At 47.2% G+C, this 287,281-nt stretch overlaps 2 protein-coding genes and 1 pseudogene across 5 annotated transcripts; 2 read left to right on the forward strand and 1 right to left on the reverse strand.

The window, feature by feature from the left end:
• Positions 1 to 8,865: 8,865 nt before the first annotated feature.
• On the forward strand, positions 8,866 to 173,447 carry ARHGAP44 (Rho GTPase activating protein 44). 4 transcript variants are annotated; one of them, XM_087867629.1, is made up of 21 exons: positions 8,866 to 9,263; positions 98,252 to 98,291; positions 98,666 to 98,770; positions 110,235 to 110,311; positions 118,072 to 118,183; positions 120,155 to 120,231; positions 127,700 to 127,817; positions 135,026 to 135,094; positions 137,194 to 137,275; positions 137,716 to 137,843; positions 140,735 to 140,846; positions 141,256 to 141,337; positions 144,158 to 144,238; positions 146,722 to 146,835; positions 147,483 to 147,574; positions 149,168 to 149,348; positions 160,669 to 160,890; positions 164,564 to 164,721; positions 167,442 to 167,822; positions 169,974 to 170,024; positions 171,978 to 172,116. In XM_087867629.1, exons 1-20 carry the CDS (start codon positions 9,211 to 9,213, stop codon positions 169,979 to 169,981), a joined length of 2,292 nt encoding a protein of 763 aa, XP_087723755.1. In that variant the 5' UTR covers positions 8,866 to 9,210; the 3' UTR covers positions 169,982 to 170,024; positions 171,978 to 172,116. The 4 variants fall into 4 exon arrangements, with proteins under 4 accessions (XP_087723755.1, XP_045653165.2, XP_087723756.1 ...); XM_045797209.2 differs by lacking the exon at positions 169,974 to 170,024 and having other exon boundaries at positions 171,978 to 173,447; XM_087867630.1 differs by lacking the exons at positions 160,669 to 160,890; positions 169,974 to 170,024 and having other exon boundaries at positions 171,978 to 173,447.
• On the forward strand, positions 30,220 to 30,642 carry LOC148109021 (small ribosomal subunit protein eS27-like pseudogene; annotated as a pseudogene).
• Positions 173,416 to 194,577, reverse strand: ELAC2 (elaC ribonuclease Z 2). Its single transcript, XM_045797207.2, has 24 exons — positions 194,281 to 194,577; positions 193,672 to 193,722; positions 193,464 to 193,534; positions 192,631 to 192,695; positions 190,363 to 190,420; positions 189,592 to 189,660; positions 188,886 to 188,993; positions 187,875 to 187,933; positions 185,566 to 185,624; positions 185,390 to 185,462; positions 184,739 to 184,851; positions 183,213 to 183,308; positions 182,190 to 182,328; positions 182,027 to 182,112; positions 180,264 to 180,382; positions 179,114 to 179,210; positions 177,506 to 177,644; positions 177,116 to 177,154; positions 176,890 to 176,999; positions 176,322 to 176,421; positions 176,130 to 176,250; positions 175,912 to 175,990; positions 175,228 to 175,372; positions 173,416 to 174,629 (listed from the first exon to the last, which is right to left on the reverse strand). The coding sequence occupies exons 1-24, from the start codon at positions 194,511 to 194,513 to the stop codon at positions 174,393 to 174,395; spliced, it is 2,466 nt and encodes an 821-aa protein (XP_045653163.1). The 5' UTR covers positions 194,514 to 194,577; the 3' UTR covers positions 173,416 to 174,392.
• Between the last annotated feature and the right edge of the window lie 92,704 nt (positions 194,578 to 287,281).

The following is a 287,281-nucleotide window of genomic DNA, read 5'->3' on the forward strand; positions in this document are numbered from 1 at the left end:
CTATCATTAGTTTTGCTGTTACAGACATCCTAGCACGTGCCTTTTGTTGCAAATACGTACACGTTTCTGTAGAACATGTGAATTCGTTGGGTTATGGGTTATGTGTACTGCTAAGCCTTAGCGGATAATGCAAAACCAGTTTCTGAAGTGCTTGTACCGAGTTCCTTCTGCCCGAAATACAGGAGTTCCCGTTGCTCTGCACCCTCAACCACACTCGGTTCTAACAGACTTTTTCCATTTTAGCTATTTTGTCTACACATTGTGGTGTTTCACTGTAACATCAAGATTGGCATATCCTGGATGACTAATGATGCCGAGCAACTTTTCATATATTCTTCAACCATTTGGGATTTGTCTTTGCAGTAAAGTGGCTGTTGAAGTCTCATCCATTTTTTTCATTTAGGTTTTCTGCCTTTTTCCTACTGGATTGTTGGATTCTTTATATATTCTGGAGTTGAGTCCTTTGCCTGTTTTGTACATTGCAAACAACTTCTCGCACTCTGAGCATCGATGGCTTTTTTTTTTTTAAGATTTCATTTATTTATTTGACAGAGAGAGAGAGAGGGAACACAAGCAAGGGGAGTGGGAGAGGGAGAAGCAGGCTTCCTGCTGAGCAGGGAGCCCAATGCGGGGCTCGATCCCAGGACCCCGGGATCATGACCTGAGCCGAAGGCAGACGCTTAACCGACTCAGCCACCCAGGCGCCCCTGATGGCTTTTTTTCATTCTCCTAATGGTGTCCTCTGATAAACCAAAGTCCTTCATTGGGAAGTAGTCCCATTTACCAACATTTCCTTTAAGGGGAGAGTTTTTAGTGTCACGTTCAAGAAATCATTGTCTCCCCCAAGGTCATGTAGAGGTTGCTCTGTCTTGCTCTTTATTTCAATATTTTACTTCTTTTGGAAGGAATGATTTTTTTTTTTTTTTTTTTAGTATTGCAGTTTAGAGAATGGGTGGGCAATAAACCTTTCCAGTCATTACATGTTTAAAAATAACTTTCTTTTGCCCTTGTTTGTGAATTTTGGAGCAGATGTACTTTGGAGTTGTACTTGAGCCAAATTTTACTGGCATTGAGGGTTGCAGGTACGGAGAGAATCAGCTTCTTTTTTCTTCAGAGACAGACTTCTCTCTGAATAGTACCTACATATGTTTGTATCTTTCTTTCTTTTTAGTTGCTGATTTTGGTTTTAAAAATTGACATGTAATTGACCTATGACATTATATTAGTTTCAGGTGTCCAACATAATGAGTTGCTCTATGTATATATATTGCAAAATCATCACCACAATGAGTCTAATTACACTCCATACATAGTTATAATTTTTATTCTTGTGATGGGAACTTTTTAAGATTTACCCTTAGCAACTTTTAAATACACAACACAGCATGTATCCTTGCAATTCAGGGGTTTTACCAAGATATGTGTAGGGTTCCCCCTCCCTTCCCTTCCCCTCAGTAATATTCTCTGGCACTTGGTGAATTATTTTAATTTTGACTCGAGCCTTTCTTCAGCTCTGCAAAATGTTTTTGTTTTTAACATTTTTATGCTTATTTCTTCATCATCTGCTCTGGAAATTCTATTACCTATTTTTTGAATGTTGTGAAAAAGATCCCATGTCTCTTTTCCTTTCTCCCTTCATTTCATTGAATTACCTACTTTTTCCTCTGAATTTTGAGAGCATTCTTCCGGGCCATCTTCTAATGCACCCCTCCCATTTTGGGCAGTACCAAGTCTGCCATTTCCTGCCTCTACTTCGTTTCATTAATTTGGGAGCCATGTGTTTCTTTTTTTCTTTTCTTTTTTTTTTTTTTTTTTAAGATTTTATTTATTTATTCGACAGAGACAGAGACAGCCAGTGAGAGAGGGAACACAGCAGGGGGAGTGGGAGAGGAAGAAGCAGGCTCCTAGTGGAGGAGCCTGATGTGGGGCTTGATCCCATAACGCCGGGATCACACCCTAAGCCGAAAGCTTAACCGCTGTGCCACCCAGGAGCCCCTGGGAGCCATGTGTCTCTTGATCCAAGAACTCCTTCTTATTTAATATGAGCAGCAGCCAGCTCATGCCATATCAAAGCAATGTTCTCTCAGTTCTCACCAAGCATGTAAATTAGACTTCAAAACTATATTTCCCTTACTTCCCGCTTAACTTTTTCACTGGGGGACATTTCTCTGAATTCTCAGATTAGCGTCCCTGTTTCACAGATAAAATAAAAGCACGGGCATGTGAACAAGACAAACCTGCCTTTGGATCCCAGTGGCGACACTTGAGTGGTTAATCACCTAAACCCTCTGAGTTGTGACTTATTTGGTGGGTGTCCTAAAACCCTCATCCCAGAGTTCTTCTACGGATTAAACGAGATCATGGATGTTGAATAACATGGGTTTGAACTGCGCAGGTCCACTTATACGTGCCTATTTTTCAGTAAATATGTTGAAAAAGTTTTCGGAGACTTAGGACAATTTGAAACAACTCACAGTGTAGCCTAGAAATACCGAAAAGAAGAGAAGAAGTTAGGTTATTGTGAGAATATGGTGTGTAATACATATAACATGCAAAGTACGTGCTAATTGACTATGTTATCGGTAAAGCTTTTGGTCAACAGTAGGCTGTTAGAAGTTCAGTTTTGGGAGAGTCAAATGTTACACCTGCGTCTTTGACAGTGTGGGTGGTCGGTGCCCTAAACCTTAAGCTGTTCAAGGGTTGTGTTCTTAGAGTAGCACTTAGAGGTGTGGTTTATTACCATCCTCATCATCATCTTTACTATTATATTCAACTACTGAGTCTTTTTTTCTCCTCATTCATTCTCACATACAGAGGTCTGGTTAGTCCAGATTTTGGTGGCTGAGATGGGGAGGCGGGGGAAGGTAGTCTATCAGAGACTGCGTAGATCTTCATTTAATTTCCCCCCAAAGAATAATAAATTCTGCCTGGCCACTGCCCCCCAAGTCAAAATTCACCCATGCCATTCTCCGCCAAGATTGCCAGTGGAATCTTTCTCTAATTTCTATGAGTGACAGAGAATTTCTCTATTATCTTTGATGCGTTATTTCAAAATGACATTGGAGGAAGAAATGAATCAAAAACTATTGGCTTTAGTTAACATTTCGGTCCCGAATGTTGAATTTAAAATTTAGTATAAATAAAGAGAATTAACACATAAAAGGTTTTGATGAAAATAGAGTTGAATATTTCTATCATTTGGGGATAGGGCAGGCTTTCTAAGCTTCAAACCACTGGCATAATACATAAAGGGAGGGATTGATGGATTTGACTGCATTAAAGATACAAAAGTCCTGCAAGACAGAAATCAACATTAGAGATCTTAAAAGGGAGAGGCCAAACTAGAGAAAGCCATTGCCATCAGATACAACAGTATGAATAAAATTCATATAACTAATGAGCTTTTAAAAATCAATAAGAAAATATGGCACCCCATCACCAAAAAATGGGCTGAGGACATGAAGAAATCAGCAATTAATTGAAGAAAAAAAAAAACAACAACAACGAATAGCCATGAAACATGTGGGCAAAATGTTTTAATGTGATTTTTTAAAATGCAAATTTAAATAGCGCTATAATGCTATTTCTCATCTACTCATCTGGCAAGGATATTAAAAGTATAATAGTGTAGGTCAGGGTGTGGGGAAAATAGAAAATTTATGCACAAGAAGTGGGCCTGCAAAATGTTTTCATTTTTTATCTAGAGGCATCATGTGGCAATACAAAAGAAGCTTAAAAAACATAGTGCAGAAAGTCTAATTCTTCAATTTTGATTGAAGGAAATAAGTATGTGTGTGGTTTTAGCCACCAATGTGTTGTTCATCACAGAGATATTTAGAATCACAGAAGACAGGAAAGAACATATTGACCTAACAAGTGCGATTCCATTTTTGAAATGTATTTATAAATTCATAATGTTATCTTGGTTAGCGAGAATATGCATGATTTTCATTTTTTTAATTTATCTGAATTATTTATTCTTCAATAAATACCATTAAAATGTATATGCATTTATTACATAAGCACATATGCTGTTAGAATTTATTCATTAACATGTTATTCATGAATTCGTTTTCACAATTTTTATTTTGTGAGTGATATTGGTAGGTTGTTTTTGTGTATGTGCTGTCTTCATTAGGTTTGGTAACAGGGTTAAGCCAATTTCATAAAATGAATTGGGTTGCTTTCATTCTATTTCTGTGTTCTGGAACACTTTAAATAGCAGAGGAATTAATCTGTTCCTTGAATCTTCTAAACAGCTCTCCATAAAACTCTCTGGGCCTGATTACTTTGGGGAGTGTTATCCTGTGACAATGTTTCCAATTTCTTTAGTCTTCTTGGTCTATCCATTCTTGCCGCCCACTTTTGAAACATCTGTAGCAATTTATACTTCCCCGAGTGAAAACAGAGCTTATTTTAAATAAGTAAACATAAAATTGCACATTCTCTCATAATTTTTTTTTTGCACCTGTGATTAAATCCCTTTTCTCGTTCCTAAGATTGTGTGTCTCTGTTTTGCTTCTTTTTCCCTTTCTTTAGATCTATTCGCTTTACCTTTTAAAATAACCTGTTCTAAAGTCGATTCATCAATTACTTCTTTAATTTCGGCGGTGGTCTGCTCCACAGGGTTTTGGTAAGGAGCCCACGGTGAGAGACGATAGGCGCCGGGTGAAGTGCTTTTAGGTGGATGGAAAAGGTGAAGAGGACAAAGGGAAAATGTACAAAGCTTCTTAATGCATGGACTGGAGTTGGCACATGTCACTTCCGCCCATGTGCCATTGGCCAAATCAGTCACACAGTCAAGTCCAAAGCTACTAGGTAGGGAAATACACTCTGCCCACGATAAGCTCTGGCAAAAGTCCAGATCCAAGAAGAGGTGAAACATGAAAGCATCTCTGACCTTGTTTAAAGGAATCTTTAGACTTCCCAGATACGGCTCAGTGGTATAGATTTGATACGTGTAAGCATAAAGGTGATTGGAATCGGAAAAGGATAAGTCATACCCTTTATTTATAGTGTAGCACTGAACGTTAATTGAGATGAATGAAAGGCTGGAAGGCTTACGCATACCCAGGTCAAAAGCAGTTTATTGAGCAAATAGTTTGGTCAATTCATTGATTGCCCAAAATTATGGCTTAGAGATTCTGGGCTGTAACCTGCCATGTAGGTGAAGAGAGCAGCCTGGAGAGATCAAGTTAAATAACGAGCCATAATTACACGGAGCTTGTCACCTGCTGCTCAGCTTTCTCTGTTCTGCCAGATCCTGTATTTTGAATTCTGTTCTATAGACCAGTGCTACCTGAAAGAATGTACTGTGACGATGGCGAATGTTCTTTGTTACACTATCTGGTATGGTAGCCACTGGCTCCATGGGGTCTTTGGTATTTGAAGTGTGGCTAGTGTAGTTGAGGAACTGAGTTTCTAATTTAATTTAACTTTATTTAAAATTATGTTTAAATAGGGGCGCCTGGGTGGCACAGCGGTTAAGCGTCTGCCTTCGGCTCAGGGCGTGATCCCGGTGTTATGGGATCGAGCCCCACATCGGGCTCTTCCGCTATGAGCCTGCTTCTTCCTCTCCCACTCCCCCTGCTTGTGTTCCCTCTCTCGCTGGCTGTCTCTATCTCTGTCAAATAAATAAATAAAATCTTTTTAAAAAAATTATGTTTAAATAACCACGTCTCTGCTGTTGCCCACGTTGGACGAAACGGCTCCAATGAATGTCTGGACTCAGAATGAAGATGCTAAAACCACTCTAATTCAGAGCCTCCTTGTTGGCCTATCGGATTTCAAAGGGAATATAGCTCGGACAAACAGTGCTACAACATGAGGCAAGTAAGCAGCCCATTTTGGGTTGGGCAAAGCAAGCCATGTGGCCGAACTTAGGGGCAACAGGGAGCCGGAATCCTTCCATAGATAAAGGTTGAGTATATAAGAGTTAGCATCTTCTTCCTTCTTTCTCCTCCTCCTCCTCTTCTTTTCTTCTCGCCTCCCTCCCCAAAGGTATTCTTTTCCACCCCAGCTGGATGGCTACGACTCTGATCCATGGCAGTCCTTAACGTGGTCGTTGCTGGTTTTAAGGCAGACGGAGAAAAGGATGGGGGAGGCTTATAAAATGACTCCTACCAATAGTCTATGTCCAAAAAGAATCGCATGATTGAACTTGACCTCGTCGGGAAGGTGAAGTATAATCCCTCTTCACAGGTATAGGCAGTGAGTTTTGAACCATAATCAAATCTGAACAGGCATATGCTCTCCTTTTCCTCTCGCTCTCTCCCCTTCCACTCCCCTATCGTCTTCCACACCTCACAGCCTGGGAGTTCTTTATCTAGAAAAGGCAGAATGGTGTGTTCTTCAAACTCAGCCATTTTGGGTATCGACTCTCAAAGTTCCAAAGCCTGTATTCCTGAAACTCAAAAACGCTTTTCTTCAAAAAGTCTATTCTCACACGTGTTTCTGAAGCCTGCTTTGAAAGATCAGATGAGTAGAGCTGACACCCCTTTCTCTTTTTTTCTACACTGTCTTCCTGTCCCTGGGTAGGAAGGAGAAAAACACGAGCTGCTTCCCGAGTGGAGGAAAAGCTCGTAGGAGAACAGGAAATATGGAAGGAAGCCATCTGCTAATAAAATACACTGTAGCAGGGTAGGCTGTGTTTGCGGGTAAGTAGAAAGTTCCTTTTTAGAACTGAAATGTCCCCGGATTGGAGACAGAGACTGGCATGCTTCTGGAATTGTCTTACAGGGTTCCCTATACTAGCATTGTCCAATAGAACTTTCTTTTCTTCTTCTTCTTCTTTTTTTAAGATTTCATTTATTTATTTGAGAGAGAGAAAGAGATAGAGAATACGAGCCGGGAGGAGGAGGAGAAGCAGGCTCCCCTCTGAGCAGGGAGCCCCATACGGGACTCGATCTCAGGACCCTGGGATCATGACCTGAGCCGAAGGCAGATGCCTCACCGACTGAGCCACCCAGGCGCCCCCACCCCTCCCATAGAACTTTCTGAGAGGAGAGGAATGTTCTGTATTGGACTGTCCAATACAACCCGTGTGGCTATTAGACACTTGTGACGTGGCTAGGATGACTGAGGAACTGCATTTTAAATTTCATTTCTTTTTTTTTTTTTTTAAGATTTTATTTATTTATTTGACAGAGATAGAGACAGCCAGAGAGAGAGGGAACACAAGCAGGGGGAGTGGGAGAGGAAGAAGCAGGCTCCCAGCAGAGGAGCCTGACGTGGGGCTCGATCCCACAACGCTGGGATCACGCCCTGAGCCGAAGGCAGACGCCCAACCGCTGTACCACCCAGGCGCCCCTTAAATTTCATTTCATTTTAATTAATTTAAATTTCAATAACTGCATGCGATTGGCAGCTACTGTATTGGTCAGTGCAGTTCTAGACGTCAGCAGAGATAATGTTGCTAAAAGTCATACAGTGGCTTTTAATATCTCTTTTATTTATACATTTAAAAACCATGCTGTGCCTTGGTTGTTAAAAAAATATCTCGAAGTAGAATTAATTTCAGTTTGCATAAAATGATATTGACATAAGCATAGCGCAATTGTTTAAGAGCAAATCATGCCTTCACTTATTAATTGGCTGGAGCTGCCTGACCTAATAAGCAGAGGCTAAATTCACAATTAATTAAAGATCTCATGTTCATTCAGCCAAGACTCGCCTCAAACCATCTTTTGTTCATCTGGCCAGCAAGATACTTCGAACCATATTTAGGACATCTTGCAACTATAATGAACATATGCAAAATATACCATTTCCAAAAAGGTCGTTCGTGTATCAGATTAGCAATTCTGCTGTAGGAATGGCATTCTGCTCTATTCGGCTAACTATAAACATATTTGTAGTGAACAAGTATGACATAACGTACTTCATAGAAATGTATGTTATTTAATTAGTGGTAATTTAGCAAATAGTTCTCTATCTTTGCTATCTACCGGGCAATATTATTTCTCTATTCGAGATGGGAAAACTGAGGTTTAGAGAGATTATGTAATTTTTTCCAAAGGTTATATAATTGGTATTTGGAATTTTAATATAGGAACTCATATCTGATCCAAAGCCCCTACCACCCGACCCTGCTGTTCTTACTTGACAGCTGATGATAAAACCTAATTGTACTCACCTATCTTTTCCTAAGGGTGAAGCCAGCACAAAGAAAGTCAGGACCCCTTTTCAAGGAGCCAACCCATGCCAATGGGAAACTGCTGTGTAGACCTTTCCAGGCCTGCCACAGCTGATGCCCCTTGGTCCCCTGGAGGTGGGAGGGAAATGGGAACAGCTATGAGACTGGAATCTAAGTCATGCAAGAAAGTTGTCCCAGTCAAGCTGATTCCATAGGCACGGTAACACTATTATTATACCCCTCCTCTATTTTGGCTTCTGGCTACCTCTTGCGTTTGGTAAAAATTAAGAATGAAACTTCTAGGATACATGCTATGCTCGGTCAGGCCCCGGGCCCGAAGCTTAACTGGGCTCCTCAACAATTATCAGGTGGCCTTATGCAATTTTATGAGCCACGTACCCGCCTGCATAGATCTTCCTGTGAATTCAAAACAGCAATGCCTCACATTGACTTAAAATACAATGAAAGACAGATGCTCACTTTCCTTCTTTGCTGTTGTAGTCTTGGTTCCACTTTGCTATTTTTAAAGCAGTGAAACCTTTCCCTTCCTGGAGTGCTAGAGTGCAAAGCACCCCCCGCCCCCGCGGCCGCCAACGACGCCGCCGGCCCCCACCTCCGCGCGCCTCCGTCCCTGCAAACTTTGCACGCGGAAAGGTGGGCAGCGGGGCGCGGGACTACAAATCCCAGAATGCACGGCGCCCGCCGCACAGGCGCAGCGGGGACCACCCGGCCAGCCGGCCAGGAGCCTGCGGAGACTCCCGGGTCCCCGCGCCGGAGAGGGGCTGGGGGCAGGCGGCCGGGCGGACCTGGCCCGCGCCGAGGGCGGCCGCGGGCGTCACCATGCAGGCGCGGCGGCGCGCGTGAGGAGGATGCGGCAGCGGGCGCCGCGGCGGGCGGAGGAGTAGGCGGCGGTGCCCTGGGGAGGGAGCCGCGCGCGGGCCAGACGGCTCCCGGAGGCTCCGCAGTGCCGCCGCCGTCGCCCGGGAGGCTCCGCGCGGGAGCCATGTAACCTGCGGCGGGCTCCGGGCTGCTCCGTCCTCGCCCAGCTCCCGGGCCAGCGCGGCAGCGGGGCCACGATGAAGAAGCAGTTCAATCGCATGCGCCAGCTGGCCAACCAGACGGTGGGCAGGTAGGTCCCCCGGTGCGCGCCCGCGAGGCTGCAGCCGCCGGGCGCGCAGGTGATGGAGCCCGCCCGGCCTCCCGCCCTCCCCTCCCTCCTCCTTCCCTCCCTTCCCTCCGTGCTTTCCCCTGCGCCGGCCCCTCGGGGACTGCTCGCGGGCGCGACCCCTCCTCTCGGAACTTCCCAGCCCCGAGAGCCCTTCTCCGGCTCTGCCCGCTGCTCCCGGGCTCCGGTTGCCAAGCGCAAAGTGTGACGCATCCTTTACCTGCGTCCCCAGCTGCCCCTTCACCCCGTCCTCCCTGCCTTTCCCCGGGACTCCCCTCTTCCCCCTGGCCGCCTGGCGGCCTGGAAACAGGTGTTTGCTCGGATTGTGCGGGAGGCAGCCGACCCGCAGTGGCTCTCCGAAGATTCCTTCCCCTGCGCCGAGTTCAGGCTTCTCGGGGGGTCCGGGGGAAGTGTTGGGCCTGGTCGGCTTGGCAGAGCTGAGCCTGCCCCTCCTGCAGTGTTTGTTTTCTGGGACTGTGACTGTACGAGATTCTGGATCTCTTTATTGGCCGCGTTTCTTAAGGCGATAGGTGTTGGAGAGGGGATCTGGAGGGGTGAGGGGGAGAGGGGGCAGGGAAGGTGCCGGTGGAATGGCGCTGCTGTTGGCTTGGTCCTGAGACTGATTTCAGTAGAGGGAGGGAGGCTGCAGAAAGGCAGGTCCAACTCCTCTGGAAGATGAGATAAGCAGAGAATCACGGCCAGGTAGGGAAGGGGAACGGAGAGGCCCTACAGTCAGGAAGAGCCGGGCCCTAGGCAACTGCAGGACCCAGCCTGCTGTCACTGCTGCGAAAATGGGCTACATCTGGGCTAGTGTCTCCAGGAGCTGCTCTGCAGGGTGCCAACATCTATTAACGTTACATAAGGATTCTGGTGGGTCTCTTCCAAAGCTAGGCATGCTGTGAACACAGGGCTGTTAGGTAGAGGGGATTTTTCACCGAACTTCTGCTCCTGGGGAGGGATTTCCTTGGCTGCGGTGTGGCCAAGGAATTCAGGTGTGCCGCTCTAAAGCAAAGTGGAAAGCCCAGAACCCAGCCTTGGGTGCAGTTCAAGTGCAGGCTCCACACATGGAGGGCTCTCCACTAGGTTTACGCGGAAACCAAATACCTTTCTTGGGTGGGAAGTGGAGGCATCTGGTAGGGTGGGGGTGGGGACATGCCTGGGGAGCAGGGCCCGAGTGAAACTCCCAGGTAAGCATACTGCCCTAATTACGGTGGGCATCCGAGGGCAGGGGATGCGGTGGTTTCTTCTGCTTCCAGGGACTCCAGATGGTTTCCAAGTAACAATGTCTAAAATTGACTTGGATTCATTTCCCTTTCCCAAACACATGGGCTTTCACATGAGGGAGAATTTATGAATAGCAGAGTCATATTAGCCCAGATTTCTGGCATGGTATCGCCACAGATAGGGCCTCACGTGGGCTGCTTCTGGAGATGTTGGGTACTGAAATAGTGTTTTCCTGTCTTGGTCGTTCAGCAGAGACCGTCAAGCTCACCTGTCTTGAATATTTTGATTCCTGCAGCACTTGTGGGCTGGCAGCGGGCCTCGCAGCAGGTCAACTAAGCAATCAGGAGGCCCCCTGACCATAAACTGGGGTTGCTGGTCCCGCTTGGTCTTACTTGGGGTTTCAGTTCAGTGCTCGAATGGAAATTTGAGCAAGGTGTTCACGCTTCCTCTCTGGCCTGCCGGAAACCCACCAACTCTTCTTTCTCTTTCCAGGATGTGTTTCAAAGCTGTGAGATTTATGAGCGTGAGGCATAAAACCTTTTTTTTTTTTTTTTAAACCCTCACCCACAGAGGGAATGACACAGGAAGAGGGGAGGCTGGGTTTCAGAATAAGTCAGCTTATTTGAAAAGCATGTTCTTGGAAGTCCAAGCGGCTGGTCACCAAGAGGTACTTTCCGCTCGTTGGTCGGGGCTCCGGGGGATGCTGGCGCGTGGAGGAACGCCGTCTTCATCAGATGGCATTTGTTGTGTTACGCGCCAGGGAAAGTGAGGGCCAGTCCACCACCGTGTGTCACTAATATGTATCCATTTGGATGACCTTTCGAGTGAGGTTTTTAAAGCAAAAATCAGTTCATTTACTTTGCTGCTTAAGAGTTTCCAATGGCGGGGCGCCTGGGTGGCACAGCGGTTAGGCGTCTGCCTTCGGCTCAGGGCGTGATCCCGGTGATCTGGGATCGAGCCCCACATCAGGCTCTTCTGCTGTGGGCCTGCTTCTTCCTCTCCCACTCCCCCTGCTTGTGTTCCCTCTCTCGCTGGCTGTCTCTATCTCTGTCGAATAAATAAAATCTTTAAAAAAAAAAAAAAGTTTCCAATGGCATCTCCTTGCCCTCGGCGACCCGGATCTTGCCGGGGGCCCATCAGATCTTACGGACTTGACGACTCCTTGTGTTTCCATATGCCTTCTGTCCCACCTGCTTGTCCATCACTGTGCTCCAGCCGCAGGGGCCTGCCTTGCCGCAAACACCCCAAGCTCGTTTCCATCTGGGGGCTCTGTTCTCGCTGTTTTCCCCCTTGCACTGCCCCGTGTGCCTCTTCCTCATCACTCAGGTCTTAGCTCAGAGGCTTCGAGAGGCTGCCCTCCCTCATTCGCTCTCCAGCCCCTCATCCTGTTCAAGTTTGTACTTGAACCGCGCCCCTCGCTCTGAAATGCTCGTAGCTTTCACCGTTTTCTTGCCTGCCGCCAATAGAATGTATTGATTGCCATTGTACCCCATCTATAGTCCAATGCCTTGTAGACCGTTGATGCTCAATTCATGCTTATTCACTGTAGGGTCCTCACCGGTAAATGAGAGGCGCAGCATTTATTTGACTTCCTGAGACTGTGGTGAGGCAGGCGCTCAGCGTTGTTTTTTAATTTCTTGAGTCCGTAGAAGCCGTCGGATTGAATGTTTGGAATTGGTAGATCCAATTGGAGTTGCTTTGGTAAGCCACTGGATTCTTGTCCTTGGGTGTCTGGGAAACGATGACTTCCCTGTCTCTTTACGCACTCGCCTTCCAAAAGGTGTAGGTTCTGGAGTCCTTCTGAATATAGAACTGCTCGGGACTGGCTCCCGTCGCTTTAACAGTGAAGGTGTATCCGTGCTTCAGTGTCCTCTATGGAGTTAGTAGTATTCCTCCCCCCCCCCCCCCCCCCCCCGCCCCGAAGTGCTCGCATCTGCGTAGAGAGGGCACCAGCGGCTGTGGAGAGAGGTTAGAAAACCCGTTGCCTTTAACCAGGAAGAGCTTCATCTCCTCCTGGGTGTGCTTCTGCTTTGACTTTTCCACTTCCAATGTCTTCATTTCACTCCATCCTTCGGGAAGCATTCCCTGGCCCTGCAAGCCTGGGCCCCCATGGGCCTGGTACCCCGCTCCGCACTAGGAAATGCTGAATCAAGAGCAGCTGTAGGCCTCTTTGGACAAACGCTGTCATTGCTACTGGGTTACATGCACTATGGCGTGCACGCACTCCTCCGTTCATCCATTTCTTCATTCGGTAAATACTTATTGAATGTCTGCTCTGTGCCAGGCACTGCTGGGGTTCAGGACACATTACAATGTAAACAAAATCCCCATTCTCTTGGAATCTGTTTGCTAAAGGCATGCTGTGGTGACATTGTATCACAATTTTTATCTTGTTTCTTTTTCCCTCTAGGCTTCAAGTTCCTTGTGGGCAGGGACAGCTAACTGCCCTAACACTTGGCGTATAGTAGGTTCTCTGACATTCTTTGGCAACCTGATGAATAAGGGAGCCAAAGGTCCAGGTGTTGTGGATCAAGAAATTGTACAAAGTGGTTCAGAGGCGGGACCCACTCACTGCAAGAGACAAGAGAAGTAAAACTGGCACCTTGATCTGGGGAGGGGGCTCTTTCTCCCATCTTCCCCCCCCAAGTCTGCACAGTGGGGGTCCCAGTAGCCCCCAGTTTAGGGGACCGTTATGAGGTTGAAGGGAGGCTGGCTTCCATCAAATGCCGAGCAGAAGGTTGGTGAAGTTCACTGTCATTTTTCTCTTCTTGCCCACTCAGTCCTCCTGGCCTCTTAAGCGTAAAGGACTTCTTAGGTTGTGACGGCCGTTGTCCATTGGTGGTTCTGAATGGACGCTGTGCCCCTGTGTGACATCGTGCGACATTTTCGGTGTCTGAGTGTAGGCAAGGAGCTTTGCAGAAGGGGGGTCATGGCCATTCAAGAGCAGGGTGGTCGGGTTGGATTCTTTCTTTAGTTTCGGAGGCTCTGAGCTGGGAGCGGAAGACAGAGTTCTGTCTGGAGCCCCACTTGCCATTCCTAGACTGCTCAGCGTGCAGCCCCGAGTGGGCTTGGTGTCGGGTGCACAGCTTGGCTGCCCGTCTTTGCTGCCGTGCAGCTCTGGGGAGGCAGCCTCAGCAGCCAGGCGTAGCGAGCTGGACGCCGAGGGTGCAGAGTGTCTAGGACACAACAGCCAAGCCAGGGAGCATCTGTTCCTTGAAGGTTTCTCCGAGACACGGCCTTGCCCATCAGCACGCTTCCTAAGAGCCATGACCCAATCAATAGGACATTGGGTTGCTGGGGGGACATCAGAACCAATTCTAAATTAGTCCTCGGACTGCTTCATTCTCCACCGATGATGTGTGTCCCGTGAGTCGGACTTGTCAGACCAATGCAGGCTCTGTCACGTCTGCCTGTTAGCCCCGCAGGGCTGGGCAGACCCACCCTGGTCCCCCGAGGAGCTCGGTGCACGATAATGAGGTCTCCATGCGACGCGTTTCATTCGAGTTTTGTGGAAGCTCGTGTCTTGCCACCTGCTCTGGTATATATCTGTGAGATAACAGAATGTTCTCCCCAATTGATGAGCAGGCTAGCGGATCTGGAAGGAATATTCTTTGCCTGCGTCTTCTGAGCTCCTTACTGTGCAGATCTGTCTGCCGGCTCGCAGCCTTCTGCTGGGCGGCCCTCAGCAATCCGTGTCAGGCTGCCTGGACTTCCTGCGGAATGCTGTGGACCTGCAAGTCATTGCCAGAGACCCGTTCTCTTCTCCAGCAATTAATGACGTCCTCTCCTGCTTCACTCCCACCAAGGAAATGCATCCGTATCCATTAGTATTTTTCATCTTGGGTGATAAGGACCACTTTTTTTTTTTTTTTTTTGGTCTCTCAAGAAAGTGAATCAGCAGCTGTGTGAGTAAAACAGGAATTTAGGGTTGTCCCTTTTCGAGGGGAGTAGTAGGCATCCCTCTTATTACTAATGAACAGTTGGCTTCAAATGCTATATTTGATAACGACAGCAAATAATAAAAGTGTGCTAGAGCTCTGCATCGAGTCAGGTATAGGTCAGAGAGAAGGGTGTGGGGGGAGGGAGGAGAGCGAGGGGCTCTCCCCCGGGCATCTCAGGATGCTGGCACCTGGGGCCCCACCGCCCCTGGGAAGCGTGTGGCCATCTAGCGATTTAAGACTGTCCTTTCTGTCCGGGAAGCAGATGTTTTTGCTTTCATTTTCCAACTCTAGAGTTTATTTTTAGAGTAAATGTTTATTTTCCCACAGAATTCAATTTACTTTTTTTTAACTTTCTTTTTGGTTACATAAATGATCTTTGTTTATGGTAGGAAAGTTATAAACGTATAGGTGGGCGAGAAGGAAAAACATGCCAGCGATCTCCCTACCTGGGGTCCACATTAAATATTTTGGATATCATTTTCTAAATATTCAATAGGTGCGTGTTCTTAAAAAAGAGAGAGAGACCATACCCGGTATGTTGTTTTGCAGTCTGCTCTGTCCCCCTGTGTGTTACATTTTGAATACCACCGCATTTCAACAACTATATAGCAACAACTATGTATAGTATAATTTTTCAAGGGTATGCAGTATTCCATTATCAACCAGTTTCCTTTTGCTCATCGCATAGCAAATACTTTTCATCGGTTTGCTTTCCTAGTATGAAGTCTTAGAAAGTGGAATTTCTGGGTCAAAGAGCCTGTGAGTTTTTGAGACCGTTTGAGTGTCTAACACAAACATACACACGTATTATATTTACGTTCTCAGTGGAATCGTCAGTTTCTTCCCCTTAACCCTCTAATGAAGTAATATTGCAACTTTGTCACTGCACGGATGAAAATTTCTTTGCATCTCTTTCAATGTCCAGTGACGTAGAGCGTTTTTTAAGTTGACTGGACATTCCTTCCCTTTTTCTGCCTGCATATGTCTTGCCCATTTTTTTCTAAAGTCATGTCATAACTGTTTCCCTATTGATTTTTAGGTAATTTTTAATATATTAAGCATCTATGTGCTTTGTCATATGCCCACCCACCTCCCTGTAGTTTTTTTCGACTTTTATATTTTATGTCCTTATAATATTTTGTGATCTGAAGTCTATCAATTTATGGTTTGCGCTTAAATATTATGCTTAGGAATGTTTTCCCCAGCCTGAGATCACGTAAATATTCATACGTTTTCATTACCATTTATATAATTTAATTTTACCATCAGACTTTAAATTCATTAGTCATTAATTTTGGTGTATGACATGACTAGGGTGTCATATCTAGCTTTTCTTTAAAAAAAAAAAAAAAGTAGAGGCACCTGGGTGGCTCAGTCGATTGAGCGTGCAACTCTTGATATGCGCTCAGGTCAGGATCTCAGGGTCGTGGGATCGAGCCCCATGTAGGACTCCGTGCTCAGCGGGAAGTCTGCTTGGAATTCTCTCTCCCTCTGCCCCTCCCTCCTGGTTGTGCACAGTCTCTCAAATGAATAAATAAAATCTTAAAAAAACAAACAAACCCGGTAGTTACCCTACTATCAAATTGAATGATGTCATTCAATCCCACTGTATTGAAACGTCATCATGTACTAAAAGATTTCGCCTACTTGGATCCGTTTCTGGGATTTCTAGTTTGTTCTCTTGACCTGTCAGTTGGCGGGAATGTGAAATAGGGCCACCTGGCCAGGTGAGCGGCGGTGGGTTGGTGTCCCATGCTTTGGGTGGGTGGAGCAGTGGAGTTGGTCTGGTTCCCCAATCTCATCTCTTCATCCAGGGCAACTCCTTGGCTTGGCAATTAGAACATAACAGCGTTGCCTAGGGATCTTGCTATGCCTTTACCACTGCTAATCTACGCGGTATTCCCTTATAAATTAGAATTGCTTCTATTTCCTTGGCTTTGCTTATCTGTTTTTTTTTTTTTCCCCTCAGCATTTTTATAAGTGAATGTACTAAGATGGAGGAGATGGACAATCTTATGCTAGTGACTATGCTGAGAATTTTTCCCATGTGGGAATAGGGTATGCTTATTCAAGTCTGTTTATGACCCTGTAAAATAGTGTTTGTCCGTTTAAGTCCTGCACAATTTTCCTTTTGTTTTTAGGTAGTTTGCCATTGTCACTACTCTTGCCTTAATGATTGGAAACTTTTGTTATTTGTTTTTACTCTTTATTGGTGGATTGTAGGAAAGTTACTGATTTCTGTGTAATTGTCTTAACAACTATTGTCATAAGCAATGTCATTACTTGTTAAATACTTCTTACAAAAATTGAGGCTATTGACCTCCAGGTAGACATTCATATTTTCTGCAAATAATCATTTGCTTCTTCCTTGCCAGTATTTATACTTATTTTATTTTCTTGTCTAATTGCGTTGTCTAGGACTTACAGAAGAGTGTTAAGATATTGGGACGATAAGTAGACTTCCACGTCTTTTTACACTCCTTCATAGAAATGCATGATAATTGGCTTGAGAGATTTTGTTTTTTAACCACGTTTGTTTTTTAATCACCTATTACATAATTTTATTATTTTACTTTGGGTTTTTCTTTGGCACCAAAGTTAAATTTGATTAAATGTATCCTCATGGTCTTTAAAGATCATCATATCTTTTCCCTTCACTCAGTAATTTATGCTATAAATATTTATCGAGCACTTATTATGTTCCAGACGCTTTCATTGTTTTCACTGGGGGTACACCAGCAATAGAGTTCCTACCCATGAGGAACTTGTGTTTTATGAGTTTGACCCCCTACAGATTTTCCAATATTGAGCTCTCCTTGTCTTCCTACAATCAGTCTTATGTGACTATGATTTGTTATTTTTTTTAGAATGCTGATAGATTGAATTTGTTGTTGTTTTAGTTAGGATTTTGGCATTCAGTATTCATAAATGAGAGCATCTGAATTTTTACTTTTGCTAAACCTGCCAGATTTTGATAACCTTGTGAAATGAATTGCCCAGTTCCCTCTGTTCCTGTGCAGTGAGTTAAGGAATTCACGTGTTCGTTGAAGGTTGCAAACAACTTTTCCAGGACATTTTTTTGGAGATAGTTCTTTGACAGTTTTCCCAATGTCTTCATTGGACTATTTACATTTTCTGTCTTTTCCTGAGTCATTTTTAGTCACATAGTTCATAGGAAGGCATTCATTTCATTATGATTTTTAAAATTTAATAGAATCTTCTCTGAGTATAGAGCTGTAGCTCCTGATTTTCATTTCTTTCTCTTTCTTCGCACTAACCAGCTTTGCCAAGGGCTTACTTTCCTCCACATCCCACAGAACCAGCTTTTAGGTTTAAACTTTTCTTTTTTTAAAAAAAATTCTAGGGGCGCCTGGGTGGCTCAGCCATTAAGCGTCTGCCTTCGGCTCAGATCATGATCCCAGGGTCCTAGGATCGAGCCCTGCATTAGGCTCCCTGCTCAGTGGGGAGCCTGCTTCTCCCTCTCCCACTCCCTCTGCTGTGTTCCCTCTCTCGCTGTCTCTCTCTGTTAAATAAATAAATAAAATCTTTACAAAAAATTTATTTCTCCTTAGCTCTTGATCAATGTTTTCTTCTTCTATTTGTCATCAATTCTGCTTTTTAGAACATTTTTTTCCTCTTGATTTCCTTGGGCTGATTTTGTTCTTTGGTCTATAGTCTTCTGTGTTGCATTCACAGGTAGGTTAGGCTCTGTGATGGTTACATGTGAGCTCTGGAACCTCAGTGGCTGAAGACTGCAGGAGTTTACTTTAAGCTCACCTGAAATGTGATGTAAGTGTGGGGACTTCCAAGGACTGCTTTCCTCCATGTGTGATTTAGGGATCCAGTCTGCATCTATCCTCCCTCCCCCATGCCCACACCTCCCTCATCTCAATATGTGGCTTTCAGTCACTGCTAAAGATGCAGAGAATGTAGAGATGCCATCCTGGCTCTTAAATGCCTGGGGCTGGAATTTACAAATGTCACCTATGCACATGTCTCATTGGCTAGAACAAGTCGCAGAGCCCCCTTGGGTATGACAGGAGTCGAGGGCCTCTAGCCCTGCTGTATGACCAGGAGTATAATCTCTCTCATCTCCCACTGTCCATCTTTGAAATCCTTCTTGTTCCCCTTCCCCTTACTATTTCTCATGTCAAGATTAATTTTGATTTTTATTTATTTTTTTATTTTTATTATTTATTTATTTTTAAAAGATTTTATTTATTTATTCGACAGAGATAGAGACAGCCAGCGAGAGAGGGAACACAAGCAGGGGGAGTGGGAGAGGAAGAAGCAGGCTCATAGCGGAGGAGCCTGATGTGGGGCTCGATCCCTTAATGCCGGGATCACGCCCTGAGCCGAAGGCAGACGCTTAACCGCTGTGCCACCCAGGCGCCCCTGATTATTTTTTTTTTTAAAGCCCTTCTTACAGTGGAGAGAAGAATAATGAGAACAGAAATTCTCTCTCATCTTGCCGCACTGGAATGTCACCTACTTGATGGGATTATTGCCGGGGTTAAATAAGATAATACATATAATATCCTTAGCATAACCCCTGAGAAATAATAAGCCCTCAAAAAATCGTCAGTATTCCCACTATCCCTTGTTGTGCTGCAAGTCTCTTTGACATGAGGCATTCGTTTTGACTTTATTTATAGGCCTGAGTACCTGGGAATTACAGCTTGAAATTCATACCCGTTTGTCTTATTTTTCCCGAACCAAACCCAGTTTTTCTGTGTTTAGTCACAAACTTGAAATAATCTGGAGGTATCAATAATGCTCATGGCCTCATTCTTTTAATACCCACGAATAGTTATCATATGACTTGGGGTGGTCTAGGTTATGCCGCCATGACAAAGCCTCCACGTCCCTGCTCCTTACAGCCCTGGCTGGTGGGGACTGGGAGTAGTCCCTCAAGCACCCAGGCTGCCACAGCGCTGTCCACTCCTGCCTGTCTGATGGCAGAGGCAGTAAATGAGGATGTGGTCAGTCATGCGCTGGCTCCCGGAAGGGCCATGTCACTTCTACTCACATTTCATTGGCCCAAGTAAATCACCTGGACACACGTCATTGGAGCAGGCAAAGTCCATCCTTTATGGAACCAGAACGAATAGAACCACAGAAGCCACAGCGATGTCACCTGTAGCCAAGAACTGGGCTGCGTGCTTCATGGGCATTATTTTTATGGACTCATTACAACATCTGAATGCATTGGGTGCTATTTATAGCCTGATTTTACAGGTGGGAAATGGCGGCCAGAAGTGGCGGACCAAGAACGGGGCAGAGCCAGATTCGGGCTGGGTCCTAAGTAGGTCAGGCACAAGCAAATGCTTGCTCTGGTCTGCGCTCCCTGACAGTGGATCTCTGTAGCCTCGGGGTCCCTCCAGTTCCTTCAGTTTAGGTGGTTTTGCAAATGCTAATTAACTGCTGTTGACTTGAATAAAAATAAAAATGTCACATCCGTTTAAGGTAATGGCTATCTTGTACATTGCCTTAACCACAAAGAGCGCAGGATGAAATTTCTGCCCATAGAACATTCTTCACTTTGTTTCCTCACTGCAGTTTCAAAGAAAGGGTAAGAGAAATGCCCTTTGAAAGTAATTTTTTTTTTTTAATCTCTGTGCTCTCGGTGGAAAGAAAGCATTGTGGGTATTTGCTGAAGCCTTTACAGACCCCCGCGTAATGTAGTAAGCAAAGAGACCTTAAAAAATAAGGAATATGCGAAGCAGACCGAACTTTTAGCTGTCTCCTGGTGCGTGTCGCTGTGATTGCAGACATATGTGTATACCCACTCGTTGTCTTAAGTGCTCTTTACTGAGCGTGCCCTGTGACAGAGACTCGTGGGATGCTTTCCCAGACAGTCCTGCTTAATCCTCGCGCGCTCCCCACGTAGGTTGTGAAGTTTCCCTTTTTTCTCCTGGAACCTCAGAGCAAGTGTATTGTTGCTGCTGGCTGCTCTGTTGCGAGTTGAGATTTGCTCCCAGACCCCCTGGCTCGGAGCTGGGTGTTACGTATCATGGTACTTTCCTGACTGCGGTGGAGGGAAAAGTAGAAAATTAAAAATGTCAAGTATTAGTGGAGTGATTAATTATGGCACACCTGTACAGTCGTAACAATCTCAGTGTTTTCGTAACACTACAAAAATATAAGGGCTGGAGAGAAATGTTTGAGATAAGAAAACAGGATACAGAAGTGCATACAGAGTTGAGATTGCACAGTGTTAAAAAAAAATTGCATAGAAAAGAGTGGAAGGAAATCAGGAAGGACTGGAAGGCTTAGCATGCGGTATTTGTCTCTGGGCAGGCTTATGAGTGGTCTGATTTCTTGCTGCTTGTACTTTAAAAAAAAAAAAATCCGAGTTCTTTAAACATGTATTTTATATGTTTATTAAAAAAATCCTCCCAGGACTCAAAAGGGGGCAAAGGTAAAATGTAGCTGGAATTTCTCATAATGATGTTTTAAGTTTGGGGCCCTGAAAGGTCTCAATAAATATGCTGGAAGTTCTCTTGAGCCTTGGTTTCAAACATGGGAAACTTCTTATCTTTATGCTCTGGAAAGGACATGATGTCAGATCTCATTTTATAGAATAAAACAGTCTGTCATTAGGAGGGATATGCTAATAGACTTTTGGGGTTGCTAATTTTAAAGACACAGAGCATTTTGAAACTTTGTCTGCAAGACTCAAGGCTGAGGACAAGTGGTTCTCCATGACAGGTTAGGGTTCTCCAGTTGTAGCCCCGGAAATGGACTCAGGATCATCTCAGCAGAAGAGGAGATTGGGAAGGAGGGGGGGTGGGTCACAGAATCAGAATGACCAGGTGGTGTTCCTGGAGTAGAGGCCACCTTCACAAAGGTTGCTTCCCAGTTGTTCCTTGTCATTGGATCAGTCGGGGGATTCTGTCATGGAAGAGAGCGCTTTTGGTTTAATTTGGAGCATGTGACCTGACCTTTCGTTCCGGGCAATGGGAGGGTAGAGAGCTCTCTGAATTGCATGTCCCCAAAGACAGCAGCGGGGGCAGAGGCTGTTCCCAAAAGGAAAATCAAAGGCTTTTTCTCAAAGGACCAGGGAGAGGTGATGGCTGTCTAGTACGCTGAGACGTCGGCCATCTGCTCTAGTCAATGACCCAAAGACCCTCTATTCGATCAGTTTGCCAGAGATCTCCAAACTTAGCCGTGATCTAGAGAACCTGACTTCTGGTATTCAGAGACGTCGTTTCCCACCCCTATGTGTCCAGTCAGTTACTGTGACTCTGTCTCTGGATTAAATTTATCCATGTCTTCTTTTCCATTTGAGTCTTAATTATAGTCCGTGTCTCCACCCTTCACTATGGCAGTGCCCTTCTTGCCTTGAATCTCTCTCTGACTTCCTGCAAAACTGGCCAGACTATATTTTTGAATCCATGGACAGAAGAATGTCCTTTCCTTTTTTATCAGGTTTTGTGCTGTGGGGGTGGGGTGCGACTGCTAGGACTGTGGGAAATGTGACACACTGTCAGTTCATCTTAGAAATGTACACTCTGCATTTGTATTTAAGGCTCTGAGAAGTTCTGCAGTAGGGAAAACTGTTGATCGTTCGTATCACTTAGAATGCCTTGAATTATAGTAGCAGGTGTCAGTTCAGAGCAGCTTAAGCGATAAGGGAACTTTATTTCGGATGACAGGGCATCCAAAGGTACCAAGAGTCCAGATGCCTTGTGTTTAGGACATCTGTCTTCTGTTCCTTTTGCCTTTGCTTTGCCTTCATTTTTGCATCTTTCTCCGATTGGCTTTTTTTTCCCTACTCAGAATACAGCTGATAGCAGCAGCTGAAGTGATTTGCTTCCATGCTCATAAACCAAACGGGGGGTGAGAGAGGTGCCATGTTCTGAACCTTTGTGGCGGGTGAGGGATGGAGCCTGGTGAATGGGAGTCACGCCCTGATAAGTGGCTCTGGAAGGCTCCTTTGTCCCTTCCACCATGAGAACACAAAGACACCGTGATGATCCAGAAAACAGCCCCCACCGGGTCAGCTGGCATCGGGATCTCAGACTTCCAGCCTCCAGAACTGTGAGAAACCCGCTCCTTTTGTTTCTAAGCCACCCCGGGCCTGTGGGATTCTGCTGGAGCAGCTCAAACGGACTAAGGCAAGAGGAGCAACCGACAGGCTTCCAGTCGTGGGAGAAGATAAGGGTCCTTTCCTCTGGTCTAAGCCAGTTCATTCGCATGTGTGCCACTGACCATTAACCCACGTTGGAGGGAAGGGACACTGATGGGCCTCCAGCCTGCGTCTCTGAATTAGTCACTGGCCGGGGAGGTAGGATTACGAAGACTGGCTTAGAGCCATTTATGAACCTTTCTGGAGTTGGGGTGGGGGGAAGCATCTTCTAAGTCTGGAGAGCGTCACAGGGGAGGGACTGATACCTGGACAAAAATCAGACCTCTGTTCGGAAGGGAGAAGGAGCGAAGCATTCTGGGTAGATGGCGGCATCCACCGTAGCTTGTTCAACCCAGCATTTTGAGTAGGAAAGCCATTTTCCGTGGAACATCCATTCCTTCAACTGGAGTTTGGAGAACGTTATCCCGGGGAATGTTAGTCAATAAAGTTTGAGTCTCACTTCGGCAGCGTCTTCCTTCACCGTTGATCAAGCCTTGCCTCTCCTTTCTGTTTCTCAGAACTGTTTTCTTATATTCCGGAGCACTGGTTCGTAGGGATGTGTAAAACTTGGTGTCCCGTCGTATAGTTACAGTGTTGCGTACGTCGCTGTGTTGTAATCTTGTAGTTAGGTAGCCCGCAGATGCCCAGCACAGTGTCTGAAATATGGAAGGGACTCAAGCACCGTTTGTCAAATGCATGCTCATAGCTCAGTGTAGATGTCAGCCCGTCCCGCCTCTTCCCACCGTTGTTCCTGCCTTTCTTTGTCCACGGCACTGTGCTTGCCCTCTTTTATCCCTTTTTTCACCCTGCTTTGATACCTAGTCGCTGTTGGTTCGTTTTCCTCCCTGGACAGGGAGCTGTATTTACAGGGGCTGGGGTTTACCCCTCTGTGTCTGTGTGTTGTCCAAGGTGCTTTGCAAACAGCAGGAGCTGGTCCTTATCAAGGTGCTGGAAATGAGGCTGCTCAAACAGGTGTCGGAATAGATTTTTTTTTTTTAAGATTTTATTTGAGAGACAGACCAGGACAAGAGAGGATGAGCGAGAAAGAGGGAGGAAGGGAGGGAGAGAGAGAGAGAGCAAGCACGAGCAGGTGGAAGGGCAAAGGGAGGAGAAGCAAGCTCCCTGCCAACCAGAGAGCTCGACGTGGGGCTTGATCCCAGGACTCTGGAATCATGACCTGAGCTGAAGGCAGATGCTTAACCAACTGAGCCACCGAGGTGTCCCAGAATGGAATCGACGTTTCCCATGCTTAATGTTTAGCTGTGGGTTTGTAATCGTGCCTTGATGATCTCCAAAGATGGTATTCTATTAGCAAAAGTAGGACATGGCTTCAGGATTAGTCCTTAATGTGTTGCCTTCAATTCAAAAGTACGATTCTCTAATCATATGTATGAGTAGTGAAGACTAATGGAGTTATACCTGTGACCCATAGTTACCTGTGTCCCATACCTGTGCCACTGCATGGACACGTGTGCCGGGAGGGATGTGTAGGGCTTGACAACCTAGTGAGTAAAGATCCATTCATCGGGGTGCCCGGGTGGCTCAGTTGGTTAAGCGTCTGCCTTCAGCTCAGGTCACGATCCCCGAGTCCTGGGATCGACCCCCACGTTGGGCTCCCCGCTCAGCAGGGAGTCTGCTTCTTCCTTTCCGTCTGCCCCTGCTCCTTCTCTCTCTTGCTTATAAATAAGTAAGTAAGTAAATAAATAAAGAAAATCTTTTTTTTAAAAAGCATTCAAACAGATATCTGTTGACCACCTACTGTCACCGGTTGGGTCCTGGGGAAGCAGATACTGAAAATAACATGCACAATGTTTGTTAGGAAGTGCTGTTAGCATCAGCACCTGTGGAACAGACGAAAGGAAGTGGGACTAGGGAGAAGGAGAGGTTAGGCTGTGACATGGACCCAACAAAGGCCTCTGCTGGTTCCACGTGGGGTGCCGGAGCACTGGTGTCTCTTCAACGTTGTCCTGAGTTGGGGAGAAGGGACTGAGCTCTACATCTCCACATCGATCGGTCATTGGAGTTGGGCTTTTCCCCGAAAAGCAATGTCAAGCGGTAGACAGCAGAGGCTGCTCATCTGGCCGCATTCCTAGCAGCTGGGGAGTAAGGTCTTCATTCCTGAAGGGGAGTCTGGTGTCCGCTATACCTACCATGTGCCATATCTGGTGCTGGAAGCATGAGAGTGGGAGAACAAGTACACAGGCCATTACCAGAAGGAGTGGTGGCTTGGACGACAGGGGAGTTGTTCGTGGTACCAGGAGAGCATCGCTGGGGTTGGCTGGAGTGGGGTTTGGGAGAAAGTCCTGCAAGCTGACAGCTGAAGGAAGAGGCACTGTTAGGAAAGGCAAGTGGAAATGATGTGTATGAATGCCAAGGGATGCAGGGGTGGCTCCTTCAAGGGAGTAAGGTAAGCTCTCTGTGATTGGAATGTCACTGGCAGTAGGAATGGGGCTTTTAAGTCAGGTGATTGTCTTGCCCAGACAAGGACACCTCTGAGAGTAACCACAGGGCTAGGGCAGCAGGTAAACACCTGAGCAAACTTTATAGTTTCTCTACTTCTAAGACATGATTCGGTAGATTGGGATTTTACCCAAGGACCAGGGGCAAATTACTGAGTGATCGTTTGACCTTTCGCGCTAGTCTTTGGGGTTCTGAGCCTGGGTCCTGAGGTTTATATCATGCCTCCATCACGTATGAGTTGCAAAACTATAGGCCGGCCTCGATTGTGTTATTTGCAAAGTGGGATATTAATAATTCCTGGCTTATGATACTGTTTGAAATGAATTAATACAGTAAAGTACTTAAAGTAGTTTCTGGGATGGAGCTGACCCTCAGTGAGCGTAAGGTGCTGAGACAGGCGTGGCGAGGTCAGATTCGGGTTTTGGAATGACGGGTCTGGATGCAGAGTGGAGAACCAAATGGAGGGGAGCAGACCTGGTGCCGAGACACTAGTTAGGAGACGATGCTGTTGATGAGGAGACGCGCTGGTCATCCCAGTGAGATGATGGGATTGGAGCAGATCTGTGGCCGCGAGGAGGCGGGATCTGCAGAGGTTCCAGAAATATAGAAGACGCTGAGTCTGGGGACCCCGGTAGGACTTGGGGGCGTGGCAGGAGATAAGCGCTGCTGAGGTGTGGGCTTGGACCAGGTGGGTGGGGATGCCAGTCACCGAGAAGGAGCCCGGGAGAAGGGCATGGGGGAGTCACTGGTAGCTGGGATGAGGGGCTGGAGCTTGGGAAAGAGGTCTGGGCGGTGATGGAGCTGGGAATGGTCGGGGGGGGGGGGTAGAAATGAAGCTTGGGAATGGGGGGAGTGCCGAGAGGAGCCCAGGACTGAAGAATGGCCTGGGGGGGAGGGGGTGGGGGGCAGGAAATAGTAGATGGGCCATAAGCAAGGGGAATACATTAGTAGCTCCCATTTTAAGGTAGAGTGTTACCCAGAAGGAAGAGCCTTGCTTTACCCCCCTGTGTCAGTTTCCTACAGCTTCTGTAACAGACTAGCACAAACCGAGTGCCTTAAAACAACCCAAAACAGTTTTCTCCTTGTTCTAGAGACCAGAAAGCCAAAGTCAAGGTGTGGGCAGGGCCAGGCTCTCTCTGAAGGCTCTCCAGGAGAATCTGTTCCTTGCTGTGGTATAATAGGGGGTATCTCCTCTTTGTCCTTAGTTCGTGGCACAAAGATTAAAAAAAAAAATCCTTGGAATTTCTGGAGTGATAGTTGTGCTTTCTTATGCTAATGAGGTGACTCCGTGGCAGGGCCCCTACATAGCTTTGGGACGGAGCTAGTCACCAGGAAGACCAACCACATGATTAAAGGGTTGGAACTTTGGGTGAGCCCAGCCTCCAGGAGACGACGAGGGGAGCCAGAGTTCAGCGCTGTGGCCTGTGACTTCCTCCATCATGCCCACATAATGAAACCCTACAGAGAAGCTCTGGGCATTGAAGCTCAGTAGAGCTGCTTAGTTGGGGAGCACACCGATGTGCTGGAAAGGCACCTGGATTCCATGAGGAGAGGTCATGGAAGCTTGACCTAGCTCCGCACCCCAGCCCAGACCTTGCCCTGTGCACGTCTTTCGTTGGGTTGTTCCTGAGCCGTAACCTTTATCCACGCATGTAAAATTATACTCCTCAATATAGTGCTTCCGGTGAGTTCTGTGAGGCGTCCTAGTGGGTTATGGGACCTGACTGGGTTGTGGGAAGCCCTGAATTTGTAGCCAGATGGGCAGGACTATGGATGGTTTGGGGACACGCAAATCTTGTGGCTGGCCTCTGAGGTAGGGGCAGTCTTGGGAAGTACTTTGTCCTTAAGTCGTGGGGACTGTGCTAAGCATGGGTAGTTAGTGTCAGAATGGAATCAAATTGTGGGACATCTGGTTGGTATTAGGGAATCATGTCAGGACTTTCTCTTAGTTTCTGGTGTTGCCAACAGTCCTTGGTGTTCCTGGGCTTATAGGCACATCTCTCCAGTCTCGGCCTCTGTCACCATGTCTTTCTTTCTGGACGTCTCGTCTCTACTTATAAGGACACGAGTCGTATTGGATTAAGGTCCACCTACTGTAACACAGCCTCATCATAACTCTATCCGTAAGACCCCTGTTTGCAGCGAAGGTTGCGTTCTGAGGCTCCTGGGGTTAAGACTTCATCCCATCTTCTGGGAGGACTAAAGCCTAATATTCGTATGGTGCACAACCTCACTGGGCTCTTTCAGATTCTGGTACACGCACTCTTGAGCAGGAGGGGGTCATACCAAGTCACACAACCAGTCCTTCCATTGTGCATAAAGCTACCAAGATTGTTTTATAACTTTTCTTTATTTTTTTTCTTTTTAAATTTATTTTCTATTTATTTGACAGAGAGAAACAGCGAGGGAGGGAACACAAGCAGGGGGGAGTGGGAGAGGAAGAAGCAGGCTCCCAGCAGAGGAGCCTGATGTGGGGCTCGATCCCATAACGCCGGGATCACGCCCTGAGCCAAAGGCAGACGCTTAACGACTGAGCCACCCAGGCGCCCCTGTTTAATAACTTTTCTGTACCTTGAGCAGCCAGAGAAGCTGGAGTGAAAGACAAGGAAGCTCATATATAAACATGAATATGTACGCATACACATGCATATTAATTCTTCATTTCCATCTGGTACACCCCTCCAGCTAGGTACCCTTCCTGTTTTCCTTTATTATGTCCCACTCTTTCCTAATTTTTACATTTGATTTCTTCTTTCTCTTTACCTTTTTTTTTTTTTTTTTTTGAGACCTCCTTTACTTTCCACAAATCTTAAAGTGGTAGATATTCTGAATCTTGGTTAACCATTAGGGTCACATTGTTGTCAGAAAGCCATTCAACTTCCTTTCCCACCCCCTCCCACTGCGGCATTGGAAACCCTGATTGGGTTTCCAGTAAAACCCCTCCTGCCTGCCCTTCCTCTGCATCTCCTGGTTTTACAGAAAAGTGAGGATAAAGGACTCTACTGCGGGTTGTTCTTTGATTTTTAGGAAGATTGCTGTCCTGCCTGTCTTGATTGTCCCCAATCTCCTTGGATTCTGTGGAATATAATAGAGGAGGGAGGAGAAGCCATGCTCCCTTAGTGGATATCCTCCAGGCATTTAGAATGTGCCTGTTGTATTTCCTTGCAAACATACCCCCCTTATACCTATTCTGTGAGAGAAATAAGCAGTTTCCCCTCCTATTCAATAAATGTTCATTGTGTTCAATATTGAGAAAAATACAGAAGTAGTCCTGGTAGGGTAGATTCAGCTAGAAAGGTGAGCAAGAGAACGTAGCATGCAACCAAGAGGTGCTGAGTCAAAGGTCAGAAAGACTTTGGGTGGGAGAGTGGAATGATCACAAGGACAAGGATAAATGCATAAACTCAGTGCAGGGGGAGCCCCCTCGACTCCATTTTATAGGAGTGTGAACTGGTCAAGAGAAGGTAAGAGATTTACCCAAGTTTGGCACTGTAAAACCCAGCTGAACCCAGGCACTGCTCAGTCCCGAACTGGCCATGGGCCAGATACAAAGAACACCACAAACGCTCTGAAATTCTCCTTCCTTTCCTTTTGTTGCTTGAGAAGGATCGTGGAGGAGGTGGAACCTGAAAAGGAGCCTTTGAGAGTAGTTCAGAGTTAAATAGGGAGAAGAGCAGACAGTCCGTAGGAAGGGGACTAAGCACGCACAGGTGGGAGTAGATGTTGTTTGCACAGTGAGTGGGAATGGGGGCGCTTTGTAGAGGGGGTGTGTGTTGTGGAGCTTGGTGGAAAGTCAGGTGCTGGGGGAGACTGGCGTTAGGGAGCCACGGAAGCGAATCCCAGGGGTTGAGAATGTGGTCTGTTAGGCAATGAGGAGTTACTGCAGGCCCTGGAAAAGGAGGAGTGGGGTTCAGGGTTGTTTTGGAATAGCACATCAGCTGCTGCGTATGGGTAGACTGAAAAGGGGCAGCCTAGAACGAAGGAGGCCAACGAAGAGAATAGAACACAAATCCGGTTAAGCCTCTGGATTTTTAGGCATATGTGGGCAGCTAGGTAATGGTAGATGGTTTTTTTTGTCGCCATACCTCTTTGATTCATCCTAAAGCTGTGCGTTTGAGCAAGGAACACAACCTTCTCCAGTTGAAAAGGTATAAAAGTAACCATACAGCCCTTTGCTAAAACTGCTGCATAAGCATTTAGACTAAAAGAGGAGGATGTTGTCACTTGAGTAGAATGTGATGAGGGATTATGTTAGAGTAGCCATGGTACATATCTATCCTTGCCATTCTAAGAATAGATAAGTCCTAAAAAGTTCCTAGGTATGATAAAAAGCTGGGAAAATTGGAAAGAAGCTCTAAAGTATAATTATTTTCAGGTATGACTATCTATGTGGAAAACCCAAAACCCTGAAAATAAATACTAATGAGTATATCACAGCTGCCCCAGTCAAAAGAGAGGAGTGATTATATTAACCTTAGATGCAGTAGACTTCACATCAAGGAAAATTTCGGGGATACAAAAAGACAGTACCTATTGATTTTAAAAAAAGTTCCATTCATCGAAGAAAACCTAATAAACCTGAATGTGTATGCACCCTGAGACCAGAGATTCAAAATACATGCCAAAAGAAGTGATAGAGCTGAAAGGAAAAGTAGACAAATCCACAGTTCTACGTGGGGACTTCAATACTCCACTCTCAGTGGTTGATAGAATTAGTAGCAAATTAACAAGACTATAGAAGAACCAAATAACACTATAAAGGAACTGGATCTGATTGATATTTGTAGAACACTCATCGTAACTCTATCCCTAACACAATAACAAGAGAATGCATATTCTTTCTTTGTTTTCAGTACGCTCCGTGCCCAGCATGGAGCCCAGTGTGGGGCTTCAAGTCACTACCCTGAGATCAAGACCCGAGCTGAGATCAAGAGTCGGACGCTTAACCGACTGAGCCACCCAGGTGCCCCAGGAATGCATATCCTTTTCAAGTGCCCCTGAGACACTCACCAAGGTTGACCATACCAGGGTCATAAAATAAATCTTAAAAAACTGGAAATCAAACAAAGTATGTTCTCTCATCATAATCGAATTCAACTAGAAACCAGTAACAGAAAGATAACTAAAAAAATCCCGATGGCAAACGATACGTTTCTAAACAACCTATAAGCCAAAGAAGAGATTTCGTGGGAAATTTAAAAATATTTTGAATGAATATGAAAACACAACACATCAAAATTTGTGGGATGCCCCTCAACTTAGAGGGACATTCATAGCCTTAAATGCTTACGTTAGAAAAGAAGAACAGTCACTTTCCAGTGGTGACGACCTCCCCCACGAGAACACGCCCCTCACAAAGGACCTCCTGCACCCATCCCTGGAAGAGAAGAGGAAGCACAAGAAGTGCCTGGTGCAGAGCCCCAACTCCTGCTTCATGGATGTGAAGTGCCCGGGGTGCTACAGAGTCAACACTGTCTTTGGCCACACACAAATGGTAGTTTTGTGTTGGCTGTTCCACTGTCCTTTGCCAGCAGGAGAAAAAGCAAGGCTTAGAGAAGGATGCTTCTTCAGATGAAAGCAGCACTAAAAGCACCACGAATCAACAAGAGTGGGAAACTATCCCAATAAACAGATTTTGAATTAAAAAAAAAAAGGGGGGCGCCTGGGTGGCACAGTGGTTAAGCATCTGCCTTCGGCTCAGGGCGTGATCCCGGCGTTATGGGATCGAGCCCCACATCAGGCTCCTCCGCTATGAGCCTGCTTCTTCCTCTCCCACCCCCCCCTGCTTGTGTTCCCTCTCTCACTGGCTGTTTCTATCTCTGTCGAATAAATAAATAAAATTTAAAAAAAAAAAGAAAAACGAAAAGAACAGTCTCTAATCAATAATCTAAGCTTTTACCATAAGAAAATAGAAAAAGAAGTACAAAATAAAACCAAATTAAACAAAGAAGTAATAAAGAATAAAGAGATGATTGGTAATCAATGCATAGCAAAGCAGTAGAGAGGATAAATGAAACTAAAAGATGATGTTCTGAAAAGGTCAATGCAGTCGATCTAACAAAACCGACTAGGGAAAAAACATAAGACATGGATGACCACTATCAGGAATAAAAGAGAGGATATCACTACAGAATTGACAAGCCATTTAAAGGATTAGAAAATACTACAGACAACTGTGCATGTAACTTGGACAACTTAAACTGTACTTATTCTTTGAAAGCCACAGATCACCAAAATCCACCAAAGAGACAGATGACTGGAATAGTCTTACATCTATAAAGAAATTGAATTCTTTCCAAAAACAAAACTGCAGGTCCAGATGGTTTCACTGGTGAGTTCTACAAAACATTTGAAGAAATAACATTAGTTCTCCATAATTTTGTTCAGAAAATAGAACACTTCCTACCTGGTTTGTGAAGGATTCAGCATTGCCCTGATAACAAAACCAGTTAGACATTATGTAGACATAACAAGAAAACCACAGACCAAAGCCCTCATGAATGTACATGCAAAAATCCTCCAAATATCAACAAATCAAATGCAGCAATATATAAAAAGAATAATACACTATGACCAAGTGGGTTTCTCTCAGGAATATATGGTTGGTCCAACATTCACAAATCAATGTAACCTCCCACATTAAATGACAGAAGAAGGAAAAACAAATACTCATATCAACTGGTACAGCAAAAGCATATGACCAAAAAAAGCATATGACAAAATTAAAATTTATTCATGATTAAATATCTTCTCCAACTAGAAATATTAGGAACTTGAATTTTATATAAAATACTGAGGAATTTATGAAAAAGCTCCTAGAACTCACAAGTGAACTTCTCAAAGTCTCAAGTTGCAAAATGAACATATAAAAGTCAGTTGTATTTTTATATACTTGGAGTGTACAATTGGAAATGAAATAGAAAACAAACGTTAGATAAATCTAGTGAAACATGCAGGATTCGTATCCTGAAAACTACAAAGCAGTGATAAAAGAAATTAAAGATCTAAATAAATGGGGAGCCAGATTGTATTCAAGATTGCAAGACTCAATTTAGTTTTGATGTCAGTTCTCCCTTGCATTGATCTATAGGTTTAATGCAATTTCAATAAAAATTTCAGCGAGATATTCTTGTAGATAAATCTAACTGTAAAATTTTCATGGAAAGGCAAAGGAAGTAGAGTATTGAAAACAATTTTGAAAAAGAAGACTATCATTGGAGGGATCACACTACCCAGTTTTAATCATTACTGTAAAAAAAAAAAAGCTACTATAATCAAAGCTACTATAATCATCATCTGAGGTATTGGTGAAGACATATACACTTAGACCATTTGAACAGAAGAGAGAATCCAGATAGACTCACACAGATTTGGTCAGTTGATTTTTTGGGCAAAGACGCAGAAGTAGTTTGATGGAGAAATAATCATCTTTTCAACAAACGGTGTTGGAACAGTGGGACCTCACATGAATCATGTAGCACGTCCTGTTTTGTGTCTGGCTTCTCTCGATGTATCATTTTTGAGATTCCTGCACGTTGCTGTAGGTATCTTCCTCTTCAGTATTCCCGTTGCTCAACTGTAGCCATAATTGGCTTATTATTCACCTACTGGTGGACCTTTGGATTATTTCCAGTTTTGGGCTTTTCTGAAAAAAATATGCTCTGAACATTCTTATATGTTTTTGTAAACATATGCTTTTGTTTCTTTGGATACATACCCACGAGTGTAAATGTTGGTCAATTTTATAAGAAACTGTCAAACATTTTTCTGAAGTGTTTGTATCACTTCACACCCACCAGTTACGTAGGAGTCCAGTTACTCTGTTACCTCTATCAATCGTTGGTATTGCCAGTCCTTTGGATTTTTATCACTTACTGGGTGTGTAGTGGTATCTCATTTGGGTTGAATTTGCATTTCACTAACAAGAAAGGATGTCAAAACCTTTTCATGAGCTTATTGGGCGTTCAGATAACCTTCTTTTGTGAAATGCCTCCATAATCTTTTGCCCATACTTAAATTGAATTCTGTGTCTCTTCATTATTGATTTGTAGGTGCTCTTTATATATTTTGGCTAGAAATCTTTTGTATTAGTAACATTCTGCCAGCTATTGGTTTTTTGTTTTGTTTTTTGTTTTGTTTAACTACTTTCTTAATGTCTTTTGATGAATGGAAGTTTTAAATTTTGACAAAATGCACATTATCATTTTTTCTTGTAGGGTTAGTAGTTTTTGTATCCTGTTGAAGAAATCATTGCCTATCCCATAGAAGAAAATATTCTTCTTTATTTTCTTGTAGAGGCTAATTATTGTACCTTTCATTGGTCTAGAACCCACCTTAAATAAGTATCTGAGTGTGTTTTAACGTAGGGGTCAACTTTATCTTTTTTTCTAGATGAGTACCCAATTTCTCTAGCCCCATGTATTGACAAGCCCATCCTTTCCCCATTGTATTACACTAATCTGTCACAAGTCAATGGACAGTATATGCAGGTCTGTTTCTGGACTGTGTTCCTGTTGCAGTTTACCCATCTTTTACATCTTTTCAATCTTCTGTAACCACTCAATATTTTAAAACACTTTTTAAAAACTTCCACTAAAAAAAATGAAAAAGAAAGTTACTAGTTATGGAAGGTGGAGACTGTTTCATTAAGACTTATCTTCACATTATGACCTGGGAAATGGATGATTAAACTATTGTTGACCCTAGACTGCGTGCCTGGCACTATCATGAGAACACAAACATGAGTAAGATGGCAAAACTGTAAAACTACTAGAAGATAACAAGAAAAAACCTGGATGGCCTTAGGTGTGGCATGATATATATATATTTTTTTAAGATTTAATTTATTTGAGAGAGAGCACATGTGCAAGTGTGAGGGGAGGGGCAGAGGGAGAGGGAGAATCTCAAGCAGACTCTGTCCTGAGCACAGAGCCCGATGCTGGGCTCGGTCTCATGACCCTGAGATCATGACCTGAGCTGAAATGAAGAGTCAGACGCTTCACCAGCTGAGCCACCCAGGCGCCCCCCTACTATTTAGATAGAAAACTAAAGACATGATCCATGAAAGAAATAATTGATAAGTTGGACTTTATGAAAATTAAAATTTTCTGCTCTGCAGAAGTTCTCTTGACAGTGTGAAATGTCTGCGTAATCTTTTGTGCGTACGTACATTAGATTCTGTGACTTCATTATTGATTCGTGGGCGTTCTTTATATATTTTGGCTCGAAGTCCTTTGTTTACATTAGTAAGAATACATTCTGCCAGTTGTTTGCTTTTTTTACCTTCTTAATGTCTTTTGATGGACAGAAGCTCTTAATTTTGACAAAACACAAGTTACCAGTTTTATTATCTTGACAATATCAAGAGAGCAAGAAGATGAACCAGCCTGGGAGAAAATATTTGCAAAAGACACATTTGATAAAGGACTGTTATCTCCAAAATATATAAAGGACCCTTAAACTTCAACAATAAAGAAAACAACCCAGCTAAATAATGGGACCAGCAATCTTAACAGACACCTCACGGAAGTAGAAATATAGATGGCAAATGAGTATGAAAAGATTCTTCACGTCATAGGTTACCAGGGAAATGTGAATTCAACAACAGTGAGATACCACTACACACCTGTTAAAATAGTAAAAAAGTGAAAGAAGCCAATCTGGAAAGGCTACATATTATGATTCTAGCTATAAGATGTTCTGGAAAAGGCGAAACTATGGAGGCAGTAACAAGATCAGTGGTTGCTAGGTATCTGGAGGAGGAGGAGGGATGAATAGGCAGAGCACAGAAGATTTTTAAGGCAGTGAAAGAACACATTGTTACTATAATGATGGATACGTGTCATCATTGAGTTGGGCCTTTGTCCAAACTTGGAATATACAGTACCAAGGATGAAGCTTAATGTAAACTATGGACTTTGGGTGCTAATGATGCATCCATGTGGGTTCATCAACTGCAACAAATGTACCACTCTTTATTCATAACAACATCTGCTGCACGACACGGATAGATTTTGCTTTCTGTCTTCTTTCATGCACACCATCTCTTAACTCAGAAATCTGCCTTGGTAAAATCTACAACTTAGCGTGATTCTCTACCATAGAGTACTGCTCTGTCTGGCAATCGCTTTTGACAATGGATAATCACCAGCAGGTTGTTTCTTGGGAGGGCATGATTGTCTTTGTGATAAAATGAATCTTCAGAATCCCAGGTTCCCTTAATACTTCTAATCGACTTGACCATCAAACGCTCTTGAAGTACTTCCTGTGATCTTTGTGCCTGCACCTGAGGAAGTAAGCCCCGCTGGAGGAAGTGGCTCAACGAGTCAGGTTGGTACCACTGTGAGCTCCTTACCACCCAACTCAAATGGGCCCCCATTGGTGCCTCTGAATCCTACCACTTGCCAGATCCATTGGCTCATTCATTCTCCAAAATAATGGTATTTCTTTCTTTTGCTACTTCCCGCAAACTTCTGCCTTCCAGAACTTTCTCTCATGGCCACCGTCATCTACTTTCTAGCAGAAATTGAAGCTCCATTAGATGGATAGGATAGCCTCATTTTCTGCTACAAAGTCAAAGACCACCTAGATATCTAATGATTTCTCTCTTCCTAATGGAGGAGTTGTCCTATTTTCTGTCTTCTTCCTATCCTTCCATCTCTGCTCTGGGTCATATCTCCTCCTTTCCATGCTAGCAGGTATCCCTTTTCTCTCCTGTATATTCAACTCTTCTTTCAAGTAGTTGGCTCCACCAACATTTGAATGTGTTTGGTCCCTTCAATCTCAGCAACAAGACTTCTGGTGACCCTCACCAACCCCCACTTACCTCCCCTCTCCAGACTTTTTGGAAAGAATTGTTTGTATTCAGGGTCTCCCTTACTTTGCCTCACATTCACTCTGTATCGCACCTTATCTGGCTTCTGGCCTTATTCCTTACCCATACCATTCTTTCTGAACTCAGTAAGGTACCAAAAAGGCACAGCCTCTGTATTGCTAAATTTCACGGGCATCTTTGAGTCTTTATTATTTTTTTCAGCAGCATTTGGTATTGTTGATTGCTTTTTCTCGAAAGGCTTTTTTATCCTTCTTGGCTTCAGTGATACCATATTCTACTGGGGCTCTTCCTGTTTTTCTGGCTGTTCCTTATCTGTCTCCATTGCAGGAAATAATGGATTTCCTCGCGGATCGTTCTAAAATCTCTCCCTATGCAATTTCCTTCATGCACTTGGCTTCGGTGATCGTTGTGTGCAGATGACTCACACCTCTCATAGTCCTCTTAGAGCTGCAAATTGTAGATCCCCGGGACTTTCTGTGCCATGGAAAATAATTTGAATTTTGAGCAAAGGAGTAGTAGGATTTTACTGTCTTTTTAAAAAGATCAGTCTTCTTGCTGTGTGCAGAATAAACAATAGAGGCAAGAGTGGAAGCAGGGAAACTTCTTACAAGGTTAAGACCCAGAAAAGAAGTGATGGGGACATCTCCAGTGGAACATTCAAAGGTGTACTTCATGCTCAACGTTTCCAAGGCTTATTTCACGATCTTCTACCTGGGCTTCCCTATTGTGGTCATCTGTCCGGTTGGACTGGTCAGATACCTTGACCCGACCTGTCTTAATAGTTGGGGCTAGGGTAATAAAATACCATCGACTGGGTGGCTTATAAACAACGGGAATTTATTTCTGACAGTTCTGGAGGCTGCAAGTCTGAGGTCAAGGTCCCAGCATGGTCAGGTCCTGGTGAGAACCCTCTTCCTGGTTCACAGGCGGCACCATCTTGCTATGTCCGCACATGGCGGAAGGGGCGAAGGATCTCTTTGGAGCCTCTTTTTGTAAGAACGTCAGTCTCCTTGCTGAAGACTCCACCCTCATGACCAACGCACCTCCCAGAGGCTCCACCTCCTAATACTATCATCTTCGAGACTTAGGATTTCGACCTAAGAACTTTGCAGGGACACAGACATTCAGACCATCGTACCACCTCTTCCTTCTGGTTCACCATCATGCGCTCTGGTCTCCTTCCACTGTTTCTTATACAGTAGCTTCAATAGTCTTCAGAATGCAGATCTGATGTCATCCCTAGGCTAATTTTTTTTTTTTTTTAGTGCTGTTTGCATCACTCTGAAGGTGGTGACTAAAAGCTTTACTATGTCCATATAAGGTTCTTCACAGTCTGGCCTCGATGCACCTCTGAAACCTCCTTTCTTCCCTCCCTCCTTTTGCTTCAGCGCTGCTCTGCCTGCTGCTTGCACTGCTGTCTCCCACCCCCAATCACTGTTGACTACGCGTCTGCTGTCGTTCTAGAATCTTGGCTAAAGGATCGTTTTTGGTGAAGGTTTCCCTTAGTGTTTGATCCCAGTTTAGGTCAGATTCTCTTATATGTTCTCTTGGAACCAGATACCTTTCTTTTTGTAGGCTTATCTTAGTTCCCAAATATACTCATGTACAGAGTAGTCTGATTACTATCTTTTTATGACATGAAGGATTGTTTTCATCAGAGTTCTCCAGAGAAACAGAACCAATAGGGTGTGTGCATGTAGACAAGAGAGAGATTGATTTTAAGGAATTGGCACATATGGTGGTAGGATCTGGCAAGTCTGAAATCTGGGGCAGGCCGACAGGCTGGAGACCCGGGGGATAGTTAATGTTGCAGTCTTGTGTCTGAAGGCAGTCTGGAGGCAGAACTCATTCTTTCTCAAGGGACCTCAGTCTTTTCTCTAAAGACCTTCAACTGATTGGAGGAGGCCCACCCACATTATGGAGGGTGCTGTAGGCTGAATGTTGTGTTCTCCCCAAATTCATGCATTGAGACCCATTCCCCAGTGTGATGGTATTTGGAGGTGGAACCACTGGGATAGGATTGGAGATTTGGGTGGAGCCATTGTGAATGGGATTTTGCTCTTATAAAAGAGACCCCAGAGAGATCTCTGTCCTCCTCAAACATGAGGACACAGTGAAGGGACATCATCTGTGACCCAGGAAGTGGGTCCACACCAGACATGGACTCTGCCGACATCTTGATCGTGGACTTCTAGCCTCCAGAATGCAGAGAAATAAATTTCTCTTGTTTATAGGGCCACCTAGTCTATGGCATTCTCTGATAGCAGTCCATGTGGACCAAGACGGAGGGTAATCTGCTTTACTTAAAGTCTACTGATTTAAACATTATTCACATCTAAAAAATACCTTCACAGCAACATCTCGACTGATGTTTGACCCAAAACTGGATACCATAGCCTAGCCAAGTTGACACATAAAAATAACCATCCCAGGGACTATGTCTGTCTCAGCCCAACATTGTATGATCAATAGAAGGTTCTCAGTAGATATTGATTGTATGGATTTGGGAGTGTTGGGTTTCTAGATTTTCTGCCTGCAGCCAACAGCAGTGGGGGTAATGTATTTCATAGCTGCATGCACTGTTCTTCAAAGTCATTCTTTGTGTTCATTCTAAAATATTTTTCTGCTAAACACTTTTTTTGACACAGGAAATATTTCTAATTTTTGACAAATATGCTCCTTTGTAATTCATTTAGTCCCTCTTAGCTTGTTTTTTTAAAAGATTTATTTGCGAGAGAGAGAGCGCACGTGTGTGTGAGCCCATGAAGGGGGAGAGGAAGAGGGAGAGAATCCTCAAGCAGATTCCCTGCTGCACGCAGAGCCTGACGTGGGGCTCAATCCCATGACCCTGAGATCATGACCTGAGCTGAAATTAAGAGCCAGATGCTTAACGGGCTGAGTCACCCAGGCGTCCCTTTTAGCTTGTTTCTTTACAAACTCTCTTAAAGAATTTCATAAGGAAGCTTTAGCAGCCATTTGACTTAATCATTTGATTTGCTCTTCTCTGGTCTTCCTCTTGGTGTTTTTCCTGTTTTCTTGGGTATAGTAACCAGAGCCAATTTTGTGCCCATGTAACTGGACCATGACTTTATTTGAGGAGATAATTGCATTTTTATTTCCCAATGCTCTTCAATTTTATTGGCCATTTTGGCTACAGAAACACATTGTGCTGGATTTTGTTTCTAAAACCAAACTCATTCTGGTCCCATCTCCAGAGTTTTCTATTTCTGTCATTGGTGCCAGACACTGAGACAGGAATGTTTGGAGTCACTCTTGACTTTTCCACCCCCACCGTTCCCATTCAATTACAAGATTCTTTTGGTTCTTTCTTGAAAATATGGTCCCTCAAAATTGATCCTTTTATTTTTCCAATTCTTCCAACAAGCCCTCCTGGGCTCGTGCACAATAATAGATTTATTATTGGTTGTTTCTAACACTATATTCTCCCAACTTCAACCTTCTGTAGCCAGCCAGCAATGCCAGGTGACTCTTCCTAAGTATTAGCTTGAGTGTACTTTCTTCTCCCCAACTCCTGACACTGCTTCACATCCTTTATTTCCTTGTTTTATTAGACCTTCAGAGGGTTATGTTCATTTAACTTTTCAGATCGTGGCATATATCATTATTTAATCCCCTTCTGTTCTTTCTCTATAGAGTTTGACTATATTGTCTTTAGTCTCTGTATATTCTTATAAGCTGTGTCTTGTCATTTTGGGTATTTACATGAACTGTAGTCTAGGTCTCATTTCGTTTTATATATATCACCACTTTCCAGATCTGTCCATGATGCAGTGTGAATGTGCTCTCCAGTGCTTCTAATTGCTGTTTTTCTTTTATTCGTATCGCTCTCTGTATTTGTTAGAGTTTAGTACTTTTCTCTGTAGAGGTCTAATATATTGGTTAATTTCTATAGATCTCATGGTTTGTATCATTCTTGTGATTGATGCGTTAGTAGGGTATATTTTCTAGTTGGGTTTTGGTGCTGTAGAGTCATGAGATTGCTGTTTTATAGGTTACCCTATGTCAGCAACCTTGATGGAGTCTCTTATTCATTCTCATAGTTGGCTGTGTACGAATTTTACTTAATATTACATCGAACTGTATGGTATTACTGATACTGAACCACTTTTGCCTACGGCGTTACAAAAAAAACTAATTTCAAATGCTTTAACCTAAAAATGATTATATTTTTTTTATTTTTAAATTAAAAAATTTTTAAAAATGATATTATTTGCAAATAATGATAGTTTTTTCCTCTTGTTTTATACTTTGTAATTCTTTTCTTTTTCTAGCTGCTGTAGAAGTTTTAGACCATGTTAATTAGCACTGCTAAGGAGTACCAAGGAGCTTTCCTGTTAACTCTATTTGCCCTATTTGTTTTTGGTTCATGTATAGATACTCTATCAAGTTCCAGAGGTTCCTTCTTACCCTAGTTTGCAATGAAGTATTTTCATTTTTTAAACAAATCTCAAACAGGTACTGAATTACATGGTCTATCCGTATCCATTGAGATAGTCATAGAATTTTTCTCCTTTATTATACATACATGTAGTCCATGAAATTAATGATGATCTTTTTGTTGAATCATCCTGGCATTACTGGGATAAAGACTATTTAATTATGATATATTTTCAATATATGCAGTTGGATTTGTTTAGTTGATATTTTATTTTGGGTTCTTCTATCACATTCTTAAGGAAACTGGTCTATAACTATTTTCTTATAATCCTTTTGTGGCTTAGAAATCAAGTTTGCAAAGTGTAGTCTCATTAAGTAAGTTTGGCAACTTTCATATCTATTTTCTGGAACGGTATGTATACAGTAGGTATTAACTGTTTCATCAAGGGGCGAGCTCACCTAAAAACTATTGGGTCTTGGAGTCTGTCAGCCTTAAAAATAAATAGCCAGTTAGTTTATTTGGGGATAGCAGAGGAATTACAACTGGGGACATGCAGAGACTATGGAGATTCATCCTGGAATGTAGACAACAAAGGAGAGGAGCCTTCTTTTACAGAGGAAAGAAGGTTAGGAGAGACTGTTAGAATAAAAGATCATTGGGGGAGAGGGACAGCTGGGGACTCTGGCAACTTCTCATTGGCTGGGTCGCGGTGGTTCTCATTGGCTGGGTCGTTGCTGGGCAAGGAGGAACTCTTCCTTCCCTCTCCAGGGTTGTGAGGTGAGCTGCTTCCCCTGTGGGAAAGGATTCCTCTTTTTGGGGTCTGCGAACAGTAGCAGGTGTTAGTGGCGAGAGCTTTGCCTTCAGGGCTTTCTGACTCCACTTTAAATGAGGTCTCCTTTTTTCATTTCCACAGATCCAAACTACCTGTCTAACCCAACCTTGACTGTATTCTAATAATGGTGGCACATTGCTCCTGTTTCTGTCTCAGCACATTTCCTCTGCTCTCCTTGATCCAGTGACTCCGTTTTCCTCTTTCTATCCCACCCTCATCCTCCGAGGACCAGAGTACTTCCCAGATCATTCTTGAGTATCACCCTTCCAGCCGTCCTCCTATTTTTGGCTTCCTATAGCATTTATTGTCTGTTTAACTCTTCGATCCTTAGCATTAGCTCCTTGCGTAATTATTTATCCCCGTGTATTTAAGTGTCTAGGAGCCCTCCATGGGGCTCTCCTACAAACCTGGATTATAAGCCTCAAACATAGTGCCTGGAGTTTATTATAAGCTCTCATTGGCTATGGTGATCATTTGATTACATCACACTCACCTTTGGTCACGCTGGCCTTTTCATTGTTGTAATCACGCCAAACATATTCTCACCTTAAGGCTTTTGCACTGTATTTTTTTTTCTCTCCTTGGAATATTCTTCTGCATTCTACCTGAAAGCATTTTTGTTACCTTTAGTAAATCTTTGTTCAAATGTTACTTTCATGGTATAGCCTATCTTGACCACACTGTTTAAAACTGCAGTCTCTCTGTCTCAGCATTCACAATCCTCCCTACATATCCTACTTTATTTCCCCCCCCCCCCCCATGGCACTTACCACCTACTCACTGTACATATAAACTTCTTTTTTTTCTGCCCCCTACTATAATGTAAGGTCCTCAGAGACAGAAATTTTGGTATTTTGTTCAGTGATCTATTTTGTATCTAAAAGAATGACATAAGGGCTCCTGGGTGGCTCGGTCAGTTAAGCGTCTGCCTTCAGCTCAGGTCATGAACCTGGGGTCCTGGGATCGAGTCCAGCGTTGCTTGGGCTCCCCACTCAGGGGGGAGTCTGCTTCTCCCTCTCCCCCTTCCCCCGCTCATGCTTGCTCTCTCTCTTTCTCATACACATCATAAAAAAATTTTATTTGACACTCAGTAAATATTAGAATACATGAATAAAATCAAATACACCAGCTTTCAATAAAGAACTTGCCCTGCAATTTAGGTTTCCTACCACTGTGTGGCAGCAAAGAGGTACTGCCTATTGAAGCCCTGGGGGCTGGGGATCGCAAGGAGAGTGAAGTCTTTTCTTCTTAAATATTTAATCCAGTGCTTTCCTTCTTTGCCTAAAAGAGCTATGAGTCTTTTTGCTCTGATTGCTTAAAGTCTCTTAGGCCAAGGAACTGATTTCTTGTCTTTGGATGTTTTGCTGAGAAGATCATCCTGTATGCTCTCTGGTGCTGGTGACAAGAGGGGCGCTTCCGTGTTCATCCCTGGCTCTCTGACATTCTGGGCTCAGCCTCTCAGCTGTGTCCCTTTTAGATTCATTGGGGGATGGGGGGAGGGCTGGGACCGATTTCTCAGACTGTCAAATCTTCACTTTTCAGATTGCTTGAAATCTAATGCCTCATGCTTCTTGTCACCCCCGGTCTGTGTTGTCTTCCTTTATGCTGTTACCAGGAGGCATTAGGAAGATGCGATCAGATTGGCTCGTAGGTCCAGTCTCACCACTCCTTGCCTTGGCACACCTTGGGCAAGTCATTGTACCTCCGGAGGTTTAAGACTTCCCTTCTGTAAAATGTGGGAGTCGGATTAGATGCCCTGTAAATTCTTTCCCTTCAGCTTAAACAAACACAAATCTAGGAGATAGGTTATTTTTTTTTTTGTTTTGTTGTGTTTTGAGAGGGAGCTATTCCAGACAGCTCTCATCTGGTGTTTTTGCTTAATTTACACACAGTGATTAGCCTGGATCCCTCAGCATCACTTAGCAACTGCCCGCTTTAAGAACGTGGTTTGGTGAGGTTGTTTAAAGGGATATTTTCCCATATATCTGAGCAGAGAGGTGAGGATAAAGCTGATTTTATTTAGATTAGATGTTTCTTTAAATGTGTTAAATTCCCCTGTCTTTGGTTTCTTGTTCACCTGCACCATTTCAATGAACCCTCCTGGAGCTTTATTCCTGTTAGTTTTCTTAGGAACTATTTATTGAGTGCTGACTGTACTCCCGACGTGACCCTGAATTCATGCCATCTCCTAGTTCCTTTCATTGGTCAGCACCTCTTGTGAGGGAGGGGGTGGCGGCTCCTTTTTCAGATTCTGGATGACTTCTCAAAGTGGCATGGCTCCCGTGACCTAGCCCAGCAGCCAGAGCCTGGCACCCTGCTTGCCTCCTGCTTTTCTTCCTTCATTTCCAAGTTATTTTAGTTCCAAATTATTTACTTTTACCAAAGTGAAGTTGTATGGACAGATTGTAATCAGTGATCTGAAGCACTAAATGTATTTCTCCTCCTCCAGATCATCTTGCATAAGACGGAGATTCAGTGTGACCCTAAGGAAAGAGAACATTCCAAAGAAACCCTTGTGGCTTCAGGGTCTAGTCTTTTGACAAATCTAATTTGGAAAGGACCTATCAAGCCCCGGGAAAACATATTCAACTAGTATGTAAATGACCAAATGGTGTTAATCAGTATGAGTTTTAGTTGAAAACCCAAAGCCCAGTTGAGTATAGATTTACTCAAGCCCTTAAAATCAAGAAAGGTGTGTGTGTGTGATCTTTTTGGCTGTGTTCAAACAAGATGAAGAATAAGAAATATCAGTTTCTGAGCTTCATGAGGAAGAGTAGAAAAGATAAGCCAGCTCCTTGGGATTGATGATATATTGGTGAATAAAAAAGGAAAAAACTAGACTTCTCTATTACTCTTTGCTACTATCTCCTGGAAAGAATGATCTTCTGATTTAAAGGGGTAAAATGAGCTTCAGTGATTTGGAGTGAAAGCCTCAGATTTTCTAAGATAAGCTTACCTCATTTTTGTCATTGTCCCGTGGCCTCATCCAGTAGCCAAACTATGGCTTATAAATTTTTGTTTAATTAAAAAAAATTTTAAATTGTAAAACCCATAATTCACCATCCTAACAACAACAACAACAACAACAACAACAACAACAACAACAACTTCTTCTTTTTCTTCTCTTTTTTTTTTTTTAGTAGGCTCCACACCCAATGTGGGGCTTGAACTCATGACCCTGAGATCAAGAGTTGTGTGCTCTACTGACTGGGTCAGCCAGGGGCCCCCATCTTAACCATTTTTAAGTCTGCAGTTCAGGAGTAATAAGTATACTGACATGATTCTGCAAGAGATCTGCAGAGTATTTTCATCCTGCAGACTGGAACTCTTCCCATGAAACAGCTTTTCATTTCCCTCTCCCGCCCACCCTTGGTAACCGCCATTTACTTTCTGTCTGCATGGATCTGATGCACAGCATTTGTCTTACTGTGTTGGGCCTAGCGTTTTGCTTAGCATAATGCCCTCAAAGTGCATCCATGTTGGAGCATGTGACAGAATTTCCTTTTTTTTCCCTAAGGCTAAATAATTGTCCATTTTCTGTATATTCCACATTTTGTTTATCTGTTTATCCATTGATGGACATTTGGGTCATTCCCACCTTTCAGCTGCCATGCATGACGCTGCTGTGAACACGAGTGAGCAAAAGTCTCTTTGAGATCCTGGTTTCAAATTCTATTGGATAGATACCCAGAAATGGGAACGACTGGTGACTTTTAAGAACTTGTAGCTAAGGACAGGAATGCTGGAAGAAGCAGATTTGAACAGTCGTGCTAGTCGTCTTCTCCTCCTCCTCCTCCCCCTCCCCCTCCCCCTCCCCCTCCCCCTCCTCCGAACTTGTAGCTAAGGACAGGAATGCTGGAAGAAGCAGATTTGAACAGTCGTGCTAGTCTTCTTCTTCTCCTCCTCCCCCTCCTCCCTCCTCCCCCTCCTCCTCTTCCTCCTCCTCCTCCTCCTCCTCTCCTAAGAACTTGTAGCTAAGGACAGGAATGCTGGAAGAAGCAGATTTGAACAGTCGTGCTAGTCTTCTTCTCCCCCTCCCCCCTCCCCTCCCCCTCCCCTCCCCCTCCCCCTCCCCCTCCCCCTCCCCCTCCCCCCTCCCCCTCCTCCTTCTCCTCCTGAAAAGAGGGTAGATTTTTTTTAATGTTTAGTTGATTGGCATGCCTGACTCAAATCCCAAGCAATACACTCAAACAAATGAATGAGTGGACTTGTAGAAACTTAGAAAAGGAAGCAGTGGTCGTTAGGAGCTAGGCTGAGAAGAGTAAGCATACATTAGCGGAGGCCGATCTCATTTTTAAAAACATCCGGCCACTAGGCCTATGGCTGGTGCATGTTCTGGCAAGAGCGGACAGTGACTCTGTTGATGATCCAAGGAGATGCATGGGATGATGGTCTCATCAGAATGGGTGGTAACTGGAAAAATACCTTATTTTATATAGAAAGTTGTGGGGGGCGTCCCTGTTGATGGATGGTTTGAGTAAATAATCAGGTTTGTAATCTCATATCTGAAGATGATTAATGTGCTCTATTCAGAAGTCATCCTTTGACTCTTCCAGAGTGGTCCTCCTACTCACAGACTTTCCCTTTTCTGTCAACTCACGGCCACCTGCTTTTGGCACTTTTTCGTCGTTGTTCCTCCCCTTCCATCTCTCTCTGTTCATTTCCTCCTTATAATAAACATTTGAATAACATTTTGTTAAATTAGTAACGCTTTATTAGAAGAATGAGAAAACCATCCTTTTGCACGTCGTATTGAAGAATAATGCCTAGAGTTCTCTCAGGACGTGGTGAGATGTGTTTCCCTGGACAATATTAAGTCAGAGAAAAAGTAAGAAACACATTTATATTTGTGTGGGTACGTTCATAGTCGTCTTAAAAATCACTGTGTGTTACGTTATCAAAAGGCTGAAAGAAAATACCTCCAAAAGTTAAGAAAAGGTGTGACTCTTTCAGATGCTGGTTTTTTCCTTTGGCTGTTTCCTTTGTTTTCCAAGTGGTAGACTTTCTTTTGCATTGATTTGTCTTTGACTATCATGTGGTTCCTGCATCAGAAATCCGTTATCTCCAACTTTAGAAAGTACCCTAGCCCTCCCTATTTTAAAGTGAATTAGCCAGGTGGAAACGACAGATGTTGGTGAGAATGTAGAGAAGGGGAAACGCTCTTACACTGCTGGTGGGAATGCAAGCTGGTGCAGGCACTCTGGAAAGCAGTATGGAGGGTCTTCAGAAAGTTGAAAATAGAGCTGCCCTACAACCCAGCAATCGCATGACTAGGGATTTACCCCAAACATACAAATGTAGTGATCCAGAGGGGCGCCTGCAACCCAGTGTTTATAGCAGCAAAGTCCACAATAACCGAACTATGGAAAGAACCCAGATGTCCGTCAGCAGATGAATGGATAGCGTGTGTGTGTGTGTGTGTGTAAAATGGAATATTAGCCATCAAAAAGAATGAAATCTTGCTATTTGCAATGATGCAGATGGAATGAGAGGGTATTCTAAGAGAAATAAGTCAATCAGAGAAAGACAGTTATATGATCTCACTCATGTGGAATTTAAGAAGCAGAACAGAGGATTAGAGGGGAAGGGAGAGAAAAATAAAGATGAAATCAGAAAAAAAAAAGTGAGTGAGTCCTCTATATGGGGGTGGGAGTGTAGGATTTGGAAGTGAGGTGGCCTCATGAGAAAAATTCCTTGTGAATTGAAGGTTTGGGTGCAGGAAGACTTGGGAAACTTAGCCTCCCAGCCCTTCCCTTCCTGTTCCAGCTCCAGCATTTAAAACTAGTTTCACATGTACCTGTCTCCTTACCTTATGTTATCTCCACCAAGCCCTCTTTGACTGTATTCTAGAAAATTCTACAAGTGGAGTGACAGCAACAAAAAGATCCACTGCTTGGCTATCTATGCAGCGGTTGACAAGCTGGCCTGTTAAAGATTGGCCATTTGTCAGAGTCTGGCCCAGGGCATCTTATTTCTGACCAGGGACTTACCTTTATGAAGGTGGTGATCTTCTTATCTCAGAATTGAGGACTGCTGGCACGCGTCTGTGCGGCATGTGCTCCTTGAGTGGCTTCTGGCCCTCGCAAGTGGTGCTTCTTTGAGCCAGCCCGGTTTTCTCCTTAGTCACCTTCTTCTGGGTCCTTCTGTACCATGTCCTGTGAGCTTTTTTAGTAGCAGTGAAATCCAGTTTGCTTAACAAAATGAAGTGTGATGGTATAGTCTGTTCTTTGACTTTAAATGATGAGACTTGACCCCACACGCCTTTCATTGCCATGCCTGACCTTGCTGGGAATTATTTATAGATTCTTGGCTGGATTATAGTCTGCTTCTGAGTCCTTCAAAGCAGGTGAGCAGAAACCTGCAAAGATCTAGTAGAGGTATTTCACCAATGACCCTCGGCTTAAAATAGTTTTTGGTGGTGGTTGTTAAAGAATGAAGAATTCAGTACTTTACATGAAAAGGATATTATTTTTTGCTTTCTTCCTGGCTCCTCTTGGGTTTCCAGATTAGACCTCATCTTCACACAGCTCGTTGTGTATTTCCAAATACAGTTAAGATATTAACCCAGAAATAAAGCAGGTCAAGCCCTCACACATATAGGTAAATAATACGCTCGTTTTATTTATCCTGTGACCCAGATCAAAACTCACCTAAAAAGGGCAAGACATAACCACCATTTACTCAAACATTTCTTTTCTTGCAAAAACTTTATTTTATTTATTTGTCCCAAATAATTGCAAAAATTTGAGATCTGCCCAACTGCAGCTCTTCGTTGTGCTTTAGCAAAACCCGTTCATTGTGTTTTACTGAAAGGCCAGCGTCAATTTTTGCCTTCTTGTCATTTGCTGTGGGTGTAGTCGTTAAAATATGGTCTCTTAATCACTCTTTGGTGATTTAGATTTTAGTGTCCAGATTGTGTGTGTGTCATCAGAAAGTTTAATAAACATATTTTATTCTATACCCCAGTTTTATCTGATCTGTTTTAATGACCTCTTTGTGCAACCCTGTGCCAGTGCCCCTCACTGTTTGAGTCTAGAAGTGTGCCTGAGGGGAGGCTGTGTAAACAGTTTATTGTGGCCCAAAGGCCCCAGGATGTGTTCTTGGCTTTGTCATATGGGCCCTGCCATGTCCTGGTTTCTACCCGCATCTTCAATGTAAAAGGACTGGTGAATTCGTCACACAACCAATGACCCACAGGCCTTTTGGAGGGCCTGTTGATGCTGCCCTAGGGAGCCAAGGTCAGAGAAGGCACTTCTATTCATCACTAGTTGGTCACTCACCTCAACAATCCTTTAGTTCCTTTCTTTGATTCCCAGTTTCTTGGGTTATCCACTTGTGTCCCAGACCACCTCTCCCTCTTCTGTGAGATAGGAACAAGCTGTGGGTGGCCTGGGAGAGCCAAGTAGGGTGAGCGAGAAGTGGTTCTGCGCGTTGGCTCATGTGGGTTGTGGGTGGGGAGCAGGGGTGTAGATTAGGGATTCCATTCAGGGCCCCCATGAAGGGGACTGCAGGATTCAGGTGCCCCAGGTGCTACCCTTCAGGGAATATGGTTCACATGAGAGACAACAATTAACCCCAGAGGGCACAGGTACTAAATCCTGGGTTTCTTAGCAGAGTGGTGGAGCTGCAGGAGAAGTCCCATCCTCATAAACCCACTGTTGCCCACAGTATTACCTGACATTTATGGGGAAGGGGGTACCCTGACTTGACTGGACCCCTAATCACTTATTTTCATGGACTCTGACCCTGGCATTGTCCCCTCAATGTGGTGGGTGTCCTGTGCTCTCCCTAGCAGCTGAGGTCCCTGTGAGCAGGCTGAGAGGCATGGTCACATCTGTGTGTTCATCCAGGGCTGCTGCCCACCAGAGTTCTGGAAGCCCCCTCCAGGCAGAATTCTTCACACTGTGTAATACAGAGTAACCTTAAAATAGCTTACTTGAGGAAGGGGTGTCGTTTCCACTTTGCACAGAGACAGATCCTGAGCCACTGCTATCTTGCTTGTGTATAGGAAAGTGTGGCTTGGTGTAAGCACATTACAGAGGAAATTGACCTTAACCTTCAGAGTGAGGGCCCAGAACTAGGCAGTGGGGTTGCTGGTGACTTTCAGATTCTTGTTCAAAATGTGGTCTTTGCAAGGACACACATGGGCTCTTTTCATGTCTACTTCCTAGCTCAAGTGATCCTGGGCATACTGCTTAGCCTCTCTGGGCTACAGCTTTTCATTTTTAAAATGGAGACCAATTGAGGCAGACTCACTTTTTTGAAAGGCATGAAGCTTATGTGATTTAGGGCGGGGTGAGCTTCCTAAAAAATGTAAGGTTTAAAAATTTGTTTTTTCACCAAATTTCCAAACACAACTACGTGAACATGTTGGAGAAAGAAGGTAAAGGGAATAGTGCGGACAAAGCAAAGAAGTTGGAAACCATGTAATCACTTCAGGGGAGTAGAAGTGATTTTGCATGGTCTCTGGGGTGAGAATACAGAGGGTGGAGTGGTGCAGCTGTGGCACTCAGCTTTGGTGGAATGTGAGAAGCGTATGGGGGAGCTGCCGGTACCAATGCCCAGATCCCACCCTATAAAAACACTTTGTTTTTTTAAGAAGCTCCCCCACCAATCCTACCCAAACCACACAAGCTTCATGCCTTTATAAAAAGTGAATCTGCCTCAGTGGTCTCCATTTTAAAAATGAAAAGCTGTAGCTCAGAGAGGTTAAGCAGTATGCCCAGGATCATATGAGCTTGAAGATGCAGCCTGGATCCTGGAGTTCTTAAAATTTCCCCAGGTGATTTGAATATGCTGCCAAGGTTGAGAACACGGACTGGTCCTGTGTTCATTGGTTCTCCAACCTGTGTCAGGGTTTCTGATCAGTAGGTCTGGGGTGGGGGGACCCAAAAAATTGCCTTCCTAACAAGTGCCCAGGTGCTGTTGATGCAGCACAGCTGGCACCACACCTGGAGAACCACTGGCCTAGCTGATGTGGGTCACATGTGATGCCTGCCAAACCCTGAATGTCCATCCCTGAGAAAAGAAACACAGCAAGACCATAGAACAAGTTTAGAAAAACAGGTGTCCCAAATGTAACAGCAGGTGGGAATGAATGTATACCAAACCCTTAGTGTGTGACAGTGCAGGGTGATGTGGTATGTGGATTTAGCACCCCGAGGAGCATACACCATCCCACAGGCCACCCGTGTGTCTGATCGCTGTGCCTCCCCTAGATGCAGAAGGGCAGAATATTGTCCCAACTCCTAGACTTTGCCAAAGCAGCGGTTCTATGCAGAGTTTGGGAGGGGGGAATTTTCTGTGTATCCCATTCAGACAGCTCTCCTCTCTGACCTCAGCCCCGAGTTTTCAGCAACTACCCCTCATGGGAGCCTTGTTTGAAGAAATGCTGTGTGCGTGGCAGAGAACATCTGAATGTCTCTTCTGCTCAGTCATGGCTGCTGGGTATAGGACAGTATGTTGGGACTTGGCTGGCCTTGAAGTTTCGTGACCTTTTCCTAGCTCTGCCCCTTCTTTCTGTCTTTCTGTGCCTTGCCTTCTGTTCGCTCCTGCCTTTGTTGAGCCCCCCGGCTTCTCCAGTGTGTTTCTCCTTTACTCTCATGCTACCGTCACACTCACAACTTGTGTGACACCAGCTGGGTGTCCTACAACTCAACTCCATTCTGACACGATTACCCGGAGAGAGCATCAGATCCCACAGGTGGAGGGTTCAGTCCTACAAGACTGCCTCCTGTCCCCCTACCCTCACTTGTACTTCAGATGCCACTTAGGAGTCCAGGTTGTCCCCTGTGCTTCTGACCAGCTGTAGATGGGGAATTCCCATGACCCCCCTCTATAGGCTCCATTAATTTGCTACAGTGACCCACAGAACTCAGAGAAACATTTTACTCACTAGATTATCTGTTTATTATAAAAGGAAATAACTCAGGAACAGCCAGGTGGGAGAGATGCAGAGTCTCCATGCTCTGAGTATGCCACTTTCCCAAATTTCTTTGTGTTCACCAACCAGGAAGGTCTTCAAATCCCATCCTTTTAGTTTTTATGGAGGCTTTATTACATAGGCACGGCTGATGAAATCACTGGCCATTGGCCTTCCCCGGAGGTCAGGGCAGGGGACTGAAAGTTCCAGACCTCAAATCACCTGCTTGGTTCCCCCTGGCAGCCATCCTCCTTTTTAGATGTGATCCTAAAGTCACCTGATTAACATACGAAAAGACACCTTCATTGCTCTCATTGCTTAGATTAGGAAGGGTTTTAGGAGAAAGACTATATATTTCTTATATAAATCACAGTATCACAGCTCCCATCACTTTTCTCTTCAGATGTAGGGCATCTGCCATCACTCTTGTTTTCTGTTGAGATCTGCTATCTGTTCATTCATTTAAAACATTTTTTTCTTTTATATCTTTGAGCATGGCTATAATGGCTCCTTAAAATTCTTATCTGTTTATTCCGGCACTGAGTTAATCTCTCGGTCAGCCTCAGTTATTTAACTTTTCTTTGGAATTATGTCCCATTTTCCTGTTTCTTCTCTTCAGTAATTTTGGTTATTATCCTGAATGTCGTGAATGGCGTAGTATGGGAACCTTAGATGCTGTTCTGTTGTTCCATGGAGTGTCGGTTACTTTTTGTTGACATTCTTGACTGCATTCAAACTCAACACTCTGTCTTCCCACAGTGGGTAGCAGTTGAAATTTCTACTGAGTGTGTTTAGTCTTAGCAGGGCTCTTTGGAGTCTGCTGTATGTGTGGCATAGTTCAGGAGTCAGCCAGAAATGTGGACAGTTTATATACAGGTTTGGGGATACCCTACTGTGATTCGATCACCCCCCACCTTTCAGCTACTGGGTGCCTTGAACTCTGTTCTGTGGTTCTTCAGGACGATAACACTGACAGTTTCTATCAAGTTTTAAATGTCTCCTCATGGTGTGGATTTTAGTCTGTCTTTAGGTGAAAAGCTATGAAATGAGAAACTCACCTGGTTCCATTTCCTTCTTTCAAGTGCTGAACTTTCCAGTTTCTGCTTGCTTTTACTCCTTCCCCAGTGTCTGCAGGTCATCTTTTGATTGGTAGTTTTGTCAAGAGCTTATAGTTATCTGTGGGATGGTGGGTCTGGTAGAAGATACTATACCATTACCGGAAGCAGAATTGACATATACTTTTATAAGATTTGCCAAGAATCAAAAAAACTATAGTTGATGGCCACCTTTTCACAGAGCTGGGCTCAGATTCGGTTCTTCATTCTGAGTTCTCTCTGTCCTCAGAATTGAGAGCTTCTGTTCAATTCTGAGTCTTGGAGGGCGTTACAGAAGATTGCCACCGAACAAAAAAAAGTCCTCCCTGACATCCCCTTTTCCTGAGGTTTATCCTATTAAATGATGTTCTTTTCTTTACAGCGTTTACCACTTTATGACATTCTTGCGTATTTGTTTGCATTTTTATCGTCTGTCTTTCCTTGCTAGAACATAAACCCATGAGGCCAAGGACATTGTTGGTCTTTTTCTTCATTTTATGCGCTGTAACTCTAAACCTCTGCGCTAAGTAAGCTCTCACTAAGTATTTTTTCCAGTTTATTGAGATATAATTGACTCAGAAAGTGTTTACTAACTTGGTTAATGCTTCATGGAACTGTCCTGCTGAGCCACAGGATATTTCTCCATCCCTGGAAAAGGCTAGAATTGGTTAAGTATCCCTCCATTTGTGACATTTTAATTCCTAATGTAACTGTATTAACAGCTGCCATTACAGAGACTTAGGCTCCCTGCTTCCAGCAGCACACATACAACTCAACTCAGAAGTTCACGGAAGCTCTCCTTTCAATGCAGCAAATGTCAGCGGAGTACGTATTCCATGTAAAGTATTGAGCTAGTCCTTCTATATCCCAGTATGTTGAGGGAAAATATCTAAGGTTCAGAGCATCATAAGAAACAAATCAAAGGTTTCCTGTATTAAAAAATACCTATTTACAAAAATATTTTTTAAAAAAGATTAGTGAAAACTTTTTGACCTTTGTAAACTTTTTTTTTTTTTTTATCACATTTTTAGGGATATGATCTAGGAAGAAGACTGTTTTCTAGGGAAGATGTTTAGCTGATAAATAGATCAATTTAAGGACACTGGAGAATGCAGGCTTACATCCACTTAGCTCGAAATTAAAATCTTTGCTTTTTATTACGTATTTTTAAATTGGGAAACAGATACATAAACATGGTGACTTTTCTGTAATAGTGCATATTAAAATTGTAGCATTTCTCCAACTGTGTAACTCCCAGGTCCCCCTTCCCAGAGGCAACTACCCTTAACAGTACTTAGGATACTCATTTGCTATGCTTGCATCTGTGTCAGTGTGTGTGTGCGTGTGTGTGTGTGTGTGTGTGTGTGTGCGGTGTTATCATCCTGAAGAACCACAGAACAGAGTTCAAGGCACCCCAGTAGCTGAAAGGTGGGGGGGGGGTGATCGAATCACAGTAGGGTATCCCCAAATCTGTATTTAAACTGTCCACATTTCTGGCTGACTCCTGAACTATGCCACACATACAGCAGACTCCAAAGAGCCCTGCTAAGACTAAACACACTCAGTAGAAATTTCAACTGCTACCCACTGGATGTGTATGTTTATCCATTGATAAACATATGGATACATGCTGTACACACTGTGCTTTAAACACACTTACATATATTAACCCACAGAGATGTGTTGCGCTTCTTCATGGTTGTGTAGTAGGTCATTATGCCGATATGTAACAATACATTTATCCAGTCCCCTACGGAAGGAACACTTTTGAAACAAAATGATCTGAGACTGGAAGAACATCTGTCAAAGAAGTAGTAATGAAAATTATTTTTGCAGGGTTTCTGGTTACCTTGACAACCTGAGACATCTTCAAATGCCATGGCATCTCTCATAATGCCACTTTTGGAGCTGAATATATGAGTAAAAGACACAGGATTGGAATTAATGAAAAGACTAGATCATAGAGTACTTGAAGTGATTTTAGCTGGGGAACACTTTTATTACTTGTTTCCTTAGTTCCTTTAACACGGCAATTGAAATTCATTTTGACTGCATGTCAATCATAGTGTTGACTCGTGCTACAAAGTAGTTTTAAGTGATCATTCATTCAGGGGAAAACCGTTATGGTGCTGGAGTGGAGCTGAGTTTCTCATAGCATTTTTAGGTTGTTTCAGGTTAACCCACCAGTCAACACAGTGCTGACAAAGTCATTGAAGTGTTACATGGATAACTGTGCCTCAGCCCTTTCTGAATTATGTCTTTTAAAATCTGTCTTTAGCTTGGCATAATGCAGCACAGTTCGATTGACCTAATTTGATACCTAAAGTTCTTGGTGTATATATCTCTGTATCTTTAATGTAAAATAATAATTAAGGATAACAGTACAAACTGATTTGCTACCAAGTCTGTTTGGACACGCTAAAAAAATGCTTGTAGATCACAAGTGATTGGTAAATGGAGGAATGATGTCTCTCCAAAGTGAGAGTGGCATTGTTTCAAAGATAGTTTCCCCAGTATGTTAATGTTTTCTTATATCAAGTAACAGGAGCTGAACACAAAAGAAACTAACACAGCTGAACATGCCTAGGTGGAGAGGAATAAGCTACCAGTCATGACGCCCATTCATTTCCTGTGGCTGGGCTGGGCCAAGTGATTTGTCTTGGTGGAAGGGCTTGGGTGGGAGTATTGTAGGGGAGAGGATGTCCTCCTTGATCTTTGTGCATTTCGCTCTTTTGTCCATAACTTAGTGAGTTAAATCCTCCTTTAACCCCTTCTTCCAAGCTACCTCACCTTGTTTTTTGTTTTTTGTTTTTTTTTTTAAGATTTTATTTTAGAGAGAGAGCGTGCAGAGGCTGGGTGGGTGGGGCGGAGCAGAGGGAGAGGAAGAGACAACCTCAAGCAGACTCCTCGATGAGCACAGAGCCCAACTCAGGGTTTGAACTCATGACCAGAGCCAAAATCAAGAGTTGGATACTTAACTGACTGAGCTACCCAGGTGCCCCTCACCTTGTTTTTTTTTGTTTGTTTGTTTTGTTTGTTTGTTTTGTTTTTGTTTTTTAAGGTAAAGACCTAATTGAGCTGAATTTTTCAAAAAGAATAATTTGGGGTTTAGTAATGCTTTGCAACCCAGCTAGTGTCTTTTTTAGGGTTGCTGTTGCTTATGTTAGTGCTCTGGTTGCAACACAGTATAGGCTCACTCCGACCCCGTTTTTCCTAGAACCATATTTTTCCTTTCAGTGTTCCGTGTTGCCTACTGACTAGTTTGCAGGAGAACACATATCACACTGTAGTGGGACTATCTGTATCCTATAGCTACGAATAACATTGAGGTGATCAAACAACCACACACAGGTATCACTTAGAATGTGATCTCGAATAAAGACAATTATCAGTCTGTTTCTTGTTATCTGCTCCTTACAAGCACAGGATGAAATGGGATATGTGGAACATAAGAATAGAATGGAGAATGTGAAAACTCATTTCATGTTCTTAGGCTAGCCTTGATATCTTTCTGTTGAATATGATATTATTAATAACTGTGAATCAAAGGATAGAAGTACCACTCTTCAAATCGCCATCTCTCCTGGACTTCCTTTCCTGCCATATTTGGTGTAGATTTCCAGCCTTTGAGATGATTTGTTATTTCTGCATGGAAACGCTGTGTGCTGTCTCGATCACGTTGTCAGCATCAACCCACTCATTTCTCACTTTTTATTAAATTTGTTGATTGGGTATGAAACATGAGTATCCTTCAAGTATTCCAGCTAATACATTTTTCCTGTAATTGATGCCAAAGCCAGCGTTTTTTTCCTTCCCCCGTCCGAAGATAGTTCTGGAAATTGGTTACTAAGTTCTCTGTAAATGTTCATTAAACCTATGCCAGGGCACTCCTCTGTCTCTGAAACCCCTGATTTGCTTCACCATCTCTAGCAGATTCTAAGGTCCTTGAGGGCAGAGACCATTTCTTTTGGGCAGTATCATGTGTTCTTAGAAGGAACAGAAAACATGTTTGTTTATCACATTAAATGTCGACTAGATTTTAGCATACAGATTCTACCCCATAAAGGAGTCTTCGGAATCTAGGTGTGGAGATCATTAAAAATGCATCTTTTATGTAAGACTGAGAATGAATCCTTTCAGGGGTCCACATGTCAGATGTCAGAGATCTTTTCCTGAGGGGTGCATGTGTACGTGTGCGTGTGCGTGTGTGTGTGTGTGTGTGTGTGTGTGGACTCATTCTGTATAATGTACTTTTTTAGAGCTTTTTTTAAAGATTTTATTTCTTTGGGAGAGAGAGCAGAGCGAATGCATGCACACGCGTGCACACACACGCGCGAGTGTGAGGGGGAGGGGGAGAGGGAGAAGCAGACTCCCTGCTGAGCAGGGAGTACAAAGCGGGGCTCGAACCCAGGACCCTGAGATCATGACCTGAGCCGAAGGCAGATGCTTCACCAACTGAGCCCCCCAGGCACCCCTCAGAGTCTGTTTGAAAGCATTTGGGTGAACAGGGCTGTATCACCCAGCATCGAATCTGCCCCTGTGCCCTTTTTTCTCTCCACTCTGTTCATCACCTGCCTTTCTAGCCTGACCCCATACCAATCTGTGGGTCTCTGCATGGTGCTTACAGTGCTTGAGGTGTTTGCGACCTTGGCTTGGCTTGATAGCCTGAATCCCATGTTCTGTTTCTGGTTCACATCTGGAACCCAATCTCTTCTGACGTTAGTCAAATAACGTAGTCTTTCCTTCTGACTTTTGTTCTTTTGTTATTGTTGTTAGGCTCTCGTGGTTGTGTCTGACCCCAATTAATCCTGCTTTTGCTAATCAGTAAGGATTGCCCAAATCTAGACTCTAAAATGTTCTGACAATAGAGTTAAACAGTACTGGCTAGTTAGTGGCTTTCTCAAATATTAATCCCTGCCAGGTCCCAAAATATAATGGTGTTCATTATAAAAGAGATGCAGCGTTTTTTTCACTTAGAACTTTGCGTTCCAGGGGCGCCTGGGTGGCACAGCGGTTAAGCGTCTGCCTTCGGCTCAGGGCGTGATCCTGGCGTTATGGGATCGAGCCCCACATCAGGCTCTTCCACTAGGAGCCTGCTTCTTCCTCTCCCACTCCCCCTGCTTGTGTTCCCTCTCTCACTGGCTGTCTCTATCTCTGTCGAATAAATAAATAAAATCTTTAAAGAAAAAAAAAAGAACTTTGCGTCCCTTCTCTCAGGCAGTATTTGATGGCACATGACCGTACATGACACGGCTATCCAGGAAGTGTTGGTTTGAGTGGTTGTTTCTGTAATGATTCAGTTTGTCTGTCGTTGAAATGTTCATTTTATCCAAGACCGGAAAAAAGAAAATTGCCCATAAAAGAGCATTCAGAGTTTCCTTCTGCTTCAGTTCAAGGCACCAGATTTACTTTTGCGGGCTAGGATAGAAGTCGGTAAGCATTGCCAAAGATGAATGTCACTGACATATGAAGACTCATCAAGGGATAAATCAAATATAAATCTAAAAGGATCAAATTTGAGAGTCCAGAAAACTCAGAAGAGCCTATTCCAGCGAGCTCCATTTTACAGATGAGGACATGAAGTCCAAGGGGGATGAAGTAAATTGCCCAAGACCCAACCCAGAGCTGGTTGATAAGGAGCCTGGACTGAGTCAGGCTGTCATAGTAACAAAACTGCGTGTTGCCAATTGCTTTTCACTGCGTGTATTACATATCAATGGGATCTAATTTTAAGGCACATGGAGCAGAGCAAAATTTTTTTAGAAATTACAATTGCGTTACTCTGTTTCATTGACCCATAAGGGATTCTTTGCCTTCTTGTATGTAGGAGGTTAAGACCGCTTTTCTCCGATTCCACGTATCTATGGACAGGGGTCAGGAGAATATGAGGGGCTTCCTCTTGCTCTGAAGATCACCCCTCTGCTGGCTTCCATGTCACCATGGGAAGATAGAGAGCCCAAGGGCTCCATACTGTCTCACTCTCCTTCAACCTGCCCCCCTCCCCCCACCCAGTCTCACCAGCATACCCAGCCTTACCTCCACCTGAGGGGTGCATGTGTACGTGTGCGTGTGCGTGTCCGCACTAATGCTCATCTAACTGGGTCACCACAAAGTGCCAGGACTCCAAAGAGCTGGCTCTACTGCGCCCCTGGGGCCTCTGTCAGTTTCTGGTACATAGCAGGTGCTCAGTAAGTATTTGGTAAATGAATGAATATTTGGCTAAAGATAGGAGCGTCTTGTAACCCCTGAGAATCATGCATATAACTGACAGTCTGGAACGTAGGTGAAAATTAGAAGCACTGAATTTTGTTCCCTACCTTGTCCTTGAACAATTGTAATATTGTGATTTGTAGTAAGAAATCTATGTTTGGTTTTTGTGCCCATTTTTGGCACAGAGGTCCTAAAACTCTTGGACTTTGCCAAGTGACAAGAGCAATAAGGGTGTCTTGATATTCATAACAAATGCCTTTCAGCCACACCTGACTTTATGTTAATGAGGTGACTTTCAGAAAGCCCCAAAAGATGGGGGGCTGGTTGCCAGGGGGAACCAATCATGGGATGGGAGCGTTGGAACTTTCAGTCTCACCCCCTTGACCTCTGGGAAGAGGAAGGGCTGGAGGTTGAATCCGTCACCAATGGCCGGTGATTTAATTTTATGTATTGAAGCCTCCATAAAACCCCCAAAGGATTGGGTTCACATTGCTGCTGGGGGTACCGAGGTGGTACACTCAGACTGAGGAAACGCTGAGTTTTTTCCCCACACCTTGCCCTATGCATCTCTTCGGTGGGGCTGTTCCTGAGTTCTAGCCCTTAAACCAGCATTCTAGTAAGTAAAACGTTCCTGAGTTCTGTGAGCCCCTCTGCAAATTCATGGAACCCGGGGAGGGGGTCATGGGGACCTGAGGTCTACAGCAAGTCGATCAAAAGCACGAGTGACAGTCTGGACTTGAAGTTGGCCTCCTAGAAGACTGCACCCTTAATCTGTGGGAGCTGATGCTCTCTCCAGGGAGTGTCAGAAGCGAGTTGAATTGTGAGACCCCCAGCTGATGCAGGGAGAATTGGTCCTGATATGGGAAAACCCACACACACATACACGTTGGAATGGGAATCAGAATTCTATTGATGTGTCAGCCTGGGGAGTCCTTTCCGCTCTGCTCATCACTCAAATGAGAGGGTTGGATCAGTTGACCTGCAGGGTCCCTCTCCGCTGTCTTGCTTCTGGGCTCAGGCACCTGTGTAATGTGACTCTGAGCAGCTTTGTCGGCACCGAGAGTAACCAAGCCCGATTACTCTTCTTTGCACACAGGCGAGGCTGGTAGCGTCGCTCTTGCCTCTCTCTGGGTCTCTCTGGCTCAGCTGGCCCAAGCTCCAGCCCGTGGAATTAGCTTGGGTTGCTTATAATGGAAAAATCCTAGATGGTAGAGCTTGAAACAAAATGATGGCCTTGACAAAGGCAGAAGCTTCTTGCTCGTGTTTGGAGAAGTCCGGCTGATGGGAAGGCTGCACCTGCTACTGGGGACCTAAAATTTCATCACCGACCTCTCCTCCTCCCCGTTCCCCCACCCACGCTGTGACCCTTACATTCTAACTGGAAGAAGGGAATGACTTTCTAAATAGATGACATCTATTGGAGAAAACTTTCCAGAAATCAAGGTGTCCATACATTTGTGTGCCTCTCCTCGTCCCAAGGTAGGGACCATGGCCACATCGAAGTCGGAGGGAGGTTGGGGACTATAATCTTTTAGTGCAGTGGCAGTGGTTCTAGAAATGACCATGTCCTCTCCATTTCCTGTGCTGTCCTTTATGAGATTCTGGTTTCAAGGGCGTAGAAGTGAGTTGGGCCCCCCCCTTCCCCTCTTCTTTGGAGTAGTTTGAATAGGTAGGATAGAAATTACCTGTTCCTTGGCCGGGTGTCCAGCTTGCCTTTGAGACCCTCTGAAGCTCATGCGTTGTTTTGCTTTGCGTTATGGAGCCGTGATAATGTCAGGGATGGATTTTAAATTCTTTTTTTTTTTTTTAAGATTTTATTTATTTATTTGACAGAGACAGCCAGCGAGAGAGGGAACACAAGCAGGGGGAGTGGGAGAGGAAGAAGCAGGCTCCTAGTAGAGGAGCCTGATGTGGGGCTTGATCCCAGAACGCTGGGATCACGCCCTGAGCCGAAGGCAGATGCTTAACGACTGCGCCACCCAGGCGCCCCGGATTTTAAATTCTGGTTGATTTCACTTCACTGTTAGGTCTCCACTTTTTAAGCTTTTCTTTTGTCACTCTGAGTCATTTATATGGTTCTAGAAATTTTTTTAAAAAACTCCTTTTTTCACTCCTAATATTTGTCATTTGTGCCTGTGCTCCATTTTTCATAGTTTTTCCAGCGACTTGTTGGTTTTATGTTTTTTTCCAAGAACCTATATTAGCTTTGGTGAAATCCCTTTTTTGCTTATAGTCTCTCTTTGGCTTTTATGTTTATATAAATATTTGTAAATAATACATTTACGTGTGTGTATATATATATATTTATAAGTAATATATTTCTGTTTATTTTCTCTTCTGTTTGATTTCATCCTGCTGTTTTTGTTTTGGTTTTAAGAGAGAATTGCGTACGGGATTGCCTGGGTAGGTAGGGTTTTTTTTGTTTTGTTCTCTTTTTCTTCTTTTTAAAGGAGAAAGAGCACTTGTGGCCACGGATTAAGCACCAAAGGGTCAAACTAAAATGAACAATGGATTGCCCAGATCTGCGAGGAGGCGGGAGGGGAGAAAACGGAGGCTGGAGTTGAAGAAGCAGGATGGGTGTTGAGCGGTAGAGGCGAGCCATCCGTGAGCACAGCTTGGCGGAAACAGGACAGAAGTCCAAACGTGAGAAGAAGGGCTGGGGGGCCCCGGGAGCTGGAGGCAGCAGAGCAAGAGAAGGATGTTACATCGGGAATAGTTTTATGTTTGACCTTCAATCCCTTGCGTCCGTCAGGTGTTAACTACCCGAATCCCGTGTACGTAGACTCCGTGGTGAGCAAGCGAAGCGTTTCCTCCGCGTCCTGTGTGAGCAAGGCAGCTTTGTTGCAGGGCCGCAGACCTGTGTCCTGTGTTCGGCACCTTTGCTCGCTACAGCTTTCCTGGCTCCTGAAATCAACATTCTGCCACCTGCCTTCCTCCCTCGTCTCCTGGGAGGCTTTGTCCTCTGTCTCTGCCTGGCTTCTCATGCACCTGTGATCGCGCTTCCCTGTGCGTGCTGGCCCCGCTCATGCCATCCCCCAGCCCTGACTTCTCCTTGTAGCGCCGATGCCCTCTGGTCTCTACTAACCGTGCCTCAGTCTCCCCAGGCCACGCTGCTCTTTGCCGCTCCTCGGGCTGCCCGTGGCCTGGCGCATTAAGGCGCGGGGTGGGGAGGAGGCAGGGCACCGTTTCCTCGGCGCGGCAAGGGCGAGAGGCTAGATTTAGAAGCACATGAGCTGTGCCACGGTGCTGGTGGGCAGGCAGGCAGGAGCCTTTCCCAGATGGCCGTAGTCCAGACGGAGGGCAGCAGGGGAGGAAGGAGGCCGTGGTTTTCAGCAGTTTCTGCAGTGTCAGCAAGCGAGGAGACTGAGCACCGCGAGCTACTCGTGGGCAGGGATCGGGGGTCAAGTCAGAGGTCTGACATGCAGCGTTCTCTTTCCCCGATGCGTGTGGCATCCCTGGATGGGCATTTAGGGCGCTAAGGGCTGGTGGTCTGGCAGGGAGCTAACGACCTGGAAGCTGGGGAGGCAGGCTTCGGCGGAGGGATTTGAAGGTAATGGAACCCACCCCAGGATGGTGCACGGGGGGATGTCCAGTAAGCCTCGCATCTCAGGACTCCCGGGGCCTCTCTACCTCGTCCAGGGGTAAGCCCTGTCTGCTTGCAGAAGCCCCAAATGGGGCTTCCCAGCCTTTCATTCTCTGGCTACATGACCCTCTAGCAAAATGACCTTTGCAAAAACCTGAATCTGTCATTCAGATGGGAGGCACAGTGTTTTACCGTGCCATGACCGCCATCTTGCTTCACTGACCACGGGAGAAATGATGAGTGGGCATCCTCGCACGTTGTCATTGCCCCTGTCCCAGGCTGAGAGCATGCTCAGTCATCTGCAAAGCCTGGGAGGGACCAAGGAGCCTAGACATTTCTAGAGGAGCTGGAGTGAGGGTGGGGAAGTTAGGCATTTGGAGGTGGAGAAGTATTGGAAGGCAGCTCTGTTTAAACAATAAAGCAACCCCAGATGTGAACAGTCAGTTGTCCATTTAATTATGTTCACATGATTAATATAGTACCTTTAAGGCTTCCACAGTCTTACCCAATAGGGCTACTTCCTGGTAATCTCACTGTCCTTTGGGGTGAGGGACAGTGGTTCCTAGGGGACCAGTTTCAAGGTGGGGGTGCCTGGGTGGCCCAGTCAGTTAAGCAACTGCCTTCAGCTCAGGTCATGATCCTGGAGTCTCAGGATCAGGTCCCGCCTCAGGCTCCCTGTTTAGTGGGGAGTCTGCTTCTCCCTCTGACCTTCCCCCCTCTCGTGCTTTCTCTCTCTGTCAAATAAATAAAATCTTGGAAGGAAGGAAGGAAGGAAGGAAGGAAGGGAGGGAGGGAGGGAAGGAAGGAAGGAAGGAAGGAAGGAAGGAAGGAAGGAAGGAAGGAAGGAAGAAGGGAAAGGAAGAAGGGAAAGAAGGAAAGAAAAGAATGCTTATGGTGCCTTCCTCAGGTATTGCAAGCTAACTCTTGGACCTCCCTTCTGGTCCTTCGGGGACCCTCAGCTTTGACCATTGACTTTGCCTGAAGACCACAGCCTCGTCATCCCCTCGAGAAAGCAGCCATGCCTCCTACGTTTGACTTCCTTTGGTAACAGGTGTGCTAAATACTGGACGATCTGTCATAGCTCTTCGGTTCTCAACTCTTACGTGCACAAGGATCTGTTCTTCCCCAGAGGCTGTTCTTTCGGTAACGTCCACTCTCTAGAACAGAGCTGAGAACCCACAAGTTAAGTAGGAAAGGCATCCCCATGTTCCAAATCATTGTTTTTTTTTTTTTTTTTTAAGATTTTATTTATTTATTTAACAGAGAGAGAGACAGCCAGCGAGAGAGGGAACACAAGCAGGGGGAGTGGGAGAGGAAGAAGCAGGCTCCCAGTGGAGGAGCCCGATGTGGGGCTTGATCCCATAACGCCGGGATCACGCCCTGAGCTGAAGGCAGATGCTTAACAACTGTGCCACCCAGGCGCCCCCCAAATCATTGTTATAAACCAAGAGTGAGGCCTTTATGCCGCCATTCAGAATTCATTAACTCCTACCGAAACCGTAGCGTTCATTTTACAAAAATCATAAAGCCCAGGAGTCTAAAGGAAACACACCACTCAGTCCAGTTACCAAGTTGTATCCCCTTGTGATAATTTTGGTGTGTTTGTTCTAATCGATTTTCTCTGTACCTGTGTGTGTAGTTGTCTTTAAAACCAAGTTGCGGGGGTGCCTGGGTGGCTCAGTCGGTTAAGTGTCTGACTTCGGCTCAGGTTATGCATGATCTTGGGGTCCTGGGATCAAGCCCTGCCTCAGGGCTCTACGCTCAGCATGGAGTCTGCTTGTCCCTCTCCCTTTGCCCCTCATCCCATGCATGCACTGTCTCTGTCTCAAATAAATAAATAAAATCTTCAAAAAACAAAGGCAATATCACCTATAGATAGTTTTGTGACCTTTTCTCCATTTAACAATACTATGACATATATGCCCAGAGGTGAAGGGACAAACTGTTGATGGGCACGTCATTTCTAATATGAAACACTGGAAGCAACTTATATAATAATACACAGGAAAAGGACAGGAAGGGCAGATTTCATGGGTTCCTTCGGGGCAAAGATCCAGGCCACAGGTAGATGGGGAGAAAGGTCTTTCACATTTCACCCCGTGCTTTATAAATGCTGTGGCAACCTTTGCAAAGCGGAATCAGTCCTTTACTACATATATGGCGAATATTTTCTTCAAGTCTGTCATTTGTCATTTATTGTCATGTGTTTTCTCCTCTAACAGCTTAAGAAATTTGTGTCATGGGGCGCCTGGGTGGCACAGCGGTTAAGCGTCTGCCTTCGGCTCAGGGCGTGATCCTGGCGTTCTGGGATCGAGTCCCACATCAGGCTCCTCCGCTATGAGCCTGCTTCTTCCTCTCCCACTCCCCCTGCTTGTGTTCCCTCTCTCGCTGGCTGTCTCTATCTCTGTCAAATAAATAAATAAAATCTTTAAAAAAAAAAAAAAAAGAAAAGAAATTTGTGTCATGAAACCTTCCTACAGTATGATTTCTAAATTTGGAATCGTGCCGGGGAAGGCCTTTCTCACTTTGATTATACATGGTCTTCATTTTTCACCCTTGATTCCGTCATTTTATTTTTTTTACAGCTAAAAGTATCCAGTGGATATCCAATGGATACTTATTTTTGGATAAGTATCCAACGGATACTTATTTTTCTGTGTGATCTAAGTAATGGAATGCTTCCAAATGGATAGCAGTGTTCCAACACCCTTTATGAAACAATTGACCAATCCGATTTTGTATATTCTAAACTCCCATTCATACTTGGGCTACTTACTACTTAAATTTGTCTACAGTTGGAGGTCATTGTGTCTACAGAAGCCCAATTAAGGGGCCCATTGATGCTGAAGGCTGGAGAGATAGTTGTGGGAGAAATTATCCAGTGTAGCCTGGGCATTAAATGAAAGGGGCAGCAATAACACAGAACCATAAATAAAAATAACAAAGTGTGAGGGTGCCTGGGTGGCACAGCGGTTAAGTGTCTGCCTTCGGCTCAGGGCGTGATCCCGGCGTTCTGGGATCGAGCCCCACATCAGGCTCTTCCGCTATGAGCCTGCTTCTTCCTCTCCCACTCCCCCTGCTTGTGTTCCCTCTCTCGCTGGCTGTCTCTATCTCTGTTGAATAAATAAATAAAATCTTTAAAAAAAAAATAACAAAGTGTGGCTATAAGACTTTGAAATGTGTGGGGTAGGGTGTGTGGGTAAGAAAGCCCTACTGGTGTGAGCTCTGTAGGCAAAGGTCTGGATTGCAAAATGCAAAACAAAACAAGACCCAAAGTCCCCCAGGCTACCTTCAGGAAGGGGGAGTTCTTTGTAAGTTCCCAGCATTGGGCACACTCAGTGATGCTGACCCCTAGGGATTAGCTAGGTGTCATGGCAGCAAGAGGTGGGCTGCCATTGGGAGCCAAGAGGCCATATCTGCCATGTTATCCCGTCTTTCTCTTCCCTTCCCACTTCTGTTCCTGCAAGTATCTCTACAGATGGGCCATCGAAGCCATTGGCCCTGATGGGTCCAGCCCCAGCTAACTGTCCTCTCCAGTTTAAAATCCCAAGAGAATCTACTTAGTCCTAATATCTTCATCCCCACCCCCACCCCTCATCAATTCTGGTTGCAGGGATGCGAGTCATCACATTGTCTGTGGGGTGGCTCCTTCCAGAGATTTTAGGGCAGATGAGACCAGAAGACTATTGAGCATGGCAGATCAAGGTCCTTCCTTTCTGTTTCCCTATACATAGTCCCCTGAGAGCTATGATTTTCTGCTGTTTTTTAAAAGCAGTCAGACTATATATAGAAACATACCAAGAGCTAGCCCTAAGCAACTGTGAAGTAGGTGAGGTTTTTTTCCTCCTCCGCATTTCCACCCTCACCATCTTCCACAGTAGTTTCTTTGGAAGGCGCTTTGGGGATTGCCAGCATTTCTGAACTTCTTAAAAACCTGTGATAGTATGGGGGTTCTGCCCAAGAGCTTTGTGCTCAGAGTAGGGCCATCATCTGCTTCTCTAAGCTTTACGAGTGTGGACGGGTTATGTAAATTCGCTAAACCTCAATTTTCGCATCAATAAAGTGATGTTATTAATAGTCCCAACCTCAGGGGGTTTGTGAAAGTGAAACGAAGGTCAAGTTTTAAACACACCACAGGGCATTTGCGAGGGCTTAATAAATGTTTCTTTTAGTGGTTTTTAATGAGTAAGGACGCTGTCCATGATTATCCATTCTCTGTGCATTTTCTGTGTATCCCGGTGCTTTCCCCCAGATTTTGACATTTGCTTTCAGTAGTTGTGTTCTGAATATAACATATCATTAGAAGTAGAATAATGAATATACCTTTTTCAAGAAAAATCTCCTTTCCCCACCTCTTGCCAGATTTTCTATAAAAGTTGCCTAGCTTTTCTGAACCTCGACGCCATGCTGCTAATTAGCAGCAAAGCCCTTTCTGAATCCAAGAGCGGGCCTCTTTTTCCCAAGCCCCTAATAATCCACTTCCTGCCCCTTCCTGTGGAAGCTTGTTCTTACAAGGACCTGGTTAAATCCTTCCTGCCAAGCCCTGAGTGGCTGATGACGTCTAAGAGGATAACATCTTAAGCCACTGAAGGATTGACCATTTCATTGTGGTATTTTAGGCATTGCTTCCCAGCATTTTGCGGGGACCAGGAATGAACTACCTTGAAATACCAAAAGTCACTTCGTGTGGGGCTCAGGAGCTTAGTGAAATGGGAGTCCAACCTCTCTCCGAAAAGGCAAGTTTATCCTTTTTCTGGTTCCTGCTTTGGCCAGACCCTAAATGGTCCACTTGGGTTCATGAACTGCTGACTGGGAGAAAGATTTGGAGAATCTGCAATTCAGGACAGATTAAATATTTATTATTAATGTTCAGCTTAGAGAGTTAGAAAGTAATATTTTGTCAGAAAGCCAGATACATGCCATGGCATGAATGCCCCAGCACACGGTGTTCCTTCTAGCCGCTGTTCCTGGCCGACTGTGATTCAGCTTAAGTGTGGCCAGTGCCCGAGCCACAGTTCCGTGTGGACACCGGGGACCAGGAAATATGGGAACATTGGCCAAAGGCCAATAAGATACAGTATGTTGCCTTCTCTCCCCTTACACAGATGGAACCATGCTGTGCATTGAATGTTTATGTCCCATCCCAAATTCATGTGTTCAATCCTAACTCCCAATGTGATGGTATTTGGAGGTGGAGCCTTTGGGAGGTGATTAGGGCATAAGGGCAAAGCCCTCATGAATGAGATTAGTGCCCTTATGAAAGATCCCACAGAGCTCCCACGCCCTCCCTACCATGTGGGGACCCAGCCCAAGATGGCGGTCTGTGAATCAGGAAGCAGGTCCTCACCAAACACCAGACCCACTGGCAGCTTGATCTTGGACTGGACAGCCTCCAGAACTGTGAGAAATGAATTTCTGTTGTTTATAAACCACCCCGCCTCTGGTATTCTGTTATGGCGGCCCACATGGACTAAGATGGGGGACAGATACCTGCCATTGAGTGTCTACTCTCTGAGTGGTTTTTCTACTAGTGGTTTCAATTCCTGTGGAGGAAAAATAAGACTTTCTAATGCAGCTGTCCATAATGGTGGAAGAGCTTGAAGCTAGCCAACTTTTCTAGGAAATGACTCGTGCCCCTTTTCTTCTATAACAGGAAGCCCTATCTGCCAACCTTTACCTGCATTGGTTGTTCGTTGGTTATTTGTTTATGTCCCGCCCCATGTCAAAAGGGACTTGTAAATCAAGGCAGCAAATATCATCCGATGTTGCTAAAGGCTGTGTCCGATTTTGGACAGATCCGCTTTGGGGGCTGGGGTTGCTGGTAAGCACGGTGCGCTCAGCCACTCTTGGTGGGTTGGGCTTTGCTGCCACTCACCCTGTCTGTCCTGGTAGCACTGTTACTACGTGTGTTTGGGACCCCGCAGGTTATCCCTTCTCTGTATTCTCTGTATTTGAGATGACAGCACTTACTCCAGCTTGGAAGGAGGAACGGGAGTAAAGCTTATGCCAAGTCTGTAGTAAGCCTTTGGCTCTGTATTAGCCCACAGTGTGTGGGCACAGGAGTCTTCTAAATGGAAACTTCCAACCAAGTGTGCTATTCTAAAATCACCCGTGTCAACCGAATAGAGGAAATGTGTGTACGGCTGCTGTGTCGCATTCCCTTCCTTTACCTGCCCTGCCCTCCTCTGTTAGTTGTGATGGAACTCTGAAATCCCCCAAGCCCAAGCAGAGCCTTCCACTCACCAACGCTTCAGGTGCCCAGGAGAGAAGACTCAGAGAGCCAGTGGGGTTCCTGGCAGGTGTGTGATGACATCAGCTGGGACCCTGCAGGTGTACAAGGGCTCTAGCATCAGATCAGACTAGAACAGTCCTCTCAGGGGCCTGATCCTGGCTGGCCTTTTGGGTTTTACTTTGGAAGAATCAAGGGAGGGGGGACGCTGGAGGTAACTAAAAACAAAAACAAAAACCACCAAGGACAGGGAGCTCCTAGGGGTTGAGTTGTGTCCCTGCCCAGAAAGTGTCCAAGTTCTAACCCCCCGTACCCGGGAATGGGAACCTTACTTAGAAATAGTCTTTGCACGTGATCAAGCTGAAATGAGGCCATTCAGGGGGGCCCTAATCCAGTGTGCCTTGTGTATCTGTCCTTGTAAAAGGGGGGCATTTGGACACAGGCGGACATGCATGCATAGAGGGAAAACAGTGTGCAGACCCAGGGAGAATGCCATCTACCAGCCATGGAACAGCCTAGGTGACCAGAAGCTAGGAGGGAGTCTCCCTCACAGCCCTCAGAAGGAGCCAACCCTGCCAACACCTCGATTTCAGATTTCTGGCCTCCAGACCTGGGAGGCCATACCTAGCTGTCTTTGAGGCACCCCCGTTTGTGATACCTTGTTGGGAAAGTCCCAGGTCAGTGATGCAGGAACTTGTTCTAAGTCCCAGTGAGAGGGCCCCCCTTCCCTCCTGGCGTGAACCTGTTGCCTCATCAGGTCGGGTCAGATCCAGAAGACTGTCTTCCTGTCATCACTTACAATTTCCAGATTGCTCTCCTGCCCACGTTTTGGGTCAGCACCCAGGACCCAGACACTGTCTCTCGACTCCTGTTGTTCTCTCTTCATGCTTCCCGAGGGTCCCATTTGTTCTTTTGAGTTCTGTCTGCCACTGCCATCACTTGTTTGGGGCAGGTAGAGTAAGCGACGCAGACATGAAAATGATTGTCAGGCAGGAAGATGTTTTTCTGTTATACTCGGAGCTCCCTAGAGACAGGACTCCATGCAGGACCATATGGGGCAGGACCAAAGCAAAGTGAGCAGGCAGAGAGATAGAGGGGAGCTGTGGGCAGGGGAGCCTTTATTTCAGTTTAAGTGGGGAAAAAATGGGCAAAGCAAGTAGCAATAGTTTGGATAAGGTTGGTGGGCTCTGGGTTATGGGGGCGGTCCTGTCCCTGTGGTGATTAGGGCTGAGGAATAGTGCCCCTGACTTGCAGAAGTCTCATAAAAAGAGGAGGTGGGTAGTATGGGCTCAGAATTCGTTGGGTTGCCTGTCAAAGGTATGCTGGTAGGTGACTCATTTGTTATCTCTAGGAATCAGCCAGCCCTGGGAATGGTGGTTCTGGTCCACAAAACCCCAAATGTCAGAGCATCAAGAATACGGAAGAGAAGAAAACGTAGTTAGTATATTGTGTTATCCAGTTATACAGTTTTTTTTTTTTAATGGCTATTTCTACCCTCTCCAATTTACACTTTAAAGAATGCCTGATAAGTTAACAAGCCTCCTGACAAATGTATTCTCTCTAGCATTTGCAAGATATACTCTTGCAAATGACTGTCCAAAAACTCCAGCCTTGTTACTTAATACCACACATCCATGGACCTTGTTGTTTAATTTATATTTCTTCTTTCTTTGAAAGCTATGACCTTCAGAGGAAAGCAAAGTTGAAATGCCACCAGGAGCTTCAGTTTTCTTTCCAGAACTTACAGCATTCAGAGGGAGATTCAGGGTTCCTTCTGGCTGTCCCATTTGTCTTCTTGTAGACTGATACCCCCCCTTCCCCCCCCCCCCTTCCTGGTTATTTTTCATCTCTGTCCTTCTGGTGCTGAGCTGTGATTTTCTTCAGGAAACCACTCTCCTCCCCTGTTCTTGGTCCACGTGTTATCAGTGGGGTTGGTCTCACCCTCAGATTTAAGGGTGGGATGTGAATCGGGTCCAGCTGAAATCATTGGTTTAGGCAGAGCAGGGGAACCAGATTGGACCAGTCCGTTGGCATTTTAGTTTCTTGTTGCTTTAACAAATGACCACAAACATGGTCACAAAGTTATCATGTTATCATTCTGGAAGTCAGAGGTCTGACACAGGTTTGTTTGTTTGTTTGTTTTAGATTTATTTTGTTTTTGTGCAGAGAGAGCATGTGCAAGTGAGTAGGGGGGAGGGGCTGAGAGAATCTCAAGCAGACTCCATGCTGAGCACAGAGCCCAGTGCGGGTCTTGATCTCACCATCCTGAGATCATGACCTGAGTTGAAACCAAGAGTCGGATGCTCAACCCGCTGCACCACCCAGGCGTCCCTGACGCAGGTCTTCCTGGACTAAAATTGAGATGTCGCCGGGGCAGTCAGTGTTCCTTTCTGGAGGCTCTGGGGTTGGGGAGGAGTTAGTTTTCTCGACTGTTCAGACTTCTAGAGTGCACCCGTGTTCCTTGGTGGGTGGCTCCTTCCTCCACCTTCAAAGCCAACAGCCATGGGTCTCATGCTTCTCACATTGCATCTCTGACCCTCCTATAGTCCCATCTCTCTCTGAACCTCTCTTCTGCCTCCTCTACCACTTTTAGGGACCTTTGGATTACACTGGAGCCTCCTGGATAGTCTGGGGTAATCTCCCCATTGCCAGGTCCTTCATACGTCTGTGAAGTTCCGTTTCCCATGTAAGGGAATATGTTAGCAGGTTCTGGGGATTAGGGTGTTGACATCCTCGGGGGGTTAGGCATCCACCTACCACAGTGGGTGAGATGCAGTTCTGCAACATTTGCTGGGTCTGTTGGGAAGAGAATCTTGTTCTGTTGGCTTTCTGGAGAAGATAGGCTTTAAACCTGGAACTGCTGTCAGGTCTCTTGGAACTGTGAGAGGAGGGTCTGCTAAAGAATGGAGCATGTGCTGAGCAGAGCAGACCTGAATGGTAAGAGGAGCCAGGCCATGTCCTGATGGTGACCTTAGGGCCACTGAAGCCCACTTAGAATTATTAGTCATTGATTCGGTCTATCATTTCGTGTCTCCTCCTTGCGAGATGAGGAGCAAAGATCACACAAATGGGCCATGAGCGATTCGCTCTTTTATTGCTCTTTTGGACATAGGGTGCAGCTATATATTGGGAACACCTGGATTGATACCCCACAAGCAGAGTTTCATGGTAGCATGTTGTTCCAGGCATCAGAATTCTGTTTCTTTCTCTCCCCTGGATCCTAATCTCTTGCTTGACTGCTAACATCTCAGGTTCTCCTTAGTTCTTGCATCTGTGAAATGATGAGGTCGAGTGGACAGTATGTTCTTGGTATCTACATTATGGATGCTCATTAAATTTCTGCAGAATGGCCGAGTTGGCAGGATCCTTGAGCCCAATTTCCTCACTTTTAACTGACGAGGGAACTGAGACCAGGAGAAGCTAAGAAGCTTCACTGGGGAATGAACTGCTTTGAAACAACCCCGAGAGAACAAGGACTTCTGATCGCTAATCCCATTATACCACATTTCTATAATTCCTTGACCTAGTTACGTGAATTCCCCTAATTTGTAAAATCTAATGTCATTCACTGGGATAATTCCAGATATTTGAGTCTCAGCCTGAAAACTGACATAACGTTTAGCTTGTCTTCTTTTGCTAAGTGTATTTTTATAAAATAAAATTATTGTATTATGCTAGTTTCCTCCCATTTTATCTCTCACTGACAGTCATTGTAGTGCCAAAGGAGTGGAGGTTCTAGAATCTTCTTAAAGCCATCCCTGAGACCAAGCAGTGATCTGGAGATAATACTAAATCCTCAAGAACTATGAAAATTCTGCACCAAAGTATAAATTCTGGAGGATCCTAGGGAGGAGTCGGTCCGAGTACATGTCCGTGATGTCTTGCGTGGAATAGCTTGGTTAACAACAACAAAAATGATGGCTCTTCTGGTTATCTAATGTGGTGTAACAAATCACCCCGAAACTCATTGCTTAAAGTAATGATGACGGATTAGGGTACTGGTATTGAGTTAGGACAATGTCTATAGACTTTTGGGACAAAAAGGTTGTGATGAGAAATCCTGTATCAAACCCAGTTACCACTCATTTGCAAGGTTAGCACATTAAAGTCCTGGCGTTTATACTCATGTAACTTAAGTGTTTATTACTCATGTAACTTACTACTTATTAAGGGCATGACAGTCTCAGAATTTACTATCCATTTCATTTAGCTGGGGGAAAACAGTTGGCAGAACAGCCCATCTGATAGAGATCTCCAGAAACTAGAGGGTAAGAGGGCAGAGAAGAGTGCTGAGCAGTGTATAGTTGAGCCTTAAACACATGAGATCATTTTGCCCAGGGATCTATAGTGTATGTCAAGTCATGATTCTTGCAACAAAACAGACAAACTGTAAGGGAAAAATGTAACAATATCCTGAAGTCAAATCTCAACCAAACTCAAGAACGAGGGGGTGGGATTTGGGGGTAGGAGAGAGCGATTGGAAAAATAGTATGTTCTAAATGGTTCCTTTCATGGATCACGGGAGGAGTGAGGAAAGAAAACAGCTTGGTGGAGGGGACATAATTATCTTCTGACATGTTAGTAGAGGCACATGGGTTCAATTAGGATTTGGGGGGTAGGAAGTTCCTGTATGAATTGAACTGGGGCTCTCCTCTCCTCCCTTAGGTAGTTGCCTTGCATCAGGGAGAAAGCTTGCAGATCTCCGTCTCATTGTCTATCGTGATGCAGCTGATACCAGACAAACTTAGGTTTGGATTCCTCTGCCTGGAAGTTTTCTCCATGAACTCTAACCTGAGAGCATCCTCTGTACCCTTGCCCTGCACCCCACAGCATCCACCTAGACCCCGGTCTCCCTAATTTCACGTATGACTGCACATCTACCTAGGAGCCTTCCCAGCGTGGCTTGGAGATTGAGTCCTATTTGAGAAAGAGTGTGGGATTAAGGGATGTGGGAGAAATGATTCAGAATGTGCACCTCCCATCCCCTAGGCAACGGGACAGGTAACAGTTACCAGAAGTAACAAAGCAGTTGCTGGAAAGGGTACTATGGGATGGGGAGGGAAGTCACCATAATCAGGGACACCGACATTTTGCCTGCACAGGGGTTCTTCTCCCTTCTCATGGAGGTAGTCAGGGAATAGCACCCTTTTTAGCAAAATAGTATTTCATTGCCCTCTCATAGCCCTGCCTGCCAGAAATGCCAAGGGCAGGAGGCCACTGAAGAGTACGTCCACGTTTGTGGCTGTCGTGAATTGTCCCCAAGCCTGGGTAAACCTGCATGTCACGCAGGAACCGTGCACAGAATATTTGGCCATTTTCAGTGTCACAGACTTGGACGCTGGAGTCCTAGACTTTGCAAGCCACTTTCCACTGGACTGGATCATGGGTTTATTTTTAAAACTGCCCAGACCCATAGACCAGAAAAAGACATTGGCAAGACACTGAGTCTGTCCTTAACTTCAGGGAGAATTACACTTCAACTCCACCCCAGAGGACCTTTCTGCAATGACAGGTATCCAGAAAAGTGCTCTAAAGGAATCCATTTGTCCTCAGGAAGCCCTTCTATTTACACATCAGGCCCTGCTCTGTCCGTCACCAGACCAGAATAGCACTGTGGTCTCTGATAAACAGAGGAGTAAAGTGATTAGAGTACGCCATGTTCTTCATGCTATTCTGTGGCTCCAAGATCATGTTAGAATCTACCCTTAAGACCACAAAGGTCCCCAAACCCTTGGAATTCACAATGACAGAGGGTTCAGGTGGAAGATGTGTTGTCTGCTGGGGCTGCCAGAACAAACCACCACAGACTGGGAGCTTAAACGGTAGACGTTCCTTTCCTCATGACTCTGGAGACCGGAAGTCTAAGATCCAGGTATGGGCGGGGCTGATTTCCGCTGAGGCCTCACTTCTTGGCCTCCCTGTGTCTTCACAGGGTCTTTCCTCTGTGTGAGCCTGTGTCCTACACTCTTCTTATGAGGACCCCAGTCATGTTGGATAAGGGCCACTAATGACCTTGAGTAATGACCTTTGTAAAGACCCTATCCCCAAATCCTGCCATGTTCTGAGGTACTGGGGTTTAGGACTTCAATATACGAATTTGGGGGGGGGAGGCATGTTTTAGCCCATAACAGATTCAGACGTCGGATAGTACCAAGACCACATCCCAAAACCACTTTTGGAATCACGAGGGAACCATTCTGCACCACACGGGTCCACGTACAATGAATTGTAAGAAATTGGAAAATCAAAAAAGACATTTAAAATAAGGCATTTAGGGGTGCCTGGGGGATGCAGTCAGTTGAGTGTCTGACTCTTGGTTTCGGCTCAGGTCATGCTCTCAGGGTCGTAAGGTGGAGCCCTGCGTCGGGCTCCGCACTCAGTGTGGAGTCTGCTTGGGTTTCTCTCTCTCCCTCTCCTTCTGTCTCCTCCGCTCTTGCTCTCTCTGTCTTGCAAATCTTTAAAAAACTCCACATTTATGTGCATAAAAATGTAAGTATTTGTAAAGATTACATATTGTTAAAATTAATATTAATTATTAAATAATATTATAACATAAATACTATATATTGTGTACATATTCTTACCCTAATGGAGCATGATATTATTGGTGGGACATAAGAAATTCATATTTAAGGACTTACTATAATGAATATTAAGACATTCAAGGTTTAAATGTCTTGTTTTTCTAGAAGAAAGTAGTAATTTTGGGGCTCAGAAATGCCCTTGGGAAGGACTGATATTCTTGGAAGGACTGAAAGGAAGTAATGAAGAATTGGTAGGGCTTGGATTAAAGATGAAAAACTAATGCCTGGATATTTTGGGAGCAGCAGGAAAATTCCCTTTTTGGGACTAGGGAAAAAGTATCATTTGGAGAAAATGTAAAATATACGCAATACTTCTAAAACTCCTCTTACAAATGTATTCATTTGGTTAGCAATATTAAGACATGTTTTTTATAACATGATTTGTTCATAAATTTAGCATATGTGGCATATACTCCAGGTTATGTTATTTTGTAGTTCGTTTATGTTAATTTTTAAAGGGCAGTTTTAGGGTTACAACAAAGTTAAAGGCACAGAATTTCCCCTATACCCCCTACCCCCACACATACACAGCCTAACCCATTCTCAACATCACTCACCAGAATGGCACATTTTTGCCGGGGATGAATCTACATTGTAATCAGCCAATGTCCACAGTTTAACTTAGACCCCACTCTTTTTTTTTTTTTTAAGATTTTATTTATTTATTAGAGCGAGCGCATGGACAGAGGGGAGAGGGAGAAGCAGGCTCCCTGCTGAGCAGGGAACCCCACATGGGGCTCAGTCCCAGGACCCCGGGATCATGACCTCAGCCGAAAGCAGATGCTTAACCGACTGAGCCACCCAGGTGCCCCAGTTAGAGCCCACTCTTGGTGTTGTGGATTCCACGGGTTTGGACAAATGTGTAATGATACATATCCACCAATATAATATCATGCAACATGGTACTATCCTGTCTTTTCGTGGCCTTAAAATATTTTTTTAAATTGTTGTATATTACACACTTGAAATTTACCATCTCAACCATGTTTAAATATGTAACTCAGCAGCATTAAGTCCATTCACATTGGTAGGATACCCTCACCACCCTCCATCCACCCTTCATCTTGCAAACACTGAAACTATCCCCATGAAACAGTAACTTACCCGCCCTCCCTGCCCCTGGCAACTACCTTCGCGATACATTTTATAACAGTGACTCTGTGCATTGTAGAGGAATTAGAAAATTTAAAACAGTAAGGGCAAAACAGAGGACTGGCTAGTAACATTCTGAAATACCCCTTAACATGTGTTTTTCCCCTTTGTGTATCTATACATGTAACTTTTTACTGTGCCTACTGGCTTGTAGCCTGCTGTCTCTCTTAGTATGTCTTCAGTCACTTGACATGACAATGTGTGTCCTCATTTTTAATAGTCACATGGAAGTCCTCTTATTTTTTTTATTTTTTTTTAAAGATTTTATTTATTATTTATTCGACAGAGATAGAAACAGCCAGCGAGAGAGGGAACACAAGCAGGGGGAGTGGGAGAGGAAGAAGCAGGCTCATAGTGGAAGAGCCTGATGTGGGGCTCGATCCCAGAATGCCGGGATCACGCCCTGAGCCGAAGGCAGACGCTTAACCGCTGTGCCACCCAGGTGCCCCTGAAAGTCCTTTTATTTAAACAATCCCCTTTGGATCTGGGGGGAGATCTTTGGATTTTTTCCCCCCAATATGTCCATATGGCAAAGAGCTGGGGACAGAAGATTAAGTAGAAATCTACGAACAATGTTCTGATGATCTTTCTTACCATTAACCCTCTGTCTCCACTTTCAGTTGCTTCTCTAGGATGAGTTCCTCCATTTCGGTTACTTCGAGGAAGGGTTTCTACATTTTTAGGCTTTTAATACATATTGCCCAATTGCCCATTTAATGATTCCAGCAGCTGTGGGTGAGCGTGCCTATTTTCCATTTCCAGTAATCCTGGGTATTGTTCCTTAAAAAAACAAATCATAATGGATGTGGTTCTAAACACTCAAGTTGTAGAGAAGGACTTGGAATGAAAAGGTATCAGTCCTCCCACCCTGATGCCATTCCCAGCCCCGCTCTCTGGAGGCAATTGTGCTTAATGGTTTCTGTTTTTAGTTCTCTGGTGGTTTGCCTCCCACACCCCTAAACAAAGGCTTATATTGCTAGTTCTCGCTCATACCCCCACGTACACACGTTACACACCGTTGACTTCCTGTTGGGGAGAGGAGGCTTCGGTTCCAGCACCCACATTCCCCTCCATACCCACTTTTTAAGTCAATGTAACACCATTTTTCTTGTTACGTTCAAGTCTCTCTGCTGTGGATGGTCCAATTTCTCTTGACTGGCTTTAGGGAGAGTTAATTCACCTCCCCCTCTCCAGTCCTGGCTTCTCGCAGCTGTGTTCTTTTCCTCTTCCTCTTTCTTTTCTTTCCTTTTCTTTTAAGATTATGGCGAGAGAGAGGGAAAAGCAGACTCCCCGTTGAGCAAGGAGCCCGCTGCGGGACTCCGTCCCAGGACCCTGAGATCATGACCTGAGCTGAAATCAAGAGTCAGACACTTCACCAACTGAACCTCCCAAGCACCCCTCTTTCCTGTGTTTTCTTTACCTCCATCCTCCCTTCCTCTTTTTCTCGTTTACATTCTTTCCGTCCCGGGATCATCATCGTTAGGTCTTCCATAATTTGTTCTAGGTTGATTGTGAAAGTTCAAAAGTCAGTTAAGTGCTTCTATGGCTACTTAAATGTCGATTTCAGAGCCGAGCACTATTCTCTACTATGTCAGTGACATTTTCCGGTGGATACAGCTGATCGCATAAAGGGAAATAGTTCCAAGGCTACACGGAATCCCTTCTCTTAACGTTTTACCAAATGCTTCAGTCATGCATCACTTTACTTTGATTCATATTGGAATCCTATCTTTTTGGGAGGCATTTTTTCCCCTGGAATTGTGTGATTTGCCCTTTTTTTTCTTCCTTCCTCATGAGGGAATCTTGTGCTTTCTTACCTTCCAACTTATTCCATCCTATTCTTTAGATTGTACTCCTCACTTCAGAGGCTACTGGATTTTGAGGGGGATTTGCTGCTCTCTAAGCCTCTTGTAGGGCTGGCACCCTGGGCCCCTCGAGCTGCTCTCAGGTTTAGTTCTGTCATTTCTTACTCGGTTCAAGTTTCACCCTGATTTTTCTGGAGTACATCCTCAAAGAGTTTTCTCAGAAAAGCAGGTTCTCTCCCTTTCTGTTTCTACAAATGATTTTGTTCTGCTTGTATACTTGCCTGACAAGTTACTGTGGTACAATTATTATTATTTTAAGATTGAAATGGATTCTCACTAAGAACTGTGGAATTGCTCTGTTTTATTCTATCATCGGTTCTTGCTTATAATTTCTACATCTGGCCTGATTGCTGCAACTTTGGTGGCATCCTCCGCTCTGCCAGCCTTTTTTTTTTTTTTTTTATGATTTTATTTATTTATTTGACAGAGACACCCAGCGAGAGAGGGAACACAAGCAGGGGGAGTGGGAGAGGGAGAAGCAGGCTTCCCGCCGAACAGGGAGCCTGACATGGGACTCAATCCCAGGACCCCGGGATCATGACCTGAGCTGAAGGCAGATGCTTAATGACTGAGCCCCCCAGGGACCCCTCCACCAGCTTTTTAGGATCTCTTCTTCATTTCCAATCTGCACCTGACAGCTCAGACCCTTGCAGTTTGAGGACTTGAGTGCCTCTTCAGTTCTAGGAACATTTCCGTCTGTCTGTCTCTCTCTCAAAGAAATTTCCCATTGTGGGGCATCTGGCTGGCTTGGTCACTGGAGCGTGTGACTCTTGATCTTGGGATCGTGGGTTCGAGCCCAATGTTGGGTGTAGAGATTACTTAAAGAATAAAATCTTAAAAATAATAATTTCCCATTTTTTTTCTATCTCCCCCCCACCCCCACTGGGGACTTGTATTATAATTTACTTTCAGAAGTTTTTCCTGAGTTCTAACTGTTCTTTCTCACGGCATTCTTTTTTGTTTGTTTTGTTTTGTTTTTTGTTTATAGGTCTCTTTTTCTTCATAAGAAAGGCCTCATGAGAAACTAGTTAGTAATACTTTCTTGGTTCTTACTGTAAGTGTTCTCTGTGCCTCCGAAGAGTGCAGTGATCATGTTGGTTTGAAAATACAGATGTGTCCCAGCTTTAGAATACCTTTGCCTCCTGTTGCTCCCCACGTCTCTCTGCACCCTTAATTCCCAAGAGGGAATTTTCCTCTCCTTAACCTAATCCTCTGTTTTATAGCCTTTTGTTGCGCTAAGGGAGTGTCTGGGGTGGTTACTCCGCCATCTTGGACCTTCTCCCATGTCTCTGCCTAGCAGAGCCAACCAAGCCCTCAATGCCTACCAGTGCCACCCCCAGGAACCCTTTCCCAATGACTACAGCCCCCCCACCCCCGGGTGTACATCCTGGAACAGCTTGGTGTTCTGTGAGGACCTTTAGGGAAAAGTTAGTAATTGCTCTGATGATTTTAAGACTGGAGAACCAGGGGCAATTGCAGGAATAACAAATAATTATGCTTTTATCCAGGGTAAAATTAGTTGTAGGACGAGATCCCCCACTGGCAGCGTATTAAGCTGGGATTGTAGCTTAGGTTGGCTTTGGACAGCGTTTATTACTCTCAGAAATAAGTCCATGTGTAAGTGGGGGTTGGGTCAGTGGTGGGATCGGTGACTCAGTGATGTCAGGTCCATTATCTCTTCATTTCTTTATTCTTCTAAGATTTTATTTATTGGAGAGAGAGCATGAGCAGGGGGAGGGGCAGAGGAACAAGCAGACTCCCTGCTAAGCAGGGAGCCCCATGTGGGCCTCTGAGATCATGACCTGAGCTGAAGGCAGATGCTTAACTGACTGAGCCACCCAGACGTTCTTCTTCATTTCTCTTTGCCACTCCTTCATGGTTACAGGATGGCTGCCATTGCTCTTGCCATCGTATCTGCATTCAAAACGGGAAGAAGTGACAAGGCTCCACAGCTGTGTCCTGTTCGTTTTTAGCAGGAAAGCAGAGCTTTTCAAGATGACCCTGTAGCACACTTCTGTTTTTGTCTCATGGCCTGCGACCAGGTCCCATGGGTACTCCAAATTTCAGGGGACAGTGGGACTGTATTGGCCTTCTACGTTCTACAGTGGGAGGCAGCAAAGAGGGCAGTGGTGGACAGTGGCTTTAGGAGAGCCAGGTAGCGGAGTCTACCATAATAAGACAGGTCAAGACAGTGAGCAAAAGCAGTTGCACCCAATTGTACCAAGGTCGCACTCCCATCTTAATGGTGCTAGTGCGGGGGGTGCTGAGTCCCAGTGGGAACAAGGGAAAGAGAGGTGTGCCTGGAGCATAGAGTTTATCAGGCAGGGCAGGGTAGGAGAGGGACGGGATGAAGGGCAGGGGATGGCTGGGAGTGGAAGAATGGGGATAGTTGAGAGGACCTTGAAGAGCCGAATCTGTTGACTCAGAGTGGGATTTTCCAGAGCAGGGATTTTAGATTTTATTCCATGCACCAGGGTTCCTTAGCATGCCCCAGAATCATCTGGAGGGCTGCTGAAAACACAGACTGCTGGCCCTCCCTCCCAGAATTTCTGACTCAGTAGGTCTGAGCTGGTGCTGAAGAACATACATTTCTAAGAAGTTTCGAAGGGTCGCTGATGCTCTAAGTCTAGGGACGACCTTTTGGCGTGTTGAGCTAAGGCTGTGACGATGTATATCGTAACCTCATTTTCTCATCCAAAAAAAACCGAGTATAATAACACCTTCTAGGTTTTTAAAGGAATGAGTGACTGAATAAACTATATTTCTGTATCCTTGATCCTATGGCATCCGCAACCTCACTGACCTGGCAGATGCCACCCCCCCCCCAGGGCCAGCTCATTTCTAGAAATAGCAAACAACTAGCCTGCAAGCACATCTTTGAAATGCAGACCATTCCAATCCTAAATCCGTATCTCCACCCCACCTCGTATCAGGCTCCTGCAGTCTAGACACTGTCCTCTGCCTTAAGTCACCCGGGGCCAGGTACTGGATACTTGGAGACCACCCTGGTAGTCCGGAGCCCACCCAAATTAGTCAAACTATCCAGTCCCAAACCTGCTCAGTTGCTTACCTTACCTCCCTATTCCTTTCTATGAAAACTGCAACAAAACTGTTCCCCACACTTTGCGTTTACTGCCTTTGCCCCTTGCGTGGTCTGCCACGCCTCCCAGTTGCAGGAATCTGCAAGCATACATTTCTTCAAGGCTGTCAGTTTCACGTCGACACATCTTAACCGTATCCGATTGAAACAAATCCTGGATACATTTTTAAAACACTGACAAAAGGCTTGTAAAGCACTTACCAGAACACCTCCCAGGCATTAGGCAAAAGGGCGTTGGGAGGCATTTGGGGAAGGATGTCTGAGATGCAGACCTCAATTCGGAGGATTCAGTAGCAGTTCAGGGCTGAGCCCTCTGGGGCTAGCCTGGGAATGTCCAAACAGAAAGGGAGCGACAGGGGCTGCAAAATATTAGTGATGCGAAAAGAAGAGGATTTGGCAACTTTTTGGGTATGGCCAGTTGGTGACCTTGGATCTGAAATGGTTTGTTAGGAGACTGTCTCTGCTGAAAAGCAGCCTCACTGCTTTGCTCAGGGACTTCTGTAATGGCAGCTGGGAGGCGGGTGGGGGGGGGGGGTCCTAATTGATTTAGCTCTCCAAGTAAGAGTCTTTCTGTGATGAGGCCAGAACTCCCAGGTAGCATATCAGGGGACATTTCCAGAATCAAGATGTAACATAGTGACTGTTTCCTTCTGCTTCACATTTCCTAAAGCGTATTCGGCACTTGGTGTCCTGTGAAATACAGTTTCATATTTGTATACGGTTGGGAAATAATGGGCTAGCTCACATTAAAGCATTTTATTTATTGCAGGACTTCTCAGAACCTTTAAAATTTTAATGAAACTCCGTTAATGGAGAACATAGTATTCGGTGTTTCCTTAACTTCGTTGTCCACGGGACCTTTGTCTTCAGTGCCTTAGGAGTCTTTTTTCATGGAACACATTTTGGGAAATGCCGCCGCGACGGAGCAAGCTCATGACAATGCCGATGACGATCAAGATATTTTTGTAGGTGGTGTTGATTGTTCTTCTGAAGTGCATAGCTAGAACAATGCACAATTTTTAGAGCAGTTTGCCAGGGCTCTGTTTTGCTTTAGTCTGTTGATGTAAAAAAATAAAATAAAAAAGACATGACTTGTACCCAGATGTCACCTACACAGTGCCTGTCATCCTGTGGAGTGACTCATCTCCTGGAAATGGTTCCATAGGGTGCATTGTCTTGATAATGGGTGATGCTCCGTCTTTCATTTACAAGGATGAGGCCAGAAATACCAGGCTTCCTAAAAATAGCATCACCTGCTAACCCACCTCTTTTTCCTGAAGGTTACCTTTCCTTGGTCAGTCTGGAATGCTCTGTTGAAATGCCTCAGGAGTGACAGAAGGAAGTCTCTCAGAGGAGTGGAAAATTGGCCTGACTTCCTTGTTCCTTCTGACTCAGTATCGATGAGTCTTTCCCTCAGCGAAATGTGTTCTAGAATGTTCTTAAATCCCTTGGATCGTCACAGAAGTTTATGACCCCAAATTTTTAAGAACAGACTTGAGCAGAATTTATCTCCAGCAGAAGACGCTTTCCTTCAGAGGATCAGCACTTGTTGCTTTCTTATTGGCTCTGTAGCAAGGGTGTTTTTATTGGTGATTGTAGTTTACGTGTAGTTGTGTGAGTAATTGTTCTAGTTCACTGTCGGATGCCCTGAAACTCAGCTCTTTTTTTTTTTTTTAATATTTTATTTATTTATTTGACAGAGATAGAGAGACAGCCAGCGAGAGAGGGAACACAAGCAGGGGGAGTGGGAGAGGAAGAAGCAGGCTTGTAGCGGAGGAGCCTGATGTGGGGCTCGATCCCATAACGTCAGGATCACGCCCTGAGCCGAAGGCAGACACTTAACCGCTGTGCTACCCAGGCGCCCCTCAGCTCTTTTTTTTTAAGCAAAAAGTAGTAAAAACTTTACAGAAAATGTTTATATATACAAAATTCATATGTATGTATGTATATGTATACATGTATATGTATTAAAAATTATATATATTAACATATTATGGTATATATTTTATGTCTATATACATACATTGTGCATATCTATGGTATATGATATATGAGGGTATGTATGTGTGTGTATTATTTTTTTAACCGAATATAGAGAATCTGATGGGCGTAATTTTTTTTTTAAGATTTTTTTATTTATTTGAGAGAGAGAGACGGAGAGAGCAAGAGAGCACAAGCAGGGAGGAGAGGGAGAAGCAGACTCCCTGCTGAGCAGGGAGCCCGATGCAGGACTTGATCCCAGGACCCTGGGATCATGCCCTGAGCCAAAGGCAGATGCTTAACTGACCGAGCCACCCAGGTGCGATGGGCATAATTTTTTGGTTTGCTTTTAGTCTTGTGGGATTGAGGCAATCATTTATAAAAGTTTATGCTTGATACTTAACGCTTGGTTTTTGTTATTTTGTTCAATTATCTGTTGTTTAACACCTAGAGTAGCTGTATCCTTACATGTTTTGAAACATTAAGAGAGTCATGAACCTACTACACAAATTTAGAACCAGCTCGCTACCAGTTTTGTGGAAGCCACCTGTGTATCCCTCCAAATCCAGTCTATCTTCTTTTTTTGGAGATTAGCATTATTTGAAATTTTGTGATTATCGTCTTGCTTTTCATTTTGCTACATCTATTTTATCCCTTAACAATATGTTGCTTAGTGGTGTCTGGTTTTGAACTTTATGAAAATGGTGTAATTTAAGTAGTCCTCTGTTATTTATTTCCCCTATTCGACATTGTACTTCCGAGGATCACTGTCAGGCTCCCTGCTCAGCGGGGAGTCTGCTTCTCCCTCGCCCCCTCCCCCCTGCTCATGCTCTTTCTCTTGCTCTCTCTCAAATAAAGAAAATCTTTTAAAAAAGAGTCCGTTTCTTGATTTGTCTCTTTCTCTCATTTTTATCTCTTTGCTCATTTGTTTCTTAAATTCCACACATGAGTGAAATTGTATGATATTTGTCTTTCTCTGACTATCTCACTTAGCATTATACCCTCTAGCTCCACCCGTGTCATTGCAAGTGGCCAGATTTCGTTCTTTTTTATGGCTGAGTAATATTCCATTATGTGTATATATCACATCTCCATTGTTCATTCAACGTTTGATGGACACTTGGGCTGCTTCCGTATCGTGGCTGTTGTTAACAGTGCTGCTATAAACATGGGGTACGTGTATCCCTTTGAATTAGTATTCTTCTTTGGGTAAATATGTGATTACTGGATCATGACGTAATTCTCTTTTTAACTTTCTGAGGAACCTCCTTACTGTTTCCACAGTGGCTACACTGGTTTGCATTCCCGCGAACAGTGCACGAGGGTTCCTTTTTCTCCACCTCCTCGCCCACCCGTTGTGTCTTGTGTTGTTGACTTTAGCCATTCTGATAGTGTGAGGTGGTATCGCGTTTTGGTTTTGCATTGCATTTCCCCAATACTGAGTGATGTTAAGCATTTTTTCACGTGTCTGTGGGCCCCCTCTGTATATCTTCGGCGAAATGTCTGTTCATGTCTTCTGCCCATTTTTAAATTGGATTACTTGTTTTTTGGGTGTTGCGGTTTACAAGTTCTTTATGTATTTTGGATAGTAACTCTTCATCAGATCTGTCATTTGCAAATATCTACCCCCATTCCTTAGGTTGCCTTTTAGTTGTTTTCCTTCTCTTTGCAGAAGCTTTTTATTTTGATTACATCCCAATAGTTTATTTTTGCTTTTGTTTTTCTTGCTTGAGGAGATATCTCTTGAAAGAAATCGCCACAGCCAATGTCAAACAAGTTACCACCTGTCCTCTCTTTTAGAAATTTTATGGTTTTAGGTCTCACATACATTGAGGTCTTTAACGCATTTTGAATTTATTTTTGTGTACAGTCTAGGAAAGTGGTCCAAATTCCTTCTTTTGCCTGTACCTGTCCAGTTTTCCCAACAGGCATTGTTCTAGAGACTTTTTCCCATTGGGTCTTCCTTCCTGCTTTGTCAAAGATTAATTGACCATATAATTGTGGGTTTATTTCTGCATTCTGTTCTGTTCCATTGATCTCTGTGTCTGTATTTGTGCCGGTTTCCTACTGTTTTGATGACTACAGCTTTGAAATCTAACTTGAAGTCTGGAATAGTGATGCCTCCAGCTTTCCTTTTCCTTTTTAGGATTGCTTTGGCTATTCAGGGGGTCTTGTGGTTCCATACAAATTTCAGAATTGTTTGTTCCAGTTCTGTGAAAAATGCTGTTGGAATTTTGACATGGATTGCATTAGATGTGTAGCTTGCTTTGGGTAGTATAGACATTTTAGCGAGATTTATTCTTGCAACCCATGAGCATGGAATGTCTTTCCATTTCTTTGTGATCATCAGTTTCTTTCATCAGTGTTTACAGTTTCCAGAGTACAGGTCTTTGACCTCTTTGTTCGGTTTATTCCTAGGTATCTTATTATTTTTGGTGCATCTTTATTCTCTATTTGATGGACTTTTTTTCCCCTAATTTTTTTTTTTTTAATTTTACAAAAGACCCCACAAAAACAAAATAACTGCTAGGAATGTTTTATAAATGTCTCCTGGTAAATGTATAGGGGTTTCTCTCTAGGATAGTGTTTTTTGAATTCAGGTTCCAACCCATTAGAGATAATGGAATCAATTTAGTGAGCGTAGTAGAAAATATTAGAGTACATCAGATGTAATAGGAGTAAATATTCTGTATCATGCTGTTAAAAGATGTTTCTTTTGGGTACTGAGTTTCAGCGTCAAATGTACGAGATAATGACACATTGTTTTCTACAATGCTTTTTAACAATTTATACTTAGAGTGGTGCTTTGTAGAAATTTCCCTTACTCCCTACCTTCACTGTTTGGAATTATCAGACATTTTTGTCAGGGTGATAGATAGAGAATGGTATCTCTTTGTGGTTTAATTTGTATACTCCTGGTTACTAATGAGGTTGGCCATATTTTTATGTATTTGTTAATCATTAGAAGTTTCTCATTTAAGAAGTACTAGTCTTCAGCCTATTTTTCTATAGAGTTGATTCTTCTCCCCCCCCCCCATTGACTTTTGGAAGTTTCTGGTACAATATGAATGTTAATCCTTTGGCAGTTATAGATATATTTTTTACATTTATCTTCCTCCATTTTCTAATTCTCTTTTCATATTTTTTTCTCAACGACTGTAACAGAAGTGAATTTTTATGTAAACATATTTATTATTCTTCTTTTCTATGGTTCATCTTCTTTTCCTCCAAAGTCTCATTCCATGGTCAGAAATACAAGACATTGTATTGTATATGTATTTTCCCAGAAGTTTTAATGTCTTGTGGTTTAAATTTAAGTCTAATTCCTTGGGACTTGGTTTTTATGCATAGTTTTGGGTAGAACTCTCATTTTCTTTTTCTTTTTTTTGGGGAGGGGGGTTTATGCAATTGACCCAGCACTACATATTGAATAACATACCTTTTCTGCAATCCGGGATAACACCTCTATCATCTGTCATATTTTGTGTGTGTGGGGGGTCTATTCCTGGACCCTCACTTCTGTTCTCATGTTCAGTGGGGACACTGATATAATACTGTCTTAATTCCTCTGACTTTAGTAAGTTTCAATATCTGGTAGTGAAACTCCTCCAGCCTATTCTTCCCAAGGATGACCGTGGTTTTTTCTTACATCTTTGCATTTCCATGTAAGTTTTAGATTTGTCTCATTAAATTAGTTTTTTTTTTTAAAGATTTTATATATTTATTTCTTTGAGAGAGAGTGAGAGAGACCACAGAGGAAGAGGGAGAAGCAGACTCCTCACCGAGCACAGAGCCTGACTCGGGGCTCTATCCCAGGACCCCAAGATTGTGACCCGAGCCGAAGGCAGACACTTAAACCAACTGAGCCACCTAAGCGCCCCTAAATTAGTTGCTGAAAGTCCTTATTTGGAATTTTTATTGAAGTTACATTGGTATAAAGAGAACTGATATCTTTACAATGTTAATTCTTTCTATCCATAAGTACAGTGTATCTCTCAATTTGTCTTTGTTAATGTCTTCTGCTAATTTTTTCTCCGTAAGATATTGCCCATCTTTTATTAAATTTATTCTACCTTTTTTCTGTGTTAAGTGATTTTTAAAATTAGATTTTCTAAGTATTTGCTGGTTATATTGGTTTGTTCTATTGCTCTTTATATCCAGCTATCATTCTAAACTTTCATTATTTTTAATGACTTCTACAGATTATATCAGGTTCTTTCTCTTCAGTTTCTAAATCTATTTCAGTTACTTACTGAGCTGGCTAGAAAGTGATAGTAGGCATCGTTGTCTTATTCTTGACTTTAAAAGGAATAGTTTCAACATGTTCCCATTAAGAATGGTGTTTTATAGGTACATTAAAAAAAATAAAGGTAAGAATTGTCCTTATTTTTCCTATTTTTTATGAATGGGCATTGAGTTTTATTAACTATTTTGTCTACATTGTTTGAGATAGTCATGGTTTATCCTTTAATCTGTCAATGTGATGCATTACACTTGCAGATAGCTAAAGTTAAACCACTCTTGGGGCGCCTGGCTGGCTCAGTCAGTAGAGCATGGGACTCTTGATCTTGGGGTCTTGAGTTCGAGCCCCACATTGGGGGTAGAGATGACTTAAAAATAAAATCTTTAGGGGCACCTGGGTGGCTCAGTCGTTAAGCATCTGCCTTCGGCTCAGGGCGTGATCCCGGCGTTCTGGGATCGAGCCCCACATCAGACTCCTCCGCTATGAGCCTGCTTCTTCCTCTCCCACTCCCCCTGCTTGTGTTCCCTCTCTCGCTGGCTGTCTCTATCTCTGTCAAATAAATAAATCTTAAAAAAATAATAAAAAAATAAAATCTTTAAAAAAAAGAAAAACCACTCTTGCATTCCAGCAATTAATCTAATTTGTTCATAATGTGCTAATCCCTTATTATTTTTTTGAGGATATTTGTATGATTGTTAATGTATAGGACCGGTCTATAATTTTCTTTGTGCATCCTTGTCTAGCTTTGGTAACAAGTAATCTTGTCTCTTACAATGAGCTGTATGTGTTGTGTTTTTAAATTCTTTTGAAGAGTTTGTACAAGTTTGGAAAGAAGCAGTAGTTGAAAATTTTCCTATTAAACATCTTGGTCTCCTTTTTTCCTTGTGGGAAGATATTTAATCACCACTTCACTGTTATTTAAAGGTTTATAGGATTATTCAGACTTCCTATTTATTCTTGAGTCAGGTTGGGCTTGCTTTATTTTTCTAGCTCTTTGGCATTTTGTCTGTTTTCAAATAAAGCTGTTAATGATTTTCATTTATCTTAATCTCTGTGGAATCACTGATTATATTCTACTTTTATTTCCTATTATTGTTTCCTTCTCTCTCTCTCTTCTGGGTAAATCCTATAGAGATTTGCTATTTTGTTAGTCTTTTCAAAGAATTAACTTTTGACTTTGTCGATTCTGTGTTTTTTCTATTTTACTAATTTCTTCCCTTTGTTATTTTCTTCCTTCTCATTTCTTCAATTTTATTCTGTTTATACTTCTCAAGTATTTTCAGCCTCTTTTCTAAAATAAGCGTCTGAGTTTCTGTATTTTTTTAAAGTATCACTTCGCTGACAAGTTTGATATTTTTTTTTTAAAGATTTTATTTATTTATTTGACAGAGAGAGAGACAGCCAGCGAGAGAGGGAACACAAGCAGGGGGAGTGGGAGAGGAAGAAGCAGGCTCATAGCGGAAGAGCCTGATGTGGGGCTCGATCCCACAACGCCGGGATCACGCCCTGAGCTGAAGGCAGACGCTTAACCGCTGTGCCACCCAGGCGCCCCAACAAGCTTGATATTTTAATTGTTGTTCAATTCTAAATATTTTAAGTTTCTAACTGTGTCTTTTTGACCTATGAGCTATTCAGAATTGTTTTAAAGTTTCCAAATCTGGTATGTGTGTTTTTTAAAATTTTAACTCCTTAGAAACGCCTGGGTGGCTCAGTCAGTTAAGCATCTGCCTGTAGCTCAGGTCATGATCTCAGGGTCCTGGAATCGAGTCCCACATCGGGCTCCTTGCTCAGTGGGGAGCCTGCTTCTCCCTCTGCCTACCACTCCCCCTGCTTGTGCTCTCTCTCTCTCTGACACATAAATAAAGAAAATCTTTAAAAAATAAAATTTTAACTTTTTAGCTAATCATTTCAACTTAAATTGCATTGGGGTAAGAGAACATTGTCTGCATGGCATCTGTCCTTTAGTGTTTGTCAAGATCTGCTTTATAGGCTAATAAGCGGTTAATTTTTGGAAATGAGTATTTATGTGCATGAGAAGAATTTATTTTCTGTAGTGGTTAGATGCAGGGTTCCATATGTGTCTGTCAAATAAATCTGTTAACTTATGTTTTTCAGATCTTCTGTATCTTTACTAATTTTTTTTTTTTTTTGGTGATTTACCTCTCATTAATTAAAAGAGAAACAATGACACTTCTATTATGATACATTTTTTAAGGCTTCCCTGAAGTTCTCTATCAGTGTTGACTTATATATTTTGGACTCTAATCGGGTACATCCAAGTTCAGAATTCTTATAGGCTCTTGATAAGGTAGGCTTTTTCATTATATTGGGATCTTCTCTCCTTAATAATGTCTTTTTTTTTTTTTTTTTTTTTTTGGTATTTGGTTTTGGGTGTGTTTCTTTGTTTTTTGGCTTTTTTTTTTTTGGGGGGGTTTTTTTCCTCAAGGTCTATTTTGGCCAACAATAATATGATATTAATTAAAAATAGCCTGGTATGGTTTTTTTTTTTCTTCTTTTTAATCTTCCCAATTCTTTATGTTTCAGATAGTTTTTGGAACTAGCATGGAGTTAGAATTTTTTTATTATGTTATTATTTCTCAGCTGAATATCTTTAGTTTTTAACTGACATATTTAGGCCATTTTTATTAATAATATATTTGAACTGGTGTCTGCCATTTTACTTTGTGCTGTTTTTTCCTATACGGTTTCATCTACTGCTGTCTTTTCCCCTTGTTTTGATTCATCGAGTTTTTACTGTGGATTGTTACGCTGTTTTTGTATTTTTGCCTCTATTAGTGTGGAAGATACATGGTCTATTTCTACTCTTAGTGCTGCCCTTCACATGTTTATCATGTTTTCGCCTAACAAAGTCTAAATGATCACTTCACCTCCTCTAACAACCAGTAGTGGGAGCTCTAGAACACTTGATTCCCGTTATCTTCCCTCCTTGACTTAGACTATTGTCTATTATCGCAGTTTTCTTTTTCTTTTTTTTTTTTTTTAAGATTTTATTTATTTATGTGACAGAGATAGAGACAGCCAGCGAGAGAGGGAACACAAGCAAGGGGAGTGGGAGAGGAAGAAGCAGGCCCCCAGCGGAGGAGCCCGATGTGGGGCTCGATCCAAGAACGCCGGGATCCCGCCCTGAGCTGAAGACAGACGCTTAACGACTGCGCCACCCAGGCGCCCCTCAGTTTTCTTTTTGAAAAAGTTATTTTTTTCAGGGGCGCCTGGGTGGCTCAGTTGGTTAAGCATCTGACTCTTGATTTCGGCTCAGGTCATGTTCTCAGGGGCATGAGATCAGCCCCGAGTTGGGCTCGCTGCTCAATGGGGAGCCTGCTTAGCCCTCTCCCTCTGCGCCCCCCCCACACTCGTGCATTTGCACGTGCGCGCGCTCTCTCTCTCCCTCTCTCAAATAAATAAAATCTTTAAAGAAAAATTATTTTTTTACTTCAAAGATTTGCGCAAAGTAAACCTCACTTTTTCAGTGCAGTTCTTTGAGTGTTAACACACGTGGATTTCTGTAACCACCACCCACAAACAGGGTATGGGGCCATCTATCACCTTAACCAATTCCCTTTGGAGTCAAACCCTTCCCTACCCCATTTGGTGTCACTCACTGCTCTGTTTTCCATCGCTGTCCTTTTACTTTTTCCTTTCACTTTTCCATGTCCCGTAGATGGAGTCATTCAGTATGGGTGTAACCTTCTGAGATTGGCTGTTTTCATCAAGCATAATGTCTCGGAGATCTGTTCGATGGTGGCACGCCTCAGTGCTCCCACCCTGTGTATTGCTGAGTAGTGTTCTCTTGTTAATCCGTTCACTTGTTGAGGTTTGGGTTGCTTCCAGCTTTTCCTCGTTGCAAATAAAGCTGCTGTGAACATTGATGAGATGTTGTAGGGGTATGTGTATAGCATAAATTTTATTTATGTGTGTATAACATAAATTTTATTTATGGTGTATAACATAAATTTTATTTATTCTAGGTCATATATGGCAAGTGTATGTTCAAGTTTATAAGAAACTGCCCAGCTGTTTGCCCTAGGGACTTTACCATTTTGCGTTGCCCTCAGCCCCCAGCCATGTGGGAGATTTACAATTGCTTTACAGCCTCTCCAGAACTTACTATGGTGAGGTTCGATGTTTGTTGTTGGTGGTGATATTATTTTTGCTACCTTAATTGCGTTACCTCATTTGGGTATTAATTTGCATTTTCCTCATGGATAATGTTGAGAAGTTTTTCCTGTGCTTATTTGCCATCCATATATCTTCCTTGATAAAGTTTCTGTTCAGATTTTTTGCCCATTTTTTAATGGGATTTTTTTTCTTATTGTTGAGTTCGAAAGTTCTTTATATATGCTGGCTATAATTCTTTTGTCATGTATCTGATCTGCAAATATTTTCTCTTTCTGTGGGTTGTCTTTCCAGTTTTTAACCCTGCCTTTCGTAGAGCAAAAGCTTTTAGTTTTGATGAAGTTTAATTTTTCTTTTCTGGATCATGCTTTTGATGTCCTATCTAAAAACTCATCACCTAACCCAACATCAAAGATATTTTCTCATATATTTTCTTCAAAAGTGTTAGAGTCTTATGTTCTATACTTAGGTGCGTGAACTATTATGAGTTTTTATACGTGGTGTGAAGGATGGGTCAAGGTTCATATTTTTTTTGCATGCGAATATTCAGTTTTATCAGAACAATTGGTTGGAAAGACCATTTTTCTTCCTTTGAATGGCCTTTGCACCGTTGTGGTAAACCAGTTGGCTATATTGTCCAGCTCTTTCTTAATTATTCTGTCCTATAGCTCTTTCTTTTTACCACCATACTCTTTTGATGACTTAATTTTAAAGAAGTCTTAATGTTAGGTAGTGAGTCCTACAAATTTATTTTTTCTAGAAATTATTCTAGATCTTCTTCCTTTTCAGTTTTGTATTGATTTTATATTTAGTTTGGCTGTATCTACAAAAAATCCTGTTGAAATTTTGATTGGGGCTGCATTTAATCGATAATTTTTGAATACGGATATCTTTATTATGTTGCATTTGCCAATCTACACAGTATGTGTCTCCATTTATTTAGAGCTTCTTTGATTTGTCATAAGCATTTTGTAGTTTCCAGCATACACCTTCGATACACATTTTGATGGATTTTTAGGTGGGTATTTTATTTTTTTTATAGCAGTTGTCAATGGCGTTTGATTTTTTTTTTTAAGATTTTATTTATTTATTCGACAGAGATAGAGACAGCCAGTGAGAGAGGGAGCACAAGCAGGGGGAGTGGGAGAGGAAGAAGCAGGCTCATAGCAGAGGAGCCTGACGTGGGGCTCGATCCCATAACGCCGGGAACACGCCCTGAGCCGAAGGCAGACGCTTAACCTCTGTGCCACCCAGGCGCCCCAGCGTTTGATTTTTAATCTCAGGCTTCATGTGTTTATTACTAGTATGTAGATGTAACTTTTATTTTTGTATGTTTACCTCATGTCATACAACCTTGTCGAACTCATTTGCTAGTTTTAAGTATTTTTTTCCCTGTAGATTTTTTGGCGTTTTCTACATAGACAATAATGTCATCTGTAAATAGGGACATTTCAGTTTGTTCCTTTCAGATCTTTTCCTTTTTGTTTACTTTTCTTGCCATATTGCACTGACTCAGACTTGTGGCACGATGTCAGATGAGTGTCAAAGGCAGACATGCTTGCCTTGATCTCCGTCTTAGAGAGCAAAACATCTAATCTTTCACCATTAAGTGAAATGTTAACTGTAGGATTTTTTTTGTTTGACTTTGTGTTTTGTTTTGTTTTGCAGATGTTATTTAATAAGTTGAGGAAGTCCCCTTCTATTTCCAGTTTTTTTTTTTTTTAAGATTTTATCTATTTAGTTGACAGAGATAGAGACAGCCAGCGAGAGAGGGAACACAAGCAGGGGGAGTGGGAGAGGAAGAAGCAGGCTCATAGTGGAGGAGCCTGATGTGGGGCTCGATCCCATAGCGCCGGGATCACGCCCTGAGCCGAAGGCAGACACTTAACGACTGCACCACCCAGGCGCCCTTCTATTTCCAGTTTTGAGAGTTTTCACCAGGAATGGGTTTTGAATTGAATTGCATTGTCAACTGCTTTTTCCTGCATTGATTGATAGGATCAGATTTTTCTTCTTCAGTATTTAATATGATGGATTTTACATGGATTAATTTTCAAATCCCTAGAATAGTATCCCTGGAACAAACCCAACTTGGTAATGGTGAAAAATTATTTTTATATATTACTGAATTCTGTTTCGTAATGTTTTGTTAAGGATTCATACACCTATATTCACGAATATTAGTCTATAGGTTTTTTTTTTAAATTTTGCTGTTCTTTGTCTGATTTTGGTATCAAAAGAATACTCCCTTCATAAAATGAATTGGGAAGTGCTCCCTCCTCTTCTGTATTCTGGAAGAGATTGGGTAGAAGTGGTGTTAATTCTTCTTTAAACATTTGGTAGAATTCTTTTGTGAAGCCTTCTGGACCTGAAGATTTTTTGGGGGTAGGGGGACTTAATAGTACAAGTTCAGTTTCCTACCAGTTATAGGACTCTTCAAATTGTCTATTCCTATTGGGTATACTGTGGTAGTTTGTGTTTTTTGAAGAATTAGTCCATCTCATGTAAATTGTTGCATTTACATGTGTAAGGTTGTTCGAAGACTTTTAGAAGCTTATAGGGTTCTGTAGTGATATTTCCTGTTTCACTCCTATTAGTGGTAATAATATTGATCTTCTCTTTTTCTTTCTTTTCAGTTGTGTTACAGTGTATTTCAGTTGTCTTGGTATATGTTCCATGAGCCCTGGAAAAGAGTGTGTATTCTGCTGATGTTGAATGGATTGTCCTATAAATGTCAGTTCAGTTCTATTGGTTAATGGAATTGCTGTGTTCTTACTTACTCTTCCTAATTTTTTGTATCTAGTTGGTCTGTCAATTGTTGAAAGAGGGGGTATTGAAGTCTCCAATTATAAATATGGATTTGTCTTCATCTCCTTTTAGTTATATAAGTTCTTGCTTCACGTATTTTGTAGTTTTGTTGTTTAATTCATCTACATTTAGGATTGCTGTGCCTTCTTAGTGGATTGACCTTTTATCATCATATTATGCTCCTTTCTGTCTCTGGTCATTCTTTCTGTATTGAAATCTACTTCATATGTTCATATAGCCACTCCTTCTTGCTTCTGACTAGTTTACATGGTATATTTTTTTAGTTTTACTTTCAGTGTACTTATATAATTATATTTGAAGTGAGATTCTTGTAGACAACATATTTTTTAAAGGTTTTATTTATTTGAGAGAGAGAAAGTGAGGGGGGAAGGGGCAGAGGGAGAGGGAGAAGCAGACTCTCTGCCAAGCAGGGAGTCCCACTTGGGGCTCAATTCCAGGACCCTGGGAACATGACCTGAGCCAAAGGCAGATACTTAATCTACTGAGCCACCCAGGTGACCCTAGACAACATATTTTAAATCCATCCTGCCAATCTCTGTCTTTCACTTGGCATATTTAGGCCATTAACATTTAACATAAATCTGGCTATCTTAAGGCTTATGTCGACTTCATTTTTTGTTTTATGTCTTTTTTTCTGTTTTTCATTGTTTTCTTTTTCTTTCTTTCTGGGTTAGATTACATTTTGATTTATCTGCAGCATTTTTCAGTGAATCACCTTGTGTAACTGTTTTAGCAGTGGGTCTAGGTATTACACATACATAGTTTATCACAGTCTACTGGTACCATTATTTTACCAGTTTGAGTGAAATCTAGAAACTTTACTTCCCTTTATGTCCCTTTACCCTCTCCCAATTATAATTGTATTAAATATTTCCTCTACATATATTTAGAGCCACATACACAGTGTTATAAATTTTGCTTCAACCATCAATTTAGAAGATTCAAGAGGAGGGGCGTCTGGGTGGCTCAGTCGTTAAGCGTCTGCCTTCGGCTCAGAGCGTGTCCTGGATCCCTGGGATCAAGCCCTGCATCAGGCTCCTCCATTGGGAGCCTGCTTCTTCCTCTCCCACTCACCCTGCTTGTGTTCCCTCTCTTGCTGGCTGTCTCTCTCTCTGTCAAATAAATAAATAAATAAAATCTTAAAAAAAAAAAAAGATTCAAGAGGAGAAAGAAGACTGTTTTATTTACTATTTTTGATCACCATGGTTTGTTTTTTTCCTTCCTGGTACTTCAAGGTCGTTTCTTTTACCATTTCTTTTGGATTGTTTGTTTTTTTATTTAGAACTTCTTTAGTAATTCTTTAAGGCAAGACTGCTGATGACATATTTTGTTAGTTTTCCTTTATCTGAGAATATCTTGATATTTTTCATTACTGTAGGATATTTTCATTGAATATAGGATTGTAGGTTAGCGGTTCTTTTCTTTCGGTTTTTAAAAAATGGTGTGCCACTCCCTTCTGTCCTCTGTAATTTCTCACCAGAAATCTTCCGTAATTCGACTTGTTTCCCCTATGTTAGTAAGGTATCATTTTTGTTTCTCTGCCTTCAAGTCTTTGTCTTTAGTTTCGGAAATTTGACTGTGAGTCTTGGTGAGGACTTCTTCGTGTATGTCCTGTTTGGATTTGCTCAGCTTTTGCCATATTTGGGGAATTTTCAGCTATTATTCCTTTGAGTACTTTTTCAGCCCTAACTTCTTTTCCCTCTTCTGGGACTCTGATGACATAAATATTTAATCCTCTGTGATAGTTCCACAGGTCCCTTGTTTTTGTTTGTTTGTTTGGTCTGTTTTTACTCTGTTGTTTAGACTGGGAAATTTCTCTTGTGCTTTCTTCCAGTTCACTGATTTTTCCTCTGCTTCTTCATTCTAGAGTTGAACCTGTCCACCAGGATTTTTCAATTTAGATTATTGTATTTTTCAACTCTAAAATTTTCATTGTGTTCTTTTTTTAAAACAGATTTTTTAAGATTTTTATTTATTTGACAGAGAAAGAGAGGGACAGGGAGAGCAAGCACAAGCAGGGAGAGTGGCAGGCAGAGTAAGAGGGAGATGTGGGGCTGGATCCCAGGACCCCAGGATCATGACCTGAGCTGAAAGTGAGTGCTTAACCAACTGAGCCACCCAGGCACACCCATTTTGTTCTTTTTAAATCTTCTGAGACTTTCTGTTTGTTTTGTTTCAAGTATGTTCATAAATGCTCATCAAAGCATTTTCACAGTGAATGCTTTGAAGTCTTTGTCAGGTAATTCAAACATCTCTGTCATTCTGTTGGTATTTATTATCTTCATTCAATTTGAGATCTTTCAGATTCTTGATATGATAAGTAATTTTTTAATTGAAACTTGAGTATTATATTATGAAATTCTGGGTTTTATTTCAACTTTCTCTCTTAGCTGATTTTCTCTGATATCATTCCAGCAGGGAAAGGGAGAATTCTGCTTTGTTACTGCCAGGTGGAAATAGAAGTCCAGGTTCGCCACTTGGCCTTCACTGGCTCTCGCTCCCCCAAGATGGTGGTGCTGCTCATTACTGCTGGGTGGGAGTGGGAATTCTGGCTCCCCACTGGGCCTTCACTGATACCTCCCTGACTGGGAGGGGTGGGAGTGGTTCATTATGGCTCTCCACTTGGCTTGCCTTGATGCTGTGGCAGAGGATGGTTTTGTTGCTAGTGGATGGTGGCGAAAGTCCTGACTCTCCCCTGTGCCTCCTGTTACACCATCTCCACAGGAAGGGAGAGGGATGCTTTGTCACCACCAGGTGAGGGTGGATGTATGCACCACTCGTGTGGTTTCCACTGTTAGGGCCCAGCAGTGACAAATGTCCCAGCTCCATACTCAGATGTCTCTGATGCTACACTGGCCAAGAGGATGGGAGGAGGTTGGGTGCCTTGTTAAATAGCCTGGCAAGGGTGGAAGTCTACGCTCCCTTCCCAGCATTTGCCGCTATGGGTGGGGTACGATTACAGTTGGGTTTTTTTTTGTGGGGTTTTTTGTTTGTTTGTTTTATTTGTTTGTTTTTTCTGTAGCATTTGGCTCAAGTGAACAGTTATTGTCTATAAACTTTTTCTTTCTTGTCGGGTTGCTTCTTTCCTGAACCTTTGGCTACAGAGACCTGGCTTTTGTTGGGCTAGTTTTGGCTGTTCTCACTGCTATTTCAGTTCACAGCTTCTAAAGGTCCACGTGTGGAATATATGAAGCAAAAATGTCCACCACGCCGTGCCATTCATCAGATCTCATGGTACTTAGCCAGTCTACCTTCTGTCCACCTTACAGAGTTTTCTTGTTTTATACCTAAGGTCCCAGGGTTTTGTTTTTATTTAGTGAGGGGGAGGAGGTGAAATGTGTTCACTCCATCCTCCCAGGAGCAGAAGTCCTTACACTCATATTCAGTGTATCGTTTATTCTTCAGTATTTCATACGTATGTCACAGTCTTCGATAATTCTGGTCATTGAAGTTCTCCAGGCTCTCCGTATGTTGTTTCTTCTTTCTCTGTACCTTTAGTGTCGACAGTTTGTTTCCAGGGGAATTTGCAGTGTATATGCATCAGTGTGAGAAGGAGAGACACAGAGAACACACCTATGCGAGAGAAATCATTGCCTGAACCTTATCTCTGAGATTCTCTAGACAAGAAATGGAGAGTGCTTTGCTCCAAGGAAGAGTCTCATTCTCCCCGAATGTGATGCAGGGGCCCCTTCAGCCCGTGTCCAAGTTCTTTCTTGGAATGTGTGCCTCTCAGGTTCAAGCCCCCCACTTTGGGGTGGGGGCACCTAACACGTGGTTGCCACATCTCCGTGGTGGCATTTGTGTTTGTCGCCAGAACTCAGGGTTTTCTTCTTCTTTGCTGTTTGTTGATCCCTGCTCAGATTTCTGTTCCTTTTACTTGCTTGTTTGGGGGAGGCCATGGGGTACAGGTTGGGGAACGTGCTTAATTCTGTTACTTAAAAAAAAAAAAATGTCTGGAAAGAAAGGAACGTGTTTGCTGTCCTTCATCCAGGTTCCAGTGTGTAGCAGAAGTGTCTACACAGGATCTTGTTCGCCAGAGGATTTACGGTTCCCTGTCAATCCCGGGATTGTCCGTATTTTCTCTCATCAGAAATCTCTGCTGTTCACGTCTGTTCTTCTGGTCTCACCATGAACAGAGACAGTGGGGAATAAGAATGAGACGGTGTTCCTAATTTTTACTAATATGTTTCTCAATGTTCTCTTTAGGGCAGAAAAGACGGAAGTTCTGAGCGAAGACCTTCTTCAGGTAAGGTCTTCACCAGCCTCTCGCATACGGACACCAAATACATTTTCCCATTACAACTGGAGCCATTCCCAATGCTGTTTCAGCTGCTCAGGCTGCTCCTGGTGCGATCTCTGTAGACGCGACCTTTCCTCCTTTACCTAAGAGTTTTCAGGAGACGTGGCAGTCATTTGACTTCGGGGTTCACAGAGAGCCCCTGAGTCTGCCATTGCCCCCTCCCCCAGTTCTCCCGCCTTGGCTGCTGCCTCCCCAGCAATGCTTGTCCCTGCAGCGCATGGGCCAGACTCCCCTCCCACGATCATCCAGACCGACGACCCCCTTCTGCTGACCTTGCCCTCGCCTGCGCGGTGACGCGCCCCCCACTGCTCTTTCTGCAGGTGGAGAAGCGCCTGGAGCTGGTGAAGCAAGTTTCCCACAGCACGCACAAGAAGCTCACTGCATGTCTCCAGGGCCAGCAAGGGGCCGAGGCCGACAAGCGTTCTGTAAGTGCCTTCCTACCCCCGGCCCCCCGGCCGCTTCACCCCTGGAGGACAGGGGACCCACTCCCGGGGCCTCGTTTGGTGTGGCTATGTCTCATCTCTCTGGCCGTTCCATGTCTGCGAGCTGACAGGTGGTGTTTTCTGTGGTGTGGCAGCCCCTTCCCACCTCTTGCCGCCCCTTAACCTGCCTGGAGCATCCCCCACCCTGAGCAGGCAGAACACGGTCCCTTTTTTTTTACCCCCCTGCACTGGGGCAACCAGGGCGTGCTCTGGAGTCCACCGTTAGGGAATCTGAAACCTGGGTCTCGTCTCTGCTTCGGCTCACTCATAGATTCTGTGTGCTTTCATGGTACCATAAGAACTCACGGAGAAAATTACACTGTGGTTTTGGAGGTGACAGGTGACCTAGAATGACCCTGGGAAAATGATTTCCCCTATAACGAAACAGTTAAAGAGAGCCTGCCGAATGAAGGTGTCCCCATCTTTGTGTGTAACCTACATTAGTACTCACAGGACTTCGTGTATTATGATTCTTTCAAGCAGTCCTTGCCGGAAACCGGCATCATCACTGGCTCACTTTCCCTCCTGACCTCCTGCCCCTCCCCCAGCTCCCCCAAAGCTTAAAATACATTCTTACATGTTCCTTTGGCTTCATGACAAGGGATCTACAATGTGGGACGTTGTAATCCTCCTTGAGTTGAGAGCCAACATGTTTGGTGTCTGACTGTCTCTGACCTGGAGTCACTGTTGACTTCTGCTTCCCAGTGGTCTCTCTGAGCCCCACCCCCAGCCCCCCAGCTCCTGTGGCCTCCTTTCTAGTGACGGTCATGTGGTGTGTCCTGACTCTTCATCCCAGTCTCATGCTGCAGTGAGCCTGCTCTGCCTGCCCTGCCCGTCATTCTGTCCTCTTCCCAGCCCTGGTGTCGTCTCTCTCAATATTCCCAGCAGCAGTCTCTTACGGGTGGTAGAAATGAAATGTGTACGGGTTTGGAAAATGTCTATGAAAGTACTGTGTATATTGGGAATTTCAGCAAGGGGAGCCTGACCAGTCTAAAGGGAGAGTCTGCAGAATTGCTTGGGAACGCAAGACCCATTCATTAAGCAAACATCTAAGGTGGGCTCCAGGAGATAGATGTTTTGGGTGGGAGCCTGCCGCCAGGCCTGGCCATGACCCACGTCCTTCCATCTGTTCTAAGAAGTACTGTTTCTTAAAATAGCTAGTCTACAATACAGAATAGTTTAGAATCAGGAGTAGCAGCTGAATGTTATCGCCAGAGGGTTGAAACTGGCCTTTGGTGTTGGCAACTTGGTGACTACTGGTGTTATTTTTTCTGGGATAAAGTAAAATTGCCTGGATGTGTCGGGTTTGAATTGAATGGAGGGTCTTGCAAACTATATCAGTTAAGAGGCATTTGGCTCCCTACGTCTTCTAAAAGATAGGATATTAATAGAAAATTTGGTGAGGCCAACAGGTCAGGGGATCATTGGCATAAAAAACATAAGTTTGATGGCGGGGGGCGCGCCCTGTGTCACGTATGGCCAGGGGAAGCACCAGAGTCACTCAGGATAAAAGGAGGAAAATGTGGGCAAGAGACATGAATGTGCTTTCCCTGGGAGGAATGGATGAGGCAGGATAAACAGGCTTAGGATTGGCTTGTTTGAGAAACTTCAGTAGGCTCTCGTCCCTAGTTGTCTGGTACCTGGCCCCGGGGGGGTTACGGCAGGTGGACAGTCGCCTGGAGAATGAGAGCCCCACAAAAGTGGTAGTTGGGGTGTAGGCTGAGGATTGGTTGATTTTCATTTGACAGGCACACTCATGGGTGAATTGTTGACCCTCTCTTTGAGAATTGGCTAACCCTGGCAGAGACAGCCTCTCCAGGGTCAGCAAGACACCAGCCTCAGAATACAACAAATAGAAGACGTAGTTAACGTGCTGATTAATTGTGACTTCAGCCAAAAGGCACTTACTTTATATCACTTCACGAGATGTCTGAAGTAGCGGGACCCAAGGTGTATTCATCAGCTTTGGATCAGTGGTCCTGCAGTGTTCTGGCTCCTCCCAGTTATAATGTGGCTGCTGCAGCTCCGGACATCACGTCTTCACATAACTGCATCACAGGCAGAAAGCGTGAGGGTGGTAAGAGGATGAACTATCTTTGTATGCTTTTGTTGTTGTTTTTATCAGGGAGATAAAAGTCTTTCCCAGAAGAATTTCTGGTATGTCTCCCTGCAAGGGAGGCTGAGGAGGTGAATACATGTCGGAGAGAAACGGGTTTGCCTTGGCTGGCTGTGAGGCACCTGCTGGGATGCGCGTGATCTGGCTTCTGTTGGCAGGGAGGGCGCGCAGTGGCTGTGGTCAGGCCCTGAGGGTTGCAGCCACATGACTACAGTGATCACCAGGCGAGCTGGACACCCATGGGGTGGACCTGGAAGAAGTCTGTGCAGGAAGGGTGCTCAAGTACGTGCAGGTCAGTGATTTCTCCGCACAGACTTCATGTGTTTGATTGGGTCAATGATTTCTTGTGCTGATCAGTCTTTTCGTGTCCTCATAGGACTGAATATAGGATCCGACTGAAAAGAAAGTCAGAGAGCTGTTTTAAATATTTAACAGCCACAGACTGGCAGGAGAAAAATGTCCATGGCCACGACTCAAATACATTTTTCCGTTTTTTTTCTAAAGTAACACATCAAGGGATTTAATAGGAGACATGACATTTATTAATGGCCTTGGATACCGAAATATGTACTCGGCTCTTTGAGATTATTAGGTAAGGAGATGTGTCAAGATCTAAGGAACAGGCGAAAAGAAAAAGAGATTAAAAGTGAGAAACTTAAAAGAAAAATCGAAGGGGGAAAGTGGGGGTGAGGGAAGTAATGAACAAACGCGAAATGGGGAGGTTGGGTGTGAAGGGAGGGTCGAGAGGTAAATATGGAGAGGAAACTGATGGGGGCCAGATGGGAGGGTGGTGGGGGGATGGGTGACATGGGTGGGAGGGGAGTGGGAGGTACCAGCTTCTGGTTCTGGATTGAATAAGTCACAGGGATGAAAGGCACATTACAGGGAATATCATCAGCTAATTGTATTGGCGCCGTATGGTGACAGATGGTAGCTGTGCTTACGGTGAGCAGAGCATGCATGTGTATACAGTTGTTCGATCACTACCTTGTACGCCTGAAACCAATGTGGCATTGCTTGTCATCTCTACTGAAGGAGAGAGAGAGAGAGAGAAAAGGTCAAGAAATGGTCGTTCTCCGAGGGAATGAGGCCAGCTAAAGCAAGCAAGTGGAGTCCGAGCATCTCAGAATGGGAAGGGACTCTAAGAGTGTCCAGGCAGGGAACCTGGGTGGCTCAGTTGGTTGAGCGTCTGCCTTTGGCTCAGGTCATGATCCTGAAGTCTCGGGATCGAGCCCCGTGTCGGGGTCCCCGCCCAGCGGTGAGTCTGCTTCTCCCTCCGCCCCTCCCCTCTTCTGGTGCATGCTTGCTTTCTCTCAAATAAATAAATAAAATCTTTATAAAAAAAAAAAAAGAGTATCCAGGCAGTGTTTGGCATTTTATTGGAGCACACGGCAGGTTGCCGCTCCTTGTCACTTCTTTTTAAACAAGCTCATTAGCCCTTTAGCAGTTTAGCGCAGTTTCCAGCACCAAAGCTTTTTTCATACGCCTCTAAACGTTTGGCTGTAAAAGCTGGGGCTGGCTGTCACGTGGGAGTGGACAGAGACGTGGAGTTTTGTGGCCGCAACCTGAGTGAGCAGAGCAGGGTTATTCGTTGAGCACGGAGTTAAACTGGTTTCTTTCTGTGGGGTGGAGAATAGAAAGGATACTAATTAGGTTACCGTTTTGCTTCCTTTAGTTCCAGGCTAGTCGCTAGTTAATTCATCAGTTTTTAAGACCATCAGCGTAAGGAAAATGTTTGGTGTTTCACCATCCTTGCATTTCTCACGGGGAAGTCACATTCAACAAATACACCCTTAGGGGGAGACCTTCTCCACCTTCCTCACTAAATACTTGGAAAGCACCACGTCCGCCACGCAAGGTGGTGCATCCTCCAAGTACTGGGCAAACCCAGAGGGATCCCTGTCCTCTGGAAGCTCATGGTCTTCCAGGGAAGCAGCTGGTACACGGCGTCATTACTTCCTCAGCTAAGGTTTCAGGGGGAAGAAGAGCTCACTAGGAATCAAATAGTAGGTTCCTGTGAGGAAGTGGCCTTTAAGGGCCACAGAAGGTAGTGGCAGCCAAAGGGGTGAAGGTGCTTCTAGGACATGGGGTGACAGGTGCAGAATTTTCAGAGATGGGAAGGAGTCAGGGACATCGTTGAGAGACACGAAGGTGGCCAGTGAGTAGAGTATGAACAGCAACAAGGAGAGGGGCCAGAGATGGGACTGTGGGGACCCCATCGCACCTTAGAGGCCATGGTAAGGATTCGGACTTTATCCCTAAGAGCAGTGGGAGCCAGTGTTTTTAATCAGGAGGGGCGTGGTCCGATTTATTAGCAATTGTGTGAAAAATGGATACGTGGGGGTTGAAGTTATGGTGAAAGTAAGAGACAGACAAATAGGGGAACCATCTAGGTGAGATGCATTGGGCTCAGGGAAGAGGGAGAGAAATCAGCAGATGCGGTAGATACACAATGTAGAGCGTGCAGGACTTGAGTCGATGTGGGGGTGTTAGGAGTGCAGAGGGCTTTCAAGGTCTCTGGCTTGAGCGACTCTTAACTCTGTAAGATTTGATGAGATCATTGAAGGAGACAAATGGCCTTTGAATCAAGAGCCCCAGGACCTGCAGCATTTTAAGCCCTAGCAGGAGTTGGATCTAGCAAAGAAGGCGGAGCAGTCAAGAATAGTACGGGAAATCTGCCCCCTACTCACTTCTAACTTCCAGACATTGCCCTGTATTTTTCTCTTTCCACACCCAGACTTTCAGAAGGTCCCACCTGCTCTTCCTCCAGACAATTTCCAGTGGCTTCAGCATGTGCCACCCTTGTCCATGCAAGCATCCTCTCTGGCCTGAACACAGCCATTCCTGGCAGGTCTTCGGCTCCTCCGCAACCCTGTCCCCTTCATAATCCATTCTCTATGCCGGAGATCAGATGGCGCCACCATCCTGCTGAAATCCCACCCAAGGATTCCCATTGTAGAATCTAATTTCAGCTCCTTATCGTGGCCCTTGGACCCTCATGATACGCCTTCACCTGCATCTCTGAGCTCGGCTCTTGCTCCCACCCCCGTCATCACTGTCCCCACGGCACTGACCTGTCACAGAAACCGGACACGCCCACAACTTTTTTCTTCTCTGATTCTTAGCCCTGGGGTTCTCAGGACGGGCTCCCCTTCCCACCTAATGTCTGTTCCCTCCCTCCCCCAATCACATCGCCCCGTTTTATTTTCCTTAGAGTGTGTATCATTATCTGAAATGTTGGCGATCATTTGCCGTCACTGATGAGTTGAGCTCCGTGGGAGCAGGGATCTTGTCTCTCCATCACGGCTGTATTTTTAATGCCTAGAACAGGGCTTGCCACAGGGTAGGCACAGCTAAAAATACATTCGTGTCATGAATGGATGGCCCATGAGTATTTTAGGCACAGAACCTGCCGAATGTGTCAGCACTCCACTTTGAATCTTTCCTGTTCTCTACAGAAGCAATCTAGCATGATGATTCTGCATTTAAGCTCTGGAAGCTTGACTGCCTAAGATTGAAGCCCAGCTCCCCTGCTTCGTGATTATACCTGACCTTGGGCAAGTCCCATTAGCTCTGGAGGCCCTGGTTTCCTCATTTGGGACACGGTAATAACAGTAATGAACTTCTCCCCAGTAAGATTGTCTGAGCGTTTGGTGAGATAGTCCATGTAAATGCCTAGAATGATGCTTTAACATAAGTAAACATTAAAGAAAAAGAGCCTACTGCCATTATCACGGCCTCACTGTTCAGCTGAAATGACCATGGGGAGCTCCTGACCCCGAGCAGCACATCTGGGCTGTGTCTTTTGGGAAGTGAACCCCAGGAGAGCTACTTGCCTGGGCTTGGAATTAGAAGAGAGTAGATAGCAGTTTTCCGAATTAGAGGGTACGGGGTGTGTGTGCATGCGTGCACGTGTGCGTGTTGGGGAAACAGAGTGGATATTAGGATTCGACTTTTTGTCTCTGAGTCATCCTACAAACTGTGTTGCTGGTGCCGGAGATACTTTAGAGAGAAGAGTCATCTCAGAAAAGTCAGATGAACAGCTTCCAGACCCTGGAACATTCTGTCTTCCCTAACCTTAATTCTTCAGGTTCTATCAGTGCTCTCGAATCAGGGGAAAGATTATTTTAATACCTTCTCTTTGATCTAAAGAATCGCTGGCCGGGATGAAGCTTGCTAAGTCAAGTCTTTTTACCCAGGCACTCATATCTCCCTGAGCATCGTGCGGCTCTCAGCCTAGATCCTTGTTCATAGAGGGAGACCAATTTCAGCTGCTTTTGTAGATCACTGGGCAGTGTAATCCTTCCTTATATCCTTTACATGAAGAGACTCAGTGTCCTTATCCATGAAGGTGGGGATGAGCAGACTGGGGGTGGTGGGGAGAAAGCAGATAATACCTCGGGTATAGACAGTCATCAGGTTCAGTAACGTGCCTGCCACCTACCGAACCCTCAATTTTTCCTTCGTCTCGGAGAATCTCTTTAGAAATAAAAGTAATTTGTAGTCTGTTGTGGATTACAGTTCATTAACTTCTCTTCTGTCAGCTTTGATTACAGGCCATCACAATCCCCCTTTTTTTTTTAAAGATTTTATTTTTTTTTTATTTATTCGACAGAGATAGAGACAGCCAGCGAGAGAGGGAACACAAGCAGGGGGAGTGGGAGAGGAAGAAGCAGGCTCACAGCGGAGGAGCCTGATGTGGGGTTCGATCCCATAACGCCGGGATCACGCCCTGAGCCGAAGGCAGACGTTCAACCGCTGTGCCACCCAGGCGCCCCAACAATCCCCTTTTGACAACATGAAGGTGTATTGCCTTGATTTATTTCTTCCTTCCTCTTTTTGCTTGGTGGCTTCCTTCTCGCTCCTTGATTTCAAAAGCATCTATACAAATAAAGACAAATCATTGATTTCCACCAAGGTTTTGCCCAATTAACCCCCCCTCACTCCTGCCCTTGGAATCCCAGCACACAAGTTCACCCTCAGCTTCTCTTCTAGAGGGGATTCATTCTCCTGAGAGTCACCTGTGCCACGAGCACAGGCCCTGGGTTGTGACAGTTACACCATCAGTGGAGAACTTGTTCAAATAAATTTTGTCATCTTCATTCTGTGATCTCTGTAGCCATTAAAAAAAGAAGAAGAAGAAGAAGAATGGAACAACTCTGTGTGTCATGATGGGAAATGACCCAAGGGGTATCTCTACACAAAGAGGAAAGCAGGGCGCAGAGAGGTGGATATAGTATGCAAACATTTGCAGGGGAAAAGTATCCACTAAAAACAGACACTCACATACGTATAATTGGATCCGCTTAGAGTGTTTGTGGAAGGATATGTAAGACTGGTCACTGTCACGGTCTCCAGTGAGGGCACTAGGTGTCCAAGAGTCAAGGATGGGAGGGATACTTCTTGCTGTAAACTTTCTAGTGACTTTCGAGTTTTGTGCTATACACCTCTATTTCCTGGTCAAAAATTAATCTGTTAGAGTGTTGGCTCGCAAACTGGCCCTTGTATGCAGAGGTCAAGGAGAGACCAAAGGAAGAGACAGACCACTCCAGGTTTGGTAGGTGGCAGGTTTAAGAAGCAAGGGAGCTAATATATGAGGTTCGTCTTGGGTGGTCACAAGACTAGTAGATCCCTACACCCACCCGCCAAATCTTAGAAGTTTTTAAAGAGACCTGAACTGGGTTTGGTCATGTATACAACCAGATGGTCTCAACAGCACCTTACTTTCCCGGGGCTGTGTCCTCAGGGCAGCTTTTAGCTTCAGCAAGACCAGCAGAACAGATGTTCCAAGGTCAGGGGAGGGAGTAAGGAACCTGATTGCCTAGGTCCAGTTCACGGATCAGTCAGCAGTCACATGCTCTCAGTGACCCCCTCCAATAGGTAGCTAGCTAGCTAGACAGGACAAAGAACAGGAGAGAGAAAGATTATTCTCCGTGTTAAAATCTTACGAATTAAAAGACCATCGAAACAGGAATAAGTCTCTCTTTGTGATACTGTGTCCCTGAATGCTACCCTCTTTGCCACCTGAAAGCTTCTCAGAGTCATTAGTGAGGGTGTTAAGTGACGAGATGAGTGGAAGATAATAATGAGTGGAAAATAATAAAGTCCTGCACTTCAGGCTGCTTTTTCTACTTTTTTTTCTGTAGAACAGACACTCGGCTGTCCTCACCATCCTTCTCCAACACTGGCTAGCCTCGCAGCCCTCAGCGCCTGTTTTGCTCTCTTGATCTTGACCCTCGTGCCTTTAGCCACCCACGGGCGCAGTTTGGTCTTTGTGCGTGAGCTGACCCATACTTGGACTGTTTTACCTGACATTCAAGGCAGAGCATCCTGACTGGCTCTTTATTTAGATATTTGAGGAATTCACAGATTGGAGACCTTTCTCCTTAAACCAGGTTTCTCAACCTCAGCACTCTTGACGTTTGCGGCTGGGTAATTCTTAATTTCGGGGGGCCTGTCCTGTGTGTAGTGGGCTGTTCAGCAGCGTCCCCGGCCTCTCTCCATCAGATGCCAGTGGTGTTCCCCGTGTTGTGACAAGTGAACATCTCTCCATACATTGCCAGAGTTCCCAAGAAGGCAGAATCACTCCTGATTAAGAACTATCCCCTTAAGTCACGGTGCCTCCGCGAGCATATATTAATGCCTGCCTAACTCTTTTTGTTTTTAACCACTTTAGACACTTTTTCTAAAAATGTGCTGTAAGTAACTTTTTTTTAAAGGCGATGTGGGAGTACCCACTCTCATAACATACTGTTTACTGCACCTTTAATTAAGTGTCCAGAAATGTCTACATAATAGCTTTGTAGGACAACTAGAAAGTGACATTTAAATTTGGATGCATTAATACTGAGTTGCATGGTCTCGTTTTTACCAAGAGGAATGTCCCGTTTTATTTGAAGGGATGAGCAATGAGTTTATCCCTTGAGTGAAAGGCATCTGACTTCCCTGGAGGGGACACGTCTAAGCACAGGGAGGGGGATGTATGTTAGACCTGCTGAAGGACCTTATCCACACAGGTGTCTTGGGCTCTCTCTCTGGATTTATCTCAGGAACCACATGAATTTCCATATCACCCTTGGGAGCTCACCTCCCTCCCTGTGTCTTCCCTAGAGATACCTTAGAGCATGCGGGTCTCTCGGGGGTGTGCAAAGCAGATCCCTACGTTCAAGTGGATGGCGCCTGAAAAATGTGATTTCCCACTTGATCCTTCTGACAGGCCATTCAGTTGTGTCTCTCTCAGGACTGAGTAATTTTCATCCGATCATGCTCTTAAGCCCTCCAGGGGTCACCAGACGCCCTGAGAACAAGACCCCAGTGTCTGCCTCTGGCGCACAGGGCCTTCCACCATCTGGCCTCTGCCTTATGCTCCACCCACTCCCCGTCACTCACTGTGCTCCAGCTGCGTTGGCCTCCTTGGGGTCCTCAAGCCCGCCATGTTAGTTCTACCTCAGGGCCTTTGCACTGGCAGTTCCCTCTTTCTATCTGGACTGTTCTTTCTCAAATCTTCTTGAGGCATGGCTGACTCTCTCCCACTTGGGTTGCATCTTAAATACCACCCCCTTTGAGAGGTCTTCCCCCATCCAGGCTCCACGCCCCGCCACCGCCCACTCCTCATCGTCCTGATTTCTGTTGCCGATCCCCGTTACAGTGTGCATGCTTATTACTTATTTCTCTGCACGCGGAATAGACATTCCATGAGAGTAGCTGAAGATCTTTGTGTAGGAACACAAGAGGCTCTGGGCTGCGTGTAGTCCAGTTGCCTTCCAGGTGAAGAGCTTATCTGTGTAGTGTTGTGGTTTTGGCTCAGGGAGGAGAGGGCTTGCTGGTGCTTCTCAAGGAGGGAATGGGCCATGCCACACTACTGTGGATTTGCCTATTTTGGGTATTTCCTGTAAGTGGAATCCTGCCATCAATGCCCCGTGTGTCTGTCTTATTGAGTATGATGTTTTCAAGGTTCATCCGTGTCCCAGTACGTATCAGCCCTTCGTTCCTTCTTATGACCAAATACTATTCCGCCATATGCATATACCACTCGTAATCAATCCATCCATCAGTTGACAGACACTGGAGCTCTTTGCACCTTTGGGCTGGTGTGAATAGTGCTGGCGTTCATGGGCATGCACAGGTTTGTTTGACGGGCTGTTTTCAGTTGTTTTGAGTGGCATTGAGTAGCCTTGCTGGGCCGTATGGTAATTTTGTGTAATTTGCTGAAATACTGCCAAACTTCAGCAGAGCGCTGCCCCATTTTATGTTTCTACCAGCACGGCATGGAGGTTCCCGTTTCTCCACGGGCTCACTGATACCTATTTTCTGATGGTTATTCCTCTTGCTATCCTAGTGGGTGTGAGGTGGGAGCTCCCAGTGGCTTCGATTTGGATTTTCTTCATGACTCATGATGTGAAGTGTCTAGTCCTGTGCTCATCAGCCATTTTCTCTCTTCCTTAGAGCATACCTTTATTTTTATGCTTATTTGCATTGTTACTGTATGTGAGCACTTCTCTCTCTTTCTTGACCATAAGCTGCCTCGTTTATTTATTTTTTTTAAAGATTTGATTTATTGATTTGAGAGAGAGAGAGAGCACAAGCAGGGGGAGCCGCAGAGGGAGAGGGAGAAGCAGACTCCCCGCTGAGCAGGGAACCCAGTGCGGGACTCGATCCCAGGACCCTGGGATCATGACCTGAGCTGAAGGCAGACGCTTCACTGACTGAGCCACCTAGGCGCCCCAACCTGCCTCGTTTATAAAATGGGGCTAAGGCACTTCTCCAAAGAGACATTGACTTCTGGAAATTAAAGCATTGTTCAAATCTTTGTTAACGTAAGTTTGAAATCTTGTCTTTATTTTTTTCTTTGCCGCTATCCCAGTCTATTTTATTTTATTTTTAAGTAGGTTCCACGCCCAGCGTGGGGCCCAACGCGGGGCTTGAACTCATGACCCTGAGATCAAGACCTGAGCTGAGATCAAGAGTCAGACGCTTCACCGACTGAGCCACCCAGGCACCCCTATCCCACTTTATTTTAAAATGCAGCCTATAAACCTTAGGCTGATTTTCCAGATTGGCACATTTAATTTGGTTTTGATTTTCTGAATTTTGACCTCTCTGAGTCTAATCTACCTCGTATTCCGTGAATGTCTAGGTTTTAAACATACTTTAAGGTCCATTTGTGTCTTAGCTAATACAGTACCTAGGAAGTATTTGACTTTTTGCTGTTTTAGAGTAAGCAGATGGCTATTGAAATAGTTTTCATTACAACATGTTTTTTGGGTTTTCTTTGTTTTTTTTCCTTTTCAGAAAAAGTTGCCTTTGACAACACTGGCTCAGTGTTTGATGGAGGGGTCAGCTATCCTGGGAGATGACACACTTCTCGGGTAGGTAACAGCACGTGTGGCTTTGTGCCAGGTCTAGGTAAGCCCTCAACCCTGAGAAGGGGGCCAGAACTTCTCAGGGATGGACTGAGGACAGTTGAAGCCTGGCTGGGGCTGGGGTTTGGGGTGGGAAGAAGAAAAGGTTTGCTGGTGAGAAAAATCAAAACCCCGGCGGGGGGGGTGGGGGAGTTTGCCGATGTCATATGGGCTGTGCAGGGAGGCAACTCCCCAGAGGGAGAAGTTAGCATAATAAACCCAATAAAGGGTTGACGGACAAATGAAATCCCCAGGGCTCCAGCAGAAGCAAGTGGGAAACCTCTCCATGTCAGATGTCAAAAATTATAGGATTCCCAGAACAACCCGGGCTCCGTTTGAGCTCACAATAAAAACAAACTAAAAATAGAATCGTCGTGAGGAAGGATCAGCAGGCACGATCAGTAGGAGAAGCAGAGAGAACTAAAAATAATATGGTAATAGGAAAGAAAATATGAAGTAATACGTATCAATATGTATGAAACAGGCTTAAAATGAAGTTTAAAAATTAAGCAAGGACAATGCTCGCTTTAGCACCACATGTGCTAAAATTGGAACAGTAGACCTTAGTGTGGCCCCTGAGCATGGGTGACAGGCCAGCGTGTGAAACACTCCATATTTTTAAGGAAAAAAAATTCCAATTGTACCTATGTATCGTGACACGTTAACTTGACGTATCATGGTGCTCATTTCACAGTATATGCAAATATTGAATCCTTCCGTTGTACACCTGAAACAAATACAGTGTTCTATGTCAGTGATAGACCTCAATTACAAAGTAAAGACAAAATCGTCCTTGACCAAAGAATCAAATGATATGGAAAAAAAAAGAAAGAATAGACAGAATGAAAGAAAAACCAAATAGAACTTTTTAAAATTCAAATCATACTTATTATAATTTAAAGCCACGAGACAAGCTCTTGGTGAGGATGTGGAGAAAAAGGAGCCTCGTGCACTGTTGGGGGGGATGCAAGCGGATGCCGCCACTGTGGGAAACAGTATGGGGGTTCCTCAGAAAGTTAAAAATAGAATTAACCATATGATCCAGCAATTGCATTACTGGGTATTTACTCAGAGAAGATGAAAACATTCACTCGAAAGCGTTTATGAGCTCCTGGGTTCATTGCAGCATTATTTTTTATAGCAAAGATACAGAAGTAGCCCCAGTGTCCATTTATTGATAAATGAATGGATAAAGAAGGTGTGGGGTGCGCGTGTGTGTCTGTGTGTGTATAAGAGTATTTATATATGATGGAATAGTACTCAGCCATAAAAAAGAATGAGATCTTGCCACTTGTGACGATAGATGGACACAGGTGGTATTAGGCTAAGTGAAATAAATCAGAGAAAGATGAATACCATATGATTTCACTTCCATGTGGACTGTGAAAAACAAATGAACAAATGAGCAGAAAAAGCAGAAACAGACCTATGAATACAGAGAACAAACCAATGGTGGCCGGAGGGGAGGGGGTGGGAAGGGGATGGATGGGCAAAATGGGGGGAGAGGAGTGGGAGATTCAGGATTCCAGCTATGAAACATGTCATGGGGATGGAAGGTGCAGCATAGGAAATTAAAAAAACAAAACACTTGAGATAAACTGAAATTGCGCACCGATGAAGAACTGGTGAGCTTGCAAACAGATGGAAAGTTGCTGCTGAGAATGAACAGAGTGATTTACAAGAGGTGGGGAGGTGGCATTTGGAAACAGAGATGCATGGATGATAGAACACAGACCTGTGTCTGGGAGCTGTTCCCAAAGAAGAGAATGAGCAAAAGGGGAAATTACGGTGGAACTTTTCTTTTCTAGATTTGAAAACAAAACAAAACAAAACAAGCAAACCCATAAATCTTTAGATTAAAGAAACATAAGAAGTGCTGATTGAGGTCAACAGAAAGAAATCTATCCCCGGACGCATGATAGGAAGACTATAGGTTACTAACAATAAGGGAGAGAGAGAGAGAGAGAGAGAGAGAAATTGAAAATCAAGCAGAGGAAAAGGACTGCATATAAAAGAGCAATTCGAGGGGCTCCTGGGTGGCCCAGTCATTTGAGCATCCAACTCTTGGTTTTGGCTCAGGTCATGATCTCATCAGGCCCCTTGTTGAGCTCTGCGCTGAGCAGGGAGTCTGCTTGGGATTCTCTCTCCCTCTCCCTCTGCCCCTCCTGCTTCTCGCTCTCTCTCTCTCTCAAATAAATAAACCTTTAAAAGAGAGCAATTCAATTGATAGCAGACTACTTATTCATCAACCAGTATAAATGCCAGGTGGTAACAGGGGAATCCCTTCAAGTATTGAGTGAAAATATAAGAAACCTAGATTCTGTGATGAACTAAACCATTCTTTAAGAATAAAGGGAAGGGCTCCTGGGTGGCTCAGTTGGTTAAGCAACTTCCTTTGACTCAGGTCATGATCCTGGGGTCCTGGGATTGAGTCCCACATCAGGTCCCTTTGCTCTGCAGGGAGCCTGCTTCTCTCTCCCTCTGCCTGCCACTCCCCCTGCTTGTGCTCTCTCTCTCTCACTCTTTCTCTCTGTCAAATAAATACATTAAAAATCTTAAGAAAAAAAAAGAATAAAGGGAAAATAAAGATATTGAAGGAAAAGATTTAGGAAAAATTACTACTTGCATATTCCCACTGAAAAAACTAGTTAAGGCGTATGAAACAGGTTACATCCAGAAGGAAGGTATGACATGCGGGTAGCCAAATAGCATAAAAAATTTAGTGAGCGTGGTGTAGGGGATGGAAATTCTTTCTCTCTACCCGTCTGAGCTTCCTTGAGTGGGGGCCCTGCAAATTAAATTGACAGAAATAGAGCAACAGAGGAAAGCACGCACATTTTATTAACATGTGCAGGGCATACGCACGGTGGAACTCGGTGATGAGTAACTCAAAGGCAGGCTCGAACTCGGGCTTAGGTAGCACTTTTTACAAAAGAACAATTTTGAGGGAAGTGACAAGGTAAAGAAGAAATTTGAGTTCCTAGGGTGGCAGATTGGGAGAGGGCAGATAAATGGGGAGCAAATGGAAGATAAGGCTCATTAGTCAACTTTTATACGTGGGTTCCTGTGGTGTCCTCTGGCTGACAAGGCTCTAGAGTTGTGTTTGCTGGTTGACTTCTGTCTTTCCCGGTAGACAAGGGAGGAGGACAGCTTTACAACCTGTGTCCTACTTTTAGGCAAATAGGGGGAGGGCAGAGAGCTCTTCTGAATCTGCTTCTTCTCGATTGCCTTCAGCTCAAAATAATCCTTATGGCCAAGCGGCATTTCCGGGGGGGCAGCATATTCTGCTACCCTTTGGTGTAAAGAAGTATAAATAAGCATTGAATTAAAACATTGATGGGGGGGCGCCTGGGTGGCTCAGTCGTTGAGCGTCTGCCTTCGGCTCAGGGCGTGATCCCGGCGTTCTGGGATCGAGTCCCACATCAGGCTCCTCTGCTGGGAGCCTGCTTCTTCCTCTCCCACTCCCACTGCTTGTGTTCCCTCTCTCGCTGGCCGTCTCTCTCTCTCTCTCAAATGAATAAATAAAAATCTTTAAAAAACAAACATTAATTTGGGGGAGCTTAAAGCAAAGTGAAACGAAAATACCAGGAAATAATAGCATGGAACATTGGGAAGGCAATCCGTGTTTCAAGGTGTTTGTTTGAAAGAAAGATAAAGGTTGCATTTTCCTGTAAAGTGTGTGTGTTAGAAAAGCAAGAGGAACCACAAAATGAATAGAATGTAGCACTTCAAAATCGGTGGAAGGATGAAAAAGGAAGTTAAAACAAAACAAAACAAAAAAAACAACCCTACAAGGGACTAAAAGAGCGAAAAGCAAGCAAAGAGAAAACAAAGTAAAGGTATAAGGTAAGAGCTCTATGTCTGCAGTCGTAGAAGATGGAATAAACTCGATGGCTTATAATATAGAGTATCACAGGTGGAGAAACATGCACGCTGTTTGCAAGATTCGCCTAAAGCATAGGGACACAAGAAGGTTGGAGGTGAAGGGATGAAGGACACCCAGGTAAAAATGACAGACTGAGCACAAACATCTAATTTTGTTCCCTTCCAAATCCACTATGATGAAAGAAGGTTTTTTTTTCTTAAAAGACATGAACCCAGAAAGGCATGAAAAACAGGAGAGAAAACAAAATTTGGTGAGCTGTGAAAGCTTATGATGGACTGGTAACAGACTGGGCGGGTCTCAGAAAGCTGACTCTGGAGCCAGATGTAGGATGTGCAGAGAGACAATGTCATTTACATCCTGAAATGCTTGCAGGCTCAGGGGTGGTGGCCCCAGGGATCTCTAGAATGGTGAGGGGGTCTTTGGGGGCTGGGAGGTGGTCCAAGTTATGAGTGTGTGTCGAAACTAGCTTAGTACCGCTTGAATGGCTCAAACCCAGCCCTTATCCATGGCTCAGGGAGACTCTCATCCCCTCACCCCCAATGCCAGCAGAAAAGTCTGGAGCTTTACTCTCTGGAGGGTGTAAAGCAGAGAGTCCCCAGACTGTGGACACCATGTAAGGGTATCACGCATTCAAGTGACTAATGCCTACTGGATGCTGAGACTGCTTTTCTGTCCCCCCACCCATGCGGTCCCCAGGTCTTTCCTCTTTAGGTAGGAAAGCAAGAAGAGCCTTCTCTGGCAAATGTGACCGGCCCAATGGGAATGAACTAAAGATCCAAAGACATTGGAGAGGGCAGTGCTTGAACAAATGGCCCCACTCAACTGTCCTACAGACGAGCTCGCAGCCAATGAGCTTTACTCACATACTCGGAGCTGTTGAGTCTCCAGTCTTAAATATAGGCAGGCGTCCGAGCTCACCAGACATTTGAAGGAAGTCTAACTTGCAGCCTACGTACCACAACAGTTGGGGAGGAGAAAATGTAACTCGGAAGAAAAAGATACTGCATGAGAAGGAGAAGATTTCAGGAAAACACGTTGCTTACATTGTCAAGTGCTACGAGAAAATAACGCGTCCATGAATGAAAGCCAGCATGTGTGTCAATTATATCTCAATGAAGAAAGAAAGAATTAAAAAACCCAGGGTGTCAATAAAAAAATGCTATGGGAAAGAAGTATTCTGAGATCGAGAGCAAGCTCATGGAAACAAAAAGTATTTTCAGTGGCAGGTTTGGAAGACACAATTGAAGAAATTCAGAGAAGAGAAGACAACCATGACATGAAAAATAGAAAAGTTGGAAGATTAGAGGACCAATCCAAGAAGATGTAGGCCCGAGTAACTTATATTATTAAAACATAGTAATCATAGTACTAATAAAGTATTCCGGAAGAGTTTTCCAGAACTGAAGGACATGAGTTCTTATACTGAAAGGGCCCACTGAGCTCCTGATACAGAAGGAAAAGTTGAACCTGTGCCCAGGCTCACCATAGCAAAGACTAGTGACAAATACAGAGATTCTACAACCTTCTGGAGGAAAGAAATTGTCATATAGAAAGGCTCAGAAATCTGAATGCTTCTAGACGTGCCAAACGCGACAATGGAAGCGAGGAGATTACTGTGGAATGCCTTCAAAATTCGGAAGGAATTTGATGCTCAGCTTAGAATTCAATAGCCTGCCTAGCTATCAATCAGCCTGAGGGTAGAGGGGAATGTCCTGACATACAAGGTCTCAAAAATTCGCTTCCCGCACACTCTTTCTCAGGCAGCTAAAGCAAGGTGTGTTCCACAATGGAGTGACCAAGAAAGAGGTAGACACAGGATATGGGAAATAAGCGCTATCCGGCATAGGACAGAGGGAGAGAAAAATCCCAAGAAATGGGGGAGGAAGTGTGCCGGAAGACAGCTGTGCCAAGGGATTGAAGGAAGAGTCAATCCAGATTGACGCAGATCCAGGAGAGGCGAATTCAAGATGGAATTCGTTCACATCAAGTGTGGTTCAGTATCTTAGACAAAATAATGGCGGAGGATTTGGGGTTCAGTCAGGTCTATAGAAAAACAAGCAAACCAAAGCAAGGCAATTATTAACGCTACAGAGAGGACAGACGTGTGGGAAAGACCAGTGCTCACCATATCCAACCCAACCCACCGTATCCAACAAGCCGGACTCTGAATGGCACACAGGGTCAGAATGTAAGCCAAATAGTGAAGATCTGATATAAATTAAACGTGGAGGGGGCAGATATAAGAATTGCCAAATTCTCATTTTCCAGAGTTGACAGTCAAAAGCCAATGCTTAAAATTAAAAAAAATTAACAAGTAGCATCAGGATCATGGAGGTAAGCAACAGACAAATCAGATAAAAGACACCATTAAAAGAACAAAGAGAAGCCCGTGACCTGGAAGTTGAAATTTGCAGCAGACAGGAAAAAGAATTTGAATCCCCTCTACATCCGCACCTATATTTTTAAGTATGTATATAAAGAACTCCTACAAATAAATAAATAGATCCTGGTGCCCAGTCACCGAACGTGAGCAAGTACGTCCTACAAGAGGGATCGCGAAATGGCCCGAAACATGAAAAGGCACTCTGTCTCAGCGGTGGCCAAGAAATGCAAATTAAAACCAAGATAAGGTAATAGTTGGCATTCACCAGTTTGGCAGAAATTAAACGCCTTACCAGTACCAAGGCTTGGCAAGAGCGTAGAGTGTTGAGAACTCTCATTTGCGCTGGTGAGAGCGAAGTTAGCGTTACCACTTTGGAGAGCAGTAAGGTTAAGGGGACGCATATCTCTTCTCCTATGCACATAAAAATTCTCACCTGCAAACAGACCGTACACAGCTCTACAACAGCCCTGGACGTGTTGGCCCTCTTGATCAAGGGAAGGCTTAATAAACGGTGGGATGGAACTCCATGCACCAGAATGACTTAATTTTGCATGTGTCAAGACGCGTAAGCCCCAAAGATAATGACGCATGAAAATGCAAGGTTCAGAGGATAGGTTCAGTGTAAAACCATTGATACAAACTTGTTGAGGTCGGGCATCAGTATTATATATTGTATGTGAACGCTTATGTATGTCATAAAAGTGTAAACATAAGAACAGGAAAGATACATACTAACTTTAGAATCAGTGACCTCTTCTCCTACTTTTATTGATTTGTAAAAACTTTTTACATGTGTTTCAGTTAGCCTGGTACCATGCAGAAGAAGGACTGCCTGCATACCCGTGTACCCAGTTGGGGAATTAGTGTCTTTGAAATAACATATCTTCTCATCTAGGAATATGGCTTAGCTTTCTACTCATTGAGGTCTTCTGTTATTTGCTTATTACGAATCCACTTTTGTAATGGTTTTCCCATTCCAATTTTCCACTGGATAATTGTTTATTCTGTACAAGGTAAGTTGTCATGGGCTTAAGACAAGGAGTTCTCTTTTTAGAAGAGCCTCCTGAAAGTGGGTTTTGGGGATACGTTGAAAGATATTGGTCTGTTTGTGTGTCGATGGTGGCTCGTTTTTCAGTGCTCAGCAGAGATAGAAGCGTCTAGGTCTTACAAGCCTATACATTCAGCACATAGGAGTCTGTTCGCCCCACATCTCCCTTGTCTTTCTCTACATGTTCCCTTGACTCCAGGCACACGGTACGTACTTCGCATCCTTTAAAAAATGGATAATTTTGGAAATCAAAATGAAAGGGACAAGTTGGGCAGCGGGAAGCTGCAGAACTCGGCCAGTTTAGAAACACTGTCTCGCAAGTGCTTACCCAGCCGGGAGCTGATGACAGCAGACGCAGGTGACCTCCTGCTTTGTGGGGTGTTTAGCATGGCTTTCCCCTCCCGTTGCAGGAAGATGCTGAAACTCTGCGGAGAGACAGAGGACAAGCTGGCTCAGGAGCTGATCCACTTTGAGCTGCAGGTGGAGAGAGATGTGATCGAGCCCCTGTTTTTGCTGGCCGAGGTAAGCCGCACACATGAGGTGACACTGTTCTTCATCAGGAATTACCACTGCCTGTCCACCTGGTCAGGACTCCCCGACGTGGCAGCCCTTCCTGCGGCCTGCCAGCTCCCTCTTCCCGCCACACTCTTCTCTGCTGGCATTCCGGTGGGGACAGGAGCAAAGTTGGCACCAACCCTGCCCTCCGCCCATTGCCCGTCTCCCGGGAAATGAACAGCAGCCCCTCGACAAGAGAAGACTCTCTGTAGGGCCCCCTGCAACTTATGTGTACGTGCAACCCTTCTCTTTCATATAATTCTATTATTTTTTTACTTTAATTCCAGTGTAGTTCACATATGGCGCTCTGTGAGTTTCAGGGGCTCAGTATAGTGATTCAGCAATTCCGTACCCTACTCAGCGCGTGTCGCGATAAGTGCCTCTTCATCCCCTTCGTCTTTGGATTTTAAAGGCTACTAAATAAAACCATTGGAGTACAAGGACGCCTTGATGTCTATGTGACAATTTGGCTAGCTTTAACCAGGGGAAATTGTGTCAAGTCAGAATGGAAATGCTTGGGGAGCTGATGTGCCTTGAGCCCTGGACTTCCTGCCAGTTAGTTGCCTTGAGTTGGTCATCCGAGGTCACCCCAGCGCTGTCCCGTAGACCTGGCTGCTGTGAGGAAGACGGTCTACGTCTGCTGGCCACCTGGGGCTGTAAGCTCTTGAAATGTGCTTAGTGTGACCGAGGAACTACATTTTACGTTTTATTTAATTTTTGTTCATTCGGCTTTGAAATGCCATAGCCACAGGGAGCTAGAGGCTGCCATATTGGACAACATCGCCCTAGACCAGGCCTGGTTTCCTTCCTGGACTGGCCCCTCAGCGTCTCCCCATTCCCCTGGTGCAATTTCCATGAGAGAATGGACAGGAAATCATTAACCAAAGTGCATGAAAGTCTTCAAGGAGAAAATCCTGTCTGTGGCGGTTTGACAGCGATCAGCTCTAGACTTTTCAGGGGCCATCCTGGTATGGGCCGTTGCCCAGCCAAGTGCATGCGTGAGAGGTCCTTTGTTCTTCGGAAAGGTGGTCTGGGGTCTCAGGCAAAGCCTGAAGTGAACCCAAGGGACACGTTTGACCTGGATGCTGAGACTCGCTTATACCGACCAGATGTCCCTGTGACCCCCCCCCCCCAGCTTTGCTTCTGGCCTCTGTGATGCCTGGAGGAGCCCAGGGCCACTCCTTCTCTCCCCTGTCAGTAAAGGTTCCACTCCATATGTTACTCACCCCTGCTCCGAAGACCGTCCTCACAGTTCTCCCTTCTATATAAAAGCTGCGGCTTGAGATGACTTTTGGTTTCAATGTACAGCCAATTTTCCCCTTGAAATTCACACTTCCTGCCCCGTTTTGGCTGAGCCCGGGCCCCGAATCCCACACTGGGATGTTCAGTGAAGTCATTTTTAGAAATAAAAATATAAAAAGAGCATCCACGTACAACCAACCACTATGGAAAGCTTGTCATAGCCACGCAGAGTCATGGCAATGTTTATTTGGTGTTTATTTTGGGAAGAAAAGTCTTACTTTATTTCTATAAAAATACATCCTGATTGCATTGCCCCATCGGATCTCAGGCCTCCGGAGACTAGTCCCCGTCAGCCTGCTGCTGTCTGTTTTGAATTAGGTCTGTGTGTCGGCTCTTCTTCTCTCCCCACGCGTGGCCCTTGTGTCCATGCGTGGGCAGAGCTGGGATGGAGCCCGTGTTTGCTGGCTGGGGGGAGGGAGGCAAGAATGAGGCCCAGGCATAAGTGAGCAGAGGAGTGCAGGGCCCCCTAAGAGGGCCGGGGTGATGGAGGGCCTGGCAGGTGTCCAGCGAAGAAAGAGCAGCGGCTAGGCCAGGCGAAAGAATTGAGGGTTTCCTCTGGAAATAAGGGCTGGGAGGCCTCCAGCCCACTTAAGAATTCATCTGGAACTTCAGTTGGACTCTGTTCTGTAACCACAGGTGGAAATCCCAAACATTCAGAAGCAGAGGAAACACTTAGCAAAGCTGGTGTTGGACATGGATTCTTCACGAACGAGGTACCGAAGGGTTTCTTTGCTTTCGTTTTTGCTTCTTGGAAGGAACAGCGGTCTTGTTTAGGGGGTGGGGAGGGGCTTGTGGGTAGAGGCATTTGTTGAGTGGGTTTTCATTCTCTAGGTTTTTCTTAATACCCCCCGATGTGGTAGGCACTGGAGGGGAGAGTCGTGAGTCAGAGATACGGGGTCCCTGCTGTCATGGGGGCTGTAGCCCAGCGTGGGAGACAGAGACCCTAGACAAGCCAGGGAACACATGGCGATTGCAGGCGCCCTTGAGTCCTGTGAAGAAGGTAGCACAGTGCAGTTCTGGAAGAGAGTGATGGAGAAAGGGAGGTTACAACATTAGGTAGGCTGAAACAGAGAAAGCTTCTTAGAGATGATGCTTGATCAGGGACCTAACTGATGAGAAGGAGGCAGCCATGCAGAGGTGGGGCACAGAACTGTCCATGACAGCAGGAACAGCACGTGCAAAGGCCCTGAGGCAGAGTGTGGGGGGAAGATCAGGCTGCCATATTCAGGGTACAGCACCAAGGCAGCGTGGCGGGGGTAGGAGCCAAGGAGGGGGCATAGTAGGAGCTCACATCAAAGAGGCAGGGTGGGTGAAGTGTTCTATCTAAAGAAGGGGGAAGTCTCTGATTCTGGGACCTGCCCACCATTTCCTGAAGCCAACGGTATAGCTTTCTGCTTCCTGTAGCCATTCTCTGGACCTGAGGCCATTAGGAGGGAAGCAGCATTCCAGCTGTGCTGCTTGCCTCCTGCACGGTCTCCCAGAGGCCTCTGGAAAGTGCCTGTTACAGCAGGGGGTTCGTGTGAGGTCCTGAGATGCCATTGACTCCGACCACCACATGTCCCGATGGTGCATATACAACTTCCTAATTCTCGCAGTGGCGTGTCCCTAAGTGTGCAGCTTGAAGGAATGCAGGTTCCTGAAGATCAATACGGAAGGAACATTTTGGGTCTATCATAGGCCCTTTGCAGGTCAATTTTATTTTATTTTATTTATTTTTTTTTTAAAGATTTTATTTATTTATTCGACAGAGATAGAGACAGCCAGCGAGAGAGGGAACACAAGCAGGGGGAGTGGGAGAGGAAGAAGCAGGCTCACAGTGGAGGAGCCTGACGTGGGGCTCGATCCCATAACGCCGGGATCACGCCCTGAGCCGAAGGCAGGCGCTTAACCGCTGTGCCACCCAGGTGCCCCTGCAGGTCAATTTTAATCCTCTCCTTACGTCTTTTTAATTTTTCCTGAGGAAAAGAAACAAAACCAAAAAATACTGATCTACTTGGGCTGAGAGATATAATATAGAGTCTTGAACCAGGAGTCCGAGGTGAGGTGGTGAGATCCAGGTCACCTGTTTTCAAGACCTGTGAGCTTGGTCAAGTCAATCAACCTTCCAGAATCACGGTTGCCTCAGTTGTGCGCCGGTCATAACACCATTCGTGGGTTGACGTGAGGAGGTTGAATGTCATCTGAGATCACGTTTGTCACAGTGCTTCCCAAGTGCTAGTTGGGACCCTGGAATTCTGCATTTGGATCAATACGAAGTGTAGGGCGGTCCCCAAGACCAGAAGTAGAACAGGTGAGAGCAAGAGACGCAAAGATGTCTTTCGTTAATTTAGTGTTTTCCAGACTTCAGTCCACCCGACCAGTTTTGGACATCTGGACCCACGCATCTCACAAAAAGTCAGTTCGCTTCTTCAAACTGAATCCGTTCAAAAAGTATTAGAGCCCTACCATACATTGGAAGACACTACCCTTTGCTGTTAATGCCAGGTAGACACAGAAGTGAACAGGGTGAAAGCAAAGCCGCCAATGCTGTTAAATTTTACATGCTGTTGCCTATGGAAGGCTGTGATCTTGAAGCTTATCTCCTTCTGTTAAGAAGGAAGAGGAGGAGGAAAGTTGTCAAAGTGTTTCTGACCCAGATCTGAGGCTCTCTCCTTAGTGCTTGTGGAGGAAGACAGCAGGTTGCATGGGGAGTACGGATTTGGCATCACTGACGACTGTATCCTCGGACCACGTCCAGTTGCCTTCCATGACATCAGCGTTCAAGGCCTGCATTTGGGGAGTCACACAAGGACTAAAGACATGCTGATTGTCCCCCTGTTTGGATGATGGTGGACACCTTGCTCCTGGGTTTGTAGAGGGATTTCCTTCACTGCGGGGACCTGGTCTTAGCTCTGAGGTCTTCTCCGTGCCTCTGTGCGGGAAGCCTGATTTCCATCACAGAGCTTCTCTTCGGAAGGCCAGATGCTAGTGCCAGGGCTTGTCACTGCCACCTCTACTTATGTATTTTTGTTCAGTCTTCTTATGAGAGGTTGAGTGGGTGGTGGTCATGGTCCATCTAGTCACGTGATGCATTTTTAATGGTGACGCTATGGATTCCGAAAGCATAGAGAAGCATCGTTAGGAACCCGCCTTCCCTGATATAATGAACTCTTCCACATTCTCAGCTCATCTTCTCTTATATGCTGGGATTTGGTCAGGAAATCTCTACCTCCCCCATCCAAATGCTTATGCTTCTAACCTTCAGCCGAGACCCTTGACAACCTTTGTCTTTTCAGAAGTCAACCCATCCCCAGCTTCCTACCTTTTCCCTAACCCCTCACTCTTCAGCCAACGTGAGGACCGCATCCCAAGATTCAGCAGCGAGAGTAAGACCAGATGCTGTGCCGTTGAACAGCAGGGGTCACCAGCTGCTCTTCTGCACAGTGGGTTCTTCCTTCCCCCACCCCCACCCCACCCTGCCTCCCACTGTGGTCAGTTTGTGCTTCTCTTCTTTGCGGAATCACCAAACCTTTCTTTAGTCCTTTTTTGTCGTGCCCGAGTTACGCTTTCCAGAACTACACAGTGTATCCCAGGTGGAGACACGCTCGTGGTCCTTGGGAGTGGATCCTCGAATCCTTCTACATCTTGGGTAGATACTGTTGCATCCAACTCCTTGATCCAGTGTTTAATTAGGCCTGAATCCAAGGTGTGTATTTGCCTCCATTCGAGTGAATCTGGCTTGTCTGCTTGGAAAGCCAATCATCCAAGCCTTAGCATCCTCAGAGAAGACCAAAGCTTAGAAGTTGAGTAAAAAATGATAGATTAAGGAGGCTGGAGGAAAAACTCAAGAAAGCTTTACGCTGAATTAAAGATTGCAAATTGAATTGAATTGAATTGAATTGAATTGAATTGAATTGAATTGAATTGAATGATACACAAATGTCTTTTCTATGATAGGTTTGGTTTGGCAGTGGTTACAGAAGGAGCACCGTTCCTTCCCCAAAGTCTGCCTCAGTTTTTCTGAGCATGTGTCTCAAGATCAACCCTTCGGGGTCCAGAATAACTTATGCTTCTACTGAGTAGCTGTGGACTAAATTTCGTCCTCCTTCCCCAAATTCACATGTTGAAGTTCTAACCCCATAATGTGACTGTATTTGGAGATTGGACCTTTTGGAAGTAATTAAGGTTAAGTCAGGTCATAAGGGTAGGGCCTTAATCCAGTTGGGTTGTTGGCCTTCTAAGAAGAGGAAGAGAGAGATTTCTTTTCCTTTGCACGCTCACTCAGAGGAAAGACCACGGGAGCACAAGTGAGGAGGCAGTGAGAAAGCCTCCACCAGACCCAGACCCTGCCAGAACCTCAATCTGGGGCTTCCAGCCTCCAGAACTTCGAGAAAACTAATTTCTGTTGCTTAAGCCACCCAGTCATTGGTATATTGACATGGCAGCCCGGGCAGATTAAGACACCTGCCTTCTTTGGAAGCAGAAGAACTAATATAAATAAAACAGGAGAGTCAGGGGACAGATACTGGGCAGCTCATGGAATTAAAGAAGTAGCTAATTAGAAGAGATTTAAGTGCTTCCGGGATGGACTGCGCAGTCTCAATGGCTTAGAAGTTCTTCCTCACCTCCTACCTCTCGCACATAAAAGCATCTTAGATGCAGTGTCTTCATGGTCCCTTGGGCTCCTGTCTCCCCAGCATGAGACCTGTTCCTTTTGTTCTGTAAGTACAGAGGAGAGGGTCCATCTGTCTAGACTTTGCTTAGAGGCCACTTCCTTGGCCTGTCAGTTGGTCAAGGTGATGAAGCGTGGGCGTGGCCTTGGCTTGCATCAGGGACCCTCAGCTGGGCCACTGACGGTGAAGGTCATGCAAAACTGGCAGCTTCCCGGGGTGCCTGGGTGGCTCAGTCTGTTAAGCGTCTGACTCTTGGTTTCGTCTCAGTCCTGATCTCATGGGTCATGAGATCAAGCCCCGCATCAGGGTCTGCACTCAGCGGGAGTCTGCTTTGCTTGGATGGTCTTTCCCTCTGCCCCTTCCCCTGCTCTCTCTCTTTCTCTGCCTAGAATAAATAAATCTTAAAAAAAAAAAAAAGAAAAAGAAAACAAATCCTGGCAGCTCCCTTTGGCCCATACATCAGAGCAGGAGTAGGGCAGGGCCTCACAAACCAGAGGATGCCAATGACAGAGGAAAGGAGACTAGACAGATGAAATAATAAATGTCCCTCTAAAGGAACGTTCCTGTCTGCCTTCCAGAAACTCTCGACTTCCCATTGCCCTGAACTCCTCTTGTGTTTGTCCTCTTGACCCTTCTCCTGATCCCTAAAATTCCATACCCTTATTTCTGGCCCTTTCCTCTCCTCTAGCCTTCAGTAAAGCTGATATTCTGTCTCCACCTCCCCCAGATCCTATAGCAATGGAATCTTTCCCAGCGAATAACGGTGTCACACCAGAGCAGAACTTTCTTCTTATTATTTTATTTTATTTTATTTAAATTCAAGTAATTAACATATAGTGTATTATTAGTTTCAGAGGTAGACTTCAGTGATTCATCAGTTGCATGTAACACCCAGTGCTCATGACATCACGTGCCCTCCTTAATGCCCAGAACGTTCGGCTCTGCAAATTTGAAAGCTCAGACTTCTTGGTCAGGACTTCTTGCTTCTTCTCTTGATGGAGCAGGAAAGTGCTTGAGTCTATTTACAGGACAGATGTCTGACAAGGCCCCCATACCTTGAAATTCATGATAATGGTCTCTTTTCCCAGTAGATTACTATCCATACACATCTTCCCGTGTTTTCCGTGCTCTTTTATTCTCTGATTTCCACAATCTCATTCCTCATCTTACCCACTGTTTTCTAATCTCAAAGCAAGTTACTTCTCTATTGTGAATAAAATTCCCTGTAAAGGGAGTGGAAGGATCTGTGTTTTTAAATTGCCAAGAGATGATCTAAGGGGTAGATTTTAGGTGGGGGGGGGGGGAAATAGAGGGAAATAGGAAAGAAAAGAAAGGTAACTTGGGGAAAATGTCTTCATTTTAATAGACACATATTAAGGATAATTGGGTTTTTAAAAAAAAATCTATTCCAGATCTTTGAAGCCGTTAAAAATCAGTGTCTGCAGTCACTTTATTTTTTTTTTCCACACATATGTTGGTTGTTTTTTCTTCAGATAGACTGAGCCACATGGTGGTTAAAGCTTTATTTTTTATTTTTATTTTTTTTTAATAGACTGCACACCCAACATGGGGCTTGAACTCGTGACCCTGATCCAGAGCCCTGTCCTCTACCCACTGAGCCAGCCAGGCACCCCTGAGCCTCATCTCATAATCTACCATATTCATTATCAGCAATCTAAATTACAGCCATGGCATCTCCTGTTTTATTTGACCAAAAATCCCCACAGTGCTTTGATACTTTATTTCAAGTGGCTAAACCCGGGAGGTTTCTTAAATATATCATTTCTGTTGGGCAAACCATCATGAGAAAGAACTACCTAGGAATTTTTACTAATCTGTATCTGTTAGTTTAGATTTTTCAACATTTTGAGTAGAATATTTCCTTTGAGGAATGGTTCCCAAGACACACGTGTCCATCTCTGGACCTTCACGCCAGCTTGACATCCCGATGCCTTTTAAGTCATTTTCCTGTGAATGCATTTTTTTAAAAGATTTTTTTTTTTTTTAGATTTTATTTATTTATGTGACAGAGAGACAGCCAGCGAGAGAGGGAACACAGCAGGGGAGTGGGAGAGGAAGAAGCAGGCCCCCAGCAGAGGAGCCCGATGTGGGACTCGATCCTGGAATGCCAGGATCACGCCCTGAGCCAAAGGCAGACGCTTAACGACTGCACTACCCAGGCGCCCTAAAAGATTTTATTTATTAATTTATTTAAAGTGAGTGCGAGCAGAGGGAGAGGGAGGAAAGAATCTCAGGCAGACTCCCCACTGAATGTGGAGCCTGACGTGGGGCTCGATCTCAGGACCCTGACATCATGACCTGAGCCGAAATCAAGAATCAGACACCCAACCGACTGAGCCACCCAGGCACCCCCCCGTGAATGCATTTTTTTAAGTAACACAGAATCCTTTATTTTGTTCTTTTTTGCTAATAGCAAAGAGGACTTTCATTTCCCTTTCTTGTGTCCTAGTCTTGTATTCTTCTCTTTATCCCGCAGATCACAAACTCAGAGAAAGAAGAAATCATGTAGAGAAACCACCTAGGGACTCTTGACTTTCCAAAGGAGGTCACATTGCATTTTGTGCCTCTAGGATAGATGGCCGATGGGCCGTCGGGTTTGGTCCGTACGCCGCTGGCCAGCATGGCGTTGAAGCGGAACTGTTTGTAGTCTTGCCCTATTTCATCAGGAGGGTTCACATGACACTTTCCAGCTTCTCTTGTCAACTGAGGCAGGGCAGCGCCCCCACCCTTCCCCTCACTGTCCCTCCCAACTTCCCCAAGAGACTGTAGTCCGGTGTCGGATGCCCTTTGTCATCCTGACGACGCTATCGTTTGTCTTAGGGCCGTGAAGTGGTTTTGCAGCTCGTGTCCCAGTTACAAGTAGGGAAATAAAGGGTGGACTAGTTTTTAGGATACTCACCCATTTGACTCCATGCTCTTACTCCATGGCTCCTATAAGCCGTTGAATTTACAGACTCCGTGGAACGGGAACCCACTGCTGATCCCTGCTCGGCTCCTACTGTCTTGCGTAATCGGAACCTTCCTTCGGGGCCTGCTCTTGGTAACGCGCTGGTAATGCCGGGGCCAAAGAAACATTTGTACTTGGCCATGAATCGTTCCCCGGGCGGCATTCTCCCGACGGCCGGTGCTCTCCACGCAAGGACAGACGTCGAAGGAAATAGAAACGCGGTCTCTGAATGTCGATGGGAAGCTTTTTGTGCTGACCAGTGGAGATTTGGGCTTTCGGATTTATTTTGATCCCCCCCCCGCATCTGCTCTCAGCCGACACCCGTGATTAGCCCCAGCTCAGAGCCCATGGCGCAGGGATGACGTAGACTGCTGTGCCTGGGACAAAGTGACAGTCATTGGGTCTCCGTGTTCGGGAGAAGCATTTCAGGGGGAACGGTGGCAGGCTGGCGCGTGCCTGCCCCGTCCCAGTCTGGCCGTTCTCTTATCTGCGTTCCCACGGTATTGCCAGGGCTCTCCACCTGTCTCACACCTCTCCTCTTTTTCTCCTGTTTTCCATCAGGTGGCAGCAGACTTCCAAGTCTTCAGGTCTGTCCAGCGGCTTACAGCCTGCGGGTGCCAAAGCTGATGCCCTCAGGGAAGAGATGGAGGAGGCTGCCAACAGAGTGGAGATTTGCAGGGTACCCCTCCCTCCCCCGTCTTTGCTCCTCTTGACCGGGACAGATGGGGCAACCCTAAGGGAGTCCCTTTTTCCCCCACTGGCATTGTATTAAAACCCTCAATGGGAGCTCTGGTTGAACTGAATGTCCCCAAGCTTGCCTACTGGCGTGTCCAGAGCCCGGGGTGAGCCCTGAGAGTTGGGGCCTCGAGGCGGCCTCGGTGGATTAGCAACAGGGTTCCTGCGGGGCGGGCACAGAGGAAGTGGTCTTGGGGGTCTCTGTGAAGCTTTTGTACGGCATCTGAGTCCCACAGAATGGACTCTCAGCTAGGCGGGACAGTTGAGAGTTTGGACAGTAGACCAACCTTGACTTGCTGTTGATATTAAATTGCGTATCTTTTTGTTCACCTTGTCATACTTCCGGAGTCACTTGACCCATCTCCTGCCTCCTGGGACATGGTCAACTGTGAAGTTGAAATGATGACCGAGGAGATAGTCAGGGAAAAGGGGAGTTCCCACTTGTTATGAGAGGAATGTGTCATTCTACGAAATCCATGCCTCTGCCCTTGGGAATGTCAGCTGCCCTTTGTTATGCCTGTTCAGCCGTTTCCCATCTTCTCCACAAACGTTGCATGGGGCAGAACTAGCAAGACACCCATCATGATGTGTATACACGCAGATATGTCCGTTGCGGTTTAGATCCACAGAACAAGAGTATCATGTTTCTGGAAGCGTGCTGGGTACCCCCCTGTTGTCTTAATCTCATATATTTTTTTTAAGATTTTATTTTATTTGAGAGAGAGAGAGAGTAGAGCATGAGCAGGGGGAGGGGCAGAGGGAGAAGCAGACTCCCCGCTGAGCAGGGAGCCAGACGTGGGTTTCCATCCCAGGACCCCAGGATCATGACTCGAGCCAAAGGCACGTGCTTAACCGACTGAGCCACCCAGGCGGCCCCTAATGTCACATGGTTTTAAAAGAGCCTCGCCCCTTGGCATGCAGACATCTCTGTTCTTTGTGGCTTTTTCTAGTTTTGTCACCTTGCCCATTGGCTGATCTTTTCATAGCCACTCTGCACGGGTGGCTTCAACCTTGCATTCGGGTGACGTTCAGGGTCAGATAGACTTGCTCTCTGGAATTAGGAACCCCGACGAGTCGGGAAAGAATTCATGATCTCTCCGCCTACAGTACCATGGACTCAAGCAAAGTAAGACTTTGAAATACTTCATCAGGTCCCGAGATTCATCATGAGTACAGCTCATTTGTCATTTGAACTCCCGTGGAAATGGCGAATACCTTACACTGTTGGCATTCGTGAAGTCTAACTCTCGTGCCGATCTCCTTTGACTCATGTAGCGTCTCCCCATTTTACTGTGGACTTGTGTTCTTTAGCTAAGAGTCCCGTTTCTTACAAAATTACTCCGCAACAGACAAGAGCCAGGGGTGTCGAGGGGATGCTGGGGATGATTCTGCAAGTAGGTCAGGAGTTTAATACCGTCACTCTTCTGCAGCTCTTTACGTGTGTTGTTTTTCCCAAAAAATATGTTCAGTTCCCTTTCAAAGATTAAAGAAGTAATACGTTGTACCATAACCAGTGAAAACGCATGAAACTATATCAAGAAGAAACAGCAGTAATGGCCCCCCATTCCTGCCCAGCAACCCCTTGTTTCCAGAAAGGATGGCCAATTCCCCTTCTTCACCAATGTTTATTCAGAATTACCATGAACAGTGACCCTCTGTTACATGCCAAGTGGCCATAAAGGTTATAAAGACAAGGAGACCCATCGTAGAGCCTTGACATACACTCCCACCCCTTATTTTCATAGTCATACAAACATACACCCATAGAGAGAATTTTCCGAGTTACTTGTTTTGTGTCCACGTGTGTGTGTGTGTGTGTGTGTGTGTGTTTATAGAACAGTTCTGTTGTTAATATTAATTTACCACTTTTTTCAATTAACAATACATCCTGGATATCTCTCCAGGCTAGTAGCTATAGGTCGAACTTTGTCTTTTTAATAAAGTCCATAGGATTCCAGCATAGGGATACGTATACACCATGATTCGTGTAACTCTTTTCCTTATTGATGGATATTCAAACTAGTATGTTTTGGTTTTTTGCCATCACCAGGAATGATACAGTCAGCATCTTTATATTCTTACGCACTGGTAATTTTTTTTAATAGGATAGCTTCCCCAAAGTGATATTTTTAGGTCAAAGACTATACGTTTTATTTTATTTTATTTTTTATTATACGTTTTAAATTTTGATAGTAACAGTTCACTTCGCTCAAAAGGAAACAGCTCACATTCCTACCAGCAACATACAAAATGGCACGTTTCCCTACATCTCTCCCTGTGATGTGTATTGTTCCTGTTTTCAACTTTCACCAGTCTGGTGAGGAGGGGAAAACCTATCTTATCTCTATGCTACTGTAATTTTAAAGTCCCTGAATATTAGTAATGCTGAATGGATTTGTGTCTTTCTTGGGTATTCTTCAGATACGCATAGACATTCCAGGGTTGGCATATTGCCTGTTTGTATTGGCAATTGAACTAACATTTCTGTTTTTCTTAAATATCAATTTATGTAAGTTGTCTGCATATTAGGGGTATTAAACTTTCTTCTATCTGTTGTATTACAGATCATTTTTCCAGTCTGCTGTTTGTCCTTTGGCTTTGTTGATGTCTGCCATTAAAAACTCGTTTATATGTGTGTATTCCTTTGCATGGGAAAATAGCCCAGGCATCTTCCACCTCAAGGTTAAAGCATTTGGTATGGTCTGTGTTGTGAGGATTGGGCATTCCAGCAGAGGTGCTGTGGTATCTCGTTGTTCTAAATTGTATTTCACAGATGCCGTACGATGATGAACATCTTGGCCCACGCTTACTTGCCATCTGTATATATACTTTGGTGATATGTCTGTTCAGGTCTTTTGCCCATTTTGAAATCGGGTTGTTATTTAGCATTGCGTTGTTTCATCTCCAAGTATTGGGAGATTTCTCCAGCTCTCTTTCTGTGATTTTATTTCTGGTTTAATTCCGCTGTGGTCAGAGAGCCAGTGCTGTATGATTTCGGTTCTTTTAGATTTGTCCAATTGTGTTTTACGGCCCATGATGTGATCTTAGTGGACATTCCTTGTGAGCTCCGGGAGAATGTGTATTCCACTGTTGTTGGATGAAGTAGTCTGTGGATGTCAGCTCTATCTAGTTAATAGATGGTTCTGTTGAGTTGAGCTCTGTCCTCACTGCCCTTCTGCCTGCTGGATCTGTCCGTGTCTCATAGATGGGTGTTAAAGTCTCCAGCTGTAATAATGGATTCCTGTATTTCTCTTTGTAGTTCTGTCACTTTTGCCTCATGGACTTCGATGCTGTGTTTTAGGTGCATACCCGTGAAGGATTGTTACATCTTGTAGAATGAACCCATTAGCATTAATGTTGTCCCTCTTTATCCCTGATAACTTCCCTTGCTCTGAATGCCGGTCTGGGGGACATGCAGCCACTCCCGCTTACTTTTGGTTAGTGTTAACAGGGTATGTCCTTCTCCCTCTTTTTACTTTTAATCTATATATATCTTTATATTTAGAGTGGGTTTCTTATAACCCTCATATAGTTGGGCCTTGGTTTTTGATCCACTCTGATAATCTCTGCCTTTTAACTGGTGTATTTTCATTGTTGTTTAAATGATTATTGAATATAGTCGGATTAATATCTACCATAATTGTTCCTGTTTTCTACTCGTTGCCCTCGTTCTTTATTTCTATTTCTGCCTTCAGGTTTTCTGCCTTTTGAGGTTTTATTTAGCATTTTATATGGTTTTATCTTCTCTCCTTTCTCAGCATATCAATTATACTTTTTTTTTTTAGGTTGTTTTAGTGGTTGCCTTAGAGTTTGCAATATACATTTACAACTAATCCAAATAACTAGATACCATTTCATTTATAGTGCAAATATCTCTTAGTAACAAAATGCCCTTGGTTCCATCCACTGACTTGTACATAAGCACAAGTGTGTTCATCTGAATACATGGATACATTCACATATATATGAATACATTGTTGGTATCATTCTGAATAAACTTATCAGTTCGATTAAGAATAAGAAAAACAAAAGTTTTATCGTAGCTTCACTACCCATTCTCTGATGCTCTTCCTTTCTTTGTGTAGGTCTGAGTTTCTGACCTATTTCATTCTCTCTTGAAGAAGTTTTCTTTTCTTTTCTTTTCTTTTTTTTTTTTTTAAGATTTTATTTATTTATTTAACAGAGATAGAGACAGCGAGAGAGGGAACACAAGCAGGGGGAGTGGGAGAGGAAGAAGCAGGCTCATAGTGGAGGAGCCTGATGTGGGGCTCGATCCCACAACGCCGGGATCACGCCCTGAGCTGAAGGCAGACGCTTAACTGCTGTGCCACCCAGGCGCCCCTCTTTTTTTTTTTTTTTTTTTTAACATTTCTTGTAAGATAGGTCTACGGGCAACAAATCCTGTAAGTTTCTTCAAGTCCCTTTTGACGGTAATTTTGTAGGGTACAGAATTCTAGGTTGGTGGGTTTGGTTTTTGTTTTTTGGGATTTTTTTTTCTTCCCGACACTTTAAATATTTTACTCTACCTTTTCTGGCTTGCATGGTTTCTGAGGCAAGGTCAGATGTAATTCTTATCTTTGGTCTTCTCCTGGCAAATGTTTTTAACCTCTGGCTGCTTTGAAGAATATTTCGTTATTTTTGATTTTCTGAAGTTTGAATATGATATGCCCAGGTGTCATGTTTTTTCTTTCTTAACCAAAAGCCCTAATATCCCAAGTCATGATTATCTTGCTAATATTTTTTTTAATTTAATGATTTTAATTTAAATAACCAGAATTCATTTTAAACTGCAGAATTGATCCTAAGGAAATGAAATCAAGAGTTGGTTGCACATCTGTATAAACAAAGGGTTTCCAAGTATTGTTATAATGAAAACTTAGAAACACAATATCCAGCAGTAGACCCATGGCCCATTCATATATTAAGTATTGTGCAACCACTAGAAAGAATATTTATCTGGGGGGTAATGAGCTATAAAACTGTCTGGTCCCATTTATGTAAACCAAGCAATCATACAAGACATGACTGATAAAAATAGATACAAAGCGACCAGGCATCATGGTACTTAGAGCTCATCCCTGCACGGTGGGACGGCAGGTACATTTGCTTACTCCCTCTGTATCTTTCTGAGTGTGGATTGGTTGCTAAATCCGAAAACAAATGATTTTTGAAGCACATTAAACTCTGGTGATTATTGATTTGGGTTTTTTTTTTTCCTTTATAAAGAAAATTCACTAATGATTTCGACACATGGAAATCTGATTTCGTGTCCACTCTTATTCCTGACTCGGAGTGCGGCTTATTTGGGACCCATATGGTTAACTCAGTGAGACAGTAATCTAATTATACCTTTAAAAAAAACCCTTTGGTGTTCCTGAAGGCACTCACAGACAGTCTGTCGGACTTCCCTAGGATCATCTTCCGGCAAAGTTCAAGTGCTGAGTCACTGACAGCGTATTCAGTGTGACATTTAGTCTTTTGGGGATCCCTCCCTATCCTCTGCCTGCCGAGCCAGTTTGATCCTTTGACCCTTTGTGTCTTCCCTGATTTGACATACCTCCCTCACGCCTACTGGTGATGGATGTCTCCTGACCAAAGCTGCTGGGGGGGGATGGCAGACAACGTCGATTCTTCTAGAACTTTTGCTAGATTCAGCAGCCCCATGAGGGGGAGCTGAGACTTAGAACCCATTTGATTCCTAGGGAAAGTTACCATTGCTGAGCCTACGTTTCTCCATCTCTTATATCAGCAAATAGTTACGAAGGCCCTGCTAATGTGCGAAGCACATTTCAGACAGTGGAGGACAGACAGGAGAGAAGATCCTTGAACTCTCGGTAGCTATTCATCCAAAACTGGAAACTGAGCCCTTGACCTAAGAGAGTTAGATGAGAACTCCAAGTGACATTGGGCCTAGCACCTAGACTGTTCCCCACAAACGTTAATTCACTTGTCCCCCCTCTTTCTTCCTTCTTTGAAACTGGACCAAGGGTAGCATTGACTACTCTGTGCTTACAACTCTCCAGGGAACAGATTTCCCTTTTAACTCTGTGCCTTGGGTGCAAGAACTCTTGGGCACAGTTTGCCTGCTGTCAAGGATCCTGGAAGAGGAAACAGGCTGCCGCTCACCTGCCAGTGAGAATAGCTTCATTGGCAGCTGGAGGGGCTGAGGGCGGTGGGGTTGGTGCAGAATGCTTGAGGTCTCCACGCATCACGCCCTGGCTGAAGTACATCGGGGCTCGCTTGAATTCATTCAGCATCTGGATCAGCTGTCTTGTGCTGTTCTCCTAATTTCCTCAACGCACACATCATAGATTCTTCTCTCCTGCACTAAGCATCCCTTGTAAAGATCTCCTACCTAAGGCCCCCGGACAGGGAGGACCTTTAGAGCTCACCTGACCTGTGCAGACAAGGTCACACACGTGGCACGCTAAAAATCACGGTTAGTGACCGACTCTGCCTCCTTCTCAGAATGTCCTGTTATCGTACCCTGCTATGGGTGTTTCCGTGGAACTGAAGCCCTTCTCGGAGGAGGAGGACACATTCTAGAATCAGATGCCGAGTTAGGTCGTTGCCCCCTGATCCCACACGGAGCCGGATGGCGAAGGACCGTTAACACCAGGAGATTTTCCTGGGACATCAACATTTTCCAAATTTCGAATCAGCAGCCCTCCTTTGACCCCGCCCATCTGTCTTCGCCAACTTCCCCCAAATTGGTGCGTTTCTGCCTCTTTTTCCCATATGCTTGTGATCGACCAGTCAGTATTGGGGGTGAAGGAGAGCAGAGCAGTATGACCATCCAGGAGAAGAAAGGGTGGGCCATTTTCAGGTCTGGTGACACAGGCTATGGAGATGTAAGGAAGTAATTTGCACAGCACTCCCCCACACCAGCTTTCCCGACTCTGGACATGGTTCATGCGTTAGAATCCCTGGGGAAACGCCTGGCAGAGGGGCTCTTTCCACACTTACTCATTCTCTGGAGTCCTGGTTGGGAAACGCGGGAATGCCCATGAGAAAAGTCTGGGCCGTGGTGGGAATCATTAAAAATGAGATTAAACGGCGGTGAAGACCCTTGCTTCTCCAATGTCTAGACTCATGCATTAGCCGTTCGAATGTTCTCTGTTTTACCTCGGTTGTTCATTTTACCTTCCACAGGACCAGCTCTCGGCAGACATGTACAGTTTCGTGGCCAAAGAAATCGACTATGCAAATTACTTTCAAACGGTAAGGGTCTAGAAAGGTAGGAGCACCTCACGTTTGCTCGTAGGAGTTCAGGGTGTGGACAGGAAGGAACGTGGCATGGAACCGAAGGCCCCTTGGTGGAACACATCATGGGCAGGAGTATGGTTTTAACTATTCTGTCGGTGAATAAGTCCGGTCTTCTCTTGTGTGGATTTCTCTAAAAACCAGAGAGTAAAACTCAGCCCATCCAAGAGGATGATCGTGACTCTGTGGTCTGTGGAGGTAGTTCTCCTTCAAAGTCACTGGAGCGTGATTTTGTCCCCTCCTCCACTGGATGTCTGGCCATGTCTGCCGGCACGTTTGGCTGTCACCATGGGGGGGGGGTGCATCTAGGGAGGAGAAGTCAAGGGTGAGGCCTGATTATCCTCCAGTGCACGGGACCGTCTCCCACAGCAAAGAAGGACTCAGTCCCAAATGTCAGTCGGGCCAAGGTTACGAAAGCCGGGTCTGTCAAAAACAAGGAACTGGGGGAGAGGAAGATGACCCCGCCCCCAGCTCATAATTGTTTCTCATTTCGATTTTGGCCGAAGACAATGACAACTAAGTAAACGATGATTAATGTGGCCTCTTTGCCTGTCTCTCATCGATGAAAGCAGATTTAGACCCGAGAGAAACAGGAGCTGAGTCATCCACACTTGAATAATCTGGTCCAAATAATTAAGACCCTGGCTCTCTACCAGGGTAAGTGCAAGGCAAGTCGAAAACAAAATAAAACAAAACCAGCAATAATTTAAAAGCAAACAAACGAAAAACTTGAGAGGAAAAAATACAAATTAAAAAGCCGGTTAAGTTGACCTGCCTTTAAAGCTGGGGACAAAACTCAAACCTTAAATGATGGGGAAGTGATGGGAAGATCAGAAGGTAAGGAGGAGAAAAAGGAGGAGATATCCTGAAAATTTTAAAATTGCAAGCACCCTGGGCCGGTAGCAGTCCCCCAACGCTGTGATCAGTGAGTGGTCCGGACCTTGAGAGGCGTTCCTCTGACCCCAAAAAAAGAACTGATAAGCATTCCTTCCAGCCTGGAAAGTTTATTTTAAAATAATAGCACTTTCTCAAATATATTCCACTGGGTATATGTACAGAGATAATATTTTAGAATTTCTGGAACTAATGACATTTTTGACATTCCAAAGCTTTCTTGGACTGCCTCCTTGCCATTTAAGTGCCATTTTCCCCCCCAAGGTTCTGATTTTTTTTTTTTAATTTAATTCTTAACTAGTGTTTAGTTTTTGCTTGGAGATAATAGTATCTGCTCCCCATGCCAAGCGTTTCAACAGAGCGATTCCCTCCCCTTTCCCTCAAGTGTACCCAGTTGTGGGGGTCTCAGAGGAGAAATGGCAGGACCGTTGCTTACCAGGGTTCATCTGCTCTTAACATTTCAGCAGCTGTTTTAGTAGCGAGATGGTCAAAACAGGCAAATTGAAAGAATTTGGTTTTTGGGGCTCCATCACTATATCCAGAGCGCTTTCATCCCCCAGGTCCTTGAGGATTGTGGATCAAGCCACATGGTTTCTGATCACTTACATATTAAACTCAGTTTGCAGAAACCAAGATACAGACAGCCTAGCGTTTAGCCCTGTCTTCTAGGCAAATGGATTTTTTTAAAAGATTTATTTATAAGAGAGAGTATGCACGCTTGGAGCGGTGGGGGGGGTGGAGGAAGGAGGAAGAGAGAGAGAGAATCCCAAGCAGACTCCCCCTCAGAGCCCGACACGGGGCTCGATCCCACGGCCCTGAGATCATGACCTGAGCCGAAACCTCTGAGCCACCTGGGCGCCCCGAGGCAAGTGGATTTCTAAATGTGTTCCCCATTTATATTTTCTGGTGTACCTCTCTCTGTTGCCTTTGCTTTGAGGGTGGGGTGCGAGGCAAGGTGGGGTCGCAGCGAAGACCAGCCTTCCATGTCAGGCGCCCGGCCCGGGGTGGTCCCCTCATTTGAGGGTGGCCTGAGAGAGAGCAGGGGACTCCGCCTCCTTCCCTGCGAGTGAGGGAGCAGGTTCACGGAGAGCCCCCCACGGGGCACGGCAGCCGCGCTCCCCACCCTCCCGCAAAGCGTCACCCCCGCCCTTGTGTTTCCTCAGCTCATCGAGGTGCAAGCAGAGTACCACAGGAAGTCGCTGACGCTCTTGCAGGCCGTGTTGCCTCAGATAAAAGCACAACAGGGTAAGCGCGGACCTTCCCTGGCGCAGGCAGGTGGGGGAGCCTGCTTGCCTGCTGGGATGAGACCCCCACCCCTGCGCCCCGGATCTCCTCCACCCTCACGCGCTCTCAGCAGGCCCACATTGAGAAGAGCCTCTGGAACGTTCCACGCTGGTCCCTTGAGCCAGCACCCCCACATACACTGCCCCGCACCCGGCAGGGGATGAGTTGGGGGGTGTGTGTGGACGTGTGTGGTTCGTGCGTCCCCAGCATGAAGCCCGGCAGGTCCGGACGCAGCTGGCCAGCCGTCTGCCCCGCCCGGGCTCCTCCATCCTCCCCAAACCACAAGAAGGGAGCCTCCGCTGGGCCTCCGTGGCTTTGGGAGCCAGGCAAAGAAGAAAGGAACTGCTCGAGTGTGTGCCGTTCACTCCCTGCTGACGGGCCTCTCTCGCTTCCCCGCTCAGAGGCCTGGGTGGAGAAGCCTTCGTTCGGAAAGCCGCTGGAGGAGCATCTCATGATCAGCGGCCGGGAGATCGCCTTCCCCATCGAGGCCTGTGTGACGATGCTGCTTGAGTGCGGGATGCAGGAGGAGGTAGGTCCGGGGGCGGCTGAAGCCAGCCCCCCGAGCAGGTGTCCTGCTCCGGGCTGCAGAGCCCGCGGGGTCTCCTCCTCTCCCCAGCCCCCGCCAGCCTAGACGTGTCATGACATGGGACGGCTCCCCATCCCGCCGCACCCATGCTGGTCCTGCTTTCTCCCGTGAGCCTCCACTTGTCAGGGAGGGAGGAGGACGGTGGGAGGCTGATAGCACTGGCCCCCGAGGAACTTCCAGCCGCACTCCAGCCGTCCTGTCTTCGTATGTGCTAGGACGTGTCCAGTATGTTCCTCCTCTTCCTCTTCTTCTTCTGCACCATCATCCTCCTCCTCCTCCTCCCCTTCCTCCTGTTTTTTCTTTGCTTGATGAGTCCCCTCATTTAAAAAATAGACCTTTTCACCATTCCGATCATGACTCTTTTCTAGAGATCCTGAAAATGGGATCGATAGCGACGTTAGCAAGCCCTTCCTAAGAGCCACGCATAAAGAAGTCTATGGGAAGTGGGTGACTGTTGTTTTATCGCCGTGTAAACTGTTCCCTGGGAGCTGGACCTCGTGTCTGGTCTCTCCTGCAGGCTGTTTTAAAATCTCTGGGCCGTCTTCCTTGGATCTGATCAGCCAGTTGATACTTACTTAGGGCGTGCCGTGCCTTTATCGCTGAGTATGCGAGGGGGACATGTGGCTTATGAACTTGCCAGGGGACACGTGTCGAGCATCTATGAAATGCACCCGATTAATTCAGAACAGCTGCAAGTTTTACGTGCGCCCTGGGTACATGCGACAAACCGAGGTCTGCCCCAGAGAAGGAAGCCAGTGATCGTTCAGATGCATGTTGGCCGCTGCCCCTGGGCCAGGCGGGTCGACATGCTGCCTCTTCTCAAGGGATGGGGGTAAATGTGGGGTTTTGGACCACGTTTTAAGTGCCAGGCATTCTCTTGTCTATTACCAGTTACCAGACGAAAAGGTCTTTACGGTCCCTGAGCCAGAGCCTCATGGAGGGAGGTGAACTGGGCCTCCCCGCACCCCATCGCTTTTCAAAATTATGGAAAAACTGCAACACATAACAGAACAAGCCTCATCGCCCAGCTTATGGTCAATCCTGCTTCCCCTCTGCCTCCTTTCCTATAATTGGATAATTGGAAGCCAATCCCAGACAGACATTGTGTTGTTTCATCTGTAATACTTCAGTATGTTTCTTTAAAAGATAGGGAATAAATAGTAATTATATATAATATGGAACATGTAAACATTATATACAAAAAAGAAAAATAATTTGTTAATATCTTCAAATATCTAATCAGCGTCAACGGGTTCTTTCTGCCTCTCCCTAGACCCCCCCCCTCCTGTTTCTCTCGACTTTGTCCCAGCTTTTCTCCTTTTAGTAACAGAGATGCTCAGCTTGTCCCAAGCCTGGGAAAAAAATATCTTTTTTCAACCCAACTATGACCTCATACTCCTTCCCCAGCTCTTTGGTTTTGTTTTTGCCTTGGCTCCCCAGTTCCTCTCTTGCCCCTCCCAGCAGTTTCGGGCTTATCAGCCCCATCACCCCATCCCTGCCCTCAGGGAGCATTTGGGGTCCTCCCCCCTCCTCTGGGTTCCACTCCCATGTGTGCTGCCATTTCTTCAATATGCGCCCACAGATTTTCCTCAGACGCCCCCAGACTAGATTCACTAGCTGTTGTAAGAATCCTCTCCTCCTCCTCTTGGTTTTTGTCGGTCACTCAGTGAGGCAGCCTTCTCAGTAACACAGCCGAAAATCTATAGGCTTCTGACAACCATACTGGCTTCTCTTTGGCATTGTCGGTCACCAGATGCCATCGTGTTTGGTTTCCTCCACGGTGGGGGCATGGTCTTCGGCGGATCCATCCCACTGCTTTGGTATCTGCTGTGGCTTGGTCTTGGTCACAGCAGCCTTAATTATACACTAGTCCAAACATATTTACGGAACTTCCTCACATATATGGAGGAAGAGAGCTTTGGACTTCTACGTAGAATGGACTTTGCCATCTTAGCAGGCCAAACACTCCGTATTCCAGACCAGGAACATTTTCTTCTGAAGAAACTTTGGAGAGCCTGGTGGTGGCCATGAAATGTTAAAAGAGCAAGGACTGTTCTGCCAGCCCGTTTCTCAGCCTGTGGACTGTGTCACAGAATGCCAGGAGCCAAGAAGGCAAAACCAATCAGTAGCTCTTCGACCGCATCTAACTCACCTGTGGCTTGGGGGTTCCCTTCTAACTCTGTGACCTGCATTTGTCTCCTCAGCACACCCCTGTCTTCTTCTTCTCTTTCTCTTCAGAGCTCACTTTTGTACCACGTACAGTGGTTCGCTTGGAAGGGGTGACGGTGATTCAGAAGTAACTTAATGAAACACGGAGGGGCCGAAGGAGGCATCGCTCCCTGACACACCACCCCTAGTTTGCCCGTCCCCTGAGGACACTGACTTTGTCTCTAAAAGTAGAGCCCTGCGTCTCCCAGGACACACACACACACTCACCCCATAGACCTTTTCACATCTAGCTTCCTGCACCCCCATGTCTGACCAGGTGTTGGCCAACTTCTCCAAAATATATCTTAAATCCACAAAAAGTTGGAGTGCCCAAGGTTCATTTATTCCACAGATACTTACTGAACCAGAATGACGTGTCACCACCCCGTCCTAGGCACTGGGGACATCAAGGGGGGTGAGTTCCCACTCACCAGTTCCCGCTCAAAAGTTGCTTACGTCTAAAGGAGGAGCCCTTTAGAGAGCGGGCAGCTACGCTATTGGGAGATGGTGGTGAGCAGAGCGCGTCAAGGAGATTCTGGAGGAAGGGAGCGGGGAGACTTTCTGTTCCTTTTGCTCACAGGCCTTTGAGTTGCAGGGCTGTGCACTGACCCTCTGCGTTGTTTTAGGGACTCTTCCGAGTAGCGCCGTCTGCCTCCAAGTTGAAGAAGTTGAAAGCTGCCCTGGACTGCTGCGTGGTGGACGTCCAGGAGTACTCAGCGGACCCCCATGCAATCGCAGGTACGCGCCCTCCGCCCCTTAGTGAGGGGCTCGCTGGTGCTGGAGAGGCTCACGGGGAAGGACGTGTCATCACATGACCCTCGGCTTCCCAGCATGCTTCAGATATCCACCCAGGGCTCAGTTTTAAGCCTGATTGCTGGGGCCCCTTGAGGGAAGATCTCCGCAGAGTGGCAAGAGAAGAGAAGGGGATGGTGGGAAATAAGAGGGGGAACCAACCATGACTGGCAGTCCAAGTCCCACTGCCAAGCCAGAGCCTCCAATCCATTCACGTGGGAAACCACTGTTTGGTCGCGGCATGCGGGTCAGGGGAACCCATCCCCCGACGGACCCCCCACGGGTGATGCTGGCTGGTAGGATTCGTCTGTGCCGGTATAAAGTGGCTCACAGCCAATATTGTGTCCCTGTCTAGGAGCTTTGAAATCTTACCTCCGAGAGTTGCCAGAACCTCTGATGACCTTTGAACTCTATGACGAGTGGATTCAGGCTTCCAAGTGAGTAGACAACATTTTGGAGTCTGTGGTTGGGTGGAGTTTATTTGGAAGGATTTATTGAAATTATGAAAGCGTGTAACCTGTGCTCTTACAACTTGGCTTCTTGGTATATGTCATGGAGAAGTGCTCATACTTGTACTCAGAGAAGCAAGTACAAGGATGGCAATGCCGGTGTTGTTTGGAATAGCAAAAGCCTAGATATTATTAAAGATTTATCGGTGGGGAACCAGGGGCATGAATAAATAAACTGTGGCATATCTACACGGTGACATACTTTGTAGTGCTGAAAAACCCTGGTCGAGCTATTCCTGCTACCACGAAAAGATAGGAAGACTTACTTTTCAGTGAAATAAAATAAGTTAACAAGGACGCATATGATATTCTGTTATTTTTTAAAGCTTTTTTTTGGGGGGGGGGTTATTTATTCATTTGACAGCACCAAGTAGGCAGAGTGGCAGGCAGCGGGAGAGGGAGAAGCAGGCTCCCCACTGAGCGAACAGCCTGATGTGGGGCTCGATCCCAGGACCCTGAGATCATGACCTGAGCCAAAGGCAGATGCTTCACCTACTGAGCCCCCCCAGGCGCCCCAATATTCTGTCGCTTAAAAAAAAATGCTCAAAACCATACCATTTTAGGAGTGCCACTATATATGGGTCAATGCATAGAAAGTTCTGGAAGGGCTCACAAGCAGATCGTCATGATTCCTTCTGGAGAGAAGACTAGAACAAGGGAGTGGTCGCAGGGTCTTGACTCTTATTTGTAATCGTTACAAATATATTAATAACAGCTCATTAATAGCTAATATAAAAACATGATGTCCGGTCCGTGGGCTGCCCTCAGCTGGGTGCCTGAAGAAGGGACGTGATTTCGAGAGCTCCCTAGTCGTAGGCTTAGTCTCAAAGCACAGCCAGCTTAGCCTGTCGGAAGGAATGCTCCAGTACGTATGTGCTTCCTTGGGCCCTGAAAGAGCCCAGCTGACCTCCAAGGGAAGCCAGGCTCTGTGCGTGGCGTTAGAGAAAGCTAGCTCCAGTCATGTTGAATGGAGCTGGGTTTTTTCCAAGGTGGAGTAGAGACTTAGCGTGGAAAAAGCCTGGCTGATTATCTGGAATGCTTACATCTCCTTGCGGAGCGTGGGTGTGAGCTCCATGACGATACTGATCGTTGGCAATACCTCTGTCGAGAGTTCATTAGAGGCTCGTCACCGTTCTAAGCTCATTTTATGCTTCTAACTCGTTTAATTGTCACAGGAACGAACCCTGCGAAAGTGGGTTGTGCGGTTTTCCCCAGCTTACAGGTGAGGAAGACGAATCCTAGAGAAGGTGTGTGACGGCGGGTTACCTGCCATCTAATAAATGGCAGAATGAGGATTCGAGTGCAGGGGATCCGGTTCTGGAAGCCATGTGCCCACCTACGGCACTTCACGCCTCTCTAGAGCCACTCAGTGGTCGTAGGGATGAAGAGAAATGAGACCGTATGCTCTGATGGAAACTGTCCCTTTTATTTCCCGACTGCATACGTGATCTTGATAGAGGAGCTAGAGACGGGAGGACAGCCGGGGCATCGGGATCTAGCCGGGTCTTGGCAGCATCTGCCCTTTCCCCTTAGACGCTGATTGAAAGCTTGAGATCAGCCAGACCCTCTATACCGCTCACGCCGACTCCAGGCGGGAAGTATTCCCGTGAACCCATTTTACAGATGAAGGAGAGGAGGTTGCATAGAGATTCAGTCATTGGCACAAGGTCACGGGCAGGAGGGAGCAGGGTCTTTAATGGCCTCCCTGCGCCAAACCCTCTTCGTCCAGCCTTTGGTCAAATCGCAGCCACTTTGCAAATAGGGTCTGTTCACCTTTCCATCTCTAAATGGCTCGTTTGGTTTGCACTGCGGAGTCCTAGGCAAAGTGTGTTTTGGAGAGTGCTTGCCTCTTCCTCGAGGCCGACCTGAGGGAAAAGAGAGATCTTCTCCCCTTGGTCAGGATCTGTGGGAGGACCTGTGGGTACAGAGCGATGAAGTGTGTGCGTGGTGGTCCCCGCCCTGCCTGAGCCCCAGGTTAAGGAGTCAAAGCTGGGCCCTCATCCTGCTGACATTTTCCTTTTAGTTTTTCTGGAGAAAACATGCTTCAAGCAGAAGGGTCTTCCTAACCTAATGCCTTGTTGTAGATTTTCATGAAAAGCACATATAAAATGTAGTCCTGTAAGTAATCTCTTTTCATTCTTAGAGGACTTATTTAAAAAAAAAAAAAATCCTTGGAGCAGACCTTTTGTACAATGGAGAATCATTGGTTCCGTGGAAATTACCCCTCTCTGAGTTAGCCCTTGAAGGTCAGATTTCCTTACACGTCTGTCGAGCTCATAAAATGTACTGATTTAGAAGGTACTTGTCGAGCACCTGTGATGAGTCAGAAGCCAAGGAACTTTAAATAACCTCTGTTGAACGGGGCAGTAGGCCGCCCCACGGTGTGTAAGCAGATTGAGCTCCCTTGACTGGTATGTTGTATCTCGGTCTCTGTGCCGGAATCTTCCTCCTGACACCACCACGGTTCTGCATTGCTCTCGAACAGGTGTCTGGCTTCTTCCCTCCTGCCCCCACCTGCTCCCCTGGCCTGCATTCACCTGAGACCTGTGACACGTGCCGGGGATGTTTGCAGGGCAAGACAGGGGACACGGAGAGGGAAACAGTCGTCACCCAGCACTTGAATAATAGCAGCTCGCCAGTGGGGTCAGTCGCGACAGGTGGCTTCTCGTTCTGCAGCTGGTTAATATGATCGCCAGTGAGATCGCATTGATCTGTGCTCAGCCACTGGCTTTCCTGTTTATTCCCCAGTATTCAGGAGCAAGACAAGAGGCTTCAGGCTCTGTGGAATGCTTGTGAAAAATTGCCCAAGGCCAATCACAACAACATCCGGTAAGTGGACAGATCCTGGAGGCGCAGGGTCAGGGTTATTTAAGCTTCGCACACACGGTTTCCTGGCTAAAGGTCACGGTAACTAGCCTGCGCGGCATTTTATGGGGGTGCCCCACATGGTTAACGCGCATCGTCTCCTTTCGACCTGACACGACCCTGCGAGGTGATTAATTACCATGTCGCCAAGGAAGGGACAGAACGGAAGGCACTCTATGACTTTGGGGGCCATTGGCTAATTCCGTTGAGTTCTCTGATGGGCAAGAAGCCAAGATGAATGCAAGCTCTTTTTAGGATATTGTGGGTTAATTTTTTAAAGATTTTTTATTTATTCCCTTGAGAGTAAGAGCATGAGTAGGGGGGAGGCTCAGAGGCAGAGGGAGAAGCAGACTCCCCGCTGAGCAGGGAGCCCGACGCGGGGCTCGATCCCAGGACCCCGGCAGGCAGACGCTTCCAGGCGCCCCGCTATTGTGCGTTTATTGTAAAGATAAGTGTTCAGGCACAGCTTGGGGAGGGTGACAGGACGCGGAGCTGCTTGGTGGAGGTGTCCTTGAGCTCCTCTGCAGGGGGAAGAAACCAGAAGAGTATCGTCTGCTGCTCCACCGTTCACCACGTCTTTTCTGCACCTCTCTCTCTCACTCTCACTTTCCTTGCCCACCCCCCCGCCCCGGGATTTTACTTCCCGCTCTTCTACAGATCTTTTCTGCTCCTTCACACTCTCTACTTCCTCCTCCCTTCGGCTTCCAGCACCCGCTCCTGGCCCTGCCACCTCCCCTCCGTGTTTCCCTAGACGCAGACTCCCGGCTTCAGCTCCTGTTGCCATCTGCCCGAGTATCTCTGCTTCCCCGTTCGAAATCCGAACAGCCGACGGCGTGGCGCGCCCTAAGAAATTAAACATAGAATTCCCATCGGATCTGGCCGCGCCGCTTCTGGGTATATATAGACCCAGAAGATGGGAAAGCAGGGACACGATGCTCGTGTGCACGCCAGCGGCATCCGCAGTAGCCATGCGGTGAAAACCGCCCCCGCGGCCATCGCTGGGTGAATTAACAAAACACACGTACGATGCACTCTTCAGCCTTAAAAAAGGAAGGGGATTCTGACATGTGTTACTGCTACACGGGTCCCTCTTGAGGACATGGTGCCACATGGAAGGAGAGGGAGAGAGAGGTTCAGAAAGGTGAAGGTCCTCAGACGGAAGGACAGATGCTGGATGATGCCACGTCTATGAGGGACCTGGAGTTGGCACATTCACAGAGAAGAAAGGAGAAGGGGGACGTGTTGCCAGGGGCAGGGGGAGGGGAGCATTGAATGGATACAGAGATTCTGGAAGCTGCAGAGGATCTGGAGATGGATGGTGGTGGTGGTTCTTTACAGTGCGAACGTATTTAATGCTACTGACTTTACTGCTACCCTACACTGAACAGTGATTAAAGTAGTGATTTTTATGTGTATGTTACCACAAGTAAAAAAAAAAAAAATCCCAAGAGCGATTTAATGTACGGCTTCCTCATTAGTTCCTTGAGATGTAATTCACCTACCGTTGCGTCCTCTTAAAGCGTGCGATTTAGTTGGCGTTTATGTGTGTAGAGGCTAAGCTGTCACCCCTCATTTTAGGCCATTTTCATCACCCCGCAAAGGAACCCTGTTCCCGTTAGCAGTCACTCCCCATCCCCCGCCCCGAGCCCAGCCTGGCCCCTGGCAAACACGAATTACCCTCTGGGTCTCTGTGATTTGCCTTTGCTGGACATTTCCCCTAGGGGGAGCCCTACATCACGTGGTCTTTTGTGTGTGGCTTATTTCACTTAGGACAATGTCCCCAAAGTTCATCCATGTGGTAGCGTGTGTCAGGACTTTGTTCCTTTTTCATGGGTGAATAGTATTCCACTGTATGGATGGCCCACATTTTATGTCTCCGTCTCTCCCTTGGTGGACATTTGGGTGGTCTCTGCTCTCTGGCTGGCTTGCCTGACATTGCATATTTCTCTTGGGTAGGTCTCTAGGAGTGACTTATTGGCTCCTGTGCTTAATCTCTGTTTAGCTTTCTTTTTTTTTCCCCATTAGCGCTCAAAGCCCCACTGAGGTTAATCCCAGGAGACGCCACCCCTAGCACGTAGAGGTCCCTGCAGATGACACTTGGACACTCTGCTTCTCACTTCCACACACAGGGAGGTTGTCAGGTGACTGAGGTTTGAAAAGAAGGAGGGACTTCAGGTTACTAGATACTGGGTCAAAGGAAAGACGGGGAATTTCTCTGGCCAGGGTTCACTGATGGAGATGTTGACGTGTAGCCAGGTGAGATCGGGGTCTGCCTGTCTCTCAGGCATTCTCGCGGCTTGACACCTTACACGTCTTCATTGTAATGCAGGGTGTATGAGTCCTGTTGTCAGTAGGATGGGCTACGTGAGAGAAATTTCTGCCCCATGCCGGGGCAACGTGGCTGGGGTTGAGCCCGAGTTAAACCTGGCCCTCTGTCTTCCTTTCAGATACTTGATCAAATTTTTATCCAAGCTCTCAGAATATCAAGACATAAACAAGATGACTCCCAGTAACATAGCGATTGTGTTAGGACCCAACCTCCTGTGGCCGCAAGCGGAGGGGTGAGTACACAGAGAGGAACGTGTGTAGGGGTAGCGTATGGGAGGACAGCCAGGGCCCCAGATAAATCATCAGCCTCTCTTGTTTGTCAAGTCCTATTTCTCCCTTTGCCTGCTCACGTTTTAGGCTCAGGAGAAGACCCAGAATTCTGCAGATCTTTCTCACTGATGGTCTCAGAGCTGCAGGCCTGCAGTGAGGGTCTTCTCTGAGCTAATCTGAGTCCGCAGAGGGCCAGGTACGCTCTTCCAAGGCCTTCCCAACACCCTGTGAAGAGCGCACATCCCAGCCTCTGGATGCAGGGGGTGGAGGGCTGTCTCGAAAGAGAGAACAGAGTTGGAAAGCAGACGAGTCTGGCAGTTGTGAGAATCACACTTCCCAATGACAGGTGCCTGATGCTTGGTGATTTCATGTCTATTACTCATTCACACATCTCTTATAAGGAGGACTTCTGTGGTTACGTCTGTTCTGTAGAGGGGAGAGAGAGCTTCGGAAAGGTGAAGTGCCCTCCCGAAGAGAAAGCCTACTCTCAGACCTAGGTCGGCAGCCTTCGGGTCCGGGGGCCCTTCCCTGGGCCATGGGGCAAGGCGTGCCTCTCTGCTGCCTCGGCTGGTAACCCGGCCCTGCCCCTGTCTCTGCCCTGTGCTCGCAGGAACATCACGGAGATGATGACCACAGTTTCCCTGCAGATTGTTGGAATCATCGAGCCCATCATCCAGCATGCAGACTGGTTCTTCCCTGGGGGTACGTGGTGGCATCAAGGTGTGGGAGCGGGGGGCTAGGGGAAGGTAAGAGTGTTACGGTGCGTTCAGAACTTCTGAAACCAAAGGTGTTTGTTATTAATCCTTCTACACACATGCACACATGTGTGCACACCACTAAGGAAAGGTGTAGACTCATGGTGGTTTCTTACCGTCTAATCTCGGGCCGAGCGACATTCTGGCCACAGGTGTCCACTGCCCGCGCTAATCACGTACGTGGATTTTTACTGGTCCAACGTCCACACCATGGTGTCTTTAAATCTATGGATCATGAAATGCTGGTACGAAAAGGAAAGAGGGATCGCCTGCTGTTATAGATGCTGCATAGACCTGAGATGGGTGTGGACTTTGATTCAGGGCTCAGGGCTCCCTTGGGTGCCATCGTTTTGTTACTCCCTTTGTGTGTCCTTTGAGTTGCCCTCAACATGTAAAGGTGGGGCTCAGAGGTGAGGAGATTCTTTTTTGTATTTGAAAATTAGGCTGTAAAGACAGCTCCCTCGGAGGTGCTTCCTAAATGTTCCTAGCCATGGAAACACCGTTGCGTAAGGGTATGACTCTCAAAGGGAACAGCTTTCAGGAGACAGCGGTTGTTATACTCAATTCAGCGTTTGTTTGTTTGTTTGTTTGTTTGTTTGTTTGTTTGTTTGTTTGTTTTAAGTGGCACTTAGCTTATGTTCAGTAAACATCAAGAATATGCTTTTGGCGGTACAGCAGTAAACCATTTCACTCATAGGAAGATAAAATATTAATAATTCTGTGCCCTGTCCATCAGAGGTAATCAGTTAGTGCTGATCTAACATCGAAGAAGTTAGATCGTCTTTACTTGGTTTCATGTGTTTTGACCATGAACTTCTGTTGTCCTGGAGTTCTGTTGATGACACACAGTTGGGTGAGGGTGGGAAATCAGGATAAAGAAATAAAGGAGGTAGGAGTTTACGGCATAATTCCGTTGTTTGTGGGTGAGCGGATTCATTTCCGTTGCAGATAGACAGGTTATGGCTAGGAAAGGATGGGATACTTCTGTTTGTCACTTGACAGCCAACAACTGTAGCGGCCTTAGTGAAATCTGTAGTTTCCAATCCTTTTTAATGTTTTCTCTTTGGTTTTCCAGGAAGACAATGTCATCATCTATAAACAATATTATTGCCTCTTATTTTATTTTCTTGACTTATTCCATTGGCCAGCCCTTCTCCGATAGTGTTAAATAACAGCGGTGGGAGTGGGCATTGCCCCTTTTCCTGATTTGAATGAGACAGCTCTGGTGTTTCAGTTGCAGCCGTGAGGTTTGAGATAGATGATTTTGTCTTTTTCAGAAAGTACCCATCTGTTCCTGTTTGTTTTTAATCACAAATAGAAATTGCTTTATTTAATGCCCATCATACTAACGCGATGGGTGAGCATTTGTGTTCACCTGCTAATATGATGAATTCGTATCAGCAGGTGACCTAACGTCGAACCACGGGACACAGTTTTCTAGGGGTGAAGTGTGGAGGAGAGGCCACGTCTGCTCCTCTCTCTCCTGCCCAGGAAGGGCGTGACCAATAGATCACGTACACCCATTCTCTCTTCCCCGCAGAGATAGAGTTCAACATCACAGGGAATTACGGGAGTCCCGTACACGTGAACCACAACGCCAACTACAGCTCCATGCCCTCCCCAGACATGGACCCCGCTGACCGGCGCCAGCCCGAGCAGGCCCGCCGGCCCCTCAGCGTCGCCACGGATAATATGATGCTGGAATTTTACAAAAAGGATGGGTATGAACCAGTGTCCCTTTCTCAGCGTTGGGGGGCTAGAGGGGGGAGGGATGGGGAGTTAACACCAAGCCGGAATGCCGGGAAGGTTGCACGCTCTAGCAGCGGTTACAGCGATCTGTGGCAATGAAGTTGTTGCCTCCTTCTCTGTGTTTCCTCTGTGCCGTTGCGACTGAGTCCCTGGGCTTGCTTCCCTTGCTCTAGGGTCAGAGGTAAGTGCAGCTTTCTAAGCCAATGGTTGTGATCTGTATCGATGACTTTTCATCAGGAAAAAAAAAAAGTTGGTCAACGAGGGGAATTAAAAGAAATACACGAACACTTTATTTTCACGCCAGATGTCTAAACCTATGTCAGTTCTCAGATCCGGAATGGTTTTTCACTGATGCTGGCTCTGCCCCTCCCCCTTCTTCAGCGACACTCCTGCGTAAGCATCTCCTTGAACGCGGGGTTCAACATCTCCAGGTTCAGCCTCTTTAAAATAAAGAGCAAACCTAACCTCAAAGCAGTCTGAGTGTAAAATCCTTCTTCCCATCTTTTATGAGTGACACCTACACGTCCCAGGGTGCAGTTGCCACGAGACTCGTAAGCGCGTCCGACGGAACTTGCGTGGGAACGGCCCTCTCGACACTCCGTTCAGATCCGTTTCCGTAACGTGGAACTGCATACTGGGATCCCCGGAACAGATAAAATGGGCATCAGCCGGGTTCGGGACAAGCCCAGCGGACTCGTGGGGAGCGTCAGCCACGGCAGCAGGAGCGCGTGGATTGAGAGCACCCCGCAAGTTCAAGGTGACAGCGGGTGTGTCTTACAGAAGGAACGAGTGTTGCCTTGTTCGCTCCAGCAAGCCAGTCGCGTCAGCGTTGGTTAAGAATTAAAAATTGCTACTGGAACACAGAATTCAGTGGCTGCTCTTTCAAAATGGACCCGTAGCTTACAGAGATTCAGACAACAGCTTTCTGCCTCCCTCCCTGATAGATCACGAGGCAGCCAGAAAGATCTGCTTGCTTGCAAGGGTTATGGCCTGAAGGGCCTCAGAGGGAAGGTTGAAAACCAAGAACTGTAGGGGCACGTGAGTCTTACTGTTCACCCCTCTTAGTTCCCGAGTGAGAGCTGGCACTGGGGACCTGGACCTGTGTCCTGGGATCATGGGATCCCTGCTTGTCTCCTTATCCCGCAGAGACACTTGCTGTGTGAGGCAGCCCGAAGCAGGGGTGTGGGGGGGAGGGTGTTTATCTGCTCTGTGCTTTTGGTTATTGTTCTCCAGCCCGAGAAATTCCTAGAAGTTGGAGAGAGTAAGGGGAAATTCCTTAAATCTTTTTTTTAAAGATGTATTTAATTATTGGGGGGGAGGGGCAGAAGGAGAGAGAATCCCAAAGCCAACTCCCGGCTGAGCGCAGAGTCCAAGGACACGGGGCTCGATCCCAGGACCCTGAGATCATGACCTGAGCTGAAATCAAGAGTCCGCTGCTTAACCAGCTGAGCCACCCAGGGGCCCTTCCTTAAGTCTTTAAAAAAGAGCAAACTTGGAATCCGATCTTTGCACGGTGAGAGAGAGACAGACACAGAAAGAGGCAGAGAGAGGAGCTCATATGAGCAAGTGCCTCGGATTTTGTTTTTAATCTCAGTTCAAGCAAATCTGTTCCTTTGAGAAATATGTCCAGCCGAAGAGATACCCTGGAGGACGGATTCTGGTCCCAGCTGGGTTTTGGAGAACTCCTTTGGCCCTCGTGTTTCTACCTCCGAGGTGTGCTGCTCTGTCCTTTTCCTGCCAGGCCCTGTCAAATTCCCAGAACCCTGTGAAGAGCAATCTGGATGCTATCTATGGGAGCGTTACCACTGTGGAATCTTGGGGCAGTCAAGTCCGCCGGCCCCCATAGTACGCACGCAGAGGCAAAAACTTGAATGATGATTTTTTTTTAAGTAGGCTCCCTGCTGGGTGTGGAGCCCAGTGCGGGGCTTGAACTCACAACCCTGAGATCCAGACCTGGGCTGAGATCAGGAGTCGGACGCTTAACCGACCGAGCCACCCAGGTGCCCCTTGAATGATGATATGGTAAGCAACTGCCCCCTGTCTGATGACGATCGGTCATTCAAGAACTTTGGAAATTATTCACACGCTGTTCTGATATAAAGCCAAAACTGCCACCATCTACTCGAGGGTCTAGGGGATGCATAGATCACTCTTGCATGCTAAATGGATGTAGTTTATGTATTTTAAAATTTGTATTGAACGTTAAATTAAGTGGAGGTCTTACTGGTTTAGGGTCACCCTTGCTCCCGTTGTCTGGGGTACTGGCCCAGGTACTTGAAGGTACCAGTGAGCTTACAGAAGATCAGTTCCTACCAGCTTTCCCAGAAACAGAAGCCTAAAGCTGTAAGTGTTTGGGGGGAGAAGAAAGCCATTTACATCAGCTGAAGACCCCTGTGCTATTTCAGCAACCGTAGAGGAACTCTCCACATTTATCCCGTTTCTGAGCTCTTAAGATCTATGAGACACATTTTAAAGTCTTCAAACTGCCCTCTCGAAACACTGACAAATTAAAGCTCACTTTACGAGAGCATTTTGATCAAGTTAAAACAAAACAAAACAATTGGATATAATTTTCCTGGCTGATGGCTGCTATGTCCTAGATATCATACAAAGTGGTTCACTCCCATCCCAGCTCCAGGCTTTGGTCCTGCTGCCTTTGACTCAGGATGGCTCCGGAACTGAGTTTCTTCAGCAAGACCTGGAGGCAGATTTTGGAGGTCACATCCACCTTTCTCATTATTGTGGTTGGCAGAATAATGCCCCCCCAAAGCTGGCAGCAGGTCCTGAACCCCAGAACGTGTAAATATTACCTTATTTGGGAAAAGGGTCTTGGCGGATGTGATTAAAATAAGGGTCGTGAACTAAGGGGACCACTGTGGATTACCAGGATGGCCCCTAAATGCAATCCCGTGTATCATAAAATGCAGAAGGAGATTTGACATAGGCAAGCAGAGAAGGAAAAATGCGAAGATGGAGCAGAGAGAGATTTAAGGACGTGGCCGCACGCCCTGGAATGCTTCTCAGCCCTCCTGCCATCTTAATTTCAGCCCATTGCCACTGATTTTGGCTTCCTGACCTCCAGAACGGCGAGGGAATAGATTTCCGTCATTTACCAACTTTGCGGTACTTGTTACGGCAGCCATGGGGACCTAATACATCCCTCCACCTGCCAGGAGCTTTGTGGTGAAAATGGCAGCAGGTGCTTGGTTCTCCCCCACCCTAAAGGGTGGAAATCTAACCGCACTCCCTTGGACTATGAGTTGGCCTCAACGACCGACTTATCTACCAGAACGTGGCGGCAGTGATGTCCTAGGACTTCGGAAGCTGGGTCAGAAAGAGCCTTGTCGATTAAGCCTGGGTCTCTTGAATACTCGCTCTCAGAACCCAGTTACCTCACCATGTGGGAGCCCGGGCATCCCCTTGAAGAAAGTTAAAGCCCCCCACCTTCATCCCCAGCTGAGCACCAAGCTGACAGCCAATGCCCACTTACCAGCTTTGGGAGGGAATGGTCTCAGGGTCTTCCTTGCCAAGCTGAACCCTCTCAGCAAATGCTATGTACGGTACACAGCTGTGTCTGCTGAACTCTGCCCAGGGTGGATTTGCGACCGAGATTAATAAGCTACTTCGTTTTGAGGGTGCCTTGTTGCCCAACAAAAGATAAAACAAGCTTTTAGAAAAATCCCATTCTTCGAGGCTGCCCTAATTGGCCTGGGCTGGGATTCAGGCACGGGTATTTTTTAAAAGTGTCCTCGCTGATGCTCATCTGCCTCTAGGGTCGAGATGCACTGAATCACAGAAGGATTTTGCCATCGTGAATAAAGAATCTGGCAGTGATACAGTTCTTTAAAAAATTTTCAAAAGTTTCCTCTGGTAAAAAAAACAAAAAGCCCAAAAAACCCAAAAAAACCTCTCCTCCCGTAGCCCTGGGGTGTTGGCGTGAGATACGGGCTGTCCTGACTCTGCCAGCACTCTGAACCACAAAGTATGGATTAGGTCACCCCGTGTGCCCTTCCACCTGTGTAAGCTCCGACTTGGAAATTTGAGGGTACAGGTTACTATGTATTTTTCATGCGTTGTTAGTATTGGCCTTTTGTTTTATAAAAAAAGCGACATCTGTTTCATGGATCCTTTGTCCCAAATAATACATGAAAATAACCTTGCAGATCCCTTTTATTTTTCTGACAATGGAAGAGTGTCATTCCTGGTCCCATCACATATTTTTCTATGTGAGCCTTACTGCCTCCCAACGAGTTGGCCAAGATGTCTGCACTCTCTTGCCTGTTGGTCAGGAGGGACCCATGGCCCTTAAGCATTTGTGTCCACGCCTCCATCGGCCGTGTCTCTGGCCGAGAATGAACAAAGTCAGCTGGGATAGTTGAGAGGACAAGCCTCGAGGCGAGAAGAGAAGTGATGTCAGTGGTGGACCCTCCTTCCTCGTTCATGTCTCCCCCTGATAGCTCTTGTCCTGCCTCTTTCTACTCCTCTCTGCCTCCACTCCCTGCCCGCCATACACTTCAGAGACCCCACCAGAACCACCGCAGCCCATCTCACACACACCAGTCTCCCTGTTGCCTGTTTGCTGCCTTCTGGCTCCGGCCCATGCTCTCCACTCTTATCCTCCTGGTTGGCATCCATGCCACTGCACTGGCTCGGTCCTTAGCCTCTGGAGTCCCAGCAGGATGGCATTCTGTCCACAGAAATCCCAGTGGCCTTGGCTCTTAATACTCAGAAGACCGGCACTCAGTCCCCTTTCAACTCTCGAAAACTGACATGCCTGCCGCCATTTTGTTTGTCCCACAGTGGTCTGGTCCCCAGAGCCACTTGACTGCAACCCCAAAATCTATGGGGATCTTGACTCCAAGCCGGCAGTCTCTAGAGCTCAGTTTGGTGGGTGATGCATTCTTTGCCTGTGCCTGACACCTGCTCTGAGATGGGTCTTGTCCCATTTGGACCTTCAGTTTGGAACAGGCACCTTTAATTGAGAAGGAACACGTGACTCAACACGCGGAAACCAGTTCATGTGGTGTGTGACTTCTGAGAGTCTTAGCACATCATCACAGGTCACGAATCTTCATAAAGTGGCCGTGACATGCTTCCTTGCCCAAATGTATTAAATCAGAAAGCCCGTGGTCACCCGCCAACCAGAACTAGGGGTCCAAAAGCCTGGTTTTGCAGACCCTGCGGGGGAGGATGGACAGCATACAGAGACCGTGACCCCGAAAGGCATGTCGTCGTGGCTAGCCAGTGCAGTAATTTTATTTCAGATAGAGCTGGAAGCTGTCTGAAGACAGGCTTACTTACAAAGTCATCCCGGGTACCGGTGGGAAATTTGACTCCTATTTTGGGTTTGCATTGGCCAAATGGACCTTTTTAGAGGTAGATTCTTGGCCCAGGGTCCCAGCTCAGCTTCCACGTCGCCAGGATTTACGCATTTGTGGGTGCTGAGATAGGGTCTGCGAGATGTGGTCAGATGACTCCAGCCTTTATTTGTACTGGGAAGGTGAAGAAATTTCACTGTTATGTATTTAAGGAAGGAATTAGCTATTCCCGGAAGAACTGGAAATTACCTGGTTCTGGCCTTTCCCGAGTGAGTCTAGGCAAGGCTAAGTCTTAGGATTTTTAGATTTCCTGTCACTCACCATCTGGGGACCCCCATGGGCCTCTGCCACTGCTGTCTGGCCCCCAAGTTTATCTTAAACATTCCCTGAACTTACAAGCCTTCAGTGGATGCTTGGGGAACTTCCCAAATTCCCCTGATGGCAGATTTCTCCTCTCTCTTGGCTGGCCTTTGCCAAATGTAACTGCTTTTTAGAACAGCGATCAAAACCTTCCAGATCTCTCTAGACTTGAGTACTTCAAAACCATATATTAGTTAGTACCTCTGACTAGGATTTTGAATCCTGACCAGAATTCAAAAGCATCGTGGCAGATGTCTGCCCTACAGAGCGGAAATAAGCAGAAAGCACCTGCTAACCGTTGACGACCCATCCCCTGGAATAGTTCACAGCACGTGCTCCGTGATAAATGCATTCTTTCTGTACGTGCCTGATCTTCCGTCTTTCAGATTTGGGCTTTTTTCTTCCCTTCCTCCCTCCTTCCACTGGGGTCGTCCTTTGTCTCTCTTAATTTTTAAGGTTCTGGATCTTAGGCTCTCCCCGTGTGACCTACAGGTTACAGACTTCAGAACAAGAAGACCACTTCACTTCCTGCATCAGGGAGACATTTCTAGGTCTGACCTTTCTCCTCCCTTGTCTACGCACCTTGCGGGAGAAGAATCCCCCTTATGTGAAAGAACCCTGTGGACATGCAAAGGATGAACTTTGGGGTCGGGCTCCCTTCCCAGTTCAAATTCTGGCCATGTGACCTTGGGAAGTGACGTATCCTCTGAATGCCTCTGTTTCTTCATATGCGAAATGGGGAACTAATAGCACTGTTTTGAGCATTAAATAGAATTTTACTTAAGCATTTGGAACAATGCCCAGCCTGTGGGAAATGTCAGCTGATTTGAGTACCTAGACTAGGCTTCTGAGTGACATTGTCCCATTTTTAAGATGGCGACATGGCCGGGCGTGCTTCTCCATGAGGCACTCTGCCCGACCCCTTCCTTTGCCATCACACTAAGGACACCATGAATGTCTGTCTGTCCATCTCCACCCACCCACGGGCAATCGGGCTAATTCTGCAAGCACAAAATACACCAAAGCCAACAGGGACTGGTCGAGGACTGTGGAAGGTTGCAGGAGGCTCCCCGGGACGTGGAAGGCGTTCTGTAGGGCGAAGGGTTGCGGCCATTTCTGCCTGAGCCTCCTCCCCGTCACACATTTTATTTCCCAAAGAACTTGGGAAACTTGTCAGCCAAGACGAGACCCTTCTGGTTCTCCCCTTCTTTCCCACCCAGATGCCCTGGCCGGGTGTTAAGACTTAAGGAAAGGAAAGGACCCCCTCTTTATTTTTCTGTTCCTTAAGCCTAGTGTCCTCCAAGAACGCTTTCCCCTCCTCTGAGACCCACACTGGCCCATCTCACCAGATTCTCAGAAGACTCAGGAAGCTAGAAAAAAGGGGGTTGCTATTCCTTGTTCGTTCCCCTTCTACCAGAGACCCCCCTCCCCCCAATCTTTGGTGTTTTGATAGGAAGAGAAGACAGTCGCATGGCAGATCCTGTAAACCCAAGTGGCATGACCCGGATGGGGTCTTCCCAGTGTCTCCGTCTCCCGCTGGCCTGATTCCCTGGCATCGCATGCTTCTGTCCCCCTCCTATGAGCCTGTTTTAGGGTTAGGTTCACGGTCTTTCTTTCTTTCTCCATGAGGATTACCAAAAAAAAATCTGTACTTGGCACCTACCAGGACGAGAGCATCATCATGGCCAAGGCTCCCGCTTATTGGCTTCTTAGCAGGTGCTCTGTAATTTGTACACACTGTCCTCCTCGTTCTTTACGACCCTAAGGTGAAGGGGTCAGTATTACTCTCATCTTCCAGAGAACCATCAGAGGAACCTAGAGCTTCAATACCTCATCCCTGTCACACGGTAATGAGAAAATCTGGGATTCAAACCCCAAATCCCTCCCTCCAGAGGCCGGCGCTGCTCCCTGAAGCACTGGGGTGAGCCGGACAGGGAGTGGGGTCACCCCACTGCCCAGCTGCCACTCCAGCTCCTCACAGTCCAGCTACCCAGCCTTTATCTTCCCTCCATGAAGGTGCCCCATGATTCTCCGTGTTCTCCAACTTGTCAACCCCGTAAAATGCCATTGGCATAGCTGGACGGACTTCTTATGGGGCACACCCTGTGTTTCCCACCCCTCACCCATCACCGTGGCCCATTGTGTGGCCACTTGGCTTTCTCCCCCAGGTTAAGGGTCCAAGGGCGTGCTCAATGTATCTTACCACTCGGTCACTGATACTTCACGGCGATGCTGGAAGTGGGATGGGAGGTATTAGCCTCCTTCTGTGGATGGACGGAGAGCTTTGCCGAGTCAGTGAGTGGCTTACCTGGGTCTAGAGAATTAGATGGTTCTGGAACCTCTTCCATGGCACAATGTCTTAGGAAAGGTACAAAGTGTGTCCTATGATAAGTTCCATACAAACATAAGGTCTGGTAGACTAGGAGGAGTTCAACAGAACAGATTGTGTGTCAGTAGGAATTGTCACCGGGTCCACCCCACGGGCATCCCGATGGTGAGCGGCTGAGAATTCTGAATTCCCTGCCCCTTTGGCACGTTACCCTAAGAGACAGGAGTAGGAGACAGGCATCCCAGGGCTAAATGCAGGCACTCCTTTCCTGCCTCCTTGCTCCCATCTCCCACAGGACCCAGAAAAAGCCAGAAGAGAGCCTTGGCCTGCGGTCACCTCCGGGATTCTGGCATATACTCCTGCCTCCTGCTTATTAATTTCCAAACCCTTTGCTTCTTCTTAGAGCTTCTTCCCGGCCTCTGGCTTCTTGCTCTGCCCTGGATTCATCTCGAAAGGGATCTGAAAACCAGTTCCTCTAAGTTTTCTCCAGGAAGCAGTGGGCCACAGGAAGCCTTTGACATCCAGGCTGGCCTGAGATATCTGCACAGTGACTTCTAGTGGCGCCCGTTGTGTTTGGTTAATTGCCCTTCCATTTCACCCCTTTCTTGGTAAACACAATCAGTTTCTTGATTGCTGGCTACCATTGCTTCTTTCTGTGATGAAACAAACTTCTATAACCTTTGGGTCGCAGTCCTCCCATCTCTGAATAGCTTCCCCTCCGTGGCAGTGTGCCAAGCAGTTTTACAGTTTTTGTCTTCAGGTTGGATTTCATGTAGACATTCAGACATTTAAATATTCCGTTTATTTATACCAGTTTTTTTTTTTTTTTTTCCTGAAAGCAAATAGGCGTTCAGTCCCCCCCAGGAGCACTGCCTTTGTGATTGATTCACTCTGTAAAGATTTAGATTGCTTTTTGAAAAGATGGGCGAATGTTTGACGCACGTGCACTGGGAACGTGAGGTGCTGCCTCCCCCCAGAAAGGAGTTTCAGCGGGGAAAGTGCAGATCGCACGCGGCACAGCGGTCTCTTTGTAAAAGCAGAAGTGTGCTGTGCGCTCAGCTCTTAGTTCTCGGTTGCTGATTTTTGCCACGAGTACTTCGCGGGTCTCGCTCAGTCTGTCCGCGATGCCCTAGCTGGCCCCTTTGCTTGGTAAACCGGATCACCAGGGAGGCTGGTGTCCGAGCTTGCTGATGCTTGAAGATGCCGTTGGAAGTAGAAGGCATCCCCCAGGAGCCCTGAGCCTGGAGCCCATGCCCACCCAGTGCTTCCCCACCCCCACCCCCAAATGGAAAGGTCTTTCTACGTGAAAGAGCAGAGGGTAAGGAGAATGGGGGAGACCGACGTCCCCTAGGGCTCCTTCTGTGGCTCGCCATGGCCAACATCTTGCATGCATGCCGTCCTCGCCCACCACTGCACCTAAGTGCTATCACTTCCCTTCCCCGAGCTGAATACTAAGCTTGTTGTGCTTTTCATCCTGATAAATTCGGAAGCCCATAGTTTGATAGTCCCTTGCAGTCCCCTTTAAATGTTGGGGGGGGGTGCAACTGGACCTTGTCCCCGAGTTTTGCATGGCTCCCAGGAGTGATTCTGGATCCCCTGTAGGACGTTCTTCTTTTTTGATGGAGGGTCCTCAGACCCAAGACGACTTGAGAACTAGTGGGTCCTGGAAAGAGACCCAGCCCCTGGAACCCCGCCCCCCCAACTCCCCAGGTGCCTCCTGGGAGCCATACAAGGGAGGTGAGAAATAGTAACGATGACAGGACATGACAAGCGTCAGGAGGCTGTCCCCATCCTAGTGCCTGCTCAGCGTTGACTGCCGTCTCGCGGCGGGCTGTACCTCACGGCTCGCTTCCTTAAAGGACCCAAATCCTACCCACTACAGCCGATCTCCAGACTTGAACCTTTTTGGTTGGTTGGTTGAATCTTGCTGCTGGTCTGTACGGTAAATGCCCTTCCGGGTGGGCAGAATTCACAGTGTACGAGCTCTGTGCCTCTGATCGGTGTGGGTCAGAGTAAGCACCGGACTGTGCTCATAGCCACACCCCACTGTGCCTGTCTATACGTGCCAGACACAGATGCTGGGACGTTTCCTCCCTGCTCGAATGTGTGTCTCCCCCTTAGTGCTGGGAATGTCAGGGCTTGGCTTGGTCAGTGAAGGCCTCGACTTCATCCCACGTACCAGTTAGCTCCTAGACCAGAGGCAAGAACGAATAGCCTTCTAAATCATGTAACTTGGAAGCCAGCATTTGGCTATTTCTACCGGCTTTTATTCTCCCTTAGGACACCCTCTCCCCGCCACCCCTGCACACACCAGTATCCGCTCTCCAGCTTCTGTCTTTATTCCTGCTGAAATAAAGGATAGGATCTTCGCCCCTTCAAACAGAAGAGTCCCTTTCACTAGAGAGCCCAGCTAAGTTGAAACAATTTCACCGCACAGCAAAAGCCCCACGCTCAGACCCTGACCTTGACGAGACAACCTGTGCGTCCAAAGGAAGGCATAGTTTTTTTGACACTAATATCTGTATGTTTCTGTCCCTGCAGCCTTAGGAAAATCCAAAGGTACGGTATCCTCGGGTAGCTACGAGGCCACGTTCAATCTCTGAAAACAAGCCACGCCTTTAGTGAGCTCTGCGAGAGGGTGAATGTGCCGTGTCTGGTTGCTTGGCCGGCTTAGTGGCAGCTGGGTCTCCGTGGTTAAAACTGAGTCGCACCCGGAGTGACCATAGGCGTGGGCAGCCCCTTACCTGCCGAGTAGACCCGCAGGTGTGGCCTACAGAGATTGTAGCTCGGCCAGGGTCCCGGGGCTAGTGCAGGAGCCCTGGCTCGGGCCTGTGCCCTAGACCCCAAGGGACAAAAAGGATATTTAGACGTCTCCCGCTGGTCGGTGCCACCGCGTTCTAGTGCGATGCTGCCCCCTGCCCCCCCCCTCCTGCCCACCTCCATCTCCCACTCGGGGGAGGGAGGGAGTCCCCCCCAGAGAGGCTGCATTCTGCTCTGGGGGCGAGCTTGGATTCCACACGCAGATCCTGAGGCCAGCTGGCTTTGGCAGGGGGAGGAAGCGAGCCGCCGGGCGCGCCGGGGCCGCTGGAGCGCCCAGGCCCGGGAGCACCCTGGGGCTGGCGCAGCGCAGCGCCGCGGCCCGGCCTCGCTTCCCGGGCCCAGGAGGGTGCTAAGGCTACGCTGCTGCTCTCCTGGCGGACGTGCTTGAATGTGTCCGCGGCGCGGGGGAGGGCGCCCGCTCCTGGTCACGCGTGGGTAAGCGGGTGTCTTTGTGTCCCTCGCCAGCATGGGCGTGAGGGTCATGGACACGTCCTGGGTGGCCCGAAGAGGCTCCTCGGCCGGCAGGAAGGCGTCCTGCGCCCCGCCCACCATGCAGCCCCCCGCGCCGCCCGCCGAGCTTGCCGCGCCTCTGCCGTCGCCCCTCCCGGAGCAGCCCCCGGACGGCCCCGCGGCGCCCTCGCTGTCGCCGTCGGGCTTGGGCCTCCAGCCCGGGGCCGAGCGGACCAGGTAAGCGGGGCCAGGCCGGCCGCGGCGCGCGCGGGGCGGGGGCGGGTTGGCTGCGCCCCCTCCGGGCCTGGTGGATGCTGTCACCTCCAGCCTTTGTGTTTGGCTTTCTGCATCCTGCTGGCACGCAGCGAGTGATTCCCAGCCCCCCCCCCATATCCCCGATTGTCAGATGGAGCCCGGGCTTCCCGAGAATAGCATCCCCCAGCAAGCGCGCAAGGTGGCAGCTCGCTAAAGCCGTGAGAGCGCTAAGTTGCCAACTCTCGTCTCCCCTTCCTCTTCTGCCGTGATGACTTCCCGAGTTTGAAATACGGGGTTGCGGTATTTCTCCCTTTCTCTCCTCTACCTTTAGATTCGGAGGAGCTGTCCCCCCTCCTTTACGTGGGTGCAAATCAGGGAAGGAGTGGCGGTCCTGTGGTCCCGCGGGGCCTGGGGACCTGTGCAGTGTGATGCCGGGCTGTGTTCCCATTCGTTCCAGCGAAGAAGAAAGCGAGCAAGCTCACAGCACCCCTAGTTCAGGGAATATTTATGGAGGACCGAGTCCATCCAGAGATGAAACGTGGGATCTGTGCCCTTAGGGCAGTCCCGTCCCAGTGCTCAGAATCCAGGGCACATGGCCATACAGGGTCCCAGCAGAGAGGGGCCTCTCAGCTGGCCCTTCCTCTGAAGGGGCATCCTGGAAGTGGGAATGGCGCAAGACCACTTTGCTGGGTGTTTCTGTCTGTTCTGAAACAGTTCTGAGAAGTGGGAGAGCTGCTTGAATCAGAGGCAGCTGTGCGTTCTGTTAGGGGGACAGCATTCCCCCCGTGGCTCCTGCTGAAAAGATCTTAGAGCCTTTGGGAGGCTGAACCTTTGCATCCAATCTTTTTTTTTTTTTTTTAAGATTTATTTATTTGTTTTAGAGAGGGAGAATCTTCAGCAGACTACGCCCTGAGTGTGGAGCCCAATGCGGGTCTCCATCTCATGCCCCTGAGCTCACAACCTGAGCCCATACCAAGAGTCGGACACTTAACGGTGCCGCTTCACCGGATCTTTACCCTACACATACACTCACGCAAATACCAGCTCCCTAACAAAGGGACTGCAGGGTAGGTTTTCCTCCTTTAGCGAGGAGGAAGTATTTTCCCCCGTGAAACGAGGAAATGACAAAAGGAAAATGGGACAGTCAGCGTTCAGGAGTGGGGAGGTGACAGTGGATGTGCTTGGGTCGTCGTCGATGGCTCAGGGCGCGGGGACGCCGGCCCTGGCTGTGCCCTCGAGAGGCTTGTGGTCCCCTTGGGAGAGGCAGGTGCGGGAGAACAAGTTCAGCAGAGACACGGAGAGTGATCTCTGTGGACCAGAGAGGCTGACAAGGAGGAAATGAGCGAATCCAGGAGAGCTGCTGGAATGGTTCCCTTTTTGCAGTCTTCTTGGCTTCATCCTGCTTTCCTATCCTACAACCAACACTCGGTGCTAAATGCTCTTTGACGTATAAAAAAATATTTCTAGAAAGCGCCCCTCAAAAATGGATTTCCCCAGCCTCTGAAGGTGTTCCCGAATGTCATAGATGGGTGGCCCTGAGACTCACTCATGGGCCAGGAGCAGCACACACAGGCTCAGAGGATTTAAGAGGTCATTGCCATTGCTCATACCGTGTCCCTTTTTGGGGGTACCCAGCTCCGAGGCTTTCCCTTGGGTGCCCATGTTTCTCTACCATTCTTTTTCTCTGCCCATGTGGATTCTTCCCGATACAAACGGGTGTTGCATTGGGGGTTTTTTTGTTTGTTTTTTCTGTTTTCTGGACATTTGCAGCCCAGATGATGTTTCCTCCAATAGCTGGATTCCTGTCGCCCCCCCCCCCCCCACACACACACACTAGGATGGCAGCCCCTCCCCTCTCTCTGGCTTGCTCCAGCCTCCCCATTCTCCGCCCAGGCCCGCCCCCTCCAGACCTGGCTGCTCTCTCCAGCCAGGCTCAGCCTCTTCTGCTTGGCATTAACTCTGCCCCTGACCGCTGCTTCCTGCCCCCTTGCACCCCAGCTCACTGCGTCACACGTCCCAGAACTAACCTGTCCTTGAGTGTGTCCTAACCGAGCCTCCTCCATTGAGCGCTCCTTAGTAACCACCTTACACTCCACCTCTCCCACTGGGTCAGCTGCATCTGTGCTGGAGAGTGAGCCGGGAGGCTAAGTAGGTAAATACCTGCTTCTGTAGTGGGGGGAGTGTCCCAAGTGGGCGGGAAAAGAAGGACAAGTTGCTTGGTCCAGAGATTCCCGGGGCAGATGTCTTTCAATCCAAAGGAAGGAAGAAGAGTCTAGTATCCCACAAAAAGCGAATTTTGTTGCTTGCTTGTTTTGTGTTTTCTTTTTATTGTTTTCGCTACCTCTTGATGGTGGCAGAGACGGAGGGAAGGGTAGGTAGGTATTTGGCCATAATACCTGGGTGCCTGGTGACTTTGGGCGTGAGGAAGAGTAAGACCGGTTCTTACCTCCCAAGTTGTTTTTCGTTAAACAGAGAAAGGAGTCGCTCTTCCAGCCCCTCTGGATGAAATGGCTTTGGGGGGGTGGGGGGGGGGATTACCCAGGTGTGGTTTGAATGGAGCTCACCCTGAGAAGGAGAGAGTTTGCGGTGCCTTGGGCTCGACGGTCCCTTAATTCTTCACGTGGGGGGAGCTAGTTGCACTGTGGAGTTTGCTCTTCCAGCCCCTGTTCCTGCCTCCCAGCCCTTCTGGCCGTGCCCCGCTGGGAAGGGCTGGCGGATCTCTAGCTCTTTAATATTTGGGGCTTCTAGATAATTTTAGGGAACAAATAGGCTCTGCCTGTTTCTGTGGCAAAGGGGTAGCCATTGCGAAGGATTTAGGTCCCTGTCCCCATGCCCGATACCCGAGGGCATGAGGATCCCGGTGGTTTCTAACAAGGGTGACGGGTAGCTGTCATCCTGATGTGCTAGGGGCTGCCTGGAGTATAAGGGGGAGAAAGAGCGAGAACCCTTTGAGGGGCTCGGGGTGGGGGCACGTCTGGAGCTCTATTAGGAATGTCTGCTGTGGAGGGCGTGTTGGGGGATGGTGGGGAGTGACGACCTGGCCATCTCTTAGCTGTCCCTGTTCTGTGGGGTGGAGTAGGGTGTCTTTGAATATGTACTGTATTCTTAGGACAATGCCTGGAGAGAGGCAGCAGTGAAGGATGAATCCCCTTTGGGACATGGTGACCCAGGGTGTCCCCTTGTTAGTTCAAGGGACGCCAGAGACCCTCCTTACCATTGGCCCTGAGCCTCCTAGGCCTGGCGGGGGGGGCTGGGACTTGAACTGGCCATATGTGGGAGCACTGCGGGTGGGGGGCTTCTGGGACTGACACCCAGGCTGGGTCCCAGAGCCCTCCCCTGCCCGGGGCTGTGGTGTGGAGGTCAGGGAACTCAGCGGAGAGCCATGGCCACAAGACAGGGTGGGGATGCTCGTGGTCTCCTGGCAGACAGAGGGCAGAGGCATGGAGAGGGAGCTGGCACCAGGGGTGTGGAGGTAGGAGTGGAACGCAGGTCCCCAGAGCCTGAGAAGGGCCAGTCCCCTCTCCCGGAGCATCTCTGAAGGGCGTGGGGCAGACCAAGAGCTGGCCCAGCGGAGCACGTGGGATTGCGACCCACAGGCTGGTGCTGCGTTTGCCTGAGTCCAGGGCCTATCTTGTCCCGTGTGCTTCTGTTCCAGCACGTCGAAAAGCAAGGAGCTTTCTCCGGGATCTGCACAGAAAGGAAGTCCAGGCTCCAGCCAGGGGACGCCCGGCACAGGGACGCAGCCAGGGGCCCAAGCGGGCACCAGCCCCAGCCAGCCGCCCCCAGACCAGAGCCCGCACACTCTTCGGAAAGGTACGTCACTGCAACCCTTCACGTGGGTCTCCGGCTGGGGACAGCTGTCATGCTGCCTGGACACTCCTTTTCCTCTCTTGGTGTGGACGTTAAGAGACCATGTGACCTCATGAAAAATCCCTAGGCTGGGCTTTAGAACTTTGGGGAGTTAACCAACTCCAAAAGGGACCACTTCATCTTTATTCCTCGTGGCACTCATATGAACAGCGGGCTCAGTAGGGGGTACGCCGAGACCTCTGTGCAGACAGCATGGCCCACGATGACACGTGTCTTCCACAGACCCTGCCGGGCCGTACCTCCACCTTTTAAGATGCTGCGTTCAGTCTTGTGCAGGAGCCCCCTTCCCCGAGCCAGGCCCTGGCACGGCTGCCTCCCCCTGGGATATTTTTTTTTTAAGATTTTATTTATTCATTTGAGACAGAGAGAGAGAGAGAGCCTGAGCAGGGGAGAGGCAGAGGGAGAAGCAGACTCCCTGCTGAGCCCCGGGGCCAGTGGGGCTCGATCCCAAAGGACCTGGAGATCATGACCTGAGCCGAAGGCAGACGCTTAACTATCTGAGCCACCCAGGTGCCCCTGGGATTGTTTCTAGAAGGTGACACAGAGCATGGAATTGGGATTGTTGCTACAGGAGTCCTGGCCTTCCATGTTTCTGTTCTGGAAGGCTGAGAATTTCTACACTGACCCAGGAGCCGCCCAACCCAGAATCTGCCACGGAACCCACCCTCAAAGTCCCAGTTATTCTCTCTGAAATGACCTTCCCAAAGCTAAGGACATGATCTGTGGTGACATCATAAAGGGGGGGCCGTACTGTGTACTTAAACTTTTTTGTCTGTTTCCACCTTACGTGCTCTCTTAGCAAAGCCTCGGACTTGTTCAAAATAGCAGCTTGTTGAATATGTTCTCGGTTCAGGCCTTTCCAGTTTCCAAGTGTGGCTTTGGCCCCAGGCTTTGTGGAATAGGGTGGCTCACCTTATCCCCTGAGCCTCTGCAACAGGTCCCTGCTGGGCTCCCTGGCTCCGGGCTCCGGTGGCAGGTGCCAGGCCCTTCCATATGGCCTTTGTTCCTCGGTCACACCCAGGACATCCTACAGATAGGCTTTGAGCCCCTCCTATGTGCAGAGCTCTGTGCTGGGCCTCGCGAGCGCAGAGCACCAGGCGAACCTTTCCAGAAAGGGAGGGCACCGCGGGGCGATGCCGGGACTCCCTTCCAGACATAGGAGTTGGGACACCGTGCTGGCAGTGGCACTTCAGCATCCCGGCGCCCTCGTCCAGCACCAGCAGGTCGCCCTTGTGGCCCAGACACACTTTCCTGTCCATCTTTATGTGCGGAGCCTTTAAGCCCTGCTCCAGCCCTGAGAGGCAGGCAGACGCCGAAGCCCCAGTGTCGGATTGGGTCCGGCCTCCCATTCCAGGCCCCTGAGTCTGCCACAGCAGGTGGCATGTGGGACGAAGGCAGGGAGCGCAGCCTGGAATGACGCTGGTCCCTCCTCCAGGGGGCGCTCGGCAGCTCAGAGCCTTCCTCTGAGAGGTACACCTTTCTCCTCCACCTGCCAGCAACTTTTTTGTGTTTTTAAGCAATCTCGGTCTTTTCACACCGTGCCTCCAGTTTTATGTCCTGGCCTAGTCCTGTCGCCACCAAGGAGGAGGGGTAAATGTCCTTGCAGACGCGGTGCCATCCCCCGGTTCCCCCTCCTCCGGCTCATGCAGGGGAAGATGTGTTGGAGCCTCGGTGCCTAGGGGCCCTGCTGGCTGCCCACCCCCCATGAGCTGTCGGGAGCTCCAGGAGCAGCTGCCGCCGGGAGAGGCCACCCGCCCTCGGGGTGCAGAGCTGAGAAGTGTTTGTGGGATGGGTCACGATTCTGTGATGCTTTTCCGTGCGCGATGCTGCGTTAACTGCTACAACCCTGCGGAAAATTGGCTACGCTTCCTGTTGCGGAGCACAGGTTCAGATCCACTGTCTGGGCGTGGGGTGGGGAAGGCGAGGCAGGCTCTGACGCCCCGGGATCTTCCCGGGGTCCGCTTTTGTCCTTGTTACCGGGTCGTTGTCCGTGAAAGGTGTGAAGTGTGTGTCATTGTGTCGCATGATCCAGTAAATAAAAAGAGGGGAATGAAGGCAGAAGGGGGGGGGCGTGCAGTACCCACATCTGCAGAGTCTACACCCGGGGAAGGAAAGCACGGGGGAGGTGGGTACACAGGCTCCAGAGGAAGGACAGGGCGGGACCGAGAAGTCGGGGAGGACTTGGTGGCCTGTGGCTCTCGTGGGCTCCAGGAGCCGTGGGCGGGGTCGGCCAAAAGTCACAGCTTCCTATCCCACCTCGCCCCGCTCCCGTGTCCCTGGGGGGAGATCCAGTCGTCCCTCTTGGAGCCCGTGTCACCGACTCCCCCTTCCTCCGTGTGCCCCGATACCTTTACCACCGGGCAGTGAAGGGAGGACGCTGGGCGGCCAGCCGCCGGCTACCCCCGGGGAATCTGTGCTCGGCTCTGGTGAGAGCTGTGTGTCGCTCGTGGCCGGGATCCAGGGAAGAGGAGGAGAGATTAGTGAACAGATGGGGAGACATGAAAACTTGCAGTTTGAGGTGGATTTTTAAAAACTGCATTGGCTGCTCGTGGGGTGGGGGGCCAGCGAGCGCGGGGAGCGAGGGGTGGGAGGGCGCGGAGGCTGTGCTCACAGGCCTTGGGGTCGGCCGGCTTCATTTCACGACCTTGTGTTTTCTCTTGCAGTTTCCAAGAAGTTGGCTCCGATTCCACCCAAGGTCCCCTTCGGCCAGCCGGGGGCTGTGAGCGACCAGTCCTCCGGCCAGCCGTCCCCGCTCAGCCTGTCCCCCACCCCGCCGAGCACCCCTTCGCCCTACGGACTGAGTTACCCCCAGGGGTACTCCCTGGCCTCCGGCCAGCTCTCGCCGGCGGCCACTGCCCCTCCCCTGGCCTCCCCCGCCGGCTTCGCGAGCACCGCAGCCAAATCTCGGCCCACCCCCAAGCCCCGACAGAGACCCACCCTGCCGCCCCCTCAGCCTCCCACAGTCAGCCTGCCGGCCCCGAGTCCGCAGTCCACGGAGCACCCCGTGCTGGACGGCATGGCCCCCGGGGAGAGCATGTCGACAGGTAACCAAGCCACGGCGCCGCCACGGTTTCCCACCAGCCTCAGCTGGGTGTGCCCGGTGGCGGGATCCCTGGTGCCCGTTAGCAAGTCTGTGTCCCCCGGGGTGGCCGTGCTGGTTCCAAGCATCATGCGTCGCTTCTATGGTCATCTTGGGAGTCCCCTGCCCCCCCACGGGAGGCCGGTGGAAAGCAGCCCCCGGCATCCAGGTCCTTCTGCAGAAGGACTTCTCACGGGACTTCTCCCAGTGGAGTGCCCGCTAGCGCAGGGTTCGGATTCTGTTCTTAAATCTGGGGGTTGAGCACCGAGTACTTTGGGGTGGTGCTCGGTGCTTTGAGAGAGGAGGGGGCTGGGTTATGCCCGCAGGAGGAGAGATTAGTGAACAGATGGGGAGACATGAAAACTTGCAGTTTGGCAAGTTGGCTGGCATCTAGGCACTGGTGAGGCATGGGGGGCTCTCCTTGGATAGCGCCTGGGCATCTCCAAAGGTACGGACCCTTATCTTGAGAACGGAGGCAAAGAACCAAAGACATTTGTTCCAACTGATGTCATAAGCCTTATTAAGAAAAAAAAATGCATTTCCAGCAATATTTAGAGAAAGGTCAGTTTCAGGAAAGATGCCAGGCCCCCCCGGCTCTTGGAGGAGCTTATTGGACAAGCCCACAGCTACTAAATTTAGTCCTGCTTTAAGTGTCAAAGTCAGAGAGGGAGCTATTCCCCCCCCACCCCGGCCCCCGAAAAATGTGAAAGTGTGAAATCACACACACACCACATTGAGCAAAAACCGTTCGCTGGTCAGAGAAAGAGGACGTTTTTGCAGCGTCTCCGCAGATACTCTGACCCCGTCACAGTGGGGACTCGGGGCGTGTATGTGGGAAGCGCCAAAGCCAGGCTCGTGTTTCCCTGGCTCGGGGAGGCAGGCACAGCGCGGGGCTGCGTGTTGGCATCGAAGCAGCCCGCGTGGTCACCAGGCGGCAGAGAGCCTAGGACATCTGTTCAGGGTTGTCGCCAGTAGCAGGTAAAGCAGCACACACGCCCCAGATACGTGCAACACGCAGAAGACACACACACACACACCCCAGATACATACAAGCAACACGCAGAAACACACTCGATACATGCATGCAACATGCGGAAGACACACACCAGATACACGTAACACGCAGAAACACACACCAGATACATGCACGCAACACACAGAAGACACACACACACACACACCAGATACACGCACGTGCCCACCACACACAAGTACGCATCACGTACACACGTCCCACATCCATCCACGTGCTTCGAAGGGCTGTGGGGTCCTGGGTCGTCGGGGTGCTGGGATTTCTGACGGGGATGGGACGTTCACCCCCATGTTCTTGTCCAGGAGTGAGGTTTTCCCCGTCGACCAGAGGGAAGCGGGGGGGTCTCGGCTCCTGGCGTCAGGACGAGGCTCGTCCAACTGCTTGTCCGGTGTCTGGGAGGGGGCAGGACATTGAAGTAGCGTGGGGAGCAGGCAGCTCGGGCGGTTCGGCGGCTTTATTTTTGGAGGGGATTCGTGTTGGGCGGACGGCTGCTGCCATCCCCCCTGAGGCTGATAAAATATTAAGGAAATTCCTCCCCGAAAGTCAACAGCCCCGCTTCTCGCTGGTAGTTGGTGGTGGTGATGCGCGTGTCCCACGTGAGCGTCCGCGGCAGCGGGCACAGGTGACAGCAGGAGCTCGGGGCCACCCTGAGTCAGCCCGAGGGCCCCCCCCTTCTCCAGCTGCCCCAACGAAGGGCTGTTGGGGAGCGTGGATGCCGGAAGCACCCGAAGGAGCGCAGGGTGTCCCTGGAGAGGAATGGAAAGGTGGGAACACCGTGGGAAGAGAACTGGGGGGCCAAAATCGGGCAACGGATGTGCCCGCCTTCCGCGGGGCTGTTCCGGGTCGGCCCACCTTGAGTGGTAACAGCACTTCGGCCTCCACACCGTACACTGTGGCGTGTCCGTCGTGTTCTTTGGCAGCAGGCTGTCGTTCTGTCCATCCGCACGGGTCTCGGCCGGTGCAGCATCTGTGACGCTTTGGTGCGCCCCCCCCCCCCGACTGTGATACTCGACGTGGTTTTGTCACGTTCTCGTTTCATCGTGTTTACGCCTTTCTCCGAATCCTGTCGTTGTGTTCCTGCAGCTGTGTGACATGAGGGCCGCGGTTGTGGATACGTGTGAGGGGGATTTCAGGGTAAGCGGCCCCAGCCCGCCGGGCCCCGGCGCTTGCTCGGCTCTGCATGTGGCTCGGACCTCCCCTCCGCATGGCAGCTGCGCTCCGTGCCTCCCTGGCCACGGGGAGCCCCCCCAGCCCCGGTCCATGAGCTGCTCTGGCTTTGGGGGGGAGGCACTGGCCTTCTCGGGTCTGGCTGGCTTTGCACTAGGAGACGGGGAGGAAGACCCACAAGCAGGCTTCGCCGGCTCTCCCCTCTGGCTCTCGAGCCCCTGGCTCAGCCCCGCGACCCCTCTCCCTTTGCCCTAGAACCGCGGGGCTCACAGGCCTGTTCTTCCGGTGGCGTCTCTATCCTTGGATTGCCCGCCGCAGACCGTGGTGCCCGGTGCCGCACTGGCTGCGGACGCCTTGGCTTAGGGAAGCGTCCCCAGGAGGGTCCCGCCTGGCACAGCGGCACGGCCTCCACTGCAGGGTCGGGAGCGGGTTCCCTGTGGCCGCGAGGCCATCCTGGCGGCCCCCTACTTTCCAAAGTGGGCTCTCACTTATCTTCCTCTGGGCTGACACGGTGGGCACGTCCAGAAGAATCCGCAGTGGTAGGAGTCAGTCCTGAGCTTCTGTCCCCCAGGATCGGTGGGGGCTTCTCTCCCTCGCTCCTGCACCCTAGCGCCTGAGGGTCTAAGGGATCGGAGCTGCCAGGCGCCGTCCAAACCTGTCATCCCGCACCTTGATTCCCCCTTGGCTGCTGGGCCACAGGGAAGGTAAACCCGCCCGAGGCCACACTCGCCTCGTGACAGAGATGGGATTTGAAATCTGAGGGGAAGGCTGCAAGGCAGGTGGCCGCAGGCCGGGCACAGAGGGATGGGCCCCTGCAGAAAGGGCAGGACACGAGGCCGCAGCTGTACCCTGAGGCAGGAGGAGCAAATGTCACTGGCAGAGCCGAGCCTGGGACCCCGTCTCTGTGCTGAGGCGGTGGGATGAAGACAGGAAGGAATGACGTTTTGAGGACTAGGGGGCGGTGGGGGTAGGGTGACAGAAGGACCTTTGTCCCACAGCTTCCATGTTTGTTTTATGTCTTTTAGTGCAGTGTCCAAATGTCTGTCTGTCCATCTGGTATAGTATGCTCAGGCCAAATGTTGGTTTTACAAAAAAAACGCTAAAGACTAAAACCAGCCCACCCTCCCCGACCCCAGGCTGGCCCAGGGCTGCCCCTGTTCTGGGAACCCCTCCCCTGTCGTCTGGGCTCAGGATGATGTTGGCAAGGCTACGTGGGGCCAGAAACGAGGCAGGCCCAGGAGGGGGTGACAGCGTCAGGGTCCTTGGTTGTTCTAGGGTCCACAGGCTCAGCCTCCCGCACCCCTTGGCCTCCTCTGGGGGCCTGCCTGCACCGAGCCGCCAGCTCTAAGGAATGGCAGAAGTCCAGAGTGCCAGATGCTGAGCTCTTTTACCTCGGGCACAATCTTCCTAACCATCTCCCAGAAAGAATGACCGCTCAGTGCCTGCAGTAAGGACCGACTAGGAGGGGAGCAGCTGCCCCGGTGCTGAGAGGTGGGGTTTCCCTCCGAGGGGAGGCCCTCCGCCTGCCTCCAGCAGCCACGAGAAAGGTCTGTCTCAGGTCTTAGGGCGAGGGCACCATCTCCGGATTCCCCCGGTGGTTCACGGACTTGGCAGAATGGGGTGATTTTCCACTGCCTCCTACCCTCCGTTCCTGAGGCCCGCGCCCTGAAAGCAGGCTCCCCACCGGGAATAGAGCTGGAGGGGGTGCAGAGGACGTGGCCCAGGAGCTGTTCTAGCGCTCCTCCTTGAACCTCCCTGGCGGGACGGGATGGGGGTGCTTGGTCATGCGTGCTCCTGGAGCGGGAGCAGAGCCGCCCAACCGCAACTCGGCCCTGCAGCAGGCTGCCTCCGCCAGCCCCGTGCCCCAGCGCCCACCTCCCCGTCCGCCGCTCTCAGCTGCCTCTCTCTGCCGCCTTGCAGATCTCGTCCACTTCGACATCCCCTCCATCCACGTAGAGCTCGGGCCGCCGCTCCGCCTGAGCCCCCTGGAGCATGCGCGGCGACACTCGGTGACCGAGAAGAGGGACTCGGAGGAGGAGTCTGAGAGCACCGCCCTCTGACCCGCGCCCGCCCCTCCCCGCGTGTACATACCTGGCCCCGCCCACCACACACCGCCCCGCCCCGGCGCGCCCCTGGGCTGGCCAGGCCGGAGTTGTGCAGACCGCGCTCACCTCCCGCCTGCGTGCCCGCGTGGGTGCAGACTTCGTTCCCTCCAGGTGGTGGCTCTGGCCTTTTGTTTGATCTTTGCCTTTTGACTTTGTGCCTCTTTTGATCCACTTTCAGCCTCCAGGCCGAGCGGGCACCCCCTCCGCCCAAAGGCTTCCGTGTCAGAAAGGTCCTTTGTGGGTGCAGGGTGGGGGGGCGGTGCGCGCAGGACGGTCGGGGTGCCTGGATCCACCTGCAGCTGCCGCCTGGGCTCTGACAGCTCGTGGCTACGGGGGGGAGGGGGGCTCCCCTACAGCGCACGAGTTCTGGAATCTAGAAGGCCTGGCACTGACCTTTGCCTGCTGCACAAGTCGGGGGAGGGGGCCAGCCCGTGTAAAAATCTTTCAGGCAGCCCTTACTGCGAGGGCTCTAAAGTCAATGGCTTCTAACGATTTTTTTCCCCCAACCATGTGATGGAGAGCTCCCGTCCCGCCCTTCTCGTTTTATACTTCATTTAGAAAGGTGATCCCGAGGGTGTCCCGCCAGCCCAGAGATGGCTCCCGCCCCCCACCCCCCAGCACCGTCCACTGTCTGTCTGACAGTAATTCCAGCCCCACAGGCTCCCAGAGGCGCCCGGCTCAGCGCTCAGCTCGGGGGCCAGGAGCCTGCCTCTTCCTCCGGGCAGCCACAGGGACTAGCAATAAATCTGTTACCCAGAGCACGTGGAGGACGGGAAGGCGGCCCGCAGGGACACGAGGCTGGTGCCACCGGCCCTGCAGCGTGGCCCGCTTTGCTCAGCCGTGGCTCATCACCCCTCCCTTCCCCCTCGGGGAGCCCAGTCACACTTCGGGATTAAGGGAGCGAGACACAAATTCCGGTCATGCATGCCAAGTCACACTTTCCAAGTTTATCCTTTTAAAATAGATACGATATACCTATACATGATATAATATTTGTATATATGAAATCTATATTTGTTTAATTTGAGCCATTCAAACTAAACCAATGTATAGGTGTACAATGAGAAATTTAAAGGCTTAGTTATTTTTCCCAACACAGTGTAAAATAACCCGTCCCGTAGGGGGGGATTTGCCAACTTTTGATGTTAACAGCTTTGCTCACTTCCTGGCAAGGACAGGTCTGTACCCAGTTTGTAATGGAGCCCAGGGGTCGAAAGTTACCTTTAAATACATGTACAAATAGTTGTTGAAAGTAATGTTATTAAAATAGATTTATTATCCCTGAGCGTGGCCTATCTTCTTGTGTTGCTAATAAGCTGGGTGGGGACACGCCACCGTGCAGGGGCGCCCCAGAAGGACGCGGGAGGTCGGGCTGGGCAAGGCTAAATGCTCGGTCTGTCTCTTCCAAATCACCTGAGCTTTTAAAGCTCTGTGTTCTCACAAATACCAGATTAAGCACTAACCTCAGTGTTGTTAAATCCCAAAGGAGGGCAAGAGAGCCAGCTCGACGTACGCTCTCTCAGCTCTCTGAGGGCAGGGAGGGAGTCTCCGTCTCGTTCTCGCCGTGGGGCGAAGCACAGCACAGCCGTGGTCTCTCATCTTCCCCTGGAAGACTTGCGTTTTCCTGAGCCGCCGTCCGGGCCCAGCTGGCATGGCTTGACACAGGCAGAAGCTAGGCTAGAGCGGGGGTGGCGGCTCCCTGGGTCCTCGCCGCGGTCAGAGCTGGCTCGCAGGTCCCACTAGGTACCGGGCAGCGCAGCTTGGCAGGGAGACGGAGGCGGCATCGGGACGAAGCAAAGCACTCAGGTTCCCAGCAGCCTCTATTGTGTTCTGTCTTTGCAAAGACTATTCCTGGAGTCCTGTCCACGACCCAGCGTTGCGGGCCCTGGCTGGCCTCAGGTGTGCGGAGGGAGTAACTTGGCCGGAGCAGGCATGGGCACTCCATTTTTCCATGTGACTTCTTTAAAAATGGGTTCGTACCAAATTCCAGTTGTCCCCGTTCTTCCATCCAGCAGGCTCACGTCCCAAGGCGTGCGGGGCACCGGCCGTCAGAGGCATCCAATGGGGCCGTCCCTGTGCAGGGGCCCCGGGCGAGACCTGCGCGCACAGCCCACTACGCGCCAGTGCCTCCTGGTTGAGCAGAGCCCTCCGGCTCCCACCAAGCCGGTGGGGGAGGGGGGGCCCGCGCCGTGCCGTGCAGGGGACACCAGCCTTCTGAGTCCAGGGTCCCTCACTGGGCCCTGACCTTCTTGCTCTGTGGGCTCGGAGGCGGCTCCGCAAGGGCCCGTTTCTGCAGCGGCGCCCTGTCCTCGGGGCCGGCCGCCTGCTCCCTGGACATCAAGGCCGCCCGCGCCAGCCGCACCTCCCGCTTCTCCCTGCGCCCCTCCATCTCCTCGATGTCACCAGCGAACAGGGCTTTCAGCGGGGCCATCAACTTGGGCACCGTCAGGAGGTCCCCGAAGCAGACCTGGAAGGCAAGCCCTGAGTCAGGACGGGGATCCGGGGCCAGGCAGGAGCTGCATGGAGGGAGCCCTCTGCTCCCAGGGCAGGTGCCGGCTCCCTCCTTGCCCCCCTTTGCGTCAGCGGACCGTAGTGGAAAACAGGGACGAGGCCAGGGAGAGAGGGAGGAAGCCCTCTCCAGAAAGGGGCACCGACACCCCACTCCTGGCTTAGGGGGCAAAACTGAATGGGCCTCCGGAAAAGAGAGGCAGTCTAGCCTCTGAGAATCAGGCTCCTCAGAGGCAAACCCGGGCCCCACCCCCATTCAGGGAGGCCGGAGGGGCAAGGCTGGCTTCCCCACCAGAAGAGGGGAGCATACCCGTCTCCCCAAGCAGGTGCTGAGGCACAAGTCACCTGGCCGGGGGAATGGCCGGGCCTGAGTCCCCCAGTCACTTCCAGTACCCCGAGACTCAAGTCTGTCCCGAAGGCCCTGGAGCAGGTGGGCCCCGCCCTCCCAGCTGGTGCCAGCCACGCTAGGGGGACAGACAGACCCCTCCTGCCCTCGGCCGAGCACGCCGCCGTAGGGAGCGTGGTCTCCACCCCGCCCCGGCCCACATGGCACTGACCTTCATGTGGTCAAAGGCAATCCCCACTTTCTCGTTGAAGTCGGGGCTGAAGAGAGGCACCTTGGCGTAGCGCTGGCTGAAGTGGTTCAGCATGGTAAAGCCCGCGTTCATCTGCACGCCCACGCCAATCGCCTGGGAGGTCGTGCTGCCCACACACGGGCTACGTGAGGCTGGTGCCCCGGCGCATGAAGAGCCCAGCCCCCACTTTCCCTCGCGTACCCCAGGAAGGCCGCCTCTCTCGCCCACACAGGCTCTCCTAAGGGCCAGGTTCTTCGCTCACGTGCCCAGATGGGGCCCAGCCGAGCACTGGCGGTCACACCACCCATCCGCGAGGGCAGCAGGGAATAGGCAGGGGGCTCCTCCCTCAGGGGAACGCTCTTGTGCCAGCAAAACCCGAGATCGGCCCCGGGGCCTCCATCCCCCTGGCAGGTCCCTGGCGTGGCTGACAGCTGATGCTGGGGCATCTGCAGTACCCCCGGAAAGCCACCCGGCTAGCACCGTGCCCAGATGGCGCTGCGGAGCAGACACAGAAACCCCGCAGCCTTGGCGGGAAGCAGGCCGGCCTGCTGTCACTGTCACCAGAGAACACAGTGTGTCCCTGTGGGGCTGTCATGGGGCTGCTCCGAGTGTCACCGGGGGGGGGGGGGGGGGAGTGGGTGACCGTGGCTCAGGGCTCTCCCCTACCTGTGTGTCTTTTCCACGGCCTCCTCCTCCAGGCCGTCTTCCAGTGTGGCCTCATGTATCAGGAGGGTGGCGTCCTTCCCTAGAGTAATGAGCACGGACCGTGGAATGGAGTCCCCCGCCTGACCAGTGCTGGGCCCGGGGTCCTCCCGCTCGCTCCCCCAGCCCGGTGCCTTGTGTGGACGCGGATGACCTAGCGGTGGTCCGCTGCCTCTACTCACCCATCTGGACCAGAGCCTCGCAGGGCATGGTGTCCCCGGAATAGACCACTTTCCAGCCGGACGCGTGGACCAGTGCGCAGCCGAAAGCGTGCTTACAGTGCCGGACCAGGCAGGTCTGAAACTGCAGGGGCAGGCGAGCGGCTGTGCAGCCGTGCTCCCCGTCGCCCTCCCCGCCTGCGGGCGCCCCCTTACCTCTTCCAGCTCACACGCTGCCAGCAGCGAACCAATCAGCCGTTCAACCGCGGGGCTGGAGACCTCCGCTCCTTTCTGAAGGCACTTGGCGGGAATCAGGCTGCGAGGACACACAACGATTAAACAGCAAACGTGAAAAAAACATTTTAATGTGATTCAAAGTTCAGGTGTCTGGCCGGAGAACCCCAAACTCATCATAAAGAAACTCAAATCTATCACTAAGAGGAAAGAGGAGTCAATTAAAAAGCCAAACCATGCCCCCCAGGCCGTGGCAAGGGCCGTGGCGGGCGGGCGCTGCCTGTGGCGGGGGCTGGGGAAGGCCCGCCCTGCAGACCCAGGCAGACGGACGGACCCCCCTCCTGGGACGCTACTTGGGCACTCGGGCCCGAGTAGTTTCATGAAAATCTGCAAACCAGGGCAGAACCGCAAAGAGGGCGGAGAAGAGACGGGTACGACCACGGGCAGCAGCCACTGGTTTCTGCCCTGGAGTCGCAACGCTCCTTCCCGCCCCCGTCCCCCAGGGCCTGGCTGGGCAAGGCTGAGGGGCGACATTGGGGTTGGGGCTCACCTCACGTGCTGCAGCAGTTGCTGGCACTGGTTGTGGTACAGCTGGAGCCAGGCCTTGAGCTGGGTCGGGGCGACCACTAACAGCGGGGGACACGGCTTCCCCAGGGACGCCTGAGACAAGGGCACCGGAGCCGCAGAGTCAGCGACAGGAACGGCTCCAAGGCGCAGGAGGGGGGGCTGCGGACGTGCAAGCCACTGAACTCAAATGGCTGGAGGGCCACACTCACCAGAGCCCGTTCTCTCTGCAGCAGAATATTCAGCAAGCCCTGGGGGGGGCGGGGAGATAGGGACACATGTCAGCCACGGCCGAAGTCGGCTCTCTGCCCGGCATCCGGGTTCTGGAGTCCTCCCCCCGCCCCCATCAGCTGCCATTCCCCAACACTGCTGTGGGCGGTGTGACTGGGGCAGGGGCCGGGGACCCAGCTGGCATCCTGTCTCTGGCTAAGGTCCCCTCCGAGCAGGCCAGCCAGGTGAAGGCCAAAGCCTTGGTGCTGCGGGACAGCGGGACGAACGGAGGGACACAGCGGCTCCCCCGCAGAGCGACTGCACCAGCGAGAGGGAAAGCCGGCCTGTCTGGGAGGAACAGGAGGAAAGGTGCGGGGTGGGGGGGGGCTCACTGTGTGGTGATCCGCGTGCAGGTGGGACACGAACACGGCAGCGAGGGTGCCCAGGACCCTGTCCACCTCGTCTCCGTAGTGACGACACAGCTGCCCGAACGTGCCTTCGCCACAGTCCAGGAGCAGGGACCTGTCGGGGCTATGGACGAGAGCGACAGTCACGCCGCCGGGCGAGGCTTTGAGGTCTGGAGGGTTTGCGTTTCAGGGAGAAGAGGAAGCAGCAGCTGTGTGCATCCCACGTCTTCCAGAACCTCTCCAAACACGAAGGCCATTTCGGATGCCCGAGCTCATTACACGAAGGGACTCATTAGCCACGAAACTCTGGAAGCCCTGAACGTATGCAGTCCCCAGAGCCACAGACGCCGGCACCCAGTTTGGGGAACGGGAAGGCAAAACCACCTAGCCCTAAGGACGCGCCTCTGATTATTTAAACTGGACGTGGCGATGCCCATCGGTGACCCCGCGGCAGGCACCGTGTGTGCATGGGAGATCTGGGTGCCCTGCACCCGCTGCCCCTGGCAAGGACTCTGGCCACCTCAGCCCCGCCGCCTCCCAGCTGGTGTGGGAGGGGCTGCAGCTGCCCCTGCAGGGGGTGACCCAGCAAGGCCCCGCTGCTGCCAGTGAGCCGGGCTCAGGCTGCTTTGATCCCGATGGCCCGTCTCAGAGCCTAGGCTCTACAGAGTGAGGGGAGTCTCCCGCAGGCCCTCGTCCTCCTCTGGGAGGAGCCACCAGACAGGGAGCGCTGTGCCCGGGCTCCAGGGACAAGCCTCCGAGTCCAGACAGCGACCTTCTGGGGACAGACTGCGTTGCGCAAGGTCAGCCAGGGAGCAGCACCTTCGGACCGACTGTGGCAGGCTGGAGGGCCCCTCGGGGTTCCCAGAGAAGCCCCCTCCACTGCGCCCCTCAGTGCCCAGGGATAGGCCGGGCCTGCCGGGCCGCTTTACTGCATCTCCTCAGCAGTGGGAGTGTGTCCCAGCTGGCGTATGTCTGCTGGGGGCAGGGGGCGGGGGGTGCACTTCTGAGTGCCGGGTGCGAGAGCGCGTTAGCCGGATGGTGGCCCTCCGCCGCCAGCATCCAAGGTGACAAAGCGAAATTTCAAAGCCGGACACCAGGCAAACCCAAGAGAATCACCAAAACCTACCCAGCGCGGGCCGAACTGGAGACCCAACACACCCACCCAGCAGTGTCCCCCGCACCGGCAGTCACCAGTTAGGGCACGGCCCAGCCAGCAGTGTAGACACCAGCTCACACTCCGGATCCGGCCCTGACCAGCTGTGGGAACTGGTGACCTCTTGGAAGGTTAGTTTAGGAATCAAGGAGATGGGCAGTCATGACTTCGTAGAATTAATGTGAAAATTCAGGGAGATCATCTCTCAGCAAGGTGCGTGGCCTACAGCAGAGCCGGCTGTTTTTATCGACAGACAGAACAGGTCAGAACCGATTAAAGGCGTTAACACCCATGACTCCTCTTCCGGACGCTCGGGCCAAGGTGACAAGCTTACACACGTTTATACGGCTACATCTTCAAATTAGCCTGGGTGGGGGGGCGTGGGGGGCGGGACGCGTGTGCCCCCCGTGGATGGACATCTCCTGGGACAGCAGCAGTACCTTATGTTGACAAGTGTGGCACTGACGTTTCGAATCTTCATCGGGATGGCAGAGCCTGTTCCGAGGAAGACGATTTCTGGATACTGTTTAGCTTCCTCTGTGGAAAAACACATGTAAAAGGGTCCATTTCTTTGGGTCAGAAGCGAGCCAGCATTCAGCCATGAGAGGAGTAAGTCCAGCCCCCCAGGAGGGGCTGGGGCTCCCACCTGGTAGGGGTCCTTCTGTAAGGACCTCCTCCTCTGGGGGCAGGGGCGGCTGGGGCTGTTTGTGGGTACGGGGTTATCCAGAAGGCAGAGCATAACCCCGCAGCCTTTCCCTCCAGAGACCTGCTCTTCGTCCGCTACGTCACAAAGGGCACGTCTTCGGGCTACAAATCATTTACCTCGAGGGGCTCAAGGGGCTGGCGTCCACCTGGCATCCAGCCCTCACCACCAGACCTGTTCTTCCTGCGGGGACCATAACTGCCCTGCTGGGGGGGATCCCCGGCTTTACAGGGGTCCAAACAGATGCAGAGGGGAAGGGGCAGAGTCAGGACCAGAGTCTGGGGAGCTCTCCTGTGTCCCTTCCGTGAGAGGGAAGGCTCTACACCAGCCCAGGCGGACTTCCCCGGAGAACCTGCCATCGGGGGAAAGACCATCTGGCTGCATTAATGCCCGCCGCTTTCTAGTCCGGCGTGCTCGGCTTCTGGCATTCGCTGAAAAGCATGCTAGAAAAACCAGCTACCGGAGCAGAGGTCCCCAAGCTCCCCCTAATGACTTTTCCTGATGGGGCGACAAGAGCCCAGCAAGGTGGGTGACGTGGCCAGATCTGCCGTGGCTCCCTAGTAGCCAAGCCAGGACCAGATCCCAAGTCAGTGGAGGCCCGGCACAAAGTTCTTTCCGGGTCTTGCAGGAGCTCCCAGGGCCGTGGCACACGGTGCCTGCCTGCTACCTAAGGGCCGGTCGCCATCGCCCAATGTTCGGATGGAAATGGTCTTGGTGGGGAGGGTAGGCAGGCAGGCACGGGTGTCTTTAGAGAATAAAGCAGCACTGGGTTATGGAACTAGACCTGGTTAGTTGGTGCCAGGCGGTCATTCTCCTTGGCACTTTGAAAACACCCACAGGAGGGCAGCGGCCAGCAGAGGAAGGCGGCTCTGTGGTCATCCGCTCACCTGCTGAGGCTGGGACATCCTTCGTGGCCTCCCGGTATTCCTGCACGCTTTCCTGGAAATTGGGGAGCTCCAAGGCCTCGGCTATGAATTCATCGGGATTGCAGACAATAACGGCATCCCTGCAGGGAGGACAGCATCTCAGTGACCAAAGCAGGCGCGTGGCCTCAAGCAGACACCGGTCTGGATATCCAGAACCAACTTATGGGTACAATCTGTGGAAAGTTGTCCAAATCAAAACGGCAGTCCTGTTCTCCTGCTATGTGGAACCCTTCTCACTGAAGCGGGGTTCTCGAAGCACGTTCTAAATAGCTTCAGCCCCTCTGGACATCTCAGCTCAAAGTCTGACGTCCCTGGCAATACTGACGTCCAGCAGGGTCCTGACTTCCGCCCACCGGGTGCCACCAGCACTCCCACCCCCTGCCAGACTGTAACAACTACAGATGTCTCCAGACGTGGCCTAATGTCCCCTGGGAGCCAGAGGAAGGGAGGGGAGCAGGGTCAAGCGGTCCTAGCTGACCAGCACAGCCCGACAGCAGCGGCTCCCACACGAACGTGGACACAGCTCACCCCCCGAGAACCTGATCTGGCACCTGGGGGTGGAACCTGGGGCTGCATTTCTAGCAAGGCCCCGATGCTACGACGTGGCTGCTCCCAGCCACACCAAGAGGCCAGCCTCAGACTGGGCGCTAGGCTCTTCACTCTGACTGGGCGCTAGGCTCACCCCGGAGCTCACGGGGCGAGGCCAGGCCCGGCTCCCCGGATTCTAACGCAGGAGGCCCGGGATGTGCACTCTGCCCGGTGAAGGGGAATCTGGGTATCGCCAGGCTCATTCTTCAAGGTTTGCAAACCGCCCGCGCAGCTGCTGACGGCAAACCCCGAAATCCCACGCCCTCGTCTGTGGGCCCGTCACATGACCGCGTGGTCTCTCAGAAAACCCAACACCAGACCCTGCTCGTCCGGCTACAACTAACACGGACACAAGGCAGTGCACAGGAAGCTTCCACCTGTTCAGGATGCAGGTCGGACACATGAACCAAGTGGAGGGGTTACTGGCCGCACCGTCCCCGGGCAGAGCCTTTCTGGACGTTACCGAGGGCCTCAGAACGGGTCACACCACGACCCAGTAATCCCACATCTAAGAATCGCCCAAGGGGACAGAGTTCCACTCACATTCTTACACACAAGAAACATTGAACGCTTCATTAAAAGCACCTAGAAACGTCTAAAATGAGCAGACATCCCTCTGGGGGGTACCCATAAGTCTCGTTCCTGAAGGCTACGTAAGGACTCAGGAAAAGATGGACCTGTCAGGCCACGGACCCACACACACTCTTACCAAAAGATGTATTCCCCACGTGTTCCAATTAAAAAAAAACGTTAACAATCGTTATCTCTTATCTCGAAGGATGGGATTACGGGTGACTAATCTTTCCCGTCAAACGCTCATGTTCTTTGTTGTAAAACAACAGGCGTGTATCACTGTTACCGGGAGGGAAAACACGTTCAGGAAAGAATCATCAGTGGCCTCTTCTTCCTGCCTCAGCCCGACCACAGCAGCCTCTGGGGGCCGCTTTTGCTCAGGAACTCAGCCGCACCAGTGCATTTACTAGTGGTCGAGGCCCCGTCCGTGGCAGGGGCAGAGTTCAACACCCAGGACACACACCGCATGGCCCGTTCAGGCTGAACTGACCGCCTGGCCCTTCCCAAGAAGGGCTTGGCAACCCCCGATCTAGACCCTTCCATTAGCTCAGAGTCGCACAGACCTCTGCCACTCCCTCCGCGGACGGAGCTGATACTTGAGGAGACATTCGCCCCGCACTGTGGGCACAGGGAAGGCGGCGTGTTCCTCCTGGAAGACACAAATCGCGCTCGGTGGAGAGAAAGAACAGGCGAGGGGCCAGGCCAGGGGCCCGCGGGGGACGCTACCTGGCAGCGGGGGGCGGTGAGCGGGGGGAAGATGGTGGGGTGAATAAGGCTGAGCTGCGTCTGGATCTTGTGGCTGCGGAGATTGTGGACCGACGAGCAGCTCTCGTTCAGGACCAGGTGCTGGGTGGCGGGCCCAAACCTATGGAAAGATGACGGTGCGCTCACAGCGTCCTTCAGGGGGACTCCCACCGAAGGGGTAGTGGCAACACCAGGAGCAAAGATGGTAGAGGGAAGGGTCCAGAGAGACCAACTGGCGGCTCCAGAAAGACCGGCCGACACAGTCCCACAGGAGTCTACTGCCTCCAAGTCCACTGCCCTCTCCAAACCGAAGCGCCTCGGGGGGTGCTGGAAGGAGCCCCAGAAGAACCCAGAAGGCTGCGAGGTCAGGAGCCTCCAGCCAGGGACTGCGAACGAAGTGGAGTACGGGCGGAAGAAAAGGAGGCATTGTAAGGGGACCGTTAGGACCCGGGCCCTCCAGGGAGGGCAGGCAAAGGAGGCCGAAGAGCAGAGCCTGCAGGGCTCATGAGGAAGGAGCGGAGCAGGCGCCTGGGAAGAGCAGGAGGGGAGGCTGGAACAGCACCAGGCACCATGTGCTCCGAGTTCAGCTCAAACACTCCCTCCCCTGGGGGGCTGAGCTTGACCAATGGGGCCCCGAAGAAAGGCAGGGTGACCTCTTCTCCAGTTACTAAACGTTGGTAGACCTCAGCCTTGCAGGAAGAGGGGAGGAGATGGAATGAGATGCAGAGTCATCAACAACCCCCTCCCCCCCGCGCCCCGTCACTCCCTAAACTGAGGCTGTTACTCTACACTCGAGAGGGGACCATGGAGAGGTAAGTACTTCTTCAGAGGCCGAGTGTGGACGGTGGAAGCGGGACGTGCGCGCAGCGCGCCACCTAGCGGCGGCTCTGCGCCAGTGCTACAGCTGGCCGTTCCCCCAGCTCAGGGAGGGCAGGGAGCCCCCAACGACCAAGGGGAGGGAGAACTCCAGGTGCGAGGGGAAGGACAGATGGAAGTGCGTCCTACCTCTCCATCCACTGCTGGTATCTGGGGTCCTCAAGCACACACTCTGGGGCCATGTGAGCCACCAGCGCCACGGGGGCATCGGCATTTCCTTGGTACCTGGTGGAAGGGAGGAGCGGGGTTGCGCTTTGTCCGGTGATGCAAACCCAGGACCTTCACAAACAGTGACCGGGCAGGCAGGGCAGCGTGCGGCCTGCTCTTGGGGACTGCAGTGACCCATGGCCTCCACGCCCAGGCCAGGCTGTGCCGGGGCTGCTCCTAGAGGTGCCTGAGCCGGCAGGGCACCGACCTGGGATTCCTCTAGTCCGAGGCTCTGGGGCTGCCGCCACCACCCCCCCAGGCCTCCTCACTCAGAGCTGAGCCTCCTCCTGCCACCTCCGCCTCGGGGCACAGGGCTCTGACGTGCGGAGCAGGACCCAAGCTCTCCCGGCCTTTCACAGGACCTTCCCCCGTGAACTCAGGCACCCGCAGTCCCACCTTAACGTCTGCCTTCCAGCAGACCCGAGCCACGGGCATGGAGAAATAAAACCGTCTGTACTTCCACCGTCTAGAGTTGTCACTTACTTACAACGCTGAGGTGTTTCCTTCCAGTTCCCATTTAAAAATATATATATACACGTGCAGTACTTTCTTCTGACCCCTCCCTGCCGCCCCGCGTGCAGACCCGGGAGTTCACGGGTCGTGCAGTTACACCTGACAGCATCGCGTCAGCACACACGCCCCTCAGCTCACAGCGACTCAACGCGGCTTTGCTGCCCACGACCTGATGACAGCACAAAGCCTGAGCCACCATATGTCACCCGGATTCACCCAGTGAGAATGAAGTCCATCTCGGGAAGAGCTTCCAACGCTAACTGAAAAGCCCTACAGATGCCCGAAAAAGATCCGCTGTGATAAGCAGAATAAAACATGAGGTGCAAAACATAAATAAGAACTAGGGACAGGAAAATTACAGATAGAATAAACCATTAAGAATGGGAGAGAAATGAAAACAATGACATGGGGGGGGCACAGCTTCCCAGGATCGAAGCTGCCATGCCGCCAATGAGTCCATGTTCTCGGGCGATGGGAGGGAACGGCACGGGGACCTGAGAAGAGCAGACCAAAGGTGTGCCCAGACGGAGGTTCTGTCGCTTAACAAGGACCCTCGACCGAGACGCCCCCACACACGTCAGAGCCGCCTACACAGATCCAACACAGGCAAGCGAAGAAAACTTACTTGGGTAAAAAAAAATAACCCAAATAACGACTGGGGTATTCATTAGAACTGAAGAAAGTCCTAGGATTTGTCCAGGCTTAGCACGCTAACTGGCCACTGGTTTTCTAGGCTGCAAGTGGTCTCTGGCTTTCGATGCTTTCTAATTTCACTTCCAAGGCTGCGCGCACAAAGCCCACCAGCAGGAGGCTGGAACTCAAGCGTGGGCTTCCGCAGCCACGGCTCCGTGCCAGGAGCGGCCACGGGTCAGGCAGACACCCTGACACCCCGTCGATGCCGGCCGGGCTCCCCCCACCCCCAGAGCTCTCATTACCTCTTGAAGGTGGCGTTCTCACAGATGGGTTGAATGAATCCTTCGTCGGGACATTCTACCACAACAAAAGCAAGGCCAGGATCTGGAGGACTACAGATCTCTTCAGGCAAAATCTGCAAAATCACTGGGGTCACGATTCTCTCCCGGGGCAGAGTCACAGCTCGGCAGACACACTGAATGGCCTTCAAGTCAGCAGCCCACCTTACCTAATCCCCCTGAACAAGCACAAAACCAACGTGAGGCTCACCACCCACGCCCCGTATGCCCCGGCGGCCGGCTTGCGGAGGGCGTTTCAAAGCCAGTGTGGCCGTGAAGCCAGGCGGGACATTCAGGGTGCCCTCTGGTCTGGGGCCAGGGGCCCCAAATCCACCCCCAGGGGTCTGTTGCTAGACAATGCTCGGAGCTCCAGGACAGGGGAAAGCATCCATCCCGTTAGGGGGAGGACCCGCAAATCCTAAGTAGACACTGCGGATACAGCCAAACGCAGCCGGCATGGATAAGCGGGACAGGTCCGGATAAGAGACCCTGTTGTATTGCTTGGCCTGGTGAAGGAAATCCGAGCTGCTCCACTGCCCTCAAAGGTGAGGTCTGGACCCGTGTTCCAGGCGCCAGCCTTCACTGCCAGGACATCACGGAAACAGGCCGTCTCACCTCTCTGCCCTCATAAGTGACGCTCTTCCCGTCCTTGACGGCAGCAATGATGGGAGCGATGGCAGCTGTCCCGCTGAAAGAAGGGGCCAGCTGTCCGTGAGATGGGGTGTGGCAGGGACACGGGTGCCCCCCCCCCGCCCTAACAGCCCCGCAGTCGTCCCCCCGCCTACACTCACACTGGCAGGCCCAGCTCCTTGGCTTTGAGCACCAGGAAGTTTCCCTTCTTCACGTGAAGCTGTGACAAAGAGAACAGAAACGCCACCTCAGGGAGGGAGGAGGAGGAAGCCTGGCTTTGATCAACCTCTGTCCAAGCGCACCTTTCCGGTTTTACTCTCATGTCACCTTCCCCTCGGGTAGAGGCGAAGTACGCTATATTCCAAGCCGTCTTCCGAAGAAGTCACCTATTCTGGAATACTTTAGGACTAGAAGCTGAAGGACTTAAAACACGGGGCGTTATTTCCCCACGTTAACTTGTTATCATTTAATAAAACGCGATGCATTTCCCAAACAAAAAGGCTCCTTCACGTGTCCTTGAGGACAAGCACCTGTGTTCCCCCGTCTTGCACTCCGCGTGTAAGTGCTAACGGAACGTGACCGGCACTTGGTCTGACAGACCCGATCACGCAAATCCCTGTAGGACACAATACTACAGTGACAGGGGCAGGGTCATAAAAGCGTGGACGGTCTTTCACGGGTGGTTTTCACGAACCTGCGACACGGCACTGCTTTTACCCTGGAGAAAAGTTGTAACGAAAAATCCTCGACACACTCTTACTGCGTTAGAGGGCAGATGACAACCCTGCCACAAGACCTCATAATCGTCATTCTGTGCTTATTAAACATGTGTACATTTTTTGGGATCTACTTATTTCATATGGAATTAAAAAAATCAAAGTGCATAAAATGTTAATAAATCTTTCAGTACTGAATTACACTTGATTTTCCTTTTCTTCCTTAGGTCTTTTTTTAAAAGGAAATTACTCTTAGGGCAAAGTCTCCGATTTGGATCCTCAAGCCTTACTAGGATTCTAGAATTTCCTGGCTTGGCAAACGCTATCCTAGAGGAGGGATTACAGCTTTAGTGTGTGCGTATAATGTGAAGATAATTAGCTCGGATGACACCTTTAGATGATGACATGAGAAAGGCCTGTTGTGACCATTGCCTCCACAGACCCAGATGGGTTTCAGGATGGAAACCGAGTGCTCTAACGTTTCCCAGGGACTCGCACACCTAAGGCAGGCGATACCCCTCCCTCTATGATAAGCTGAGCTTAACCCACGAGAAACTGTTCCCACCCGAGGGTGCGGGGTGTGCAGAACACAGAGGAGAAGCAGAACGCAGTCCCCTGAGGCCCCGAGCTGGCAGACAGCTGTCTGAAGCCTGTGCTCTCCTAGCAGAGGACTGTCTGCATCTCAGGCCCTCACATGCTGGGCCTCTTTTCTCTGAGCCCCTGGAACTTGGACTCGCTCAGCTTTACTGCCTTCCAAACCCTGCAGTGAGCAGCAGCACGTTGCCTAGAAGAGGGACAAGGGCCCACAGGCTGACCCGTGAGAGCAGCTCTCAGAAGGGGCAGCGAACAACAAAGGAGGGACAGAAGGGCCAGGGCCGTTGCCTGCGGCCCGTAGCCTCGGGAACAGCGGTCCGGGAACAGCCAGGGTTTACAGGGGTGCGTGGCCCAGCACACACAGCCCATTCCAGCACATCCCATGGCCTCTACCGAGGACGGCGGGAGGGACCTAATACAATTACAGATGACCAGAGAAACCTACTTGAAAAATTATTTTGCGGCCTAAAAACTCAGAAATACACAGGGAACAAGCCTATCAACAAACCGTCCTTCACTTTTATAAAAACTACTACTGAAATGCGGTAACGTGATACTGATAACATTCTCCTGATACTGACAACGTTCTCGCAGCTAATGAGGATTATTGCTGACCTTCCGGAAGAGCTTTCCCTGGGGGGGTGATCATTTGGATAAGAACTACGAACATATTTTAAAAGTCAACGTTACTGCTCAAAAAGTCATCACTGCCCACAAAAACACAACGTGCAGCCTTACGGCGGACGAAAGCGTTTGCTGCAGGGCACCGGCTTTTAGCGCAAAGCCCTATTAGAACTAGCATCCGTCACATTTTTAAAACACTCTACGGTAACAGAATTTTCGTAGAAGGGGACTGACGTCAGATCTGTGGACACCGGCCTCTGGGAATGCTAGCCAACGTTAAAACGAGCCCAATGCTACTGGCTGAACAGCTACAGTCGAAGGATACAGAGTAAAACAGAGCTGGAGGGGTCTGAATGAAGGCCCGATTCCCCTGAAGGCAAACTAGGCTGTCTTTATTGCTCCCGTGCAACATGGCCAATCGCGCGCCAACATAACCCGGGGACTCAGGAGCCGCTAGCTTTGAGTCACTGGACGAGAGCTCACCGAGGGTCCCGTCACATGCTTGCTGAAGGCCCACCGCAGTGGCGCCTGCTTACCTTACAGACAAAAGCTACAACCAAGGAGGGGTCCCTGCCGCTCTTTTTCTGGCCAATACCTGAGGAAAAACAAATCTGATTGTAACAGGGCAAACGGGAGGGTTCACGGGCTTCACAGGCCGACGATCATCTGAAGTCTAATTCGGCTTCGTGCCAAATTAAACGGACGTGGCGGTCCCATGCAAAGGTCAGAGCAGACACTGGTGTCCTTCCCCAGCAGCCCTGTTCTCTCTCCTACTCGCGCCCGAGGTCGGAGTGGATGGAGAACGCAAACCGGAAAAACTTAAGAACTGACTCGTGAGACGTAAAAAAGAAAAAAAGATACATTTTACCCAGATGTGGAAGAGGGAGAAAAAATAAGTTTGTGATGTGCTTTACAAACAAGCATATGTGAAACACCACAAAAGCCAACGAGGCTGCAGAGAAAACGGGGCGTAGGTCCATCGCAGGGAGGACGGCTCCCGGGGTCAGCCCCTTCTCAGTCACCAGACACGACCCAGGCAGGAAGAGGAGCAGATCAGCCCTGCCCGACGCCGGACCACAGCCCCCTGAAGGGGTCCCAGTCCCCCAGCACATCTAAGCTGGGTATTTGAGCTCTGTTTCTCAGCAGGCTGTCCTGGCAGCAAAGGGGCCGTTCTGCTCACTGACCCGACTGGCCGGCTCAGCAGTTTTCTGGATTCATGAAAAATTACTTTGCGTTGATGAACAGGGTGGAAGCCTCCATATGAACCAGTCTGCCAGACCCTGCTCTCCTCCGGAGAAAGCGGACACAAAGTCTGGGGCCCAGCCAGGGCCGGGGGTTGGGGGTCAGCCACAGAGCTCCGTACTGCCAGCTTCCCGGCAACCCACCCCACTCTCCCCCGGGGCCAAGTCCCAAGCACGCCGAGGAGGACGGACCAGTTTGACACACAGGCTTCTTATGGTAACCGTGCCAACGTGGCACAGGAAGGGGCAGCAGATTAAGATAACCATTCTCTGGCCAGGTACGCTGTTCTGTGTTAACAGGATTACCGTCCAGAAGGTGCTGCTCGTTTTCAGCGGCTCCGGAATCCGAAGACCGCCCTGGACTGAGTCGTTCCGGACTCGGAGATGGCCAGTCTTCTCCACGCTTCTGCTCACCTGGTTGGTGGGGAAAACCATCAAACCCCACGCCATGGAGGCGTGCTCACGGCCAGGGCCCCGCTGTTCCCACGAGTCAGAAGCAGAGTGCCACTGAGGCAGCCTGCCTTCAACCACAACTAGTTACCTGTCCCCCTTCTGACCTGCTCACAACACTTCTCTCAGCTAGTATTTATGGGAAAGTTTACCAGTGGAAACTAGTATTTATGGGAAACTAGTATTTATGGGAAAGTTTACCAGTGGAAACCTCTCCAGCATCCTCTCTCCAAAGGGGTACTTACATCTGTGGCAAACAAACCCCAAGCAATAAATGTGCACATCTGAGAACCATCTACTTTCTGACACTATACTTAATTATGTAACATCCCAAAGTAGAACCACGATCGTTACCTAGGAGTTAAACGTGTCTAGAAGACTGAAAGCTCCCCAAGGGCAGGAACCATGTGTTAATTCCTCAGCTGAATTTCCTAATCATGTTCAGAACATAAAACTGGGTACACAGAGCCAATATTCCAGCAGTTTCTATCTTTTCCCCACATTTTCCTCGCCTGGACCTGCAGCCCTCCCTCCTGCTAGGAGACGGGACTTGTGCGCTCACTGTATATGGGGATCTGGAAGACGGTCATGGTCTCATCCTTGTATTCTGGTGCCGAGTGGGGCCGCACAGCTGTGTGAGAAAGACCAAGGACAGTGACTGCCGTGGACGGACACGCTGGGGGAAAAGGAGCTTTCCAGATCTCCGACCACAAGCAACTGGTTTACCTTGGAATGCTGCTGGGAATCTATACTAAAGCCAGAATCTCTGAATAAATGACAATTTTTAGGAAAGAAGCACCCATATATTTTTGCCAGCTGTTAATATTTACTATGCTAAATAAAAAAACATATTATGATCACTACCTGTTATAATTTAAAAAAGAAACCAATTCTCAAATTTAAGAGGCGTAAGTTAACACACAGCATTGTGAGGCCAGGGAATCTACCGTCTCAACTGGAAGAACCAGAATTCACTCTGAAATAAAATATTAGCATTCCTAATTGAAGAGGTGCCTTGACAAGCCGGGGAGGCACACGGCCTTCAGGAAGGGGCCCTGCTGGCCTCCTGGGCTAGGCCTCCCCGCAGGAAGAGGCCGCGTGCCTCCCAGCACAGCCGGAGCAATGTGGCTGAGAACCATCTCTCGCCTACGTTTGGGGACGGGATGTGGGGGCACAGAAATTGCAACAGGCACTGTTTTCTAAATCCACCTCAGTAATGAAGCATTTGGTTTTAAGGTTTAATGGAGTCCCAAGTTTTATGGATTCTAGTTTGGGAGACTGGGGCATATATGGGAAAGAGATGGCCGATTACGAGTCAGACTCAGGAACATACCCAGGTCTATTCCTTTCAATGGACCAGAAAATATCTTGATAGCTTCTAGGTATTTTTCCTACAAAAGACAAAGAAAGAAGCAGTTATGGTTGTACAAACGCAGAACACAGGAACACAGCAGCACACGAGATTTATCAAGACGCATCAACATAGGGGCGCCTGGGTGGCTCGGTCGGTTGAGTGTCCGACTCGATTTCGGCTCAGGTCGTGATCTCAGGGTCGTGAGATCCCACCCTGCGTTGGGCTCTGTGCCCAGCGGGGAGTCTTCTTGAGGTTTCTCTCTCCCTCTGCCCCTCCCTTCCCCCACTCACCCACGCGCTCTCTAAAATGAGTAAAATCTTTAAAAGTACTCATCAAGGGAAAAAAAAATCAGTATTTTATTGTACTTTCTTTTTTTTTAAAAAGTTAGCAGATGGGGGCACCTGGGTGGCTCAGTCAGTTAAGCATCTCCTTTTGGCTCAGGTCATGATTCCAGGGTCCCGGGGTCAAGCCCCACGTTGGGCTCCCTGTTCAGCAGGGAGCCTCCGTCTCCCTCTGCCTCTGCCCTTCCCCCTGCTTGTGCTAATAAATATATAAAAATCTTTAAAAAAAAAAAAAAAACCACAAAACTTTAAAAAAGTTAATTTTGTCCCCCCACCAGCTTTGAGATGTAACTGACACATAATATTAAGTCTAAGCTGCACAAGAGGACGATTTAAGTCTATACTGCAAAATGACTACCACCAGGCAACAAACATCGAACACCTCACGGCTATAAATACATCTTTTTTTTTTTTAAAGATTTTTTATTTATTTATTTGACAGAGATAGAGACAGCCAGCGAGAGAGGGAACACAAGTAGGGGGAGTGGGAGAGGAAGAAGCAGGCTCATAGCAGAGGAGCCTGATGTGGGGCTCGATCCCATAACGCGCGGATCACGCCCTGAGCCGAAGGCAGATGCTTAATCGCTGTGCCACCCAGGCGCCCCTATAAATACATCTTAAAAAAAAAAAAAAAGGCATCAACATGAACGTTAGTACTTCGAACCGCCTTTACACAAATATTTACGGAGTGTCCACTCTGTGGTAGGTGCCAAGGGTTCAGCAGTGAGCAGGGGACAAGGTCCCCGCCCTCGTGAAATGCAAAATCCAGTGGCGAAAGAACAGAAACAGATGAGCACAGACAAGCGGCTGGCAGCCGTTGTGCTAAGGATCTGCAAGAAACTGGAGACACACAGGGGCCGGGGCGCCACCTGTCTGGAGAGTCAGGCGGGATCCTGGGTGCACGTCCTTCCAGTGGAGCCCTGAAGGCTCAGAAGCAAAGCCCTGGGATGGGAGGGGGCTTCAGGGATGAGCCGAGAGCGGCCCATGGAGCTCCTGCCGGGAGACCTGAGACCAGAGACAGATGCCGAGGGCAGGCAAGGGCCAAGGCCCAGAGGGCTCGCAGGCCCGATAACGGTGTTTGTGGGGCACTGCAGAGAAGCCCCGAGGGTTCTGGGTGTGAGGCGCCTACACGTGTGCCCCAGAGAGGCCCCTCTGGCCACTGTGTGGGGGTGTGCAGCTGTCACAGTGGACAGGGGCAGGAGACAGCAGATAAGGAAGGCTTTAAGGAGGAGACAAATGGCTGGATCTGAGGCACTATTTTGGAGACAGAATTAACAGGACTTGGTGACTGGTTACCTTTCACGTTTTTTTTTTTTTAAAGATATTATTTATTTATTTGAGAGACAGAGAGAGAAGCAGACTCCCTGCTGAGCAGGGAGTCCAATGCAGGACTCGATCCCAGGACCCCAGGATCATAACCTGAGCCAAAGGCAGATGCTTCACCGACTGAGGCCCCCAGGCGCCCCGCCTTTCATCTTACGAACTGGGAAAGGAACTGTCAGCCAACAGGGCTAACAATGTGCACAGAGCTTCTCAACAATGTTCAGAAGCTGGTCTGAAGGTATGAAGAGGTCTGAAATGTAATAAAAATAAATGCTAACATTCCCTGTGGGCCTCGTGGTGCCCAACATGCAGTAAGTTGGTCTGGTGTTTCTTATGTGTATTTCGCATAATCCTTAGCAACTTCACAGAATTCACAGCCGTCTCACAGATGAATAGACTGAGGCTCTACGAGGTAAAGGAACTCGTGCAAGGTCGTACAGTTACTCTGGCTTTGGACTCAGGTCTCTTTAACTTGAAAGGCTCCACCATCCCTTAATTCTGGAGGGCCAAAGATGAATGTGCAGAAACAGAAACACAAAAAAAGGAGGGGCCGGCTCTGAGACCTGAGTCAGGAGGGACTCACCAGTTGTGGGGGTCCAGAAAGCACACACTTCGGGAGCCCGGTTTCCTTTAAGGTAAGAATCATGCCTGGAAGGAGAAAGAACATCCGCTGTCTCATCACCATGCCCTGTAGCTGCCACCAGGAGGCCTCCTCCTTACTTCACCAGCTCTGTCTCTGCTTGTCCTCATTCCTGCTCCTGCACAGTGATCACAGGCCCTGGGCAGAAGTGACTCCTGCTGGAGGTGCAGGGGACACCAGATATTCCTCAGATGCCTCCAGAATGGGCAGGGCTGAGACTGGGACCCGGGATGCAAAATCTCACCGAATGAAAGGACGCCCTTATGTTCTGCGGCCTAGGCACCTCACTGCCTTGCCCTGCAGGGGCTCAGCTCTGAGAACGGGATGGGCTCAGCCCTGCACGCCTTCCTATCCATGTCACAAAGCTTGTGCACTTTGACAGCGACACAATCTTGACCTTCCTGGTTGGCGGACATGAATAATGGGGTAATCCGGGGAGTGGGTATCCGTGTGTGGCTGCCGAGAATCTCAGCGGTGTGTGTGTGTCCTGTAACCATCACCCACTATACCCTCCAGTTTACGGGCACGTATCTCCAGTCCAGCAACTCAATAAACAGAGTGGATGACAATGCTTGGAAGCAGCATTCCTGTTCAAATCTGTCCTTTTGAGTCACAGGTTTCCAAGCTGTGGCTGACAGGGCAAGCGTAGAAAGAATTCCAGCTCCCCTGGCCTTGGAAGATCGGAGGAGGAAAAAAAAAAAAAAAAAAAAGAACAAGGCAGGCTAAGATCCCAGAGACTTCCCTCCAGCCTCTGACCTCAGAAAGAATATACTTACCACACAACCCCCCCACATTACACCAGTGCATTCGGGTCAGGAATATGTTATCCAAACGAGCCACCTTCAACCTAAAAATGACAAAACATTTGAGGACAGAACAGGATGACTAGGGACTCTCTTTTCGGCTTTAAGAACACTCCCGTCTCTCACCGGGGCTTTGAAGCCCCATGAGCATCTCCGCCCCAAAAGAAAATGGTTGACTCACTTGTGCTCCTGCATTAGCCTCTGGACGCCTTCTCCACAGTTGAAGAGGTACCTACGGGACAAACATCAGGCAAGATACTCAGAAGATGTGACTCTGTAAAATTTGTGCCGCGGTTTTAGATGCTTTATTGTACACTGCAGAGAACAAAAAAACACCCAAAAAACCGACATTGTGTTGCTAGCAGGCTGCATTTCTGGCATGAGGCTGCTGCTTGTGAACCCTCCCCGGGAGAGGCCAGCAGGGGGCTGGGGAACTGGTAACAGGCTGGTGCTGGGGCAAGGTGGGTCCTTTCCCCCATCACCTCCTCACCTGACCTGATACCCCAGAGGCCAACCACGAGGTCCCGGTCTGCGGGCGCCCGGGAGGGAGTGCGGCTCAAAGTGTGCCAAGCGGGGCCTCGGGATCCCCAGGCTGAAAAGAGGACGCTCACCCCCAAGTCTGGGGCTCTTCCGGGGCTCCCGGGAACTCCACCGGCGTGGAATGTAAGGCATCAGGGATCTCCCACCCACCCACCCCCGACCGGCCAGGGTCGGCTGCAGCAGAATCCCACACGGGTGACGCGTGGGGGACCCCGGCGCGCAGCACGCGGGGCGGGCGCGGTGCACTGACCGGTTGTACTCCGAGAACACGTAGAGCGCCGCGCCCACATCCCGGCCGCCGGCCGCCACCACCTGCAGGTACACGGTGTTCGGGCCCCCGGGCTCCCACGAGGCGCCGCGCTTCTCCCGCGTGCGCAGGTGCCGCAGCGGGTCCTTGGGCGGCCGCTGGCGGCGGGCGGGTCCCTGCGACATGGCGCGCCCGGCCGCGGATCGCAACAGCAGCACTGAACGAAGAGCCCACATGCACCAGCCTCCTTCCCAACGCACCCGGTCACCCGGCTCCTCGTGCCCCCACGCCCCGCCCCTCCGCCGCGCGTGGCGGGCCCAGCCAATCAGCGCGCCGTGAGCTGAGTTGCCCGCCTACGCGAGGCCGCGCGTCCAATAGAGAGGAGCCTTGCCCCTCGCGGCTTGTCAATTGGCGACAGCCATAGAGTTGAGGCAGGCTAGAGCGCCCCGGACGGCCTCGCCCCTTGCCTCCTTCCGGCATTCCCCGGCGAGGATTCTTTCCGGAAACCCCCCCTCGCTTGGGGCGGGACTTCCGGGAGCGCAGAGCCGGAAAGAGCAGTCCTGGCAGGCGAGCTGATTTCGGGGATTTCGAGGCGCGCGGACGGCGGTCGAGCCCTGTCTCCACCGATTGTGATCTGTCCCGCCGCGCGAGTCAGCCCTTGGAGCTTTGGTTTGTTCTTACTTGTGGTGGCGGTTAGGATGAAGTGTGAGGAGGTGGGTTATAGAGAGAGTTGGCATGGGAACGTTCACTAATTTTATTTCAGGTGTGATTAGCGTGAATGCAGGCTTCAAATGATGGTTTTTTCGATCTTTGGGAAAGAAAGACAAAAACAGGCTTAAGAGAACAGGCTCTGGAGCAAGAGAGCCTTGGTTCGTTTATTAATTGGGTGGTCTTGACCTGTGAGCCTCAGTTTCCTTATCTGTCAAGTGGGGCGGTATTAACAGTAACTATGCTTTAAGGTCTTTATAATTAAAGCACCCGATAACATCTTGAAAGTGCTTTCAGTGGCAGTGGTACGAAAGAGGCACCTAGTAAATGCGTAGCAAAAATAAAAGGGAAGTAAAAGGCTTCAAGCCACGTAAAATATATTGAAACGACCCGACTGTGGCTAAGAGGTGGCTGACGGGGGACGTCGTTGGGTTAATGCCCCAGGACAAGCCCTTTGAAGAGCAGGAAAGGACTTACTGTCCTTTCCAGACCTGATGAGGATTTCTCCCTGAGCGAGATCTCAGTTAAAGAGATACAAGGAGCACCCTGAAACAGGGAGGTTGATTTACCCGGAAGCTCCACCCAAACGTAACATTGGCTCGTGGAAGGTTAGTGCACAACTATGTAAAAATAGGTTCTGTACTTGGAGTAACCTTGCTGGCAAGGATCAGGAAAATATCGCCTAGGCTGCTGTCACCTGTGGAGGGCTTCAACAGAGAAAGCACGATGGCACTACCATCCCCACAAGTATTCAAAAAACAACAGGGGCACCTGGGTGGCTCAGTTGGTTAAGCGTCTGACTTCAGCTCAAATCATGATCCCGGAGTCCCTGGGATCAAGCCCCACATCAGGCTCCTTGCTGAGCAGGGAGCCTGCTTCTCCCCCTGCATCTGCTGTGTGCCGCCACCCCCTCACCCCGTGCTCGTTCTCCCAAATAAAATCTTTAAAAATAACAGTACTAGATCCGCAAAATGAAAAAGACAACCTACAGAATAAGATTTGCAAATCATGTGTCCAATAAAGGGTTAATATACAAAATCCATCAGGAAGTACAACTCAATAGCAAAAAAAAAAAAAAAATCAATTTAAAGATGGGCAAAGGGATACACGTTTTTCTTGAGTAAAACATACAAATGGCCAAGAAGTGCGTGAAAAGGTGCCGAACATCACTAATCAGGAAAATACAGATGGAGACCACAAGATACCACCTCACACCTGTTAGGATGGTTTCATCAAAAAGACAAAACAAGTGTTGGCGAGGATATGGAGAAAAGGGAGTCTTGTGCGTGGTTAGTGGGAATCTAACCTGGTGCAGCCTCTTGGGAAAATGATACGGCGGTTCCTTTAAAAAAATAAAATAAAAATAGAACCGTAGGATCCAGCAATCCCCACTTCTGGGCCTGTATCCAAAGGTCATGCATTCATGGTCTTGAAGAGATCTAGGCACCCCATGTTCACTGCAGCATTGTTCACAGTAACCAGGACATGGAAACAACCTGAGTGTCCATTGTTGGGTGAATGGATAAACAAAACGTGAGATATGTATGTATATCTCTGTGTAAGTATATACTTATAATTGTATCATATACAGGTTTGTATATATTTATGCAATAATATGTAGCATATTTATCATTTATAATTATTGCATATATCCAGTGTAATATTATTCACTCGGCCAACAAGGATTTGCAACATCGTGGATGGAACTCGAGGGCATTATGCTAAGTGCAGTAAGTCAGAAAAAGACGTACTGTATAATCTCAGTTACAGGTGGAATTTAAAACGAATTGAACTAGAAACAGTAGGTTGGTGGTTACCCAGGGGTGGGGGATGAAGGTGGTCAAAGGGTACAAAGTCCATTATAAGTTCTGGGGCTAATGCGCAGCATAGCGACTGTAATAAACAATACTATATATTTGAAAGTTCCTAAGAGTAGATCTTAAAAGTTCTGACCACCACACACACAGGTAGCAGTGAGGTGATGGATGGTAGTTACCTGGTGGTAATCGTTTGCAATATAGACTTAAATCGTCTTGTGCAGCTTAAATTTACACAATATTATATGTCAGTTACATCTCAATAAAGCCGGTGGGGTGGGGGACAAAATAAACCTTTTTGAAAAGTTAGAAAGTGCAATAAAATACTGATTTTCCCTTATATATATATTTTTTAAGATTTATTTTAGAGCGAGAGAGCACGCGAGAGGGGGGAGGGGCAGGGGAGCTGGAGACTCTCCAGCAGACTCCCCGCTGAGCACGGAGCCCAACACGGGGCTCAAGCTCATGACCCTGAGATCATGACCTAAGCAGAAATCAAGAGTGGATGACACTTAACCGACCACACTACCCAGGTGCTCCTTGATGAACACTTTGAGCCTTTTTAAAAAATATTAAATTACACACACACACACACACACACACAAATTGTGGTTCTATTTTACTGGTTCCCTAGGCCCCTGTCAGGTAATCCCAAACTGCTTATACCTTAAAAAATATGGGAAGACTCACTGGTGGTCATCTATTGGTATAAAATTCCAAGAGATGGGTGAAGAAGGTAGGGCAAGTTAGCGGTTATCAGATTGTTTCCAGGGCATGGTATGCCTTTCTGCAGCGATGCTCCGGGTCCTATTTTTATGCCTAAAAGACGACGTCAAAAGCCCGGACTTGCCCAATCTGAGTTCATCGTGGAATGTAAATCCCACGAGTACAAGGCATTGTCAGTCTGGTTCTCTGCTGTATCATCAGTTCCTAGGACAGGGCCTGGATTATAGAAGGCAAATAACACTAGGAAATTAGGAAGAACGCAGTAGCGTCAATGAATCTGTGCCCTTGAGGTTAAACAGGGCCCCACATTCGACCCAGACAGCAACAGATGTGTTCTCAGGATGGTCTGACCGGTACTTCCAGAAGGAGGAGTCAGAGACAGAAGAGGTTCTCCAGACTTGCTGGAGTAGAGGAAGCCTGACATCAGGCAGCAGGGAAAGTGGACTCAGAGGCAGTGGGCTTTCTAGATTCAGCGATACCAGCATTTTATACAAGCCAACTACTTCCTCTCGCGCTGAGTCTCTTAAAGCTCTCAGTCGCTGTGTATACAAACAACCCCCAAAGTCAAGAGGCTTGAAAACCATTTCCAATCATCTTAACGCTCACAGTTTTGCTCACTAAGGATGGTTCATCATCTGTGTCCCTTGCGGTGGCTGCTAGGGTAGCTTGGTGGGTGGAGTATCCCGCATGGCCTCACTGCCGTCTGGAGCCTTGGTGCTGGGTGTGTTTCGGGGTACACCTCCACGTGGACTCACCCTCCACCCAGATCATTCTCATTGGGTAATCAGGCTGAGCCTCCCAAGAGGATAAATGTGAAATGCCGATACCCCCAAAGGACTAGGCTCAGAGGTCAAAGCAAGTCACAATCACACCCACCCAGATTCAAGGGGAGGGGCAAGAGATTCCACCCCTTTGTCGAAGAAGATCAAAGACCCTGCAGAGAGACACCTGGAGGGAAAGATCCTTCAATCAACACGTGGCGCTTATACTAGGTTCTAGATCCTGTGGTAAGACGTTGGCGTACAGATGGGGGTAGCACCGACATAGTCCTGCCACCCAAAAGCTCAGAAAGCTGCTGTCTTGGGGGGCGTGGCCCCAGGGCAGAGGGAAACGTTCTAAGGGAATGTAGACGATGTTGTCTTCGTTGGGTCTAACTCAGGTGTCCCTGGTTTAGAACCCCCTAGAAACCCGAGAACACCACGAGATAACTCAGATGTCCCTGGTTTAGACCCTAGAAACCCAACAACGCCACGAGATAACTCAGGTGTTCCTGGTTTAGACACTCCTAGAAACCCAATGACTCCACGAGATAACTCAGGTGTTTCTGGTTTAGACCCCCTAGAAACCTGACAAGGTCTTTTTTTAAGCAAAAGTTACTTTGAAACTAATCAAATAGTCTTCCGAAGACAAATTATATCACCCTCAAGTTCCTCAGGTCCTCAAAACTACCTATTCTTTGGTACTAAGAACTTTGAAATAGTTCAAGCTGGATTTCCTTAGCTTAGCCCCCCAGCTATATTCTCGGGGCTGTCACATTGCTCCCCCGCCCCCTTGCAGGCAGGAGGAGCCCTCTGCAGGTTTTGCTTACTGACTTAACCCTCTGTATAAATTACTTAATTTACTCCTACTCACCAGTCGGCTAGCGTGTAATCCTTACCCCCCTTCACAGAAGGGAAAACAGGCTCAGATGATCAGTAACCTGCTAATTGTCAACACACCTGCCTGACCCCAAAGCCTGATCAGCGGCTAATCAGCACGCAGGGATCAGATTCAGATGTTTCGGCCTAGGCTCCCCGTTCAGGGAGGGACTCCCATTTAAACTGTGATAGTATTTTTTTTTTTAAAGATTTTATTTATTTATTTGACAGAGATAGAGACAGCCAGCGAGAGAGGAAACACAAGCAGGGGGAGTGGGAGAGGAAGAAGCAGGCTCATAGCTGAGGAGCCTAATGCGGGGCTCGATCCTGTAACGCCGGGATCACACCCTGAGCCGAAGGCAGATGCTTAATGACTACGCCACCCAGGCGCCCCTAAACTGTGATAGTATTTCTACCTGAGGTTACACAGTCAATACATGAGCCGGATTGGTTGGAAGTGCCTTTCATACAACTTTCAACTTGGGTGCCCTTCCTGGATCATAGTGACTATACCCCAGGTCAACAAGAAAAGGCCTGGGGGCAAATCCAGCGCACCACCTGTGCTTGTAAATAAAGCTTTATCGGAAGGCATCCGTGCCCTTTATGTACGTGTCGGGGCGGCTGCTTGGACCTCTGACCACGTAGCCTTTTACAGAAGCTGTTTGTTGATCCCTCATCTATCCTGTAGACTGATTTTTAAAATAAATCTCATCGTTTTCTTGGGCATAGCAACATTCTGTTGCATCATTGTGTGTTAAAGGTACCTTTGTGTTTTCAAAAATACCACCATTTTCGCCAGAAGGGAGGAAGGGGGGGGGAGCATGGGGGAAATAAAGGGGATTGAGAGCAGACTTAGCGTGAGGAGCACTGAGAAACGTATAGAATTGTTGAATCACTATATTGTACACCTGGAATTAATATAACCCAGTGTGTTAGTTATACTTCGATTTCAAACGAAAGACTACTACAGTTTTTAAGACTCTGGTATATATTTTAATATACCAGGAGTCTCAAAAAAAAAAAAAAAAAAGAAAAATAGTCTCTACCTGTCCCAGGCTCTGAGCGGCTACAGCTCGGCTGCAGTTAATGCTTCCTATGCTTTGTTCCTTTTGGACCTTCATTGTCAAGCCCAGTGCTGGGGACTTGGGGTGGGGGTGGAGGGGGTGAAGGTGTCGGCTGATGGCATAGAAGGCCTGCCTGGTGTCCCTTTGCTCCAGCTACCATAACATAATACCACAGACGGGGGCGCTTAGACAACAGAAATTAATTTTCTCACCGTTCTGGAGGCTGGATGTCCAAGGTCAAGGTCGTCAGGGTCGGTTTCTTCCGGGGCATCCTCTTTCTGTGCCTTCACATAGCTTCTCCTCTGTGCATCTAGGGTGGCTGTCGTGTGTCCAAATTTCTTCTTATAAGGACACCGGCTATGTTGGATTAGGGCCTACCATAATGGCCTCATTTTAATATAATCACGTCTTTAAAGACCCCGTCTCCAAAAACAGTCCCATTTTGAAATCCTGGGGATTAGAGTTGCAACCTCTGAATTTTGAGAGGCACAGTTCAGCCCCTAACAGCTCACTCTACCCTCTCCTCCTCGAGCCCCCCTGTACCTGGGACGCCCCCAACTCCCCCTTTATCTGCTGCCCTGCACATTACAAGGGAGAACTTTGGGGGCCCTCTCTCCGTACGATCCCAACTGCAAAGTCTGAACCAGAATCTGAAATGAGGGGATTCAGACACTCGCCTGGAGGCGGAGTAAGACGCCGTGAGGCACCTCTCTCCCACTTTATAGGAATATTCTTCTCAGGTGGAGGGAGGCTAGCCCTTCCCCTGACCTAGCAGGTGCATTCAGCTGGTTCTAGGCTGGAGCGGTTAAGTCTTCTGATTATCAGCACACCTCCGAGATCCAACCATATTCTCAATGAAACATTGTCTGGGTGGCTCCTATAATCTGCTGGCCCTGACGCTCTGCCTGCAGGTGTCAGGGTCAGAGTGGGGGGGACCTGGTCAGAGGGCAGGGTCAGGTCACAGCCAAACCGTCCCGGGGCATGCAATGCCCTCCATGGCCACTAGAGGGCGACCGGGCCGCAACCTTCACCTGTTTTTAGTGCCTTTAAGTGCTAAGCACTGTTTCCAGTGAGAAGGCACCATCCCTCAGCTAGAGTCAGATTGAAACCAGTTGAACCAAAGAAAGAAAAGAATGTACTAAAGCAAAGAGGGCAGATTCAAGCTGCCAAATGCCAAGAGATCAGGCTCCACAAGCACAGAGGAGGGGCCACGAGTGGTCACATCACCCCCACTCTGCACACTCTATGGGCTGATCCTAGCGCCCCTTCCCCCTTGCCACAGACACTGCCTCAGAATCCTTCTTAACACTGTTTCTGGATGCCACCACTCAGAGATTCCAGGTGGCGTGTGAACTAAATCTATTTGCCTTTCCTGCTATCATCCAATCTCCTCATTCTGCAGATGAAGAAACTGAGCTTCAGAGAGACTTAGTCTCCCAACAGTTCGCCAGGAAACACCCGTACTCTTCAGCCCAGCAGAGTGGTACAGCCCCGAGAAAAACCGTTTGTGTGGATTCCATCATGTGTTTGTGGAATCATTGTGTATTAGTCAGGCTTCTCCAAAAAAACCAATAGAGAATGTGTGTGTGTTGCGGGGTGAGGGGGAGGGCAGGGGTTGTGTAGCAAGAGAACCATTTATTTGAAGGAATTGGTTTATGGGATCATATAAGCTGCCAAGTTCAAAATCCACAGGGTGAGCCAGCAGACCAGAGACCCAGAGGAGTTGTAGATAAATCCGAAGGCCACCTGCTGGCAGAATTCCCTCGTCTTATCTGGGATTCTCAGTCTTTCTTTTTTCTCACCACTCAGGCCTTCAACTGATTAGACAAGGCCCACCCACATTCTGGAAGGTCGTCTGCTTTACTCAACGGCTACTGATTTAAATGTTTCTCTCACCTAAAAAAATAACCTCAGCAGAAATATCTAGTATAACGTGTGACTAAATATCCGGGCACTGTGGCCTAGCCAAGTGGACGCATTCCCATTCGCCATCCCATATTGGTTTAGATTGGCTTGTTTTAGGACACTGGGTTAAAAGTAGTCTTGTCTGATGTTAGGAGGCAAGGTAGAAATGGGGAGAAGTGACCTGTGCTGACTGTCCTTGCTGAAGGAGCGTCCCACAGGGAACTTGGCTTTGGTGAAGATTGCGCCATCTGAGATGTGAGGACCCTGAAAAAAGTAGTAAGGGCTACAATTTTTCGAGCACTTGCTATGTACCCAGCACCCTGTTGAGCACTTGCTTTTTTGGGGGGATTCGCTCCTCTGGCATCACCCAGGCCCCTGTGCGGGCTCTGTTGCCTCCCCCAGAACTCTGACCCAGGAAGCCAGCCACCAAACTTCTCTCTCGGGGACCCACCAGTAATTCTCGTCCCCTCCCCACAGATCAGAGGACATTTCTCAAGAGGGGTGGTGGGGCAGGAATTCCTCCTCTCCTTCAGGGTCTTGAAACCAGAGCCCAGAAGGCTCCTTTGTTCTCTCCTCCCCATTCTGCCTAATCTCCCCCCCCCCCACACAAGTGGGTCCCTGTTGCTTGGATGGGGGAAGTGCAAAGGGGGAGTCTCTGGGAGGAAAAGTCAGTTAAAAGTCCAAAGATGTCGGGGGCGCCTGGGTGGCACAGCGGTTTAGCGTCTGCCTTCGGCTCAGGGCATGATCCCGGCATTCTGGGATCGAGCCCCACATCAGGCTCCTCTGCTATGAGCCTGCTTCTTCCTCTCCCACTCCCCCTGCTTGTGTTCCCTCTCTCGCTGGCTGTCTCTATCTCTGTCGAATAAATAAATAAAATCTTAAAAAAAAAAAAAAAGTCCAAAAATGTGATTCCCCCTGGTTCGTGGGAGTCAATGGGGTCACCCTCTCTTGGCTGAAGATTTTTCTTTCTTCTTCCTTCCATCCACTCCCCCACCCCCCAACGTCATAATGCTAGAAAGGGGAGGAGGGTATGTCCAGAGGATTGCAAATACCTATTATTAACTTAAGAATGCTACAAGCTCCTGTTTTACAAGAGAGAGGGAGAGAGAAAAAAACCTCATCAAGATCTTGGATGCGGGTTTATTTTCCCATCCCCGTTCCCTTTTCCGCCCCGCCCCCACTATACCTAGAAGAAGCTGGTAGCAACCACTCTCTCCACAGCTCAGCTGGAGAGCAGCCAGTGGCCTGGGTTCAATCTACTGATAAGTCATCAATGTCTTTCTCACCCAAAACATCTGGTTTAGGATCCTGAGTTATGAGCTAATATTAAATATAAAAGTTTATAGCATCACATATATAATACCGTTGATTAGAAACATCAAGAAAAGTAATTGACTGGAGGGGACTCCGTGTGACCAGCTGGTTGACCATCTGGACGGGACCCAACAGGGCCTGAATTGAATTCCCAATCCATCCTTTCTTCCTGGTCGGGGATATCAAAAGATTCTGACACTCTGTCTTGGATACTTGTGTTTTATACACAAAAACGGGGATGCAGGTTCCAGTTTGCTGGAAAAGACTAAAATAAAATAATGACAGTTTTTCTCCTCTCTTGCATCTCTTTCATTAGACGTTGACTGGTTTTTGTTTCCTCCTTAGCCACGTCGTGTTCCCAGACGTGACCACTTGGTGGCAGCATACACTCATCTTTTCCCTCCAGGGGCTGAGGTTTGTGCAGAAGATCGCAGCTGCCCGGCTCCATCTGCTTTGCAGCTGAGCAGTGCAGGAGGCGAGTAGGCGGGGGAGCTCCTACCAGTCTGGGGCCCTGTTCTCAGGGGGCTTCACTTGACATACATTACTCAGTTGTCCGCGGAATTCCTTTGCCAACTGCATTCCTGCGACCAAGAACCTGAAGGGAACCAAACCTTCGGTTGATAACTCTATGTTCTGCTTGTTGAATAGTCACTTCCCGCCAGGTGGATCTGTCCATCTTCTCTGCCCTATTCGGGGCTCCAGGATTTAAGAAAGGCAGTGACTTCTTTACTGGACTCTGCTTTCAAACAGTATCCTTCCAGGGTATCACGGACACCTGGTTTCCATCTCGCGTGCCAACCCAGGCTGGTTTAGAGTCGCTGCTGTGAGTATTGTGTTAAGAAGGACTCCGAGGCCTTCCGGTCCACGCTCAGAAGGCAGGGATGCGATGCTCCGATCGGCATCTGTATCATTTTCTATCCCGCATTCCACCCATCCCACCCCAATTTTTCCTACATTTTTCATCCCGCAAGTTGTTGCTCCAAGAAAGGTAGTGAGCCTTCCTCATTATACACACCAGTTCTCCGCCCTGTTGGGCCCAAGCTTCAAATGCAAGCAAATCACCGTTAGCAGCGCCTTTCCTCCAGCGCAGGGCAGGCAGGGGCAGCAAAAGCTGTGTACGTCTGTGTCGCTGAACCAGTATTTAATGAGCGCTTCTGAGATTCCAAAATAAAAAGGCAGAGATGAGAGCAGTATGAGCAAATCTGTCAACTGTTGATAGAAGCTGGTCTTCCGAAAAAGATGCGCCAAGAACAGAGATTCTCAAAATGTGGATCCTGGTCCAACAGCATCAGCATCACCCAAGGACTTGTGACAAGTGCGAATTCTCGGGCCCCACCCCAGACCCACTGAATCAGACACACCAGGGCCCCAATACTGATGCCCACTCAGGTTTGAGAACCAATGGCTTCCTCCTTTCTTTCTTTCCTTCCCTGTTTATTGAATTCCTTTGAAGAGCCAGGTACAAGATGATCTTGGTCCCAACGTTTACGGAATTCACATACAAATGCGAGAGAAAGGGACAGTCTGGACTTTTGATGATTGCACGGTAAGACCTATGATAGGGCCCTTGGGGGGTGCTGAGCAGTGAGGGCACCTATCAGGGGCCCCTCACCCAGCTTGGGGTATGGGAGCAGAAATTCGGGTGTAGTGGGTGAAACCAGAGTAAAGGGGCAAATCTTAGAAAAAGACATGAGTGCAATTGTCAGCGTTCCTTTTCCTGCTCTGAATTAACAATTCTCTGAAAACTACCTCTGTACCTCACCTGACACCCTGTTAGGTGGGATCGGGCGATTGGGATGACCATACAGAGGCCAGGCAGGTCCAGGGGAGGAGGGACGGCCAGGAGAAGACAGCGCAAACCAGAAGCCCAGGGGAGTTCCCAGGGGCGGTTGCCCGGAGAGCTGCAGGCCTGCAGAATGCCAGATCTCGGGATCGTTTTTGCAAGGGAGCCTGGAAATCTAGATTTTTCTGTGAAATATCCTGGAAATATGTATAAACACTCCGGGAGGCCAAGAAAGAGATGCGTGGAAGCCAAATTTGGGCCCCTAGGAATGTCCGGCCTCGTGGAGCATTTGTTTCTCTGACCGCCATCTAGTGGCGGCAATGGGTTGGTGCACCCTTTGTACTTCACGGAGCAGAGTCGGGAGGACAGAGCTTCTTTCTTCCTCCCTCGTTAAATCTGCGTTTTGATTTCCAAAACTGTTGTTAGGGCAAGGTTTTGTCCTATGGCTCTCCTCCTCCTCCCCCTTCTGGAAAGCCGTTCAGCTGAGGGTGGGGAGCAGCGCTGCAAGGTTTCCTAGAGGCTCAGGGCCTGTAACTTGGGGTGGGGGGAGGGGAGACAAGTCTGCAGCACGGAGTTCTCAAACGTCAGCGGCCCTGAATCCCCTATGGAATGTACGCAGCCGGGCCCCTCCCCAGAGCCTCCATCACAGAAACTCTTGGAGTCTTGCTTTCACGTCAAACGCCTACAAAAGCAACCAACAGCACTGTCTCATGATGTCGACGTTTGCAAACTCCATCCTTTGCTGTGTTGAAATAGTTTAAACATGCTGGGCAACAACTCTTCCTTGTGGATGCCTGACTTAATGACTTTCTGCTGAGCAGCCAAAAGACAACGAGCTGGCCTTTGAAGGCGGGGGACCAGGGAGTTTGTCAGCATCATAACACTGGCAGATGGTATCCGGGGCAACGAAGTGTTGCTTACCCCCTGCTGTCTCCACCTTTCTGCCATGGCTCTCCAAGTTGCTCAGAAGAGCTGCATGGCTTGGTGCTAAGGGACATTCTCTTCATCCTCGTTTGTGCTCCTTTTACACGGACGGCACCTATAGTTTGGCTAAGAAATAGCTAAGACCCCCTAAGAATTTCTGAAACCTCAAATTCGATGTCCACCTGCCATTTCTGGTCCCCAGGAGAGAGTCTACAGCTTTCTGCCCAGGTGCTCGCTTGACCCAGCAAAGCACCATCCTGCAAAGTGAGGGCACCCTCCTCACCCACGTCGGATGCGTGGCTGAGGGCATTCCATGTGCAGTCAGGGGTCAGGGTGTTCTGTGAAGTCTCAGCAGCCCCGTGGGAGTCCTGGCATGATACAGATCCAGTCCCCCGACCCCATCCCTTCTTCTCGTGGAAGCTTCCGGCACAGCACTCTGGGGTGGCTGGGGTTTCCTGTGAACTTAAGATAGTGATTGGCTTTCAGAGGCTGGCCCTGGGTCATCTTCTGTCTTCTATCTTCTGGGGCTCCCTCTTTTCCCCTCTTCTGTTTTGACCTTTTCCTGTCCACCTGCGAAATTAAAAGACAGATCTTTGCCATTCTCTGCCTTTTTCAGGAGGTTGTGGGAAAAAGTGGGAAAGTAAACAAAAAGGACTTTGAGTTCTTGACAAAGCAGCTCCTGCAAAGCAGATGTGGGGTGGAATTTTCCAGAGGACAGACAAGTGTCCCAAGGCTTGGGGCCGGCACCGCTTTCCTCTTCAAGAGGTTAGGACTTTCCAACTACGGTGGTGGCCAAATTCACATCAGGGTGGGGGCCCTCTGCAGCCGGGAGCTGGGTTGGTGGGGAAAAGGGTGAGACACACGGATGGGGTAAGGTAGGAAGGCAGGCCCCTCCCTGACTCGGGAAAATGGGATCTCAGGAGAGGAAATTGGTTTCGTCTTTGTCACTTCTCTGCCCTGAGCCGGGTGACTCGGCAGTGGGGAACAAAGGAAAAGGCTGGTTTGAGCCCCGTTCGCCTTGGAAACGGGTGAGTGAGAGGTCTCGGCACTTTGGGGAGAGAGCATGTGCATCCCGAAGGTTCTGGGTTTGCAGAAAAGCGAGCAGCACACACTGCAGGGACATCACTTATGCCTCTTCCTGCCCTTCCCTGCCCTTCCCAGCTGTTCCAGCCTCAGACGGGAGAGCCAGGGGCGCATGTGGGAAAGAGCCCTGGGTGGGAAGCAACACGTTCACTCGGCTCTTGCCCAGCTCAGGCAGAACGAGCCGTGACCTGAGGCACATCTCTTCATCTCTCTGGGCCTCCGTCTCCACGCCTGTGGAGTGTGGACGTTCTACCCGATTCCCTGGTAAAGATCCAGATCGGGCGCTCTTGCCCTTCTGCTCAGTGGGAAGAAGGAGCGCGTTTGACAAATGGAAGGCACTTTTCTTTTTGCAAACATTGGCTTCCCTCCTCTTATCGTCTTCTCTGACCCTCCCGCCTCTCTCTTATAAGGATCCTGGTGATTACCTGGATCCACCTGGATTCCCCATCTCGCGGTCTTTACCATAATCCCATCTGCAAAGACACATTTCTCATGGAAGGTCACATATTCACAGGTTCTGGGGAGCAGGACGTGGACATTTTGGGGGGCAATTATGCAGCCCACCGGCCTCACACCGCACAGGAGGGACCTCAAAGCCCGCACCTGAGCTTCCCAGGTCAGCCCCCCATCGTGGAGCCCATGTCCACCTGCTCAGTCCTATCTGCCTTTACCCTTTCATAAGCACTTCTATAGCCTTAACTCCCTTTAACCCTCCTGGCAATCATGTGAGGTAAATGCCATTTTCATTCCTGTTTTATAGCCCAAAAGATGGAGACATGAGATGTACAGGGAGCCGTCCCAGTCACACAGCTAACATGGCGTCCCTCCTGCCAACCACTGTGCACACGCATCCTGCCCTTCTAGATCCTGCCTCCATGTGTGCTCAGCCCGGCCCTTGGGACCAGTGTCCTCACTGCTTGTGAAGGGGACCAGAACATGGCACCCTGACACATGCCACGTTGCTGAAGGCAAAGGAGAATCAGCAGATGCAGGAAGGGCTCGCTGACCTCCCCCTTCCTACCTTCAAGCAGCTCATAAATTTCCCACGGGGAAGTATGATTCTCACACCAATTCCGACGTGTGGTTCTTCCAAGCAATCCTCAGAGACTGAACGGGTACCGCGTGATTCACACCCATTCTGACACCTTCTACCCGGAGATTGGTCAAGCTTGGGAGACCGCCCTTTCCCCTGACGTCAGATGCCAAAGGCAAGTCCAAGCTGTCACCTGTGTTTCTGACCCACCAAGGTTGGCCGGGAGGCTCCAGCAATGCTCTGCTTGGGTTTGATTAATTTGCTAGAGCGGCTCACAGAACTCAGGAAGCCAGTTTACTTACTAGATTACTGCTTTATTACAAAGAGCATTAGAAGATATAATGAAGAGCCAGAAGAAATGTGTAGGGTGAGGTCCCCAAAGCAGAAGCTTCTGTCCCTATGGAGTGTGAGGCCCAGCACATGGATGGGTTCTGATCTACCAGCCTGAACGCTCTCCGAACCCCCTCTGTCTGGATTTGTATGGAGAATCCATTGCAGAAACACGGTTGATTAAACCATTGGCCATTAGGGATTGATTCAACCCGTAGCCCTCTCCTCTCCTTGGAGGTCAGGGGTGGTCTTGAAAACTCCAACTCTCTAACCATGGTTGGTTTCCCTGGCAAAGTATCCTCCATCTTTAGGGGATTTCCAAAAATCACCTTGTGACCTAGACTCAGGTGTGGTTGCAAGGGGCTGGTTATGATTAACAAGACACCTGTATCACCTTTATGGTTCTGACCTCATTTTGGGAACTGAGGACAAGACACCACATATTATAGCAAAAGATGCTTTCATTTCTCTTACTGCCTAGGAGACCCCATTTATGAGCCAAGAGCAGGAACAAAGACCAAACTATGTATTTATTATAAATTGCAATATCACAGAGGCTCCCTTCCCTGTGCCTGTACTGGGAAAAAAGAGAACCCTATCCCCAGAATTGGGGAGAAGAGAAGAAGAGGAGAAGATCTGTACAAACGAACCTACTAAAATTATCCCTATTTTCCTTTAGTTTCCTCCATATTTGTCCTAGTCACTTTCTCATGATTCACCTCCCCTTTCCCTTTGTCTTGTCCCAGTTTACTTACTAGATTACCTGTTTATTACAAAAGATATTCAAGGATACGAATGATGTTCATTCATGTCTCCATGATGCATTGCTCTTGGCCGAAATGGCAGAGAAGCTCTCAGGCCTATCCACTTCTTTGGGTCTCCATTTCTTATGCAGGAACATGTCTGTGTACATGAAAAATATCACCATCAAATACAAGATGTTTCTTCCTCTTAGTAATTTTTCATTCCGCTGACCCCCGCCGGGCTCCTTGGCTATCAATTCCCACTTCTCCTCGTTGTGTTCCAAGTTGAGCCCAGCCTCTCAAACGACTGCCGTGGTCCCTACATTTATCTAGATGGTTCCCCTTAAATAAAGTCTTCCTTCTCATTTTTAACAAGGGTCACGAATAATGTTCATGGAGCACTGGCGGAGGCAGGTGTGTCTAAATGCCTGAACTTCAAAACTCTTCACAACAATCCATAGTAAGAAATACCCTCATATCAAGTTCCGGTAGGACACACATGTACTTATGTATGAACAATGGAGAACAAAACTGCCACAAAATAAGACTAATCCCTACAATGTGCAACTGTGATACAATGAAAAGTAGATCTGGTCTTTGCCCCTGGTTCCTGGCACAGCAACTCCTCGATCCTTGAAATTTCCTGAGAGGAGTGTCTTTTGTTATTCACAAGGAGCCCCTTTCAACCTTGCCTTATGCTAATGAGGTGACTCTCAGTAGGGCCCCTAGACAGCTTCTGGATGGGGGCTTGTCACCAAGGTTACAACTTGCAGCCCCACCCTCTGACCTCCCAGGAGGGGAGAAGGGCTGGAGATTGAGGTAATCACCACAGGAAAAAGACTTAATCATGCTTACATAATGGCATTTTTTTAACTTTTTTTTTTAAGATTTTATTTATTTATTTGTTAGAGAGACCATGCAAGCACAAGCAGGGGGTGCAAGCAGGGGGAGCTGCAGGCAGAGGGAGAAGCGGGCTCCTTGGACCCCAATGTGGGACTTGATTCCAGGACTCTGGAATCATGACCCGAGCCGAAGGCAGAGGCTTAACCGACTGAGGCACCCCGGCGCCCCTTACATAATGAAATCTTGTAAAAGATTCGGAATGATGATGTTTGGGGAGCGGCCGCGTTGGGGAACACAACTGGGAGAGTGGTCCACATCAACACCATGGGGACGGAGGCTCCTGTACTTGGAACCCTCCTCGACCTCACCCTATAAGTACCTCTCAGCTGGCTATTCATTTATATCCTTGATATAGTCTATCAAGGCTGTTCTTGGTTCTGTGAGTCATTCTATCAAATTATCAAAGGAGGGGTGTCATGGGAACCCCTGAATTTGTAGTCAGCCAGGCAGAAGTGTGGGTGCCTGGGGACCCCCTTTACAGCTGGCAACTGGAGTTGGACTGAGCCCCTCACCTATGGGGTCTGCAGTAATTCAAGGTAGTGTCAGAATTGAATTGAGTTGTTGGACACCAGTGGGTGTCAGAGAGTTGGAGAATTGGTGGCTTCGGGGGCGTAAAAATGACAAAAAGCAATATACGCGAATGGTTTCCATTCTGTTCTATCAATTTTCATTCTATTCAGGTCGTTTTTTAAAAAAGTGCTGTTCGTAACCAGCTCAATTGATTTCATAACTCTCTACTTGAGCACAAACCATGGCTAAAAAAAACACTGTAATGTACTGGAGGCTTCTTAACAGCAGGAACGTTGAGATTTACATGACTTCCCCAACGCCCAAGACAATATCCAGGACAGAAATGTCACTGTTACAAGTTCATGGAATAGATGATTGAATGAATGAACAAATGCTTTTTGGTACGGTCCTTAGCGGTCCAGGTTTCGGTTTTATAAATCTCCCCACGGACGTTCGGACTCAATCAGTGTGAATTTGTTCCTCAAATTCAGGCGAGTTTCGCCTGCCAGAATTTTAATTTATTAGTTCACTGGGGGAACCATCCTGAGTAAGGGTAACCGGTGTCACTTGGTAGGGAGAGCTGGCTTGCCAAGTACAAAATTCGTCAAAAGGCATTGGTGGCTCCTGGGTGTTATTTCCCTCAAGGTGGGGCAACTAGATAAATAGCCCCTTTCAATTTTGAGATGCTCATTTGCCAGGAGCATGGCTAGGGAGAGCAGCAGCCCCCCCAGTTCTGAGCAGTTCACAATACCAGCTACATTAGAGTCCTTAAAGTCTACTCTTGCAACAGGTGTGAAGACCTCCAAGGTCTCCATTCTAGGTGGAGATTTAGGGAACCCCAATCTCATTTGTAAGGCAATGCTAAAAGGCAGCTTACCCCTGCAGATGGCTAATTGCTCCAATCCCATGCTGCTTCTCATTACCTGCAGTTTGAGAAGGTGATATCTTCTGACCTTGTCCTAAAATTCTGGGGCGGAACCCTGTCTGAAGCCCGTTGACCCTTTCGCACTGAATAGACAGCAAAAAATGGTAGCTAAGGGATTAAGCTGATAGTATCAAGCAATGTTTTTTTTGTCGTTTTTTCTTTTTTAAGATTTTATTTCTTTATTTGACAGCGAGAGACAGAGAGAAAGGGAACACAAGCAGGGGGGAGTTGGAGAGGGAGAAGCAGGCTCCTCGCTGAGCACGGAGCCCGATGTGGGGCTCGATCCCAGGATGCTGGGATTGTGACCTGAGCCGAAGGCAGACGCTTAAGGACTGAGCCACCCCGGCAGCCCTCAAGCAACATTTTGATTGGCGATGGACCCAGTCTGACGTGTTAACATCCCGGTCCCAAGGGCTGTTGGGAGGGTCAGTGGGGTCATCCCTACCCTAGATTGGTGAAGACCTCTTCCCCCACTAGGTCCAAACCTCCAGCCAACTCCATGTAATACTCAATACAGATTTCCTGAAATGTATGACCGATGCGTGAAACACACCTCTATTCATTTCCATGTGGAGCTTATAAAAGTGCAACTCCTCCCTCTTGCAAAGACTCTCCCCCATCTGGTTTAAATTTGTGCGAAGTGTTGCCTGCCGAGAAAAGGGTTAATGATGACCGGGAGGGAGAACTCTGTTTACTCGGCTTTGGGCTTTGCAGGAGTCCAGTGTCTCCCAGAAGTTGAGCCCAATCAGAAACAATCCAGGGAACTAAGCAGAGCTTCCTGTGAGCTCCAGTAGGATTCTGTATTCCCGGGACAAATGTGGCACGGGGTTCTGGAAATTCTGGTTCTGGTAATGGCATCGGCATCGGTGGCGGCAACAACAGTGCTGTTGGAAGAACATCTGCAGAGAGTATGACTCCATGGCCAATGTAATAACAACTAGCACTTTAGTAACATAATGAAACTCACATTTCTGTAATTGCGTAATATACAAGCCCTGGACCATAACATCGCTTGTCTCAATGAGATACAAATTGGATGCAGAAGCTTGGGCCCATTGGCAAGCGCTCGTCCAGGGATGATTATTTTTACAGAGACCTCCTTTCTGACCGGACTTCAGTCTCATGAAGATGGGCTTCTTTTTTAGTTGGCCATTTCCAAAAAATTAACTCCTTCAAAAATTAACTTCTTTTGTGGTCCTCCTGAAACAGGTCCAAGAATGTGACATCCTCCCACGAGCAAAGAGGAACACTTAGATGTGCTGGCTGGGACTTTCAGTAATGATTTCCTTAAGGGCTTGACATTAGAAAGGAATTCACATGGGGCCCAAGTGAGCCATTTTTCAGAAGGGCCACTCTCTGGAGACAGTTCATTCGGAAAGCTGGCCAAGCCTGAATTAAGCAGACTTGTATAAATCTCGCTGTTACGATATTAAGAAAATGAGCCAGGATGTTTGATCACTTTATGTTTTATGTGAATGCTGTAATGATAATACAGCATCTTCTTTGGCTGTGAGGGCCGTTATTATCCTGTAAGAAGGATAATAAAATGGGGTAGCGTATTAAAATGCAATTTAGGATAAGGCGTTGTTGTGTGTGACAGTGTGACAGTGAAAACGTTTGCAGCTTTCTTTGTAAGAGGGTTACTTTGCAGCCCAGACTTGCTAATACTCCACTGAGCCCAATGGGGTGGTCAATACTTGATCATTTGACATCGCATTGAAATTTCCCATACCTTCTCTAGCTCCATCTCCAAAGCTGCCGTCTTAGGTTAAGTACGGCAGTTATGATTTCTTCCCATTTTTCAAATGGCCACTTGGGGAGCTCCCACTGGCAATGGGAACAGGTTGACTCTAACACCAAGTCTTCTGATTTCAAGGATAGCTCACGCCGGGTGGTGTCATTTCCTATAATGCCCTTCTACCGTCACTATACGCAGGAAGGACAACCAAGTAGCATCCAGAACCCCTACGTTGAACGTGATCATGGGCAGTTGCCATGCAAATAAAATCTACTTGCCTCCAACCATCGCTGAGGTGAGATTCATACACTTAACTCAACCACCTCCCACCCCCAAGTCCCAGTGGATGACCCAGGATAATAGGGCACTTCTGCTCTGGTTTTAGTACGTTTCCTGTGATCTTCCATAATTGTGCTATTCGAAACATCAGCGTCAACTGAGAGCTTGTCCAAAACACAGAAGCTCGGGCCCCCTCCCAAGCCCTCTGGATCCGGATCTGTATTTTCCCAAGAGCCTCAAATGAGTCCTCTGCATGTCGGGGTTTGGGACTCATGCTTTTTTTGCTATTTTGTGGAGTGGGCTATGTGGTTCACATGCAAGGAGAGGAGACAAGGACAGACCAGCCAGAACATTCCTACCTACGTGCTCACGTTCCATATGGACAGAAGGACAGGTTAGACCAAAGACGGGTGGTGATATGCAAGGAAGCGCCCAGGAAGGGTCTGGAAACACAGAGGACCCTGCCAGTAACTGCCTGCAGACATCTGGTTTGAGGTCGCTCTCAGGGAAACTGACAGTGATACTGATTTTTTGAAAGGACAGGCTCTCCCACAGCTTCCTGCTCATGAGCACTTTGGGGACTATGGTTGGAGAAACCACTGCTCTGCTCCTGGAGGCGGACGCAATCAGGCTGACCGTTCCTCTCGGCAATGACCTGTCGGACGGGCCGTGGGCTGGAGGCTGCCGATTTCTTCCATTCGTGTCTGGGCTCCTTCTAGGTGTGAGACTGATGGCTCCCCCGGTTCCAGGGTTGGGACCTCCCCTCCAGGCTGGGCTAACTTGGCTCCCTCCGGAAGCTGTGAATTTATGCAGCCAAAGCTCCGATTCCTTCGCTTGTACGTGTGAACCCCCCGCCCTCCCCCCCGCTCCTCTCCCACCCCACCTGGCATCTTTGCTTTTTGCAGGAGGTTCCAGATGTCAAATGGCTTCATATGCTGTGGCTTTGAGATCCAGGCAAGCGTCCATGAAGGAGGGGATCGTAACCACAGTGTGAGCGCAGGGCGCTGGGGTTTGTTGTGGGCGAGGACGTCGAGCGATTTCAAACGACTCCCCTGGGAGTTGCTTGTCAAATTTTTGGTGTGTTCAGGAAATGTCTGCCACATTTTACATCAACATTTTCAAACTGCGAGCGAGTGAAGTGTTGAATTGGAACAATGAGTGAGTGAGATGAATGGATCCCAGTGCCAACAGCCAACTAGCTTGGGTAACAGAAGTTCCTCGTTTTATTTTAATTCTTTGGTCTGACACAACTGTTTCTGATGTTTGGCTGCCTGGAATATCAATCCCATCTCTATGTCACAGGAAGCCACAGTACGTGGCAGCCTTTATAGGGAGATCATGGGTGGAGAGAATGAGGTCCCTCTTGGCCATCTGCCATCGCTCTTTATTTCAAAGTCCAGAAGCGTCCAAGTCTATCAAGATAGCATGAAATACACTTCGAATCACTCCCTTATTCAGTATCCCAGGGCGTGTTACTCAAGGGCTCAAGGCATTTCTGTTACCATCACTAGGACTTCCAACTGTTTAGGACTCTACTCAAACTTAACGCCATTCCTGAGACCTCCCTCCCTCCCAGCTGGGACCCGTGCCTCCTTATACCTTCTGCTCCCTCGGGCGTGGCTGGCCAAGGCAAGTAGGACCCAACAGCGAGGCCCGGTCTCTCCTATATGCTGATGGCTGTTTACGCCCCCTTCTTCCGTTCAGATCTTTCCCCCACGTTCACAAAAGAAGAAATGCTGGTTCCGCGGCATCCCACAATCTGCTCGGACTCCAGTGTCTCCAAAGAGGCAGCCCAGGATTTTGTGCTCCCAGACCCTGATCTTTTCGCCACACCCGTGGTTCTTCAAGTGTGGTCCCCAGAGTAGCATTTGGCGTATCACCTGGGAACTTCTCAAGCCCTGTTCTGGAGCTTTTATCTTATTTTTAAAGACTTTATTTATTTATTTGAGAGAGAAAGAGAGAGACAGTGTACAAGTTGGGGGGGGCAGAGGGAGAGGGAGAAGTGGGTTCCACGCTGAGCAGGGACCCTGACACTGGACCCTGAGATCATGACCCGAGCTGAAGGCAGACGCTTCGCCGACTGAGCCACCCAGGTGCCCCCCTTCTATCTGTATGCCCCTCACATGAGACAGTGGCTATGAGAACGTTTTATTAAGTAAGAAGCGATGTCTGAAAAGTTCCACGTTCTTTGCTGTGCCCACTGGCAAGTCACAGTGTGGGGAGGGCGGCCAGGAGATGCCCACCCAGTCTTGACTTTCGACAAAGATGAGATTCTTTTCTACGTGCGCTTCCTTCCCCAGGAACTACACGTGTGATTTCTCAGCGCCTAGTGCGCATGCGGGTCCGCTCCTCGGGGACTGGGAATGAGTTCCCTTTTGTAATAGGGACTCCCCAAGGGGGAAAGCGGCCCCAGGAGACGGGCAGCAGAGAGCCCCTCTTGAAGGAAGCCAGGCTGTTTTGCCTCCCAAGCCTTGGGAATAATGGCATTGCTCAGGCTGGATTTCTAGACTCCCATTTCGATATCTGCGTTCCCCTCCTGCACAGCCTCCCCCCACCCCTGCCCCCCATTACCTTCTCACCCATCCCTCTTCAGGCACCAAAGACCTTTCGAAAATGTCTTCACTTTCACGTGACACCAGCCCCCAAATCCCCCATTCCAAATTAATGAGAAAGGAACCCCCTTCCGCCAGGTTTTGCTGGTGCCCTGGCCACCCGAAGCCAAGGATACAATTTCGAAGCGAGGCGGGGTGCATGTGTGTGTAATTGCTTCCTGAGAGGAAGACCGTGAGAGCCTGTTGCAAATGAGGTGTTAATGATGAGGGCCACAGGGTTTGTGACTGGAGCGAAGTCCCATCTGGATTGACTACATTACCTTGCCTGTTATGGATGTGGCCCTTCGCGGAGTTCCCTTCCCTTCGGCTAGGAAGCATCCCACGACAGCAACACAAAACACAGCCAAGCAAGGGAAGCAGGCGACACCTTCTTTGCTCTGCTGCTGAACGGTGGGTGATCCTGCTGGTTTACCCACAGTGGTGTCTCGCCAAGCTTGTGACCAGATCTGGGGAGGGGTTTCCTGGCAGGAGAAGAACCTGGGGACAATGCTGTTGGATGCCTTTGCTCTCAGCACCAACAGCCCGGCACTGGGTGAGGAATCAGGGTCCCTGGTGTTCAGTTTGAAATCTGAGGTTCAGAGGAAAAGTCACTTCGACAGAGTTCTGGAAGTTGTAGGAGTAGGTTTCCGGTCTATAAAATAGGTTTAATAACACCAGTCCTATCTCATTTTAACCCTCGAGGAGCTCTCTCAGATGACATCTTAGATCCACAAATGACATCATTGCCAGAGGTTAGGTCCAACACCCTCATTTGATTAACCAAACGACAGACGCTCCAAGAGGCAAAGCGTCTTGTCCAAGGACACAAAATGGCCCAGTGGTTGAATGAGGACTGGGACCATGGTCTTCCAATTTTGAGGGGGATTGTTCTTGGTTCTAATTTTGGCTGAAATAGGACTTTGCCAATCCCCATCCCCTCGGCAGATGACCCCAGTCTCAACTTACTAAGCCTCAAGGTGATTTGGCGGAGTGTGGCTCGAGCTCTGGAATTCTCTGTCAGCTGAAATATTGGTGGCATCTCTGTTCTCGTGGTCCCGTGGGTCCAGCAAACAAGCTATCCTGTTGACTACAGATATGGCCTCGGATATCTCTGTCCCCCTCGGCAAGAAAACCAGCACCTGCGATGCAAAAGACCTCAGTCAAACCAGCTGAATCAAGGAAAATTCTAGGTGTTCTCAACCATGACATTTAATTTAATCTTTCCTTCTTGAAGACAGAACAATCAGCTAGATAAAAATGGGACTAGTGAGCGCTCTACCATGGAGTTGAGACCCATTGGGATGTCTGTGGTACTGTCAGAGAGGTGACAAGTTTTAGACAGTAGTTCCCCCAAAGTGTCATATTACTGGTTCAAATTTGGCATTCATTTCAAAGCCAACCCATCTTGCCCAAATAAATAAAAGGGCTGCCTTTATCTCGTTAAAAGGCAAAAAGAAATTTCTAGAATGTTTGCTGGATGGGGCAAGTGGGAGATGTTAATGATCTCCACAGGCTCCTGAGAAAGGCCTGATGTTCCCCGGTGTTCATCTACATTCTGAGGAGGGATTTGGCTGTGGAGTGCGGTGGTGAACACAATTGGATATGTTTCATTAAGACTGCTCCTCCGTCTTTTAATTAACTTCTTGTTCCTGTCTTTGGTGAAATATTAATTATTTTTTAATCATCACTGGGATGCACTTTAAGGAGAAGCAGCTGGGATCATCCAACCTTAGTTTCATTATACAGATAGGTGTTATAATAATTAACTTAATTAGCTTGTCACTGCTTGCATAAAATATGACTGTATTTGGAGAACAGATATTGCTTTGCTGATCCAAGGTTAATTAAAAAATTGAGTGTACAAAAGGTCAGGCTGAACGGAGTTGGTGGCATCCTGATATCTGGCCAGAGGGACGAAGAATGTTTCTACAGGGGCTGGGACCGGACCAGCCCTGACAGTTCTGAAGCCAACTTTGGGGGGAGCCAACTATCATCAAATCCAGTAGGCTGTACCCATCTGCCGAGTTCTCTCTATATATTGGGGACTCCGTGAACCTCCATGGGACAGATAGGGAAACCATTGAGACACTTCCTTCAAGTGGAAGATGGTTCTTTGTGGTCTGTTGAGATCTGGGTGTACCAGAGCTCAAGGTAGTAAAAACAAGAAAGAATGTTCTGGGCGGTAGGTAGCTAATATTTACTGAATGTGCCTGGTACCGAGCTAAGTGCTTTACATTAATAATTCATTTAATCCTCACCAGAATCCTATGAGACAAACAGAATTGTCCATATTTTAGGGTTGAGAAAACTGAGGGCCAGAGAGACTAAGTAACTTGTCTGAGTTTACACAGCTAGTTAGTGGTAGAAACCAGGATTTGAACTCAAATAAGTTTGTCTCCAGAGCTAATTCTCAATCATTGCTTTTAATGGAAGAGTAACCCTACCATGTTGTGAATGATCATATGATGTGAATGAAATTAAGTAGCATTTTCTGGGGGGAAAGGAGACTTTATAAAACACAGACTCAGTCCTGCAGAACCTGGATCCCTTGCAAGAAGAAATCTGGTAGTAAACCAGACTGTGTCATCTTAATTAAAAGGCTGGGGAACTGGTATGGGTTTGGAAGAGGAATTTTGCTCGGTCCTTGTCAATATGTGGGGGTGTTTAATGAGTATAACTGTTTCTGTTTTGTTTTGTAATTATGCAGTGGCCCATTAAAGCTTGATTTGCTTCCACAATCGGTCAAGACTTCTAACAACTCATTTGGTGGAGAGAGAGTGCTTCGTGGAGAAATTGATGACTTTGGAGACATTGAGGTAAGAGTGCACTCTGTCCCTTGCAAATGGCTCATCGAATAAGAGTCGGGCTGTCTGGAAAATAATAGAAATCTCAAACAGAGGTGGTTAAAAATAGTGTGAGACCCCATTGGCATCAGCCCTGAAATGTTAACCGTGCTCTCTGCTGCTCGGAAGGGGATTTCGCATTCAGCAGATGCTACGTGCATTATGCACGGGGTTGGACGATGATTGACCTGGAGCATTTGTTCCCGTTTCTAGAAAATGATCACGACGTCCTTTGCTCTGAAACCTCGTGGACTGTGCTGGGTTTGATTCCACCTGACGGTTTACTGAGTCCCGCAATTGGAATGACTTAAAACTTACTTTAAACTCAGCTAGTCGCTCAGCCCTGCTATTATTGCTGTTTGGGCTGTTATTAATTTCCCCCAGAGTGACGTGTGGTTTGGACTGGATCGTGCTGATGTGGTTTGTCATATAGGATGTTAAATGTAGGACAGAAGCTAGGGAACGAGGGAAACGAGAACATGTCAGTTCGTATTGTCGTGGTTGTGAATCACGTGTCGTATGCTGCTACTATTTGGGTCAATACTGTCCTTTTTTTTTTTTTTTTAAACTGAAAGTGGAGAAGGAATGGGGAAATCAGAGAAGCCATAATGGGGTTCACATATACAGGACCATGCATAGAATTGGGAAGACACTGCATAAAATGCAATGGTACATGCAGTATATTGTCCCTCGCAGTCTAAATAGCAGTGTCTGGGGGCGCCTGGGTGGCACAGCAGTTAAGTGTCTGCCTTCGGCTCAGGGCGTGATCCCGGCGTTCTGGGATCGAGACCCACATCAGGCTCCTCCGCTGGGAGCCTGCTTCTTCCTCTCCCACTCCCCCTGCTTGTGTTCCCTCTCTCGCTGGCTATCTCTCTCTCTCTGTCAAATAAATAAAATCTTTAAAAAAAAAAAAAAGAAATAGCAGTGTCTGGGCAAAGAAGAAGCACGTGTCTGGGAGGAGGCAACAAGACCCCAAGAATCAGACACCTGCCTTAGCTCCCTCTTTCCTTGAGCTGATGGGAGAGGGCAGGTGGCAGAAAACAGGGGACATCTGGAAGGATGTCCTGGCAAGGTGAATGCATTCAAGAAGTGTGGAACATTCACTGATAATACTGCCCGCCAATAAGAGCGACAAATTGTCAGTATGCACGACAGCATGGGTGGATTTAAAAGGCCTCACGTTGAGTGAAAGAAGCCAGTCTCAAAAAGGGACACACTACACAATTGTATTTACATGATATTGTATTTTTTAAAGATTTTATTTATTTATTTATTAGAGAGAGAGAGAGAGCACAAGCAGGAGGAGAGGCAGAGAGAAAGGGAGAAGCAGACTCCCCACTGAGCAGGGTGCCCGACACGGGACTCGATCCCAGGACCCTGGGATCAGGACCTGAGCCGAAGGCAGACACTTCCCCGACGGACCCACCTAGGCATCCCCATGATATTCTAAAAAAGACAGGAGTATATGATGACAGACCTGTAGTTGCTGATAGGTAAGGTTGAGATGAGGGTCTAACTTCCTAAGAGGGGCAGCATAGAGGAGTTTTGTGAGATGACACAATTAGTCCACATCATTACTGTAGTGTTGTTTACCCGATCTTTACTTACTCAGAGAACTGTATGCACACATGGACAAACTTACCATATATTAACTTGAAAAGCAATTTTTGAGAGGTAGGGTAAATTTATTTATTTACTTTTTTATTTTATTTTATCTTAAGATTTTATTTATTTAGAGACAGAGAGTGCACAAGTGCAGGGAGGAACAGAGGCAGAGGGAGAGAGAATCCCAAGCTGACCCCATGCTCAGCGCAGAGCCCGACATGGGGCTTGACCCCAAGACCCTGAGATCATGACCTGAGCGAAAACCAAGAGTCGGAGGCTCAACGGACTGAGCCACCCAGGTGCCCCCAGAGGTACTGTCATTTTAATTAAATGATTTCCATGTTTCTATTCTAACATGGGCTTAAGACAGTTTTCACAAAGATGTACTATGTTTCTTTTACATGAAATGGGGGCCGTATTACTTTGCGCCTGAGAGTTGCCTAGGGTTTACCATGAAAACCTAAAAAAGGCTACAAGCCTTACAGGGTTTGCTAGTTCCTTGGGGGACCCCTGTCAATGGAGCCCCAGGATAGGCATGCTGGCAGTTGGAAGTCACGCTCATCCCAGGTGAGCACCCCGATATGTCCCCGCTCAGCTTTCTTTAAACCATGCCTCCGCCGTACGAACAAGGACCCTGCAAAGGAATGGGGTGCATCTGTGTTTGTTTTACTGGGAAATTCAGTTACCTTGTGTAATGGGGGCTTATTAAAAGTGCAGAACCCCAGGAAAAGCCAGGCAAGGAGGCTTCCGGAAGGGCAGGAACTATTGGGTGGTTTGGGGTCTGAGATGCCTCAGGGGACGTCCTTAGCTAGAGATGGGGAGTCTTTGCTCCACGTCCCACTGCCAATGCTAATCGTAATTCAGCAGGGCTCACGCCTGCTACTTTCTGTCTAATTACTACCTGGTTTATTCCTTCCTCTGATTCTTCCCAGTTCACTCCTAGCATCTCCTTTCCTATAGCTTCAGCCAGTGACTACAATTAGATCTCAGCTCGGCTATCATCGCTAGCTGCCTTTCTTGATGCAGTCATCCTGGCCCGGCTCACATTTCTGTGCCCAGCCACATCACAGACCGCTGGCCAGCTCATGGATCGGCTGCATTCCATCTCGGGGCCTGTTCCAGGTCCAGCTGTCGCTGAGTGTGGGGATTGTCACCTGGCCTGTCTCGCGGGACCGTCTCATTCGGAAGAGGCTACGGGCTTGGAGGCACTACGGTGGTCCTGTCTAGGACGACCTCCCCCAGTTTGCAAACCATCCAAGACAGAACCCAACCAAATGCTAAATTTTGTTTAAGAGGCAACATTTACGTGCCAAGAACTATAAAGGTTCTGGGAGTTTATCCTACTTGTGAGCTATTAAGCAAAACGATTTCTATTTCCTGGATGTTGGCAGAGGATAGGAGTCAGAGACAAAAGCCTTTCTTAGAGCCTGGGGGGCAGGCCCGAGCTCCAAGCTGCTGGCAGTTGCCCGGGACTCCCGTGGCTCTTGGGGAGTGATGCAGGTGAGCTAGAATGATGCTTTCACAAACAGTGAGTTGCACCAAAGAAGAGGAATCCTGAGCTTGGGGGACTGATTTTCTAGTGAGTGGTACACAGGCCTGCTCCCTGGCTCAGGGGACGTGGAACCTCGTCCCTGAAGCCTGCTGCTGCAAACACAGCCCTGAGAAATGGACCAAGCAGACAGGGGTCAGGATCTCACATTCCTGGCATTCCCAGGGCCTTTGGTGGTGGTGAATTGCGTCTTCCGGCAACAAACTCTCCAGCTGGTGTAGAAATAATGGGGAATGCAATCAAACAAGAACGAGGATATCAATGCTCTCTACTTTCTACCGCAAAGTATTCCGAGAAACTTCATCATTATAAGATTAGAAAGTTACTCACTCTTAAGGCTGCCCCCCTACCTCCCTCCGGAACACAGAGGCCTTGGCCAACTGTAAGACTGCACTTACCCCCTGTGGCCGCGGGCTGGCACACTGCCAGGAGCCACATTCTTTGGGGGAGAAGGCTTACCCTTCTGGGCATAAGGAAGAGGCCAAGGGAAGGGGCAGCGGCTCACTGCACCAGGCCAGTGGGAGCTGGCATAGTCCCAGAGCACCCTCCTATGACATATCGCACACATCTCTGAGCGCAGTGGGTCCCATTCAGTCCTGGGACCTCAGCCTTGATCTCCCAAAGGTCATAGGCCAATCCGTCCACCTCAACGGGAACCCAAAAAATAACTCTGCAACTATTTCCTTCTTCATCTTTGGCCAAACCCCAGTCCTTCTCTTCTGGGGGGTTCATCAGTTTTTTTACCTCAGTGGGTCAAGGTACAAAGATCCCCCTTGTATAATGGAATGCGGGCCATTTTCCTGGGGTTGTCCTCCTAGGCATAGGTAAAAACCAGACCGAGGAGGAGAGCTTCTGTTTTCTGAGAGCTACCATAGACCAGGTAGTGTGTAATGTCACTGATTTTCACAACTCTACGAGGGAGATGATTTTACTATCCTCATGTTATAGCTGGGGGAACTGATATTGACAGAGGGTGAGAAATTTCCCAAGGTCACATAGTTAGGAAGTGGTGAGGCCAAGTTTTGAGCCCAACGCTAGAGGGCGATCAAGACTTCACCACTCCCCTGATATGTTCTTGGGTGTGGACAGCCTTGGGTCTCTTTGGAATTTTCCGCTGCCTGCCAGGCACAGCAACAGTGCCATGTGGGGGAAAAGCTAGAATCAGGGCCCTTCTGTCTATTTTATAGGGTCATTGAGCTTTTCAAACGTTCCTCAGAGTGCTCTAGAAACTGTCGAGCAGTCCACGGCTAGAAGCGATCACGGCTTTTTGCTCTCAAATATCCAAAAAAATACAGACTCTGGCTTCACCAGGGGCTCTGCTATCACCGAGCAATCTGACAACAAACGTTAATTTCTGGGAGCCAGACGGCTCTCTTTTGATGTGTCAATTCTCGATGCATTGAGAAGGATGCTGAGTTCTCCCTGGGATTGATCAATGAACGGCCAAAGGGAGGAGAGGGTGGTGTTCATGCCTGATTATTCTGAGCTGGTCTTGGGGGGAAGCAGAGACACGTGAAGACTAAAGGAGTGTTCCGGGACGGCCCTCAAGGGTTGTGGGGGAGCCCCACGTACGGGCATCTGGCACAACTCCTCTTGCTCTCACCCCCTCAATACCAGAAGGTTCTTAAGTACACCCAACGCCCAGCAGCTTGGATAATTTTTCATCCTGGAGGCATGCCGGGGTCTGCCTCGGGGATGGGGAGCTGGGCTGGGAGCCATAATGAGAAGCAAATCTCCCCGGATTGGGGCCCATGATGTGATGAAAAGCTCTGACAGTGGATGAGATAAGCCTCTCATGATGGGAGCAGCGCGGCCGAGCCCACAACGTCGGCGTGGCTTCTATTAAAACCAGACCTCCTCCCGTGCCATGACCCACGCAAGTTTGTCTCACTTTCCACTTAATCAGTGAAGGAAACGGTTGGCAAAGGAACACTGATCGAAGCCCAGGGGCCATGACTCTGGGGGACTCGATCTTGGGTGTGCAGGGAGATGGGGCGGTGACATGCGTCGCGGTCCTCGGGGACAGCTTGGGACCTCCCGTTAAGTACGCCTCCATCTGGGTGGCCAGCCAAAGCCATCAGGGCCCCGTGTGAGAGGCCCCAAGTTGTCACCACTCTCCCCCCGCACAGAAGTGTTTGCAGAGCAGTTCACAGCCCTCTGGGCTCCTATTTGTCAAAGAACTCCCATTCCACTATTAAAACAAATTTAAACATATTTAAACAAAGAAAACACCTCCAGTCCCAGTCCTCAGGGGTAAGCACTGCTTACATTTAGGCAGACATCTTTTGGATATTAGGACTGCAGGTCCATATGCAGATAAAAATAGGATCAAAGTTCAGACCCTCACAGTCCTCTGTGGCAGCCAATAGCCCCACGTGGCTCCTCAGATTAGAATTAATTAAAGTAATTATGGGGCGCCTGGGTGGTTCATTTGGTTAAGCATCTGCCTTTGGCTCAGGTCATGATCCCGGGGTCCTGGGATCAAGTCTCCCATCGGGCTCCTGCTCAGAGGGGAGTCTGCTTTTCCCTCTCCCACTCCTCTTGCCTATGCGCTCTCTCTCTCTCTCTCTCACTCTCTCTCTCTGCCAAATAAATAAATAAATAAAATCTTTAAAAAAATTAAATAAAAGCATTTCTCTAAAATAAAAATAAAAATACATAAAATAAGTCATTTCTCTAAAGTTCGAAATTCAAACTCCTTCTAGCCTGTCATGACCATTAACAATGATTCCGTAAATTTTCTAAAAGCTAACTGTTTATTTGCATGTATGGTTAACTGCCTTTTTTTTTTTTTAAAGATTTTATTTATTTATTTGACAGAAAGACAGCCAGCGAGAGAGGGAACACAAGCAGGGGGAGTGGGAGAGGAAGAAGCAGGCTCCCAGCAGAGGAGCCCGATGCAGGGCTTGATCCCAGGACTCTGGGATCACGCCCTGAGCCAAAGGGAGACGCTTAACAACTGAGCCACCCAGGTGCCCCATAAGGGCCTTATTTTTATTTCCAGAGTAGTTTACTGTTATTTTCAGGTCTTTTTCATATTGGTAACATAAGTTAATGTCCGGAAAGCCTGCATAAATTTATACTCCTCGCAAGCAGGGCATGAAAATACTTCTTACTCAAATCTAACCAACGGTTTAGGAGATCATTGCCCCTTCAGTGGCTGAAGCAGTAGCCCTCAAAGATGTTGGTGATGCAATTCTCCCACGTCTGGTAGGGTTGACAACTGTGTTTCTTTGGTCACTTGCTTTTGCTGAGCTTTTGCCTGGTATGTTTATTCTTTTCTAATTGATTCACACGAGATCTTTACATGTGGAGGATAGAAGCCTCTACCATACAACTTCCAAGAGCTTGTTAGGGTTGGTCATTTGCTCTTCAATCTTTTTCTTCTTTTACTTACAAACAATGCAAAATTGTGTTTAGTCAGATCTCTGGGTTTTGGTTTTTGGGTTTTTTTTCCTTTTAGATATCTGCCCTTGGTAAGACACTTGGGCTCCGCTCTGCTAAATATTACATAGAAATGTTTACTGTGGGGGTGCCTGGGTGGCTCAGTCGGTTAGGCATCTGCCTTTGGCTCAGGTCATGATCCCAGGGTCCTGAGATCGAGTTCCGCGTCGGGCTCCCTGCTCAGCAGGAAGCCGGCTTCTCCCTGTCCCACTCCCCCTGCTTGTGTTCTTTCTCTCGCTGTCTCTCTCTGTCAAATAAATAAATTAAATATTTTTTAAAAAAGGAATGTTTACTATGTTTTATAGTTTACTTTTGTAAGACACCTAAAACTTCAGCACATCTGGAATTTATCTAGGGTGTAGTGTGTGTGAGTTTGGTATTTACATTTACTTTCTAAATGGGTTAGCCAGTTCCCCAAACCGCTTATTTACTTACTTATTTATTTATTTATTTCATTTCTTTTTCTTTTTTTTTTTCTGATTTCAAATTTTGCCTTTATCAAATATTAACTATGTGCGTGCACACACACACACACGCGGGTCTGCTATTATACTTCTATTCCATTTTATTACTCTGTCTTCCTAATTTGGTGCCAGGAACGTATTGCTTTAATTATTATGCTATATATTACACGTTAATATTTGTGTGGTACGTCCTTCTTGTAACTCTTCTTTTCCAAAAATATTTTTGGCTTCTCTACCGTGTATGTGCTCCCATATGAATGTTAAAACCATTTTGTCAAGTTTCAGAAAAAGAGTCCCATTCCTGGCATCCTTAAGGTAAAACTAAATTTCCAAAAAATTGATTTTTTTATCAATATTAAATCTTCTCATCCAGAAAGAGGGTGCGTCTTTTATTTTTTTTTATTTTTTATTTTATTTTTTTTTTAAAGATTTTTTTATTTATTTGACAGAGATAGAGACAGCCAGCGAGAGAGGGAACACAAGCAGGGGGGAGTGGGAGAGGAAGAAGCAGGCTCCTAGAGGAGGAGCCTGATGTGGGGCTCGATCCCACAACGCCGGGATCACGCCCTGAGCCGAAGGCAGACGCTTAACCACTGTGCCACCCAAGCGCCCCAAGGTACGTCTTTTAATGTATTTTCATTATTGTGTATCTCTTAGTAAAGTTTTTCAGTTGTCTTCTTGATATAGGTCCTGAATATTACTTATGAGTTTCACTCCCACTTTGCCAAAATCATGGTTAAATTTTTATCTTCAAGATAAAGAAGCAGCTCTGGGTTTCTGGGGTGGCGGGCAGGGGTAAGTTGGGCTGGGAGCCAAGCAAGAAAGCACATCTTCTGGACTGGGGCACGTGATGTGATCTTTTAATCTTTTTGTTGTTACAAATGAGATCTTTTTTTTTTTTAAGTGATCACTACACCCAACGTGGGGCTTGAACTCACGACCCCGAGATCAAGAGGTGCATGCTCTTCCAACTGAGCCAGCCAGGCGCCCTGCTAATGAGATCTTTAAATACCACTTCGTTTTTGAACAAAATATCAGGGAATCTATAGACACGGCAAAATGTTTGAGCACTTATTTCATAATTAGCTTTTATTGACTGTTTTATTATGTTATCTCATGTAGGTTGGAGATCTTGGGCTTTGCAAAGAGATCATCGTTTATTTGCAAGAAATGGGTGTCGGTATTTAGAACGTTTACTTCTTTTTCTTATTATATAGAGCAATATAGTATAATGCTAGAAAAGCATGGCTATTTTGGACAGACAGACCTGGGGTGAATTCCAACTGTACCATAACCTACTCGCTCGAATCTTCTGCAATTTATCCAATTTCGGAGGCTCAGTTTCCTCAGTTGTAAAAAGGAATAATGATACCTATTTTACAGGGATCTTCCGAGGATTAAACAAAATGTTGCCTTCAGAGCACAGAGCCCAGTACCTGGCACATGCAGCCTACTATTATTGCTTGCCTGATTTCAGTTGGCTGGAACTCCCAGAACCTTAAATAGTCACCATAACGATGGGCATCAGGCTGTAATAGTAATAGATCCATTGCTAAATAGAAGTACCAGGCACTCTTGATGACGATGGTGGTGATGATGACAGTGACAACGACTAAAGTTTATTAAGCATCTGTGCCCCATTCAGCACAAACAGCCATAAAGACAATCGCAGGCAATTGTTCCAATATCTGGCGAACTTGCTCCTAATCATATCGCTTTTATTCATTTATTCCGTCATTCAATTAATTCATTTACCAATCCTTTGCTGAGCATGCATTGAAGTTCTCCATATGCCTCAATTCTTACTGTAGTTATTTTGGATACGGTGCTGGTTATGTGATCAAGAGGGAAGAGACCGATAAATGAATGGACGATGGAGGATAATTGCATCTATGCTCCATATATAACCCGCCCCCCATAGAACCACATGCATGCGTATGTCATAGTGTTGCCCACTGGCACGACTTCCCATCCATCACGTGTGGAGTATCTGTCCTCACTGAAAGCAAAGAATGAGGTGCAGGGTTTCTGATGGGATGAAGAATAGAGCTAGCCTTCCTCTGGTGCAAGACCAGTCATACAACCATCATTTACCGGTTGCTAGTAATAAAAAGGTGGGTAAGATGGGGATCTTGCCCTTGAGTCATTCATTGTTGAGAAAGCCAGATGTGAAGGAGCATTCTATCAGAACAACATACACATGTTATAAGACCACAGGGAGAGACAGGCTTCTAAAGGAAGGCAGTGGGCTTGCTAGCCCCTTTGAGGGATGGGAAGGAGATGGACTGTAGAGATGGTGGGAGTGAGGGCTGGGTGAGTTGGGAGACCAGGTGGGTAAGAAAGGACAGGCATACGCGTGGTGGGAACAGCTGTGCAAAGGTGCAGACGCACCCTGGAACTGATGGTTTAACTTGCCTGGGAGCTGGCTGTCCAGGGAAGGCAAACTGACAGGAGGCGGGCTGGAAGTAGCCTGGCTACAATTAGAGCTTTTCTTGCTTGCTTTAATGAGGTTAGAAGAGTAAAGAAGGGAAACATGGTGCCTTGTTAATATTCATTGCCATGATATTTACCGGAGCCGAATAAAAATAAAAGAAGTAAATATAGCTTTCGCTGGGAAAAGACTGGGGACAAAATGAGGGCCTGAAAGCATCTACTGCTTCGGGGGAAAGCAACGGAGATATTCATTGTCTTTGAATTAGCTCCGTCACTCCCTTTTTCTCTTTCCACCCTGTCTTCCTCTCCTCCCAGATCCTCACTCAGCAGCAGGTTTCCAGGCTGGGTGGACTTCTTATAACACTGATGAAGAATGTTAGCCAGTGCAATTGAAGATTATGTAGGTTTCTCCCTAAAATCGTACACGAATGCTATACACAGGAAGGATGCACCCCCTTGGCCTCTATTATTTGCTGGTGAATCCAGAATTTGGGGACTGATTCCTTTGTCCGCCAGAGTCAGTTTCTCGTTCTTTCTTCTCTCTGTACCCTGTTCTCTTCCCAGGTATTTGGGTCTGGCAGGCCATTAATGGGCAGAACCCACAGACACAAGGAAGTGATTTTATGGGCTTTCTTCCGGGCTCAAGCACAATTTTTTAAAATTCCTTTTGATCCTCTAAGATCCCAGCAGCCAACTCTGGTTAACATCACCAAGATGTACCCAAAGCCGTCCTAGGCGCTAGGCTTCCCGTGTGCCAAGCTGTAGGCAATCCCGTCCCCTTGCCTGGAACTGGAGGCATCTTGAGAAGATTCAAGCAGACAGAAGTGGCAAGCTGTATCATTAACATGTGACCTCAATCAACGTTTACATCTGTGCAAAGCATTTTGTACTGATTAAGTCTCTTAAAAATTCCAATGTTACTGCCCGGCTCCCTCAATTGAACAGCTTCACCCTCAGTCCTTATATACAGAATTGCTGATTCGGAGCCTAGGAAGAGCTCGAGATGGATCCCGTCCTGAAACTTGAGCCTATTCCTCTGAAAGCCCGAGTGATGTTTGGCACAGAACTGTCACCAGAGTACATTGAGGGCTTGTGTGACACGGGTGGAAAGCAGAAAGCTGGAGGAGGCAAGAGCCCCAGATTTTCACTGCTTCCAACGGTAATCAGACCTGTGAGCAGATAGTGATTATTGCCTAAATATGCATGAGACAAGGCTGTTACCCTGAGAGCCCCTCCTTCAGCTTCTGATCAGGCCTGGAGCGCTGAGCCCGACTCGGGGCTCGATCTCATGACCCTGAGATCATGACCTAAGCAGAAATCAAGAGTCGGACACTTAACACACTCAGCCAGCCAGCTGCCCCAATTCTAGTGTATCTTTGAGGGATTTTTTTTTTTAACATTTGCATTAATTAATTAATTAATTTATTTCCTGCCCCCTCTCCCACTTAACTAAGATATAGTTGACATACAACTCTGTATAAGTGTAAGGCATGCGATACAATGATTTGATATGAGTAGATTGGGAAATTAACTTAACATCATCACCCATCACAGCTACCAATTCTTTTGCCCTTAAGATGAGAACTTTGGGGGCGCCTGGGTGGCACAGCGGTTAAGCGTCTGCCTTCGGCTCAGGGCGTGATCCTGGCGTGATGGGATCAAGCCCCACATCAGGCTCTTCTGCTGAGTCTGCTTCTTCCTCTCCCACTCCCCCTGCTTGTGTTCCCTCTCTCGCTGGCTGTCTCTTATCTCTGTCGAATAAATAAATAAAATCTTTAAAAAAAAAGAAAAAGATGAGAACTTTGAAGATCTGCTGTCCTAGAAACTTCCAAATACACAATCCGATTTTGGTAACTATAGCCATCATGTCGTACATTACATGCCCAGAACCTATGTATCGGACAACTGGATGTTTGTACCTCTTGACCACCTTCACCCAAATCCTAGTGTTTCTTAATTGACGTCTTGCTTAACTAATTCACTGAATTTGAGGGAGGTATTTGAGCTAAGTGTACCAAGTCTCTCCACCTAGACAGAAAACTGAAGCTTGAATAACAATATAATTAAGACTAGTCGAAACTTACGGAGCACCTGGGTCCAAAAGACAAAAACCAAAGATTAGCATCAATCTGAGAGGCTGTCTCTAATGGTGAACCACAGGGCTCTACCCTACAGGACATTTTTACTTACGCCGGGTTTGAAGGCAGATTTTAGGGGCATTGTATTAGTGGGCAGCACCGTGAAAACCCTAAATAATGGAACTGAGCCCATCAAATGATTTTCTTCTTCCTCTCTCTCCTCCAGCCCTCCCTTTGTCTCATTCATCTTTGCGATGCCTAAAAGTATACAAACCTGCACAGGGCTTTTGAGGGATTAAATGAGATGAAGGGAAGTGGGTGAGGTCGTATCATCCCACACAGTCTTCAGTCTCGGCCCGGGGCTTCAGGGAGGTATGGGACCGTAATCTCCTGAGCGGTACTGGAGGGGACAGGACTCGAACCCTAGCTCCCCTGCTTGCGTATTATTTAAAGATTTATGTATTTATTTATTTGAGAGGGAGAATGAGCAGGGGGAGCGGCAGGAGAGAATCTCAAGTAGACTCCCCTCTGAGCTAGGAGCCTGATGAGGGGCTTGATCCCAAGACCCTGAGATCATGCTCTGAGCCAAATTAAGAGTCGGATGCTTAACCGACTGAGCCACCCAGGCACCCTCCTGGCTTGCACATGCTCCGCCGCTCCCTGAAAACAGACAGACTCTATGGGAGTGACCCCGTCTTCCTTTCGAACACAAGCATTCAATGCAACAAAATGAGGGTTATGGAGATCGGCGCTCGCTCCATGTATTCTTTTAATCAGGCAACCAGGCCCTGGAGAGAGCAGCTGCCACTAACATGTGCTCCTGCAGATGCAAACACATCAAAAAGACCACCAGAGCTAAAAATAACCGGGACAGAAAATGCATGAAGGCCGCAAGATCGAGAACCAGCACTTTAGGTGGGCCGCCGCGTGTGCTGGAAGTAATGATTCGATGCTGCAGACTAAAGTGGACTCCAGGACACCCCGCGGTCCGACTCCCCACACGGATGTGGAGAACATTTGGCAGAGAGGGGTCAGCTGATGTGCCCACGATCACCCAATTAATTACTACCAGTGTTGGCTTCTTGGTGCCCGGCTCAGCACGCCTTCTACCCTCTCGCATTATCCTGAATCTAATAATGATCACGGAGGTGGTCATAATCATGGAAATCATAGCAATAATCCTAATAATGACAATGATTTCCTTTTGTATAGCTCTTTATGGCTTAAAGATCTTGGAGGGTTTCATGAGGCCGCCAGAGTAGGGAAGGGGCACAATCGTGCCTTGTTAACAGTCATCGTCATGATATTTACTGGAGCAAAACAAAAAGTAAATATAGCTTTGGCTGGGAAAAGACTGGGGACAAAATGAAGAACTGAAGGAAAATGCTATCTCGAGGTACGAACAAAGGCGATGTTAACTTTCTTTGAATTTGTATAGACTCCTCGTTTCCCGTCCCATTCTTGTCCTTCTCTCTTCCCAGACTCTCAGCCAGCAGCAGGTTTCTAGGCTGGGTGGACTTCTTACCACACTGATGAGGATACTCTATTTTACATTAAAAAGAGGTACAGCAAATATCATCCCCATATTACAATGAGGCAGTAGAGGCACAGAGAGTCTAAGTGATTTGCCGAAGGGCACACAGCTAAGGAGTGATAGAGAGGAGATGTCTTGGCTTACGGTCCAGTGCTCTTTTTTACACAGCGTGTTGACCTCCTGGCTGTTACTGAACCAGACAGAGTGAGTTCCTGTGAGGGTTTGTTCTAAACCTTTTTTTCTTTTTCTTTTTTGTCAGTTCTACAAGTAGAGACCGCACAATTCAGAGGACACTATCTAGGGCCTTTGGTATGTAGCAGAGATCTGATTCTGAATCCCTGAGGGGTAAGGAATGAAAATATTCTAACTTGGCCTTCTGCTTTGAAATCAATGATGTGTCAATGTCCTGGCGCCTCACCTCCAGAAAACAAATGCAACTTAAAGTCTTATAAATAAAAATGACAGCAAGAGATCTGATTCTGAATCCCTGAGGGGTAAGGAATGAAAATATTCTGTCTAACTTGGCCTTCTGCTTTGAAATCAATGATGTGTCAATGTCCTGGGGCCTCACCTCCAGAAAACAAATGCAACTTAAAGTCTTATAAATAAAAATGACAGCAAGAAGCAGAACCTTGACTTCCTGTCTCTTTGTGAGGTCCACTTTGCAGCGCACCCCGTCTAAGACTCAGGGCTCAGATCCCTCTCATCACTCTCCAGCGTGATGGGGGGGAAGCCCCATCTTTGGGGTCAGGGGGCTCGGTCTGAAGCCCAGAACCATCACTTAGTAAATGAGTAGCCTTGGGCAATTCACTTAACCATGCGATCTGTGCTTTTGTAAAATTGGCATGTTAGAATATCTAACTCTCAGATCTGCTGAGGTGGCCGTGCTTGCCCCCAGGTAGGAATCCGATGGATGTAAAAGTGCTTTGGCTTGCCCCCGCTCCCCCACCCTCATGATGTCCCTGAAGCCAGCAGCACTGGTTTGATGCAAACACTTCGCGACGATTTTCCAAGCAAGACTGGGCCCTGACACCTCCCATGTGCTCATATCACATGTCAGTGATAGGGCACAGAGGCTGAGGAGTGACCTATTATCCTTGACAAAAAGTAACGCTATTATAAAAACCCGACTCCGTTGTGGTACCTGTGATGGTTAATTTTAGCGTCAGCTTGACTGGCTCCTGGCGTGCCCAGAGATTCAGCTAAACGTTATTTCTGGAAGTTTCCAGGAGAGATTAGTATTTGAGTTGGTAGACTGAGCAAAGAAGACTGCCCTCCACAATGTGGGTGGGCATCAACCAGTCTGTTGAGGGCCTGTAAATCACACAAAGAGGCAGAGGAGAGCTGGACTCTCTTTCTCTGCCGGACTGATAAACGGGGACATCAGTCATCTCCTGCCCTTGGACTGGGATTTCCACCATCAGCTCCCCTGGGGTCTCCAGGCCTTTGGGCTTGGACGGAATTACACCACCAGCTTTCCTGGGTGTCCAGCTTGCAGGCAACAGATTGTGGGACTTCTCAGCCTCCATAATCACATGAGCCCCATAATTCCCCATAATAAACCTCTTTCTCTCTATCCACACTGTTGGTTCTGTTTCTTTGAGTTTTGTTATTGTTGACCTGGATTCTCCCAGTCTCATTTTTCCTTTATTTTTGTAAAGATCAACCTCATAGCTACAGCAAACGACTGACCAGTATTTGTGTGGGTATTTTTTAGCTTACACTGGGGGGCAGAGTAATGCATACCCCCCCATCCCCAAGACGTCCATACCTTCCTTAATCCCCAGAACCTGTGAATATGGTGTTACATGACAAAATATGCTTTGCCGATATGATTAAGGTATAGACCTTGAGATTAGAAGATGATCCTTCTCTAATCATTGGAGTGAGCCAACCCTCAACAGATGAGTCTTTGAAAGTGAAAAGCCTTCCTTCGTCAGCTGTGGAGAGGGAGAGGGGTATGATGATGGAGGCGGGGTCAGAGAAATGCTTTGCTGGTGGCTTGGACGGTGGAGGAGGGGCCGAGAGCCAAGGAATCCAGGCAGCCTCTAGAAATGGGGAAAGGCAAGTAAATGGATTCTCTCTCACAGCTTCCAGAAAGGGATGCAATCCACCCAGTGAGGCCCATGTTGGACTTCTGACCCACAGAACTCTATGATAATAAATCTGGGTTTTAGGGGCGCCTAGGTGGCACAGCGGTTTAGCATCTGCCTTTGGCTCAGGGCGTGATCCCGGCGTTATGGGATCGAACCCCACATCAGGCTCCTCCGCTGGGAGCCTGCTTCTTCCTCTCCCACTCCCCCTGCTTGTGTTCCCTCTCTCGCTGGCTGTCTCTGTCGAATAAATAAATCAAAAAATCTTTAAAAAAAATAAATAAATCTGGGTTTTAAGTTACTCTGTTGTTGGTAGTTTGTGATAGTGTGTTATAGCCAGTCCTCAGAGACAGGGTGGACCCCCACCCAAAATTCAGTTCAGATGTGAAGACTAATGACGTCACATGTACCAAAAGGGTACAGAAAGTTTGTTACTCAACTAATGGAGCTTTCAGGGTCATTCCCACGCGGGTCCAAAAATGGCTTGAGAGAGTAGGGAAAGGGGACTGGTGTGGAGATTTTATGCTGGTTAGGAGGTGGGGACAGGGGGTTCCTGGGCATGGTTTGATCTTCTCATCAACGCCAAAGGAGAGAGCCCCCAGGCATTCTTATCATGGTAACCAGGTGTGGGGCAGAAAAGGAATAGGGTGGGGGGAATGCTTGAACACCATCAGCAAACATTAAAAAAAAAAAGGAATCTCACTTTATTTCTTTTTTTTTTAAAGATTTTATTTACTTATTTGACAGAGATAGAGACAGCCAGCGAGAGAGGGAACACAAGCAGGGGGAGTGGGAGAGGAAGAAGCAGGCTCATAGCAGAAGAGCCTGATGTGGGGCTCGATCCCATCACGCCGGGATCACGCCCTGAGCCGAAGGCAGACACTTAACCACTGTGCCACCCAGGCGCCCCTCTCACTCTATTTCTACTCACAGTGAAAACCAACACAACCATCCTTCTCTAGTTGCATTTAAGCACCACTCCATCCATCCACCCACCCAACCACTTATCCAACGTGTACCTGCCATGTACCCACTACAGCTAGAAGTGATGTACTGATGTCCCTGAAAACAGTTTTTCTCTTGTTGTGTTAACCGTCTGGTAGGAGTAGACGTTGAACGGATTTATAATTAATAGATTATTTGCCAAGTATCACAATTGTGGTATATGGAGAAGGCTCGGGGAGAACAATGGAGAAAGAGATTTTTGTTCCTAGGAATTCTAGGGAAATTCTCACTGAGAAGATGATGATTGGTATGCTTCTTGAATAATAACCAGGAGCCTCAGGCAGAGATAGGAGTTAAAGCTCTTTAGAACTCTAGAACAAATCTTGACAAAGGTGTACAGGCATGACGTTTTATCTGTGTGGCAGTAAAGTGGATTAGCTGGTGAGGGTTTTTTTTCATCCTCTGATTGGATGTGGGTTTCAGATTGGTGAATGGGATTTGGAAGAAAAAGCTGGAATAGTGGGAAGGATGACCAACACTTACCTGCATGCTGACCTCAATTAAGGATGGAAATTTGTTTTTAGCTTAAAGTCATTGAGTTATACCCAGTCTAGTGCACATGAAGGAAAACACGTGATGCCTATAACATGAATTGGCCTGGGAAGACATGGTTTCAAGAAAAGGAAACTAATCAGTAATGAACCCTTCTAGCATAGGCTACAATTGTTGTTGTTGTTGTTGTTGTTTTCTCCCCAATGATGGTCCAATGAAATGAAGCACAGAGTACATATAATTACGGGATTGCTCACTGAAGGGAATGTGTGATGGGAAGGACTGGCAAAGGAATAAAGCCGATCATTAGGATTCAAAATGTGTCTCATCCCCCTTGGGTCCTCCTCTTTGTGACATTCTAAACATCCTGGGACATGACTAATCTTTGAACTTTCCTTCCCCACCCCAATGGTCTGGCAACCCTGGTAGCAGCCTCCCTGCTCATGTGGGTATAGCTGGGGGAGCCTGGATTTTTACAAGAATTCCAACGTTAATGTCCACGTTCTGTCGGAGAGAGATGCGAGCCTTCTCTAACTCCTACCCCCTGCCTTGTGTTGCATTCTTGCTTCCCTCTCTCTGTTTTGTATCTTAGACTTGAGAGGTTCTTTTCATATATATAACAAGTTCCTGCTTTGAACTTAAAAGTAAACATTATGAGAGAGGGAAAAAAGTATGGTCCAATCGAACTTGAAATGCTCAAATATGATTAGTATTAGACTGTGAACTCCCTCTGCTTATCTCTCGGAGCCAGCTGCTGGGAGCATTTTGAGGGATCAGGCTGGTTGTTGTGGTGCGAGGTTTATAAAACAAAACATAAGCCCTAAATGATCTGAGGGTAGACTCTCCACAAAATCCCCTTTGTCAAAAGCTCAATCTTTCTAATTTCTCCCCCACCCCCCATCATATGGACTAATCCCAATTCATGGAAGCCAATGGGGGAGTAAAACAGGTTCCAATCATAATCTGGCCATGTCCCTCTTCCTCCTCTCTGTATTTCTGCTTTTCTCTTTTTCTAAACTTGCCTGGCTACATCTAAGTCTTCCCCAATTGAGGAAACAAATTATTTGGGTCATACGGGCCACTACTGCCATTTGTAAGCCAAAAAAAAAAATGCTGCTTGGCATTTTGAAAACTGATTTATTAATACACACAGGGGTCTCGTATGTCAACAACTGCAAATTATGGATAACGGATTTATATCTTCTGTAACTTCATGGCATCATTCAACGGGACTTTATAAGCTAAAAAAAAGGCTAAATGATAAAATGGGTTTTAAAAAATCTCCTTTTACACTAGCTGCTTACATCTTTCATCAAAGAGAAAGAAAGAAGAAAACAAAAAATATGTTTCTCTTAATTCATTGAAAAGTTTAGCTTTAAGGCGTTAAAAGACTTTAAACCCATGAATTATTATGTGTACGATGCATGAATCAACGACAGAAAGAATAGGAAATGAATGACTGGTTTGCATCAATCTCCAGTGAAACTATGTACAGGGAAATGAATTTGGGATTCAATCAAATAAGGAGCTAGCATTAAGCTCCTGCTGAACACACTACTCTGAAAATACTTGAAGAATGCTAAAAGGGGAAGATAATTTATGTCTATCTTCAGTGAATGTGCACTTTTGGGGAGACACCAAAAGTTGCGTGTTGACCTATCTATTCCCAAAAGAGGCCAAGGATCAAAGGATCATTAATTAGTAAATAAGCAACACAGATAATCGGGGTCACTAATTGAGGGCCATGGGGTATTTCTGCAACATTGGAGAGGTCTGTGAGGATGTCAATGAAAAGATGGAATTTTTTTTTTTCTGAATTTGCAATGGAATTGGAATCCTAGTTGGTGGGAAAAGCAAGGAGGACATCTCAGAAGAGTGGGACTGATAAGATATGGAGAAGGATGTTCTGAAGGCAGTCATGGGGCCAATGAGGAGAACTGCTTTGAACTTTATGTAAGTATATGCTCTTTTTGGTCTGGCTTTCTTGTGTTCACCATTGTATCTGTGAGGTTCATCCATAGTGTTACCTATAAAAAGTTCAAAAACAGGCAAAACTAATTTATGGTGTGAAAGGTCAAATGATTATCAGAGAGGTTTGGAATTTGGAGAATTCAAGAAGAGGTGTGGTTAAAAAGAATACCAAAACATCAAATACCTAAGAAATGCCCAGAGAAAGATATTCAAGACTTCTACATTGAAGACGACACATAATTACTGACAGTGAATGGAAGAAAATACCATGTTCATGGATTGGAAGATTCAGTGTTGTTACCGTAGCTTGTTTTCCTGAAACTGATCTCTGTATTCAATGCAATCCCAATCAAAACCCCAGCAGATCTTATTTTTGTGGAAATTGACAAGCTGATTCTAAAATTGATCAGGAAATGCAAAGGGCTAAGAATAGCCAAGGCCAGAAAAGCATAAAGATCATTACACTTTAGAACATTATAAAGGCTATAGTAATTAAGACTGGTTCGCTGATATAAGGATAGGTACATTGATCAATGAAACGGAATGGAGGTTTCAGAAAAAGATTCATGTGATTGTAAATGACCTGATTTATAATAAAGTTGCCACTTACATTACTGGTGACAGTATAGGTTGCAACACTCACTTTGGAAAATGGTTTGATAGTACCTAATAATATTAAACATATAAATACTCACTGACCTAGCACATCCATATTTAGGTAAACCAATAGAAATGTGTACATGTGTGCATCAAAAGACATGTACAAGAGTGTACAATGTGACATCACTGCTTATTATAGCCCCCAACTGGAAACATCCCAAATGCTTATCAACACTCGAGGAGATGATAAAAGTTCACTCATACCATGGAACACTCTGTAACAGGTGTCTTGGTGCATTCCGCTTACTATAACAAAATACCACAGACAGGTAGCTTATAAACAGAACTTCATTTCTCATGGTTCTGAAGGCTGGGAAGTCCAGGGTCATGGTGCTGGAAGATTTGGTCTTTGGTGAGGGCCAATACCTCCTAGCTGTCCATTTTTCACCATAACCTCATATGATGGGAGGGGCCTCTTTCATAAAAGCACTAATCCCATTCACAGGGGCTCCACCCTCATGACCTTGTCACCTCCGAAAGGCCCCATCTCCTAATTCCATCACATTGGGCATTAGGATTTCAACATATGAATTTGGGGGGCACAAAAGTTTTTCGGTACAGGGTCAGATAGTAAACATTTTAGGCTTTGCTGGCCATATCGTGTCTGTCACAACTACTTACATCCTCTCTTGTAGTGTGAAAGTAGCCACAGACAACCCATAAATGAATGGATGGGCATGGCCATGTTTCTAGAACTTTATTTATGAACACTGAAATACACATTTCATATAATTTTCATATCGCAAAATATTATTCCTTAGAAATCTTTCCCAACCGTTCAAAATACAAAAACCATTCTTAGCTCTTAGTTCTATCATTAGCTGTGTGTGCTTGGGTAAGTTGCTGCACCTCTCTGTTCTTTAGTTTTCCTGAAGTGTAAAAAAAGGGGATAACTATGGTATTCACTTTGTGGTGGTCTTGTAAAAATTATGAATTAATCCACATAAAGTCCCTTGGAACAATGTTGGCGTGCCCTAAGCACTCAATAAATGTTAATTAGCATTACTATGGCCAACAATATTTTTTGCCTTGGGTCTTACACTCTAGCCTGTTAAGATGTTTATAAACTCTTGATTCTGCCCTATATTATGTTTTCTTTTAGATTACGTCTTGGGCTGGGAACACAAAGAAGTCTTTCTAAGTCACATGTGGTCCAGCCCGGCTCACCAGGAACATGATCCTGGAGAAGAGCCTAGGAAGGCAGGCTCGTAGTCATAAATAATGTAAATATCCCTCGTCTTATTTAGAATGGACATATTGCCTGTGAAAAGTTCGGTGTGAGGAAGTGCTAGCTGAAGACTCAGATCTGGGATTCCAAACAAATACATATTTCCATTCGGAACGAATCATTTTTTATAGGAAACAGAAGGGACTTTTCGGACAGGTACATGGGCAATATATTTAATTACTTGCCTCTTCTTCCGGTCTAGGGTCCTGTATGTAGAGAGTGCCCGAGGCAGGATCCTTCCACCTCCAGGAACTTTATAAGGTGTAATTCTGCTCATCCACCCTAAGTCTTTTCCTGGAAAAAAAAAAGGCTGAAAATAAATAAAGATGGAAATAAACACATACCCGCTATCCTTTAGGTTCTTTAAGGAAAACCAGGCTGGCAGGCAGGATGTTCCATGACTTAAAAAGAAAGAGAGAAAGAAAGAAAGAAAGAAAGAAAGAAAGAAAGAAAGAAAGAAAGAAAGAAAGAAAGAAAGAAAGGGAAAGAAAGAAAGAGAAAGAAAGAAAGAAAGAAAGAAAGAGAAAGAAAGAAAGAAAGAAAGAAAGAAAGAAAGAAAGAAAGAAAGAAAGAAAGAAAAGAAAGACACAGCTTCTCCCCCACCATAAATATTTTCTGTTTAGTTATTTAACAGATTTTATTGAGTGCTTAATATATAATGCACAAAAGGCCAATGAAATTCCACATTAAAGGAATCTTTTTGACTTTGTTCTTTATTTAAGGTGATGTTTCTTTAAAGTCTTTGACCACAGAATGTCGCAACCTTCTTCCTTTTTATCCCCCTCCCTACCCCCCCACCCCCCATCATACCCATTCATATCACAGAACACACTTTGGGAAATGCTGAGTTAACCAGTCTTTTATTGCTGGATATTGAGGTTTTCCAGTTCTTTGCTGCCATAAATAACACTGTGGTGAACATTCTTATACCCCCTGCTTTGCACGCATGTGAAATTCTCTCTTTAGGAATAAATTCCTACGGGGGGGGGGAATGGTTAAGCCAGAGGTTCTGTTTCTTTGTGTGCACACAAAAGACCCTGTGTAGGTTTTACAAACACTAGGGGATCATAGACTCATAAAACATCGGGGTTGGAAGGGACCCTGGAGAAGTACCATCCCAAGCCCTCCCGCAGCACCAGGCAGACCAGGGCTGGAAGCCAGGTCCGTGCGCTTCTCACAGCTGCTCAGTGGAGGAAAGGCATCCTGGAGGGAAGTCAGGGAGGCATCAGGGGTACCCACCTCTTCATCTGCTGCCTCAGGCCCCTTGCCTCTCCTGCCTCACGGGCTTTCTCTTTCAAGCCATTGTGCCATATTTACGAGCCACGGGGCATTGACCAGAAATCAAATGGCAGAGGAACTGAGATCCAGTATGGCACCCACTCTCCCCCTTAAAGGGCAGCCAAGAACTCGAAGTGCCCCAAGGCCACCTGTGTGTGTGCGTACGCGCATGCGCAGAGGCACGCTCATGCAGGGATTGCTTTGGGGGAGTTTAGGCACAGGTGATGCCACGTGCTCATGGATTTCCCTGCAGTGCAGCTCTGACCCCACGGCTTAGATCGCCTACAGAAAGGACGAGGCTGCCAGTCTTGTGAATGATTTCCCACACTGGCCCACTGCTTGTCGTGGAACTGGCCTCCGAGTGGGGAGCGGATGTGTTTGCAGGATTCTGGTCGCTGACCTGAGCAGCCTAGGGCACGGGAGAGAACCAGAGCCCAAGGAGACCCAGGGCGGATTCAGAAGCTGGAGCACCCGCCAGCTGGCCCCTGGACAGGGACCGATGCATTCCGGGCGTCTCCCTGGTGTCCCTATCTGTCGCGTGTTTGATTTGAACAAAACCCAGCTTTCCTCAAGAGGGAAAAAGAGAAGAAGCTCCTGAGATGCCTCTGACTTTAATTTGGGGGAAAATAGCGTCTGATCCCTGTGCGAAGACACACGTCACCACATCAGAGCGAAGGCTTCTGAAGCTCCGTTCTTATTCCTGGCTTGGAAAAGTTCTTGATGTTTTGTAGAAAGCCTTCCCACATCCTCCCACAGCCGTCTGGTTCCTCCACCTTGCTCCGATGTCTTCTACCTCATGACACAGATATTATTAATAACGGGACGGGAAGTGGCCAAGAAGTCTTCACCAAGGGCTGGCCCGAGCTGCCCTACGGAACCACAGTCTGGGATCTCTTGGGGCTCTGGGGAATCCTTGGATTTTAGGCTAGGGTTCCTGCCAGGAAAGGCAGTGCGCTGCGGTTTAGGATATGGGAATTCTTTCTGGCCCACACTAGGGTCCCACTAAGCCTGAGGTCAGCCCTAGAGCCAGAGACCATGTCCTCATCTTTTCCTTCCATGGTACCTACCACTGCACTGCTCACATACCAGGGATTCCAAACAGGTTTGTTGAATGAAGAAGTGAAGGAGTCACTTAAAGTTGTGTAGGCTTTCTTGGTCCAGGTGTGGACACATAGGTATGTGTGCTGACCTTAGCTTCCAGCCCTGAAAAACACTGGAGGGTTGCGTGGTGCAGTGGGACAGGAAATAGGCTGCCTCTCCCTCTTCCCTGGGCCCACTCCACCCCCACCCCCTGCTGCATGCAGTTTGGGTCTAGGCCATAATTAAGAATGGCAGACCAATGGCTGACTTGACTTCAGGCAAGGACACATTTCAGACTGTGTTACAGCTAGGCCCCCTGGGAAGCAGAGACAGACAGAAAGAAAGTGAGAAGTGCAAGGACAAGTGACTGGCTTACTCTAAAGTGCCAGCAGAGGGGTGAGTGGGGGTTAGACTTCATCCCACACTGTTCTTGACTCCCCATGAACTCTGCCATTTGACTATATTCACATGGAAGAAGACACCTTGGGAGAGTTCTGCTCAGCAAGCCAGGCTCCTGCCCGGGGTGACTTTTTCTACTTTGTGCAAAGTGTCATGGAGGGCAGTGTGGCCTGGGAACTCAGCTGCATATTGCTGTTTTATGCCTCCCCATTTCCCTGTTTTAAACGTCCTGGATGTGTGAGTGGTGAGTATGAGCTTACACAAGTGTGTATCCTCAGTGTGGCTTTGAGGGCTGAATTGAATTGCTGGGGGCTGGTATTAAAATGAGTTCAATTGCACCTATAGCAAAATGCCCTTCCCTTCCCCGGATGATTGAGAAGAGAGACAAGATCCCGGGCAGGAATCTGTGCCCTGCGTTCTCTGGCCTAGTGTCATAGACATGGAACCCCTGCTTGTCCAGTAAGGCCTCCCCGCCCCCTTCCCAACTCCTGTCGCCTGACTGCATGGGAGCCGGGGTGGGGGGTGGGGAGGCACACTGATGGGATCTGCAGTGACTTTCCCCTGTTGAGGTCTGGAGAGGTGGGGAGGGGGTTCTAGATGTTCCAGGGAAATCCACTTCCCCATTCAAAGGGGTCACATCACCTCGCATGACTTCTGATCTTCCTCTCCTGGTTTCTAGGGAAGGCTTTCTACTGCTCCTTATAAACTACGAAGGCCCTGGTAGTTTTAAGTTCTGGATTTAGCCTGTAAATTCAAAGTGCAGGAGACTTCCTGCAGGTAGTTGGTTCCACAATCCTCAGTTTTCCCAACTCTAAAATAGGGGCACCCACTGAACAGCTCCTTGAACAGGAGGATGGATTTGAAAGGGTCGGGTGTAGTCTATACAGTCCCTGGGCTCCGGCTCCGAGCTGCCTCACATCACGGGCATTGAGCTAGCAGAGCCTTTGAAGCCCTCCCCGCTCTGTTCTTGTTTTACGAGCTGTAAATCATCAATGATTCAGGCCTTGATCCTTTTAGACATCGCGACTCACCCTTCGTGACCCCACCCAGATCCCTCTTTTCCTCCTTCCTAATTTATGGACTTTTATGTAAAAAGGGCTATAAACAGACGTCTCTAAAATGACGTTCCGTTCTTTAAATCAAACTCCCGGCCAGCGGTACCACGTGAGTCAAGGATAATTCTCCCCTCGTGGTGCAGGGTCCCTATCAGAGGAGATTATGCTTGTAATACGGAATAAAGCTTGATCCTTATGTCCTCTCCACTGCCTCCCCACATAATTTAAAAGCAACATCGGTTTCTTCTGGGTTTGAACAAAAATCCCTTCCATCTGATCTCTTGACTTAATCATCTTCAGTTAAATGTGAAATTGGAGTGAATGACAAAAACGAAAGCAGGTTGGTAGACCAAGAGTTCATGTTTCTTGACCTGAAACCCAGGTCGGTACCACCCCTGAGACATTTTGATGTGTGTTCACACAGTAGTAGAGTCAGAAAAGTTTCTTTTTTCCTACTAATGTCCAATGACTGCGGAAAAATATATGGAGAACTCCATATATTAAAAATGAAACACTTTGGAACTAACATGTCAAAGTAGACTAGCTCCAGAGAAATGAAATGTCTTATATACTTTGTAAATGTCTCTTTAAATGTCTTATATGCTTTGTAAATGTCTTACATACTTTGTAAACGTCTTTGTAAATGTCTTATGTACTTTGTAAATTAAGGAAAGATAAAATTACGTTGAATGAGAATAACACATCGATTTATTATTTAATTCTATAATATAGCCATATGAAGAAGAATGAGGGGAGGAGGGGGAGTCTGAAAACAGGAGGCATGTTCTAGAAGTGGGGGGACGGGCGGGGGAGAGTGTGGGGAGGGAAAGAGGAAGAGAGAATGAGACAGAAAACACAGAGGGCGCACAGAGACTCATTCATTTATTCCCCAAACATTTATTTAGCACCCGTTGGACAGGAGGGTGAACCTGGGAAAAAACATGTCTAATCTAAAGAGTTCTAGGCTCCCAAGTGCCTCCCATCACAGGTGCCGGGCTTCACAAGGTGCCAGATCCTTCCCCATGGGTTGTCTCTATGGCCTCTCCCCCATGAGCCGGGGGAGATGGATAAAGGAACCAGCGCATACATGGGGCAAGGTAGGGACCTGAGGTGGGCAGAGGCGGAAGGGAGACCCCTGTGAGGGATGTGCTAAGTCCCAAGCTGCTGTGTGAAGAGGGTGTCTGGCCATCATCACCTGTCTGGTGGAAGGGGCTTGGGGACATCAGGAGGATGTGGCATCCTTGGCTGGCATCCCTGCTCGGGTTAAGTCCCAGGGGTTGTACCTTTGCCCAAATGCCATCTTCCACTGTTCTGATTGCTCCAACGGATTGCTGAGCTGCTGGAGGTTTTAGGGGGAGCTGACTGAAGATCATCGTGTTTTTCAGGATCCCTTGGGGTGTTTGTTGTGAACGCATGCACCACCGCTCCCCACCTCCCAGACCCTTTCGTAAGCCTGGGATATTGATTTTTAGTAGTACCCTGCAGGTGATTCTGATACACGATATCCTGGGCTAAAGTGAAGAAAGCTTCCCCCATTGGGTATTTCAAACCCCAGCTTCTTGTTCTAGGTTCCACACTCCCCAGAACCATTAGAGTCATAGATGGGATCCGGTGTTGTTATGAGGTTCTCCACACCACTGATCATTTTAAGGCTATTTCCCCCAGATTGTTTCCTTTGTGTGATACTCTCTTCCGCCCCACCCACCGACCTTGGCCCACTCCGCACATCACCACACCTCCATCCGCACCTTCAATGGATGGTTCTTGTATACCTTAAAAGCTTCCTTCTTAACACCTTGCCTGTCTCTGCCTAAGGGTTTTATCTAGCTCTGGAGTGTTCTTAGCCTGTGTGGAAGCTGACCAGAATCACCAGGGAGTGAATTCTCAGGAGGGTCACTGAAGCAGGGACAAACTGCAGTAGGTATTGAAACAGACCAGCCTTCTTGCCTCTTGAAGGGACAAGTTCGAGGCACCTTTCACACAGTCTATAAAAGGTCCCCAGGAGGATTGAGGCCTGGCTACTCACCATGGATGGCATTCACTGGATGCAGTACTTGGACCTTCTTCCTTCCCAGTCATGCTCCCCGCACATCCTCACAGAGCCTCCCGGAATCACGTCCCAGACAAATGACTTGCACGCAAATCCTTGTCTCAGGCTCTCCTTAGGGACACCCAAACTAAGACGCTTTTTCTTTTTTTAAAAAATGCTTCTTGTATCCTTGTGTAAATTCTCAAATACAACCGAGATGTCTGCTGGGGGAAAAAAAAAGGGCACAACAGAAACTTTTTATCAAGAGCCAAGAAAAAAAGACACAAACAAACAAAAAACCCCAACAAGATAAAAAGCAAAGGGAAATTTAATAATAGCCTGACGAATCCTCTCTTCACCATCCATCCACAGCTCTTACAATTCAGATGCCTACTTGATACCTGCCAAGTCAGTAGGATTTCTTACATTTCACTATTAAAATGATTCTTGGGGCCCCTGGATGGCTCAGTCGGTGAAGCATCTGCCTTTGGCTTAGGTCATGATCCCAGGGTCCCAGGATCGAGTCCCGCATCGGGCTCCCTGCTCAGTGGGGAGTCTGCCTCTCCTTCTCCCTCTGCTGCTCCCCTCTGCTCATGCATTCTCTCTCTCTCTCAAATAAATAAATAAAATAAAATAAACAACAACAAAAAAGATTCATTAACATCTCCTTCGACTTGATATAGGGTCAATCATTATTTGAACCTAACACCGCCTTTGGCAATGTCCTGAGTTCCCTTGCCGTCCGCGGTCCGTGGTGAGCCGAGTTTCCAGTGTTTTCTGTACCCGGAGCTCTTTGGGCTCTGCAATCAGCTGGCTCAGAACTTCCCACAGCCACAGGATGGCACCGTTCACCTACAACACATCCCCTCGTGTTTGAATTTGGCTTTACAGTTGACCATGTGCTTCCACACACATTATCTTGTTTGAGCTGACCGACCACCCTTTGATACGGTCAGGATACATCACTCTCTTCTACGGTTAAGGAAATGGAGGTTTAGGGATGGCCAATGCTTTGACCTACGTCACCAAACAAGGACGCGCCATCCACGAGCCTAGACTCCATCCATTCTCATTCCCAGGCCGGTTATGTTTTCCACAACCCTTCCTTCTCCCTGCAAAGGGCAGCTTGGATACATCCGTTCATTGACTCACTCATTCACCAGACCTTCCACCGTGATTTTGACTTGGGTAACTCAAGCTAACATTCCCCCCCACCCCCCCACAGCCTATTCTCAGCCCCAAGGAGGCTCCATCCCAAATTGCCTTCTAGACATTCTTTTTTTCCCTTACCTTTAAATAGTTGACACCTTTTGTTATACAAATTCACCCCTTGCCTTCCTAGTCCTCACATTCCTATTTACGAAGTGGGGAGAAATAAATCACCTCTGCCCCTTGCCCTCTAGGAATTCCAGACTGAATTCCGAAGATGGTGAACCTGAGGAGCCCCTTCCCACAGGCAAGATCCCAATCCTCAGGCCTCTTCCTGCCCCAGCTTGGGGGTGGGGGGCTGCCAGGGTGTCCCCGGTCTTGCTCTCCGGCGCTCTCTGAAGCAACAGCCATTCCTGGAAATCCGCTCGCAGCCTCCACCAAGCTCTCAACAAGGAGTGTTTATGGCTACAGCCCTGCAGCTGGGAGCCATAAGGCATGAATGAACGTGTGTCCGTATTTTGGAGCCGATTTTTGTCAGGAATGTACTAAACACTTCATAAATTAAGTCCTTGGCTGTCAAGCTACCTCTGATATTAGATTAGTCATTGCTAGCCATTCTGCACACAAAACCCAGGGGAGATGCACCGGATGGTGTCAGAGTTTTTCTTTTTTTCCCCTCCTCTTTATAATGGAAAATGTGTGCAGGAGAAGAAGTGACCCTGTCCCACACTATACAAAGGCAGATGTACGCGACGGATATTCCTTCTGATTTTCTCAGCGCCCTGGTCTTACTGTCGTCCTCCCAACACATTGTGTGCGCGGAGTGACTTTTGACGGAGTTTAAGAGGCTGACCCACCACCCCGGTTGCTCTGGATTTCCCTCAGGTTTTGTGTGTGCCCTGGGCACTGCTGTCAACACTGTCTACGTTTGGGGGAATTCAGGGCTTACAAGGATCTTATGAGGGAGGAGGCACGATGACCATCCCACACCCAATAGCCTGGGAAGCCAAGATACTTGCGTACCTTGTCCAAGGTCACATACTTAGTTCCTAGCAGAGCTGGGATTCATTAGGTATGCCCTGCTCTGAGCCATCACTGCTTTGGCTCTGTTCTACTGCTTGAGTGGGACCCATGGTCACAGAACTCTGAAGATGTTGGGCTGGGGACGCCAACCTCAGTTCTTGAGTGCCTACCCATTGGCTTATTAATGCAGTAAATATTTACTCGGGATCTACTGCCTTAGAGGGTCATAAGCGATGATTTTTAGCAGTAGTTTCTTTTCTATAACATATTTCAGTATATTAAGTAATTGTATGTTCCAATATATAAAGCAAGTCAAAGAAGACCTTCCCTGGTTGACCAGGAAACCGGGGCACAGAATTCCACCAACCCCTATGTCTGGAGGTGGCCCTCCAGGGGGTCCTCCTCAAACAGGGCCCCTTTGAGACACATGGGCATCTTCAAATCAATATTCTTTCGTGTATATTTAGAAGAGGTGCTGGTATTCCATGGGAAGAAGGGCAAAGAAGGGTGAGAGTGGGTTTTCTTCCATTTTCTGGAACTGTTCGGTGCCGGCCACAAATCCGCGTGAATCTCAAGGCACAACAGGGAGTTAAATGACAGTTAAAGTTGAAACGAAGTGCGTGGCACTGGACCATGGAATGTTTGTGTCATTTGAACCACATGTGGAATGAGAATAGCTGGAAGGGGAAAACAAGTGTTAGTAACTCAGGTATACTGTGTTTCTCTGAAGGGATTTACTAAAAAAGGTACAGTGATAGGTATGTACAGTCTATGGACAGCTGCTCTTTAAAGCCCTGACGTTGAATTCCCCAGTATTCACTTTTGCCTGCAAGTGACAGGAACATAAAATAAGCTAGCCTAAGAGGAAACGGGGATTTATTGACTTTTACAAGCAGGAAGCAGTGGTTGATCTGGCCTGGGCCCCGCAAAGACCAGAGGCTCCAATGTTATATCCATTTCCCCTCCGCCTCTCTCCTGTTCTCTCTCCCTGGACAATGCTTCCCAGTGTGTTCTGGCTAGTTTCCTCGTCTTAGGGTGGATAACCTGCATGCATATAGGTTGGGTGGCTACCGATTGCCCATCTTTCCAACATTAAGATCCCCAAGACAAGAATCAGACTCTCTCACTGAACTCCAACAGAGAAGTCTTAGTGGGTACCTGTTTGGCTCAGACTGAGACACACACCCAGCTCTAAACTAATTCCTAGAGCCAGTGGTTCTCCTGACCTGCCTGGGTCACACACTTGTCTCTGTGGGAGGGCAGTGGGTACCATGATTTCTATCCTGTTGGGAGCACAATAAGAAGGAAAGAAATTATCCCTCCAAGGAAAGGGGGCACCATCATACAGTCTTTTTAAATTACGTACAGATATTCTGTGACTTGGGTCACAAAAGGACCTCATTCTCTAATTTATCAATTCATTTATTCATTCATAAAATCTCTGTGGATATTTACTAGGTGCAAGGCTGTGTTCTGGCAGCTCAGAGACCCCATGTTCATTCATTGGTATCTGTATCAGGTTGCTAGGACTGCTGTCCTGAAGTACCACACACTGGGAAGCTTGAAATGGACCGTCTCACAGTTCTGGAGGTTAGAAGTTTAAGATCAAGGTGTCAGCAGGGCTGGTTCCTTCTGACGGCCATGAGGGTGAATCTGTTCCTTGCTTCTGTCACAGCTTCTAGTGGTTTGCTGGAAATCTTTGGTGTTCCTTGGATTGTAGAACGACCATCCCAATCTCTGTCTCCATACACACATGGTGTTCTTCCCATGTGCATATCTGCTTCCAAATTTCCCCTGTTTTTGAGGACACCAGTCATATTGGATTAGGGCCCAACCTAATGGGTTCATTTTAACTTCAATACCTACATAAAGATCCTATTTCCAATCGGGTCATATTCTGAGGCATGGGTTAGGACTTCAACATATGAATCTTGGGAGACACAACTGAGCCCCTAACAGCATCCTAGGAAGAGGATAAGTCAAAGCAGGTAAGGATGGTGCAGTGGGAAGGCTTGTGGAGGAGGCTTACAGCTAAGATTTGCAAGAAGCGCTCTTTACCCAAAACCTACCACACCCAAGGAGATGAGGAAACAGCCAGAGCAGTTGGTCAACATCCCAATTCCTCGAGATTGAGGAATGATCATAACTCAGGGGGAATGGAAACCATGCCCCATACGGTTAATGAGGTTTAAACTAGCAGAACATTCAAAGTCTATTTTTCAGAGAACTGTTTCTCCCTGATGAGCCTTTGTGTCTTTTCAGACCCCACTAGCAAATCCACTAGCTGTCTCTGCAGAAGCCGGGACTCAAGGTCAACTGGTATGATTCCAGCCTAAGAAAAAGCAAAGCCCTGCATTCCTTACCAGAGATAAGGAGCTCAAGATCCCATCCAGTTTCTACCAGCTCTTGGGAGCGTGCACATGGCCCTGTCTTGTCCTAAGGTAGCTTTCTGACCTCAGGGGGGTGGATATTACCTTGCTCTGCTGTTAAGTCTCCATCCCAAAGTGAACAGGGGGTGTATATTACATATGTGCTTGCTTGACGTGCATGCTCCATCTTTCCTCATGAATAATCATAAACGTCCCTGCCCCTTTCATCAATATCCATCTAATCCCCTACCCTGAATTTCCACTTTAAAAATCCTGTTCCTTAACCCGGAACTTTGGAGATAGTCTTTGTTGTTGTTTTTGTTTGTTTGAACATTTTATTTATTTATTTGAGAGAGAGAGAATGAGAGAGAGAGCACGAGATGGGGGAGGGTCAGAGGGAGAAGCAGACTCCCTGCCGAGCAGGGAGCCTGACACGGGACTCGATCCTGGGACTCCAGGATCATGACCTGAGCCTAAGGCAGTCGCCTAACTAACTGAGCCACCCAGGCGCCCAGAGAGAATCCTCTGGCAGACTCCCCGCTGAGCACGGAGGCCGATGCAGGGCTCGATCTCAGGACCCTGAGATCATGACCTGAGAAGAAACCAAGCGTTGGATGCTCAAACAACTGAGCCGTTCTCGGAGACAGTCTTTGGACATCAGCCGACCGTCTCCCCAGGTTGGGGGCCTGCTGAATAGAGCGACCTTTCCTTTCCAAACAACACTTGTCTCTTCTCTCAAATATTGGCTTTCAAGTGGTGAGCAGCTGAACGTGGATTTCAATAACAATGTCATCATTAACTTCTTCCGCTCGGACTATCAACTCAACTCATGGCTATCTTACCAGGACATGATCAATCATCTTATTTCCTGTTGGAATATCAAGAACCAATAACCTAGGAACCTGTTCCAAATATACTGAAGAAGGCTAGTGCTGATGTGTACGAGTTCATACTGGCTCACCGAGGCTGGCTCCACATGTGTCTTCCCAGCTCCACCTCCCTCCACCTCCCAAGAAGTCACACTGGGAGCTTGAAATTGGCCATGATGGGACTGTTTACATCACGGAGTCAGCCAGCGTCACAAATCAAGGTTCTCTACCACCCCACCACCTCTCCCAGAGCTGGATGCTAAGCCCACAACCTAATTGCCTGGTGTCGGTTTCTGTTTTACCTGGGACATCTCGATGACAAGAAACAGACACCTGTTAAAATTAGTTCCTATGAAAGGGAGTTTGGTTATAAGGGAGCAGATCTCAGAAATAGCCACAACCTCACCATGTGTAGCTTTGGGAAACTATCTTGGGAGTTCATGGACCTTCACCTTGGCGTGCAGCCATCAATCTGTGTGGCTAGCAGCCCCCCCCTCCCCCCGCCCCCCGCATCTCTGTATTTCTCTTGAATCTTGAGCGAGTGAGCTTGGTCTATGGACAACTCACCCAGCAAGGATTGGGGGACAGCAGGAGAATGGCACAGTACGAACAGGGCACCAAGGCTGTGTGAATATGGGTTCAGGTAGGGAGACAGGGGTTGGTCTATCTCATTAGTGTGGCTTTTGAGACTAGAATCTGGCCCCTATTTACCTCTTCAGCTTTAAGTCCCTACTCTCCACTTTGGATTCTGATCTCCAGCAGTACAAAGGGGTACCCTCAGTTCCTGCTTGCACTGCATGCTCGCTTATGTCTGCATCTTTGCAGATGCTGTCTTCTCATGACGGGGTTCCTCTCGATGTCTGTCCCTTCCTTAAGCCTCAGCTGTAGCCCTTCCTGATGGAGGCCTCCCAGATCACCTCTTCGTGTATAACAACAGCTACATCACCTGAACCCATCACGTAGAGTGCCCCACTTGCAGTGAGCCCACCTACAGCTTCCCCATGCCAACAGGGCACACCCGAAGCCTCCCTTTTTCCGCTCGGGAGATCCTTCCCACCCTTCTGCCTGCCTTTGGGTCTCCATCAAAATACAGGTGATGGTGGCTGACCTCACCCCCCTGCAAGAGTGAGCTCTGAATCAATAGTCTCTGTTTCTTCTCATTTGATTGTTCTTCATTTATTTCCACAGGTGGGAAAGAGAGTTGAAGAGTTAAGGAATTGGACAAGCAGACGGGCTGGAGGACTGTGGGCTGGAGGACAGTAGGAAGGGATGCAGCTGGAGAGAGTGGAGGAATGGGAGCCAGAAAAGGCAGGGCCATTGTAAAGGGCTGAAATATTATTCTAAGTGAATGGGAAGCCACTGCAGAATTTTAAACAGATGGAGTGTTCCAATTTGATTTACATTTTAAGATCACTCCTGCTCTTGTGTGGGGAAGGGATGCAAAGGGAAAAGGGTGGAAAAGAAAGAGAGGAAGGACAGAAGGAACTCATCTTGTGATGTGTCCCCTTTCCTCCAGCTGGAAAAAGCACACCAGAATGCACCAATATTTATACTGGCATGCGTTGGGGTTTGCTGTAATTTTTGAGAAGAGTAAACAATAAACTTAGATACTTAAATTAATTATTTTGTAATAAATTACAGGTGTTCAATTAGCTTCTAGTTGAGGCATGTGGTGTTGGGTAGGTACCTTCTGTGTTTTAATCGGGGTCTTCGGGGAAACAGCACCATGTGTCAGAAGAGATGGTTCTCAGGCTCTGTGAACACCAGGAAGAGTTACTTTGGGTGGGCAGGTCTTTCGGGGCTTGGATGTAAATCCAGCCCTGGGGGTGCTTGTAACACTCAGAAGCCATATAAATCCCCTGTCCTGCTGGTTTCTGAGACAGTGCCCCACGGTCCCCTAGACCCGATGAAGAGGTTTGTCTCCTGTTTCCTAAGAGAATAACATTTTTAAGCCGTAGTCATGGAGTTCTTTCAAGACAGCCTTTCAAGTACTCGTAGAATAAACAACTCTTGCTTTCTGTTTTACCTGAATCCTTTGCATCAACGAAATTCTCAGTTAAGCATGAAAGGAAATTTGATTGAAGTCCAGGCTCTGGTTGGGAACAGGTCTTTGAAACGTAGATCCCTCAGTTGGTAGTTAAAGGGTCTGGATTACCCCCAACCTACTTAGCAGTTCTGACTTCTAGGATGCTAATAATGTTGATAATGTTTATTGACCCTTCCCGGTGACCAGGGGTTAAGTGCTAAGTTTGTACTGACTCATGGGCTCCTCTCTGCAACCCTTGGGTGGAGGGAATATTTTCACCTTCAGCCTAGCTTACAGACTTGAGTTCCGCAAAGTTGTTTTCTTAGCGGAACTCACTTCTTTAATAACAACAAAACTATGGGGCTATTAAAATTCCCGTTTTGCATGAGAATTTGATTATAGATGAAAAATAAATCACTAAATCTTAAAAAAAAAAAAAAAGTAATCTCTACACCCAACTTGGGGCTTGAACTCACAACCCCAAGATCAAGAGTCACATGTTCCATGCCAGCCAGCACCCCAATTATAGATAATTTTGCTGGAAATAGGTGGACTGTCAGGTTTGGCGTTGGCAGGTTTTCCTTCTTTGTTCTTTACAAATAGTACTGATTGAGTATTGCTGTCAGACGTAGATGGAGAAAAGAGAACTGAAATAAAACAAAGGCATATATTGGGGTCTCAGGATTGCAACTCAGGGGGGCATAGATTCGGGGAGCAACCCAAGTGAAGCAGGTTTTAAAAACAACGGGAATGCTTGCATACACTCTTCACAAATCATTTTGGTTGGCGTGGTGGCAGAAAACGAATCTTGGCTCAACAGAATTGTTTATGTGCACAAAGATTCCACATTGAAGTAAGCATCGCTGAGAACCATCCAGAACAGGGCGGGGAGGACATGGAGGAAGGGGCTTTGTGCACGTCTCCTGTTTCAATCCTCAGAACACCGTGGACTTTGGACTTTTGTCAATTGCAACTTGTCCATTGCACCTGGTCCCCCTCCTGGAACACATCCTTCTACTTTGGATTGAAATGGAGATAACGCAACACCTGCTAGCTAAATAAATATCCATCGTGCATTAGATTCTCAGTTTAACTCTGTCAGCACCAATCATAATTCCTTCAAGACAATGCAACCGTGTGCTTTTTGCCTTTCTAAGCCTGCTTTCCCTGCTCCCTTGGCGCATGATTTCAGTTTCGGTCCCCTCTGGGTCTCCCGGGTTGCAATCCCTAAGACCGCGAATAAATGCTTTTGGTTGCTTTTCAGCCTGCTCGCCCTCTTGGTTTACAGTTGCCAAGGCAATCACTAAGCAGAAGCCCCTCACGGTAGCAAGTTGCAGATGTTGCTGCAGAGTCCTTGGAATGTTCTAGGTTTGGCCTAGTTCAAAAGTCCACGGTTCCACCCAGAGAGGACATGCATCAGGCCCACCTCCTTAACCGCCAAACTCCTGGACGTAAGGGGCTCTGCTTTATTTCACCTCTCACTGAGTTGAATGGACAACTGCTGTGTGCTGGGTTTTGCCCCCACCTGTAGTGCTGGAAGCTACTTCTGGGGGGTCTGTAGGGTGGGCTCATCAACACGGCTCCTCCATGCACTGGGAAGGCTTTGGAAGCTTTCAATGAAAACAGAGCTTGAAGATTCCAGTTTCTCTCTAAAGACGTGTGTCTGGGCTGGGCTGCAAACAGCAGTTTGCCATACTCCACGCACAGTGACTTCTGTCCTCGGATCAGGAAGTCCTTGTCATGGGGTCACACGGTCTCCTAGACGCTATTCCCTTCAATTCAATCCTCCCTGGAACCCTCCTTGGGCTTCATGGAAATCCACGTCTGGCCAGCAGCGTCCCGACTGTGTCAGATGCTTGGACATGCCTGAACTTGGAAGTAGCCTAGATGCAGGCTGGGGATACCAGACCAAATCGCATAGAGCCAATTCCCTAAAAAGCACATGGGTTTGTTTAAAATTCAATCCCCCTTGGAGGGAAGTTGCAATTCTAGCCTCCCCTGCCAGGCAAGTGAGACAGATTTGGGGTGCTTAAAGAAAATGTAAAACCCCATTTTTCTAAAGACGCTTTGGACTACACTTTTTGGAGAAGTACTTTTGGTTTCTTTACGAGAAGAGATGTTCAGGATTTTTTTGCCCAGGGGATAAATAGGAGCTGCCTGGGCTCTGCATATGGGGTGGGGGCTGCTGGTGCCAACAGACCTGCCAAGCGCAGACCTTTGTGAACCTCCCGCCACCCCCCTTTTTGGCTTCACATTTCAGCTGAAAGTTCCCCACTTAGGGAGCCCCTTTTTCTCTCTGTCCCCTCATGGCTGTCCCACCTGCATCATCTATCAACACTCTCACACCTCTTCCACATCTTCTAGAAATTCATTGAGACTCGTGATTCTCCCCCTTCTGTTCTTTGATTTATTTATTTTCCCCGTTTTCGAGTTTTTATTTAAATTCCAGTTAACATGCAGTGTAATATTGGTTTCAGATGTGGAATAGAGTGATTCATCACTTGCACACGAACCCATGTTCATCACAAGTGCTCTCTTGACTAGCCATCACCTGTTTGCCCAGTTTGTTCTCCATAGTTAAGAGTTTTCCGGTTCGCCTCTCTATTTTCCCCCATGTTCATCTGTTTTCTTTCCTAAATTCCACATGTGAGTATCTGATAAAGGGTTAGCATCCAAAATATGTAAATAGCTTATAAAACTCAATATCAATAAAACAAATAATCCAGTTAAAAAATGAAAAGACACAGACCTGTTTCCAAAGAAGACATCCAGATGGCCAACAGACACATGAAAAGATGTTCAACATCACTCATCCTCAGGGAAATACAAATCAAAACTACAATGAGATATTACCTCACACTTGTCAGAATGGCTAAAGTTAACAACACAGGAAACAACAGTTGCTGGCGAGGATACGGAGAGAGGGGAACCCTCCTACCCCATTGGTGGGAATGCAGACTGGTGCAGCCAGCCGCTGTGAAAAACAGTATGGGGGTTCCTCAAAAAGTTAAAAATAGAGCTACCCTATGACCCAGCAATTGCACTACTAGGTATTTACCCAAAGGATACAAAAATACAGATTTAAAGAGATACATGCACCCCGATGCTTATAGCAAAGTTATCCACAATAGCCAAATTATAGAAAGAACACAAATGTCCATGGACTGATGAATGGATAAAGCAAATGTGGTCCATATACACAATGGACTCTTACTCAGCCATACAAAGAATGAAATCTTGCCATCTGCAACAGCGTGGATGGAGCTAGAGAATATTACACTAAGCAAAATAAGTCATTCAGAGAAAGACAAATCCCCTCCTGTTCTTCTAATTGCTAGAGTCATAATGGTTCCCAAACTTCTCTATTTTGACCTCAGAGGACTCTCAGGGAAGGCACCGTAGGACTTGGGCTGGAAATCTGCCTTTTAAATTTTGAAGAGGGGAGAGGCATTGGGAGAATGTGCTCAGAACAAAGATTGACTCACAGAATCTAACCTGAAGCTGAGGCTTGAGGCCCCTGACAAGGACGCTGATGACCTTTATGAATCTTAGAACATGTCATGTCTATGTGAAGCTAACCGTGGTAGTGAAGACCAACCAAAGGAGCAAAGCAAGGACCACTTATTCAGATCTTGCTCTTGCAAGGAAGTCAGCCACCAGCACCTACGTTTGGCAGAGACCCAGAGGCAAGCACAGTGGGAGAGCTTTACAATGGAACAAGGGGAAGGCTCAGGTGTGCCCGATGGACGCTGTGGGCCTGGGGAAGCTGGAGGCGAGCAGGGCATCCTAAGTGATCAGTTGGGGGAGCATGTTTGGCGTTCTTTCTTGGCCCTAATTTGGAAGAGGGGACAGAAATTAGGGAAGCTAACAATCGTTAATCAAGTCCTGGCCATTTGGGGCTGACTGTGACAGGAGTTACTGTTTGGTTTCCTGGATTGTTGCTAGAGGTAGTCTGACTTCCTACAAGTCCGTTGTACAGAATGGTTGCCTTCCTGGGCCGGTTGCTGGAGATGAGGGGTTGGTTTCCTGGGCTGGGTGCCGGGTTGCGGTGCAGAGTTCTATTTTTATATATACTCTCGCCATTGTCCATTTGTATATTCAGTCTCTCAAGACTATGATTTGAGAATTTTATTCATCTTGTCCTTAAGGGTAATAGAGATCCTTAAATTTTTTCCTTTTCTTCCCTTCCTTCCTCCCTCCCTCTCTCTTTCCTTTCCTTGCCTTTCCTTCCCCTCCCCTTCCTTTCTCTTCCCCTCCCCTTCCCCTTTCGCTACCCCCCCCCCTTCTTTTTTTGGCAATGCCAGGCATTTTATATACCTCATCTACTCATCACCTCAGCCCCTTGGTGGGTAGTATTCATCTCATTTTACCGATAAGGAAATCGACACAAAGGGAGCATGTATCTTGCCAAAGGTCAAATACCAGGAGAAAGGCAGAACAAGGATTTGAACCCAAGTCTGATTCTTTCAGAGCTCACCCCTTCCTCTACCAGTACAATGTAACTTCTAAGGGGTAGTTGTTGCCCAAAGATTTGCCTGATTATCCAGAGACCAGGTGAGCCCAGTTCCCCTTCAGTCTGGCCCTGCTGACTGCCTGCACCAGAGGGCTGGCCAGCTCATACAGGTAACTTTACTTCTCCTTTTTATTATTATATATTTTTTTTTAATTCTAAAATTAGGGCAAAATGCACATAAAATTTGCCATTTTAACCCTTTTTAAAATTTTAAAGATTTTATTTATTTTAGAGAGAGCACACCATGGAGAGGGGCAGAGGGAGAGGGAGAAAGAGTCTTAAGCAGACTCCGCACTGCCCTCGGAGCCCCATATGGGGCTCCATCTCACAACCTGAGCTGAAACTAAGAGTCCCGCGCTTAACTGACTTGAGTCACCCAGGTGCCCCCATTTAACCCTATTAAAGTGCAATTCAGTGGTATTAAGTACACCCACAATATTGTGCAACCAGCAACACTATCTAGGCCCAGAACTTCGTCACCATCCCGCATGGAAATCTCTACCCATCCGCAGTCACTCCTCATGGCCCCTTCTCTGGTCCTCGGGAAGCCCCTTATCTGCTTTCTGCATCTACGGACCTGGCCATTCTGGATATTTCATATACATGGCATTATAAGAAGCCTTTTGCGTCTGGCTTCTTTTACTTACCAATGTCTTCAAGGCCTTCCCATGTCCTAGCATCTATAAGCACTGCACTCCTTTTTAAGGCTGTAAAATCCTGGATAATCATCCCTGGTTCACAGACCGAGCCTAGAATTCCACCCTGGTTCAGTCCATTTTGTGGAACAGGAAGGGCCGACTATGGAGAGACAAAGTAGAACTGTAGAAGGCACTCTGGGTAATCTGGACGCTGGATGTTTTCTTAGGCTGAATGTCCTGCCCTTTCTCTGCCTCTCAAACTGCTACTCATTTTTTCTATCTAGTTCCTATATCACTTCTGACATGTTGTAGGCACTGATCTTTTGGGTACAAGCCACTGGGGAGAAAAAAATGAAATATATCCTAAATACATTCCTGGGTACCTAAGAACAGGAGCTGTTGTAATAGCCAGGGCTCCTAGTAACTGTAAGCAAGGCGCCGAGAGCTCCCAGGACCCAGATGTACACTTTACCTGACTTTCTTTCTCCCTTGGTTGCCAGCGTAGGGTTCCTGGGCCTCACAATGATAGCAACGAGGTCAATGCCCCAAAAACCAAAGGCATGGCCTTACTGGGGCCAGAGCTCAAAGCAGCAAGGAGACCCCTGCGCAAACCTCAGGTTTTGCTTATACAGAAAAAGTTCCCTCTGGGGGTCAGATATGCTAATAAAGGAAACGGGGGAAAATGCCTCATCCTGATTGGCTGGAAAGGCCTCGTCCTGATTGGTCAGAAGAGTCTCGTCCTGATTGGTTGAGATTGCCAGGCCACGCAGGCAGCTCATTGGTGGTTTTTGGAGCCGAATCTTCCATATTAAGTGCGGCGTGTGCGTGGACTTGTCCGCAACCCGCTTCTGCTTGGTGGAAGACGCAGTTTGGCGGGAACAGCCGCTGGAGAGCGCCCCCGTCCCTGATCCAGACACGTAATTATCTTTGTTTTTCTCGTTGTCTCATCTCTGCCAGCTCCTCAGTATTTTACACTTTATGCAACTAGACTTTATTCACAGGTTTTTGAAAATATTGGTTTGAGTGAATTATTATTGCTGTATTTCCCCTACATCCAACAAGTGGCCCTCAGCCCCCACTTTGGGGACAGCAGGCTGTACTGGGGGGCAATGGCTTACGGAGGACCCAGGAGCCCACTTACCAGGCTTATGGAACCATCCACACGGTGGGGAAGCCAGGAAAGTCTGGGTCTGGCTTGCTGTTAGCTCTCCAACCAAGACTGAGCTAGGGACTGCTGCTTTCCAAGTATGTGTTTCATTTTATGTTTTTGCAAATTATCAACTTTTCTAATTTTTTGTTGTATTCTAGTACTTTTCCTAAATTTAATTTTTGGACTTGAGAGCGTTATTTTGTTCTTATGGGCTACTTCTTTGCTTTTGACTCTATGATTTTCCTTTTCAAGTTATGGTACTGATAGAAGGTTTCCTTTAAAAATGCATCTAAGGTTTTTTGTTTTTGTTTGTTTTAAAGGTAATATGTTTTAAGAAAAATATTGAGAAATGAGAATAGAGTATCTAGGCAGGAATGTAGTATCCAGGTGGCGTGGGCATGGAGCAGAAATCTTGAAGGTAGCACAGAGAACCAAACTAGGTGAACACAGGCTTACAGAATTTACCTTAGTCTTTCACCTCCTCCACACTCCCCACTTTTTTGGAAACTCTGCATCCTTAAAGGTCAAGGTGGAATCCCCCTGTATCTGAAACCCCAGAGCAGGTGTTCCCTCTCTGAACTTCTTCAGCAATAATGTGTGTCCCCTTCCTTCTCATTGGGTTCTAACTGCAGGGGTCGTGTTGGGCTACATGTGTTTCTCGTGGTTAAGTCCTCCCTTCCCAACAAGACCTAAAATTCTTTGAGGGGAAGAACTGGGTCTAATAGGATAGTCCAACCCCATCCCCACCCTTCTGCAGCCCATGTGTGTTGCTCTTTAATGACTGGAGAAACTGTCTCCTTTCCAAGCTTCCGGTCTGCAAATGGGGATGATAAGACTTTCACTTCATTATTGCTAGGCTCAAATGAGATAATGCTGGCAAGCCCCCAGCACAGAGCCTGCAGAACCTGGCACGTGGGATGCAGCCAGTAAATGCCAGGAGATACTGAGTATTTCCTTGTGGGACCGTGCAAATGGACATAGCTTTGTTCTCCTAGATCATGAACTGTTGGTCTTAAATAAAGAGAACGAAAAGCTAAATGCTTTTAGGGACCAGTTTGAGCAAGAGACAGTAATGGTTTGTTTCTCAGAGGGCAAGCCTCCCCAGAGTATGAGCAGGAATTTACCAGGTCACACATGCACACACACACAGGGCACATTTAGACTGACCTAGTTGCATATTAAAACCTGGGGGGTGTCTGAGTTCCTCAGAGCACTGAGTGTGCTATTGTGGACATAGACACAGTAACAAGCGCCCCTGTAATGAAACAAAATGTGTCCTTTCTCGGGGTTGAAATTCCCAAACTCCAGTTTTAAAGGGATCTCACTTTATTGTTTTCTTTAACAGAAGACTTTGAGGTGTGAATCGACAGCCGTTCTTCTCCCCTGAGTCTGACTGCGGGTTACCGAACCGCGGCGGTACCCTGAAATGAATGGGCATATTATGCCTTCCCTTAAAAGTTGTGGCTCTTAATTAAAAACTTGATCGTAGGTCTTTATGGAGACATTGTTTAGGTTTTCTTTAGCTGTTAACACATAATAAATCATTTTAAAAGGACCTTCCCCCCATTGCTTAATGGTTAGTGTATTTTTAAAAAGCGATTCCAAAATAAAACTGGGATTAAATTTAGTGTTTGACAAGGTGCTAAGGGGCTCACCACCTCGGCTGGGCTAAGACAAGAAGGCTTTACTTGATCTGCTACTGACCTTATTGTCTTACCAACTCCGACTTGGCTTCCCTGGTTCAAATGGCAGGGTGACTTTGGTGTCAAAAGTTGAACTTGTGGGGACCAGGAAAAATTGCAGACAAGCTTCCCTTTATTATCTTGTAATTGCACAACATGTAGTTCTGCTGAGAAGAAAAGGCTGCTGGTTTTATGAACTCTCCAGTAATGCCATAAAGCGAGGGATGGTGTGGGTCGCGTGCAGGGGCACGTGAATAATCTATAAATACCAAAGGTCTCGGCTTCATTTCTCCTTCCTAATACGGGTTCCTTGCCAGTGGAGTAAATGGCTTGAGACCTTGGCTTCCAGTCCATGAGGGGTTTCTGTGCTTACTGAGACAGGAACCACCATGAGTTGGAGTGATTTATTGGGTTGTTCCTGGGGCCTTTGAGTTGGATGCTACAGTGGCGACAAGGTGGAAAGACAAGCCAGGAGTTGACGTGGGACCTTAGTTGTGCAGTGGACCCTTTGGGACTGCATTCCTCTGCAAAGGAGGAAAACAGTTCTTCGTAGGGACTTGATGAGACCACACATGTTAAAGTGTTTTGCAAACTTCTGGTCATCAGGCAAATGAAAGAGGTTTGTCATTAGGATTGACAATTCTGACCCAGTTTTTTTTTTTCTTCTTTAAAGATTTTGTTTATTTGTGAGCAAGAGCTGCGGAGAAACAGGGGGAGTGACAGGCAGAGGGAGAAGCGGGCTCTTTGCTGAGCAAGGAGTCCCATGCAGGGCTTGAACCCAGGACCCTGGGATCATGGCCTGAGCCGAAGGCAGACGCTTAACCAGCTGAGCCACCCAGGCGTTGTGATTCCAACCCAGTTTTACCAATGGTTTTTAAATATCATTTTTCTGCCAAGTGTCTTGCTGGCTGTGAAGAGAATTTTGGCTTCTTGTGTTCCCTTCCCTAATAAAATGTCCACGTGGAGAAAAGCATTGTCTTGTTTGCTGCTAGCCAAGAAGCTTGCTATTCACAAACGTTTTCCTTGCTTCAAGGTGCCCATCGACCGCTGGGGCTCAGCCTCAGAGCTTCCAAGTTGCAGTGCCCCCGGGAAACCAGTAGAGGGCAGGCTGCCTCTCTCCTCTTGGTGCCTGGGACACCCGTGGTCTCTGGGTTTCTCCTGCCCTGTCCTGGCTGTGACCTTCACTCTTATGTGCCAGGGAGACCACACACACGGCGGGCAGTGGTTTTTCCTTGTGTTTACTGAAAGGAAAGGGAATTTAGGAGGAATGCTCCAGAAACTACAAAATGCCAGACTTCTCATTCCTGGGTAGAGTCCATTCCAAAGTTTATCCCTGATTCAGCCTGTGGTCCATCCCTGCTTGGTCCCACCACCTGCAGGCGGCAGCTTTCACCTGCCTTTACCTGGCCCTGTGTCTGCCCGCCTGCTTCCCTTGCTCTGATTTTCAGTCCTGCCTCTGGCTCCGCCCACCCCCCCGAATTCTCTTGTTGGGTCTCAGGCAGATTTCTCCCAGTGTATGAAGGATCCCAGCAAAACTCATGATTTCAGCATTTACCTTCGAACGTTAAGGTCCAACGCATTACTTTCCACTCAGGGAAAGGACATGCTGTATCCCCTCCCTGTCAGCTCTGCTGCCTTTGACTTTGAAGAACGGGGTCTCCTATTTTGGAGGTCTTAAAGGTTATCCTTGAGCTGCGGTCCTCAGGGCGGAGCTTGAAGTCCACAGTGGGTGATGGTGACTGTGAGTGAGCGTGCTACACCCAGAGGCGGCTCATTTCATTTTGGAAGGGCTCTTTGTTTCTCCTGCAGCTTCGTTCCAGAGCTGTAGTTCTTTGCCTTGGAGTCCTGCAAAACGAACCTTATTATGTTCCTGAAGGATTGTCCTTACATTATCGGAAGACCGCATGCCAGCATTTGTGTCTTGGAGTCTTGTCTTTTCCAGGTTAAAAAAAAAAAAAATCTCCATTTCTTTCAACTGTTCCTTCTGTGGCAGGGTCTCACGGTCCTGGCTGCATGCCTCCGAGTGATAAGAACACTCCCTAACTTCTTTGCTTCTTTTTTTATTTTTTAAGATTTTACTTATTTATCTGAGAGTGAGAGAGCCAGAGCGGGGTTGGGGGGGGAGGCAGAGGGAGAAGCAGACTCCCTGCTCAGTGGGGAGCTGGATGGATGCGGGACTCCATCCTAGGACCCTGGGATCATGACCTGAGCCGAAGGCAGACGCTTAACCGACTGAGCCACCCAGGTGCCCCTAGAACACTACCTAACTTCTATTGAGTGCTTACTATGTGCCAGTACTAAGTACTCTGTAAGTATTAATTATGATTATAGTACTATTATATTCCTAGTATTATACACTTTTATACAGTTGACCTTTGAACTGTGTTTGTCTTTTTTTTTTTTAAATAAGTATGGGGTTTTATTTTGGTACACTACTGTAAGTCTGTATTTTCTCTTCCTTATGATTTTTTAAATATTTTCGCTAGTTTATTTCACCGTGAAAATACAGTATATAATACGTATACAGAATCTGTTAATCAGCTGTTTATGTTATGGGTAAGGCTTCTGGTCAACAGTCGCTATGAGTAGTTAAATTTTTGGGGAGTCAAAAGTTACAAGTGGATTTTCAGCTGCATAGAAAGGGGGAGTCAGTGCCTCCAACCCTCACTGTACTATCATCTGGTAAGTGCTCGGTCTAGAGAAGTATGAAACATACTAAATATAAAAGGCAAAATAAAATCTCCTTTTCCCCCAGTCCTCCAATCCCGTCCCACAGGGGCACCTACAATGATTTTGTGTATGTCATTTCCATTATTTTCTATGTATTACAAGTATCCATTTGCAGTACATCGTTCTCCCCTCCACAAATGAGGTTACACTAAGGAGTACAGCCCTGCCCACAAGTTTTTCTGCGTAAAGATGACATTGTGACCCTTACTCCAACCTTTGCATCTTCAAAAGTAGACGTTTTCCCCATTTGAAAACCATTTTTATTCCATATGCACAAAATACATGGGTACAACATATACAGTATTGTTTTTAACAGAACTGTGTGATAAAACCAAAAGGACAAATGCAATGCATGTAAGTTTATATATGTAATTATATATATATATGTATATATAAAACAATAAAATGAATACTTTGTGACTTTGCCTCTCGAGTTCAGAAGCAGGACATGAGCAATGTTGAAGCTCCGTTATGTTCCCTTCCATTCTCTCTCCACTTCTCCAGGGGTCCCTATTTTTCCTCATTCCTTTGCTTTTCTTAATAGTTATAGTATGTATGTGTTCGTCTCCCAGGTAAAATATTACTTGTTTTGCCTGTTTTTATCAGCTTGAATATGGTATCCTATGGGTGCGTTCTGCAATTTGCTCTTTTATTCAGTACTGTGTTTCTGATCCTCGTGTCGATGTCCTTCGCCATAGTTCATTTGCACTGTTACACCAGCCTGTATTGTGTCACCAAGCAGCACTGTCTCTACCAGTTTGGGGTTGTTTTCAGTTTTCTGCTACGGCCAACAGTACCGTCAATATCGTATGTGTTTCCTATGTTTCCTGTTGTATTTTTAAAAAACGGTTGTGTTGGATTCTGGGGTGGCTCAGTCAGTTAAGTGTCTGCCTTCGGCTCAGGTCAAGATCCCAGGGTCCTGGGTCAAGTGCCACATTTGGCTCCTTGCTTGGTGGGGAGCCTGCTTCTCCCTCTCCCTCCGCCTGCTGTTACCTTCCCTGCCCCATGCTCTCTCTCTGTCAAATAAGTAAAATCTTAAAAAAAAAAAAAAGTTGCATTGTATGGTTGACCAGTATTCCTTTATTAACAGGTAGGTGTGTGTGTGTGTGTGTGTGTGTGTGTGTGTGTGTGTGTGTGTATCTGTTTTTCTGGGTGTTATCTCTATACAGAGAGAGCGTCCATTTCTGCTACCAATTCTGGATGAATGTCCTGTAATTGCTGATGGCTGTCTTTCTGCTTGACAGCTGAGAATACTTGTCATCTTCTCACCACTAACCCTATCGCCTAAGCGTGGTGTATTTATATCACCAACCGGTACATCTTTCAGTCACACCTGCAGGTTCAGACTTGATCCTTCCATTCACATTTTTTTTTTTTTTTGTCTAGCAGCTATAAGACATCATTATTCTATACCTGTAATTTGTCTCCCCTCCTTGACTAGTGCTCCTCCCGGTTTAGTTCCTAAAGTTTTTTCACAAAAGCTTAGGTTGATAATATTTTGTTATGGAAGTAGGGTTGCCTTCCACGATGCCTTGAGTTGATTCTAAAAGTTGAGAACTAATCCACAGCATTTATCCTGTTATCAGTATGTAATGATTGTTCTTTGCAGAGCCAAGTAATGTGCTAGGATTACATTTCCATTAATATGTGTAGGATGTGATAATCTCTATGCCACTGAAGGAAGAATCTTCCTCTAAGTTCAAGTTCATATGGAGTCTCCTTTTTTTTCCCTCTTGTTCCAGTAATTACCTTTATTATTCTCAAAATCTCCCCAGTCCTCTGTCTTAAGAATTATTCTATCAATTTTTCGTAATCTGACTCCCCTCGAAATCACTGTCCATCTGAATTGTGATTTTAGCTTGATGCTGTCCTAGGAATTGTCTCCTTTTGGGTCACATTCATTGTAGATTCCACATCTTTCACTATCTTGGTTTGTTTTCTTATTTTGCAAGTAATTTCCTAAGAATAAGTTGATTGGATGTAAACTTTCCGAGGCCTTTAGAATTCTGAAAAATCTTTATTTTTCCCCTTATGTTGATTGGTACATGAACCAATAACACAAAGCAATATTAGTCAACTTTTTAATAAAGTCACTTATTCACTATTATTCATAATACCGTGTATTATGTACTAGAAATGACAAGATGAATAAGAGAAGATTTTGCCCTGGAGTTGTTCATACGGTAGTGGGAGAGAACAAATACACGTATGTAATACAATGACGTAACTGCTCTCATAGCAGTATACAATGAGATGTTGGAAGACATGCTATACAGATCGTAAGTGCAATAAGGGACAATAATAGATACAGTTATTTTGGGGGAAATAGCTATGCTCTAAATATTTGACATATCTCGCTCAATGCTCATGACAGCCCTGTGGGGTAGGGTCCGTTACGCTCTCCATTTCTTTTTAAAGACTGATTTGTGAAGGAGGGGGAGAGGCAAAGGGAGAGGAAGGGAGAGACTCTCAAGCAGACTCCATGCCCAGTGAGGAGCCTGATGAATGTGGGGCTTGATCTCATGACCCTGAGGTCATGACCTGAGCTGAAACCAAGAGTCGGACACTCAACAGATTGAATCACCCGGGCGCCCCATACTCTCCCCATTTTTAATGATGAGGAACTAAGGCTGAGAGAGCTTGAGTAAATTGCTGGAGGGCATTGTTAAAAACAAGACAACAGGCCCAAAATAGAGTCGTATTTGCTAAGTCCCACCTCCCCAAACCAAGACTAACTTAATTACAGTCTCAGGTCTTCCAGAAATGGGATCTTAAACCAGTCCATCAGGAATTGTCTGGTTAGCACTAGTTAGGTCATCTGCCTGGTAGGCTCTGGCCATCCCCTAAAGGGAAGTTACCTTGCACTAACCAACTCCTAACTTAACTTCTTGTTCTTACTCCCTTATGCTTACAAAAGTCTTTCATTTTGTATGACTCTTTGGAGCTCCTTTCTGTCCCCTACGTTTATTTAGCAGAAAGAAAAATTAAGAAAACAATCCCATTTGCAATTATACCAAAAAGAGTAAAACACCTAGGAATAAACTTAACCAAGGAGGTGAAAGGTCGGTACTTCAAAAGGTATAAAACACCGATGAAAAAAAAAACTGAGGATGACACAAAAAAATGGAAAGATATCCCATGCTCATGGATTGGCAGAACCAATATTGTGAAAATGTCCCTTCTACCCAAAGCAATCTACAGATTTAATGCAATTCCTATCACAATACCAATAGCATTAAAAAAAAAAAGAATACTTGGAAAAAGAGTTATCATGCAGACCCAGTAAATTAGAGTTTACCTTCTTAATCATTCCATTCTGCATCCCAATAAATGTTGAGTAACAGACGATAGAATTGTCGTTAGTGACATTAGAGGTGGCTTTCTAGAGAAGGTGAGGAGGGAGCATAGCCTTGAGGGATTTTCATTTGAATAAACATCAACAACACGGGGGAGAGGATTCCTAGTTAAATTCTCTTCTGTGGGTGAAGTTCAGGTGTGCAAATAGAGTTTTTTCTTGACCTTTAGAATAATTTTCCAAGTTCAAGTCTGTTTCTTAAAGTGGGTTCCTTTTTCTCTCCTCCTCCAGGTCACCTAATAATCCTGGGCAGTCAACTGCCCAGCTCATCAGAGAGGGCCCTCTCTCTTCTCTCCTCTCTGGTTGTGGCTGGGATGTCTATCCTTTACGTCCATGTGGTTTCTGAAGTTTGGCACCTCTGCTGGTGTTGTGCTTCTTGGAGGCTGAGGACTTTACTGCAGAGTCCCTGAGGTTCTTCACGCAGCTGTCCCTCTCTGGTCTGACCACATCCTGCCCCCAAGGGTTGTGAGGGTCCCCACTGCTCCAGGGATCAGCCTACCATAGTCTGGGGGAACCTCTCCCCTTCTCCTGCCTCCAAAGTCAGCCTCTCTCTGTCTCGGTTTCTCTGTGTCTACCACAAATGCCCATCAGTAAATCCACGCATATGTGTAGATAGTTGGATACATGGAGATATATAGATATATGAATACACGTATATGTATAGAAAGAGACTGAAAGGGAGAAGGAGGAATATGCTATATGGAACATTTACGAAGATTTTTTAAAAACTACAAAACAATGTCCGCACATATATGTGTGCGCACACATACTTGCTTGTAATTTCTTCTGGAAAGGGTAAGGGATAGCCCTGGAGATGGGAACAAAGCATACCCTATCCAGATTGTTTTATTTCTATTGTTCAAAAAAACATTCTGACACAAAAATGGCAAAAACTTAACATTTATTAATTCCGAGAGCAGGTACCCTGGGTACATCACTGTCTCTCTCTCTCTCTCTTTTTCTTCTACTTTAAATACACTTAAAAAAAACACTAAAGTCTTAACAACTTCTTTGGAATGCATGCAGTGAGCAGGAAGGAGGCAAGGAAAAAAAAATAGAAATACAAATACAAATTAATAATCCTGGCACCTCCTTTCCATTTCTTCCCTGGGTTCAGTCGAGCTCAGTGGCTGAACACGGCGGGGAGGTCACCCTTCAGCATCCTCCCTCTGGATGCTTGGGGGTTCCTCATGTCCCACTGTTTTTATGGCAGCTGCTCTCCGGCAAGGATGGGACGTGGTTTCACAGTGAAGGCCTTTGACCTCCTGGGCTCTCTGTGACCCCAGAGGCCGACTTTGCCAGTGGTTTGCATTTGCTTGATCCATTGCCTCTATGTTTAAGAATCCTCACTGGAAAGCCCCCACCCTCTGTGAGCACCCTGTTGCTTTCTGGAACCCCGTGGTGGGGGATGGGTGCAGTTGTGGCTCTCCTACCCTGGGAAACATCTGTGGGGCTCCACTCGCTGGTCAGGTGAAAACAGGCATTTGAGCTTAATTGGTTTTGTGAGAGCTCTTCCTGAGGCCTAGTGAGACTTTAAATTTCTAGAATTGTTTAACGCTGTTAGTACCAGTGTAAGAAAAAATGAATACCAGCTTAGGCCTGCTTCATACCCGAAACTATGAAACAGGAAGGCTTTCTTAAAAAAAAAAAAAAATTGAGATTTGGGAAATCTCACCTCTTGAAAAGTCAAGAAGATTAGGTGCAGTGAAGCTGCTATTTTTTTGATCAACTTGGATGGAATCATTGGTCAAGCAGAATTGAAGGAAAGCTTTGGGAGAAAGAAATCTGCTCGTCTCACAAACAGCGAAGGGGAGTGTCAGTCAGACGTGTGTCCTCGCCCCGTGGTCTCCAGATTTCAAAAGCTTTACAGAAAAAGGAGCCATTATTCCGAGCCTGAAATCATTATAAAGGACTCTGGCCCACTAAAGGACGAAATACTCTCAAAAATTAAATTCTGGCAATATAATTACAAATGATTTTTTGATGAAGAAAAGGGGAAGACCTCTATAAAAATCAATGTGGCTAGACTTTCTGATTAATCCCATTTTGAAAGAACACGTACAAGAGATGCAAGGAGAAGGATAATACAAAGAAGAGATGGAAAAGACAGGCTGATACAAATATGGGAAGGTAGCAAAGTGCCGAGCTTTGGCAAAAAAATGTCAAGAAGATGGGCTTTCTAAGATGCGACCCGAAGGCGAATTCTATCATGTGTCTGGCCTCTCGTAGGGCAAGTGGTCTAAGAGAGAACGCAGAAAAAACAGAATGACCCAGACATTTCTAAAACTTATTTTTAGTTTGTATTGTGTGTTTTGCAATCTACATTTGAACAAAATCCCAAGAATTGCAACTCTCTGCCATAGTAATTGTATATACAATACAAGCATTTTATTTTATTTTATTTTTTAAAGATTTTATTTATTTGAGAGAGAGCACAAGTAGGGGGGAGGGGTAGAGAGAGAAGCAGATTCCCCCCCTGAGCAGGGAGCCTGCTGTGGGACTCGATCTCAGGACCCTGGGATTGTGACATGAGACGAAGGCAGACGCTTAACCAACAGAGCTACCCAGGTGCCCCAATATGAGCGTTTTAATTTTTATACTTTGCCATGTTTTTGTCTGTTGGACTGTTCTCATGTTGGAAAACAAGTTCAGTGTTCTTTGCCTGTGGTCCTAAAGAGCTTCATTGATGTGAGTTAACTATTTCTTGAACATTTGAAAGGGTTTATTTGTAAAGCTGCTTAAGACAAGGACTCTGGTGTGTAGATGTTAAACAGTTTTTTTTTAACTTCTTCTATCATTAAGCTTTTTGACCTTCCTATGTATTTGTGTCAATTTTAATAATTTATGTTTCCCTACAATATTTCCATTTCCTGAAATAAAAAGTTAATATCGCAGTGTTCAATGCGGTTTAAAAAATTGTCCCTCTACCCGTGGCTCTAAATGACTATAAGTTGTAATATTTCTTCCTTAGATTTTAAATTGTGTTCTTGTGTTTTCTCTTTCTGATCTGTCTAACGTTGCTCTATTTTTCTTTTTCGGTTTATCGACACTTTTATCTTTATTATTCCTCTCGTTTTGTGGGTGTATGTGTCTATGTTCATATTTTTAAACCTCCTGAATGCACGTGGTTGAGTTCTTTGTGTCCATTCTTTTTAATAATAAAAGGAATTTAAGAGTAGGAGTGTCTCTTTGAGTTTAGCTTTGGCTGCACGGCATAAGCTTGAACATTATTGTTCCTCTCTAAAGAGTCTGTGATTGCAGTTTTTAAAAACTTTTTATTTGGAAGCATTTTTGGATTTACAGGAAGGTTGCAAAATTAATACAGAGCTCCCTGGCTCAGGACATGTAACTTCTTACATAAGCTTAGTACGGTTCTCAAAGCTAAGACATTGATACAATACTGTTAAGTAAACTACGAGCTTTAGCCAGATTTCACGTTTTTGTTTTTTTTTTTAAGATTTTATTTATTTATTCAACAGAGATAGAGACAGCCAGTGAGAGAGGGAACACAAGCAGGGGGAGTGGGAGAGGAAGAAGCAGGCTCATAGCGGAGGAGCCTGATGTGGGGCTCGATCCCATAATGCCGGGATCACGCCCTGAGCCAAAGGCAGACACTTAACCGCTGTGCCACCCAGGTGCCCCCAGATTTCATGTGTTTTGACCAACGTTTTCCAACCCTGGGCTCCATATTGATTCAGTTGTGATGTTTCCTTGGCCTCCTCCAATATGGCCTGTTCCCCTGTCTTTGTCTTTCAGAGCCCTCACACTTTTGAATAGTACTGATTATTTTCTAGACTGTCCCTCCATTTGAGTTTGTCTGATGGTTTCTTATAATTTGATGGAGGTTCTGGATTTTGGGCAAGCATACAGAAGGGATGCGTCCTTCCCTAGTGCGGGGGATACCTGATGTCGATGTGTCTCCTTACTGGATGTTGATACGTCTTCTTGTTGGGTGTTGACTTTGGTTACTTGGTTGAGATCTGCGAGCTTTCTCCAAAGTAAAGTGACTGTTTATTCTATTCTGTTTGTTCTCTATTGTCCTCCATCTTGAGGGAGATGTTCGCGGACTATTCAGATCTCCTGTTTCTCCTCAAATTTTGGCTGTGGGATTTTCACATCCATTGGTGTAGCCTGTCTCCACTTATTGCTGTTGGTTTTTTTTTTTCCTATTCATTGCCTTTGCATTTGTTGGTTGGAATTCTCCTGTAAGGAATAGCTCTCCCTTCTTCTCCCCCACCATTTTTATTTATTTATTTATTTATTTATTTATTTATTTATTTATTTATTTATGTGACAGAGAGACAGCCAGCGAGAGAGGGAACACAAGCAGGGGGAGTGGGAGAGGAAGAAGCAGGCTCATAGCAGAAGAGCCTGATGTGGGGCTCGATCCCATCACGCCAGGATCACGCCCTGAGCCAAAGGCAGATGCTTAAGGACTGCGCCACCCAGGCGCCCCTCCCCCACCATGTATGTCGGGCTCATGGATATTCATTTTGTTCTGTTGATTAGGACCCCATATTCTTGCTGTTTACTTTGTTGTTCAGAGCAATCCAGGTTTGGCTGTTGAGAACTTTCTCAGCTTGGCTCCTGTGGTTTTTTGCTGTGCCCCTATTCTTCCTTCAGTACTTGATCTTACTTTCTGGCACAGAAGGATGCTTGTGGGTCATCATGGGTTTTTTTTCTGCTCCAGCCCTGGAAGTAGCTCCTTTTCCAAGAAGACCTGGCCCTTTTTAATAAACAAGATCTAGGTACTGGTGCTCACTGCTACTGAGATTTTATCACTTCTAGACTCTTTTCAGTGGGAAGAAATTGGAAATGCATGAATATATATTAACCCATGTATAAACAGAAATCTCTCTCTGTTTCTCAGGTTATCTATTTTTAAAAACCCCATCTGTTCATACTGATAAGCTTTGATTACAATACACCACCACAGGTCTCATTCTACCCTCCCTTCCCCTTTCCTTATGTATAACTTCTTTCGCCAACAGGACAAACCCCGCTTCCCTTGTATACAATATATTTATTTGTTCAACTCTAGAATACATGGAAAGTATTTTTAGAATTGCTAATCCATGTATCTGTGAGGGGAGAAATTACTAGCGAGGGTAAAATATCTGTACAGTTCTTTTTGCCTTTAGCCTAGTCAATAGAGTTTTCTAGAGTTACTTGGGTTAGTTTTCTTCTTTGACCCCTTCATAATGGTTACCGTATTATTTTGTAAATGCAGTTAGATTTATTTTTTTACGGTTCATATCCTTTTTGTTGTTGTCGTTACCCACATATCTTGATTGATTTTTTGAAAACTCACATAGAGTAAACTTTACTCTTTTTGTTGTATGGGTTTTGACAAAAACATTGAATTGTGTGTCCACTAGCACAATTGTGACACAGACCAGGTTCATTATGCCGCAGTTCTCTCACACTGACCTGGTGGAGTTGACCCCTCTCCCCTGCCCAAACCCTGGCAATCTGTGATCTGTGTTTTTGATTGTTGGTTTTGCCTTTTCCAGAATAAACTATGGAGGTCACTACACAGTATACAGGCTTTTGGTTCTGGCTTCTTTCCCTTAGAAAAGTGCACTTAAGTTTCATCCATTTGTGTGTGCGTGGGAATCAGCAGTTTGTCCTTTTTATTGTGGAGTAGTGTTACTTTGGATGGAGGAACCACAATTTGTTTACTCTTTAGCCAATTGAAGGATATATGGGTGGTTTCCATTTTTACGCCATTATGAGTAAACCATCACATGTAGGTGTGGACATACGTTTTCATTTCCCTTGAATAAACTCCTAGACATGAGATTGCCAGGTCGAATGACAGGTGCCTCAGTACTTTATAGGGTGTTGCCAACATGTTTTCCAGACTTGTCTCCACAATTTTCCATTCCCACCAGCAATGCGTGAGGGTTCTGGTTGCTCTGTATCCTTGCCAACACTTGACGTTGTCATTTTTTTTTAGCCATCCTAGTAGATGAGTAATGGTATCTCATCTTGGTTTTAATTTGCATTTCCCAAATGAGTGATGCTTTAGTGTGTATTTGATATTCATATATCTTCTTTGTTCAATGTCTGCTCAAACCTTTTGAGCTTCCGTTTCTTCTTATATCAAGTTGTTGTGGTGATACAGTTATTCTGAATCTTTTGATTAGGTGCTTTTCTTTGACCTATTAAAACTTTCTCGTATCTGAGTACTTCTTTTTTCCTTCACCCTCTAAGGGTCCATGGTAGCAGCTGCAGTTGTGTTAATGAGGTGGTCAGGTTGGCAGTGGTCGTCTTCGTTCCTTTCAAAAATGGTGGAAGGAATTGACAGTATTTTTCCTAGAGAAGCGAGGACTTGGGGTACTGACAGGTGCCTTCGACTCTCTCTTGTATTTTATATCTGGAGAAATGCTAGGCTTTTTCTGTCTAGCTCTAGACCTTTGAGCAATGAACAGTAGGAACGGAAAGGCAGGTTGATGTCAGCTTTGCACATGGAAGACTTTTCAAACAATGATTAATGGCTGGCAGGGGAGTGACTGGGAGTAAAACTGGTTTCGCTCCAGACCTTGGCAGGTAAGGAGAGTCAACTGGTAATGGTGCTGGAGAAGGTAACCTGTATGGGCTGGGGGACGGGGAGCGAGAGACTGCTGGGGTCCTGTTGGACACGAAGACCCGGTGATCCTCATGGTCTTACGTAGGTAGTTGTGACAGAGCTGTAAACATTGCTGAGAGCTCAGCCCCTGTGTCGTGTGCTGTGTCTAAGCTGTGTTACGGCCACCTCATCTTAAGAGCGTGTGTCCTACAGTCAGCTGTTGTGGGTCATGTCCTGGCTCTGTCTTCCGCTAGCTCAGCTGAGCATGGACAGGTTACTCACTCAGAGCCTCGCGGTGCAGGCCGGCGTGTGCACACGAATGAAATGATACGTGGAGTGTCTGCCCGGTGTTCAGTGTGGCTACAATTATAATCCTTTCCTCTCCCAAATGCCTCAACCTCTTATCTTCATTTTCTGTGCATTTCTTATTACCTAATGTTCTCTGCCTCATTCAGGAAGGTGCGATGTCTTGGTTTTTTTTTTGCTCAGAGGCTGCATGTTTTGGGGCTCCCTTTTGGGGAGTTCCATCCCTTGGGCACTTTCTGACCTACTCCAGTTGTACTTTCTCAGCTCTGCCAGAGGAGATGGGCTGGTCTCCAAAACTGTGCAGGGAGGTGAGCCTGCATTCTCCCCTTCATCTCTCTAGGTCAGCAGTGAACCCAGATTTGCCCACCCTCACGAATACCCACCAACAGCTTCCCGCTCCAGGTAATCACGGTTACAGCACTTGCCCTGTCTTGTCGAAGCCACGCTGTCCCTCATCCTGTGCTTAGTGGGCTTTGGCGTCAGTGTTTGCTTCATAGGCAAAGAAGATACTCTGCTTAAATGCCCGATCTTACAGGGTTTAGAGCCATGGGGATTTGCCTTTTTCAGAGCACACTTCCTGACCCCCCATCCTCTGCTCACGTTTAGCCCACAGCCCCTTCCCTGCTTTTACCATCAACAAAAGCTCCTTTTCAGGGCAGGCCAGAGTCTCTTTCTACTTTTGACACTCTGGCTGTCACCTAAAGGGGAAAGGTCCCTAACACGACACATGGGCGAAATAGTCTAACAGTCTCTTCTTCGGAGTGTTTCATAATAGTGCCCAATCACCTGGAGTGGAGTCGAAGAGGGCCAAGATGGGGAAGTGTCTCCATGCTTTCACAGAGCTAATAACTCAATGAAATGGGAAAGGAAAGGTCAATTTCTGCAGGTCCTTGCTTTCAAGTTGTACTGCAAGTCATTTGCGGCGAAAGTCAAAACATCTGTATAAGAATGGTCTGAGCCTTTTCTGAAAACTTCTGTCTTTTCATTAATCAAACACACCATCTTCTTCTCTATTGGAAAACTGGAATGGGAGGATCGTAGCATTAGGTGAAATCTTGGGAATCATCCATTGCTATCCTTCCTCAGGGTAGGGATTTCTTTAAGAACATTCCAGATGGCTCCAAATTCCTTCTCTTTGCCGGGTGGAGAACTCCGTGCTTTGTAAAACAGATAGTCTGAGGGCTGATTTCTTTTCTTTTCTTTTCTTCCTTCCTTTTTTTTTTTTTTTTTTTAAGATTTTATTTATCTTTTCGTCAGATAGCACAAGCAGGGGGAGCGGCAGGCAGAGGGAGAAGCAGGCTCTCCACTGAGCAGGGAGCCTGATGCGGGACTCGATCCCAGGACCCTGGGATCATGACCTGAGCCAAAGCTAGATGCCCGACTGAGCCACCCAGGCATCCCAGGGCTGATTGCTATTGCTAGAAACCTCTTTCTTCTTTGGCAAAATGTCACTGATGACCTCCGATGTGTTCCGCTTAACCCTCTGTGTTAGGTAGAATTGTGGCCCCTGTGACCTTCGCCCTCTGGTGTTATTCCTGTGAATATGTTCCATTACATGGCGAAAACAACTTTGCAGGTGTAATTAAGGTTACCGCTCAGCTGCCTTTGGGAGATTATCCTGGATTATTGGGTGAACCCAATCCAATCACACGAACCCATAGAAGCAGAAATCCTACTCCAGCTGGAAACATAAAATCAGAGATGTAAGGCAGGGGCAGGATAGGATATATCGCTGTTGGCTTAAAGGTGAAGGAAACCATGTGCCAGGGAAACTGGGACCTCAGTCCTACAATCACGAGGAACAGACTTCTGCTAGCAGCTTGAAAGAGCATGGGCCCTTTGGTTTAAGCCTTGTTGAGACCCTGAGTGGAAGAACAAGCTGAGGCATGTGGTGCTCAGACAGCTGACTCCCAGAGTGGTTAGGTAATTAATGGGTATCATCGTTACTTCTGATAGGACCTCAGAGTCATCAGTGACTCTTGGCTGTCCTTCATGCTTCACATCCCAGTGTTAATCATGACCTGTCCATTCTCTCTGAAAAGCTCATAGGACAGTCCCCCTCCCCCCTCCCAAATGCCTCTTATAGTACTTAAGCCCCTTCTTGAAGCTGCAAGTATCCCCCTGCCACCTGCTCCATCCTCCACCGCCCTGCTTGTGTCCACTGGGACAGATGGGTGATATCATCCAGTTTTCTCAGGACATGGAGCTTCCAGTTTTAAAACTGGGGAAAATCATGACAAACTAGGATGAATTGGTCACACTACTGTTGATGGCCTGCTCATGACTGAGGCTGCCTCTTAACGTAAAGGCTGGACATACCAGGTATTTGTTCTATAGCCTTCTTTGCAGTTTGGCCTTGGGTGTATGATCTAATGTAGGTCAGTGGGATCAAAGGAAAATCTGGGAAGCTGCTGGGAAGGCAGTTAACAGAGATGCATAGAGAGAAATGGCTCATGTCATTGCCTTTGAATGTCTTTGTGTGAAGGTGCGATGCCCGGAACCACAGCAGCCTTCTTGTGATCTTGAGCAGGTAAACCTCAGGATCAAGTCAATATGCTGACGGAGGAGAAAGAAAGGAGCCTGGATCGTTGAAGACATGGCTAGCACACTGCACTCACCCCATAGATAACTTCTTTTGGACATCTTGTTATGGGAGTTAATAGTATTGTCGTCACTTTGAATTAAATGTTTTTGTTTCTGGCAGTTGAAACCATCCTCATGGATTTGACACTACAGCTGTGGCTCACTGTGCTTCCTGAACACCTATCCTTACGCCTACAGCACTTTGGAATAGTCTCCAGTAGCACTTTGATCACACTGCATTGCCATGATGAGCCCCGACTCTTGCTATCTTGAAATTCCAGTGGCTAAAGATGAGTTTTCCCTCAAACGCACGGGAGCTAAAGCAGACAGCAGGGTGGCATAGAGACTTTGGCAGGGGCACTGAGGAGAGAGAAAGGCAGTTGAGGGAAGGCAAGGTGGGAATCGAGTACTGTTTTCTTACGTCTTTGAGGCAGGAAGGCATTGGGAGGTGGATAATGAGTTGACAGTGCCTGCTATGGCAAGATATTATCCCGGGCGGCGCTCAGTCGGTGGGGGGAGGTGTAGTCCCGCAGCTTGGGAGGTGGCGGGGGGTGGCAGGTGCTACCTAGCACTGTGTGACATGTGGTTACATAGTCAGCATGTCTGACTGGCCCATTCCGAGTCCTAGAGGGAGGCAGAGTCAGATGAGGAGGTCACTACAGCTCTGAGCCTTGAATTTGAAATTGACATTGAGATGCAGAGTTGGTGCTGCTGACGTGCCGCTCAGGGAGCCATCTGTCAGCAACGAGGCACAGCGAGCCACCCTGCTCTCAACAGAGGTGGGAGTAAGCACAGAGGATGAGTGCGAACGAGTTTTCACCGATTTTAGAGAAATGTCGTTGGCAGTCTTCATTCTCAGCGGAAGGCCTTTGTCACTGTGACCACGAACATATTTAACGAGCTTCCATGGGCTCATTCGTGTCCCTGGATCTCCTTACCCAATTGGCAGGTCTTCAGATACTGTCCAGTTTTCCTAACTTGAGGTTTTTGGGGAGATCACCCTCACAGTTGGGGGTTGGGTTGCAGAGCAGAAAATACGTATGGGTGCTGCTGAAGGCCCACGAACTTCTGCAGGTTGGGGTTCTCGGTGCTTATCGGGGCAAGTGATAGGTAGTAGCTCTTTTCTCAGACGGAAATCTGATCTCGTTGCTTCATTGCCCCCCAGACTTCCAGTACCTTTCACTGCCTTTGGAAGTAGCCCTTGCCATCATGTACAAGGCCTTTCACAGACTGGCCTCGGTTTACCTGGCAAGTCTCATCTCTTGACCTTTTGTTAGCTCAAACACCTGTCAATTTTGTACCAAGAGGAGTGTTCCCCAACCCAGCTCCGACCTTCTCACCCATGTACCTTTACGACACTGTTCCCCTCTGGATTCCTGGTGAGGTCCTGCCACGTATATCTCTTCAAACCAGCGCCTCTCCATGATTTCCCGTTATATGTGCTCCTGGGAAGCAGGTGATCACCTGGCAGAATGCCTGGCACATACGATGTGCACAATAAGGGGTCTTTGGATTGAGTTCAGATGAAGGAGTTCAAGTCCACCTCTTTATAATTTGAATATTGGCATTTAGTTCTTCCCTGAACACACGTGAGACATATCTGTCACTCTTCCACATGACTGATTAAATTTTGAAGGTAGCCATGGACGCCTATTTTTTTTTTTGAGATTTTATTTATTTTTAAGTAATCTCTACACCCAACGTGGGGCTCGAACTTCCAACCCCAAGATCAAGAGTCTCATGCTCCACTCACTGAGCCAGCCAGGTGCTGTGCCGTAGGCTCTTATTTATCCTTTGCTTTGTCATTCTGCAAGTGGTTATAATGGTCACACAAATTCCTGATGAGCAGTCTGTATTAGTGTGCAGAGCTTTTACTGCGTTACTTCATTTGACCCACAGACGACTCCAGAAGGACAGTGAAGGAGATATAACTCTGTCATTATCCCCATGTTAGAGATGGAGAAGGTGAGGTTTAGGACAGGTGACTTGTGCTGGGTCACAGAGGGGGATGTGAGCTCATCTGACTCACAGTCCCACGTGATTTTATGTGTTTTATTGTGTTCTGGCCATCTTGGTGCCTCTACTCTGAATCACCTCTAGTTTGAATACAAAATTTCATCTTTGGCGGTCAGGTTAGGAGAGCGTTCTATGTTTCGTGCGGTGGTTGTCTTATTTTGTTAGTGGACGGAAGCTGAGTGGAGCCGTGGAACTGGGTTTGGACAGAGTGTTACAAATGCAGAATGGTCACCAAAGGGCCCATGAGTATCAGAGAACTTGCCAAGTGTTACGGATCAGGCCCTAGGAATATGAGGTTTTGCTCCCCGCCTCCCAACACCTGGGGTCTCCACCCGAAAGCTGCCAGGCTCTGGTTCAAGCTGACCTCAGGCAGAGCGTGAAGGTGTAAGCTCCCTAATTGTTCACAGCTCCTGCGACAAAAGTGCAGAAGTTGGCCGGCTGATTTCAGTGGCCTCCTAGACTCTGAGAATCGCTCGACCAGATCTGTGCAAGTGCCACTTTTTGGTGAAACAGCCATCAGACCTGAATTCTTTCTTAAGTTGTGTATGTGCAACAATGTGTGTACTGTGTTGTATGTTTGTTGCATCTCTGTGTGTTGTGTTAGGTGTGTGTGTGTTGTATCTCTGTGTTGGGTGTTTTGGGCGTATTGGATGTGTGTGTGTTGTATCTGTTGCATTTGTGGGGTGTGGTGTGTGTGTTGTATCTCTGTTGTGTGTGTCGGGGGCGTGCGTGTGTTGTATCTTGGTTTGTTGGTATGTTGGGGGTGTGTGTTGCATCTTGGTGTGTTGGGTATGGTGTGTGTGGGTGTGTTGGGGTGTGTGTGTTGCATCTTGGTGTGTTGGGGGTGTGTGTGTATTGCATCTCTGTGTTGGGTGTGTTGGGTGTGTGTGTGTTGCATCTCTGTTGTGTGTGTGTGTGTTGCATTTCTGTGTTGGGTGTGTTGGGTGTGTGTGTGTTGCATGTCGGTGTGTTGGGGGTGTGTGTTGCATCTCTGTGTTGGGTGTATTGGAGGTGTGTGTATTGCATTTGTGTGTTGGGTGTGTGCGTTGCATCTCTCTGTGTTGGGGGTGTGTGTGTTGCATCTGTGTGTTGGGTGTATGTGTGTGTTGCATCTCTGTGTTGGGTGTGTTGGGTGTGTGTGTTGCATGTCAGTGTGTTGGGTGTATTGGGGGTGTGTGCGTTGCATCTCTGTGTTGGGTGTGTTGGGTGTGTGTGTGTTGCATCTCTGTGTTGGGTGTGTTGGGGGTGTGTGTGTGTGTGTGTTGCATCTCGGTGTGTTGGTTTGTTGAGGGTGTATGTGTTGTATCGTATCTCTGTGTGTTGTATTGTGTTGTGGGGTGTGTGGCAGGTGTCTCTGTTGCTTTGGTTGGTGTGTGTGTGTTTTGCCGGCAGAGGGAGAAGTGATACTGGAGGAAGGACTCAGTCTTCTCACCAGGAATAGCAGGGATGTTGAAAAATCTTCTCTAAATCGCTAATCTCTTCACCCAAGATTAAGCAAATAAAATTGTTGGCTTGAAGAAGTCAGATTCTTGATGACTCCAAAGAGACAGCAGCAAAGTGAGTCAAGAAGCTTAGCTTCATATCAGCAAACAGAGAAAGGGACAGTTTGCGCAGTATGCCCTAATCCGATTACGAGGGGATTCAGTGTCAGTCTATATTAATGGTGGGCTTTTAAAAATGGGTGCTGGGGAGTGAGTGTTCATCATCCGAAGAGTTCAGTTCTTCCTCAGGGCGAAATAAGCCTCTCCTGGCTCTCAGGGTGAAGGGGCAGAAGATGGGTGAGGCTGGGTGGGGGGCAGCAGGCTCCTCTCTTACAAGGCTCCTTTGTTCACCCCGGGGCTTTGTTGAAGCTGTCAGCTTCTCCTCGGCCCAGAAGAGAGAAAGGGGGGTGGGGAACGGAGCGAAGTCAGGGGGCTGGATTCAACACCAAGTCAATTCTGCTTTGAGTTTTCTAGGTGAAGAGTTTTCACACTGAGCACATTTGCCACGTCCTTTCCCCTCCAGGCTGAAACAATCCTTCATTTAAAAATGGTCCTCTGGGATTTAGCATCTTTTAATGCTTTATTTATTTGAGAGAGAAGGAAGGCAACGTGGTGTGAAAGAATAGAAAAGGTGTATTTCCGTTACAGATTAATTAATCTCTGGGGGCTTCGGTGGAAATCCTGGTGTGAGGCTAGGCATGAGAATACAATTTACAAGTAACAGACGCACTCTGGAGTCCCAAATTCCAACCTCCTGACTCCTGTGTTTCAAATCCAAACCAGGTCCTTTAAGACTGAAGTTCGTTACTTAGCTGGAACACTGATGTTTTGTGTATTTCCTCAATGAGAGGCTTATTTCTAGAGCAGATACCCAAAATATGTGTGGGCTGGATTATATTTTGAATCTAATTTCACCTGGAAATTGGCTGGCAAATAATTGAAGTGTATCCACCCTTAGCCTGGACGGGGAGGGAGTACCTTGTGGGTTCCTTGATCAGCAAGCCTGGATGTAGTCTTTAAGGTAAGGGAAGCCCGATGTTCCTCTAAGAATTGAGAATGATATCCGATCTGTATGGAGAACTCAGTTAAACCCACCTGAGCGACAATGATCTGCTTTTAGCTGTGGTTAGAAATCAACCTTAAGGGGACAAGGCGAGAGCCCATTACATTTCCTTGGCACCCCTTGATCTCAGAGAACCCATAAATGGAAGTCTGCTTTTCCTAACACATACACAAATGTGAGGCAGTCTCACGTGGAGGGTTTTCTTGTTTTAGTAGCTTGGGACTAAGGGACAGGTCCGGGGTAAATGCATCGATAATTGCGTGAGCTCAAAGGAATCTCCAGAATGTTCTATAGAGTGGGCAGTCATTCCCAAACCTAGTTGGAATTCAACTTCACCTTGTGCTTGCTTGTTGGAAATAGACATTCCTGGCCCAATTCTAGACTTCATCAGAATATCAAGGGGTAGGGCTCAGGGACATGTCATTATAACAGTTCTACATTTAATGCTGGTCATCGGCCAGGTTTGGGAACCATTGGTGTAGGATATTTTGGGGGCAGAAGAGGATCTCTCAGGGAATGTAGCAGAGGGTCTCAAGATGGCTTGGCCCGTTCTTACTGCCGAATGATGGCTGACCTTATCTTATGTTAAAACCACTTTTTAAGATCTATGATGGCTAGTTTGAGACTCAGTCTGTAAAGAGCGTGGCTTATGTCAGAAATGTAAATATTTGGGTTGTTCAAATCCTTGTTTTTTATATTCTACAGCTGAGAAATGTCAGGCTAAGATAAAGTAAATGATTTGCTCAGGCTTACCCTTGTAGTAAGCAGGGTTCAAACTTTGCTTTCTCATACCCCAAAGTCCATGATCTTTCTCCTACAGCATGCCTCCAAGTAAAGAGAAAATGCGTGGGTCTTTTGTTCCATGGTTTCTCTCATTTAGATGAATTTTCAATGAAGACCATGTCTTGTTACCTTTGAGTCTTTGTTGAGATTGTTTGTGAATACAGATTGCTCCGGAAAGGAAAGGGGTCAGTGTCTCAGCATTTGGCGGGCATATCCTCGACTCTCACTGAGCGCTGAATCAGAGGCCGTGGGCCACTGGAGTTCTCAGTAGAAGCCTGGCCCACTGGAACATGCTATTTTCATATTTATATATTTGACTGGCTCATTTTCTTATCTCAAATGCAAGATTCGTGTTACACTCAGTGCCATTTAAAGAAGCTAGGCTCCTTGTTTCTGAAAGGTCCTCTTCCTCCCTGTGGAGTTAAAAGTTGCATGTGGCAAAGCACATTTAAAAAGCGGTGGGGCATGCTGCATTCAGAAATAAATGTGGGGGGTGCCTGGGTGGCTCAGTTGTTAAGCATCTGCCTTCTTTTCAGGTCATGATCCCGGGGTCCTGGGATCGAGCCCCACATTGGGCTCCCTGCTCAGCAGGAAGCCTGCTTCTCCCTCTCCCCCTGCTTGTGTTCCCTCTCTCGCTGTCTCTCTGTGTCAAACAAATAAAATCTTAAAAAGAAAAAAAAGAAATGTGGGGTCTCAAGTCAAAGACAGGGGAGGCTGGAAGTGCAGATGTACACGAGACGTGCGCGGTTCTACAGGAGTGGAAATGACTTTGGGGATGGAGAGCCACTGTATGGTCTGAGCCCATGACTGGAGTTGGTGGCACTGATTGGGGACCTCGTTACAAAGGCAATGAGGGAGTTCTAGAAGGGAACAAAGGTAGCGGAAATGGGATGCAAGGAGAGGAGAGCATAGGACAGCCCGGTGCTTTAAAATGGCAAATCCAGAGGGGGGTGAGGCATCATTGAAGTTTGGAGGGTCTCTTCCAGATCTACCTCAAGGGCTGTGCCGGGTACCAAGAGAGAACCGGGAGAGCCTAAAAGCATGTGGGTTTTGATAGAATTCTTTCCTCCTCACCTGCCTCTGGGGGGCAGAAAGGCAGGCAGTCCTTGGAGCGCCCCATTTGAACGGACAGCGAGCTTACTCCATTGTCTTGAAAAAGCTACATATAAAAATGTAAAAAAAACTAGGATAATTTGGACAATGGGTATGTGGAGAAGAGAAAAGAGCACAGCTAAGTCACAGCCCATAGATGTCAGTAGAATCAAAAGGATCTGGCTAATAGGAGGCTGAATTCCGAGCTGCTTCCAGGAGCAAGAATGGGACTTTATTGATCCTGCTTCTGTTCTTTGTCTGCAACCAGAGCTGCATAAGCCCATTCAAGGAAGGAATCTCACCCTTTGGATTTCCATATCAAAGACGGACTGGGGTTCTCTGCTGGCCTTGGTGGCAGTTTGACAGCCAATGTCCTACCTCAGATCAATGCATTCTGCCATTCATTACCGCAGTGGAGACTTGCTGACTTATCTGCCTTGAGAGTTTTATTCTTTTCAAATGATGTGCTGGGGAAATCTTAGGGGGAAGAAACCCACAGCCTTTGGGCTCTGGAGGTGAGATGAGACCGTATTACTAGCCCAGCGTACCTCCCTCCATGTTTTCTCTTGGCACCAGAATTAAGTGGAGTCTACAATGAAAAACTCTGACAACAAGATATGTGGACATTTTGAGCTGTAACCATCGTTGCCAGCTCTTCAATGTTTTTTTTGTTTTGTTTTGTTTTTGTTATTTGTATCCAACAAAGGCTTGAATTAGGGATAAATTATTCTCTGGATGCAGGCTGTAGTCAGAAAAAAAAATCTAGTCCTTCCTTCCATCCTTCTTTTTTCCTTCCCACTGTCTCCCCTCCCCTTTCCATTTCTTTTTTTCTTTCCATTTTTCTCTTCTTCACTTCTGCATGAGAAACAGGCTTGGGAACACTAAAACATCATCTAAATGTCACCAGGATATTCTGGTTGCCGTTAGATGTCTTAGTCACAATGGGCTTTTAGCTAGGAGGCAAATGGAGAACCTCAGTTCCTACAGTATGACCAGTGCCACTCACATATACTTTCACATTCTATTTCAAGGGCTCAGATTCTCACTGTAGACATAACTTTTAAACATTTGAGTAAGAGAAGATGCTAACCTTTCAAAGAACTCAGGCTGTGTTTGGACGGTAGAGAGGCTTCTAAGTCATTCAGTGATTAAGCCATGCGTGTCTGTGCATGGTTATATGATGACCATTCACACCCTCTTAAATTTGTTTCCTCCTTTGGTTGCCACACTTTTACACCAGTGTTTCCCAAACTCTATCTTGGAACACTCATTCCATTGAAAAGTCAGTAGGTTTCACTCTGAGTGAGTGTTCTGTGGTCATCTCAGTTTCAGAAGTGCTGCAACATACTCTAGAACCCCAGACAAATCTCTGGACCTAAGGCCTATAAAGTCCTGGAGTCGATAAATCTCTTGATTAGGTTCACCCTTGGGTTTCCCTCACGAGGTTGACCAGAGAACTTTATTTTGCATATCATTCATTAACGGTTGTGGATTCAGAGACAGCTGGTCTACCCTGTGTGTTTCTTTTCTCTGATCAGGCCTCCTTTGGCATCTCGGAGTCGTCGTCTTTTGCTGCTGGGTCAAAGACTTTCCTCAATGCTTAGCTTTTGCTTCTGGGTCTTCCTATGCATCGTCTTAAGGTTTTCATCCACTTTTATGGATTTGTACAGAATGTAACCTCAACTCTATGGAAGGTTGTGGTCTTTGTCCTCTGTTTCTGTTTTTATCCTGTTTTACTTGTCCTTCTCAGAAATCTATTTGGAAGTCCATCCCCCCGACCCCCACTTCATTCCCCTCAACTGAACTGATTTCATCTTTTTCTGCAATTCAGCTCTCACTTCCAGCTTATGTGTTAATGACACTGACATTCTCCCTCAACAGAGGGAGATCTTGAAGTCACATTTAACACCCCGCCCCTCCCCCCCTTGGAAAAATAATTAGTGACATTTTTCATAAATATCTTGAGAACTTGTGCCTCTACAGAGAAACATTTAACGTTAAAAGGGTGTTACAAATATGAAGCATTCAATCTGTGGATTTCAATGACTTAGAACAAAATGGTTGGTGTCCGAAAATGTTAAGCCTAATTGGAATGATATTTCTTAGAGAACTCTGCTGGGATTCTCCCCTCCTCCCCAATTTAGAGCCAAACAAGCAAAGGGGGAAAAAATGAACAAGGGGGTTAAAAGAGCAAGAGATACCGTTTCGCAAACTGGAAAGAGGTGGAAGGTTGGTGAGGGGTACACGCTGAGCGATTCTGGGAACACACCGAGTTGGGAGTGTATGCAGTTGTGTGCGATGCCCACATGTGAAATGCTCTGCTACCCGCAGGGACTCCTGGTGTCTGTGGCTCAGTGTTTCATCGTGACCATGGAACGACTATAGAAACGGTGGATGGAAATTCAGATGGACATACGATGCCCAAGCAAGGCTGGTCTTCAGACCGAACACGTTTCTCTCTTCCTCATTCTTGAAGCCTCCCTCACCTCCCCTTCACTTGTTTTTCTGTAGACTCCTTTGTTCCGGGAACTCGGTATCGATATTGACATCTTGCTTACCTCAATGTATACTTAATAATGAGATTCTGATGGCAGGTGGCAGTGCTGGTCATGACACCACCTTGAAGACGTGACATCCAGCTAGCAGCACGTTCCAGATTCCTATGGAAACCGCCCAGATCCTGCATTTTCCTTTAAAACCCCTCAGCCTTTCACCCCAGGGAGGCTTGAAGTTTTGGAGGCATTAGCCTTCTGCAGCCTCCTGGGCCTGGCAAAGTGGTAAACTATCTTCTTTACACCCAAACTCTGTCTTTGGCCCCTGAATACGGAGGTTGGTTTTCAACGACAGCTGCAATGCTTAGAATTGAGGTTCATCATATTTGAACCCCCTTTGTGGTCTGGTGAATGGAGGGGGTCATAGCGTTCCCTCCAGCTTGCTCTTTAAAATAAACCTTGACCACCGTCATTAACGCTGGGCATAGAAATGATTTCTTTGAATTCCATTCCTTAGCTCCTTAATATTTTTTCCTTATTACAAAAGCAGAATATGCTCATCAAAGAAAAATACAAATAGGCCAAGAGAATAAATAAGCAATACCTATAATTCCATGCAGCCAGGCAGCTTGGTATGTATCTTGCCATTCATAGTTTTTTTTATTTTATTTTATTTTATTTTATTTTATTTTATTTTATTTTATTTTATTTTATTTTTTTTTAAAGATTTTATTTATTTTTTCGACAGAGATAGAGACAGCCAGCGAGAGAGGGAACACAAGCAGGGGGAGTGGGAGAGGAAGAAGCAGGCTCACAGCAGAGGAGCCTGATGTGGGGCTTGATCCCATAACGCCAGGATCACGCCCTGAGCCGAAGGCAGATGCTTAACCGCTGTGCCACCCAGGCGCCCCTTGCCATTCATAGTTTTGTTTACACACATACACACACGTGTGAACGCTCAGACACACACTTCTTTACAAAGATCGTTCTGTTACAGTTTTCTAATCTGCATCTTATTTATTTTTTTAAAGATTTTATTTATTTATTTATTTGTCTGAGAGAGAGCACAAACGGGGAGCAGCAGGCAGAGGGAGAAGCAGGCTTCCCGCCGAGCAAGGACCCCCGGGATCATGACGCAAGCCAAAGGCAGACCCTTAACTGACTGAGCCACCCAGGCGTCCCTCTAATCTGCATTTTAAAATCTATATTTTGAACATCTTTTCACACAGTAAAAGTATTTCCACAGCCTTAGTTGTGAGAGCAGTGTAGCATTTCACATCCAGGTGCCCCTCCCCATCTTTTGAACAGATTAGATAAACAGCATTTCTTGTCCTAAACAGTGCTGTTATGAATTTGTAGAGATAAAACTTTGTGCGGTCTTAATTGTTTTCCTTAGATGAAATTTTTTTTTAAAGATTTTATTTATTTATTTGAGAGAGAGAGAGACAGCCAGTGAGAGAGGGAACACAAGCAGGGGGAGTGGGAGAGGAAGAAGCAGGCTCCCAGCAGAGGAGCCTGATTGTGGGGTTCGATCCCATAACGCCCTGAGCCGAAGGCAGACGCTTAACGACTGAGCCACCCAGGTGCCCCACCTTAGATGAAATTTTTAATTTTAGTTTTTATAAAAGATTTTTATTCATTTGAGAGAGAGAGAGAGCATGAGCGGGGGCGGGGGGGAAGGGACAAAGGGAGCAGCAGGCAGAGGGCTCCATCCCAGGGCCCTGAGATCATGACCTGAGTCAGAGGCAGATGCTTAACTGACTGAGCCACCCAGGCACCTCCAGATGAAATTTTTAAAGTGGATTTTCTAGGGTGAGGGGCATGTACACTTTGAAATACTAAAACATGTATTCTGACAAA

Source organism: Ursus americanus, chromosome 14, assembly GCF_024610735.1.
Source record: "Ursus americanus isolate L20-20 chromosome 14, mUrsAme1.1.p, whole genome shotgun sequence".
Classification (NCBI taxonomy): domain Eukaryota; kingdom Metazoa; phylum Chordata; class Mammalia; order Carnivora; family Ursidae; genus Ursus; species Ursus americanus.

Bases quoted from the DNA above. Each gene is read 5' to 3' on its own strand.
- ARHGAP44 (XM_045797209.2), top strand. From the start codon at position 9,211: ATGAAGAAGCAGTTCAATCGCATGCGCCAGCTGGCCAACCAGACGGTG. The intron at 118,184-120,154 runs GTAAGCCGCACA...CTGTAACCACAG, and splicing joins CCCTGTTTTTGCTGGCCGAG to GTGGAAATCCCAAACATTCA. The intron at 141,338-144,157 runs GTGAGTAGACAA...TTTATTCCCCAG, and splicing joins GAGTGGATTCAGGCTTCCAA to TATTCAGGAGCAAGACAAGA.
- ELAC2 (XM_045797207.2), bottom strand. From the start codon at position 194,513: ATGTGGGCTCTTCGTTCAGTGCTGCTGTTGCGATCCGCGGCCGGGCGC. The intron at 184,852-185,389 runs GTGAGACGGCCT...GTGATTTTGCAG, and splicing joins TCACTTATGAGGGCAGAGAG to ATTTTGCCTGAAGAGATCTG. The intron at 174,630-175,227 runs GTCAGTGCCATG...CTTGCCTTCCAG, and splicing joins TTGCCTTTGACCACATGAAG to GTCTGCTTCGGGGACCTCCT.